The sequence below is a fragment of the Lagopus muta genome, chromosome Z, assembly GCF_023343835.1.
Source record: "Lagopus muta isolate bLagMut1 chromosome Z, bLagMut1 primary, whole genome shotgun sequence".
Classification (NCBI taxonomy): Eukaryota; Metazoa; Chordata; class Aves; order Galliformes; family Phasianidae; genus Lagopus; species Lagopus muta.
In genome coordinates, this window is record NC_064472.1 from 70,383,915 (window position 1) to 70,585,973 (window position 202,059).

A 202,059-nucleotide genomic window follows, 5' to 3' on the forward strand; every position below is an offset into this window, starting at 1 on the left:
GACATCCACAAGGAAAGTGGTCAGTGCAGGTTAATCCTGTGCCCTGCCTATGGCTTTTCGTCCTTAAGGAAGGACGTCTGGCTCTGCTAGCTCTGTATTGTGTGAGGTTTCTCCAGATGGATGCTCTGGTGAGCACGAAGGGAGACTGAGAATAAGCTTAAGTAACATCAGGTTCTTCTTTCTTTTCAAAAACTGTCATTTTATCTCTAGCTTAGATACAATTTAGAACGTTGCAAAGTTCCTTCAAAGGATGTAATGTTTCAGTTGCAGTTGAGTTTCCCCCATGGCACAAAGTCACTAAAAGAACACCTTCACAGTAGAAAAAAACTGACCTGTATTTTTCCAAAAATTGCAGGGCATGTGAAACTGCAGCATTGTCTCTGCAGGCATAAATTCTGCGTGGGTTGAGCATGGGGATGTATTTCGTCCAGCTGCATTTGGGGGAACATGAAGGGGGAGGAATATAATGCCTTCTTTCTCCATATTTGGAAAGATGGTTGGCCACGTTTCATTGAGTAATTTAACCAAAAAGCTATTTGGCTAAAGGACAGCAGTCCTCAGACTGTTTGTTTGCAGAAGGGCTTTTAAGTGGAGGGTATAGATTTCCCTTTTGTTTAGTAAGCAGGGTGGTGTTAAGTGACCATATGATCTTGAGGGGAGACAGCAAAGAATTACTGGAATTTGTGAAGTCAGTGGATTTTAATAAGACAATTAAAGAGATAGGGAATGTGACTGTAAAAGTAGCTGAAGTTCTGCTCTTAAACAGCCCCTGTCAGGAAGTCAGCTTTCTTTTATCACATGACTACAGCACTTTATCCACAATATCTAGTGGTTTTTTACTGCTGTAAAAAAACCTGTTACCTGCTGTTTTGAAATGGAATAGAGTCACAGCCCAACACCGCCTTCTTGTGCACACTATCATCACAAGCCATGTGAAATTGGTATTATCATTCAAGTAGTGAAGCCTAAAGCAGATATTTTGACCTTCAGGGACACTCAAAGTGGGAAAAAATTCCTTCTGCTCTCTACTTCCCCATCTGCTACAGATCAGCATGAACCAAAGCACAAATAATATGCATGAATACAACAGGGAAAAGACCATCAAAAGCAGAGGGCTTAAGCATATCAACATGGAAAGGATTTGTAGAGAACTGGCAGACAGGCTTGGAGCAGGCAATTTTATTACAACAGAGATTTCCACTGGAAACTGTGCCTTTGGAAAAGATTAGTGAACATACAGTGAACACAATTCCACTGCTCACTTGCACACAACCTCCTCCTCCATCACTGACAAGACAACCTTTTATTCTGCAAGCACAATCTTCCGGATAAAATGCCTTTCTGAGGATTTTACAGGCTGCATCTAAGATTTTTAACATTCAGTTTATTCCAGAAATCATTCTCCAGTTCTCTCAACTCAAATCACAATATGAACACACTGGAATACTTTGGACACTGTTACCACTCTCTCCCCCGTACACCCAGATTGTGTTTATTACAAATGCTAATGCTTCACAGTATCACATAATGCTTTATTTAGTATCTCCTCTCTGCACTGCAAGGTTCAACCCCAATGATTTTAAAGGGAGTTACCTGCACCATACGTGTGGGAGAATGCACATTAATTATCACAAATTTAAAGGAAACTTAAACTCACCACTACAATATTTGCATCAGTACCATGAGAGAGTCTCAGTCTCCCATCCAGTCAGAGCTTTGCAGTTCACCTATTTACTCATTTTTACTTTGAACTGACTGTGTGACTAATGTGTTTACATTTTAACTGATGACTTCACTTTGCTGGCCTTACATATAAGGGCATCTCACACAGCATATTCAGCTTTCAGCTGAACAAATAAGAGCCTCAGTACAAGACGCAGGACTTGTATGTCCTACAAGAAGGCATTTTCACAAATTATGTGTGTTTCAAGGGTCAATTTATAACAACCCTGTGTTTTTTGTTTTTTGTTTTTTTTGGGGGGGGGGGGATGGAGGGGGGTCAGTACTGATTAGAACACTGATAATGAAAGTAATTGCAGTATTTTCAAAGTTAGTCCTACCTGGTTGCAGTCTCTCACGCTAGCAGTACAGATTGTGCATAGGAAAAATGGCCACCAACACGAATTATTCTTTCTTTGCTAAAAATGTTTCCAGTTCATCCTTCTTTCTTTTTCTTCTGTGTCCTACAATTCATTAAAAATTTGAATCTGACTAGTGTTACAAAGACATGGGGGAAAACAAGGGAACTGGCAGTTACCTTGTCAACAAAACAAACTGGCCTAGAGAAAGTTACATCTTGATGGTGACCTGAATATTTAGAGTAATGGGAACATGTCAACTGCAATGATTCACTTTCCTCTAGGCACACCTTGTAAAAAGCACTCATTTCATTCACTTTCACCTCCTCTTCTTGGCTATAACTTCCCAATCTGGGTTCTGCAAATATTGATATGCTCTCTAGCCTGATATACTACAGATAAGAGTGCTTCAAGGTACAGCACTGTTGTTACTCAGCACAGCGAATGCAATCACTTCTTTCACCCCTCAAAGGCTAATGGAACAAATCAATTTGCTGGAGGAGGCAGGTGTTGTAGAAGCTCCTAACTGCCCCTTTCAAGGTGAAATGTTGCCTGTCACTACCGGGGCAAAGCTAATCAGCCCAATGCTGCAGTGTTTCACTGTGACATAAACGAAGCGAGATGAACTGATTCAACTCATCAGCAGCACACACCTCAGTACCAGAACTCTACTATTCCTCTCTGAGAGTGCCTGAATGCTACCTCTGTTTCAAGCACAATGTGTCAAAAGTTCACCAAAGAAGTGTATTTTTATGAAGTACTTAGCATATGTTGGAACCACACATCAAATGCATCGTTTCCGTAATTAAATGATATCTCCTCTCCCGTATTCCCTTGTCAGCTGCAGTGGAATTTGAGTACTGCTAGAAAGTCAAAGAAGCAGCACTGGATTTTCCATCAGCAGTGAAGAAGGACTAAGTAATGGCATTAAATATAGATGTGGGGTTTGACTTGCAAATGTACCAGCATGTACACCACGGCACTGCTAAATGGCAACAAACAGCAAAGAGAAGGGCTGGGAAATGAATGAAGGAGCTGCAATCAACAGGTTTACCTGGCTGATCGGCACGCTCCAAGTGGATTTTCCTAAGACTGAATTACTGCTTGAAACGGAGCTGACCAGCTAGAGTGATGGTTAATAAGAAATTAGCGAGTGAAATGAGCTGTAACAGCTTAGATAACTGAAGCTGCGCGGCGGCGGGCAAAAGGAGCCCCGGCTCCGGTCTGCGGGTCGCCGGCCGCCACCGGGGCTCCCGTCCCTCCCCACCCCGCCGCCGGGACCCATCGGGGCGGGCCGGGGCGGCGGGGGAGGGCCGGCGGGGCGGGGAGGGAGCCGGGGACGTCGCTCCCGAGCGGCGAGGGGCCGAGAGCGGGGCGGGCACCTCCGCCGCGGGGGAGGCGTCTGCGGCGCGGCCCGCGGGGGGATTAAAGGGCGCGGGTACCTGCGGGGGCCGGCGGCAAGGAGGTCGCCCCGACGAGGAGTGCGGAGGCGGGAGTCGCCGCCGTCCGCGATGTGGCCCCTGGTAGCTCTCTGTTGCTGGGGGGGACTGTCCCTACCGCTGTCCCTGGCGCTGTCGGCGCCGCAGGGCCGGGGGGCGGCCCTCACTTCGCCTGCCCTCGCCTCGCCCGCCCCAGCGCCGCCGCTGCCCGACACGACGGAGAGCAAAGTGGAGAAGCTGGGCCGCGCCTTCAAGCGCCAGGTGCGGCGGCTGCGTGCGCGCAGCGGGCGGCTGGAGCTGGTCTTCCTGGTGGACGAGTCGTCGAGCGTGGGGCCGGCCAACTTCCTCAGCGAGCTGCGCTTCGTCAAGAAGCTGCTCTCCGACTTCCCCGTGGTGCCCGCGGCCACGCGCGTCGCCATCGTCACCTTCTCCTCGCGCAGCAACGTGGTGCCGCGCGTGGATTACATCTCGCGGCGGCGGCCGCAGCAGCACAAGTGCGCCTTGCTGGGCCGCGAGATCCCCGCCATCGCCTACCGCGGCGGCGGCACCTACACCAAGGGCGCCTTCCAGCAGGCGGCGGTGAGCGCGGGGCGGCGTGCGACGGGAGGCTGCGTGCGGGCGGCGTGGGTGCGAGCCGTCGTGTGGCGAGGGGCCGGGCTGTGCTGGAGGAAGGGGGGGAGTTGGTCCTCCGTGCGGGGGTGATGTGGTGTGAGAGGGGTATCGCGAGGTCCTTCGTGTGGTGTGCGGTCCTTTCTGTGGAGGATGCGGTGTGTGGACCCGTGTTTGGCGTTTGTGTGATGTGTGAGCCTCCGCTGTGCTGGGGTGTGTGTGCAGGTCGTGGTGGGGTGATTGCAGACTCACTGAGTCGTTGGAGTTGGAAGGGACCCCGGAGGCCATCTAGTCCAACTCGCCTTGATTAAACAGCGGCATCTACAGTTCTGTTAGGTGCTCTGAGACCGGTCCAGCCTGACTGTCTCCAAGCACAGGGCAGCCACTCGATCTGTGGACAACCTGTTCCAGTGCTTCACCATCCTTATCTTCATCATATCCGATCTGAAGCTGCTCACTCTTCGTTTGAAGCCACTTCCCCTTGCCCTACCGCACTAGACCCTGCCCTCCCGTCTTTCGTACATCCCTCCTTTAGATGCTGAAAAGATCTTCTGTGTGGCGAGGGTCTGGTTTGTGTCTCTCTGATGGTAGTATGGTGATGTTTCTCTCCTGTTGTGTGGTCCACAGTATGGAGGTGGTGCGGTGTGAACCTCCATTTAGTGGTGGTATGATCCTCTGTGCTGATGCTGTGTGTGATCCTTCATGAGGTGGGTTTGTGATGGCTGTGGGCTCCTCTGTGTGGAGGTGGCGTTCGACCTTTCCTGTGGCATGGTATTAAGGGGCATGAGGTCGTGTGGTGGTGTGGGATGTGGTATAGTCTGGTCAGGGCAACTTGTTGCCATTATTCCATACCACCTGTTCTTTTGGCTCCCCTGTTCTCTGCTGCACTGGAAATGCCTGAAATGTGCTTAGAAGGAGCATGGAGCCAGTGACCTGGTTTCAGAATAGCTGTCAGCAGTCAGGGGTGTCTACTTGCTGTTGCCAGTTGTCTGTTTCAATTGCTGATGACTGGCATAGGTGCTCTCAGGCTGGTGTGTGATAGAAGTGTATCCAGGAATGCTTCCAGATGCTGGAATGGGATCCTTTGTGGTGGTGTTAGGCAGTCCTATGGCACAGCAGTGGTGGGACAGGGCCTGGCATGTGCTGGGACTTTAGAGTGCTGAAGAGGTTTCCCAGTAGTTGGTTGTGGACAGGAGGTCTGCCCTGGAAGCTTTTTTCTTCTGGCTGTTCCTTGGCCTCTGTGTGTTTGATTTCTGGTAGTGAGCTGTAGGTAAGCAATGATAGTATTTATCTTCAGACATCTTATAGAGTCTCATTTGGAGTCAGTGAGTGAGCTGCAAGATGCCCATCAGTTTGGGCTTAAGAAGTTGGTAAAGATATTCTCTTCAGGTTTGGTGGGTGGCAAGAATACCACTTTCCAGTGTGCTTGGAGTTCATATGGAAAACCTCCTTTAGGAAGGCACGTCCCTGTGATTGGTCTTCATTGTAGAATCAAGATTTGATGCAGATCCATCTCAGGGATGCTGTGTGAAAAAGTTAATGATACAAGCTAAAAATACCTTTATGAACAAAACTTAAGTTGAAGAAACAATGTTTTCTTGGATGCAGTCTTGTCTAATCATTCATTTCAAATGGAGTAAACAAAAATTCAATTCAGAAACATACAATTCAGTTTTATGACTACAGCTACGTGGGCATAACAACACTGCTGTAATTTTACGCTTTGGTTTCTGAAGAACATGGGAAGAATAATATTCACATGATAGCACAGAGCGTTAGAGTAACAAGGTTAAATTTTGCTTGGTTTGCTGACTTCTACTTGAAGATACTGTCCTATGGTTTTGTTTAGTGTATCTTCTTCATCTAAGACAAATTACAGCCTCAGGGAACACTCTCCTTTCTAGGACTCCCCAGAAAAATGACTGTTCTATGTTTAAAATACCACTACTGGAATAAATTTCCAGAAGTATTTTAAGTATAGCAAAATTGATGTTCCCTAAGGAGTCTTGTACTGTCGTCTTTTGTTTTTAACTGTGTTTTGTTAGAATAGTAATTATGTTTTTTCTTTCACTTTCCTAAAATGTCTCAATTTTATTCATATTCTTTAATGTGGGGTTTCTTGTGCTTCAAACCAGAATTTTCTTCTTTTCAAAAACTAGAAGTGTCTGCAAGCCATGACAAACTCCCCAAAATAGTATCAGTTAAGTACTTTTGTAACAGAAAATGGAGGAAGGCACATTGTTATAATCACAGAATCACTAAGGTTGGAAAAGACTTCCAAGATCACCCAGTCCAACCATCAACCCGTCACTGCCATGCTCACCAGCCCACAGTCCCGCAATGCTATATCCACATAGCTCCCTAATGTATTCCTAGTGCTCAAGTCTTCATGCAGGTGGGTAGATCCTAAAGTGATTAACTCAAGTTTATGACAGTTTTATGAAAGAGTGAGGCAAAGAGAGGGAGATAAGAGAATTCTGCAAGATTATCAGGGCAGTCAAGTGGCTGACCTGGAAGCAGGATGTAGTAAATGAATGTGAGTTAGATGTACTTTGTGTTTACTGCTGCAGAACTTGCAGCAACAGAACACTACACTGTACATCCCCTGAAAGCAGAGCTACTCTGTTTCACTGACTGTTGCTTGACCAAGCAATGTCTGTCTTCTTCATAAAGGAGTTCTTATTGGCTCTGCAGTTTTGCATCCTCTCCAAAAGTGCTTTATAGAGGGGTTTCTTGCAGAATTTCTACACTTTGTCAGAAGTGTCCATGCTTACATACCACACTTTGACAATTCTGCCCAGAAAGTAAAGTGTGAATCCTACAAGGTACATGGAAGGACATCAGGCAGGAGACAGTATTGTGATGAGGAAGGCTGAACTACTGTCAGTGTCTGTTTTTGTACCTTTGTGATTTCATTTAATGTGTGAGCTAGCAAGTGTAAGATACATTTGCTGGCGTAAGAGAGCCTAGTGTTTATGTTATTTTTCTCAGTAATCAAGGTGTCAGTGTTTCTGCTGTGATAATCTTTGTTCTAGAGCTCCAGGAACTGGACTTAGTTGCAGCTATGGTTAAAAAAAAAAAAAATCGATTTGGCTTTATCTTTGGCTTATCTAGGAGATGGACTTATTATAATTACAGTTTTGCTCATAAAATTTTGTTCTCTACATCTGTAGGAAATATAGTAAGACCTTACTATGAATTTGTAAAGTTGGTTGACCTCCTGGCTAACTTTTCTTATCTTTGACTACTGCTCTTCTGGTTTCTGGTTTTAGCTTTACTTGTTAGCATGTGAGGCAGGAGTACAGAGGAAACTAGGTAACAAAACTAGGCCTTCGGAGAATACCAGTCAAAACCCATGCATCCTGCGCCTGAAATTAGATGATGATGTGACATCTACTTTGACACAGCACAAGCTCTACATTGTGGGGATGCAGTTAAGTAACAACTTTGTGGGAGATGCTTGTTTCTATGTCTTGGCTTCCCAAGATGTTAGCACTGACTGAAACTGATGATACAGTCCTCACCTTATGGCTGAAAGCTGTAGCTTGAGCAAAAGTGTAAGCTTCTTTGACAGTATCTTCCATGCAAATATGCAGTATGGATGTGTCACTTTAATTTAACTACTCTGTGTATCAGACACACAGAGGCCAAGGAACTAGCTACTCTGTGTGTAACTACTCTGTGGGGAAGAAGTTACAGCATGAAGTCATTCAAAACCCAGTGTTAAGATCTACAGAACTTCCTTCAGAGAGCATCAATGCTGTGGCTTCCACTGTTATAATTATTTCTTTTAGATTGCATATCCTAGGAAGAACAGATGTAGAGCTCTATAGAATATTCTTGGAATAACAAAATACAGCAGTTATTTAGAGATATTAACGTAGAATTATGAACACATGCAGCAGTCTTTCCACTGATGCATACATAAACAGAAATAGTAAGGAAGGGCAGGAAACTAAACATTCATTCAAAACTCTTTGGTCCAGTTTTTCACATGGTTGATGGGATAGTACAACCTGTACTAGATGTTATGCACATTGTGTACTGCATATTGGAAGTCTGTAGAGCTTTTGCAACAGTGAAGAATAGCTGAAGCAGAACTGAAGAAAGTAGGCTTGAGGAAGTGCTGCTGCTGCCATTCATTCTAGAGTGAAAGTAACTTGGTGGAATGAAGTGCTGAGTTTCCCAGGTGTACGTACCTGGCATTCTATTCTATTCCAAAATCTCAGCACACTCCAGGATTAGATTAAATAGTGTTTCAGTTGGAGCTTTTGGTCTTGAGAGGTAAACACTACCAGCAGCACCCATAGCACCTTTTGGGAGCAGTGTGTATTTCTTGCCAGATTAATTATGAAATAGAAATGAGGGACTGCCATAGTGGAGTAGAAGTCAGTGATGCATCCTCAGTGCTTGAGAGTCTAACCATGGTCACAGTTACATATGTGCTAGCAGAACAAAGAGCGCCTCAATGTTATACTTTGTATGTCCTGAAGCTTTGCAGATTATTACAGATTCAAAAAAGATGAAAATAGAAATTTTAACTACTCTGTGTAGCAGCCTGTTGACAAAATAACTGCTGCTTCTAAGAAGGCAGGCTATATTCTGTCTTCCAGTGTAACTGAAATGGAATTATTTTTTTTTCTGTACAGAACTTGGAATTTGTAGTGCTCTTGAGCTGAAGTCAGAATTAAGAAAGCCATAGCCCAACCTAAACAGACAAGTTAATTGTTCTAAGCAACTTGGCAAAGCAGTCACTTATGAAGGCTTTGGAAGTTGTTCTATATTATTGTGGTAATTGTTAATTAAAAACCTAGCTTTTGCTTCTGAAGTTCAGTCTTGCACCACTGAAGTCAGTAGTGTGTGTAAGTGGAAGGTCTGTCACAACACCTACGGACTCATCTGACACACTTTCTATTTCTGACTGTATCTTGTCTTTACAAATAAAATCTGGCTCTTGTATCTAATCTGATCTTGAAGAAGCATGATAAATGGCTAACCAGTATGTCAGATACAGTCTTCTGTTATTGTCCAAATAAAAAACATGAAAAAAATAGCCCTCAAAAGAATGTAAGCACATATCAATTTAGGGTAAACACTTTTAATGCTTATTTAATGCTTGTTTAAATATGTCACAGTGGCTTTGTTTGCTCTGTATGTCAGAGGCACAAGGCATAACATTACTACCCTCTGGAGCAGTTTGCTTGTGATTCAAATGCATTTTAAAATTAGTATCATTTTGAAATTAAGAAGATATTGACACAAAAGAAATTGAAAACAATTTTTAAGCGTGTAAGTTGGATGCATTTTTTTATTTAAAATAAAAATAGTTGTGTCATTGCACTGAGAAGACTTGCATTTACAGTCATGTATGTTGCTTATTTACCAAAAATGAGTTTAGGGATGTAAATTCCTGTGACCTCTGCAAGATCAGCAGCTAGTAATGAGAGAGCAGGAGATCTAGTCTACTATGGCATTGTTCTCCACATATCAGATGATAGCATCAGTCAGATGGAGCTGATGGACTGTTTGACAGTGGGTCTGCATGGGTTCTGATGACAGCCTTGGAGTCTGTGTTAAAGGTTACGAAGAAAAACTGTGTTAAAGATGAAGAAAACAAAAGTCAACCTGGTTCACCTCTCTGGTCAGCAGAGCTGGTTGTTAATAACCTCTGAGCAAATTGGGAGTGCAGTTCCTGTCAGCCATCGTTAGTGTCAGATCTAGCTCCCCTTTTAATCAGCGTGGTGGCTGTGAAAAGCAGTAGTTGTGCATGCTGCAGTTTCACGCAGGTTTTGCTGGCAAGACTAAAGGAGCAAGGCCAGAGGCAGCGTATAGACATCCACACATGGTTCATTGCTATTGAACCTAGCTGAAATAGGGCTACCTTAAAAATTTATGAAGTAACTCATTTTTCTCTGGCTTATTGGCCAGGACTGGCAGAAAGTTTTATGTGTAATACATACAGGACTAAGTGGAGTAACTATTTTCTCTGATGGAAAACTTTTTTCTGAAATTGGTCTGCTTGTGCTCCTAGAATTGTTGGGCATTTTGTTCTAAGTGGAAGTGTGTGATTTGGAAGTTTGATGTTTAGCAGGTTAGCAATTAATTAGCTTCCTTTAAAGTTAAGAGTAATTTTAGTTTTTAAAATTGATACTGTTTTGACCTGGCAGAGCAGCAGGGAAGACTAAATTGATTGATGAAGGGTGTAGAAGGGACATAGGCTGCCTTCAGGCTGACTGCAGCACCTCAGTCTGGAGTCTTCTGTCCATGTAGAGATGGATTGTTCCCATGCACAGCACCTGAGTATGGCAATTCTAGGTCAGGATCTCTGCAGCATCTCTCTCTCCATTGAGTGTATGGTGCTGCAGATGTGTAAATAGACTTTGTAGCTCCGGATTCTGAACTGAAACTGAAAGACCTTGCTGTTAGGTTCCGTCCCATATTTCTTTTTGTTCTTCTTCCTCCAGTGTCCCTAGAAGCAAGAGGTTTGGTAGTTCTGGTGAAAAGCTAAAACTACTATTGAAGTGTTCTTCAGTTTTTTGTGGCCTTTTTAAAGGATTGGTTTTCAAGGTGTGAGAATGTCCGCTCTTTAATACTTAGAACTGTGTTCCTTCCCAAACCATGATTTTTATATACTGGATTTACTCCAATAATATGTTAATATGAGTACTAGGCCTAAGTAACAGCAATGCAGAGTATTATATATAAAGTAATTGTTATCAAATGGAGTGACTTACAGTACTGCATGCCATGTTTGTGACTTAGTAAAATCTGGTTCAGAAGTTTCCAAATCACCATCCATCCTTACATTTTTGTACACCTTTTGCCTAGAAATTTGCTTATTCAGCTTTTTATGAGAATGACACACCAGTCCACAAAAGAACTAGAAGGTGCAGTTCCTTTCTTTTACTTTGAGATGCTTGTTGTGGTATATGATTTATTGCTTGTTGCACTGCTGTGAGTTTGGCCAGCGATACTCAAATATGTTTGTGGTTATGGACAGCAGAAATAAGAACTTTGAAGCTGTGTGAGATGTAGTCTAAGCCCCAAATCTTGAAGTTCCATGGAAAGTACATCAATTTTTACAAGTTTCCTGAGTAGCGTACTTAGACTTTCAAGTCTAAAAAGATGATTATGAGTATATTGTTTCATAGCGAGCTTAATGACTTCCACCTGTAAAGACTCGGTGATGCTGTATGGAGTAGAGTTGAATGATGCAGTGATGGGCTGACACTTTCTGACTTTCTCATCTGCTTTGTGCAGGAGACAGTGTGCACTGCCTTTCAGAAGTAGAGAAGCTTTTACGCTGTTTAAGAAAGATCTTAAGAAAGTGTACTTTAGTAATGGGAGTGATTTTGCTGAGGTGATTGGAAGTAATCATGTGAAGTCTAGTTTTTGTCCTTGTGAGAGACCCTTTCACCCATTCCAGGGTCCAGAGGAGGGCGACTAAGATGATCAAGGGGCTGGAGCACCTCCCCTATGAGGACAGGCTGAGGGAGTTGGGCTTGTTCAGCCTGGAGAAGAGAAGGCTGCGGGGTGACCTCATTGCAGCCTATCGATACCTGAAGGGAACCTACACCCAGGAGGGGAGTAAACTCTTCAAAAGGGCTGACAATAGCAGGACTAGGGGAAATGGATCCAAGTTGAAGGAGGGAAGATTTAGGTTGGATGTTAGGGGGAAGTTCTTTACTAGGAGAGTGGTTAGGCCCTGGAACGGGCTGCCCAGGCAGGCTGTGGATGCCCCGTCCTTGGACGTGTTTAAGGCCAGGTTGGACGGGGTCCTGGGCAACCTGATCTGAATGTGTATGTTTGGTGGCCCTGCTAGGCAGGGGGGTTGGAACTACATGATCCTTGGGGTCCCTTCCAACCCGGGTGATTCTGTGATTCTGTGATTCCAGCAGTATTAGCATATCCTACTCTTGATAATGTTCTTCAGCTGTTATATACCAAACGTAAAAAGACAGGGAAAAAAAAAAGAGGCTTTCTGTAGAAAATGGACAACACCATTGGTGTTTATTTCAGCACAAAGAAGGCTGTTTGTCTTCTCTTGCTGGATCCAGCAGGGGACTGGGCTCTACCAGTGGGGAAGGCTGCATTACGGAATAGTTGTTCCGTGTCTTGCAATTGTGGGCCTACCTCAGATACTTTTCCTATGCTGCAGATGCTGGTCTAACTGTAAGTCTTGCAGTTTCCTTTGATCAGATTTCAACAGTTTTTAAGGCTTTTATCTCTTGAGAGCTGAAATGGACATTCCTGACTGGAAGTATCTACACAGCACAGTGTTTGGCATCTTTTCTGACCTGTGTTCTGTCAGCCAGCTGAGTAGGTGAGGAGAAGAGGAGGTTTGGAATTATGAAGAGAGAAAGGTACGCCAGTATCTGCTGCATTGCTTACTTGCTGAGATAAGCCTATTTTAAAAGGCACCACTATTGTTTACAGCCCAGTGTCACAAAACTCTCAGCCATTTCCCAGCGTAACCCACAGAGGCAGAGGAAGGGTGGGAAACACTGCAGTAGGAATAAAGTCTTATTGATGCATCAGCAGAAGTAACAAAGCAATGAAATAAACTTCTCACCACTATAGTGTGTGGGTTATTTTTTTGTTAAATGTTTCAAGAATAGAGTTAATTCTTCCTGAGAAAATAATGTTCTGTCCTCTCTCAGAGCCTTTTCCAGTACCTCTGATCCTCGTTCTTTAAGGTTAGCATCTCTGCAGGGAAATATGTTTTATCACTTTTCCCCCAGAGGCACAAAGCCAAACATCACTAAGTAATTCATTGGTGTCCAACCTTTCGGCTTGCCTGGGCAGCTTTGAGTGAAGAGGTCGCAGAAGTGTTTGAGTGAAGAGGTCTTGGGCCACATATACATAGGAGGCATTACTTTCAGAGCGACCTATTTATTTCCATGGAAACTACAGGACATACGAAGAGCACAGTAACACTTTTTGATAGAGCAGGTTCTTAGCTACAAAGCACTGTTTTTTATCGTAGACATCACCATCAACTCTGCATTTTCATCAGGAATGAACAGGGGCCTGCATGCCATGCTTGTACCAGTCTGCACCAGCGGAGGTAATTGCTGTCACTGTTGCCACTGCTGAAATGCACCCCACTGTGCCTCACTGTGCTCACATTCACTGTTTGGTCTCCACAAATGTGCAGCACTGATGAATGGAGGAATTCAGTGACGTGCTTTTGCTTCATCCACACTTCCATGTCAGTGTTATGTCAGAGTACTCCTCTGCTGCCATTTGTCTCATGGCAACAAAATATAACAGGATATTGTTGGGAAGGTTCAGCCCCTACTGCCATACCACCAACATCCACCACTAATATCACAGGCCAACATCATAGAATAGTAATCATTACTTCCAGAGTCTTAAAATGTATAATACAAGTAATGTAGCTAAGTAACAAAACATTTTTAATATTTTTTTGTTAAAAAATGAGAGCAACAAAACCATAAAACTATTGGGATACGTGACCTTTTTGTTTGTGACACTAATGTCTGCTTCAGTGGAAGTATCTACAATTCTTAGAGAGCTCTCAAGGTGTTCGTTTGACACTTTTGATGAAATTTTATTTTTTTCTGTGCTTCACCTTTGAAAGCAGTTGTTCACCAATGAACATACTGCCAAAAGCAATGACACGAATAAGGTGTGACAGTGAAGAGAGGGATAGTTCTCTCTGATAAGAGGGAGATCATGACAGTTCAGTAGAGAGACATGATCAAGATTTTGAGTTGAAAATCTGACTGTAAGTCTATATGTTTGAACATGTGCAGATCATGTATTCATGCGGACTGAAATTGGAGTCAAAGACATACAGAAAAAATGGCAAGTTTTCGGTAACATTGAAACCTGTCCTCAAATTGATTTATTTATAAAGGCATAGCTGCCTGTTTCTTTCCTGCTCACAGGACTGTATTCAGCCAATATATCAAAATGTATAAACTGATTTCCCATCGCGTGAGTTGGCACAGCACTGTGCCCTGGTTTTAGACCAGGTGGGTTTGATTGCACACTAATGTTTGTTGCTGAGTGATGTGCACGCGCACAGGGCTGGGCTGAGCCACTCAGCACAAAGAGCTGCAATCATGATGCTGTGGGGTAGGGGGTGGCCGCGCTGTGAACTGTGCCAGGCTGCAGGTTGGATGTGCCTGGAGTAATTTGTTCCTCAAACTGGGAAAAAGTCATTATAGTTTTGAAGAGGTCAGAATAAAGTAATTGTTTTATTTATAATACCTTCTTCAACATTATGAGGGGCCTTTCCAGCAAAATAAAAATATTAGAATATCATATTTGGTGATACTTCCTCATATGTTCCTCCACGTAAATATTCAGTCTGTAATACATTGCTGTGACACATTTTTGCTTCTGTCCTCTAGTTCCACCTGTTACTGGAATTTAAGTATTTTGCATGCAACACAGAATGTTTATAGCTTGGAATTTTCTGACCGTTGTAGCTCTGGAAGTTAGAGCAGTGTTGCTCTTCAGCTAACAGCAATAGCAAACTTTAACTCATGAAAAACGTGCCCTTAGCAAAATCAGAAAGATGTTCTGCTAACAGAGGGTTCAAGTAGGTCAAAATTTTGTTGTCCTTCTTCCTTTTTTCCAGTGTTTTTCTTGGTAAAAGGGTTTGAAGTAAGACCCAAACAGCAAGTCTGGAGTGTTAAAATTCTCAAAAAAGCCTCTTCATGTGACCTGGACCCTATTCAAGTTTTTGAGCTAATCTCTATGAAGTTAACACAATTAAAAACAAAAATACTGTGTTAAAAATTATGTTATTCCAACTGGTTCGTAGTCTCTCTGGTAACTTCAGCCAGAAAGATCACAGAATTGTAGGGGCTGGAAGGGACCTCCAGAGATCATCGAGTCCAACCCCCAAGATGAAGAACCTCCTTGAATCTGACAGGCAACTTGTAAAAATCTTTAGCATTTAAGCAGTGTAATTTGTTAAACAGGCGACCAGTAAGCAGGGTGTCCAGTTGTATGCCCTGTATCTGTACCAAATACTCCCACACACCCCAATGGGCTGAGACAGCTCTTACAAGTGATAGCCATATGTTCATGTTGCTTGATTGCAGCAGCCCTGGAAGAGAGTAAGATATTCAGAAGATAATTTACCAGTGACAGCTGACAGTAGATGAGACAGGTCATGAAGGGTGCTTGTCATGTTGGTAATAATTACTTGGTTCAGCTTATTTAGAATAATGAATGTTTAAAACAAGCACAGAAAAAAATTTATACTTGGCAGATGCACCAGTCAGTAGTGGTGTGGATGCTTGGTCTGAAAATACATAGAGATTAATTATGTATTCAGTAAAGTATTTAAGAGCATTTTTTATTACTAGCAAAAGACCAGAGCATACTGTGGAAATCATATAACATCTTGGTTATATTAGTAATAGCAGTTGCTCAGAGAGAAAGATAATTAGGATTTTATATGTTTCAAATGAAACTGAAGTCTGTTAGCAAGACAGTGATTTAAATATAACATACAGCATAGCAGTGTGTAAGTCCTGCAGCAGCTGTTCACATTCCTAAGTAATTTGTTGATAAAATTTATGTGGCACCAAGAGCTGAGGAAATAGCTGTGTATATAATGTCTTCTAATGTCCAATTCAGAAGACTTTATTGTGATGCGTTAGTTGTCTCCTGGTAAGTAGGTGCATTCTGTTTTTTTCTAGTTTGGAACTCAAAATTGCAAACCACCTAAATTTTCAAAGTCAGCAGACCCAACAGTCCCAGCACTTGTGTGGAGCTGAATCTAGGTCAAAAAGATATGTGGTAGCTCCTGTGGCTGTGAAAACAATGGCGGTTTGTGAGTGGTTTGGGGTTATTTTGATGGCAGGAGGAATAAATAGCCTTTAGGCAATCTGAATGTGATTGTCTTGAAGTGAATAGCTTCGCTGACTGAGACAGGAGGGATTTCTCCATTTTTAAAACTGTACAAAATGCATGAATTGTCACTTTTTAACTGTGCAGCATATTTGAAGTGTTGAAAATGCAACACAAATGTTACAAGCAGAATCCATTCCATAAAAGGAGTAAATGAGGCTAGAAATAAACACTAAGAACTGGAATTCAGATATTCCTCTCGTATCACTAAACCGCAGAATCGCTGAATTGTTGTGGTTGGACAGACCTCTGGAGACCATCTGGTCCAGCTCCCCTGCTCAGAAAGGGAACAAAGTCAGATTACTCAGGTCGTTGTCCATTTGGATTTTGAATACATCCAAGGATGGACACTATAGCCTCTCTGGAAAATCTCTTCCAGTTATTGACCACCCATAAGGACTATTTTCCTATTTAAGTGGAATTTCCTGTGTTCCAGTTTGTGCTTGTAGCTTCTCATTTGCACCTCATGTTGCTACTGAGAGAATTCTGGCTCTGCGTTTTCACAAAGATACGTGAAAGAATACAACTTACTTTCTTAGTTGAGATTCTTGCACTGTGTTATTTGCATATAAAATGTTTGAAAATTCTTTCTAAAATACATAAAAATTACATTTAATTTGGAAAAATTAAAATAATGAAGGGAAGATGGTTACATACAGAGAACGTAATGTTGCATAAAGAACAGGTGAAATTTGAAGATATGATGAAAAAGGATAGGAAAGACAGAAGGCTACGTTCATAGATTGTGCACATGATTTTGTTGCAGAAATGAATACTGAGAAAATAATTTACAGAGATAGTACATTGCTTCTGAAGTACTGTTACTGAAGTACTTGTTACTGAAGTAAAAGTCAGAGTAATGCAAGACTAGACCATCTCAACATCACTGCATTTTAAGTATCTATTATTTTTGTTGGTTATTTTCTTCCTTTTAGTTGCAGTACTGTTTAAATTCACAGATTCACTCTTTAGGCATGTCTTTTCCCTGAATTTTGAATGCAGTTCCTGTTAGGTGAATATTCAGAGAAAATTCCACAAATAATTGCTTACATATAAGTAACAGTTCATTCTTGGAGTTTATGTAGCAGCGCAGAAGAAAGTGATGAAAGGCACAATTGGAAAGCAAAATCTCATGGAGCATTTTTAGTTATTGTCTTGAAAAGGGGCAAGAAAACCTAAAGAGAGCATAAAATCTCAGTGGAACAGTGGAAGTAGCAGTGTACAATGACCAAAAGAGATGGTGGAGAAAGAAGACATTTGTAGCTTCAGAGAGGAAGCACTGGAGATATACCAGCTCTTCTATGTACTGGGATAATATATACACGATGATAGAGGAAACAGTATTCATGGTCTCCCTGTGAATTTACCAACCTTCTTGGGATTTTCCAGGCTTTGCTGATAAGATGCCTCAAATCCATCAACAGAGTCGATCTCAGTACTGATTTTTTTTTCCCCCTTTCAGAATATTCATTTAGACAGTTTTATTGCCAAGCTTTGACTTTTTACCTGCAAGAAGAATGAGAGCGGAGGAATCTTAAAACTCAGAGTGAGCTTCACAGAAGGATTTTTGCACTGCCATTTCCCCTTGTGAATTTGAAGAAATTAAGACATATTGTATTTGAAATTATAAATCATCAAATCTGTGTAGTGCTTTGTATAGTGAAACATAATTTATTCATTTTAATAGAAATGCATTGGAGACTTTGTTATTTTGAAGTTAGCGATATTATTAACTGGATGTTATTTATTTTGTAGTGAATAAGTGATCCTCTGGGAAAAAAGTGTCATCTAGTTCTGTTGGGAACTCTTCCCGTGGCTTGTAGCTTCTCTGTAATTCCTAGGGTGATAGCAAAAAAAAACACATTCATTGTAAATGGTTTACTGGTACAGCAGAGATAAATGGCTCAGTAGTGGAGGGCTTTCTTTTTCACTTCTGAGGTACAGTGATGGATCTTCCTGGCCTACAATGTGTAGCATTCACTTTGTAGGCCTTAGGTTATTCCCTACATGGTGTATAAAGAGCAGTGTAGTTAATGCTTGGATAATGTGATTTTAAAAGCTAGGTTCCAACTTAAGGCAAGCTTCTTTTAAGGCAAGCTTCTCCTGGCAAGGATACTGGGACTGACTGATGCTAGCAGTTAGCAATGGCTCAGTTTGTGGAGTGAGACAGATTGACCCATTTCAGTTTGTTTCCCTGTAGACTGATATATGAATTGCAAATTCTTTACAGTCAAAATCCTCTTTAAAAGACAGATACTGAATAAGGACAGGGATTAGGCACAAGATCAAATGTTTATGGATTAGATGCAGAACATGTAGTGGAGGCAGTAACAAAGAACCTTGACACTCTCATTGCTGTGGCACTTCAATGGCTGACAAGTCTTTGGTTGGTGAGCATGGGATGCTGCTCATCCCGTGATGGCGTATTACAAACTTTATACCAATACTAGAAGCACAGAAGTTGGAGTTTCAGATTTTTTTATGACTGTACTGCTGAGAGTTTAATTTTGCACTGGAATAGTGAATTTCTAGAGCAGAATTTTGTACGATAACATTCTATTGCACAAGACTTCATTTTTTTAATTTTAAGGGCTGTTACTGGCACAGAGGAAATGTCAAGTCTGCCAGCTATTTGTACACACTAAACAGAGACTGAATGCAATACAGATGGTTGTAACGCTAATGTGAAAAGAATGTTTTATCTGAGGTCTGCAAGAATTGCTGAAACTGACTGATCAGTCCTGTGAGGAAAGTGTAGATGGGCAAGCAGGTAGTAAAACAATCAAAGAAGCTGATAGAAAAGTGGCGCAATGAATTACTTTGTAGTTATCAAGACCACTGTTTTCGTTTGTTGGCACTTATCCCTTATTGATTTGTAGTCATGGTCCAATGGGCCATGCTCTCAATTAAACTCTTCATTCAGCACTTTATTTTCATGTATGGCTGATGCTCAGCTTTGTTTGATGTTAAAATCAGAAACATATGTGGATGTTCATACAGGAGAAGTAGGTTTTTGGGGTCCTTTTAACTTCCCAGTACTGTTCAGTGGGTTCTTAAGTTTTATTTGTTGAAGAACTTTAAAATTTATTAAAGGACTTTGTCATGAAAGAAAAAAAAAAAAAACAAAAAACCAGTCTTACATAGATACCATCCTTGAAGTTGATGAGTACTGGCTCAATAAATGACATCATTTTTGTGTGTGCTTGCAAGTTGAGGGCTGAAGTGAACAGATGTTTTACAACAGACAAAATTTCTAGGGGAAAAAAAAGGCTTTTATAAGGACTTTCTGGAGAGGAAAGATGTTTTGGAGTAGAGGAAAGTGAGTTGAGGCTGTAGAAAGCAAAAAATCACAGAATCACAGAATGCCTAGAGTTGAAAGGGACGCAGAAGGACCATGGGGTCCAACCCCCGGCTCCACACAGCACCGCCCTGTGGAGCACAGCCTTTCCCTGACCATCCCCTGGCACTGCTCCTAGGAGAGCTGCTGCTGCCTTGAGGCCTCCCCTCAGCTCCCCTGCGCTGGGCTGAGTAAACCAAGGGGCCACAGCTGCTCCTTGCACCTCTTGTTCTCCAGACACTATTCCAGCTGTGTAGCACTTCTTGCCACACAAATACAGAGAGAAGGAGCGGAGTGATGCAGCCCTGTGGTGACTGCACGATGCTACGACTTTTAAGAAGGTTTGTGACAGCAAGCTGTTATTTGAGTTGTTAGCTACTGTGGGTGGTGACGTGTTCTTTTTGCCACTGTACTCTCACAGAAAGTAGCAAAGCACTGACTGGGCCTCCAGACACATACAAATGATATAAAAATAGATGTATGTATCTTCCCCCCCCCCGCTCAAATGTTGGATGTTTCTTTCTCTTGTTCTTTTCCTCTACTCTGTTGTACTGCAGGGATTACATGTCTGGAGTTACAGCTGCAGCAGTTAAGGGCCAAGCTGTTCAATGGCCTTGATTTGATTTCTAGGGTCAATGTGTAGCAATCCTATCTGTCTGTCAGTTCCTGCTTTTGGATCCTCTGCTTACATCTGTTGGTGTCTACATGTTTGAGTAGCTCAGGTACCAGCAGAACGGCTTCACTCCCCCTTGCCTATCAGCTCTACTTGTGGTTGCCTTTTACAGCACTGCTGTCCCAGAGAAGGAGTTGCCCTTTCAGATGTAAAGAGCAGAATAGCTATTGATTTCTTCCCATATCCCAGACCCATATAGATAAGAGCGTTTTTCTCTCAACAAAAATATTTTCCTAATACTACCCATTTAATAACTTTCATTTTTTCAAGGGGGCTTTGGTAAGCTGTTGCTCATGGGACCTACAGCCAGGGAACATTTCTTGGTTTCTTGGAAAGACACAGAGCATTTGTGTATTTTTCATAGCACGTTCTGGAGGTCCTAGTTTCGTGGAACAGAGATTCTTGTTAATTTTCTGATAAAAGAATTAAATAGTCCTTTCTGAGGTGTGTGTTGCTTTGTCTAAAATACTAGGAGTCCAGCAGCTAGCTTGTTCACTGGCCATGCTGACATGTCACTGAATTTGTGAAAAGTATGGAGATTTGGTTGCTATCTATCATGAGCATGACTTGGTAAAAAAAGAATGCCATGTGTAATGCTGTCCACTAATTACATATGCAGAGTTCATGCGCTTTAGTCCTATGCACAGAGGGAAACAGTGCTGAAAAAGCATTGATGAAATTGCAAAGACAGGTCCTGCCAAAACAAATTCCTGTTCAACAAGGCCAAGCACAAGGTGCTTGCACTTAGGCCAGGGCAATCCCAGGTATTTATACAAACTGGGAGAAGTTCTCCTTGAGAGCAGCCAGCACTGTGTGCTTTCAGCCTGGAAGACCAACTGTGTTCTGGGCTGCATTAAAAACAGGGTGGCCAGCAAGGAGAGGAAGGTGGTTGTCCCCCTCTGCAGATCTTGTGAGGCTCCATCTGCAGTACTGCGTCCAGGTCTGGGGCTCTCAGTACAAGAAAGATGCAGAGCTCTTGGAATGGATCCAGAGAAGGGCCACTAAGATGATCAGAGGGCTGGAGCACCTTCCTGTGAGGGAAGGTTGAGGAAACCGGGATTGTTTAGCTTGGAGAAGAGGAGAATTAGGTCTCCGGGGATACCTAATTGTGGCTTTCCAGTATACTTCAAAGGAGTGTATAAACAGGAGAGGTTGTTTCCATTGGTGGATCATGACAGGACAAGGGGCAATGGTTTTAAACTGAGACAGGAGGCTCAGGCTAGATATTAGGAGGAAGTTTTTCACCCAGAGGGTGGTGATGCACTGGAACAGGTTGCCCAAGGAGGCTGTGGATGCCCCATCCCTGGAGGCATTCAAGGCCAGGCTGGATGTGGCTCTGGGCAGCCTGGCCTGGTGGTTGGCGACCCTGCACATAGCAGGGGGGTGGAAACTGGATGATCATTGTGGTCCTTTTCAACAGAGGCCATTGTATGATTCTACGAAAATGAAGCTTTTTTCCCCTTTGATACGTGTTCCAACATAATCGTGAGTTGAAATGATGTTCTGCTAGAACAAGATGCTAGCAAGTGGGTCTTCCAAGAATTGCACTGGCAGTCTCCAGAATGTCCCTTAACTCTCTGAAAGTTGTATTTTTTAACTCTGTCCACCAGTTTCAGATTATGGAGTGTTTTGATTTGCTTTTTTTTCCATGGTCTGGTAGAAGCCTACCTTTTTATCAAGTGACTTGCAGATTGAAAATTAATTCTGCTCAGAGGCACTACAGTTGCAAAAAACAAGGAAATGCAGTTGGAACATATGTTTTTCCTCATCATGTTTTCACAAATAAAAGCCATTTTTACTGAAACAAACATTTTACTTGAGACAAACATCCTGGGTGGAAAATTTCAGCCTGAATCGTTAACAGATTGATAGAAGCGTAAGTTGCTTACATTCAGGTTTAAAATAGCACAGTTAATAGTAAAAAAGTTAATTATATTTGTTAACTCACAAACTACACAACATTCTCAACTTCCAATTCTGCTTATTTTAGAGCATCTACATTAAAACACATTTTGAAATGAGGCATTTATATTTTTTCTTACTATTTATCTTCATATTGTCTTTTCCTCCATCTTTGTCTTCCCAATTCTTTTCATTCTGGCTTTTTACTTTATTCTGATTTTCCAATTATGACTTAAACAATAGGGTGAACAGAGGGTTTGGTTTGCAAAGGATTTTGTCTGCAAGAGAATTTGGTTTCATTCCTCCTAGGTTTTACATACCACCAGCAGTAGAATCCAGCCCAGCTGCAGCATTTTCTTGGCAGTGTTTCAGACCACAGCACCAATGGTTTCTGCTCTGACTTATGGTGCACGTTGTTATCCTGTTTTTGAAATCCACCTGAAATCAAGGAATTGCCAAATCAAAATCAAGTTGTTCTAAATTTAGCCGGGCTTAGTGAATAAGGTTGGAAAATCTCAGCAGGTTGTTTGGACTGGCGTAGCTTGTGATCTAAAATCCAGACAGGTTTAATTTTATAAGTCTGACTTTCAGAATTTGTTATGAATCCTAACTCTGGTTCATGCTGGCTTTTGGAATTTGTAAGAGTTGCTTAAATACACTTACTACTCATCATATATGATGACGTGATTTTTGGAATCTACAATCAGTATCACTGGAAGGTCTGTCATATGTCATGCGTTTCACTATAGCATGGTGCAGTCTTACTGAAATAAAACAGTAATACAAATGCTACCAATCTGAAAATCTTTCCTCCATAAATTCACGTTCACAGAAAAAGGAGAAAATGCGCCTTCAGAATCACTTGCTTTATGACCACAGACATTCAGCAAGGAGAGATCGGTGATGGTCCCATATTTACTTACTCTCTGAAAGTCTGTGGGTGACTACAAGACTGGTAATTCCATTGGGTGATTTCTGGTTCACAGCACATTGGCATAATGTTTTTGAAGGTGCTCTGCCTGTTGTCAAAAAATAAATACAATAGAAGAGTAATTACCATTAGTGCAGTCTCAGACTGGAAGGATGAATTGAGCAGCAGGAGCAAGTGTAGAGAGTTATGCTGGGGTTAAAATAGCCAACAATCTTAAGTGCTTGCTGAGGAAAGATTAGCAATAAATCAGAAGTGGACCCTAGAGTTTAGTGGATCAAACATAAGATGCCATGAAAATATATCAGATCATATTTGTTACCTCATGCTAGAAGGCAAAACAAAAATATACCACCAATGGAAAAGCTGTCACTATTGTTGCAAGTACAGATGGAAGGATTTTGGACTTTTAGGTGAAAGCACTTTGCACAGAATAAAAAACCGAAGGCTTTTGTAGTCACATTTGTCTCTCTTTCTTTAATAGGTTATCTTGTTAACCTTTAATTTAATATTCAACTGCTGAATATATGATGCCGTAGGAAACTCCAGTGATTATTGTCATTTTACAGGTTTTGTTTTTTATCAGTAAAATCGCAGTTACTGCAGGCTGAAGTTTCCCAGTACAGTTTTGCTGAGTGGGGACTCTGTGCCTTGAGGGGCATGCTGAGGGTGCCTTTAGGGAAGCAGCCCACCTTGTCATTCTTTTGAAGTAGATATAATAAATTATTTCCTTTTTATTTGTAATTTGTTAGCCTGGCAGTGACTTGAGAACATGTTTCTAGCCAGTCTGATGTTCTTGTCTGTTTCTGAAACTTCTCTTCATAGAGGTAGGCTTATGAAGACTCATCAGGTATAGGTGTATTTTTGCATTCTACATCAGATATCCAAGGCACCTTATTTTTCAGGACTGTTGTTCCTATTGATATCACTTTGGTTTCAGTACCTTTTCCTTCTTACCCATGTATGTATATGCACATTCTATTTGACGTGTTCTCTGTTGATGTATCTACACTGTTAAATTGCTTGTGGGCTTACTGGGTGTAAATCAGCTTCTTCTATCTGCTTTGTATAAGAAGAGAATGATACAGACATTATTTGTCTTCCAGAAATTCAGACTGAATTTCAGTTTTTAAAACAACAAATGGTAGAGGGAAGGTGGGAAGGAGTATGTAGAGAGACAAAATTTCCAGTGGAAGGTTTAGCCCATGACAGGTTATTCATGTGAAAAGTTGCTGTTGTGTGTAAGAATCTTTCCAAGATACATATATATATGTATACATACATATATACATATATATATACATATATATGTGTATCTCTCTCTATGTGTATGTGTGTATCTCTCTCTATATAAAGATATATATGTGTATCTCTCTCCCTCTCTCTCTCTACATATACATATACACATATATATATAGTCTCTCTACATGTAGAGTATGTAGAGAGAGAGAGAGGGAGAGAGGGAGATACACATATATATACATGTGTATCTATGTGTGTGTATCTATATATAGAGATAGATAAGTGTATATGTGAATATCTCTATATATAGGTATGTATGTGTATATATGCTTTTGACCAATTCTTCTACTAATGTTGATAAGTTGATCCCTACATCTTTTTCTAATATATTGGTGGCTTTTTTTGAGTGAAATAACCCTTATTGAAATCAAAATTGTTTCCCTTATTTATCCCTTACAAGCTGTAAAGGATTTGTCCATAGTCCACATACTGGAAACTGCAATCATGAGAGTGGGTTTGCCACCATTTGCAGCATACTTTCATGGTATGGTTTGATGGATTTTTCACTTCCCTGTGTGGTAAAACTAGCAAGCTTGGAACCAAATGGTTTTCATGTGTTGAACAGAAAGACATTTACCAGCTTGCCAGCTGATGTGCATTCATGTCACACCCGTGGCACTGAGATGGTTGGTAGCATCTGAACTTTTGTCCTCAGAGTCTCACACTAGATTCTCAAAATATCCATTCAAACTTCAGACTGAACCAAGTTGCTAAAAGACTGTTCAGGTTTGGTTTTGTCTGATGCATGGTTGACTTGACCAACTGATGTCAAAGTGTCTCATTTCAGATTGTCATGTTTTCACAGTTGTGATAGGGCAGACTTTGTCCATCTGAAGTCTTAGTCAGTGTTTAACACTGTCTAACCACAGTACTGTTTGTAGATGATTTTTCTTTGATATGATGAGTAGTCTGCAAAGATTTAAACTAGCTGTGCAAGCTAAATGAAAGGAGCTGAATTGTTAGGAAAGCAGTATTCAAATCAGTGGCTGCTAACACTTTCCTGAGGTGTGTCATTTCATTTTCTCTTTTAGCAAATACTGCGACATGCCCGTGGGAATTCCACAAAGGTGATATTTCTCATTACTGATGGATATTCCAATGGTGGAGACCCAAGACCAATTGCAGCATCCTTGCGTGAATTTGGAGTGGAGATCTTCACCTTTGGGATATGGCAGGGGAATATCCGAGAACTGAATGACATGGCTTCCCATCCAAAAGAAGATCATTGTTACCTCCTTCACAGTTTTACTGAGTTTGAAGCTCTGGCACGCAGGGCTCTTCATGAAGGTATTGACTTCAGAAGTCTTACAGAGAACATAGAGCTAAATAGATCTCCAGTACTGTCTGGTAACTGCATTTCATGTAGTATACATTTCTTTTTTTTTTTCCTCTGACTTTCAAGTAAAGACGCTCATTCCTCACGCAAAGTGATGAACTATTAATTTAACTAACTAATTATCTATGAAATGTGACCTAAATTCTCTTCACTGATATATCTATACTTCCATCCTTCTCTTTATTTTGTCCAAGGACAAAGAGACTATGGTCTTGGCCTAGTGGGACTTTTGTTTGACTAGATGAACCTGGTAGTTAGCTACATGGTTGTCAAAAAGACACCCTCAGTACATACCTTACCATTAGCTTTCCAGTTTTGATGTTTTACACACCAATGAAAGCTTGCTTGTTGAGAAAAACATTTAGATTCCTGTGTATAAAGGTAAATATGATCTGTTTTTATGGCCTTACGTGGTCAGTAACACTGGAAAGAGCAAGAGATGGAAAGCAAATTTGAACTGGACTTTTATCCTTTTTTGATCTACTTTATTCTGAAAAAGCCTTTATGAAAAACAGAAGTTTAGCAAGTGAGAACACAAGTAGACCTTTGCATGAAAGCCGGTGCTGCTTGAGTAAGATGCAGTACATGCATTATACTAGCTGCTGTATTTATTTGTTATATTTACTTTTAAATAGAATGCTAGTTTTACATTAGTAGTGTGCTTTACTGCAGTTCTGTTTGTTCCGGTTAAATTTTTTTTTTTGTGGATGCACGAAAGGAAAGATTTATTCTTTTTTATATGACCCACAAGTTGTACATTCCATGACTAAATACTCTCCTTACGCCAGTGAGAGCACTCACCAAACTCAGGAGAAGCTGTCTCAGCAGCTTCTGTATGGAGCAAGACTGTCTTCTGACAGTGTTAGAATCAAGCCAGGCCAAGTGAGAAAACTTGAGACTATGCACCATTGATTTTAGTGGATATTTTTCCATAGTAGGAACAAGTTTTTCTTATATTGTGCAATGGTATATTTCATGCTAACATCTCCAGAGCTTAGAACTTTTGCAGAAACATTATACTAGTTACATAATATGATACTTTTAGGGGATTTGAGATTGGACTTTTTAATTAATAAATTGATATTGTTTCAGACCTGCCTTCTGGTAGTTATATCCAAGAAGATATATCACACTGTTCATATCTCTGTGAGGCGAATGAGAACTGCTGTGACATCATGGCAAGCTGTAAATGTGGCACTCACACTGGCCAGTTTGAGTGCATTTGTGAAAAAGGATACTATGGGAAAGGACTACAGCATGAATGCACGGGTGAGTTTTGTGTCTCTGTTCTTGGGTTTCTCTCTGTGCCCTGGGTACTTGGCTAATCCAGGCTAGGGAGATCTGCGTTTTTTTTGGAGTTACAACTATGAACCTGAGTCAGAATGCATTTGTGGCTTTTGGGTAACTGCTTCTGGCTAAAGATATAGAAGAGTTGTAGTTGTCAAACTCAACCACTGTTTCCCCTGAGCAGCAGCCAAAAGAGATGCACAGAGAACATAAGAGATGCAAATGTTCTGACACAGTATAACACCCCTTAAAATGAAAAACCCCTTAAAACAGAAGTTATAAAACCCCTTAAAGCAGAAGTTTGTGACTTCAGATTCACTGAGTCTGAGATTGTATCTGCTGCATTTAAGAGCTTCTGGTATTTTCAGGCATGAATTTTACTGGTTACTTTCTGAACTTGCTTAGGTATTTCTTATTTGGAGAGGGTCTGACTATGCGGATCTTTGCAGAATAAATCCTTAGGGAATACTACAGTCTGTTAAACATCTTTTAATTCTCTTAAAACTAATTTACTAAAGAGGAAGAAGGCATTTTGGTCACTAATGCTAAGATTGTTCTTGTTACTGCTTTTGGAACAGTCCTCTTAATAATATTTATTCAAAGTCTACAGTTGATGTAAACTTGCAGTTGATAAGCTCTTTGTTGCATTTTAGAGTAAAGTCTTGGAGGCAAAAAACACAGAAGTCTGGCTCTCTGAATTCCCTGTGAAGTTGTTCAAAGCAAAAACGAAAGGCTGTATTACTAGACAGGGGACTTTAGCCTTTGGGTTGGTTTTTTTTCTTAATTAATTGACACAATTTCCAGGGGAATGCATTGGAAAGCTGAGCCACTGGTCTTCAGTGTAGTTGTGTTTCAGCTAAGCGTATGCTGGATGTCTTTGTTTAATAAGAATATAGATAAACATAGTGGGGGAATCAAGATTATACCTAAGCTCAAAGGTATTGTCTGCCACCAGTCCAAGAAATAAATGAGATACTACAGTGTTTGTATTGGGAAGTTTATCAGTTATGGTATACTGTTTGTTAATTATCACATCTTCAGGTAATTTACCTTGTGCCTTTGCAGCATCTTTCCTTTAATTGTATTAAAAGAAAAGTAAGTAAATATACAGGACTTGATAAGATTTTGCTTGCAAGGTGATGTAGTAGGGTCACTGAGACATTGGATCAGAATGTCATTTCATGTCAGTGGCAGAGCTTCCTTGTGTCCTCACTTAGCTCTTAGTAAAGATACAGTACTGCATTTTATTTATTTCCAGACGTTATTCAATTTTTTAAAATAAAATTGAATTTTCATCTCTATTTTTCTTCTGGAATACTAGTCTATTTCTTTCACCTTGGTTTGAATGCCCTAGTAACCTGAACAAAATAAACTCAGTATTTCTGTCTCTATCAATGGCTTGTATTATTAAAGATTGTTTTGAGCTATTCCTGAAGGTAGGGAGACTAACATTTTAGAGTTAATGCTACTTTTCCCATGTGGAAGGAACTTGTGATCATTTGAGCTTATCTTTTGAGTGTCATCAAAAATGTTGAGGTCTGACTTCTTTGACTGAGTATTTGACTACTGCAGAGAAACGTTTCACTTTGACATAAACAGTTTTTGTGAAGTGAGTTTTAAAAAGGAGTTGATATTGGATACACTACAAATAAACAGATTGTTGCAGCCATGTGCTCTATATGTGAAGGCAATGAAAGACGCATCCATATAGTTTATGGAGAGTTTGACCTAATAACTGTTCAAGCCTGTTCTTTTAAATGTGTCTGCTCAATTCAGCTGGAATCACAGAATCACAGAATCATCGAGGTTAGAAAAGACCTCTAAGTTCATCTAGTCCTTCTGTCCACTTACCACCAATACTGCCCACTAAACCATGTTCCTTAGTATCACATCTACACTCTTCTTGAACACTTCCAGGGACAGTGACTCAACCACTTCCTTGGGCAGTCTGTTCCTTCTAGTGCCCAACCATTCTTTCAGAGAATTTTTTTCCTTACATACAACCTGAATTTTCCCTGGTGCAATCATTCCCCTTCATCTTCTCCCTGTTGTCTAAGAGGCCAAACCCTACCTTGCTACAATCTCTCTTCAAATTGTAGAGTGCAGTAATTCTCCCCTGAGCATCTTCTCAGATCCTGGGTCCCTTGGCTGTTCCTCATAAGACCTGTGCTCCAGACCCCTCACCAGCTTCATAGATTTTCTCTGGACACACTGTCAGGCCTTGGTGTCTTTCTTATAGTAAGGGGCCCTAAACTTAACACAGTATTTGAGATGCAGCCTCACCAGAGCTGAGTGCAACTCATCTTTGAGGCAGAAGCAAAAAGCAATGTGTTCTTTAAAGGGAAAAGAATGTGTTTTGAAATCTTCTGTTCTGAAAAAGGTTCCAACCTATTTTTTTTTTTTTTTTACATTTCCCAGATGAGGATTGCTATGGATCTGTAAGGGACAAGGAATCTTAATGTCTCTTAACTTTTCTTCATTATAGAATGTGAGAGTTTACATTGACAGTGTATATTGTAATTGAACTGCATTTAGCTTCTGTTGGGTTAATCATGCAGGTACCGTACTAGCCTATGGGTACTTAATGCAGTATTGACTTTTAAATAGGAAATTGTTCTTCTGCAGTCTGTTCATTTTGGTATTTTGGTTATTTTTTAATGTTCTTTTCTCTGTGCCCTTGTGCTTTTGCCTCTTGCCATTTTGTAGTTATTTATGGTTTTAAATGTGAGACACCAAGATAACTGTACAAATCATGTACAGTTTCTAAATTGACTTTCCTAATTACTTGAGAATATCCTCTAGAAATCTTCCATACAGTAAAAGAGGAACCACTTGTTATGTGCTGAAGAGCAGAAATTGGCTTCACTATATCCCTCCTGTTCTTTGTAATATTGTTGATAATGTGCCACAAAAAGCAGAACAGACCAACTCTTCTCTGCTTTATAAGAAAAAAGACAAAAGCCTTTTGGCACACGAGGAGCCTCATACAGCCAGAGATGTCTGTGACAATTAGGAGAAAAGAAAGGAGGCAGAGGCAGAGTAGGGGCAGTAACATAACCAGTCCCAGTTATTGTAGAGTATATGAAAAATCTTTTATTCATTAAGCCTTTTTTTCTCTTTCCTTTCCTTCATTACAAATGTTAAGTTTCAAACTAGATACAGCCAAACAAAGATACTGAGGTCAGCAAAAATAAATCCATGGCTTTCACTAAGGTGTGTTTTCCCATTCTATGAATAAAAAGGTGAGCTGTTAAAGGCAACTACTTTTTCCATGGGAAGCTAAATCAAATATCCAGATCTTGCTCTTCATTGTTGTAGAAAGGTAAGTAATATGTCTTTTCCACAGCTTTTTTCCCCATTTTTTATTTTCAGAGAAGGAGTTTTTTTCTGGCAAGTGTGATGTTGGATCGGATGACCTTGTAGAGTTATGAGGGGGGAACTAAAACCCATGATGCTTCTCTCATCTTTTACCTCCTAATTAGAACCACAGTTATCAGGAAAGGTTTCTTTCATCAAACACGTGGACACAATTTTTGCAACACAGTGTATACATGAAGACGACGTACAGTTGGCAGGGCAGAACAATTAATTGAAGTACTTACAGTCTATGCTAGCTGTTTCATCTTTAGTTTATTTTTGGTCTGCTACCTGTGTATGGTTATTGAATTGCAGAATTTCATTGTGTGTATAAATGCTGTCAAAGCTTTGCAGTTTTTATGAGTATGTAGCAGTATCAGTTATCATCTGCATAGCCACCAGGCCTACAGTTTTGCTTTCATAACAGTGCATCGATTAGATCTGTGAGGAGCCTTTCCAGTGGAATGTGAAGTCATAAGAACACCAACTCTGAAAAGAGTGAAAATTTTGAAGGAACGTAATTCTGGCAAGGCAGGGGATAGGGGATTATATTTTAGGTTTTATGGTTTCTTGGATTTTAGACCCAATTTTCATCTGAGCTTTTTTCTCCATGAGATGTCCAGGATTTTTTTTTCTTTTGAGAATGCAAAGCAAAATCTGATGATAATGTGTTGTACAGCTTTTTAAGTTCAACAAAACAAAAAAACAGTTTTATATATTACCAGCAGTGCTTTACTTAATGAGACAGGAAGATGTGCGATTCGACCGGTGACTAGAATGGCCTATTCTAGTTATAGAATGTTCAGATACAATGCATCCTTCTGTTTCACAGGCACTTCTACCTGCTTGAAAGCTGGGTCTCCACACCATGTTTTGAGAAGTGTTTCTTTAGCTACTCGGTAGGAGATCCTGGCTGGATGAAGTTTTGTCAACAGTTTTGAATTAGTCATGCTGTATTTGGAAACTTTCTTTAAGATTACAGGATATTTCCAAGCCATTAGACATCTGCACTCAACATCACAACACATGTACATATGTACAACAGACACACTTAAATGTGTGACTATCATGGGACCTGGGGGAGAATGACAAGTAAGACTCTAAGATATTGCTTGATGATTGACAGAGTGTAAGAAAAAAGGGAGTTGGAGTGTGAAGAAGAGAGGATAGAATATATCTGTAGCTACGTTAAAATATCAGGCTGAATATGCCTGTTGAATTCGAAAGGTTGACTTGGTTCACAAAACTATAAATTTTCTGGGTCTTAGAATTTAGCTTTTTATGTCTCACAAGGCAGTACCATTTCATTCGTACATACACTGAATCTACAGCTTAAAACAGGGTAAGATTTTGTTCTGGTTCTTTTCCTCTCCTTTTGTTTTTAATTTGTAAGTCAGAAAAAATTTTCTTCAGTTCTAGCTTAGGCTCTCACTGAAAGAAGGCTTCTGCTGAGACCTGCAGTAAGAACTGACGTACTGAAGAAGGAATGTCTTATTATGGAAAATGCCAATGCAAATCTTGATACGCAGAAAAAGCAAAAAAAAGCAAGTAAATGTTTTAGATTCAGTAAACTGGGAACACTGGGATTAGAGCTGGGTAAGGAAGTTGAGACATACATGTCTAATGAAGCATTAATTAATGTTTACAAAATCTGGACAGTATGGAAAGAATTGGCGTGAGACTTATCTAGAAACAGAACAGCTTGCATGAAGAGTCTTTTCTCCAAGTGTAACAGCTGTCTACTAGGGATACACTCCTTTAATTACTGCATCGCAATTATGATGCCCTTTCTGTCACCCTTGGGAGATAAGATGCTTCCTTGTATGTTGGTCTTTCACTTGTAATTTATTCATTTAAAAAAATGATTCTCCCAGTGGAGCCTTCTGTTATAGTCTCCTCAGTGGCTTTTTGCCTTTTAAAACATACAGAGGATCTATTGTGAATATACTGTCTTGAAATGACTGGCTGTCACAAAAGAAGAGAAAACAAGAAAGCAGCAACCTAAACCAAGGAAAAGATGCAGAACACTGATGACTAAGTAACAGTAAATTGAAGTTTAGTTAATACTGGCAAAACCATTCCTCACTGTCATTCTGTACATTTTTTCTTATAAAACTTGTTTGACTCCTTGTGAATTACAGTTTTAGCATAACATCATGATGGATAAGTTCAAAGTAAATGTAAATGAGTTTTTTTTCCTAGTGAAGGTATCATAAGGCTGTGATGGGTAAGTACAGGAGAAATGTTTTGGATTTGGTTGTGTCGTGTGTATGCTAAAACGTAAGTGGATAAGAAAGGTGGATGAAGAAACAAGTGCTGTAAGTAATGGTGTGGAAGTTTAGTAAGTCAGTTTTCTTTGAAAAATGTGTAAGACCACATGAATGAATGTAAAAACATTCATAATTGTTATTTACACAAAGGATAAAAAAATCGCCTTAATATATATGCTGTTTGTTATATATAAACACTTCTGGAAGCACGTAGTTTTCTTCTTCTGGGTTTTTTACACTGAAATCTACCTTCTCAAAAATTTGTCTCCTGCAGCACATTATTCATTACTTTTTGCTTTGCTTTTGGTGTTTGAAATACGGATTCTCCTGCTTGTAATGGTAGGAAGCAAAGTAAATAAAATGTGGACATTTTAAGATCTCACAAAATGGAGTACACAACAGAGATATATTCTCTCTGGTTTGTTAAGTTGAAGTCATAATGACAGTAAAATCCTGATATCAGGAGGTGTTTCTTTATGTAGGAATTGATGAAGATGGAAAGTTCTAACATGGTAGTGCAGTTCCGCTTGCATTTTAAGTGATTTCCAGCACCAGCTAGTTTGTATGCACCCTGCACAACCTGCTTGATGAAGGTGGGACATTTCTGGTAGAGGAAGCTTCTTTTTCTGAGTTTACTTCTCCAGGCCTTGTAGACTTGTACTTGCAGAGCAATTCAGAAAAGTTTTTAAAGCACAGTGCAGATGAAGTGATAGCAGGTTTGCTCAATTACTGAAGCGTTTCTTATAGCAATATAAAACCTCTCATCTGCTTTCCTTATGCATTTGAAAAGAAACAGTAGCAAAGCATTTTTTTTTTTTTTTTTAAGTAAGAAAATGTATAAATAAAAGTAGGGACAAAATGGTGAGGTTGAGATTTTATTTCTTTCATTAGGGATCTAACTATCCACAGCTGAGATGGGGCAGATAATACTTGCTTGGGCTTTACCTTTATTTTGATGAAGGGTTAGGGTTAGGATTAGGATTGCTCTTCTTCTTAAGATATGTGAGCCTCATCATTTCCAAACTGCAATTTTAATCCATCTTCAGTCCTTCAGAAAAAAAACTCTTTAAGTCAGACACTGGACTTTTTACACCTTTGCGGAAATGTGAGAATGTTAACATCTTACCAAGGATTTGCTTGCACAACTGTGAAAATAGAGCTTTTATTGATCAGTTTGCTACAAGCTTTCTCAGTGAAAAAAATAACGTGCAGCTACTGATGTTTTATAGCCAAATTCAGAGATTTTGTAAGATCATGGAAGTGAATAGGAGTATTACCAGTAATGTTAATGAAGTTTGGATCAAGTCCTTCTAAGGACTGAATGACTCATTTTCTCTTCTCCAGGCCTTGTGTACCAATTTATATACATTTGGCTTTACAGAAGTTAAATGGTTAAGTAACACAATAGCTAGCGTAGACAGTGGTGTTTCATTGGTAAAGAATTTGTATAATTCAACACCATGTAGCTTGTTTCCTTTGCATTTCAAACTGAACTGTAGCAGGGAAACAAAACTGTAAAAATAACAAAAACCCACAAACTGTAAATTTTTCTCTGTACACCTGCACAGTTTCTTGTGGGGTAAAGCTGAAGACCCTCCACAGACCAGAAAAAAAACAGGTGTAATTTTTAAGTTTGCACGCAGTATTAAAAATCTATCATCCTGTCCCAGTATTTGTTGTCTGAGGCTTTAGAAAAAAGTTTCAGTGCCAGAATAGACTTTCTTTTGTTTAAGTACAGACCTGTTTCTGAAAAAGACGTGAGAGAAAATTGGGAAGTGACACACCATTTACCCTTCTTTTCTCTTCTCTTGGAAATGGCTTTTCCAGGTCACCTTGGAATGTCAGACAAATAAAGCCTCTGGCCAAAGTTCATATGTGCAATTAGAGGAGAAAAAGCTGCCATCTGGAGGCTTGAGAAGAGCAGAAGCCATGCTCTGAATAGAAATAGACACTGACATAGAAATGAAGTCCAGCTTTCTGTGCTGACCTGACTTAGGCTGCTTCTGAGGTACCCAAGCTGTCCTCTGGCCCCAGTATAGAAGTTGCAGGTGGCCATTATAACAAGGGCTGCAAGTGTAAATACTGTACAGGTAGTTTCAGCCTTTTGTGAAATGATTGTGAAAGCCTTCACCTTAAGCCTGCACATGGCCCTCAGTCCATAGGCATGATAAAAAGCAGGCTGTCTTATCTCAAGTATGACTTTACACAGCTGGAATTTTTATGATCAAAAACATCCTTCTCCAGCTGTGCAGTCCTAGGTTACATGATGGTTCACAAACTTTGTGTTGACTAACCTTGCCTGAAAAATTCATCAGCCTCCCCATTTTGACACAGTTTAGGCACATACAGTTCTAGCATAGGCCTTCAATAAGCCTTTGGTTGATCTTGTAGATTTGAGAATCCCCTCTAAGCAGAGTTGGGACTTGCACCATGCCAGGCGCTTATTGAAATAATAAAAAGATTTTTATTGCCACATTATTCTGTTACCCATAGAGATTGCATGCTGTCATCTTGCCTTAAACACCTTTTCAGAATCACATGGCCAAGATGTTTTCATAGACACAAATACATGCACACGTATTGCTGAGCTTGTGCCAGTCTTGCAGATGGAAAGCAGCTACTTCAGTGTTCTGTGAGCCTTTAAGTAGCTTGTATCTCAGAGAAGAAAAAATGAAAATTCCTGAAAGAGCACAGAAAGGATAAAGGAAGGTGGCAGTACGCAGAAAAGATTGTTCATTGCTGAAATGAGGAGAGGGATTAAGAGACTTAGAATTTGATTACCTATTTTGTCCCTAGTGGCTCCCAGCTTTAAGTACTTAAAACATTCCCAGGGCTTAGTTTGTGCTATAGTTAACACATAAGCTTTAGCCTCTGTTTTTTATGCCTGTGAAGTTGTGACAAGGTGTTGGAATTCTAATGTCATCAGGTTGCTGTCAAAGCCTTATCAAAGCTGATTCACTTAACCGGACTGGAGCATAGCTCATAACGTGACAAAATCAGTCACTGTGTCTCTGCATCTGAAATTGGATGAATTGTACACAGTTCATTCATCACTCAGTCAAAAGGTGATACAGCCATTTCTACTACTACCTTTTCTCTGACCACCATCCCTGTAAGAGATGAAGGGCAGTAGCAAGGAGGAACAGGATGGCTTTCCTCTTACCTCTTCTGTACTCTGTCTTCTGGAACTATGCTTTGGACTTCTTCCCATTTTGCCCATTCAACGTTTCTTCAGCCATGGGAGTCCAGAAGTACATCACACTCCAACAAAGGCAGTGAGCAGCAAGGAGAGCGTGCTGCAAAGAAGACCATGATGAAAAGGGAGTTAAAACCCATGCAGCATGGAGCAGGATTAGGGCAAGGTAGGCTGCAGGCACGTTGTAGGATTAATCTGTCAGATACTCAGCAGTCAGGATGGGTGGGAACAGTTTGATCATCTGTACTGTAAGCAGCCTTGTTTTCTTCTGTCACCCTAAAATCTACTGCAGGTGGCCCAACTTCCCAGAATCGATGCAGACTGTATGGAATGGTGTGGTGGGTTCTTTTGGGAATGAGAAAGCATTAACACACATCAGTTTCATCAAACAGGAAATTGATTTCTACTGGCTTTGTTGGTGTTTTGCTGAAAACAGAGATCAAGACTCTCTGCAAAAATGAGAGCCTCTTCAGGCCAAAACCCTAGGGGTTCATTTGCTACCATGCAAAACAAAGCCAGACCAGCGACTCATATGTCCAGTGCAGATGTTTTAGCTGCTCTCACATCTGAAGGTAGTGTAAGCAGTTCATTTTTATCTACCCAATCTGCTTTTTTTTTTTTTTTTTTCCAAATTAGAAAGTGTTTTCTTTTCCTTGTTATTCTCATCCAAAAGAATGAGAAGAATTAATGGATCTTTTAATGGTGGGAATCTGATGAAGGTTAATTTTACAGAAGTTGGTATGATGTAGTTAGCTATATGATCTAATTGTAGTCTTGTGGTTACAATGTGAAACTGATGGGTTTGGAAGAGAAAACAACATCATTAAGTACTGCACTGTGGTCTTACGTTATGAATGGCAAAATTTCCATCTGTGTAGGTGTGTGCAGCTGTATTGATTTTATGCAAAGCTGAATGCTTTTGTGACAGCTGAGAACTGGCTCTTTCTCCTGGCAAAGAGGCTAATCTGCTAGTTTTATTGTTTTATTTTTTCTTTTTCTTTCGTGACAGCAAAAGAAACATTCTGAGGAAAGCTGAAAAAAAAAAAAGTGAATCTGAAGCTCATAAAGTTCAAGCAAAGGGTGTTCCCTCATAAATGCCATAGTAAATACCCATGCAAAGCTTCCATCTTCTTGTGGTGTGTGGTTTGTTTCTCAAAAATACAAGAATTTTTCCTACATTGTGGCTGTTAATTCTGCATGTTCTTTTTTTCAAAAGAATTGCTGCTGTTTGCTGGCTAGTGGTGAACAGAATAGTGCATAGCACAACACTCCTGTTCATGAATTCAGACTTCCTTCAGCTCTGTTTTTTATGCTTTTATGACAAAAGTGTGAATGTTCTGACTCCCCTGGGAATATTCTTGTCTGGAAATTCGCACAGCCGGTATTAAAAGCTCTATCTGGAGAGAGACAGGAGACATCATTATGGAAGATAAAGATCTTCATGGGCTAAGGACACTCTAAAGTTGCATTAATTTAAAGGAATTTATTTATATTCTGAGTTTAATGTCTGTGTAAAAACCCTGGGAGCTTTGGAGGAGAGTTTTGGCTTCTTCCTATGTTTTCTGTACCTGTCCCACATTTCACACTTTGCCCATCTGCTGACTGTGAAACATCCTCTGAAGCATGCCTGGGAAAATCTGCTGCAATAACTTTTAACATCATAGAAGACAAGCCCAGAGCAGGTTACTTACTAGGGGATCTCTAGTTCCTTTATATGCAGCAGACAGCTAGTTCAAGTCTTCTGCATCTTTTTGGCCTCTGAGTCACAGAGGTGTCTTAGTCCTCAAGTCAGGATAGGGAAGAGGGATTTGCTACAGAAGTTTACTTTCTGAGTAACTCAGTTCACAGAACTAGAAGGAGAGTGGGAGGCTGGATACCCTTATTCTGAGAAGTCTTGATGTCAGGGTAGAACCTAAGGAAAATTTGATAAACATCATGGTTTTTCATCAGAATTGCTACATTAAGTTGAGTTGGTGTTTCTTTTGGACCTTCATTAATACCTCATGGAGTCATTGACTTATACACCTAAAAATGCTCTTGCCCTCTCGTCCTATTTCTGTTGTCAATTCGGTAAAGAATATTGCCTTCTGAAATGCAAATATTTGATTTCCTTGTCAGAATCTAAGCTGTAGCTCAGTGTACTTAGTAACAAGGTATGCAATCGCTTGCCATCCCTTTCTCTTTAGCTTTCATGTTGTTGTGAATTGCGGAGGAATTAGATGTACAATTTTATTCTCTATTACTGCTGAATAGAAATTCAAGATACACAGCCTTGCAAAATACAACACCATTTTAAAAACAAAGTGCTTCTGTGAGTATCCATACTTCTCCTAGTGGGCCAAAGACACTTGACAGAGGTCCCTCTTGGAAGTGCAGTTTCAAGGGTGTGGTGGCTATGTCATAGCACAGGAGTACACGAGGGCAAGGACACCTGCTATTCATTAGTGTCTGGATTTCAGCAATATGAGTAGCCATATTCCCGTTCACATAAGGTTCTTGAAGCAGTAGCCCTCCTTGAGCCCACAGTTCAAATCCTGAAGAACAGAAGTAATGTGACCACAAGAAATCTGACTGGGAGAGGGCATACCAGCCTGAGACAGTGATAAACGTTGTGTAGCTGAGGGTTACCTTGATTTCTGTCTATTCCAGTAGATGACAATGATGTTGTTTTCCTTTCTTATCCCCAGTAATAGTAGTCTAAGCCTAGGTACTATTAGCGTTTGCCTAGAAGCATTAGTGGGTACTCTGTGGCCCCAAGAACAGTTCGTATGGTCCTCAGTTCTAACCTGAAAATTAGGCCTTGTGCTCATTTGAACTTCCAGATTGGCTTCTGTTTTCACTGACCCAATTACTCTTCACCAGCACGAGCAGTATCTCAGCAGGAACCTAGACTTTGCTTTCAGGGCAAGAATGCAGTCAGCACCCTGAGAATGTGAGGGACCTCTTCCTGTCTTCTTGTTTTGCCCCTTACTACCTGTCCTTCAAGATGCACAAGATGGATGGCAGCAGTTGTGTCTGGTTTTTGCCCCTGAGACTGAAACGCAGCCTAGTGCTAAAGATAGTGAGTCCACAGTCTGTGATTGTGGGGCTTCACAAAGCTGACTGTAAGGTCTTATTCACCCCCACTGATGTTAGCAATTGATTTATCTCTGTTACTTTTAGGGTCACATTAGGGAGGATTCCTATGTTGAAATAATAATTGCAGTGGCTCATGCATTCCTCAGCCTAAGAGGTAGTTTGTCATCTGTTGCTTGCATCCATCAACTGTTTACATTTTGCAGAAGTGCAAGAAGTTAAAGCTCAGAACAGGGAGCTCAAACTCAAAGAACAATGGGATATTTGTAGACAGTATAAATTATCCAGTTAGAATAAAGTGCTGTTCAGAATTAGATTTTCTATTTTGCTATCGGTTGTTTAATAGTTCTAACTCTTATTAGTTCCATGAAGCAGCAGTTTATCATTGTTACCTATTTTCTTTGCTTCAGATTGCATTTATGAACATTTTCATTCTCATTCTTCATCCCTGCAGGTGTAGATAGCCTTACTTGTGGCTGAATAAAGCTCAATAAAGCCTTATTCAGTACATTTAGAATGGGAAATGGGACCAGAAGTGTGGTCCACTAGAAGTGCAGACCAGATCATTTTATTCTTAAAACATTTAAGTGACCTTACAGTCCTTTAGAAAGTGAGCAACTGTTTCTGCATCTTTAAGGTACTAAAAACACCCTTGAAATTGAGAAGAAACTGAAGAAATACACCACAGAGCTTGATTTCACTTTCAGGTACAGAGAGACTGAGTATCAGACAGTTCCTGAAAGAATCTGACTGCTCCCAGCTCCTTTTCTGGCAGCAACAGCAGGCTGTCAGGCTCTTTTAAACGACTCAGTTTCAGCAGAGCCTCCAGGTGTTACAGGTTGCTACTTAGGCATATTTGGTCAGCACTGATAGCATGGAAGGTTCTTCTGAAAACATAAAGTTTCTTACCCAGAGATTCCTTTTCCTTGAGAAAACTTATCTATACTGGAGAGGGTTAAGACTTTCCAGAGTGGCTAAGAAACAGAGACCAGGCTACTGCTGTCTAGGGTCAGAGATGCAATGGTGCTATTCAGGAACGTTTGCATGGAGCAAAGCTTTGTGAGATGGAGTACTGTGCAACACAGAGCAGTAAGTTTTTTGTTTTCTTTTGTTTTTAAATAGCTTTTGCGGTGTTAAAGCATACTTGGTTGTCAGGGCACAGGACTAAGTACTTAAAACACATTTCTTGGGTTCAAATCTGAGCTAACCCTTTTGCATGCAGCTGACTGCTTCAGCAAAAGTCCTTAAGGAAGAACTTTGTTTCTGTCTTACAAAGAAATAAGAAGGGAAAGGGACATGGAAAGCTGGGGGAAACAGAATGAGAAGCCATCTCTTCTCTGAATGCTTTCTGAATACTTTCTGAGCTTGCAGCAGCTAGTACTGACCAGATTGATCTGGTTGTTCTCCTAGTGCTTTCACATTCCACAAACAAAACTCTTATTTTGATCTGCATAGTTCGGATCATTCTAAAAGAATTCAGGGGATCCTGTCAGTTTTCCTAAGAATTTTGAGTGAGGAATGGACAATGGGATTTATGGTATTTTTCACAGTAAACCATGGGTATCTGTAATGATTCCAAGAATTTAGTAGGAACTCTGACATCAAGATTATAGCAGTTTGCTGAACTCTACTCAGGGATAGCTGGGGTAGTTTCACAATATGTGAAAAAATCATTGGCAAAAACACCACTTTTTATTGTCTGATTATTGGCCTGAGCCATTGCATGCGCTTCAGCTCTTTTAAGTTAACCAAAAACTGTCTGACTCTCACCCCAGGCTGCTAAGTAAATAAACATGGAATTAGTGACATGTGTTCTCCATCTGCACGGTCATGTGCTGTGTCTTCAGTGCTTAGAGATGTTGCTTAATAGTATAATCATTGCTGTTGAAAACTATGTTTAAATGATAAAAATAAAGGGATGTGGAAAGCAAGCCAAATTTGGCACCTCATGCCGTAGTGACAGTTTATTGAAGGTCTGGTCGAAATGCCTTAACTTTCCTGTTTATAATAGCTTTCACTTGATGCATTCCCCCTCTGTGATTCAGCAACTGGAGCTGTGCCGATCCACAGAGAAAGGAGGAAGAAATAGGTGTGTATTTTTTTCATTCGTAATCTTATGCAGCAGCAACCACTGGAGGCGGGTGCTGGGGGCGGCAGCAGATGTAGAACATTTCAGATTGGACTAGTAAAACAATTCAGGGCTTTGCCAGACCCTGTTAATGTTTTGCCAGATTAAATCCACAGTTTCTGATTGAAGGAGAAGTTGTCTCCAACTCCTCCAGGACCCCTCATGCAGATTGCTGCTCTTAAGAAAGCCAGTTTGTACATCCAGTTTGAACAGAGAATTGTTTTTCAGTTACACTCTTAAGTCCCAAGATTATCTAAACACAAATCTATCAGTTTCTGAATGGATGAACATGGTGGAGAATGGATCTTTTAACCACCAAAGATGTTCTCTTTTAAAGAAACATACCAGTACTGCGAAACCTGGGTAAATTGACAGAGGAGTTAGTTTTCTCCCCACATCTGATTTGAATCCCACTTTGCAAATGTTTCTTGGCTGCCTTTTTTTTACTTTCCTGGACCCTTTCTGTCAATGAAAGCAAAAAGGAAAGTTGTTGGATACGTTTCACAATGGTTATATCCAAGCCTAGGGAAAACTGAACCTCTTCTGCTTTCAGACCAGATACTACTATTTCTGAATCAGTTCTTTTGTCATTTCTGGGTAGCACAAACTAAATGAAATGTTTGTTTGTTTCCTTTAATGGAATTTAGTTTATTTCAGCCTGTTTGTATTTTTCTACAGATTTGTAAAAGCAAAAGTGTGTCTTCATAGCACATACATTAAAATAGTTAAAAAGTGCACCAAGGGTAGGATGGTGATATTCCTTTTCAGCGTTTGTTCATTTAAATAGTAGGAAGCTATGCAGAGATCCAGGGCACTTGGAACAGGAGTATTTACAGTAGCATGTACTCACACATCAGCGGTGATAAAGGTTACTGAGGAATGTATGTCTGTGATTATGTAAAAACTGTGTCCAGAGAAGCCTGCTGTATAATAGTTCTGTTCAGAGCAAAGCATTTGCAGAATTATTTGTATCTGTCCTTTTAAGTCTGTTTGTGTGCGGAGTTTTGGACACAGAGACTTCATTTGCACACAATTAATTTCATAAATAATCGTCATTTACATGATAAAGTTTACGCAATCAAATGTAACTTCTCTGAACTTATACTACTTCTGGGATTGACAATTTTAATAAGGTGTATGTTAGAAATATGTGAGGGCATGAGGATGTAAATCCTTGTCCAAAAGTCAATCTTCTAAAATCCTCTAAAAGTCAAAAGCACTGGCATGGTCTGGTACTCACACTTAGTAGTCATATTCATGTTTGCTTTTTGTGTGTCTTCCAAAAGCATCAATGCAGCTGTGTAAGCACTGTTGAAATGCCACTAAGATCTCAACCAAAAGAGCTTAATTTTATTGCACAAATGTAATTTCTGTGTGTAGTTAACCAGCAAAGTTCTGTGTTTCACCACTAGCTCTACGTTATCTTTGTGATCGTAAGCTCTCAGTTTTGTTTCAGTAGATGTTAGTGTTCTGGCTCTTCACTAAATGCTGTCTTCCGTGACTGCTAAATCAAAACTGGCTCAGTTCAGGTAGTGTTACGTGCTGGTGACTGCTACACACTCAGGCCCCAAGGCTACCCAGGGATGCTCAGCAAGGTTGTGGCCCATGGCCAGACCTCCCTGTGGAAGACCCTTGCGAGCATCTTAGTTTCTACAAAGTATGATACAGCTTTCGAGCTCTTATTCTTCAACAGGGAGATTGTTCCTCCACACCATTTATGCTTAGGATACTGAGATGTTATGCTCACTTAAAGGACAGCATTTTTCAGGTAATTTTCCTGTTCTCTTGTCCTGTGGGAGTGCAGTCACTCACTGTGTGCAGGTTACTTCTGCTGAGATCTGGAGCTAGGGCATCCCAAAGTTTTGTTCTCAGTTCTGAAACCTACTTGGAAGTGCGTTATTGAATTTTTGATGTCTTTAAACTCAATGAAAAGGTTTGTGTCAGTTTGTCCTTTCCCTGTTTATGATATGTAAAAGTAGCTGAACTTACAAGTTGATTTAGCCCACTCCCTCAGTTAAAGGAAATTTGTAAGTCTAATAGAAAAGTAGCAAAATACATCAAATAATAACAGAGAAGACATCTAGCTTGTTAAAGTGCTGATCACATGGCTATGAGAAAGGATACTAAGGAACACAAAGAGCAGATGGATGAACAGGTTCAGCGCTGTCTAAAATTAATGCAGAGCATATGCCAGAAGGTATTAAGGAGTTGGAGAACATGCTGGGACTTATTAGAAATCCTTTTCTGATCTGTACACTTAAAGGTAAGCACAAGGTTTTTCTTTTGCATTCATACATGTCAAGTGTTTAACTAAAGCCACTTCCTCACATATTTATTGTAATCCTAGCATGCTCCTGGCTCATGTTTTTTATGATACCATACATGTTGCATACTACAGAAAAGAGGATTAGAGTATCTGCCAAAGATTTGATTTTTTTTCTCGTCAGCTTTCCAAATGCATTTCATGGGCACAAGGTGCCTGTTCTGACATATCTGCCATATACTGCCATATAAGAGATTTAAAAACAAAAATAAAAACCCTTCCCACATAATTTAAATGTGACAACAAAAGCTACTAGTCTTTGATAAGCAAGCTTAAAGATCTTCATGTGTAGGTCCTGGGAGCTATATTTCAGCATACAATGTAGTCTGTTTTTCTGCATGTGGGTACAGTGAGGTGGGGCCACAATTGCTCTGCTGCAGCAGCAAGTGGGAAAGCATCAGAAAGCCTTACCAAGCTGAGTGGTGCAGTTGATTTGGCAGAAGGTAGGGATGCCATCCAGAGAGACCTTGATAAACTTGAAAGGAGGGCCCTTATGAAGCTAATGAGGTTCAGCAAAGCAGAGTGCAAGGTTTTGCACTTGGTTTGAGGTAATCCCAGATACATGTATAAACTTGGAGAAGAACTCTATTAGAGTAGCCCTGCCAATAAGGACTCAGGGGCTCTGGTTGGTGAAGATCTGAACTTGAACCAGTTTGCAGCCCACAAAGCCACTGGTATCCTGGGCTGCATCAAAACGGGTGACCAGCAGGGTGATGGTGGTGATTGATCCCCTCTCTTCTGCCCTACTGAGGTCCAGCTGGAGGACTGTATTCAGGTCTGTGGCTGCTGACACAGGAAAGATGTGAAGCTTTTGGATCTAGAGGAGGGCCAGGAAGATGATCAAAGGGATAGGTCACCTCTCTTGTGTAGACAGGCTGATGGAGTTGGGCTTGCTTCATTCGGAGAAGGCTGTGGGGATTCCTCATTGTGGCCTTCCAGTATTTAAAAGATTATGAACAGGAGGGAAGTCAACTGTTTAGACAAGTAGATAGTGACAGGACAAGGGGAATTGGTTTTGAACTGAAGGAGGGAAGATTTAGATGTTACTGGGTGGTTTTTCACTGAGAGGATGGTGAGGAATTGGCATAGGCTGCCCAGAGAGACTGTGGAAGCCATGTCCCTAGAGATGCTCAAGGCCAGATTGGATGGAGCCCTGGGCAGCCTGGTTTAGTACTTGATCTAGCAGCTGGCAATCCTGTCTGCAGTAGGGAGGTTGGAACTTGATGATTCCTGAAATCCCCTCCATCTCAAACCATTTTGCCATTCTGTGAAGTCTCTGGTGTGAAATGGGAATTTATATTCCCTCCATGAAAGTTGAGTTGCAGCTCAAAGCAGCCATTTCCTGCACATGTTATTTTGCAAGCCATTGTTGTGGGCTGTATGTCCTTTCATTCCCATCGCTTCTTCTAGAAGAGGGTGTGCCTGGGCCCTAGGCAAATCTAACTATACTTTGTCATGACAAGAGGTGACGGTATCAGTGTTGAAAGATTCAATGCATGATGGTGTACTTTAAATTCTCTATACTAGCTTCCTTGTGAACTTCTGTTCAGTAAAATAACAATGCTGAATGGTGAGGCCCATTCATGGTGCCTGATTTAAACCATGAGGAATGGGAAGTACTGCCACAAGCACTTGTTTCACAGACACGCAAGTCAAGGAGACATCGTTTCTAATTTTTGTACGTATTTTGATATTACCAAAGCACAAGAATCTTAAATTCAGTAAAGAAATGAGACATAACGAACGCCTCCAAGCTATAATTCTTCTCCTCCAAACTCATAACATCTCCTGATGTTATGGACTATAATTTAGAGTAGTTCTAGGCACATACTGAATATTCTCTACAACTTCCAGTGAACGAATAAAAAGACCTTGTTTGCCAGGTCAAAGATCCACATTACCAAAAATCTCCTCTCTGTGTATGTTCAGTAAAAAGGGACTGAGGCAACAGGAGAAGAATCAAATACAAACATCCAGTGATCATTGTTGAGAGATTCTGTGACATATGATTTTATCATTTTTAATAGATGATGGCAAACCAAAACTATTATAGATGTTCATGAAATAGTCTGACTCTGGGACGAATTTGCCATTTCATTATGCTGAAGGCATATCCATATAATCAGTAATTGCAGCGGTATAAAACCAATTTAATTAAGTGGAAAACTAGGCTTTTTTCACTTGAGAAGTTTGGAGATTGAGTTAAATCCATTTCTGTATTTGTGATTTGCATCAAAGTATCATTTCATTTCAGCTTTACATGTATGAGGAAAAATGAGAACTACAGACTACAGTTAGCACCGTAGCAGTGTACAAATGGAACTCGGGTTGATGCAAGAGAGAGCAGGATATTGCCTAACTGATTCCTGCCACATCCTCAGGAGATAAACCTTTAATCGTATTCTTCATTAGCATCAGCTGTGGAAAGAACAGCTCATGCTAAAGATTACTGACTAAATGTAGTTAGTGGGAGAAATTAGGAATTGAAAGAAATAGGAAATCCCTCAAATTAATCTTTGAAATAGATGGAGTTCATCTTTCCTCTCTCTCGTACTGGGATAATTCAAGAATAATTCCATTTCAGTGACTTAGATATACTAGCATAATTGGAGAAGAAATTGAGCTTGCCTGCATTGCCAGGATTTTAAAAGATTTACATTTTCAGGCAGAATTATTTGCCTTTAAAATTTGCATTAATACATTCAGCGGAAGAATACAGATATCCTTCAGTCCCAGATGTAGTCTTCATGCCATTCAATACCAGTTCAATGCAGTTTGCTACTGCATTAGTATTTGCAGTTTAAAGACAACAGGGTAATGCATGTTAAGTGATCAGTGAACCTCTGAAACTTGCTTTATGTTGTTGTTTTTACAGCGCTAAATTCTTGCTTGAAGATTAAAATATCAAGCTGGTCACCTGTTTGCAGGCAGAGTGGAATTTGTATTAATTTGAAATTCTCTCTTCTGTTGTTTTTATGTGTTTTCTGTTTGGTTGGTTGGTTTTGTTTTTGTTTGTTTGTTATTAGACTTTCCACATCCATTGTTCATATTCAGGCAGGTTTTTCATCTGTACTTATGCTGTCCGTGCATATGCATTGACTGAAGTGTTTTTATTCACACCTTGTGTCATGTTTGCTTTCTGCTGATTCACTTCTACATGCAACTTATTGTTTTTCTTGTTAGATTAGTAAGAAAGTATGTTCCATCGTTAACTGAGAAGCATCATGCCCTACAGTATTCAAAGCAAGGAGGAGTGTGCAAGGTTTTTATTTTTTTTTCCTTCTCAGTTAGTTGTATACCTCAGGAGACCTTAACTGAGGAGGATAATACAGGAGGCATGCTGAAGTAAGCATGTATTATTTCACTCTTATTTGCTATTAGAAGATTAATGCACTGTCATTACCATGGACACTAGAATCTGAGTGAGTATTGTTGGTGAATGTCCACCATTTTATGAAAGCAGGTTGCTGTTGGTGACAGCTTTAGTGTGAGCCATCTTTGTATGCTTGGAAAGTTTAGGACCTGTGCTTACTTGAGTTATCAGACTAATCCCTGCTATGAGTTACACTTTCATTCCTGTTAATGAAAAGAAAACAAAACGAATCCCCTGGGATATCTCAGTGTTCACATTAAACAAAAGGCATTTTCCTACTCCTCATCTTTATTCTTGAGAAACAATGTGATTCCTATATAGATAATATTTAGATCATTTGTTGAGAAGATTGTACATGCAAATGTGCACACTTCAGAGTATCTTTTCTCTGTAATGGCTAATACCATTAAAATCATTTCCCCGTTTCTAAAATTCCTGGAATTTTTTGTTATTCTTGAAAGTGCTGGATTTAGAGATTTACTGAGGCTCATCCACACCCTGTTTTGAGCCTTTTTCCACCGTTGCGTTGTTTTCAACAGGAAGCAAGCTTTGAAATAAAAGACAATCGTTTTCACAGATTAGTGCTGGAGAAAATGATCTACGCTGTAGGTAGCTTATATGGGTATAGGAGGCGTATCAGTGAGAGCAGAATGGTGATCCAAATTTTGCAGAATCTGACACAGCTTGATTCTTTCATGAGACCTCAAAGAGGCAGATGCAGTCCTTCGTGGCTGAGACAACATGTTCTTCAGATGAGATTGTCTCTTTCTTGTGAATGCATCATTGTATGTAGACTCGGGCCATGCTCCTGTGCTGTGAGTAAGGAGAGCATGGGTCTTCAGGGCAGCTCAATCAGACAAGTCCAGCAAGTAGCTGAACCTCTGATCTTCCACAGCTAACTGTGAGTGGTTTCAGCTTAAGCTGCAGCCAGACTAACTTTAGCAGCTGTGATGCACAAAATGCATACAGGCCAGGGTGCTTATGCTCAATTCCTAAACCATTCATTGGCATCATACAATAACTGTAGTACACACACATGAAAATAGCTCTGTATTATGTGGTGAAAATTTTGAATGTAGCTCAGGTGGAGTTTGCAAGCTGAATATGTCAAGGGTAGATGGGGAGTTAGTGAGCAACATAGGGATAGAGGCTTGGAGAAAACTACATAAAAAGTCAAGGCAGGATATATTTCAGCTTTTCAAAAATGCAAGCAATTTAAAGCATTAGGAAATGAGTCAGGGCATTTGAGGGAACTCATCTTTCCCAGTACAGACCTTAATAACCACTTCAACAGTACTATTTACCTCCTGCATCTTCACTGGCAAGAGCTAATTGCAAGTGTAATTTCAGAATGAACCACCTGCGTCATTCTGAAAGTCAAGCCAGTCTGACTCTAAGTAATAAGCAGATTGCTGGCTTGGGTGCCCATGTGGTAGCATGGATGCCTATTTTCATTCTATAGTTCTCCAAACAGAATTAGGAAAGAGTTGCTACTTCCTCATCTGAGATGACCTGAAATGTAAGGAGAGGACTTTTTCACCAAAGAGGGGAAGGAAACAGTAACTGTCCAAGAGGAATATCTTCAATAGAAAAAGTGGGTAAAATATATAAGGGAGATTTGTTGTGGTTTTTTTTTTTCAAAATGCTCTTCCCAGAAGTCCCAAATGAAAATTGAAAAGTTTTCAGCTCTAATTCTAGCTACATACTTCCACCCTATTTCCCTCCTTTGCATTTCATGGTTGTACGTACACCATTTACCATGTAGGTGTGTTTTCATTGTCATTTAAAAATGTATATAACATGCATGTAAGTTGAAGCCAATCTACCCAACATCACCACTTATCTGGTAATCACTTTGATTGCTTTCTTCTAAATAAAATTGTAATTCTTTCTGAAAAAGAAACAGAAATATTATCTCTGGAAGCCATTCAAAAGACAGTGCTTTTCTTGGAAAGAAATGTTAACTGCTCGTACAGGTTGATTTTTAAAGGCCATAAAATTTAATTGAGGAAAATTGAGTTTGGTTGGCAATTCTCAGAAGAAGATGCTCAGGTTTCCTTTGTGTTTTTTTTTTGAGGGGTGGGAGGGGAGGAGTAGGAGTAGTTTTTTTCAGTTGCCAAAAAAATAGGAAGCTGTTTTCTTATCTTACTGCATAAGGTGGAAAACCAGGGGTCATTTATAGTTGGGCTCAGTAAGCTGAGAGCCAAGCTGTGCTTTGCCCTGTGCTGGTCTCTGTGCCATGAAGAGCTACATCAGATGGCACAAAGTGTGCTGAGGGCGGGAAATGTGCTGGCTTACTTGCAGTCTGCATGGGAAAGTATGGCCCTTAGAAAAAATGCACAGATAATAAAGCTACTATTGTATAATTTGTCCAAAATACTTGCTAAGGTTTCATAGAATCTTAGAGTCATTAAGGTTGGGAAAGACCTCTAAAATCATCCTTAGCACCACATCTGCATGTTTCTTGAACACCTCTGGGGATGGTGACTCAACACACTCTTCTCAGCATCTCATTCCAATGCCTCACCACTCTTTCAAGAAGATATCCACCCTGAACCTCCACTGGTGCAACTTGAGGCCATTCCCACTCATCCTATTGCTAGATTCCCAGGAGAAGAGACTGACCAGCGCCTCACTACAACCTCCTTTCAGGGAGTTCTGGAGGGCAGTAAGATCTCCCTGAGCCTCGTCTTCAACAAACTGAAAAATCTCACTTTCTCCAGCCACTTCCTATAAGACTTGTGTTCCAGTCCCATCACCAACTTCATTACCCTTCTCTGGACATGATCCAGGCTTCAATGTCTTTCTTGTAGTGAGAAGCCCAAAACTGATCACAGTTCTCAAGGTATGACCTTACCAGAGCTGCTTTCAGGAGCTGATCACCTCCCTGCTTCTGCTGGCTGCGCTATTTCTCATATAAGCCAGGATGCCATTGGCCTTCTTGGAGCACTGCTGGCTTATATCTAATCAAGTGTCTATCAGCACCCCAGGTCCTTTTCTTCACTGCAGTCTTCCTGCTACTCTGTTCTAAACCTGTAGTGTAGCCTGAGGTTGTTGTGACTAAAGAAGCTATGGAACCTGGCACTTGGTCTTGCTGAACATCACCCTGCTGGCCTCAGCCCAGGTATCCAGCCTGTCCAGATCCCTCTGTAGTGCTTTCCTTTCTCTCAGACAAGTCAGCACTTCCTCCCAGCTCAGTGCCGTTTGTTTGCTTACTGAGGATGCACTCAATACCATCATCCATATTGCCAATAAAGATATTAAACAGGACAGGCCCCAGTACCAACCCCAGGAGAACACCACTTGTGACTGGTCACCATCTGGTTTTAGCCCCATTTGCTAGCACTCTCTTGGTCCAGCTCTTCAGCCAGTTCTTTACTCAGCGAAGAGCATACCTGTCCAAGCCATGGACTGTCAGCTTCCCCAGGAGAATACTGGGGGAGACAGTGTCAAAGGCTGTGCTTAAGTCTAGGTAGACTACGTCAGCAGCTTTTCCCTCATCTGCTGTGCTGGTCGCCCAGTCATAGGAGATGAGATTGATCAAACAGGACCTCTGTCTTTTGTGATCCCGTGCTGTATGGGCCTGATCCTCTGGTTGTCCTACAACTGCCGTGTGATCTCACTCAAGACAATCTGTTCCACCACCTTCCCTGGCACCAAGGTCAAGCTGACAGGCCTGTAGTTTCCTAGATTGTCCTTATGATCATCTTTGTAGGTGGAAATCACATTAGCAGGCCTTGAATCTTCTGGGACTTCTCTGTTTTACCAGGAATGCTGGTAGTTTGTGGAAAGTGGCTTGGCAGTCACCTCCACCAGCTCCCTTGGATGAATCCCAACTGGCCCAAAGGACTTCTAGATGGAGTAGAAGGTCTCTAACTGTCTCCATCTGAACCATGGGGGGGACCTTATTCTGCTCCCCATCCCAGATTTCCACATCAAGGGGTAGAATACTCTGAGGATGACTGGTATCCTTTGCATCAGGAGGTATATTTTCCAGCACAAGAAAGTCTGAGTTGTGTTTCAGGTGTCAGACTGATCAGTACTTTATCAGCACTTGGTGATAAGTCTCCCCTGTTCTTTGATCTCCTTTAGGAAATAAATGAGGATGATTATTGTAGATTCCTGAAGAACAGAATTCAAAGCAGAGAGAGAGATATAATGCTATGACTTATCCAACCTTTCTGAAGTTCTTGAATGAGAGGTCACTTTTCCCTGTTCTTTTCCCCTGCCTCTGAAGATACTTAAGAAATCTCTTTAAGATGTGTGCATGCCCATACAGGGAGTTACAGATGTTAAATGGGATGTAAATAACTGCCAAAGCTGCCAGGAGCAGTTAGTTTGATTAATTGCTTCATTGTTTGTGGTTCATGTATTAAAGAAAGCATGGTATGTAGTTTATCTATAAATCAAAATGTGTAAATCAAGGGCAGGGGGTTTTGTGAGCTTCTTTTGCTGTCTTGATGCTAAGGATCTGTGTGCACAAACTTCATATTAGTTCTGAATGAATTTTGCCTGAATTAATTTGGTACAGCTGTAAATCAGTAAGGTCCTCAAAAGGTCAATGAAGGTTTTATCAGTGAAAATTTGACTTGTTTTCTGGGATCAGGTATCTTTTGAAGGAGGTAATTCATGGACTTCATTGCAGTCCTCAAGCAGATGCTGGAGAGATCTTCAGGGAGTGGGGTTTAGTTCACCCTATAAGAAGATAATGTTCTTGCTGTAAGTGACACTGGTTGTATGAGGAAGAATAGAAGAATGTAAAAAATGTAAAGCACCAAACTTGAAAAATGATGCTAGCTGTGAAATGCAGTATCCTGAAATGCTTTCCTTGTCTTGTTTTGCTCAACAGCTTGTCCACCAGGAACATACAAGCCTGACAGTTCACCAGGTGGAATAAGCACTTGTATCTCATGCCCTGACGGGAATCATACTTCTCCACCAGGAAGTACCTCCATTGAGGACTGCGCGTGCCAGGAGGGATATCGTGCTGTAGGACAAACTTGTGAAGGTAAATGTTTCTGGCCATAAATTAAATTTAATTAAACAGTGCAGGGCTGGGACAGTTCCATTATTCCTCTTTGCACTAGAAAGACAAAGTAAAATTGCATGCAGACTACCAAGATGCAAGTGGAGTTGGAAATGAAAAATACTGCTTTCCTTCAGTAGACTTTTACACTCCAACTGGTGTCATAACTCTGTTGTGGTTGTTTAATTATTTAGTCGTTCACTGCCCTGAATTGAAGCCCCCTGAAAATGGTTACTTTGTCCAGAATGTCTGCAACAATTACTTCAATGCTGCCTGTGGAATCCGATGCAAAGCGGGATTTGATCTCGTGGGAAGCAGTATCCGGCTTTGTCAGCCAAATGGCCAGTGGTCTGGATCAGAGGCTACTTGCAGAGGTATGGATGTGTGCTTGCAAAGCCTTTTCCTGCAAGGTTAGTTTATTCTTAACAGTGGGTTACTCTGCTCATTGCATAGCAGGCTGTGCAGATCTGCGTCTATTATCTCTTAGGTGAAAGAATGTTCTAAATGCCAAGTTCCACCCAGTCATTGTGGCATCCTCCTTTCTGCTGGATGTGGGTGCATGATTTTCCTTTAACTGGGAAATTGTCTGAAAAGTGAGGGAAAATCTGCCTTGAGATATTGTCTTGATAATGAGACAATTTCCTTTGGAGTGTTGGAAGGGAATATTTTTGCCTTTCTTGTCTCTCCATTGTCCTGAAGACTTCCCATTAAATACGTTAAGAAATCCTATGTTTACATGTGCTGGATCTGCTTGTCTCCATTCACATAGAGTATAAAGGGGAGTGAGATCAAAGCCACAGTTTATAGCTGTCTTGTTAATCCCAGGAGTACTTTACTGCATAAATTAGGAAAGGACGTTGAAGGAAAATCCCTTGGCACTGCTTTGAATTTTGACATTAAACATTCCTCAGTTGCTAGCTAAAATCTGTTCTGCTATTGGAAAGCAGTTAATGCAGTTGTGTTTTGCAATTAACTGTGACCCATGAAAAAAAGCCCTACAAAGTATGTATTTAATCCAGAAAAATATGTTAGGAGAAAACACAAGAGCAAGCAGAATATGCTTTTGTTGTTGTTTTCACTGACATTATGGAAATATTTCTTGATCCTGGAAAATGCCTAGTTGACAAGATTAGTTTGCATTTAAGACATGAAACCATGACCAGAATAACATGGACTCAGCTCCCAGTTTTCACCAGGGGCATACTGAAATACCAAAGAAATGTGGGCATTGAAACACTGAGGAGAGAGGAACACTGCAGTTACACAGCCTGCAGAAGAGATGACTAGATTTAACAGGTGATGGAAAGGAGTTGGGACCACCTTCCCTATAGGCATTGACATTGTTGACTACCTCCTCAGTGCTCATAAATCATGCCAGCTTCATCAGTAATAACCACAGCTTGGTAGTACTTGTTTCCTCTAGAAAGCCTTCCTTGGAAGCAATGAAAGAGAAAGTATCTTCTGCATAAAGCATGTATGATTCAGCTGTTAAATGTCTTTCTTATTCACTGCAGTGCAGTTAGGATAGAGCTTATTAGAAAGCTGTTCAGAAGCTCTAATTGTCACTAGCAAGATGAAAGTCTTAAGATCTTTTTTTATTCTCTTGAGTGCACTTTGTGGTGAGTGCCTCAGAACATGTGTGTGCGTGAGGAGTAATACTTTCAAAGCATGAACAGAAACAGTGGTAACAGAAAGATATGTCAGATGTACGAGTGACTTTTTTTTTTCTTTTTTTTTCGTATACATGGTACCTACATTCTGCTGCACTCAGGTGCCCCTATGGCTTTAACAAAAGACATAATTTCACAGTGTATTTAGTAGTGTTGAGGAGTTTGTAGCTATTACCATTTGTGGTAATTTCATTTTAAAGAGTGCTTAAGGTATCTGCCTGTTCATTAGTTTGAGGGAGTATCGTGCTCTAATCAGTCCACATGCATGTCTGCTTGGAGGCACGTCCTGCCTCAGCAGTATAAACAGTAAACAACTACTGGGAAGAGGAGAGAAAGTTGCCAAGTTGGCTTACTTTCAATTGCATTTGGGGAGGATTTTGTGGTTTGCCTCCTACCAGGCAGCAGCAAGGATGGTTTTCTTGGTAAAATCTGCATTCCAGTGGGACAGAGAAGTCATCCACAGCTCTGAAGTTGTACATCGTCGGAGCTTATCCACCGCCTGCATGTCAACAGAGACTGGAAACAGTCCTAGGAAAACAGTTTAGGGAGCTGCAGCCTTCTTGACTATATTTTTGAGTGATCACAGTTTGCCCTGTGTATGTTTTACTCTCAGTAAAGACTTTTGAAGATACTGACCAGCACCCATTGCCTTTGGCTGAGAACACTTTTCAATGATATGTGTTTCCTGTAGGATTTGTGAAATCTTAGGGAAGAGAGGCTTGAATTACTGAGGAAAAAGATGCAGTAGGACCCCAGCAGGTATCTGGGTACATTTCAGCTTGCTGTCACCCTCACATCATGTATATGTCATCATCACATAATCTGTTCAGAAGTGGACCCGAATCCAGGCAGGATGTACGCTGAGAGGGCCACAAGGGAACCAAGTGAGAAGTGTCAGATACTGGCTGAAGAGGAGAAGGGCTGGAGGCAGTGCACAAGAACACAGTCTTATTAGAAGAACTTCAGGTGGTGAAACAAAGGAAATAAATTAAAGCATTACCAGCACTACTGATTTTATTATTATTATTATCATCATCATCATCATCATCATCATCATCATCCACCCCTTCAGGGATTAATTTGCAGTGCTACAATGTGTTAAGGTGTAGCACCAGGAGTCAGTAACAGAATAAGACAATCTGAGGATCATTTGTCATACCCCACTTCCTCCTCTGCACACATACCCTGCACAGTACAGCCTTCTCCTTGGCATGGTGCTGCTTGCAGTGTTTGAGAGCTGTGGCAGAAGAAAGGAGCAGGGCAGCAGCCAGGGCTGCTCCACTGGAAGCCCCACACTGGGAGAGGTCTGTTTTGTCTCACCAACAGGCTAGGTTGTGCCTTTTTTTCTCTCATGGTCCTGTTGACCATGAGTGCCTTGTCTTTCTTCTTCCTCTCTCTCTCTTACTGTGAAACGTGTCCACTAGTCTGATGTGTGGACTCTGACACTTATTTGTGCCTGCATCAATAAACTGAGCAATGCCTGAACATATTCCCAAGCCCTGGAATGCAGTCATCTGCCATATTAAGCTCTTAGCCTGTTCTGTGACATATCTTCAGTCCACACTAGACTGCCAGTTAGAAATTTCCCAAACTTTCAGACAATGGCTAAGGAATTAGAAACATCTGAAGACCCAAACTTTTCTATACAATTCCATTTGCATGCAGCCATGCCATCTTGAAGGCTTGCAGACCTTACTGTCACAAGTTACACAGTGCAAAGTGTCCAAAGGCTGGGAACTTTTCTGAGCACAATTGAAATACTAGCCTTATGTCAGAATTCAGGTCAGTGGTGTCTAACCTCATATGTGCTAGGACTCTCCTTCAAGAAAAGTAAGGCATTGATCCTTTAAAAAACTTAGCCTTCTTCTAGCCCTATTCTGTAAATCTGTTTCAACTACTGTAGTAAGTGTACCCAGTACTTGTCTAGTGCCATGAAACCTGGATGGGCTAGAGTTGCTCCCTGGATTCTCAGTGCTGCTGAGTGAAGTGATATTTTTTTTCTGTTTGCAGTTCGAACATGTCCCAAGCTTTGGGCTCCTGAGAATGGACACATCAACTGTTCAACAGCTGATATCTCCTATAAGACAGAATGTTTTGTGACCTGCAATGAAGGCTATAAACTAGAAGGAAATGCCAAACTGACGTGCCAGGGAACCTCACAGTGGGATTCAAAGGAGCCCAAGTGTGTGGGTAGGTATCTCATCACAGTCTGTTCATGTCAGAGTGCATCCTTTCCTAACATCCTGTCATGAGAAACACTATCAATTTTAGTATCTGATGAGGCCTAGATGATAAGAATGAGAAATAGTTTATGAACACTGGTCATAAAGCTGGGGAAGAGCAAAAGGGTTTTTTAATGGAGTAAGTGGGCAAATTAACATTGAAATTCAGCACAGGCAGTCAGTAACTAAAGATGTTGGATCTGATGGTTCATTGTCCCATAATATGTTGTAGGAAACACACATCTTGTAAGCTTATAATACAGATTAAATGTGAACAGAGATTTGAGCTACCCTCTTAAAGCTAACAATGGTCTTCGACCAAAGACTAAAGTATGTTAGCCAGGCATTGCAAGTGCAAAGTAGAGTTGTGGCTGCTGTCACTTTTGCCTAGCTTATGGCTGGAAATAAGTTAAGAGACATTAGGAACCAAAAACCTCTATTGTGAGATCTCACCAACTGTGCAGCAGTAGTTATGTAAACATATATTGCTGTTCACTATGCTTTCTGTTACATACAGAAATAAAGGTTTGTAGGTTTCACAAGAAGCCATTTGAGACTACTGACGGGTACCTAACTCATGTAAACTGATCTGGTGCTGAATAAAGTTAGGGTAGAATACATATCACCTGGCACAGTTAAAATAGTGCCTTTCTGTTCACCTGAGGGCTTAAAAATGTGAACTTTGCATGAGACAAGAATAAATTTATTAACTGTAGATATTTGTTTGAAAATTATCCGTAAGTATTAATTTGTCAGGAGAGTTCATTAAAAGATCCTAATCTTTCTTCTGAAGTTAGTGGAAAAACGTCAATTAACTTCAAAAGGGAGAGTCCCTGAAATCCTGTTGGAAGATTATAATTGGAAAATTAACTGTATTCATCAGCTGAATTCATCCTTCCTAGCTTAGCATTTTGATTATTAAAATCCAGCTCTATTCTGTATCAGATTTCTTCACACCATGCAATTTTACTTCAATCTCTGGATTACCCTTGGCAATGGTTTATTTCTGCTGAGTCTGAAAATCCAGTGTGGAAGTTAGCTTTAGTTGTCCCAGAGGAAAAAGTGTGAGCTGGAAGCAGCTTCTGCCATCAAGCTTGCTGACATTCTGGCCTAGTGCAGACTTGTGGCATTTCATTCTGGGGAGGATACAAATCAATAGACTCAAATTGCATATTCTCCTCAAGAACATCCTTTGTACATCATTTCTAACTACTATTTGTCATTTGCTAGATGAAAGACACCAGAAGTCCTTCATTACTTAAGCGTATGTAATTGATGATTTATCCATTTCCATCTCTTATTTGAAAAATGAAGTGAGATTAAGTTCACTGTCTTATCTTGTAACATACTGCTTGGATCTCAGAGTACAGTTGTGGATATTTTTCTGAATGCTGTTCAGTTTGAGTGGACAACACTGCAAAGTTTACTGTATTTTAAAGTTAGATCTGTAAGGCCGCACTACAACCATCTCCAGCCGTAACTGCCGCTGTGCCACTGTGCTGTGACATAATCTGGGTTGTAACATAATTGTTTACAGGCACTCCTGTGAGGTCTGTTGTCATATGCTGCTAAGTGGAAGTTAGTGTAAGTTTGGCAATTGTGTGTGTTTTTAATTCAGATGTTTTTCATGAAAAATACCATTTGCAAAGAGTTGCTTTTGCATAGGTTACATTACATTATAAACTGATCAAAACCAAAATATTTGCTAAAAGAGCATGCTTGTTTCTTGTCCAGTTTACAATACATATATATTTCCACAGTCATATTCCGGTGTTTCCTTGCCCACTGGTGAAGGGTTGATGTCCAGCACATTAAAATCGATGATATTTACAAGATGCTGTTCTCCTTGGTTTGTTCAAATGTTCACGAATAAAGCTAAAAGTGCAGATGGCATCTACAGTGTTGATGCCATCTAGTGTTAAAAAAAATTAGTACTGCATAAGTCTAATTGCATTCAGCTGATTCTTACCCTGAAATGTGTGTGTAAAGAAATGTGACTTGGTTGGTGGTCTTGTTTTTAGTTACTATGTTGAAGCTCCTCTTAGAGTCAGAGAACATCCCAGGTGAGCAATGACGTAAAAAGATTGTATCACTCTGCTTCTCACAGAGCCCAAACCTCCTGTGTCAGCTTTATCAAATTGTGTATCTGAGCGCAGAGAAAAAAACTTTCTTCTTCCCTAGTAAAAACTACCTTTAAAAGATTCCCTTGGGCTGGATGCACCGCAGATTATCTGAACGTTTGACATTTCATTATTTTGCTTTGCGGTGATCTTGCTGGTAGACTTGGAAGCATCTTTATCAGGAGGGTTGTTACCACTTAGCCAGAAAAGAAATTTTCCTATTTCTCCCGCCTATACCTTTCACAGCCTTTTTTCTACTTGTTTCCTGGAAGTACCATGCATTGTGAAGTTTTAGTTTGTATTTCCAAAGTTGTTTTTCCCTGTTTCTGATTCTTCTAGTTTCTGCTATTTGTGAGTGTCTTTCCTGTGTTGACCAGACAAAGGTTAGACTTTTTTTACTGATGGAGTTGATCTACTACATTTTATAGCCAGCAGCATCTGCTTGAAATGAGTGTGTTAACATTTAGAATCTCTTCAGCCTCTTGAAATATCTGTTCCAAAACTGCAGCCTGTTGCAATTATTAATTGCTTAGATCTTAAACAAATTTTCACTATTGGAAATTTTAAGGGCAGGAAATACTTAAAATTCTTTGAGTCTTTAAAATCTGTTTCAAGAAGAACCAGTTCTCAATGACTTGCTGCATATTTTGGAAGAGGAAAGAAAACGGATACTTAGTGTTTTAATGTGAATCACTTCTGTGTCATTAAACCATTGCTAAGAGATGAATAGCACTTTGCCTTCTGTAACTGGTGAGTTATTCTTTGTATCTGTGTGCAGAGGCTCTTTCTTCAGTAACTAGCAGAAGAGTTACAGTTCTTCTAATTAGCTGTAGTTAATGGATCATTTTCTTTGCGTATTTGCTTGTTAATTGTCCTAAGAAAAATTACTGAAAGTCTGCCTAGCCAAATTAACATGATAAAGCTTTTTGCCCTTTGTTTGTTCATACTGAATGTTTGAAATAGAAATAACATTGTTTGCTTCACGTGGTAAAAACAGCAGCTCAAAAACTGAATGAAGTTTTCGTGAAGTACCGGGTTTTGCACACTGTAGTTTTTGCAAATTTACACTTCAGTGCAAATGTTCTTCAGAATCTGTAATAAATTCTAGTAACAAAGTAGTTAAAAACCTTGATTTTAAGCCTTAAAGTAATCATCAGCCCTTCCTAACTTCCATGGAGGGATAGTCAGCTGCCATTTATAGTCACCTTCAGTCTTTGCATCTGGGTGTACTTAAGACCAAGCCTAGTTTCATTCAATTTGAGGGTGCAGTGGGCAAAATCATATGCCATGTCCCTAATACTAAGTGAGGTCATGGCAGGGTTTCCTTTTCTGCCTCTCATTCTTATTTCTTGTAAAAGCTGTACAAAAAGGCAACAAATGCAAGCCTGTTACTTCTATCCAGCACTTAAGATCCGGAAAGCAATGGAATGCTTTCAGATGCATTCATGAAAGCTAAAGTTGTTTAAAAAAAAAAAAAAAAAATGGGAGAGAGTAGAATATAGTGCAGCCACAGGAAAAACAGTGTTTCTGTCACAGCAAAAAGCATGGGCATGAAGATCATAGAAGCAAAGAATCTTAGAATAGTTTATGCTGGAAAAGACCTTAAAGACCATCTAGATCAACCTGCCTGCAATGGACAGGGATACATTCCTCTAGACCAGGTTGCCCAGGGTCCCAAGCAATCTGGCCTTGACTGGGGCATCCACAGCTTCCCTGGGCAGCTATGCCAAGGTCTCATCACCCTCTGACTGAAGTGTTTCGTCCTTACCTCTAAACTAAATCTCCCCTCTTTTACTTTAAAGCCATTACTGCTTGTCTTATTACTATACTTCCTGGTAAAGAGTTCCACTCATGCTTTCTTGTAGGCCCTTTCAGATGTTGAAAGGCCTTGGTGACATCTTCCTGGAGCTTTCTCTTCTCTGGGCTGAACAGCCTCAATTCTCTCAGCCTGTCTTCATGGGACAAGTGATCTGATCATCTCTGTGGCTGTCCTCTGGACTTGCTCTAACAGAACCTGATGTCCAGGGGGCTCATTCAGCACTAATGTACAAAATTTGAGCATTTTCTGTTGTCTTTATGCACTCACCATGCATGTATACTCTTAAGAAGTCTGTGTATTTTATATTCCCTCTTAGATACCATATGACTTTATTTACGAATTTGTTTGAATATATATTTTTATGTAAGTCAGTTAAAATGTGTGCCTTTCTGGTCTCTTGTAGAAATGCATTGCCCCGTCTTCCAGAAACCAGCAGGTGTAACAATTCACCCTCCAAAATGTGGGCTGGAGCCAGCTGTTTCTGGGACTGTGTGCCAGCTGAGCTGTCCCCGAGGATTCATCTTGTCTGGAGCTAGGGAAGAACTAAGGTGCATTTCATCTGGGAGGTGGAGTGCAAACATCCAGGATGCTCTGTGTAAAGGTAGAGACCAGCACAAAGTCGATTCTGTGTATGCACACAGGACTAGAGGAAAGTACATAGGAAACAGATGAGTAAAGACAGATTGGAACTGTGGAAAGCGTAATTAAGCAGTCTGTGAGAAGGATTGTCTGTACCACTATAGTTTGGCTCTCAGGTTTACTTGTAGTATGTAATACTGACATGAAATTCAGAGGTTGCTTGAGTGCTATCTTAGAATTATCCATTGCTGGCAGCCTCTTAAGTCAATTGTTGGGAAGCTGCCTGCAGTGGCCTGATGTGAAGATAAATTTGAACTTTCAAAGTAAAAGTGAAAAGTCTTAGCTTAAAGATAGCCAGTGTGGAACCCACACACCTATTAAAACAGCTATTAGTAATGCTGCTTCTACTGGTTGAACACAGATGTATGAAAGCCCTGTAGTCTGAGCAGACCTATAAGCCTGAGGTGATACACATGGTGTAGAAGTATGGTTCTTTTCAGTTGGTTCTGAACTGACCACAGCAGTAAACCTGCGCAAGGATAACAGCCACGTGAGTCAAAACCAAAACTGATTGACACTGTGCACCGTTTATAGATGAGCAGAAGGTGGTTGTATGCATTTGAAGGATTCTGGTATGTTTGCCCACCTCTTCTGGAAATGTAAGGTTATTTATTCTTTTACATACATGCACAGTGAGTTGGAAGAAATTCAGCTTTGGATTAAAGGAGGTGCAACTGAAAGTGTGGTTTTGCTGGGAATGTGTTCTTCACTTCTTCATGAACCATTGTGCTCTCAGAATTAATGCTTCCACTCCAAATGGAGGCCCTTACCAGCCTCTGCATGAAAGAACAGTACAGAAAACAGCTATAGCAATCATCATGCCAAGTCAGTACAGAAACTGAGATGGGAACTTTTTCCTCTGCAGTGACCAGGGTGATTTTATCCTTTAAAGATATCATTTCCCACTATGTTATGTACCACATTGTTTTTCTGAATCTAGTAAAAATCTGTGCCAAACCACACTTTTTAATATTTGATGGGATCCAAGCACAGTGCTACAAGCTAAGTGTTTGGATTAAGATAAAGTAGCATGGCTTGGGTTCAAGCTTTTAGATATTACCACGCATAAAAATCTAAAGAGAATCCAAGATCCTCTGAGTGTTATTCTTCCCTAGTAAAACTGAATATTTGCCTCTCAATTGCTTTCATTTTTGGTATTTTCTCTATTTTGCTGCCAAAATATTTGGCCAGTTCGCACTAGCCTTTTCCTTTCTGACTTATTTATTAGTCTTTCTGCAGAGTTTCACTTTTAAATGGAATTTGCCCCAGCCTGAGACTGTGGTCAGGGAAGTGTAATTCATAACTGGTAGTTATGAAAAGAGTGCACTTCTAGTAAAATTTTCATCAAAATGACTTCAGAGGAAGACAAAACCACTTGTATTTATTGCTTTGCACTCAATTACAGAAGTTTAATTGCCTGACTTATGTCTTTACTGGAACTATGTAGTAATAAAAATGTAACTGGTATCAGTCCCAAGTTGTTTTAAAGCCTCCTGGGCATGGATGAGTTCAGAGCCGAATGCCTTTGTCCTTGTCTCATGAGTCCAAAGGCCATTTATCAAAAGATAATACAGCTAAAAAATAACCCAACCACAAATGTTTTGAGAGGCCCTATGCCTGCGAGATCAAGAAGTACTTCGTCAGAGAAATGTGATACCTAAATGATGGTGGTGGTTACCAGTGTTGTACCACTAATACTTTCAAACCACGTTTCAAACCAAAACTTCAAACTTTGCTAAAGAGCATTCCCAGTAACTGGTGCCAGAAATCTTGTCACTGCTTTTTGCAAGTCACCATGCTCCTGGGCATTTGGGATTGACTGTTTTCTTCTTCATAGAACATATGTCATGTCATAAATAATCTTTTGTAAGTCACTGATGACAGATGTTTACATGTGCATGTGTCATATATGTGGGCAGCGAAAGGAAAAAAAAGGCACTGCTTCTTAATGACTAGATTTGTGTGATGAATAGGTGAATAATAAGAGAAAACAATTAATTCTGTCTTATTTATGTTTTGTTTCATGGTTGCATGTAGTAACCTATCACTGTGCTAAGTGATGTTCAAAAATACAGCCAAAAGCTGTTTTTACCCCAGAATAATTTACTGTCTGTGTATGAGTCTGCAGGCAAGAATGAAAAAAAGGGAGAGATGGAGACTTTGCAGAGATGTGTATGTATATTCCAGGAAGTGCCAAAAAAGCAGTACTTATATGCAGTCTAATCATTATAGTAGTTCTATTTCTTTAATACCATATATAAAAGTAGTTTTCATTTTTCTGGGCCAGATATTGAAGCTCCTCAGATCCAGTGTCCACAAAATATTGAGACTGAGACTCTGGAACATCAGAACTCTGCTAATATCAGCTGGCAGGTCCCAGTACCTGAGGATAACTCTGGAGATGAGGTAGGCTAAAATCTATGCATTTGACCAGATGCTGTCTTTTTATAGCTAGTTATTCATATTAATTTTCTGAATCACCGGAGTTTATTTCTTCTGACAAGCTTGAGTAGAAGAAAAAGCTGCTGAAAAATTTTATATTGAGAATTCAGCATTTTCTGTCGTTTTTAAGGTCATGAAGTCACAGAAAACTCTGCATGGTGTCTAAGCACATGAAATCTCATATATTTAATGTATGTAGTCTAAAGAAAGAATGTGCCCTTGTTTATAAAGCGGAGACAACTGCTTTAAAAATGATCTCTTAGAATGGAAAGAAGTTTAATAAATGCTTCTTAGAAGGAAGTAAATCAGTTCATCAATCTAAAAGGCTGGCAAAAGCAGACTGCAATAAGTAAAATGTGCTTCAGCTTCCCACCCAAGAAAGAAAAATGTCGTTTTCCTATCCCATGCAATATTCAGACATAGGCCTTTGGGTACTGCGTTTGTCAGAGGTCTGAAAATGTACATTACAAGGAAAATTTGCTCCAGAGCTTTTCATAAGAAGTAGTGTTACCTACTGGGTAACGATCAAATTACAGCAACTGACTGCATTGTCTTGAGTCAGAAGGAGAATGACTGTGTATTCTCTGAATTTGCTGCAAGCATAAAGGAGCTTTTCACGTTGTGAGCAACATCAGTAAAAGAGTTTTAAATTCACACTTTTTGCTGCAACACAGCCTTGATCATATATTATTGCACTGCTGACACAGAGTCATTTGATGACCTGTAGAAATGAGGTGCCTTCACGCTCAGTTGTAGCAGATTTGTCAAAGCCACAGTTAAACTATTTTGCTGATGTGAAGCCAGATCTCTCAAAGAGAAGTTTCTTAACACAGCTCTAGTCCATTCAAGAGAGCTGTGGTCCACATGTAGATGTCATAAACTACAAATGCAGGTTTCTTTTGTGATGATAGGATGTTTCCATGTGTCTGTATGTTATTGACATATGTAGATTAAAATTAGGTATTTGAGTGCTCATGATCCACAGCTGCCTTTTCCATACATTTCTCAGGTATTCTGCCCTTGCAGCTGGAGGTATGAAATGAAGACAAAACAGTTTTGAGCTAGCATAGCTTGTATGCAGTGTGGTAGTGCAGACAGAAGTCAATCTCAGGTTGTTTTAATGCACAGTGCTGTAATGCAGCAGATCGGGGTCCAAATCCTGACTGAGTAAACCCCTGTTGCTAAAAGTAATCTTAAGGAGGGGAAGACAGGCACTCTGTTGCAAAGTCCACCCTCATTATTTGAAGAGGCTACGAGCATCAAATAGGAGCAGAATCAACATTAAAGGATACTATTTTTTGCCTGTTTCTGGAATCACATAAGTGTCATGAATACTAGCCTGTTTCCCCTTTTAAATAACAATTTTCTTCCTATGAAAGGTCTCAGTGCACGTAACTCCAGCTTTCATACCACCATATCTTCTCCCGATTGGTGAAGTTGCCATTACATACAGGGCAGTCGATAAGTCTGGCAATGAGGCAAGCTGTACGTTCAGTGTCAAGGTGATTGGTAAGTTCATTGGGGAAGAGTCAGTTATGGTTGAAATATTCTTATTTTGTGCACAAAGAGACTGTGAATCAGTGTGACCTCCACTGACTGCTTGGATAAACCCAAGGGTAATGTGATCTCCATAAATGCATGGCTGATCTTGGGCCACAGTACACACAGTGTGCAATCATTGCTCCCACGTTTCTTATTTTGTTCTGTTGTTTTATTTGAATGTTAAGAGTCCTCCTTATACTGATAGATGAAATGCTTCTTTGTTATCACTTAACCTTTATCATATGCATCTTTTTTTTTTTCTTCTGGAAAAACTATAAGAATTTACTAATCTCCTGCACATTGCTGATGCACATCATTGTTCATGTCTTTCTACCAGACAGCTTTGGTATTCAGCATTCTTGTTAAACAAGGTTTGCTTTGGAGAAAGCAAACAGAATGTAGAAACCATGAATCCAGATGAAGAATTTTTCTTGTGTTAATGCCATGCCATTTGCTTGGTGTCTGCCAGGTGCAGCAGTTATATATAGGTGTACTGGTAACTATATTGTATTTACCGATGCAAATTTAAATCTGCTCTTTAATTGAATTCTGACTGTGGATTTTATGAACGTAGCTGCAGCTCAGCTAGCTAATGTCGTGCAAACTTTTCAAATTCTATAGATGCAGAACCTCCTGTAATTGACAGATGCAGATCTCCACCACCCATACAGGCAGTGGAGAATGAATACCCAGCAACATGGGAAGAACCACAATTTTCAGACAATTCAGGTAAGATGGCATACCCCCAAACATGCGCAGAACAGTGAAGAGTAGGGAGGTCCAACCTGCTCTACCTTATTCACTTGTAACTTAGGATTTTGTCTTTGTAATAATTTGTTTTTAAGAACGTATAATTAAGAATACATGCTACTATTTCCTTCTCCATTTGTTGTGATTGAGTGTGAGCGGCCCTTTATAGCTCACTGATGTTTTAATTCTTAATTCTTCTAGGTGCTCCTCTGACTATCACTAGGAGTCATGAACCTGGAGATCTCTTTCCCAAAGGAGAAACAACAGTTCAATATGTAGCTCTGGATCCTTCTGGCAATAACAGGACATGTGAAATACATGTTGTCATCAAAGGTTTGTATTAGCCTTGTTGCTGCTGCTACAGTTCAACAGCACATAAGCCATGGTGTTTTCAGACCAGGTACATTGTTTTGTTTTAACTGAATGTTATAAAAGTTGCAAGTCTACATCATTTCTTCGTTCAGATATTCCCAGTTTCTTAATTAGATATTCCTCGTTTCTACTGGAGTAACTTGAGGGCAGTCAGGATGTTTATATAATTTTCTCAGAATGAAGAAGCACAGTGATGAATTTGGAATAATTTGAATAATACGTTCAAATTAGGTGTAAAAACACTGAAATCGCTGTTAATGAGCAGTTAAACTTTTGATTGTTGATCCATTTTTTTTCTCAGTACAAATATGTTGTGAAGTGAATTAGTAGAGGTTACTGAAGTCAAACTTCGAATCTGTTCATAAAAAGGAAAACCTTGTGGAAACATTTTTGTAGTCACCTACAAATACTGTAACAGATACTGGGACACTCTAGGTTTTGGAAACTAGCTGTACCTATTCTTATGCATTTGTGTTGCTTGTATAGACACCACAGTTTACCTTCTTCTTTAAAGACAAATCAATAATTTGGTGTATAAAGAATGCAAATTGTACACTGTCTCTGCTCTCTAGTGCCTAATGTCTCAGTTGGTTGTGTGTATAAATAAATGTTAGTGAATATTTAAAATTATGCAAACTGGACACCTGGTCATAGCTTTGCAAAAGATAAATTACAGATGGATGTGCTACAGTCTGACTTGCTTTTGTAAATCTTAGCAAGAAAAAGACAGTTTTTAGAATTCGTATTATTTCAGGTCTACACCACTTCAAACTTCTTGTGATTTTGGTGCTCATGAGATCATATTCTCAGATGTTCACTGTGTCTTCTTCTGGCCTGTAAAATAGATCATAACTGAGATTTTATAGTCAGTTCCTCCTAAGATTGTTTTGATAAATCTGTGTCTTGTTGCAGCAGTGTAGAATGGATAATGCTTAGTTTTTGAATTCAATATACAACATAGTTTACTATAATTCATTGTATGAAAATGCATGTGAAAATTTTAACTAATTTTTTGTAGTATTTTAGTAGGTACATACTTGACTGTGCACCTTTGAGTAAGAAGTACAGATGGGTTTGAGCCTTGCATTTTGGAGGGTTTATTTGATTTCTTATATGTATCACTTTTTTTTTAAAAAACCTTCACATTTATGGAAGTTTGAGAAGAATTTAGCAGTGCCCTGGTTCTGATTTTCTGGACACAACAAATAACACACAGGCTTCATGTGCAGCTCTCAAAACCCTTACCAGCACTACTTTCCTGTTTGCTTATTTAATTCTCCAAATTCATCAACGTGTGACTGCATGTTTTCCTTCGTGTCTTTGTGTTTTTCTCAGGTTCTCCCTGTGAAATCTCCTTTGAGCCTGTGAATGGCAATTTTACATGCACATCAGATGAAGTGGGTGTTAATTGTAAGTTGCACTGTGCAGAAGGTTATAGCTTCTCAGAGGGATCAAGTGAAAACTACTATTGTGCATATGAGGATGGTGTCTGGAAGCCACCTTACTCTCCAGAGTGGCCTGACTGCTCTTGTAAGTCTTAATATATTCAGCTTATGTTTTGTGAAATGAATCTGCAGCTCATCCAACAATGGTCCTAATGAGGAATTAAATAAAAATATTTTAGGAATTATGACTACTGTATATTGATAATAAACCTCTCACATCATTACAAATATGAATACTCAGAAGTCCCTAGAAGTGTTATTTCAGAAGTTCTCTGAAATACAAAAACAGTAGTCAATTTGTATCCTGCTAGCAAGCAAGCTAGCAAAGATGGCAAAGACAAGACCTGTCATTAGTTCAAATTGGCGTTTGAAATATGTTGTAGTTTGTGTGCATACACTCAGAGTACTTTTTCAACAAGAATTTCAACGTTTGAAAATGAAAAGTGCAGATGTATTTGTGAAAGCAGTACATGCTGTAATTACATATCTACTTATTGCCAGATCAGATCTTTTATCTATTTCCTTCAAGACACACAGTAACAAAGCTATGAGCTATGGACTTTCTCAGACTTAGTGACATTTTAAAAATAGAAGTATGAGAGGTACTTGAAAAGCCAATCCTGGCACCAGCTTACATCTGCTCTCATCAGAGTGGGTTTTTTGTTTCAGCAAAGAGCAATGTTTCAACTGTGGGCAAATCAGAATTACATTTCAGAGCCATCTAACAGATCAAAACCCATAACTTGGACACTTAAGAATTTCGCTTTGCTTAAATTCTGGGTTTTTTTTTATATTTAGTCTAACAGCTGTAGTGACTGGATTTCCAATACTTGATTCTCTCTCAATAGAAAGAAGTGTGAGGTTTAGGATTGTGACAGCTGGGAAGTTTTTTCATTACGAAAATGCTAAAATAGATACATAACAGGCATTTTTCCTTAGTATCCATTAGCCTTCACATTAAAGTATTGTGAAAATGTGATGTCTGTCAAGAAGTATTTAGTCTACTTTCGTATTTGTCTGAATTGTCTGAGAAATGAATGTCACATGATGTTACATTTTAGGAAAAAATAAACATTTTCTTGTATATAATGCTGGGGGGGGGGGGGGTTGATTTAAAGACAGTGCTTCTTAGTTTAGTGTAATCCAATTTTTTGGCTAGTCCTCTGAAACTATGGCACTGACCAACAAAAATTTCACTCTCCAACATTTTTCAGTAAATCGTTTCGCAAACCATGGGTTCAAATCCTTCGAGATGCTTTACAAAGCAACGCGATGTGATGACAACAGTCTTCTGAATGGCTTTTCTGATGCTTTCCAGAGTGCACTTGGTAAAATGGTAGGTTAGTAAATGCTGCTTCCTTTTACGCATTTTTTAAAAAGTACAACTTCTTGTTACTTTTCCCAGCTGTCTATTTTTGTACATGAAAAATACAACAGCAGCTTGGAAATGGGATTTGTGATTTTTCGGAAGATGACAAACCTCCTTTAAAAACAAAGCTGACGCACTGACATTTTCATTCCGTCTTCAATTAGAAGTTATTTAGGGACAAGATTTGAAGAAATGTCTGCACAGCTTAGGGACTTGATACTCACAGATTTTTTGTAAGATTTTAAAGAGAACCTATGCAGTTTTGAAAATCCCTGGTGGTTACTCAGAAACTGCAGTGCTGTATGTGAGAGTGGGATGTAATGATAAAATACATCCATTTTACAAATACTATGTGTAATGTTCATCTAGATAACACAGTGAATGCACAGAGATACAGAGAGATAAAATCTGCATTTGGTGCTCAAGTCTAGGCACTTATATCCAGGGTAGTGATTTAAATACTTTGCTCAAGTTTCTTGAGTTTTTGAGTTCTAATCAATAAATACTGCACAGCAGTTTATTTGAAGGGGTAGCACTCTCCTTCTCTGCACTGTCTCTTGCTTCTCACTTCAATATTACCACTCTCCCTCTTAATCCGTGAGTCTGTCCTCAGCTGTGAAGCAGAAGCAGCAGGCCTTTGTGTTGTGGTCTAAGGAGCTGATGCTCTGGCCCCATGTGATGGTATTGTTGCAGAGCACAGTACCCGGGCAATTAAAGATTTCTTACAGAACAAAGCCTGTGTGCTGTAAGCTTCACCGGTAACTGAAAAGCATTATTAGCATATATAGCTACTGAACAGACTACTGCAGCTGTGGTATCCCTGTCAGTGTTTCTCATCAGAAGGCTGAAAGCTCAAATAACACTTCCAGGCAATCTTTGACACTTGGACGTGTTATCTGTTACTCTCTTGACTTACTTCAGCTTTGTTTTCTTCCAGCAGAAAAATCTTGGCTAATTTTATTTCTCTTCTCTTCTCTGAAGAGCTTATTTAGCAACTACCACTAGGTTTCATTGCTTAGACTATTAGTATCAGCAAGCAAATAGGAAAATAGGAAAAAATGTTCAGTGACCAGCTCAGGAAGTTATGTCAAAATGCAGCAGTCTTGGAAAAGAGTTGAAAAGGTTAGTTTGATTATGTCTGTTCCTATTCCCAATAACTTTAAAATGTGACTATAACAGAGATAGGAAAAGGGGGACCATATCAGCAGAAGCCATCTTTCCAATGAAAAAGCAATGTGGAGAAAATAAACCGATCCCAAAATAAATCCTAGAGACCAGCTTCTTTGAAATCAATTTGGAAGAAACAAGAAATAGAGGTTTTATAAAATAATGCATTTGTCTGTTCATTTCTAATGTCCACTGCCTTTGTGGAGAGAAAATCTATCAATACTGGTCAGTTTTCTGTAGTTCTCTGTTCTGTGGTTTCTGGGCAGAGCACAATGAAAACTGAACAAGAAAGAGCAGGCCTAAATTACTGCAACTTCCTACCAGCAGAACTCATCAAAACAATAATGGAGAGCTACACTTCTGTCCTGTGAATTGTTCACTTCTCTGGAAATGCTTTTCTTGGTAGTCTGATTCAGGAGAGGCTTTTGCAATCATTTTTAAATACCAGCCTTTATCTTGTAGGGCAGCATGTAACTGTTGCTGTTCCGGAGTAGGAAATTAAATAAATCACTTGCAGAGATCCAGAACTTGCATCCTCGGCAACTGCTGTGATTATAACAGGTGTGAAAGGAGAAGTCTTGTGCCAGAGAAAGAACAGGGCCAGGGCTTTACGTTATAACACAGCTTTTTTAAGTTGGGGGTGAGCTATGTAATTCTGTATTTTTAATGCTCTTCTTCTTTATGTTGTAAGGTCCCATCGTTCTGTAATGATGTTGATGATATTGACTGCCGACTGGAAGATCAGACACAGAAACATTGCTTGGAGTACAATTACGATTATGAAAATGGATTTGCCATTGGTAACTACTGATTGCACAGATCGTTAGCCATTCAGGATTAATGTTGTGTAGTTCCTTTTGTTCTGAAATACTGCAATGTGTTGCATGGAATAGTTAAAAAATTATAGAGTATTCTTAAGACACTAAGAAATTATGCAACACATTTTATTGTGGAATTGCTTGCTCTCTGTTTTCAGTAGTGCTTCCTGTATAGTACATATGAAAAGGAAGAGTTTACTGAGATGCTTCATGATAGGGAGGAAAAAAAGCATGCACATGCACATGTAATGCTGAGTGCTACTGACTTGCTTGGTTACCTTTGAAGAAAGCAACTTTTTTAAACATAACACTTTCAAACCAAAACACTGCAAAAGCACAGCAGATATTTCTAGAGATTGTTAAGAAAACAGGGTCACTTTTTGTCTTTGGTGTTGGTTTCAGTCCATAGTTAACCCTTGCAGTGTTCACGCAAAGCATGATTGCCTTTCAGCTGTGAAACCTCTTGTATGCAAAGTGTCATGGGTTTGACAGGGGTAGAGTTAGTTTTCTTTACAGGGGCTTGTATGATGCCATATTTTTTATAAAAAATAGAGATAACATACAGACTTCTTTAGTTACTGAGCAGTGCTTGCACAGAGTGAGGGTCGTTTCAGCTTCTCGCTCTGCCCTGCCAGCAAGGACCTGGGGTTCACCAGGAGCTGGGATGGTCATAGCCGTGACAGCTGACCCAGACTGGATAAAGGGATATCCCATACCATATAGCATCATGCTTAGCAGTAAACTGCAGGAGAGGAGAACAGGAGATGGTGTTCAAAGAGATGGTGTTTGCCTTCCCAAGAAACCTGTCTGTGTGATGAGCCTATAATTGCCTGAATAGCTGCAGTAAATGAATTCCTTGGTTTGCTTTGCTTGTGCATGCAGCTTTATGTAGTAAACTGTCTGGTTCTCAACCCATGAGCTCTTGCACTTTTGCTTGTCCCATTTTGTCTTCTCTTCATTTCACCCAGAGGAATTGAGTGTACAAGTAGTGCTGAGCTGTCAGCCAGAATTAAACTGTTAGAAAGGGTAGTTTTTTTTGAATGTTGGGGTGGAAGTTATGGCAGCCCTTGTGATTACTCCCACTTTGCTATATGCCAAGAAAGTTGTCATTTTCAGTCAATTTTCATACTGATTAGCATTAGTGTTGTACTGCTTTTGTCCTTGGATTTCTTAGTCCCTTAGTGTTACTTAAAGAAGTAAGGTTAAAAACAGACTTAGCATGGGGCATTTTGGCCCCAACATCAGAACACTTAGTCTTTAATAGGACTGTGGCTCCTTTGTAAGTTCATGTTGGGATTACTTCAGTACAGCTTAGTGCTTATTCTCTCACTTTTAGACATTCTTCACTGAATTTAAAGGACTTTTTTTTTGCAATTAGGCACAGGAGACTAGAGGATAGACTAGGGGACATCTGCGAGTTGTCATCAGGGAGGAGTGAATATTGATGATAAGAGGAACTAATTTGTAAAGTCACCTGGAGGAAACAGTGTTGAGAAAATGAGATACAGGGTTCTATTGTCTTCTGGCTCATGTTGATCTCTTTTCAAAATTACCTCATTGCTGTTTTTCTGGAGTTTGTCGTAATATTACACTGGGCAGGCTGGAGAGGAGAACTCTCCTTGAGTTAGAAGAGACAACAGTTTAGAAAATTTGTTATGGAGTAATCACACAGTTTCAGCCCCAGTTCTGTGAGTTTAAATTGCCTTATTTCCACTGTAAGTTATAAGACAGATGACTTAACCTGGTAACTGGCAGAATTTTTTTATGCCTTCACATTATTTCACAGACAGATGAATGAAATAGACTGCGTACCTCTAATTTTATTCATGAAAAGGCAGATTACTTACAGAGCAAGCTGATTGAGGGTGAACTTAAATCACCATATGTAACAAGAAATGCCTGTCTGGAAGGACTGAACGCATAGGGTGATGTCACCAGCCTTTTCTGAGAAGGCAGATGACTGTACAACTCTTCCAGGAGTTGTGAAGAAGGGATGTTTTGGAGATGCTGCTTTGGGCATGCTAGCTGCAGCTGAGCAGGAAGAAGAGAGATCAGTGCAGAATTGTTTCAGATATTGCCAGCATAGGAGGGCCCATGCAAGACTGAGGGGAAGATAACTGTTGCTTTTATGAGTACCTTTTTAAAATAAATTTTATATCAGACCTTCTTTAAGGCTTTGGCTAAATACACAGATATCAGGATTGAGATTTTTCTTCAGTCAGTCACATTGCAGTAGGCACTTGTTCAGAGGCAAGTCAACACATATTGTTCAGAGGTTCAGTCAGGCACCATTCTATTGAGGATGTACTTCAGAAATAAGTATTTATAGGACAAGCGCTTATTTTCTACATGATCTTGCTTCTCTTTTTTTTCTTTTTAAATGTCTGACAGGACCTGCTGGCTGGGGAGCGGCAAACCAGCTGGATTATTCCTACGATGATTTCTTTGACAGTGTGCAGGAAGAAGGCCTATCCAAGCATCTCTCTGCTTTTGCAAAGGCAGCACCTACTCGAGTCAAAAGGCATAAGAAGCTGAATGTTCCAATGACTGACCACAAAATCAAGTTAATATTTAACATTACAGGTGAGAGAAGTCAAAATAGCCTCCTTCTAAACTTTCTTAAAAAGATAAATATTCCTGTTTATCTTTTACATTCAGCAAGACTTTGCATTCAATTCAAAATGCCTGCTGGAGATGCAGACAACAGTTTTCTTGAGACACTCGTAGCTTCATTTTGCACATTGCCAGCTTTATGCTTCAAACTGTCAAGCCTGAGTGTTGAACTCTAGATATTCTTCAGAGCAAGCTGGAAGTGCTGACTCTAAAATCTGTGTGCTATTGTGTTCTCTTTTTAAATCCCAGCTAGCGTGCCACTGCCTGATGAAAGGAATGATACACTGGAACTGGAAAACCAGAAACGACTTCTTAAAACTCTAGAGACGATAACAAACAGGCTGAATAGGACTCTCAATAAGGAACCCATGTATTCTTTTCAGTTTGCATCTGAACTCATTGTAGCTGACAGCAACTCATTGGAGACAGAGAAGGCTTTCCTTTTCTGCAGACCTGGTTCTGTGCTGAAGGGGAGAATGTGTGGTAAGCCAAAGGACTTCCTCTTCACATATATTTAGAATCTTTTTGAAAAGCAAGGTTTTAGAGGATATTTGCAGAGGATAGTGATTTGACACAGTCCAGTGCTTGTGGTCTCCCGGAACAATAAACTCCGAAAATGCTTTGCACAGTTTGACTTCCAGAGGATGTTTATGTTCCTAACCAAGGCTTGTGGAAAAGGGATGCTCCCATGGGGAAATCAGACATATCCACACAGTTGGTGATACTCAGGAAAGCAGTACTTGATATGCAGTCTTTTAACCTTATTACTCTTGTGGATGAGATAGGGAACTGGATTCCATTTCCTGTGCATGGTGAAATGTTCACAGCGTTCCATACAGACAACTCATGCAAGCCCGTTTGCTGAGGAACAGAGTTACATTTCACATAAACAGGGATTGATTAAATGGGAACTCCAGAGGCAAAACAGGTATATATGATTATGTATTCTGAAGGAACCTTATGTTTCCAACGTTACAGTCAACTGCCCTTTGGGTACCTATTACTCCCTGGAGCATCACGCCTGTGAAAGCTGCTGGACTGGATCCTACCAGGATGAGGAAGGGCAGCTGGAATGCAAAAGTTGTCCATCTGGTAGTTACACTGAGTATCTACACTCCAGGAGCATTTCAGAATGCAAAGGTGAGAACTTTATCTTTTTCAGACAGCCATCTCTGACTGCCTAGTGCCATCCCTTTGGTCCTCATTACAGGAATGAGACTAACTTGTGAAACGAGAATTAGTCCTAACTAGCCATTCATGTGTATATGTTAAGAGAAAAGGCCACATTTTTACCACTTCTGTAGCATTCACAATGTTCAGGCAGATATTCTAAGAAGAGCTGGCCCTTCAAGTTTTGTTACATTTCTATCTCCTTTCTGTGAGATTTTCAGCTCATTTTGCATGGATTAACACACTTAAAATAATGCCATTCTTGTCCTTGCCCACCTCTCTCTATCCTACTGTGATTTTAGATGAGTTTTTGCATTCCATATTGCAAAGCAGTAGTCTGACTTTGAGCACCTCAGCTCCCCTATCTCTTTGCAGCTTGTTCTGAAAAAAAAGTTAATTTCATTGCCTATTTATTGTTTTATTATTCATTTTGTTCATTAAAAATGAGTAACTGAGTTTCATCATCTGTGATAATCTAAATCATCTGTGAAGATGATTCATTAATAATTCACAAATATATTATCAGTAGCTTAGCACAAGTCCTTTGTTTTTTGTTGTTGTTCTTTGTATGCATAAAACCCTTCAGCATAAATTCAAGAAATAAAAAGTTTCTGTAATTTGCATTATGATTTCAGCATCTTTTTCAGAGGTTAGAAGTCATGTTTCCTATTTGGACATTACTTATTTTTTATGATTTTTTCTGCCTCACAGCTCAGTGCAAGCAGGGAACATACTCACCTAATGGTCTTGAGACCTGTGAAACATGTCCTCTTGGCACATATCAGCCAGCATTTGGATCCAGGAACTGCATCTCTTGCCCAGAAGATACCTCGACAGTAAAAAGAGGTGCAGTAGATGTCTCAGCTTGTGGAGGTGTGTAACAGATAGGTCTATGAAATTTCTACAGTTACATTTAAAAAAGGGGAAGGAAGCTGCATTGAAAGCTGTCTCTATCAGAAAAGAAATAGAAAGAAATACTTTCAAGATATTTAATAGATCTTTGAGAACTTTTCACCTAATAGTGAAATAAACATCTCTTAGGGTTGTTAATTCCCAGTGGGTTTCACCCCACTCCTTAAAATCTAAAAAGGAACTGTGAGGGAAGGAAAGGAAGTGCTCAGAAAGGATGCAGGATGCAGGGTCAGCAGAAGTGATCTCTTTCAAAAAAAATGTCCTTTTTGTTCTTGCAGTACCGTGTTCTGCAGGGGAGTTCTCTCGTACAGGTTTGACACCATGTCACCCTTGTCCCAGAGACTATTATCAGCCAGACCCAGGAAAGTCCTACTGCTTGTCGTGTCCCTTTTATGGAACAACAACAATCATTGGTGCCAGATCCATCACAGATTGTTCAAGTAAGCCAAATTATCTCTCCTGGAAAAAACAAGCAAAGAGAACATCTGAAGGATGGCCAGCGGTAGTCTTAGCAGAAAAGATCCTGTTTTTTGTTTTTCACAAACTGTCAGAACAAATGTAGAATTCCCACTCAAGGAGTGGTGTTCACTTTTATTTTGGCACGCTGGTGTTGTCTCTGTGCTATGTGGAAGGAATAACTGTGTGTTATGTACCATGGCTCAATAACAGCATATGGATATACAGAGTATGTATGTATGTATGCACATATATACCTGTGCACACTATGTGTGTGTGTATGTGTACAGTGTGTGTATTTATATACTTTTATATATACTATATACATATATATGCAATGGGTGAGCAAATGGCTGATGGGTTAGGCCCAAAGGATTATGGTAAATGGTGTTATATCTGGCTGGTGCCTGATCACTAGCAAATATCAGTAGGGCTCCATTTTAGGGCCATTTCTCTTTGATGTCTTCGTAAATGACTTGGATGTGGGAATAGAAGGTGTTTTGAGCAAGTTTGCTGACAATACTGAATTGGGAGCAGCTATTCACTCCATCAAGGGTGGAGAGACCTTGCAGAGTAATCTAGACAATCTCCAACAGCATGAAGTTTAACAAGAGCAAGTGCTGGATTCTGCACCTGGTAAGGGGTGACTCTGGCATACATACAGTCTGGAGGATGAGACATTGGAGAGCAGCTCCTTGAAGGAGATTTGGGGGTTCTGATAGATAGCAAGTTGGATATGAGTCAGCAGTGTGCCTAGACAGCCAGAAAGGTCAACTGTACCCTGGGAGCATCAGGCTTGGCATTGCCAGCTGGTTGAGGGAAGGGATTGTCCTACCCTACACTCCACAGGTGCAACCTCATACACTCCACAGGTGCAACCTCATCTTGAATACTGTGTGCAGGTTTGAGCATCATAGTACAAAAAGGACATGAAACTATCAGAGAGTGTCCAAAGGCAGGCTACGAAGATGGAGAAGGTTCTGGAGGACAAGAAGTGTGAGGAGTGGCTCATGGCAGCTTCAGCTCCTCACAGGGAGTGGAGAGCAGCGCTGAGCTCTGCTCTCTGACAGTGACAGGGCCTGACAGCATGGAGCTGTATCAGGAGAGGCTTTTGGGGTTAAGGAAAGGCTGTGCCCCAGAGAAATATGGGCATGACATAGCACCCCAGGGCAGTGGGAACACAGAACCATAGAATCACCAAGATTAGAAAAGACCTCCAAGATCATCCAGTCCAACCACTGAACAACTTCCCCGCTGTACCGTGTCCCTTAGTATAACACCTAAGTGTTTCTTGAACACTTCCAGGGACAGTGACTCCAGCATCTCCCTGGACAGCCCATTCAGTGCCTGACCACTCTTTAGGAGAACACGTTTTTCCTCATATCCAACATGAACCTTATTGGCACAACTTGAGGCCATTCCCTTTAGTCTTATCTCAGTTACACAAGGGAAGAGGCTGACCCCCACCTCAACACTGTCTCCTTTCAGGTTGTAGAGAGCCTTAAGCTGCCAGAGTTCAAGGAATGTTTGGACACTGCTCTCAGGCACTGCATTTGACTTTGGGTAGCCCTGTGTGGAGCCAGAATTTGGACCTGATGATCCTTGTAGGTCCCTTACAGCTAGGGATATGCTACAATTCTGTGATTTTTATGATTCTGTGATACTGTGATATATATACAAAAGAAAGTATGTATGCATATGCATGTATAAATACATGTGACATGTATACTTATATACCTGTATTTTAGAAAACTTACAAGTATATATTGTATATATAAATATGAAATGCTACATGCTTGCTGTGAATTTAGGGTTTTATTCCCATAAATTCACTTTTTTCAGACTCTTTAGATGCATTACTAGAATGCAGTTCTGATGCCCTCATAGAATACGGACCTTACAATCTAGTATTATTGACAGTATGTTTGTATCTTTCCCCTTTAGGTTTTGGCTCTACTTTCTCAGCTGCTGAGGAAAGTGTGATGATGATACCAGCCTCTCCAGAAAACATCAGCAAACAGTACAAAGTCAGCAGTCAGGCAAGGACAAGATATCTTTTCTAGTATTGCCTCTAATAAAAGAAGCCACACATCTTATGTCAGTACTAAATTAATAAGTCTTTTTTAAATGTAATTGTTATTCTGACTGTATTTCCTGAAGAGTTGATAGTGATGATTGTTAGGGGTACCTTCAGATCCTCTTTCTGATTGTAAAATCACTTCTGGTGAATAAAAGTGGGCAAATCAGCTCATTGGCAGTCTTAAATGTTGGACTTAAAGACTTCACCTAATGTCTGAGAAATTTATCAGACTTACATAAGAAATGTAAACTCCATGGAGAGAGTTCAGCCAGTCCATGAAAAGTAAGTTGATCATACTTGGTCATTTTATGGCTTCCACATGCTGGATTGTAGAAGTTACTACCAGGAACCTAAGTCCCAGTTATAAAATCTTTATTTTGCTCATTACCGTATAGATATACTTGAGGAGAGGCAAGCAGAGTTCCCTTCTGCTTTGAGTACTGCTTTTGAAATAGAGGCAAGTCCTCATGTAATAGAAACTACTCTACTGACAGTGTGTGTCACAGATGCTGCCTTACCCATCGCCCAGTCTGTAACTCAGACAGGGCCGCTTTATATGAATCAAAAGTGAAGATCATGTGTTAGAGGAGCAAAGCTGACTGGTGATAAGAAAAGATGTTAAATAATGGTTCCCATTAGGTGACAGACTTATCTGCCGTGATTGTGTTTGACCACATGCTCAAGGAATTCTCTGAATTCAGGTTTGTAAGCTGAGAAAAAATAACACCATTCACTGAAGCCCACCAATAGTTCACTTAATGACCAGTAACAGGAAGTAGGAAGTGATTAGCCTGCGTAAAAGGATGCAAAGCAGAGAACTCTCATAAAAAATACAGCATAGTATAAAATTTCAGCTGTTAATCATAGCTCAGAAAGTTCGAGGGGAGGAGCCACGGTGATCATGTTTTGGTAATTAAAAATAGTAATCCACATTCTTCTCTAGAAATAAGAGTAATTGGTGTGTAGAGGAGACAAAGGGGAAAGAGTAGAAGTTAAGTTACAATCGAAGTTCCACATTGATTATAGAGCGTGCTGTTTAGAATGAGAATATTTTGTTCCACATTTACTGTACTTGTATTGTTATTGCCTGTGGCAGGTGTTTCATGAATGTTTCCTGGAGCCATGCCACAACAATGGGACGTGCAAACAGTTGGGAAGTGGATACATTTGCATATGCCCAATTGGATATACAGGTAAAAAATTGGGGAAGCAAAGGGAAAAGCTGAGATGGCTCCAGGTCTTTAACATGAGCAAAGATAAAGGAGCAGAACGTTTCAGTGCAAGAGTGTAGGCTAACTATAGTGGAATAAGTGGAATGTCTGTCATAGATTTATAACACAGAAGTATTAAAAGAGAAGAAATAGTTCCTCATGTTCTTGCTGAATTATATGATGTTTGTCAAAAGGGAATTACGAGTGGGATTTCTTTAAGTGGTTTTAATAAAAAATTCCACGGAATTCAGTATGAGTGAATTGAGCAAAGCTTTGTGGATTTGAAAGTTCTTTGCTTAGTGATATTTATGATTAGCAAAACCTGGAAGTTTGCACTGTAAACAGCTAATCCCACCAGATATTCTCTTTCTTCTTCCTGTAAACTTCATGGTTGCTCCAGAGCAAACAGATAACTTGTAATCAAAAAGTCCTTGATCTGTTAGTTGTGATAGAATATTAACTGTTACCATCTGGAAGTGATCAGACTGTTGTCTCATATTCTTCCTATGTTTTTTTGTCTCAGCTTTTTGTCTCAGGTCAGTGTTACAATACAACCTAAGAAAAGATAACTAGAACATCTACTAATGTCCACAGTTGATAATCGTATTTTGCTACATTAAGTAATTGTAACTTCTGTAGTTTTTGAATTATTTCCTGTTTCATTTCCATGTTCTCAATCCTTTATTTTGCATTGTAGGCTTGAAATGTGAAACAGAAATGGATGAATGTAAATCCTCTCCTTGTCACAATAATGGAGTGTGTAAAGATGGCATTGGGACCTTTGTTTGTCATTGCAGGCCAGGCTATTCTGGTAATTTAATTGTTTCTTCTTCAGAAACGTATTATTTCTGTGCTAGGTAGATAATACAGAACAACAGGGCAGTGCTAAATAGAACCGTAACAGGAAACCAGACAGATATATAGGCCAGAAGAAAGTTGTACTGTACATGAGTAGCTTCTGAAATAAAAAGGACAGTCACTCTGAGAGCATGTGCTTCTGTTTGTGATATTTTCTGAAGATGAAAAAAGGAAATAAAGAGTGAAGATGAGGAAATTAGTAAATAAGCACAGGGAAGATGTTTGTGAAATTGAATATGGCTTGATCAGACAAAGCATTTATGTAGTTGCATTACTGTAGCCCTGAGTTAATGAATAGCTTTTCTCTTATCTTGTTCCTCAGTCTTTTTAACTGCCACCTGCATGCATGTCAGAGATGTTGAAATATGTGGGAAACTAACATGCTTCAGTACTTTGCCAAAGTACTTAATTTCTAAATATAAAAGTAAGCTATTAGAGTTTATCATTTGGCAGCAGATTAAAAGGAAGACGTGGTGTTTTCCACCAGGAAGTGGACTCCCTTGTTAAGTTTATGGCCATGCGTATATTGACAGCAACACTTGCTGAGTATTTTTAAAACTTTATAAAGACAAGCCGTGGTCTTGGCATGTTCCATGTCCCATCAGCTGAGTAATACAAATGATCTGTTTCAAATGTTTTTAACAGTGCAGTCAAACATGGAGTTTTATCACTTGATTTCATCAGGCCTTTGTTATCCAAGAATTGCAGTGCAGTTCTGCCCTCCGTATTTGAACACCACATCATGTAAACCCAGACTGTGTTGATTGTGCCCTTTTGCTATTTGAAGGTCTCTTGTGTGAGAAAGATATAAATGAATGTAACTCCAGTCCATGTTTGAATGGAGGTCACTGTGTCGACGAGAAGAATGGTTACCAGTGCACTTGTGCAAAAGGATTCACAGGTACACTATTTCTTGTGAGCCAGATTTCTTTCTTTCTAATGCAAAAAGATGTCTTCCTTCCCTGACCAAAGTATTTCAGTCTCACTGCTATGTGTTACGTATGTGGTATGTTGATTGGTATGCTAGCTTCTGCAGGTTCATGTAGTCTCTGAGAGTCCCTGTAGTGCTACACTTTGGCTTCAGAAGACCAACTGGGTGATTGGTCTTCTATTCCAGATCTTGCCAATAACTTCCTGTGTGTTGAGGAAAGAACAATGCAATTCCAATTGATTGAATTAATTTGCTAAGAAAAAGTAAAATCACATGCGGTTTCTTTATTCGTCAGATCTTGTAACACAGATTCTCTATTTCAACAGAAATCCTCAATTTGACAAGGTACAAAATGTCACTTTTTTCACTTTTCACATTTTCCTATTATATTTAAGGTTCAAACTTAATGTCTTTTGTAGCAGCCTTCCATCAGTTGATCAAATTAGTTACTCTGCTTATTTCCTGATTCAGCCCAAATTACTCACACAGCAGGCAATATCCATTTAGATTCCTGACGTAAACATTAATTTCTACAATTACAAAGATGCTTCCTGTAACATTTCTCTGCCCAGTTTACCTCAGATGGAGTAAATACCAGTCCTGCCACTCCACTATTTGCTGTTTTCTAGAAAGTAGGCAACAGTTCTTGGAAACGAGCAATGGTTTGGTGACCTTATTTCAGCTTAAATAAAAATGCAGCTGAAGCTTTGTTCTTTTCTTTCTAGGTGCTCACTGTGAATCAGAGGTCAACGAGTGCCTTTCAAACCCATGTCTTAACAGAGCTCTTTGTGAAGATCGAGTTGGAGGCTTCTCCTGCAAGTGCCTCCCAGGTTTTACTGGTGTCTTGTGTGAAAGGAACATCGATGAGTGTCTCAGCAGACCCTGTAGGAATGGGGCTACATGCAGGGATGGTATCAACAGCTTCAGGTGAAAAATAAATGATATAAAACAGTGTGGAAAGTCAGGTCTGTTGTGGTGCTTCACATGTCTTAGGTTTCAGTGGGGTGACTTTATGCACACTAACAAAGATTTTAAAAGCAAAGAAGATAAATCCTAGTGCCTCCACCTTTTATTCCAAGGTAGACAACAAAGAAAATATGCAGAGCTTGATGTATAAGAATGCTAGGATTGTACAGTGGTTGAGTGAGAGGTTTATTGTGGTTTAATCCCCACTGGCAGCTAAGCCCAACACAGCTGCTGTCGCACTCTCTCTCAGTTGCTTAGGGAAGAGAATCCGGAAGGAAGCAGTGTGAAAACTTGTAGTTTAAAGTAAAGACATTTTGATAGGTAAGGCAAAAGATATTCAAGCAAGCAGTGCAATGTAAAGAATTCATTCACTGCTTCCCATAGACAAGCAGTTGTTCAGCCATTTCCAGAAAAGTAGAGCTTTGTCCTATGATAGTTTATTGGAAGTACAAACACTGTAACTCTGTAACACTCCTATGCTTCCTCTTTCTTTATCCCAGCTTTATTTCTGAGTGTGATGTTATAGGATATAGGATACCCCTTTGGTCAGTTTTGGTCAGCTGTCTTGGCTGTGTCCCCTCTGAAATTATTCTGCTGGCAGGGTAGAATGAGAACCAGAGAAGTTTTGACTCTGTTCAAGCACTGGTCTGCAGTCACTAAAGCTATTTTCATAACAACCCAAAACACGTCACCATACAAGTTAATGCAAGGAGGTTAAATCTATCCCAGATAAAACCAGGACATATTTAAATACTCTTGCTCCAAAAGAATTACACTTTTCTCAAATCTCAAGTGCTTTCTTTCTTCTGGAGTAACTGATGGTAGGACACGTATCTGATAATGCTACTTTTCTGAAGCCTACATGACACTTGAGAGAATAAAAAGGTCAAAATACACTATTGGAATCTTTCAAATTCTTATTTTTGCTCTAGTGTATCTGAACTCAGGTCTGTTATGAACACTGATAAGAATGTCCTGTTGCAGATCACAGTGAAGAGAAAATCAGCTACTATTGTCTGTCTTTAACAAGCCTTTCCTTCCCCAAAGCCCCAGAAGTTTTTGGGTTTTTTGGATATCTTGTTTTCCCTCAGAGTACTTCTCTTCCTGCAAGGTCAGGTACCTCTGTTCTGTAATTCTCTAGACTTGAGAAGGTATGCTTCACTCATAGGAATCCAACAATAAAGTCTCTTGGTTTCATGGAAGAAATGCAGACATTGGATTTAAATATCATATTATCCCTGTTAAGAACTAAAATGCTGCAGCCCTATCAGCTGATAGCATGCAAGCATACTTAAAATGAACGAACAGAATAAAACTGCATTTACTGTGTAGTATACATTCTGCTCATTTTTCAGCATATGGCCTCTCTATTTGCGGATCTGATGTCTTTGTCTTATGGCTGGAATTTTTTTACAGCAACCACATTTAAAGTGTTCTCTTTTCCTCCATAGGTGTCTGTGTGTGACAGGGTACACAGGACTCAACTGTGAAGTGAACATCAATGACTGTGCCTCCAGCCCCTGCTTAAACCATGCCACCTGTGTGGATGCCCTGAACTCGTACGTTTGTAAATGTCCTCCTGGCTTTACAGGCAGCAGGTGTGAAACAGGTACACAGGAATAAGTGTCAGAAAAAGGTGGCTTGACTGAATCTCTGGGTAGAATTTGCACTTGCTGAGCTGATTGCATACCACTTCCTCAGAAAGCAGATGGTAGAACTCAGAAAGGCTGAGTGAAGCTTCTGTGACTGCAGCATTAATGCATATAATTGCAAACAAGTAACACCATATGTGCTAACTCATATCTGCATGCATTTCTTTTCTAAAGTTCAGGTATAATTTTAAGACCCTTTATGTCTATCAAGTGAAATTTGTATGTACTCTGTGTATTTGAGTTAATTAGCTCTTTGTTTTTCTTCAGTTTCTTGCAGGACTTTGCATTATAGAGGTAGTGATGAGGGCCCAGTAGTCTCAGCTTTCAAAGCACGAAGGGTATCAACTTTCCTGCAGTCAGCTAAATTGTATCACATTTGATGCAATTCCCAAAGTAATGGTGGAGTTACACCACATAACCATGACACTCAACTCTGTTTGTCTTTTAGCCAAATCATGAAAGTCGTACTGTTTTACTAGTAGTTGGTGAATCTTTTAACAGCAGTTGAGAAATCATGTCAATATTGCAAAGATAGCAGAGAACATACAGGTCTTTTAGACCACATTCCATATCTGAGTTAAGTAGCACCTAGCTTTCAGGAGAGCTCCAGATGGTACATTTGCATGTAATATTCTGATAATGGATGCCACTCTGCTTTATGTACAGCGCAGGAGCATTCTACACCAGTGCAGTGTATTGCAGTTCAGGAGAAAAAAAACCACTTTTTGTTCATTTGCTGCTTTTTGTATATTGACCCCTGTGCATGAAATGCATTTCATGCATTGTGCGTGAAATGGCACAGGCTGATCACACCTTTTTGGGTTGTAGGATGGCAAATGGCTCTGTCAGTTCATTGTTAGGAGACTGAAAAGATATCCAGAGCTGTGCAAGGTCCTTGTTCATTCTTTGTTAGATGATCAGCTGCATTTTCAGTTGTAAAAGAAAGCGCTGTATGCTGGCTGATGCTTGACTGTTGTACGTTCTTTTTCGCTCTTATAAACAAGGGAATAGTTTTTGTAGATGGGTTCTGTTCCATTTTCTTATATTTGACTGGAATCCATTCAGTACCGTTTCTGGGTTTTCTGGAATGTAGCTCTGAAAACTCTTTGTCTTTGTTGCAGAACAGTCCTCTGGTTTCAATCTTGATTTTGAAGTCTCTGGTATCTATGGGTACGTTATGCTTGATGGCGTTCTTCCGTCGCTTGGTGACATCACATGTACGTTCTGGATGAAATCCACTGACACCACCAACTACGGAACTCCTATTTCTTATGCAGTGGAAAATGGAAGTGATAATGCATTTCTTCTGACCGACTACAATGGGTAAACCACTATTTTGTTTTTCTTAGCTTTCAACATGTCTTGAATTGATAAAGAAAACATAGCCAGCATAGACTTTAATCTCAGCTTTGCCTTTTTTGGGATAGGAAAACTGCATGCAAACTTTACCTGGAATTGCCCCATTGTTTTGTTTATTCACTGTTTCATTTCCTCCGTTTCTTGCTAAGTATAAGAGTAATGACAAGAAAATAGTGAAGTTTAAGAAGCAGAATTTTTCTGTCCGGAACTAATTTTACATCATTTAAATGACACCTTGAAACAGCGATTGTAAAAAATCGAAGCTCAGCACTCAGGATCTGATGCCAAAGGCAAAAGAGGATCCGAGTGAAAACTTTAGGAAAGCACCGTGCAGCCAAAACTTGAATCAACATGTTTTAGTACAGGAACACATTACATATTTCAGTGAAATATGCATATCATAGTAGTTCTCTTAGGAGGTACAAATACTTCTGGAGAGATTTCTTGTATGACGCAGATGCATTTAGCAAATAGCATTTCTTTGAGTCGTGTGGGACTGGCCATATTCTTCAAGTTGCTGCATGCAATTGAGTCTGCTTTCATCTTCCTTCTACGCAGTTGGGTTCTGTACGTAAATGGAAAAGAGAGAATCACAGACTGTCCTTCAGTGAATGATGGTAATTGGCATCACATTGCGGTCACATGGACATGCATGGATGGGGCATGGAGAGTGTACATTGATGGGAAGCTATCTGATGGAGGCAGCGGGCTCTCTGTTGGCTCAAAAATCCCTGGTATGCTTTGTTTGTGTTACCTCAGAGCTGTTGCCTAATTTTTGTTTTTCCTGCAGAATTTTCTGTACCTGCAAAGAAATGATAATCTTCGTGTTTTAGCATGTTTCTGACATTTAGGCAAGGATCTCCTTTGCACTTCTTGTTCATTGAGATTGTTCTTTCAGTCTTACTGAAGACCAAGTACACATTTCTGTGCTGAAGTAGACAGCTTCTTTTGAGGCTGGCACAGTTTAGTCCACAAAGGAGCCCATGTTGAGCAGCTTTTGGAATGGCTTTGAGAGAATATGTTTCCCACTCAAGAACCTTAAGTATACTGACATTTCCTGTAGAAATCTGTGCTGAAAGTTCATCAGATTATCCTTCTACTGTTTGTTACTCTCCGATGCCTTCCTAAAGCAATGCTTGCATTCCATTCTATCAAGATGGATTTTGCTATGTCATTATTTTCTGTGGTCAGTAGTCTTTCTGGTAATATCAGAAGAATGGAGAAGGAATAACTTTGGCATCTAATTGCTGTGAATGGCTTGACGTTAAACTGCTGCAAAGAGATTTGGTTTTGCTAGTGTTTTCATACCACTACCTTCAGGATTTACAAACTTTTGAAAAGCTCCCATACCAAAAGAAAAAAGAAAAAGAAAAAAAAAAAAAAAAAAAAAGCAGCGTGTTAGTCTGTGCACCCCGTGCTTTTCCATCTACTTTCCAGTAACATAGGTATCTCCAGAGGTAAGACCCAAAACTTGTACGCTCCATTACTCTTTGGTCTGCACTCTGCTGTGGCTTACATAATGCACATCCATATAATCTATGTGAGAAAATTTAACTTACGTAGCATGCTGGAATGTTGATTCTGTTCTAATAATCTGTGTGCTTCTCAGGGTTTGGATTCAAATTTAATCTAAGTTTTCCTGAAAGCAGGAAGTGCAAACTGGCACAGTGAAATATGCCCCTCCTGCTCAAAACTGTGTTTTGCATTGCACTGTAATACATCTCACAGTAAGTGCTGGCTAGAAACTGTGTCCTAGAGCCTACACTGTAAAAGTGCTAATAATATGGGGTAGCAAAATTTTGCTTTATTGTTCATTCTTCCTGTGGGGATTGCTGCTTTAAGATATTGTTTCCTGTCCCTGTTCTAATCTTCTCCGAGATTAGGTGGTGGTGCACTTGTGCTGGGACAAGAGCAAGATCAGAAAGGAGAGGGATTCAATCCAGCTGAATCTTTTGTTGGTTCCATAAGTCAGCTCAATATCTGGGACCATGTCCTGTCTCCACAGCAGGTGAGACCTTATTGCAGTGTTTGGGCATAATCATCAAAGCACAGGATGGATCTTTGAAAAAGCGTTCAAGGATCCGGTCTCTGGGATCTGATGAAGTTCTGTCTTAGTGTAATAAGCTTAGAGAAGCAAGTAGGGCACCTTTAAGAATAGGTAGAGTAAAAACAACACTGAAGTAACTTTCCGTTTTGACTGAGCTTTTCTGCACTAAGTTGCTTTGAAGGAGAAGCCGTTTACAAAAGCAAGCAACCTGTTGGCAGAGAGAGATAACCCAGTGAAATGATATCAGAACTTGTTTTATCAGTTCCAGTTCCTTCATCCTGCTATATAAAGCCACATTAAATTTACAATGGGAGGCATCATAATTTCAGTTCATGCATTAGATGCAGTGAAAAATCTTTGAGCTTTGTAGTCCCAGGAAAAGTCTATGTGATCAGTAGGACTGAATATTAGGCTGCATTTACTCAGGCACCAAAATATAGATTTGGCACTAAACTTCCACAGAGTTAAAAAATCACAGTGGATCAAAATATGTCTCCAAGGGCAGCGATCTCACAGACTCTAAGAGGAGCAAGTTTCAGTGCTTGGTTATCCATGAAGTGAATACTTTTTCTTGAAATCTAACTGCAAAGCCTCACAATTCTTCAGTTTGTAGCTGCTCTTTCACTGTGGTATGTTCACTGCGATATATTAAGTACTGATGCATGGGGATAATTGATCTCTTGATTTTCTGGCTGTCGACCTGTTCACACAGCAGGGATACTGTTATCTCTGTTATGGTGAGTTAGTGGTGTTTGGTAGCTAAAGGTCAGACAGAAATTATGAATCACTTGGTAACACTTGAGTATCAAAGACTAAATTCAAAGTCAGAGAGGGGGAAGGGGCTCTTCTCTTGATGTGATTTTAACAGTTGTGCCATTATTTGATGGTTTATCACTCTGTTGTGCCCATGATCCAAAATAATGAAATGAGCATGAAATAAAAAAGAAGTTAAGCCAAATCTTTGCTTCACTGTTTCTTTGTCCTTTTCTTTACTACTTTTGCTTTCTGCTGTGTTCAGAACTAATCTGCTGCTATTCTTGGCCTTTGAGATCTCCAGGTAATGCACTGACAAGTCATATCTTCAGGGTTTTTTGCACTTAGCAGTTAGGAAGCTAATGAGTATATGTATGATTATACAAGACACGCTGGTGAAGAGTTTAAGTGGGATTTTTTGAGTCTTTCTCAGTGTCCACCTCTCTTCAATGCTATTGACAGGGTGGATAAAATTCAAATTTACTTCAAATGCAGTGTAAATATAATGAAGAAGAAAGTCCTGCCTATCATTTGTAGTAATATCTGTATTACTTACCTGAAAAGATGTGAAACTTGACTGGGAATTAAGCCAAATAATCTTCCTTTAAAGTTTTTACCTCATTTGTTATAAAACTTGTGATACTAGATCACTACCATTATCTCTGCTATAACCAGTTTTGCACTAGCCAGCTAGAGCTATTCAGCAAGTCTTACTGTCTTATTCTTTGCCATATAGGAAAGTGGGGTGACATGGATATGTTGTGCTGTGAATAACAGAAAGGCTAAATCTGTTCTTTAAGATTTTTCTTTGTATGCTTTAGTTGCTTATCTGCATGCACTTTTATTTTGCATGGGCTCATTCTTTTGTTGCTGAATAGCAGCAGAAATATCTTTATATATCTTCATATGATTGGGGTTCCTTCCTGTCCAGCATTCTCCTCCATATGACTTTGAAGGGCTGATCCCACATCTGTTTGGTCCACACTGGAAAAATCTTACTGCAAATTCCTGGCAGATGCTTTGCAGCCCTTGTCCTTAGCTGTTTCCATCAGTGCAGACTGTTGAAGTGAGATACTTGAAATGGGCTTTGTTCTAATAGTCCAGGTAACAGTCTTCTCCAGTCTTCTCCAGTCAGAAGAACTGACTGGAGTTCAGGGCAGGAGTAATGTGAGAAAAATTCAGTATGAGGTTCGTGACACACCTTCCCTTCTCACAAAAACAAGCAGTGTAAATACACTGTTTCATCCTCTCAAGACTGGACAGAAGCCAGCAGGCCTTCTGACAAAGGCAGTTAATCCAGCTGCTGACTGGGAACTGGGCACACCTGGGTTTTCAGGGCTGGCTGTGCCCTGAAACTACGCCTGTGGGCTAGGTGGCAGTGCTGACATGTACCCAGGCCAATGGGCTGCTCATCTTGGCTCTTGTTAAATCATTTTTTCATGGTGCCAAAGAAAACATTTGTTTCTCACTGATGGAGAATTACTGGAATAACCCAGCAGCACAGCAGAGACAAGGAATAGGAAGCAGTCTCAGTAGCCTAATTACTAACATGCTCTCTTAATTGAATAATCATCTTTTCAGATCTTCACTCTTTAATATCTTAAAAGAACAGGAAATCCTTCATTATCCTTCTACTGCATATTTGACCTCCTCAGGGCTTGTATGGGTTTTTTTCAGCAGTTCTGTGGCTAACATATTATTACTTCTGCCCTGGTAGGGAGAAAGGTAGTGGATAGTTGTGTGGCAGTAATGCAATTTAATCCCAGTCACACTCTGGAACTATCTTTCCTTTTTTCTCTTGGATTTACAGTGAGCAAAAATAATGCAGAGTGAATTCAAAGCCCATGTTTTTCACTGGCACTTTCTTGAGGAATAATTTCTTATATTTTGCTTGCATGACAAGTACTCCTTTAGATATTACCTCTGCACATGCCCATCCACACTAGCTGGCTCATGAGTACAGAATAACAATTAATTCTTGCGCTAGGAGAGAGTAACATGACTCATTCAATGACTAGTTCTAATATCGCATGCTGACATGGAAGATTTTTCTTTTATAATATTCTTCTTTCACATGTTCCTTAAACATCACCTAATCAACTGTTTTAAATCCATAGGTAAAATCTCTGGCTACATCCTGTCCAGAAGAACTCCAAAAAGGAAATGTGCTAGCCTGGCCAGATTTCCTTCCAGGAGTTGTGGGAAGAGTGAAGATAGATTACAAGAGTGTATTTTGTGCTGGTTAGAGCTTTGTTTTCTAGAACCCTTTTTTTCTGGACAATGTTGTAAGACTTATGCTATGAGGTTAAATATGCTAGTTTGCAGCCTGTGTCCTACAAACCTTGAATAAATTATTTTGATAACTTAACAGTTGGAACATTCAGTCCTTCATTCCTCGAATTCCACAGTTTTGTAACAAAAGTTCATTGGAATCTCTGACAAAGATTTATTACTTCCTGAATTGAGATGAGAAAGAGTGAAAATGGTGATTGGTCAGAAGGAGGTTTTCTTTGTCTTTTCTTATAAAAGTAATTGCACATTATTAAAATACCTTCTGTCTTCTCACCTCTTTTCCTACATATTCTTTTCCTTGTGTTGTATTTTGATGATTCTCAAAACTATTTGAATCCAAGTAGGATGTAGCTTAGCATAATACTTCTCAATCTTTCTTCTGGATAAACTTACACAGGATCAAGCAGTCAGTTAAGAAATGTATTCCTGACAGCACATAAATATATATATCTCTTACTGTATGCATGCATTTTGTCCACAGATTGTCCATCTTTGCAAGGATCTGTACCACATCTGCGTGCCTCTTCATCTGATTTAAAGCCAGGGTCAAAAGTCAGCCTTTCCTGTGACCCAGGCTTCCAGATAGTGGGAAACTCTGTTCAGCACTGCCTTAACATGGGACAGTGGACGCGACCCTTTCCACGCTGTGAAAGTGAGTTGTCTCAGTGGGCTGGCAGGATTAGGAAACCTAGACTTCTATTTGGGCCCTAATGCTATTTATGGTCTCTTTATCCCTGTAACTATGATGTGGTTGAATCCATCCATGTTACAGCATATACAAACGTGCTTAAAGTTAAACTCAAGTTTTACTGGGCAGGAAGTACACTGTGATCTGATTCTGACACTTTTTTAGTCAGTTTCTAATGACTGTGGCAGAGATGAGTCCATTTGGATCATCAGATATTCTAAGCTTTCCTTCCCCTTGCACCAGGAATGTGGGAGATGCACAGGAAATAGTTGAGTCTGTGAGTTTCAAGTGTCACTGAGAATGTTTAGTTTGAAATAAAATCCTTTGTGTTAGTGTATTCTAGAGTAGTTTCTTTTAAAGACAACAAATACTTCTGCCAGGACTTAGAAGACATTTCTAGAAGACACTTTTGGAATTTTTTCTAGGAAACTAGGCTGCATACATACTCCTACCTTCTCCTTTTCTTTTATCTGCTCTGCTATGACTGCACATGGGACTGTAGTTGCATACGGTGGAGCTGACAGTATTTCTCTTCTCAATAGTACAGTAAATTAGCTCCAGAAGTAAGTTAGTGCTTGATCTCAAAACTAATCACAGATTTGGTGATAAATCAGCTTGGATCTGGAGAGATTTTTTTACTAACAGTCAAAGAGATGCTAAGGGTTATATATATGTCAGGAGCTCCAGTCTCACTGTGATCTCAGTTTAGTACTGTGACCTTGCAGTAATCTGCTGATTTTGCACTGTTCAATCACAGTAATATTGAGCTTGTTTTTCAGTAAAGGGAAAGAACAGGAACATACATACAAACTTAGTTTTCCTTTTTTCCTAAAGCCCATTAAAGGTCGCTGATTATCAGGGGAACAAAAAGACATCTACTGAGATCTTAGTCACAGATTTCTCCTCCAAAGCTAGCAGAATGTCAGGAGCTGGAAATTCTCTGACAAGTACCCACAAAGTAAGACTCTTCTTTACCTGCACTCAGTCGCTACTTCAGAAAAATTCTGGGCCCACGTGAAATCATTCTGAAGTCAGTTTGTGTTTGCTCTCCTAATATCTGTCCCTTCTTTTCATTGCAGGAATCAGCTGTGGAGTGCCTCCACCTTTAGAGAATGGTGGTTATGCTGCTGAGGACTTCTTTGCTGGCAGCACCATTACCTATCAGTGCAACAGTGGCTACTATTTGCTGGGTGACTTTGAGATGTTCTGCAAGGACAATGGGAGCTGGAGCAGCATTTCACCATCATGCCTTGGTGAGGCATGCCATACATACTGCTGTGTGGACTAGCCATCTTGGACTTCTGTGCTCTTGGGTTTGGGTGTGATTTCATTCTGAAATTGTGAAAGCTAGGCAGAATCTCAGAAATCACATTCCAAAATACTCACATTTTTGCAATCATGTGCTCAACACTGTTTCAAGCCAGGCCTCCAGTCGGGTACCTTTCTTTCTCAATCCTGTTGTAAGTCCCAAACCCTATACTCCATACCTGGTAAGCCTGCATTACACTCCCAGCCTCTCTACTTTCAGATTCCAGTCTTGGAATCCTTGCATTCTCTGCTACTGAACTGTGCATTTCCCTGCTCCTCAGCATGTCTGTCAGCAAGCAGCTGCAGCACTGAACAGGCTGAGAATGGACACAGCTCATATAGTTGCCATATCTTAACTTCCTTCCTAGTCAGCAGGGTCTGGTGTACCAGGTGTAGATTTAGGGGCTGAAAGGTGAGGAACCAGCACTCTGCTGCATACACAGGGCTTAAACATATCTTCTTGAAAGGCCATGTCTACAGCAGATCCCCACTGGAATACACTGACAGGCTGTACTCAAATTGCTGCTGCTTCACTCATGTCTAATATGGGTTGCAGGATGATAACCTGGCAGTGTTTATGTTTGATTTGACTGGTTGTTTTGTCCAAACATGCAGCTACAAAACATAGGTGTGGGTTTTTCTTCAGTAAAAAAGAGCAAAAGTCAAGTGAACAGCCTTCTAGTCCTGCCAAAATTCTCTTTGGAGCAGGATCCATCTTGTTTTAAAGCATTTAGTCCTTTGGGACTCTAAGAACCTCCTAACAGACCATCCAGTCTGATGTTCCTCTCTTTAATCAAAGGCATATAAACATGACCAGACTCAGAGTAAATGTTGCATGACTGTCCACATAGTTCAGCATCTCTGCAGTAGGAAGAATGATCTGGGAAAGGAAATTCCCTGTACTTCACCTTCTAGATTGAAGAAAAGGTGTGGAAAATGAAAAGAGTAAAAATTAAATTAAAACCCTGGACCATCCTTTACCTTTCTTACTCACTCTTAAGGCAGGCACTAACAAAGCCTGACACATAAGCCATACACCTATGCCCCAGGATATTCTTTTGCTCTGTTACGCATGACTCAACTGTCCTTCCAGTCTTTCTTGTCTTAAAAGAAACTACAGGAGGAGCAATCATTCCAGCTCTGCTGTGGTGGTATTTTGCATTCTCCTGATGCTTGTGTAATTGGCAACAGCTTTGATTTTAGTGAACCATTTTCATCCTGCCTGTCAGAAAGAAACTCCCTTTCTTTTTACAGCGCTGTTGGGATCTTTCATGCTGGCAAGACTCCTTCAGCAGTGAGGAGTTAATGCATTGATTCAGATCTTGTTTTTTTAACTGTATTACTTTTTCTTGCCTCAAAGTGGGCAAAGGTCGACATCTATCTTGTAGAAGGATTTTGAAATGAAGAACTGTTCTATCTCATAGTGCTGTGGCTTAACAGGAGGAATAATCTCTGTCACCACTATTTTTCAATGAGATATTTTGAAATTTGTCTCTTGCAATTTATGACCCATTGTTTCACCATGAACACTTCTATTCAGTCAGGATTTGAAATCTCATAGGAAGTAATTTGGGCTCAGGGATTTTTTTACTGTACAGTACCACGTGACATGTAGCATAAATTATCAATTGGCATTTCTAGGCACTGTTATCATATAAAATAGTTAATTATAATAACTGATGTATTTTGAACTCGTTTTAACTTTCCTGTCAGCTACAGACACTTCTCATTTCTGATCTAGTGTAAGTCTCATCAGCACAGATGGGTCTTTTCTGATGTTTTATGGTTCAGAATGTTTACCCCATTGACTAAATTTTCCTGTCTTAACATTTGGGAAGTTTGAGGTGTAAAGAATTTCTAAGTGAGTGTTTCATGCAAAAGTGAACCCTTTTAGTGTCTGTCCGAACCAGTAAACAACACATGAGCTACACTGAATGTTCTTTCACTGCTTTGAAACAAAACACTTTTGTGGAAGCACTGATGGAAGATTAACAGGATTTTTTCGTCAGTTTTTTCACATTTTACAATATTTTATAGTAAGTTTCCTAGAAAACATAAATACTAATTTAAAAATGAATCTTTTTGCTGAAGCATCCAAATTGTGACTGAATTAAGCAATTTTTAATTATGCTAATTAAAGCAACTCTTTTTGACAGTGAAACAGAAATTTGAAGCAAATGTGTATTACAAATACCACCCTAAAGACATCTTTATTACTGTGTTTCATTTTTGTAGATGTTGATGAATGTGCTGTTGGATCAGACTGTGATGAGCATGCATCCTGTCTCAATACAAATGGATCCTATGTTTGCACCTGCATTCCACCTTACATAGGAGATGGTAAAAAATGTGCAGGTATGGGAAAGAAAAACATCATGCTTGTCTTCCAAAATTCTCTATAGGCCACTGTCTTCAGCTGTGGAAGACAGCTGCCAATAACTGATTGTAGAGAGGTACAAGAGAAGCATGCTCTGTGCATCTAATCACTTTGGCCTGAACAAGGCTGTGATTAAGTGTCTCCATTATTGGTAAAATTGTCATTTGGATTCTGTTACAAGACACATGCCCTCTTGCACATGCAGTACATATGCTGGGGATGGCAGTGTGTGCCGATTTTTGGAATAGAGCTGTAAAGAAATATTTGCATTTAGGCATTTGAATAGGGGTTGAGTTGTCTGTGGAAACATTAAGTAAGGTGGCTTTGAGTAAAGATGACAACACAGTGGCATAGGCTGGAATAAAAGCTGACTGATTGATCTGATTTCAGATTGAGGACTGAACACACAGGAGTGAGCTTTCTCTCATGGAGGGATAAATGACCGCTAGATTTATTTGATTCTGACAGTGAATGCAAACAGCCAGAATGCTTACACTCAGAGTACTTTATCAAGATTAGCTTACTTGCATGAGCCTTCAGTTTCTGTCACTGAACAGAGAGAACAGGGAAAAGCCAGCAAGCTTGGATTTGGATTGTGGGTGCTTTCCATGTGTTCTGCTTTCTCACCTTTGGAAATTTCCCAGGAATATCTCCTAAAACTTTTCATTAAACCTCATACTTAGTGATGTCATTAATAGTTTTCTTTCTTCTTCCTCAGAACCAGTGAAGTGCCGAAATCCAGGAAATCCAGCAAATGGCCATATGTATGGGGACATGTACAGTGTTGGCAGTCAAGTAACTTTTTCTTGTGATGAAGGGTTTCAGCTGACTGGAGTGACTAAACTTACATGCATGGAGTCTGGAGAGTGGAGCCACTCAATACCGTATTGTGAAGGTGTAGTTCATGGGGTGACTGTTGATTGTAACGTGCGTCAGTGTAGAGATGAAAGGGGGAAGAGTAGTAGCTTAGAGACTTCAGAGACCATGACACCTAATGAAATTTTTTTTCCAGCAGTCTTGAATCACAAGATTGAAGTTTCTATTGTCTTAAGAGATGTAAGTGCCAACTAAAGTTACTGACAGTTTGCATATTCACAGTGGAATGCTTCTGCAGATCCTCCAAAGTATCAAAGGTGTAGGCTCATCTCATTACCTTTTTCTTAATGTAAGCTTTAAAAGTAGCCTCCTGTTTTCAAGCAACTTGTGGGAAAATAATGTCTTAAAAAGTATTAACAGTGTTTCAGTGTAAGAAGCAACAGGCCGGTGCATACAGACATACATGGCACAATTATGAAAACTGTTCTAGAAAACCAGAACTGAGGTGAAGCAACAGTAAAAGGAAGGGGTGGTGAAGAAAACAAAAAAGATTTTGTCCTTAGGAGGAGGTGGAGATGAAGTTCTGTGGATGGTAAAGTGTACGGTATGTGGAACAGTTCAGCTACCTATTTCCAGTTAGTCAAATCTCTCCATAAGTTGAATAGAAATAAAGAGCCTTAAGCGTCAGCTACAGCTTATCCAAAAACCCAGTTTCTCTAGGGCATTTAGATCTCTTCAAACCTATTTAGTGAAAATAAATATTCTGGTTTTGTTTTTTTAATTTGTGTTGCATCAACTTCTCTTGCGATCCTGTCTTTTTAAAGCTGTATCCTGTGGACGTCCCATTATTCCAGAGAACAGTGCCATTTGGGGCTCAAATTTTACATACCGCAGTAAGGTGACATACAGGTAGGAATTTAATGTTTGATGTCCCGTGTTGTTAATGAGCATATAGCAGCAAATCAGAAAGAGCATGTCAGAATTCAGAAAGTGTTGAAAATACATGGAGAGGAGTGAGCTGTGTTTTAAGTAAACAAAAGATACTTGGTTATAACTGTGACTGTTCACTAGCAAAGCTGAATGTTTACTTGCATACTAATTTTCTGTGCCATGAGGAGAAAGCTGGTAAATGAGAGTAAATGAGCAATGAAGGCAGGAAAGGGGTGGCCAATTAGAGGCCATAAGAGTTCATAAAAGGCTCTGTGTTTAATAGCAACTCTTTTTTTTCTCATACAGGTGCAAAGATGGTTACAGCATTGTGGGTGAAAAGGAAATTATGTGCCTTGCTAGTGGTGTTTGGAACCATCCTCCCCCCTCCTGTGAAATGGTGACATGTCCTAGCCCACAGGATATTAGCAATGGAAAATACACACTCACTGGCACAACCTACCTTTCATCTGTATCATACAGTTGTGACAATGGATACAGGTAAATGCTGGAATATTTCTGAGACAGATTTTGGCAGCATGCTTCCAAATTTAAAAAATTGCTGAAAGATCTCCTTACATCTGAAATAGACAAGGCTGGGATGATTGCTCAGAAAGTTAAAATACTAAAAGAAAATTTAAGACTTCTATAAAGCTCAGAAGTAGCTCCTGCTTTTTCATACTGAATTATGTCTAGATCATTCAGATTCTGCCACACACGTTTACGTTTGCATGTATGCAACACTTTCATTTTACCATTAAGCTCAAATACATATCTTGAATATTTGGAAATCAGTATTCATTATTTTTGGAGGTTCTCATTTGTGTTTAAAGATAATCATTCACCTAATAGGCTTTGGAACATATGCAGCATTATGTTTGGTATAGTTCTAAAGTGCCTTTAGTGAAATAATCTTCTGTTGTTCATTTACTCCTCAAAAGCTCTGCAGTAGTTGTTTATTGTAGTCCTCTATTCTGTTTTACGTTTGTAATCAAAGACATTGTAAGCACATTTCTAATAAACTGCAATTGCAAATGAATACATTCATATTGTATTCAAGGATATGGTGTTAACTGCAAGTTACTGCCTGTCCCTGATATTTGCTTGTATCTAGCAGATGACAAAAAGTGGCCTCATATGGACCTCTAGGTCTGATTATTTTTTTGCTTTTTCCTGCTGCAAGCACTCCCCTGTCCAGATGCAGGCAGGTATGTGAGGTACGCTCATCTGCTAAATGTTTAATCCATTCACTCAGTTTTCTGAGTAAATATAGTGGTTTAAATACCTGAGTGGATCAGGTCTTAGTCCAGGGAGTGCTTGCCAGTCTCAAGATAGCCAGAGTGTTGATGGTATACAACTTGATCATTAGAGAAACAGAAATCACACAATCCCAGAATGGCTTGGAATGAACCTTAAAGCCCACCCAGCTCCAACCTCTCTGTTGTGGGCAGCGCTGCCACCTACCAGATCAGGCTGCCCAGGGCCTTGAATGCCCCCAGGGATGGTGCACTCATAGCTTCTCTGGGCAGCTGTGCCAGAGTGAAAAATTTCCACCTAACGTCTAACCTAAATCTCTTCTCTTTTAGTTTAAAAGCATTCTCTCCTGTCCCATCACTATGTAAAATATCAGTCTCTTTCTTGCTTATAAGCCCTCTTTTAAGTACTGGGAGGCTGTACTGAGTTATCTCCACAGCCTTCTCTTCTCCTGGATGAACAAGCCCAGTTCCCTCTCTTCTTATGAAAGGTGCTTTAACCTTAAATAATTGTTTAGACACCCCATGACCCTTTATTGCTCAAAAATGGTCAAAACTACAGCAGAATTTAGTGTGTGCGTGCAAAGTACATTGGGGTCCCAAAATAATTCCAACAGCTTTCTTGTCAAAGCATTCTGAAAAGTAGTTTTCTGATAGCATAAACATTGTATTTTCATGAATAGAAGGTGAGATACTGAACTCTGCTGAAGTCAAAGTCCCCTTGACTGGGGCCAGGAAATCAGAAGGAAAACACCTCATGCTCTGTTCACACAGCCTGAAGCAGCAGCCTTAATAATGATTTTTGTATCTTAGCCTTCAGGGTCCTGCTGTACTTGTCTGTGCATCTTCAGGGAACTGGAACAGCACACCTCCAGCTTGCAGCATTGTCTCTTGTGGATCCCCTCCTGCCATCAAAGATGCAGTGATAGAAGGAAATAACTTTACTTTTGGAAGCACGGTCTCTTACACGTGCAAAGAAGGGTATGTAGTTTAGTACTACGGGACTGATATTCAGGACAAGTAAAACTGTTGCAGGCCATACAGCTTTTTTCTCTGCTGCTTCACAAGTCCTTTATAACTGCTCATGAATTACTTTGTCACTGCTTCTGTCTTGCCTCCCTGAGAATTAAATATGATGGAGGCTGTGGGCTGTCAGGTTAGTGTGGGACACCAAGGCATTTCCCAAAGCAGTCAGCTGCACGACAGCTGAATATATCTTGAAAGAGAAGAATGGAGAGGATTCAGAGAGTAGGAAAGATGAGTTTCTTGGAGTTAGACCTAGTACTTCTCTGGTAAACTCAAGGCTGTGACCGAAAAGAATTCACTGTCTCATCACACTTAAAAGAGCACCGTTTTGTTTTGAGAAGTAACACAAGTGTTCTGGTGTTCTAAACTCTGGTTACTTAAAACTGTTTATTGAGGTGCATTATTTTCTTTGATTTCCATCTGTGCAGTGTAGTGACCGTTCAGAACAAATTTCATGGCTCCATTTTGATGGTGTAGCATGAATGTAATGCTGGCCTGAGATACTGGAAGAGGCTATGCACATGCTTCACAGCTCATAAGCAGTCCTTTCGAACCTTTTGAAAGTACTGTGTCCGAAAGACAGAGCACAGATGAGGAGCTTTCACAAGGTCTGGATCTAAGTGATTTGGAGGATTTTGTGCTTCTTGTTGATGACAAAAAGGCAGATTAATACACCGGCATATTGTTTTTAAACTAGCTTTGCAATATTATTTGTAACGACATTGAAATAAAGTTTCCTGGTTTTTTTTTGATTGCATGAAGATTCAAAAAGCTGCTGCTTTTTTTGTATGCAAGTATTTCTAATGGCATAGGACAAGAGCATTTAAGGAGGGTCACTGCTAACTAAGTGGCAATGAATAAAATCAATAATAATAAACTTTAGCACATAATAGACTCTTTCTGAGAACAAACCCTACAAACAAGGCAAAGCACTTTCACAGAAGTTGCTATCAAAATCTGAACAACTGGTTTCCAGCCTGCAGCTGGAAAAAGTTATTGGGACCCTTCCGATAGGTATTGTTTATTTGCTTTTTGTAAGTGACATGACAGAATTTACAACTGAGCAAAGAGATATCACAGATAACATGTACACGTTTAAACTGCAGCAGCTTGAGCAGATTGACAAGCAGTATGGAATAATGCCTGTTACTGCATCCCAGATACAGAGTAAAGAAATGTAACTGCACTAAGAGTAATCACACTGCAGAACTTCATTGTAAATTACAGTATTAAAAATACTTGCTTCTATATTGCTTTTTACAGTGCAGTTTTAAGATCTTACAGAATCATTACATGCAACACCTTTTCTAGATAGATCGCTAAGGAGCTTCTCATTGTTTGCAAGTGTGAAAATAGATTGATGCAGCTAATACAGGAAACCAGAAGTCTTTTTTGGGGCTTTTCATCTCCATCTGCCTTCAGTTCTGCTAAATGGGAATAATTTCTGGGTGGGTTAGTTTCCTTGAGGAGTGGATAGCCTGTCCCAGTGCAGTATTTGTTCACTTGCAGTAGAGAAGTTTCAGTAAAAATGGAGGTTCGGGAGCAGTAATCAGATGGACAGATAAGAGAGTTTATTCTGCTCAGGGTGTTCTAGGATATTTGTTATCGTGACATCTCACCCATGGATGAGCTTGGCTTTGCGGTCTTTCATTTGAAGTTGGTGGTAGCTGTTGTAAAGCATCCTATTTGTCTTCTGGACTGCTAACAAACTATATTATGGGGGCTTAAGAAACTGTAGGTGACATTTAACAATGTTTGATTGACTTCCTATATGATTTCTTATCCGCAGTTACACTTTAGTTGGTCCTGCAACCATAGAGTGCTTAGCTAGTGGCGAGTGGAGTGTGAGCCACCAGCAGTGCCTGGCAGTGTCCTGTGATGAACCCCCCCATGTGGAAAATGCATCGCCAGAGAACGGCCACCGCCTCTATGGCGATATAGCTTATTACTTCTGCTCAGATGGCTACAGCCTGGCTGATAACTCTCAGCTGCTTTGCAATGCGGAAGGGAAGTGGGTGCCTCCAGAGGGCAAGAAGATGCCTTACTGCGTAGCTGATTTCTGTGAAAAGCCATCCACTGTCTCATACAGCATCCTGGAGTCCATCAGTAAAGCCAGGTTTCCAGCCGGCTCCATTGTGAGCTTCAAGTGCATGGAAGGCTTTGTTTTAAATACTTCAGCCAAGATTGAGTGCCTTAGAGGAGGCATCTGGAATCCTTCTCCATTGAGCATCCAGTGCATTCCAGTTCGCTGTGGAGAACCTCCCAGCATTGGCAATGGCTATGCCAGTGGGACCAACTACAGCTTTGGAGCAGTGGTGGCATACAGCTGCAACAAAGGGTTCTACATCAAGGGGGAAAAGAAGCGTACCTGTGAAGCCACTGGCAGCTGGAGTGGCAATTTGCCCACGTGCCACCCAGTGTCGTGTGGAGAACCACCCCAACTTGAGAATGGCTTTATTAAGGTAAAAAATCTTTTTTTCTCATCTGCCTAATAGCATCACAAATTGAATACATCTTCATAACTGATGCTGTTTTTTTCTCAAAGAATTCAATTGATTTCCTCAAGATCTCAGTCTTTGCTTGTTTATGAGTGACTTTCCTAATCACTCCATCTGGAGATGTATAAAGTACTACTGCCAGTTAATAAGCCTTACTCTTTTTACTGCTGTGAAAAAGAATCTGCTTTGAATTAGATAAATAAGTGTGGGATAATTTCTCTGTGTGCTTCAGATGCTAGCATATTTCCTTGCTGAGGTCAGAAGTTGTCCTTTGCCTATCAAATTGCTTTGCAACAATGCCCAAAGTTAAAAATCTTGTGGAAGCCCAGAGCTGTAACACCTCTTTAATCTGTGTTGTGCTAAAGGTAATACTGTGGTAAGGAAGATCAGAAACATTATTGTAAAATTTAGCTTTGAATTTCTTCAGCATTTTTCACTGAACATTTATCCTTTTTCTTTAAGTCTAGCCACATGGGAGTGTACATTTGATAAGAATTGGGTTTTTTTTGCATTCCAATTCCCATATGAACTAGCAGTAATAGCAAAAATTTCTGTTTGGACTTCCACACATACACATTTCTAATTAATGCATATAGTTTGGTCGTGTCTTCCTTAGGCATGTTTACTCCCCTAGGTGTTCATTCCCATTAAAACCATTTTTTAATAGCTCTGCAACTTTGATAGACTTCTCTGCTGCCTGCTGAAAACTCTGCAACTACATGTGGGACACTTAGAAAAGTCCCCTAGTAGTAGTAATCTCAAGACGCCAGCCTTGGATACACATGTAAGCTAAAGAACTGTAGCTACACTAGTCCATTTCCTGGCAGCTTTTCTCAATATATTTCTGTCTTTCAGATTACGTTTCTTTTGGTCTCACTGGTCAGGAGAATGCAGAAGGAAATATTTTCTAGATTTGCTCTCTAAACCTTTAATTTTTTCTTCTCTTTTTGATGGTGCTTTCAGATTTCCTGATAGCAGAGTGCACCATTTGAGGAAAGACTTGCTATATCTCTTCATTTATTTGCAGACAGCCTTGTCTGCTGTCTGGAATTCAGCTAAAAGCTAGATCAAGAGAACAAAAATAATGCCGTCAGACACCCACTGCCCCAGTCTTACATCTTCATTACAGATATGTCCTTGTCTTATCTTTTTTACAGGAAACAACTGGGCACTTCTTTGAAAATCAGGCAGATTATCAGTGCGAGTCCGGCTACCATCTGGTTGGGAGCTCAGTATTTATTTGCCAAGCCAATCGACAGTGGTACAGTGAATCACCTCCTCGCTGTGTTCCCCTCAGCTGTGGAAAACCACCACCCATCCAGCATGGCTACTCCAAGGGAGAAACCTTTGATACAGGTTCCAAAGTTGAGTTTTTCTGTGAAGAGGGCTATGAGCTGATTGGAGATGTTTCTTGGACGTGTCAGAAGTCTGGGAAATGGAACAAAAAGCAAAGCCCAAAATGTGTGCCAACAAAATGTCCAGAACCACCCTTGGCAGAAAATCAGCTGGTTTTGAGGGAAGTGACTTACCAAGTTGGTGTAGTACAGTTCTCCTGCAAAGAAGGTTATGTCTTGCATGGCTCCTCTGTACTGAAATGTCTGCCCTCTCAACAGTGGAATGATTCCTTTCCCTTCTGCAAAGTTGTACAGTGTCCTGCGCCTCCATATGTCCCCTTCAGTGACACCTTGACTTCATCCCTTTATTTTGGTAGCACTGTGAAGTACATCTGCGTAGATGGGTTTTTACTGAAGGGTGAGCCAACTATCAGATGCCAGGCTGATGGCTCATGGAGCTTGCCACTGCCAGAGTGTATTCCTGTGGAGTGCCCCCAGCCAGAAGAAATTCAGAATGGCATTGTTGATGTGCAGGGCCTCACCTTCCTCAGCACAGCCCTCTATACATGTAAACCAGGTTTTGAATTGGTAGGGAACACAACTATTCTCTGCGGAGAAGATGGGCAGTGGCTTGGAGGAAGACCAATTTGCAAACCTATTGAATGCCCACGGCCAAAGAAGATCCTCAATGGCAGATACTCGTTCACAAACTTCCATTATGGGCAGACAGTTAAGTATTCCTGTGACAGAGGATTCCAGCTCCAAGGAGAGGAAACACTAAGCTGTCTAGAGACAGGAGAGTGGAGTACAGATGTTCCCTCCTGCAAAGCCATAAATTGCCAGCCCCCTCAGCCTATTGAGAATGGTTTTGTGGAGGGTGCAGATTATAGCTACGGGGCCATGGTTATTTACAGCTGTGTGCCAGGCTTCCAGTTGTCTGGCCTTGCCATGCAGACCTGTGAAGAATCAGGCTGGTCCAGCTCCACTCCTACATGCCTCCCAACAGACTGTGGCCTGCCTCCTCACATTGACTTTGGGGAGTACATGCAGGTTAGACATTGGGAAAAGTATTCCAACACAGAGAGTGTGACAGAGAGCCCCTCCCTTTCACGTACATTACTGGGTGACAATTTGAAGAACTTCAAAAGTTCTTCAAAGGAGAACAGTGCAATGCAGCTGACCACTTTCTTATTTGGAACTATTATTTTATACACGTGTTACTCTGGCTATGAGCTCATGGGAAATCCTGTTCTAGCTTGCCAAGAAGATGGTGCCTGGAATGGCACTGCCCCCTCCTGCGTTTCAATCGAGTGCACCTTGCTGTCACCACCAGATAATGGATTTTTACACTTTACTGAGAACACTCCTGGTAGCATGGTGCAGTATACCTGTAAGCAGGGGTTCACTCTTATTGGCTCTGACACACGACTGTGTTTACAGAATCGGCAGTGGAGTAACACTGCTCCACAATGCAAAGCGATAACATGCAGCTCACCTACACAGCTTATGAATGGGAATGTAAGAGGAGAAAACTACACTTATGGGAGTGTTGTCTACTATGAATGTGATCCTGGCTACCAGTTAAATGGCCCCACAGAGAGGAGATGTCTCGAGAACCAGAAGTGGGATGGTAGTGAACCAATTTGCGTCCCTGCTTCCTGCAGCCCACCAATGGTTTTGGAGAATGGTCAGGTGACTGGGGAGGAATACACATTCCAGAAGCGTATAGAGTATAGCTGCAACGAAGGTTTTGTGTTAGATGGGGACAGAAGTAGAGTCTGCCTTACAAATGGAAGCTGGAGTGGAATTACTCCAGTTTGCAAAGCTGTGACCTGCCCTGTGCCACTGCCTCTTCCCAACGGGAGAATGAGTGGCTCAGATTTTGGATTTAGGAAAGAAGTGCAGTACCAGTGCAATGAAGGATATAATCTGCAAGGAGTGTCCACACTTACCTGTCAAAGTGACGGTAACTGGGATTCAGAAGCTCCACACTGTGAGCCAGTCATTTGTGGACCTCCTGAAGACATCTCCCATGGCTTTCTGAATGGCTCAGACTTTACCTATGGGGAATATGCACAGTATGTGTGCTTTCCTGGCTATGAGCTGCATGGTAATCCTTTACGGCAGTGCTTGTCCAATGGCTCCTGGAGTGGAAGCCTTCCATCTTGCCTCCCCTGTGAGTGTCCTGCACCACAGGTCCAGAATGGGGTCGTTCTTGGTGAAGATTTCAGCTGTGGGAAAAGTGTCCAGCTTCAATGCCTGGAGGGCTTCAAACTGCTAGGGCCTTCTGAAATCACCTGTGAGACAGCTGGCAGGTGGAGTGCTGGGTTTCCTCGCTGCGGGCAGATTTCCTGTGGCTCCCCACCCATCATCCCCAACACATTCATCAACGGGAGCAGCTCTGCAGATGAGAACACTGTCATATATACCTGCTTGACAGGTTTTGTCATGCGGGGGAGTCCAGAACTAACTTGTGTGGAGACAGGTGTCTGGAAAAAGCCATATCCAAGCTGTGAGCTGCTAAGCTGTGGCCCACCACCTTCTGTCCCAAATGCAGAGGTTCTTGGGAGCACTCATACCTATGGGAGCAAGGTCCAGTACAGGTAAGAACACTGTTGCTGTGATATTTATGTAAAAGCATTCTGTTAAAGAATGAAGATGGAAAGCTTATGCACCCTCAGTTAGTCAAAGTTTTTAGAGGACCTGGAATAAAGTGTATGCTTTATCATTGTGTAAATAGACAAAACCCACATCTCCATGCACATACAAAATATTACTTGGACCACAGAGAAAACTCCAGCAGAGTATTTCAGCGAGGTATTTCTTCTACCCTGGAGCCTTCTTCCTCTCCTCTGAAACACTGTTCTGCAGGTGTTTTTCTAGCAGGTAGCACGAACAGTCAGCAAGGCACAAAAAGCCCTTTTTGGCACCCCATTTACTAATTCTTCCTGCTTCAGTTTCATGTTGTAACAATACGGAGAGGCTTATCCCCTGTAATCTCATCTAATACACTACAACACTGCACTGTCAATAAGTGCTTTTGATGCACATTCTTTTTCACAGACAAGAAAAAGGGATTTCTGTTCATTTCTTGGAATGTGCACACTGCAAATCTCATTCTCCAATAAGAACTTCAAGTTGTGGTTGGACTTGATGATCTTTAAGGTCTTTTCCAACCTAAGCAATTCCTTGGCAGAAAGGTATATGTTGTTTTGGAAGTAAAAGCAATAAATGGTAGAGGACAGACCTGTGAGGGTAGCGTGTAGGTGAATCTAGCAGAATCAGTCATTCCCCTACATTTTTAACAAGGTGAAGGGGATGTGTTTGTTTGCTTACAAGTACATCCACTGCTGGCCAGATCCTGCAGGCCAGTTGATTTGATCTTAGTGAAGCACCATGTGACACAGAACAAATCAGCCTAAGCAAGCAACATACGGTAAGTCTAAGGCTTGGTTTGTCCTTAAAAGAAAGTAAGATCAGCTTTAGAATTGCTGGAAGTTGCAGATCAGGTATTCAGCAATTGGCAATTGAGAAGCTGTAAGAGGTCTTGTCATTCTATCATTATTTAACCAAAAGCCCTCCTTGCAAAGGAAAGGGCAGTACAGGATCTGCACTGAAGCACTCAATATTCTCAAAGCACTAAACTCACTAACTCATTTTCCCTTGTGGTGCTGCAGCAACAGGAAGCAGTTGAAGTCTGAAACTTCTGGCTATGGCAACTGAATACTTTTGATATAAGCATGATTCTAGCAGGGTGTGCTTATGAACAGCTAATGCTGAGAAATGATTGTCTTTGTAATGAGCAGATCAGTTCATCCCTAGATGTATCTTTGTGGTCAGATGTTCATGCTCTTGTTGCAGATGCCTGGAGGGTTACACAATGGTGACAGAGGTGGATGTATGCACTTGTCAGGAAGATGGACAGTGGTCTCCTCAAAGTATTTCCTGTTGCCCCAGAAAGTGTTCTCTCCCAGGAAATATCACCCATGTCATAGTACATGGAGACAACTTCACTGTGAGCACAAACATCACTTTGTCATGTGTAGAAGGCTACACTCTGGTGGGAGCAAGCACATCCACATGCAAGGTATACTGTTATCTGCACTATTTTATTTTGCAGGCTCTTTCAAATTCAGGAGTCCTCTTTTTTTGCCTAGTTAGCATTTGGCTTTTAAATACACACGACAAAAAAAGTGTAAAGCATGTCCTGCAAAATGTGGTATGCCTTCTTGTTCTCCAGTAGGAACAATTAACAGTTTTCTTCATGTAGATTTTCAGAACTGGTAATTGACATTTTATTCTTTTGTCAAAAACTAAGGCTGTCCTTTTTAAAGCATTCATTTTATCGCACTTCAGAGATTAAATCAGGTACTTCTCACAGGATTAGTACTTCTTGCTAGAGAAGGACTGCTCTTATTTTGCCCTTACAAAGATCAATTGAAGTAGGGGTTAAATGTGCTTGATGATTTTCTGTTCAGGTAACAGGCTGCCTTCAGAGGACAGGGGTGGGCAGCTGAAGCACTTAGTCATGGTATTAAATTTTCAGGCAGGAGAAAAGTACAGAACATGGAACTGGGCAGTTCTCATTTTTCTTGTGTTGTGTTCTATGAGCTGTTAGGTGACCTTGTACAAAGGAACTTGCTTTTCAAAGTTCTTTCTCCATTAATACTTTGTTCTTCCCTTGCTGTCCAAGCTAAGCACTTCTTTCAAAGCTAAACTCCAGCCTTTGTTGACTCTCTGGAAATGTTACTTACATTGCTGAGTTTTGTTAAGGATTTCACAGATAGCATTACATTAACCACGTCTGTAAGCCCACAGCTATTGGATGTTTCTGTTATGACTTCTCTACATTTTCATTTAAGTACAAACTTAGCATGCAGAATGATGCTTCACACTTTTTTTATCACACTTATTTTTCAGGAAAGTGGCGTTTGGATGCCAGAGTTTTCTGATGACATTTGCATTCCTGTGTCATGTGGGATCCCAGAATCTCCAGAGCATGGATTTGTGGTTGGCACCAAATTCAATTATAAAGATGTGGTTCTTTATAAATGTGATTCTGGCTACGAATTACAAGTAAGCAAACTCATTCCCTGGCACTCTAAACTTTTAGTTGTCTTTTCCTGTTCTTATGTGATGACAGAGAATATATTATGCCTGCTCTGCATTAGTGCATACCCTTGGCTGCTACAGAAGTTCAGTATCTGCTTTTATTACTGTATTTAGAATGCTCCCAGTCTGTCTGGGGTATTCTTTCAGTGTGTTAATGAAATAACTGAAGGAAGCACAAACATCCTGCTCAAGGATATGTATTCAGCGAATACCTTTTAGCATTACTTTTTAAGTGAAGATTATTTCAGCCTTCTGAAATCATATTACTTAATTTTTTTTTATTATTTCTGTGAGCAATGATACATACTTCTGGTCTTAAGTCACAGAAGAATTGATTTCTCACATGTTGCTCTTGTACTAGCTCTCTGATCTCAGATCATATTCTTCCCTTAATTTCACATCATTCCAAGTACTGTGAGTTCAAAAGTCAAAGCTCGTGAGAAATGCTACTGCCCTCAGTTCTGTGATATTGCTAGATGGTGTAGAAATTATTTCTTTCTCTCTTTCCTTTTTATGAGACAGACTGCAGTTTGTTTAATGGCAGCTTTATGCACTCATGGAGGTGGGAACACTTCCATGTTGTTTTTATTATGAGCACTGTTATCTCTGTCTGAGTTCTGGAGCACCTCTGATGTCAAGTTATCAGGATGCATGCTAACCACTTCAGAGTTCCATCATGTGTTTTCAAAAGCTGCAGTGAATTCATAAGTTGGTCTTTGAGGCACAGCATGGCTGTAATGAGCCCCAGGGGATGCCAGTATACAGGACACTCAGCAAGGGGTCCTCAGGACAAAGGCTGTCTCTCCCTTCTATGTTCCATGTATACAAGCAAAATCCAGTGTCACACTTCTACTGCAGTAACACCAATGATAGATGTAAACTTTATGTACTTGGTCACTCAGTATTTATAAAAAGGAGAGTTTAGAGAGTGCACAGGTAACAACAAATCTCATTTGCATTGTATTGCCACGTGTAATAACACTAGGGATGAAAGGTTGAGATATTTAGATAGATAGAGTTGCTGTTAAATGTGTTTTTTGGTGTTAAGAGGCCAGCTTTTGTATGGTAAAAAATTGATCCATGCTTTATATACCAGCTTTGCCACCTAGTGTCAATTTGTTCTCCTGTGTTTTTGTATTTTTCCTCTAGAAAGTTCAGCCCACTCCATATAGTGCCATACAGCACTTATTCCAGACAGCTGCCCTTCTCATTGGGCTTGATTTGTAATTAGAGCGTATTAATTCAAGGGAGAATTTTGGATGTTCTTCAAGTTTTGGATTAAAATAAGAAATTAGTAAAATATGCACATGAGAAAGAAATAATATTATTTATTACCAAATTTAAAACAGGAGTGCTTGGGACATGATGAAAGTCAGTGTAGTGTGTTCACAAACCGTAGGCTTGAATTGTTGTTGAAAAGAATGCAAGTTTAATTTTCACTAAGGGGGTACTGGAAGGAGTCGTGCCATGGTAACACATTCCTGGGACAAAGAATGGCAAAACTGACAAAAGCAGTGGTACTCCAGGGAGACAGACAAGGGAAATGACTAACTGACCTCAAGCAATTGGTCTGCAAACAATAATCTGCACTTTCCCACTCTGCTTGGGCTGTAGCATTCAGCTCCCTGTTTATGTGGGTTGCACATGGAGGGAAAGTTCACTGGGCTTGCTGGATTAGAGTTAAAGGGAGAAAAAATGTGAAATTGTTTCTTGAGTGTTGTCTCTTGTTTCACAGGGTGATACAGAACGGACTTGCCAGGAAGACAAGCTTTGGAGTGGCTCAGTGCCAACATGCAGAAGTATGTTCCGTATGAGTTTCTCACTTGATGAATGTGGTCAGGGGTGGTTTTAACCAGAAAACACAGTGTTTTGTAACTGATTTATAATTCACAGTGTCTTCATATGTCTAAAACATTTTAGTAAATACCACAGATTGCACCCCGGGAGATGTCCAGAGTTACTGCTGTATACAGGTAACAGCGTGAAAGAAATCACTACACCTTCCCACCTCTGTGCCCCTGTGCCTCTAAGGAAGCTGGGCAAACGAGATCCACAGCAGCTGATGTTGAATACTTCCACTTTTGTATGCTTTACTTCAGACATAGGGCTCTGTGCCCAAAGGAGCTTTTGACATCCTTTCTGCTGTTTTGTCTTTGTGCATCTTCTGATAAGTCGAAGGAAAATTATTAATGATGTAAAGCAATATTTTGCATTAACTTCGTGCTTAAATAAGATGAGAATAGTAGAATTTTTCTGCAACTTTGAACAAAGAGTATCAGTAACAAATTGGGAGGGCTGTATTCCTTTATGAGATTATTGAGACAAGAAGTAACTGTCGTGTTGCAGATTATTCTCTGTTTTGGAAGGGCGGTGTCTGAAATCTAAGCAGTTGTGCCACTTTGAGATCATGGTTTCTGGGATTTCCAAGGTTCTGTGACCTCCTTAGTTACGAACAGCTGCAGATGTAATTCTATGGATACTGGTTTTCAAGGGTACTTAGATTCTGTGAGATGGCTGATTCCCTCTGACTGCAATGCCAAAACAGAAGTTGTCTACATGAACACTTACATGGTGTTCAGCTGTTGACTTTAGGTGTCAACTGTGTTATTTCCCAAGGCTTCCTGCCAGTACAGCCACAATTGATTTTGTCTTTCAGCAGTAATCAGGAGCACGAAGCATGACTCTGCTACTGTTCTGCTACTCAGCAGCAAATATCTGGGAATGCCCTTATAATCACTGTGCTATTCTTTCCCTGTTTCTCACAGTGAAAACACTGGAGAAGCTGTGAGCAGGACAGGCTGTATGCTGTGTGCACTATATATGGAGCATATTCCCTTAAATTACAGGAGTATCTTGTGGGCCCCCAGAGATGATCGAAAATGGATCTGTTCAAGGAGAAGAGTTCCTGTTTGGCAGTGAGGCTTTTTACAGCTGTGACCCTGGTTTTGAACTACAGGGACCAAGCCGAAGAATTTGCCACGTTGACAAGAAGTGGAGCCCCACTGCTCCTTTCTGTAGGCGTAAGTAGCAAAGCAGAGCAACATGTTGGCAGTTCTCCCAGTGGAGCTAACTGGCAGAGTACTTTGGTTGGCTTCCACCTGGTCTCCCTCTCCAGCTGGAGGGCTCTAACTGAAGGAGCTAGAGGAAAAGCTAGCTAAAGAGCTCTCGTTGACAGTCTCTCTCAGGTCTAAAGGGAACTCATTTTAGCATATTAAAACAGTACAAGCATAATTCTATGCTCAGGTTGATAGAGGAGGAATGTTACATTTTATTTGCCTTACATTAAGATGTCCAAGGCCTTGATCATGACAGGCTGTGGAGGTTTGACTCTGCAATGCAAAGGCTAACATATCCTGGACCCTTTGCATGTCTGGAGATCAAGAGTTTTCTTCTTAGGAAAAAAATCTTGGTTCTGGGCAGCAGTAGACAATTAATTGTACAAGCATGGAAGGAAAGATTTAAGACTTATTTCATACAAGTTGTAAATAATATGGCCAGGCTTTATTATCTCTACCAGTAAGTTATTTTCCATCTTCTTGTGGTGACATCCTATCACTTGGATTCTTCCCTCTTAGCTTTGATGAGTGTGCCTAGTCTCCACTTTGCGACCAGTACAAGGGCGCACAGTCTTTTGTAACTGCTCTCATTTTTGTTGGAGACATCCTGAGACCATCTTCCACTGTATAGGGATCACGGGAGCCTGAAAATGCAGCCTCTGGTTTGCTCACAAGAAATATTCTGTATTGCCATCTGGTTGAATGGCATCTCATGACCATCTTACTGTCAGATGCATTAGGACAGGCTCTCTCTCTGGAGTCTGCAGCTTGAATCCCAGGAGAGAGGGCAGTTGTAAAACCCTTCTCCATACTGTATTTCCCAACTTCTTCCCATCTTTCCATTAATTCCATCTGTGAATAGAGCTGCTAGACAGGGTGTACAAGCTGGGCAGAATGAACTTTTTGGTTTGTACAATACCAAAAGCTTTCCTTCTTTTCTAGGAATTACTTGCGGGCTGCATCCCACAGTAGAAAAAGCAGAGGCCATTTCTACAGGAAACACATACAGAAGTAATGTAACCTTTGTGTGCAGCTCTGGCTACCATCTTGTTGGACCCCAGAATATCACATGTCTTGCCAATGGGAGCTGGAGTAAGCCATTACCACTGTGTGAAGGTAAACATTTATGTAGCCTGGCATGAAGCCTGTAGGTTTTGTAGCCTGGCGTGCACTAGTTTGGAATAAGGAGTAGCTTCCATGATATGCTTGTGTATCACATGGTCCAGGGAGTGAGCTGTTTTTTGGAAGCAGTTCAGTGATATGTATTGAAAATGGTGCCTGAAAAAATGCAATGTGTCAAAAGGAACAGTATTGGTTACTAAATCAGGAGACGTAGACATCATTTTTCCGTAGCTCTTATTCTGCAATTTTATAATCTTAGTGAAAGATGGCATTGTTTACAGTCTCAGAAAATCAAAGCATTAACGAAAGACAATGGACTCAGAAATGTGGGTCTTCTCTCAGCAACCTTCTGAAGTCAGTTGCCACATTGACATTATTTCTCTGAATTTTGGGCCCAAATCCAGCAACAGGATTGTGTTAAGGTCAGTATCAGCAGCTCAGCCTTTAGCCTTCACAGTCCTCCTTTGGACAAATGCTGTGAATGCATGACATACCAGTCTGCATGCTTGTGCTTTCTGATGCTTCCACAGTAGGCCCTGTTGCAAGAAATACCTGTGTTATGGATTGGGCAGCCACTACTGAGTGGTTAAAAACTAGGCTTTAAACACAAAAACAGAAAAAGAAGTGAGGTTCTAAATGTGAAGAGATAGTATTGTTGGATGACATTGTTCAAAATATAAAGTGTATAGAAACATAGTGAATTCCAATATAATTTACTTCTAAGTATGAGTTTTGTCCTTTCCTGGCCTTTTAGCCGTGAATGATAGTCTGTGCTTCTCGCTTTTTCTTTAATGGACCAACTTGTCCATTTTTTTTCCACTGCACTCTTTTTCAGGCTGTTCATGTCCCTGCTGCACATGCTCTTGGTCTCCCAGGATAGACTCTAACATTCTGCTTGCTTGCCTTAGTTTCCTTCGGCATTCTCCCATGGAGCTGACTTTTGATCTCTCCACAACCAGCTGTTCACACAGATTCTAAAGGGACCAACATGCATGTGACAGCTTCACCCAAGTAAGACAAATAATGATCTTCTGCTCAAGGCAGGTGTTAGGTTCTTGTCACCAGAGCTATGAAAACTGTGTGAGGGATCATCAGATGCTGTGCTGGGTGGTCACACAGTACACAGCTCATTGTGCACTGCAGTTCTCCTATGCTTTGCATACCTTATAGGAGCAATCTGCAAAGTTGACAGGGGAAATCCTCATCAAAGAGGAGATCACAAATACTGTAGGAGGCACCTAAGAGAAGCCACCAACTAGCAGTGTTGAAATAAGCATGATGTCAAGAAAGACCCACTTGAACAAGGTTGAGTACAACTACTTCCTCCTACCTTTTCTATTCCTGTTGCCTGACTACCATGTGTCTGCCTTTGCTAGTTTAATCTTAAGTCATCCTATTATTCTGACCACTCAGGAAAACTGAATGGTAAATGGGACGTGAAGAGAGTCTGTTGTGTAGCAGCAGTAACCCAACCTGGGCTGACTGCCTGCTGGTTTCAGAAACATAGCTGAGAATCTTGAATGGCACAATTGGTAGTTTAAGCATCAGCATCTTGCACCATCCTGCATTTCACCTGGTATTTCTTGTCTATCAAAATGGAAGTTGCAAAGGACTGCAAATTTCTGAGGTATTTCTTAGCAGTGAGAAAGAACCATTCTCATGTTCTGCTCTTTTTACCCCAGTACAAGGTCATAAACGTATCCTCCCCAGCACTGCCAAATTTTCTTGACCTGATAAACATGTGGCTGTAGCATTTATCTGTCACAGGGAGGAGCTCCTTTCCTAGCTTCTGTGCAAGTCTGTACTGTGTCTGCTAAACTCTTTTGGTGATTTTCTTGACTTACTGGTCTGTGGCTGCTACTTTAAACATACTGTATGAGTAGCTCAGGAATTGTTGCAAGTCCGAGTTTAATATCAAGCTGCATTAATGACATCTCGTTCTTTGCAGAGACCAGATGCAAAGCTCCACTTTCTTTGTTGAATGGGAAGGCAGTTTATGAAAATAATACAGTTGGCAGTACTATAGCATATTTCTGCAAGAGCGGATACAGTTTGGAAGGAGAACCTACAGCGGAGTGCACAAGGGATGGAAGATGGAGTAATCCTCTGCCTCTCTGTAAACGTGTGTGTTTGCTTTGTTATGAAAAAGGGGTTTTAACTTGCAAGCATTAAAGACTAGACTACTCTTAGTTTATAATGGTAGTAATTGAGAGCAACTTCTGCAGATATTGGTAGAGATATACTGCAATTTTCTTTCGGGGTGGTCAAGAGCAGAATTTGTTATTCATAGTTTAAAAAATTGTTTAAACTAGGTTTGTAAATTTGCTGGTGTGCATCGTGTTTTTATAAAGGAACAAAGGAAGCAGTTACTGACATAGGCCAAAGCATTATCTTGTCATATGACAAGTGTATTTGCATGACAGTAAAAGAACAAGCTGTGTTCAGTGTAATTCCTTTTATTTGGAATGCTGTTAGTGAATAGAGTCGGTTAGAGTCAGCAACTTGATTCATGAGGAGCAGGTGAGAGAAAAGTGCTTGTTCAGCCTTTGGAAGAGAAGGCAATGAAGACCTCCTTATCTTCCTTTAACTATAGGCAATGCGGAAATAAAGAAGAGCCAAACTTCTGTCAGAGGTCTGTAGTAGTAGATTGAGAGACAGTGAATCCAAGTTGCAACAAAGGAAGATCCAATTGAAAGAAGTTCCAATTGAGTATTTGAAGAAACTGAAATGGGTCCAGAGAGGATGTGAAATATATTTAAAAATATATTTAAAAATACTCATATTTCAGCTGTTCAAGGCCAAACTTGTTGGTCCTGCTTTAAGAAGAAGGTTGGACTAAATGTCTATATAAATTTTCTGTCATTTTATGAAATACCACCTTATAAACATGTCCACTGTGCACACCTTTAATAGCCATCCCTGTTGTTGTAACTACCTTCAAGATCTTCTGTTGTCTTAGGGTAGTAATTGAGGCATTGTAGGTTTTGTACAGCAGCAGGCTCACAGGATATTTGTTTTATGAAGCTGGATTAATCTCTGATGTATGTGAAGTCCAGCCTTTTCCATGTTCATGGTGAAATCAGTAGACTATACAAAAATAGCTCAGTAAGTTTACAGCCAGTAGAAAGTAAGATTATTATAGAATTTTTAAACTCTAATGTCTGTGCTCAAGGATCTGGATTTCATGCTGCTCTGTATTGATCCAGGCCCAAAGATCAAGGAATGGAATGAGTCTGACTCTTTTTATTGAATTTTTGGCAGTAGGGTTATGACAAGCAGGAAGGAAAGAAAGAATGGTGTGATTGTAAAATGTAAGACACTTTTCACTTACATCTTCCAAGATGTCATTAGAGTATGGTAGCAAGCTTTATGACTGAAGAGAATAAAAACTTTAATCATTATTTTATAACCCAAATCTCATAATTTTACAGCAAATTAAAAATGTGACTTTTGATGAGCATCCATTTCTATGATTTGAAGTTGAAATTTGCAGAAATTCTTCTAAAGTTCCGTTCCTCTCTTTCTCCCTTTTCCTCTTCCCTCACTCCCTTTCTTTCAACAGCAAACCCTTGTCCTGTGCCTTTCATAATCCCAGAGAATGCCCTTCTCTCCGAGGTGGATTTTTACGTTGGGCAGAATGTGTCCATCAGGTGCAGGGAAGGCTATCAGTTGAAAGGGCAGGCTGTGATCACTTGTAATGCTGATGAGACTTGGACTCCTACAACAGCTAAGTGTGAAAGTAAGTAAGGTACAGTACAGTACAGTAAGTACAGATCCCTGCAGTTCCATAGGGTTGTTGACAGTGTCTGTATCAAACAGCACAAACGTGTTAGCATAGCACTCTGTATAGCTGCAGTTATTCAGAATGGAGGGATCTTTTATCTGCATATGGAGAGCTAGTTTGCTTCTAGAGACCCTGGCACATAGGAACAACCGAAGAAGCTCTACGAAAGAGCTTGTTTTTCCTTCTAACAGTTATTTCAGAGTATGTTTATGAGTTGATGGCCACTCATACTATTGTCTGTTTGGCTCTAGCTGTTGTTTTCTTCTCAATTTACTTTTTGCAAGCACGGCAGCCAGATTTGCTTGTTGAATGCCCTGAGAATGCCTGTGAGATTATGGTGAAGAAAGGGCTATAGGGAAAAACAGACTTTTATTGTATTTATTGGCACTGTTGGAAAATCCTTTTTTTCAGAAGATGACTGGAAGATTTTTGTTTTCTTGCAAACAGTATTGGCTCGTGCAGTTCCATCACCCTGCAGACTCAACCTCATGTATATCATGAGACCATCTCATAGTTTCTGCTGTATATGGTTGATTGCTGTGTTACTTAAAACTGCTGTTGCTGGTCATCTCCTTGTGCACTTCTGTTCATGTGTCACAGGTTTGCCCTGAGTGTGCACACTATGAAGCACCACTTATTGCATTTTTACCAGAGGTGTCTCAACATCTCCTGAGTCCTATGGATGAAGCACCGGAAACCATATCATGCAGGCATTGTAGTTCACCAGACTCTGTGTGATTTCTTTTGTTTAGAGATATCTTGCGGGCCCCCAGCTCACATAGAGAATGCTTTCATCCGTGGTAGCTTCTATCAGTATGGAGATATGATCACCTACTCATGTTACAGTGGTTACATGCTGGAGGGACCCCTGCGGAGCATTTGCTTAGAAAACGGAACATGGACAACACCACCTACCTGCAAAGGTAAGTCTTTTTTTATGGCAGAAGTATGTTTTTTATTTAAATGTTATTAACTAGCCGTGAGTATGAAGGAGTCATTGTAGTTGCAGTAGAAATAAAAGCCAAATTTTTGCTCATTTCAGTGCAGCTGGGATTTCACCCAGGGCATTTTAAGTGCAGAGCATTGCTTTATTTCCACATGAAAGAGAGGACTTCCCCAATTTTCCTCTATAGTCCTGGGTATTCCTACGGTGTTGTAACCATCACCTTTGATCCTTTTCCTCACATCTTTTGCGAGAAAGTGGCAGAACCCGTCATGTTGCTGACATGCTGAACTGCTTCAAATAAGCACTGCTAGTTGTTTTTTCACAACCAAAGATGAAGTACTGCAGAAAACGATAGTAAGAGATGCTTAGCCTTTCACTGTGTTTAGAGCTTGGCAGTTCCTGAAAATTCTTTTACAGTAAAGTACTTAAGGATGAGTTGATACAGCTCATTAAGTAGCGCACACCAGGTGCAGAAAATCTGTGATTTTAACAAAATGCTAAAGATAGTCTTAACTTTCTACCTTTGACTTGCCAGAATGAAGATGACATTTTTGATATATCAAGTAAAAAAAACAGTAACAGAAGATTCATATAAATAACCAATTTTGAAGAGAAAAATGGAAGAAACCAACAAAAAAAGATGACAAACTAAGCTATATTCAAATGCTTTCTCGAAAACAAGAGTAAGGCACAGCAAAAGAGTTCCAAGGTCATAGAGCTTTCACTTGAGAAACATTGCCTTGTGCCATTTCCCCTCTCACTCCTGCTACCAGATCAATCTATAGTTGTGTAACTTAGCTGCATTCTGAAGTTTTATCTCAAATGTTGTAATAGCCACCATAAACTGAGTCTCGTATTTCTCTTCAGAAATGTATTAAAAGCAAAAACCTTAGGGCACATCATTGGCTCATAAACTGTGACATTCCCAGAGTTTGAGAATTCCTGCAGAAGAGGAGAGGTGCCAGAACAGTGACCTGGGAACATTGGAGCCATAATCAAAGTTGTCAGATCTGCCTCTGCTCTTGCAAGTGTCTTAGCAACCAGTGTCTAAAATAGAAGTAGCAATACACCCTCCTTCCATTGCAACCACTCTGTTTAGATGAGAAACCCCTTGGAGCTGGTGGTTTCTATACAGACTAATCAGGGTCCCTTTGTCAGTGTTTTTGGTTTGAATTCTGCCATCAAAACATTAAGTAGACCTGGCTAATCTGAATTACCTTACTACTTGCAAGCAGACATTCTTATAAAATTCCGGATCCAGTAGTTAAAATTGCCTTGCCTAAAAGTCACAGGTCAGCAGATTGTTTTAAGGAGACGCAGAGGTTGAGAAGTGGAGTTTTGACTTGTGAACATTTCAGGGACAGTGAAGCTGCCTCTGAAAACTGTGTTTTTCCTGGTTGTATGATAATGGCTTGGCACTGCCCTGAAAAATCAGCTGTTAAGCAGGCCAGAGGAGGACATCCATAGTAGAAGCAGCTAAGTTATTTCAGATGTTCATAGGCATCCAAAATTTCTTTTGGAAATGTACACTCATGAACTACAGAGCTCTTTCTGAAAAGCTTACCAAGTAGCTTATTATTTCTTTCTGAGCTATGGTGGCTGTAGAATTCAAGGGATCTCAGCACAAAATCCATTCTTCGTAAGCTAGATATTTAGCAAAACTTTGTGATGCTGTCTCCATGTTGTAACAATGCATTCTTCAACTGCCTCTTTGGTATCATCAGTTTTGTTATTCTTACTGTGACAGAACAGTACCTTAGAACACTTGTGCACAGGATTGTAGTCATCTGCTGAAAGAATTTCTTGACATTGGTGGCTAAAAAGCTGGAAGGGATGATATGCAAAGAACTGTCAAACATGTTTCCTTTTTCCAACATTCTGTTTCCAAGACTACTGAATCCTTGAGATTGTTTGGAGGATTAAGTGTTGGGGTTAATTACTATGAAATGCAAAATGATTAAGTGGACAGATGGTCAGAGAGTAGTGTAACAAAGTGGAAAAACCTGTCTTTGGTATGCTAGGAGTAAGAACAATTTTCCCCCTTCCTTTCACCCAAAAACTGAACTAGAAAGGACCAAAGATTCTTCTGGGAGGACTGACATGTTTTTGTGACACATGTCAAAATAATCTTTCAGAACTGCTTTATAATTCATTTGAGGGATTTACCTAACAAAAGGGCTACAGGACCCAAGCCTTTGTGGTCTACATCAGAAGCAACATGAAAGCACTCTTTGCACTGACTCATGCTGCACTTATTGTTTTTGGCTCTGTGAGTTGATTACTAATGTGTCCTGAGCCTGCTAGAAACATTCTGACCCGGTTGAACGGGTTAGTTAATGTAAACATTGTAATTAAAAATCAGATTTCATTGGCTTCTATGGGAGAGCTGCAACCACAGCTGCACTTGCCTGAGTCACTGCTGGCTAAAGATTGTGGGCCAGATTCTGATCTGAGTTTCAGGGGTTAGAGGTATTAGGCTGGATCTGCCAAATGTAAATACCTGTGGGACTCAGCAGACTGCACAGATTCACACAGCTTGTCTAACTCCTATCTCTCCTCTCTGAAATGCTCTGAAATCTGTCATGTATTTGGTCTCTGGCAGCTTCACACTGAATGGGAGAGGTGTCTGCTGTGGAGGTGTTAACCAAAAAATTGATGCCCAGCTAGTGAACAAGCTTTCTGAGGGGCAGCAGAGGCATTGGGAAATTGATCACTTCTACTACAGGGAGGTTTTTGGCAGAGTTCAGAACAAACACCAGGAATCTTTTCTTACCTTTGCTTGCCCCTATTTGTATTGCAGAAGTGTTACCATTTCTGTGGAGGTAAATATAAAGTATGGGTTTATAAGGGGTCTCAAAAACAAAGACTGGTACTGTGGGTGTGAGATCTGATACCAGTAACTGATGTCTCAGTTAATAATTCCTATTCTTTCTCCAGCAGATCAGGACTGAATTGTCCTGCTTGCTTTCACTGTAGCTAAAAAGTGAATGAGATCCCAGCTTAGTTCACCGCCCCAAGCCTTTCTCTACTATTGTCTGCTGAATGAAAAATAATCCTCACAGCTACAAACATAGAGTCTCTCTCTATGTAAACTGATGTATAACAAGTGCACACCTAGGGATGGTACAGTCTTAGTTATTCAGTATTTCACAACCAGGGCAGAAAGCCAGGAAAAGCATACCTCTGACTGAGATCCCAAACTGCTGAGCGGGATGGAGCTGCTGTCCAAAGCAACTTCAGTAGTAACAGTAACTAATGAAATATCCACATCTTCTCCATCAACAGAGTGAGAGAGAATAAACTACAGAAAACGTTTTTCTTGGGCTTTGAATTTGACTTGGCTTATAATTTATATACAAGCCTTTTATTTACCATCCTGTTATACACTAAAGGAATATCTTTTTGATGGAGTGGATCACAGACAATTTCAGGACTTTAAATGTATTTTTATTCAACTTACATAACTTTTCATTGCACAATAGAAATGTATGAGGCACACTATTCACTTTAGGCAACACCAGAGATAAGCCATCTATGTATTCGTAGATATCTTTACAATAAAAATTGTTCAGAATACCTTTTTAAAATATTGCAATGTCTGTGAACTCTTCCCAGTTGCATTATCAGCTGACGTTTAATGGGAAGGCTCTGACGTTATATAAAAAGGCAAAAGCTTTGGCCTCATTTCAATGGCTTGCAAGCTGTAACTTGTAGCATGGCATAGCTTGGTTGTGTGAGTGACTCAAGTCCAGCTCAATCAGTGAAAGATCTGCATTCTTTTCAATGTGGAACTTGGGTCTGAACTAGTGTGCTAAGCCACTGTATTTAATACTAACATTGAACAAGATATGAAATACTTTCAAAGCCTAAACGCTTATTTTACTCACCTAGAAAATAATTAAAGATAGGATGCAATTAACAGTTCAGACTGAGTTTCCTGAGGTTACTCTGCATTCACGACTACCACTAATCAGAAGTTTGTCTGATTACTTATTTGTCCTGCAGTAGCATCTGGAAGCCACGTGTTGTTTTTTTTATCATATATGCATAGCATGTACACAAACACGAGAAAGGTTTTACTTGCTTCAATGATCTTTAAGCCTAAAATGTTTATACTTTGCTTGCCACTCAGTTTTATAAAATAGTCCTGGTTTCCTTGGCTGTATTAGCCAAGATAAAGTACAGTGTCATTCAAATAAGTGCATAGTCCGTTGAGTTCAGGCAACATGCTGGAGTAGCATGCTAGAAAGCACTTCAGGTTCCTCACTTTTATGAGCAAGTGTTTATTAAGAGGTATGTGAACCATGGAGCACCAGTCAACATGAAAGCTGGGGGAAGTTTATAATCATACCTTGACTTTCATAGGTAAACACTTCACTGTGCCCATGCTACGCCCTTGTAGAGCTCTGCTCATTGCTGTGGATGGCAGTGCAATAAAAATTCCTTCTCCTACCACACTATCCTATCGTACTATCAGCAAACCCTGTGTAAGGCCAGACAACATAACCTTGTTTCAACTCAAGGTTAGCAGAAAGCTTGATTTTATTGAGAAGAAAAAAGTGGGTAATAGATTTTGTGTGTTCATTTTAGGGGAAAAAAAAAAAAAAAGAGAGAATAAGCAGGTAAAGCATAACATCAGCCTTTAAACATTGTCCAGGTAATTTACCAGACTGTCCTAAAAATTTAGCATTTTTCTTTCTCGTTGTTGCTCGAGGACGTTTTTGTTTGTCTTAGCAGTTTACAGTAAGTACACATGAAAGCATTATGTTTTCTCTCCTCGGTGCTCTCAATCACTGTACCTAGTAACTTGCACACAGCTAGAAAACAATGTAGACATTGAAGTCAAAACCAAGTTAAGCTTGTGAGTTTTGTTATGTTTTATGTTCCAGTTAACCTTCTTGTGTTGGTCATGAAATTGTTCTGTTTCCAGCTGTCTGTCGGTTCCCATGTCAGAATGGTGGAGTCTGTGAGCGACCAAATGCCTGCTCCTGTCCAGATGGCTGGATGGGTCGTCTCTGTGAAGAGCGTATGTATATCATCCTTCATGTGTTATTTATCAAGATGTTGTAAGTAGGACAACTGAATTTTCTGCGGTGAACTCAGTGCGAAAATTAAACGTGTAAGAGCCAAAAAATGTAAAAATCACAGCTTTATTCTGCTTGACAAATTAGAATAGAAACAACAAAGCAATTGCTTGTTTGTAGACAAAGGGCTGTCCTTTGACACCCCCAAACAAAATGCTTTTTTAATTGATGCAGTGGTGTCTTTTCCTGGCCTGGATCCCTGTATAATTGGAGAACTGGATCTGTTCTGATTGTGAGCAACGAAATACAACTTTTGAGCCCGTCGGAAATTTTCTGGGTGATGCTGGAGGTGCTGGGTTTTGCCATACTTCCCATTTCCTCGGCAGTGCTCTTAACATGAGGAATTGGTGAGGTCTGAACCCTTCATGCTGGCAGTACCACCATAGTGCATACTCAGCTCTCTGTGTTTAATATTTTCAGCTGGAGGGGATCGAGCCCTGTGCCTGGCAGAATTTTGTTTGGTACGCCACGATTGATTTCCTTATCGTAACATTAGTAACAATACCTAATGTGTTGTTCATGACCAAAAGACAATTTTTATGCCCCTAGACATTTCAATCTGTCATCCCAGTTCTGACCTTGTTTTCCTGTATAAGGAAAATGAGCAGACAGCTGACGAGCTAGATTACAGTTCATGCAGACACGGGCATTGGCCTTTTTTTTTTTTTCTCTTTACTTTGACATAGGCAGTGAGAAGCAAGGTAAAAGCTCCCCACAGTTAATGCCACCTTGATTCTGCAGTGTTGCTTGTCCGTCAAGGCATATCCAGGAGTAGAAGAGATAGGTTTAGTCTTCAGTTCTGAGAGCCTCTTCTTTTGAGTGATAGCATTGAGCACTGATTTGTCAGGGCAAGGGCCACAGGTGAGGCTGCAGAGCTTTGAAAGAATTCAGTCATACATACAGAGGTATATTCCACAGATAACAGGATGGGTATGTCATCCTTAGAAAAGCCTGACCACCTCAAAAAATGTGCAGAGTACCACTGCTTTGGTAATACAGATAAACCTTGGTGATATGGATTAATCCTGTGAACTCCTAGAATTTCACTGTTCCTTTCTTATCCACACTGACTGCACCTGCTCAACTTGATCTCTGTAGAGGATGATCCCGACCTCCCAAACTAAAACTCTCCTAGAAGTGCCTCTCATGGGTCCAAATTTGAGACCTGCCTCAAAAAAAAAAAGGTTTTTGCACAATCACTCCATTCAGTTAGAGCAGAGGAAATGGTAGTTTTAGGAAGGTTCTTAGATCGCCAGCAGCCGGCACACTGGACCACTTTGCAGATCTGCTCACAGGAGCAGCTTATGTTGATTGATCATAGGCCATCAACTACTTGGTATCATGCAGCAGTTCTCTGGTTTCTCTTTTCCCCAGAGCTTTCAGCCACAATCAGTGTGTTGCACCCAAAACGCCTTGCATTGCTGGAGCTGTCTGTCACTGGGAGGCCTGCGATGTTGTGCGTCTCATTGCGTTTTCACTGGTCCAGACCAGTCCTTTCCTATGAGCAGTGCATAGTTTTCTTGTTTTGGATCCTACACAGTGGGACCCAAGGAATCCAGAAATAATCCAGTTGCTTATGACTAAAGCATGAATTGATTTTGATAGCTGCCCTTCCAGAAGTGAGCATTGTCTAGGGATATTACAGGTGAGAAGCAAGCAAACAGCCTTTGAAGTACTCCAGAAATCACTTCATTAATGGGTTGTCATCATTCCTTCTCTTTTCTGGCCACCAAGCCAGTGGTATTTGCCGCACATGCCTTCTGGGTAGATCATTCTCAACTCCATTTATACTGCGTGCAAACACTTTGAGGAACAGTACAGTCTCTAGTTAAATGTAAGGGATTTTTTTGTACACCTTCCTCTTCGTTTGCAGAGGTGATTATTATTTGTACTGGTTCTCTTCCCTTCTTCTTAGCAATATGCATTTTGCCATGTCTCAACGGAGGTCGCTGTGTGGCTCCTTACCAGTGTGACTGCCCCCCTGGATGGACTGGATCACGGTGCCATACGGGTAAAACTCCTTTTACGTGCATTCTTTTTCTTTTGGGACCCCGCTAGCAGTATCTAGCACAATTCACTAAGGACGATGTAGCAACTACCACACTTTTCAGAGGAAAACCCAGCCCTACAATAAAATTACCAGAGCATTTGTTGTCCCCAGATGCAAATTTTTTTCAGAGTAATTCCTGAGCATCTTAATAATCCTCAGAGAAACGTAGTCCCAGAAAAAACAAACAGCCTTCAGAAGAGGGCTGTCTGCAAAAGCCACTAGGGGGGGAGAGAATTTCCAAGGAGAATAAAGCTGGGCTGTCCACTCCAGTAGTTACAGTTTCACTTTCAGCTTCAACATATTCCGTTCAGTGTCAAACTCAGAAGCAAGCTGCAGGTTCCTGTGAGGTTTTTCACCACCTGGCTGCCTGCTGTGGGGGATTCCCCCTTGGTGTCTTGGTGCCTCATAGCAAAGGTAGAGATGACAGAGGAAAGCAAGGATGTGTTTAAGGATGGTTAAATTAATGGGTGTATGGATGGCTTATGTATCGTCTTAAGTTCTCTGAACAGACACAATATGCATGATAGATCTGTTCCTTGTACCTGAGTTTCAGCAGCATGCAGCACATCAAGGTAGCCAGGAGAATGATTCTGAGGTGCCAGACCTGTATCCTGTGTTAGATGAAGCTGGTTTACAATGAGGAGTAATACTTAAACCCAGGTTTGGGGTACTTGGTTTCAATACAAGGCTGAACAAAAGGCAGCTTTTCAAAGCCTTGTCACAGTGCAAATAACCAATAAAACTTGAAGTGATTGGGTGACCACTAGAAAGTCTTTCAATTGTTACTGAATCTCAATCATTAATAAATGTTAGCTTCTTTTTAAGGAAAAAAAAAAGAAATTTTAGATTTTGTTTACTGCACTTTTGTTGTTCAGGTGCAACTTAATTGAGTGTTAAGAGGGCTTAACATGAAAGCATGTGTTTGCCTTCCTGCAGGTCTTTTGTGTGGCTGATTGGGTAAACTGCAGGAGAAATTTGTGCTATTCATGAGTATTCATTTTACATTGCTCAACAAGTCAAAAATCGAGAGTGACCTTTTTAACTCTCAACTACTGTTTTTTGAAGCAACACTTGCCTAGCATATAATGCAGAATTTCACAAACTGTGCACCTGCAACAGCATAGGTAGTTGAGAACAGATGGCTTACTTATTGATGGGCCAGCAATTCAAATCAGTTCAAGCTGAGTTGCTTTTCAAGTAGTTCAAGTAAAAAATCTAGTGGTCAACTGCATCTGTGCCAAAACCCATTCAAAAAAATACATAAGTACTGTCTGTGAAGTTACTCAGTCAGTTGAGGTTTTACTTCCTGGTCACAATATTCTGTTTTGTCAGCTGACAAAACAAAACAGAACAAAGTGAAATGGGAAATACTTGGATTAACTGCTAGTCACAGGAATAATTATGTACATAAAGTGAGAGGTAAGGACATTTCATTCATATTTTTCATTCCAGAATCAGAAGTAATTTTCAACATGACAAACCCGGTACACTTAATGGCACGAGGGCAGTCCATCTCTATAACCTCCTGCCATTGTTTGTGTTTTGGCCAAGAGGAATCAGAGTAGAATACTGCCATTGCCTTTACACATTCCTGTGACTGCACATTTCCATTTCCAGTAATCAGTGCTTCCAGCAATTAATACTTTTTGCAAAAAATATTACTCAAAAATTGTCTTTCCTGGTGTCTGTCCCCTTAATATAGAACCGTCTGCTAAAAATATTCCATGTTTTTTAGCGTCCTGTTATTATAAATGTCTGTGCTTGAAGTGAGTCAATGAACTTGAAGTTAGCTTATCAAGTGAGTCTGAGTCTGTTCTGTAAATTCTGTGTTGCTTTATCTCCTAATTCACACAAAAGCAGGTGCAACTGTTTCTCAGCCAACCCTTACTGGCTGAGGCTGGCAGTAGTTCTCTAGTTCAAATGCACCAAAACATTGAGCCACACCTTTAGGGATACCAGGTCCTTTCAGGAACTTGCTGTCATTCCCTGCTTCCTTTCCTTGTGCCCACATTAGTTCTGTTGTGTTAAGTCTTGCCTGCTGTTGATGTGTAAATGGCTTCTTGACTTATAACTCTCTTTTCTGCCTCTTTCTGGACTTTTTACCAGTTTTTTGTCTTGTTTCTGCTTGTTCTGGCTGCTGTTCAGCCATCACATTCCTTTCAAATAAACATCCACATTTTCTTCCCAGAAATGAAGCCTATTCTTCATTGATATTATAATTCTTCTTGTCTAATTTCTCCCTCTGCTTCTGCTTGTATTCTTTTACTGCCTCAATTCAAGGCAAAAAAAGAACATAATTTTTAAGGCAATGTAAAATAATACACTGACTCTTCTATGCAGCTCATACACTACAGCAAACAGTAGAGAGGTTGGAATCACACTTAGCAGAGATGAGTTCTAAGATTGCCCTTTCCAGAGCAAACCTTCTTTTACAAGAAACTCAAAGCTGTAGTACATTCAATGCTGTAGTTTCGAGAGCAGTCCATTTGTAATGGATTAACAGGCTGGACTTTCAGCATGCTGTTCCTTAACAGCTCGGAATGGGTTTACTCATTAACACAGTATGTGTGTGCATTTGTACACAGCTGTTTGCCAGTCACCCTGCTTAAATGGTGGGAAGTGCATACGACCAAATCGATGTTATTGTCCTTCATCGTGGACTGGACATGATTGTTCAAGGTAAGTGATGCTGAGTGCTGTCCAATGACTAACCTGAGTGGCTTGCTGCTGAACAGCATCCCTGAAGAGCTGTGATTAATTCTGCAGAAGAGCATCTCTAGATCCTGTACATCAGTAGTCACCAGGCAACTCATAATTTATGGACAATCTAGAAAGACCTTAGAGAGTACTCTGTCAGATGGGTACCAAATGTATAGAAATCCCAGGAAGTGGTACATCCATGCATGAACAGATAGGCAAACCTGCAAGGTTTTGCCTTAGTACTAATGCTGTAGGTGGAGGTGTTTGTTGTGGTACAGTATAGAACATTTTCTCTATTTTGAACAGTGTATACTTCAGCTGGGTTCAGGTTCGAGATGCAGGTAATGCAATAGAAGCTGTAAATAATAGGGTTTTTTTACAACTAGTGTTGGGTAATATTATTTAGAGTGAAATGTGGTGCCTCTTAATCAGGTCACACTTCAGATTGCCTGACAGTGTCATCACCATGCAGGGCAGCATTTAGAAGTCTTAAAGTTTGTTTTTTAAAGCTAAGTTGGGAAGTTCTGGTTATGTGGAAGTCTGAGCAGGAGCCAGTTTGTGGAAAGCTGCCTTGTTTCATGCTGCTGCTGAGAGCCATTTACAGCCCTGAACATGGAAAGCAGGCAGAATTGTGATAATGTTGTGGTCAGAAATCAGATGTAATAGTGAAACAGGCAGCATGAGTTATCCTGCTCCCCATATGGAATATTAATGAGGGCCATGAAACACATACCAGCAAAAACACTTGTACCTCAGCTCCTCAGGAACCATGACAGCCTCTGAAGATATCTGGCTGCTCCTTACAGTCTTATTCTGAATGCATTGGTCATTCTCCTGGAAAGCTAAACAAATACCAGCTGAATACCAGATTTTCCTTCTTTTCTCTGAAATATGGGCAAATCCAATGCCACTGTTTTACTTTTTTATTCTTTTTTTTCTGGATGGATATAGATGGAGATTTCTGTCTGTCTCTCTGATATATACATCTTAAAGCTCCAGAGAAGATGCCTTTTGCAAAACCAGGTTGTCTAAAATGAATAGTTTTCATTTGTAATTATGTTTACCCAAGTGAAACAGCCTATATGTCTCTATATAAAAATAGTGGCATTAATCTGAAAGTTAAAGTCTGATAATATTGTAATTTAGGATATGAAGCAGAAAAGTCCAAGTCCACTGGATTTATCAGCCAAAAAAATCTGGAATTTATCTCTGAGGCAAAGCAGATTTTCAGGCTTTTAGCAAACTGGACTTTTATTGGTTTTGTGGGTTTTTTTTAACTTATCCATAGCTTTGTGCAGCTGACTGTGAGATAAGGTGGACCATTGGTCCTGTGGGCTAGTGGTCCAGCAACACATCCCATCAAGGGCTGTTTGAGGGGAATCTTCCTACACAGAGCTGAGGGGAGATGACAGAAACAGGCAGTGAGATCTCTTTGTATTTTGTTAAATATTGGCCTCACCCTGGTGGCTCTTTACAGTGCATAATACAGTGCTGAGGATTCAAAAACAATACAGGCAAGACAGGAGTGAGTGTCATGATAGCAAAGATTTGCTGTTGCAGGTTAGGTAGGCATGATTTATAAGGGGAAGTTGGAAGAGCTAAAAGCTTTCATCAGCATCCAGGTCTAGATTAGCTCCAAAGTCTGCGATGAGTCACATTTTGCATTAGACATCAGCTTGCTTGCTCTTTTCCCCTCTCAGTGTGCTGTCATGAGCTTGGTGCTCTAACCTCAGTACAATCTCGGTCGTCTTCTCCATGTTCCTCACTGTTGATCTTGCTCTGAGTTTTCACCGCTGCACTGATTTTATTCTGTTTCTTATATGTGGTGGTGTTGTTTGTGTTTTATTGACACAGAAAACGGAAGGCTGGATTTTACCACTTTTAACAGCAGAGCAACAGTTTTACAGTCAGAAGCCTTTCTTCAGCCTACACACCAGGGCTTGGAATCTAATGCATTGTAAATCACATCCATTACTTCCCTTTCCCCCAGCTCCTTTGTTTTGTATTTTATTTTGTGATATATTTTTTCTATACCTTTCAATTTTTAAAGAAAACCTCTGTATTTTCCATTTACAAAAGTATTATCAAATATATGCTGCTATACACACACCATACACATACAAAGGTGAAGATCCCTACTGTTTACTGAGAAAGTGGCTGTGTACGGTGAAGTCCCTCCCAGTTCTTAGACCCAGTAAGGTAATTAAAACATGCTATACTGCCAACCATGATTAAACAGAATGTTGCAATTCTGCTTATCATCTGCCAAAGCATATTGAAATCCAGCAATTTAATAGTAAAGAATAATTACGTAAAGCTAATTGAGCCACTGAACTTTGCATTGGGCTTGTATCTGAACTCATGGTGGTATAAATTAGAACTGCACCTGATAAAGAGCAAATTGTAGTTAGAGTTCCTGGTGGACGTAAGCAGATTCTGTAATGTTCATTATGTGACACTAACATCATTGGAAAGTGACTTAAATGGAAGGCAGTGGCAAGAAGTTTGGCCATCAATAAAATACTCAAAAGCGTGAAAGAGCTGAGAAAATGTCTAGGCAATAACAGCCTCTGAGGATTTCTGGCATGCAGGCATTTCAGGTGTCACGCTCAGTCTAATCCAGAATGCAGCAGCGGACAGCACAGACCACTGAAAGCTTCCCCCTGGTAATGGAGCTCACCACTACTTGCCTGCAACCAGTAGCCCTTTCCCGTGTGATGATGAAATACACATTCAACATCCGCCTGCCAGGCAAATGTTTTGATACATGGGGTCTGGGTCCCAGTGTTTGGCCCTGCAGTAGGGAGAGAAGGCACTGGCTGTGTGTGTGTACAGGTCAAGCTTTGCTGTTTGCTTACAGAAGAGTGATATTTATACAGAACCCTCAGAGAACTGGAAAAGGCCTCTCTTGTGTACACGCACAGGCAGAAATACCTAGATGAGTAAGAAATACTGAGAGCACACATTCTGTCAGATTTCTCTTTTGCACACTGTTGATCCCACCGCATCCAAGAATCACAGCTTGAGTGCTGTCATTCAGTCGTGCTCTAATGAACTGAGATGCCAAGATTTACCAATGGGTAAGTGGTGAGGTGGAACTACAAGGTGGAAATCCCACGCATGTGTTGAGGTCAAATGTTTGATAATTATCATCAGATAGTAATGAAGTCTAGTCTGTGAAAGAAGATATTAGAGTGAGAACCATTGATCAGGAGCTCCATTTTTCCCAGTAGCAGCAGAAAAGCATGACTGTCAGCCCACACTAGGAAAGAAGAAAGACTAAGTTCTACACTCTGCAGTATTACTGCATAGTTACCCTCTGGGTTATGAGTGTGCACACGCTGCCCCCACCTCCCCCCTTCCCTCTTTATAAATATATCTTTTTGAATGCATGATAGAACACAACAAGGAGCTAATGGAGAGACTAGGGTGCTAGTGAAGACTGACACATAGCTAATGGCTGTTAACCCAAGACCAGAAATGGGGAAGAAACAAGTGAAGCTGTGAACCAGGAAGAGCTGGAAGAAAAACAAATAAGTGAAGAATATTTGTCAAGGGACAAGCTGAATTTGAATGCAGATTCCTTCCCAATGGGAGCTGCAACCAACTGAAGAGTTGTTCTTTCAACTCCCTTAAATATATTTTTCTGATGGATTCTGCTGACATGTACCAACAGCCATCAGTGTTTACAGCTTTGGTTCAAGTTATTGTTCAGTAAATAATACCACATTTCAACCCACGCCATGTGGAGGTACTTTGTTCCCTGAGCCCTGCTGCTGTGCACAGTGGCTGCACGGATGCTGTAGTGAGCAGCTCAGGATATCTGAAGGGAAAGAGCGCATCGGAGAAAGAAGTAGATTTTTATTTATATGTCATTCTCGTGTTTTAAAAAGTAGTCCCATTTTCAGTGTGCTTCTCTGGTACATGCCCTCACCGCCCTGGCAATCTCCAGAGCAGAGCAGCAGTGTTTTGGAAGGTGCGCGGGGCTGGCAGGACTCTGTTGAGCCTTGGAGGTGAGGGCTGGCTTTTAGCACTGCAGCTTCACACTAGTGACTAGTACATGGAGTTTGGGGATATACTCAGTCAATACGTTTCATAAGCTGATGTGGTAGGAAGAGTAGCTGAAACTATAGGCTGTTATATTAGTGCTGTGTATGATGCTTTGATACTTGCTGGAATATTTTCCCTTTTCCCTTCCCCATTCTGTGCAGTATTGTCATTTATGTCACTGCTTGTTGTGTGTTTTAAAGGACTTCTGTGTGATGCACTTTACACTGTAAATAAAGTTGCACCCTGTTTAGTACATATATAGAGGCAACATTGCTTTTATTTTATTTTTTTTTTTTCTAATCACTGAAGTGCCTACCTACCCTTGGGGTCTGCTGGTGGAGCATGCATGTTAGGGAGATGGGGCTCCACTCAGGGGAAGAGATGAAATAATTGGCAGTAATCTCAGAAGAATGTGCTGCTGCGTTATTCCACATCCTCAGATAAAAATGCTGTAAGCACTTCATTTTTCAGATTCCTTCTGCCGTTAGAATGCATTTTGAAACCTGTAATGGCCAAATTTATCCTTGGCTTAAACAGATGCATTGAAACCTACCACATGCACAGCTTTCTAGAGATGGAACTTGTTCTATTCTGCACTAGGACTAGAATTTTTAAAGCTATGGAGCTTTCTGTACTCAGAGGCCGTAGGGGTTAAAAATGTAGCGTGACAAAGAAAACTGACTCAAATACCGCCCTTCCAAAAAGGAGCATGTATAACAAAGCAGTCAAAAGATGGAGGGTGTGGGCTTTTTCAGGGAATGGTAGTAAGCCTTTCTGTGTTTCAACATACTGGCTTAAGTGGAGATCTCAGAATGCCAAAGCCATGTTTGAAAGCCTTCCCCCTAAGCAGCAGCCCAGAAGATGGCATGAGGTTGCAGAGTGCTGCTAGTAAAGCCCTGACATTTGATGTGTGTGTGATAGAAAAGAGGCAAATTTGCATGCAGCAATATTCATCCATATACTGTTCATAATAGTGACAATAGGCTGTCACTGCACGTGGTCTCCATCCTGAGAATACAGAGGGCACCCCTACTGGAAAGGAAGAGTGGTAGGAGTGGGTCTCTTTCTCTGCCATGAGACTGAAGCTACACTGCTGAAGGGAGTGTGCTGATGGTGGATCCGTCCTGATCCCAGAAGTAAAGTGGGAAAGGTGCCGTCAGTGCCTCTGGTCCCACAGGGATCCTTGAATGCCAGCAGATGTTGCTGTGAGGAGCTGTGCTGTCACCTGAAGGCTGGTTCAAGCAGTGGTCTCTCTGCAGCTTGGTACTGGAACAGCTTGAGCACCTCGGGCTCATCCTACGGCGGCTCATATCCTCACTGCAGAGAGATCCCTGCTGCTATTACCACACTGCAGATGCTTTTCTGGGAGAGCAGACCCTGGCTGTGAGTTCCCAGCAGCAAGAGCAAGGTGCTGCTGTACCCAGAGGCATATGTGGAAGATGCAGCACTGCTATTGATCTCTTTCCTGCGGTCACGCATGGAGAGCAGAGGACTTCACGTATCTATCCCATTTACCACAACCTCCTCTCCAAGGACTGCGTTTCTGTTACCCTAGCTGACATGCTGAAAGGGCCTGCAATCATCATGGTGCGTACAGCTCTCAGTTCAGGCCAGGCCTGCCGGCAAGCAGCATCACTGCCTCATCCTGACATAGCCTGTGCATGAGGTCTGCCGGGAAGCCTTAGAGCTCTTGCCTGCTATGGCAACTGCGTCACTGCACCTGAGCCAGGTCAGCTCTTCCAGAGACAAAGCACAACAGCTAAAAGCATGCGAGAGTTAAGCTTGTGTTTTTGGAGCATAGGTTAAAGCAGAGGAGAGAACACAGCCTTGTCAAAACCCACTTCACAGCCTGGTGGGGACACAAATGTAAAAGGACACAATAGAAACACAGAATCACAGAACCACAGAATGGTTGGGTTGGAAGGGACCTCAGAGCCCCCCGAGCTCCTGCCATGGGAGCGCTGCCGCCCAGCAGGTCAGGTTGGAACAGAGCCCATCCAACCTAGCCTGCACTGCCTGCAGGGATGGGCACCCACAGCTTCTCTGGGCAGCTGTGCCACGGCCTCAACTGCCCTCTGAGTGAAAAATTTCTTTCTAACATCTCACCCAAGTTTCCACTTGTTAGTTTAAAGCCACTCCCCCTTGTCCTGTTATTATCAAACTGAGTACAAAGTTGTTTTCCCTCCTGCTTGTAAGTTCCCCTCAAATAATGGAAGGCTACAATGAGTTCTCCCCAGAGCTTTCTCCAAGCTAAACAAGCCCAGATCCCTCAACTTTTCTTCGTAGGAGAAGTGCTCCAGCCTTTTCAACATCACCTGGGAAACCAGGGGCAGCCAAATGGGTACAGTAAGAATGGAAACATCAATGCAGTTACCATGCTACAAGAGCTTCCATGTAGAAAGCTGTTGTAAAGCCATTAAGGGTGCTTAAACGTGGCTAAAAAGAATTTAAGCATTTTTCCAGACTGGAGCTTTCATCTTGGGATTGCAGTAAGCATAAAGAGCTGCAGATGAGCAATGTCTACCTAGAGCCTGGCTTGCCATAAGGATGGAGGCGTTGTGTAAAGCCAGCTGCCTGGTCAGGTATTGCAAGTCTTGGTGTCTGGTCTGGTTTTTTTTCAATAACTTGGTTAATAGTCTGGGATGAGGGATAAACAGCTCATTAATTAAGCCTGCTGCTAATGAGCAGGGAGGTGCTGCGAGTACCTGTAGGAGCAAATTACACAAAGAGAGTAATCACATTCAGGGGAAATGACATGAAATTAAAGATAGGAAGGACAAGTGGGTGCTTCCCAAGCAAAAATCCTGCAGTGACAGTGCCCCCAGGGAGGGAAGGAAAGGGCACACCATACCCTGGCCACTGCCACTGCCACACACACCAATGCAAACTGAGGGCCAGGGTCCTGAGATGGCAGGGCTACCAAGGAAGATGAGCACAGCTAATGGAGCAGGCCAGGCTTTTCTGTGGTTCTGTGATTCCCTCAACTCTGTTTTCAAAAAGCTCCTGCTTTTTTTCTGGGCTACTCTGGGGTGTTAATGAGAAGATGTGAAAACAATGGAGGGAAAGAATGCAGACAGTCTGCCTAGGGACACCTGGCTCAGGCCCCACTGACACTGAAACTTTGAGAAGAATCAAACACACAGAGGATGGGAAATGGGAGCTGTGCCCCTCCACCTGCATTTCTAGGGCAATAACTGCACCTTAGCGTAACGAAGATGAGAACAGAAAGGCCATGAAGCCCTGGATGAATCTCCTGACCTCCCCAAAAGCTATGCCCATGCTCCACCGTGTTGGTGTTGCAGCACCTTGCATCAGCCCGTTGCTGGCAGCTTTGGGCAGGCGCTGGTGACACCACATCCCCAGGGCAGCGGGCATAAATACCCTGTGTCCCCAGAGAGGAGAGGACAAAATGGAGACAGTGAGACTGGGCTGGTTGCAATGCCCAGAATGGAGTTCCTAGGAGCTTTGCTGGGTAAGACGCTGCTCTGGAAGCTTTTCCCAAAGGGCTTTGGCTCCAGTGCCAGTGAGGTGGTTTTGCATTCTGCTGCTGGTTCTTCTGTAGGACAGGCTGCTCTCCACGCGCTCGCTGCTCTTCCTCCTAGTTATGCTCTGGGGCAAAGGAGCTATTCTGTACAGTGAGAAAAGCAATGCACACTGCTGCAGCCTGTCCAGCAGAGCCAGGGGAGGACAGTCCAGCTTCCCTGTGCTGTGCTGCAAAGGAAACTCATCAGAAGCCACCTCGCACCTTGTGCCAGGAATGGAAAGGCAAGATACGTGTTTGCTGCCTCCTTCCTCGTTCACACATGCGGTTGCAGGAAGGGCCTGGATTTGTTCCTGTTTGCTTTAATCGTAATTGCATGGAAACATGGGAAGGGGTGGGGAGACAGGGTGGCACTCCTCCTGGGGCCCCACTCTGGTTGGGGGTTCTGGGGATGCAGCACCCTCGGGGCCCCTCGCAGTTGTGAACCATCAGCACTGAATGCAGTGAGTAACCCACTTGAGCCGTGCTTTGGGGAGCCTCTGGGAGATGCTGGGAAGCCTTGGAAGCTCTGAGCCAAGCAGAAAATAAACAGGAAGAGCTTACTTTTTTTTTTTTTAAATCGAATTTCTTTATGGAAATTGCACTTGCTACAAGCAGCAGCAAACTGGCCTCATCTTGGCACACTCATTACCCCTAGAACAGCACAGGAAGTGCAGCTTTCAGGGGCCCCAAACTAGGAGCACCACTTGCTTGTTCCCTTCCTGTGGTCGTACTCTATGCTACTCATGATTTGCAAAATGAATTTGCATGAAGGTGCAGGTTGCAAACACACTCTCCCCGTGTTTCCCTTACACCTGCCTGGGGGAGGGTGAGCAGCTGGGATAGGAAGCAGTGTTCTTAGTCCCACTCTCCCAGAAAATCTCTGATTGAGAGGCAGAGATTGAAGATTGGGCAGTGCTCCCCAGTGCAGGAATCTTTGGCCATGTCCAAGTTGCATTGGGCAGCTGCCTGCAAGAGCTCCTCAGAAGCTCTCAGCTGAGTTTCCAACTGCTAATTGTGAGGCAAAAAAGCAAAAAAGCAAAGCATTGGATGTGATGCATCTGATAAATAACCCTGTGCCTCATTTTAAAAATCTGTTTGCATCACACTGCATTTTGTTTTAGAGCCACTCATCCTTGTGAAGAAACACTTTTGAAATGCCAAGAAAATCCACCTCCTCTGCCGCCTGGGCCTCCGATTCCAGCAAGCTGCTGCTGCTGCTCATCAACACTGTGCTGTTGATGAGATTTTTGGAAAACATTACAATGCATGCTTCACAGTTAAAGCAACATTCACAATTAAAGCAGCATTCACAGAGCTGTGTGCTTGAACTGAGATCCACAAGCAGAAGCCCCCTTTGTGCTCAGCAACCCTCTGCAGAGGGCTCTGTTTATTTAGGAGGCACATTCTGAACCTGCAGCGGGCACAGATCAGCCTCTGCTTTCTGAGACACTGACCAGAAGTAAGAAAAACTGCAGAGGCTTATTTAAACCTGGCAACAAGGATTTAATATGAGCAAAAGGCTCTGCTCAGAAGCATGCACAGTAGGAGCACACACACTTGTCCAAGACCTGTTCAGCTACAGTAATAAACCCAGAGATTCTCAGAACTTGTTGTTCCTCACATAAAGGCACTGCTTCGTTGTCTTGTGCCTATAAAGCAGGGTAAGATGACCCAGGCTTACAAAGGAATTTGGCACTGAGGGATGATAGCTGTATTATTGCGCTGGCTGGAAACATTCAGATAACTGCATGAAAACACAGCACTTGTGTGGCTGGAGTGATGTGCCTTTTGTGTACCATCAAGTGTTTTCAGAGTTAGAGGAAGGTGAGATTTGTGCAGAATATGAAGGGGGAAGTTCTCAGAACAGCAAAGCATTTGGTGCGTGCCCTGGTACACAAGGATGGCTGCCTGGACTGAGGTCACGGGAGGTTTTGGTGGCTTGGAAGCAACAAGAACCAGGATGTGGGGAAGAAACTTCAGCTCCTGGCAGGCCTGCACACAGCGCTGGGGGATTCAGGCTCCACTTGTGCCTCACCACACAGGGGCTTGCTGCCCCTGACCCACATGCTGGGTGTGTAGCATCAAAACCTCTGAATAATGTATTATTGACCCAGCAGGGGAAGAAGAAAGTAACAAAGAGGTTGTGGGGGAGGCAGCTTTGAAGGAAGAAAAACCATCTCACTGTGGATGAGGACCACTTTGTGATGCTAAATAGTAGTGGGCTGCAATTCTGAGAAAACTGGTCATTCAGGCATAGAGTCAGCCCTCTTGGAGTTTCCTGAATGTGAGCAAAAGTACCCAGGAGATTTGCTAAGCAGGAAGAAAACAGCACTCTTTTGCTGAGTCAGGATGATGCAAAGGTGCTGAAAAGGAGCAAACACTCCCACTTCTGAGTAACCCGATAACATCACATACCTTGACTATCTCTTCAGTCCGCTGATAGCAAATGGCTTCAATTAGCAAAATCCTCCGCAGCTGTGCTGATCCCTCCTCACAATGCACTGCATTTGCACCTCCTCCACTTTGTGTGCACCGCTCAGAATTTGGCAGGGGGTGAAGACCTGCACGCCTTGTGGACAGACTGCAGCCCCTTTATTCGGGGCAGGGTACTGTGCCGGGGTGGCACTGTGCCATGCCTGGTATCATTTCACCGAGCATGGAAGGCACAGTGGTATCCTGGAGAGCATCAGGGCTGCATCAGCGCTGATATGGGTTTCTGTGCTCTGTGTACAGTGTGAAGTGGATGTGGCAGGACTTGGAACATCCCAGCCCACAGCACAGGCATTTTCCAGGCAGATGTTAAGAACTGATACATCACAGAATGGCAGAGGCTAGCAGGGACCTCTGGGTCCCTCTGCTTCAACCTCTGCTCCAGCACAGCCTAGTGTCATCTCCAAGGATAGAGACTGAAATAACTGTCTTTAGGCTCAGTGTCTCTAATGGGTGTTTTTCCTTTGAAACACAACAACAAGGTGTCAGCAGAGCTCTTACAGCAATGCCCAGAGTGGAAATGCCTTCCACAAACCACATCCTTCTGGTAGGCCTGGTTGCACTGTTTGCTTGCCCTTACAGAGCAAAGGATGTAAAAAATGGTTTTAGATTCGAGGAAAGAGGGTCAGAGAGAAAATATGAACATTTTCAATAAAATATGCAGTGCTGGTTTTACTCCTCACCAAAGTACAGCAGGGGATGAAGTGCAGGGAGCATTTTCCTTCACTGCCCACCACCCTGCTCTGGAGGAGCAGTCTGTCCCTATCCCCTGGAGGGGATCAGGAGAGGGGTGTGCAGCCCCCGTGGCAAGTTTTGCCACAAGCCCAGGGAGGAGCCCCCAGCATGAGCAGCGTGTTTCAAGGCACGGTGGCTGCCCTGGGGCAGAGCATCCACCACACTCAGCACATTCCCTTGAGCCTGCAGGGCTGCAGAAGGGGCATGGTGATCAGGCAGGGAGACAACAAATGCTAGCTGATTGCTCTGGCCATAGCAGATCCATTTATTCCATTTACTCCATGGGGACTGGGCGGCGCGATGGTCTACAACTCCAGTGTCAGTTTGACAATAGTTAAGTGATGGAAAATGGGTTTTGTAATCTTTTATTTATAACATTGGACAACACTGTGTCTCAAGCATAAAAAACGAATAACTCAGTCCTCTCCCCTGACTGCAGGAATGTGATATACCACCAGCTCTCTCAGAGACTGCAGGAGGCCCCCACTGTGGCCAGACCCACAAGCAAACTTGTTTCTGCATATTATACTTAGCAACTTGGAGCATAAAGGGAGTGGGTGGAAAATGAGGAATTTCAATGGGCATCTCATCTTCCCCTTTATAGAATCATAGAATTGCTCTATGGTTGGAGGTAAAGGTTGGAAAAGACCTTAAAGATGATTGAGTCCAACCACAGAAGGTTGGACCTTCTGACTTGGAGGACTTTCCTGAAGTCTGTCCTTCCAGCAATGGAATCTAATGCAGCAGAAGTTAAACTGTTCCTGGGTTTGATTCTGGCAAGAAGACCTCAGATACATAGAATCACAGAATCGTGGGGTCATAGAATCATAGAATCATAGAATGGCCTGGGTTGAAAAGGACCTTCAAACCCCCTGCTGTGTGCAGGTTGCCAACCACTGGACCAGGCTGCCCAGAGCCACATCCAGCCTGGCCTTGAATGCCTCCAGGGATTCATTCATTCACTGGGACGAGTGTCCAGTTTCAAATATACAGAATTATCCACGCAATCAGGCTTGTTGGAAATACGTTCTGGGCATTTAATGCAGTTCTTATTTCGCATCTCTTTTTCACACCAAAGTTAGGCACCAGTATGTAGAGATCATTTCTGATACAGCTAACAGAAAATTAATGAGTGTGGGTTTTCAATGTGATCCCGCAATATTTTTGGCAGTCCTCCCCTTTTGTTTAGTGGTAACATGCAGCTTGCAGCAATTGAACAGGCAACACTAACAAAGCAACTACACAACCCCTGGGTTTCCCGTGGTTTTCCCAGCAGCTTGCTCCTCCTGCCTCTTCAGGAGGAAAACCAGTGGCCAGCCAGCATGGATAGAGACCAGAGGTCCTGCTGCAACCATCCGCTTCACGCTGAGTTCATTCTGTGGGTAACACCCCTGGCCTGGTGGCAGTGCTGGGCCCTCTTGTCCTCAGCTGGCAGCATCCGTGTCAGGTCAGAGCACCTGAGGCCTGTTAATAAATGTCACATTTCTCAGAAGATTCTCATAACTCATTCCTGCTGTTGCCAGGAAAATAATTACGTGGCAATAAACTAGGACTGTTTGGCTCCTGTTAATTAGGCACAAAGGTGGTACACATTAACTCTGCAGGCAGAACATGTGATGCACATAGGTCTCCAACGAACACAATTTTTAATCTGTGTGTGTGTGTGTGAGAGAGAGAGAGAGAGAGAGAGTGGAGGCTTGATTTCTGGAGGTAGGCTGTTTGCTGTCTACAGGAAAGGAAGGCAAGGTCCATTTTTTTGTTTCCCTGCCTCTCTGCCAGGCATGTGATACTACCATAGCTTAGTATCATGGAGTATCCTGAGTTGGAAGGGACCCACAAGGATCATGGAGTCCAGTGTGGCCCCACATGGGACTACCTTCATGTCAAACGTCATGTCGGCTCAGGACAAAGGTCTGAGCCCCATGGCAGGGATGCCTGAGATGGCTGATGGGCAAGGCAGGCTGGAGGGGAGTCTTTCCATCCTGGAGTTCTGGCTGCGTGGCTCCCCAGCCTTTCTGCCACTACATGAATCACAGCTGCCTCTGAGCACATGGAGCAAGCACGTGAGTAGGTGCATGCCTTATGAGGCAGTTAGTGATGTCTCTTCCTCTCTGCTTCAGGGCACCCTAGCGGAAGACAAGTGCTCAGCTTGTTTTTATCCAGCTAGTGATTTAGACTGCCCTGGTTTCCAAGCACGTTTTTACAGATACCTTTATGAAGATGAAGGTATTCCAGAATGTGCTGGATCTCCTCCCACCCTTTTCTTTGCTCTAAGATTAGTTATGTGAGACTTTCACAGTTAGTGCATAATTTGGACATGCAAAAATGTAATTGCTTTGAAAACTGTCAGCTGGAGTGCTTCTGCAATGGAAACACCAACTCTACCACAATTGCTTGTGCATCAGGAGTATCACAAGAGTTAACTATATCAGAGGCCAACGTGAACCTAACCAAAAAGCATGCCACTGCAGCTGGCCCAGAGGCTCCATGCATCTTTGGCATAGATCATCTCAGTAGAGGGTACTTCAAGGACCCAAAGGGTGTTGGTGCACTTTTGGTATAGCTGCCATGGAGATCAAGAACATGAAGCAACTGTCTACCTTGCCTGATCTCTGAGAGAAGCCTTCTGTTGTGGGACTGCTAAGAGCAGAAGGATAGCAGGTGCCAATTGCTACTACAGTGGTGCACTGGCAGCAATACCGCAGCAACAGAGACTCCCTAATTCCCATTCATCAACTGATTTGCCAACTGGAGAACCAAGGAGCAATCAGCAAGATTCACTTTCCCTTCAATAGTTCCACATGACCACTGCAAAAGTTCAATAGAGATGGGAGGCTGACAGAGAACTATTTTGGCATGAATTAAGTCACACCACCCCTAAGCACTGCTGTGCCAAACATGCTGGAACTCCAATATCAACTAGAGTCAAAGGCAGCCAAGTGGAATGCCACAGCTGGCATCGTTAATGCCTTTTTCTTAATCCCTCTGGCAGCAAAGTGCAGGCCACAGTTCACTTTTTCTTGGAGGGGCATCCAGAACACCTGGAATCGACTTCCTTAGGGGTGAAAACACCACCCTGCCATTTGTCATGTGCTGATCCAGACTGCACTTGAAGAGGGGGAAGCTCCTGAACACCTGCAATGCATTGATGGCATTACTGTGTGGGGCAACAGAGCAGAAGTTTTTGAGAAAGGGAAGAAAATAATTCAAATCCTTCTAAAAGCCTGTTTTGCCATGATGCAAAGTAAGGTCAAGGGACCTGCACAGGAAATCCAGTTCTTAGGGATGAAATAGCAAGATGGACGTCGTCATATCCCCATGGACGTGATCAATAAAATAACTGCTATGTTTCCACCCACTAGCAAAAAGGAAACACATGCTTTCTTAGGTATTGTGGGTTTCTGGAAAATGCGTACTCTGGATTACTCTGCATTACTCTGGAGTCTGACTGTAAACCCTTCTCTATCAAGTGACCCAAAAGAGCAATTTTACATGAGGCTCTGAGCAACAACAGCCTCTGAACAAATGAAACAGGAGACAGCTTATGCAGTAGCGCTTGGGCTACTCCAGACAGAACAAGATGTAAAAAACATGCTGTACATTGCAGCCAGGGAGAACAGCACCACATGGAGCCTCCAGCAGAAAGCATCAGGGGAGACTTGGTCAATCCCAAGGGTTTTGCAGTCAAGGATACATAGGCCTGCTACTCCAACTGAAAAAAAGAGATACTGGCAGCATATGAAAAGATCCAAGCTGTTTTGGAAGTAGCTGGTGTTGAAGCATAGCTCCTTTTGAGCACTCTGACTAACTGTGCTGGGCTGGATGTCCCAGGTGATGGCCCCCTCCACATATCATGCTGTTGATGCTACATGAAGTAAGTGGGTGGCACTGATCACACAGTAGGATCAGATAGGGAACCCCAGTCATCCAGGAATCTTAGAAGTGATTGTGGACTGTCTCAGAGACAAAGATTCTGGAGTATCACCTGATGAGGTGGTGATACAAGCTAAAGAGGCTCCACAAACAATAAACTACCAGAAAATGAGAAGAAATACACTCTGTTCATTGATGGGTCCTGTCACGCTGTGAGAAAGCACTGAAGCTGGAAGGCTGCTGCATGGACTCCCACATGATGAGTTGCAGAAGTGGCTGAAGGAAAAGGTGAATGAAGCCAATATTCAGAAGTGAAGGCCATCCAGCTGGCTTTAGACATTGGTGAACAAGAAAAGTGACCAGTGCTTTACCTCTACACTGACTGCTGAATGGTTGTAAATACCCTATGGGGGTGGTTACAGCAATGGAAGCAGAACAACTGGCAGCACAGAGGCAAACTCACTGGGGCCTCTGCACTGTAGAAAAACACTGCTGCCCTGGGTAGAGAACATGGTTGTAAAGGTACATCATCACACCCACTAGGACTGAAGGAGCTCAGGTGGACCTGGGACTGGCAACGTAAAAGTGAACTAGTTCTAGCTTGGTGGGCCCATGATGCCTCAGGCCATCAAGGAAGCAACACATAGATGGCCTTAGGATTGAGGAGTGGACTTAACTATGGATGCTGTTGCACAAGTTACTCATGAATGTGAAACATGCACTGCAATTAAGCAAGCCAAGTGGATAAAGCCTCTTTGGTATGGAGGATAGTGCCTGAAACCTGGCAGGTGGATTATACCACACTCCCACAAACGCCGTGGCATCATATGCTTGCAGTGGTAGAAGGAATCATTAGATGCCATGTCCTGTGCCCCATGCCACTAGAAGTACTGCACTATCCTGGGCCTAGAAAAACAAATCTTATGGCAACATGACATCCCAGAAAGAACTGAGTCAGAAAACGGGGCTCATTTCCAAAATAGCCTCATAACTACCTAGGCCAAAGAGCAAGGCATTGAAGTGGGTATATCACATCCCCTATCATGCACAGCCTCTGAAAAAAACGAGCAATACAGTGGATGGTTAAAGACTACACCGAGAGCAATAGGTGCTGGGACACTCAGGCACTGGGACACACATTTAGCAAAAGACAGCTGGTTAGTCAACACTCCAGGATCTGCCTATTGAATTGGTCCTGCCCAGTCAGACCTCCACCATACCATAGAAGGGGATAAAGTCACAGTGGTGCACAGAAAAAACAAAACAACAACAAAAAAACATGCTGGGCAAGACAGTGTGGGTCATTCCTGCCTTGGGCAAAGGCAAGCCTATTCGTGGAACTGCTTTTGCTCAGGGACCTGGGCACATGTGGTGGGTAACGCAAAAAGACAGGGATGTCTGTTACGTATCTCAAGGTGATTTGGTGCTGGGTGAGAACAGTCAGTAATTTAAATAGCGTTAAATTGCTACATAATACCGTGTGTCATCACTACTATGGTTCTTATATACCTTGTTAGCAGTATTACAGTAAGAATTACCCAGGTTAAAGAAGAACGAACTCTGATGGAACCCGAACTAGCCTCTGTATGCAGTAACGCAGTACTGTGAGTCATCCCTCCTGTGCTGAAGGACTGCTATGACACATGAAGCTTGAAGTTATGAACTAGATGAATACCACGAACAATTCAAATGGATGGCTGACAGACCACAGAAAAAATATGTGTGTATATGTATTAAAAAAAAAAAAAAAAAAGATTGGGGATGGTAATTAGGATGTGTGGAAATTGAGGTACCTGAGCATTATGTAAATGGTATGGAATACAGGGTGGATATTGTCTCAGTTTCAGCAGGGACAGAACTGTCTGGTATGATGCTATGTTTTGGTTCTAGGAAAAAAACAGCACTGATAACAAGCAGATATTTCTAGCCGCTGCTAAGCAGTGTTGTACAGAGCCAAGGCTATTTGCAGCAAAGGGCCCAAGAAGGAACAGAATTAGGATAGCTGACCTAAAGTGGCCTAGAGGGATATTCCGTATCATATGGCACCGTGTGGAAGGAGTTTTGAAGGGGTGGGAGTTCCTTCTTTTCTCTCCTGCTGCTCAGAGGCTAGCTAGGTGTTGGTCCTGACCAAGGGTGAGCAATTGCTCCTGCATCACTTACTATGTGTGTATGTAATCATACTTACAATTCTTCCCCTTTTCTCTGTCTTATTAAATAGTTTTATCTCAACCCATGAGTTTTACTTCATTGTTGTTTTGTTGTTCTTGTTGTTGTTCTCTCCTCCATCCCTTTGGGAAGCGGGTGGAAGTGAGGGAACAACTGTGTGATGCTCAGCCACCTGCTGGTTAAACCACAACACTGGGGCACCATACGGAGATACAAGAGATGCCACACTTACTTCTCTCTATCTATGAAGATAACCCAAAGCTGAGTATTCACTCTGTGTTCCTGAGGCTGCTGTTCCCCATGGAGCCCCCATGTGCCACCCCTCTGAACTTAGGGGCCCTGGGATTGAATTCACCTCTGCGGTGGAAAGGGATTATGGGCAGGTCTCTGGCTTCTGCATGCAAACCACACTGGACTGCGTTAAACCACCCATGCCAGGTCAAAGTCCCTGTCTTGCCCTGTACATTGTGCAGAAGGAATGTGCAGTCTGTACTGTGCACCAGTTTGTAATTTGGATGGGATGCAGAAATGAAGAGCTAGACCTCTATTACCACCCATTGCTCCTCACATGAGGCTGCTTGCAAATGGCACTGGGCAAAAAATCATCCGCCTTGCAGATCAGACATGATGTTAGGACAATGAATGATGGGAGCCAGAGAGGCAGATAAAGGAACTGCATGAGCTGGTCGCTGCCACATGTGGATTTTTGTGTTCTATTATCAAGCTTTCAAAAAGCAGTTAAGCACGACTGCATCTTGAAACTTGCCTGCATCACTTTGCAAAGCATCCGGGTTGAGTACAGCTCCTGCATGCTGCTTTTGGCACAGAACACCAAGGAGAGTGGGCTGCTGCAGAACCCTGCATACATCACTCATGGGACATGAATTGGGATGGCACAAAGGGGACGTGGTTGCAGCTGAGCAGAGCTGCCAGCTCAGGGATGATCCAGCCGACTTCCTGGAAGCGTGTGGCTGATTCCTGGGAAGAACAGTGCGTGGCAGTGCTCTCCTCCTCCCTTTGTTATTCTTCAGCAGCTTCTCCTCTGTCTTTCAACCAGATGTGCTCTGCCAAGTGTTCAAGAGAGGCTGGGTGATTGGGTCTGTCACCAGCGAGAGCGGAGCTCTGTGTGCACTGTGCGAGCAGCTGGCAGACACCCAGCACGCCCATCTAATTATTAAATATTTATTGCACCTTTAATGGGTCAGTTACAACAGAAGAATGCTCCCAAGGAGCAGGCTGCAAGGAACGGGAAAGTACAATTAAAAGCTGTCACAGCCAGATGAAATGCAGCACAGTAATGCACTGCAGATGACCCGGCCCTCCTGCAATAAAATGTGGTGCAGCTGTTGCTGCAGGCACCGCCTCCAGCAGCTTCCTCCCTTCGGCAGCCATCTGCACCACTGCTTAATGCTGGACATGGCCAGCCCTCTGTGACACGGCCAAGCTTGTATCTGCTGTGAAACTGTCCCTTCTGCTGCACCGTGTGATTCTCACGGTGTCCTCTGGACACAACGTCCAGCACCAGCTAGAAGCAACATAATGCCAGTGGGTGACTGCTGGCTGACGGGCTGGGCTCGGAGGGTTATACTAACGGGGTTACATGGCAGTCAGTCACCAGTGGGGTCCTGCATTGGGTCCATTTATGGGCCAGTTCTCTTCAGTGGGTTATCAGGGAGCTGAGTGCACACTGACTGACAATGCTGAACTAGGAGGAGCCATTGGTTCCCATGTTGGAACTGGATGATCTTTGAGGTCTCTTCCAACCCACACCATTTGATGATTCCATGATCCTTCCCATTCAGGGGACAGGGAAACCCCTTTCTGCATGGCATTTCACAGGCTCCACACATGGTACAGGGCTAGGGAGCACTGCTAATGCTCTCCATCACTTGCTCTGCTCCAACCAGCACTGTGTTGGATGAGGGACGTCCAATGGCCTGCAGCAAGGAGCAGAGCTGTTCTGCAGCACAAAGGAACAAAAAAGATAAAAATAAGTACACAGGGTGTGTTTTCTGGGTGTGTGGGGTTTTGTTTCTTTGACTCGCAGCCAGAGGACCCACATTCTTCTGCACAATTTTTATTAGGTGCTGTCATGAGACCAACTAACCTGCAGCCCTGTGAGTAACAAGCCCAGGTGCGCAAACTGCTCTCAGTGATTTAGGTGTTCACGTGGCAGTTCTGAGCACCAGACACTCATGTACCCACTACCACCTCTATGCTACAGGGACACAAGGCACAAGGAACAGGCAGACAAAGGGGACATGTGAAAATGGGGGATGTGTGGATGTGGGACACACAGACATTAGGGATAAGTGAACATGGGGGAGGCATAGCTGCGATGGACATACGAGACATGCAGGACAGGCAGACAGAGGACAAGTGGGCACGAGACACATGGACAAGAAGGACAGGTGATCACAAAGGACACAGAGATGAAGGGCATGCAGACATGGGGACAGGTGTGCACAGAAATTTCATGGACGCAAGAGACAGGCAGACGGGGGGCATATGAGGGACAGATAGACACAAGGGAAGGAGCAGACACATGGGCATGAGAGACACAAGAGACACACAAACACTGGGGAGAGGCAGAGGAGGCGGATGTGTGGACATGACAGACAGGCAGACAGACACACAGATAAGGACAGGCAGATACGGGGGACGGACAGACAGGGGATAAACACACGGACATGGGGACATGCAGACACGTGGCACAGGCAGAAGGTACAGCACGAGGGCTCTCCTGGAGGCAGCTCCTTAAGCACGGCACCTCGATGCGGGGCGGGCGTACGGATCCCAGCCGACATCTGATGGGGTTAACAGCTTTAAGGCAGGACCACCGCTTTAAGCGCAGCTGCCATGAAGCCTTCGCACCCCACCTCGAGCCCCACGCCGTCCCTGCATGCCCCCACTCCCCGCTCCTGGGGGAATGGAGGGAGGCAGAAAATAAAAAAAAAAAAATTAAAAACGATTTAAAAACGCGATGAAGAAAAATAAATGGAAAAAGAAATAAAATAGGAGGAGTCCCCCCGACATGGGCTCCCTCCCCCCGCGCTGGGTAGGAGCCTGCGCGCCACTTCCTGCTCAGCGTTACACAGCACTTTTTCTTACTGTCACACGGTTGGGCTTTTTCTTTCTTCTTTCTTCCTTTTTTTCCCTTTCGTCCCCTCCTCTCCCCCCCCGCCCCAGTACTTCCCATCCCCGCCCGCCCCCCTTCCCGCGCCGCGAGAGCACAAAAACTGCCCCCCTTCCCGCCCCCCCTTCCCGCGTCGTGACGTCACTCGCGCCATGGGCGAAGGTGGGCGTGGCCAAGACGCGGGGGCGAGGCATGGTAATGGGATGACCGTATGACGCATGCGCAGTGCTGCGCCTTGCGGCATTGGCTATATAAGGGCGGGGCCGGGGCGGCGGCGGCAGAGCGCTGAGGAGTCTCCGAGAGTGCTGTGCGTTGAGCGGCGTGACAGCGGAGAGAGCAGAGGCGTGCCGGACGCGCGTGCGCGGGGACGAGGCCGTCAGCCGCCTTTTTGCCTTGCAGCTAAGGAGCCGCCGCCATGGTGAAGAGCGTGGGCAGCCTGGTGAGCCCGCGGGCCGGCCCGCATCGGGCACGGTGACCGCGCTGAGAAGCGAGGGAGCGAGGGGGGCTTTGCGTCGAGGTCAGGGCAGGCAGCGCGTGGCTGCGCTCCTTTGTGCGAGTTCAGCCCGAGAGCCGCGATCCGTTCGCGTCTCCTCCCGCCTCGCTGAGGGACGGGCGGCTCCGCTTTTGCTGCAGGTGGTAGTTTGGGAAGCTGGGTCTGTAGGGCTCTGCTGGCCGCTCTGGTTAAACAGCAAACACCGACTCTTGCAGTGACCCTTGGCAGTCAGCTGATGGCCAGGCTAAGCGCAGTCCAAGGGCAGCTCGGTACGTGCGTATAGCTGAGGTCTTCTATTAAAGCCGTCTCCGCTGTGCTGAGAGCAGTGGATTTCTTGCGGCGTGGGTTTGTAGCCTCCATTTTGGGGTACTGGTGGCTGCTGGGAGTCCCTGCTGCACTGGAACCCTTGCCACCTGTTTTCTCTCACCCGGCCCTTGGAAACTGAAACCTAACAGCACGTTGCTTGTCTTGTCCTCCAGCATAACGGTGCGTGCAAAGCAAGGCCCTCCGTGGGCTCAGGGAGGCACCAGCTGGATATCTGAAAGCTTTTCAGAGGCTTTTCCCCTCAGAAGTGTGAAGGAAAAAAAATGCTGATAAAGCTGTGAGATCCTCTAGTAATTGTGGCAGCGTGGACTTGTGGGGGGAGGTATCCCTTCTGTTAATAAAGGTATTTCTATATGAAGCTTATTGATCCATAGTCATTGCAGAAGACTAGAAGTCAGAAAGGTCAGGCAGATCTCTTGCCACTGCTGGCTTCCTTACTTTAGGGATATTTATGTTCTCTGAGAAAAATACCAGTACAATCCACCTTTGCTGGATCTCTCAGGGATAACGCAGTTGGACCCTGTGTCTCTTCTCAGGCTGCCCACAGCAATTTTAGCTCATTCTAGGGATGACTCACAGGGTAACGCCTGGCTGCAGCTGGAGAGCAGTGCTCAGATCCAGGTCTCCAGTGGTGTATGGTTTGTGATCAGCTGGAAGTGCCATGTTCTCCCACTTTGCCCTTGTTCTGTGCAGTACTGTCCTGAGATATGTAGCCATTTGACCGGTACATCCCAGGGATGGACTTCCTCTTGCAGGATACAGCAGTTACAGGAAGTAAGAGTAAGGAAGGTGGTCTAGTTGGCAGGTGTGGGAGGTAGAATTAGTATTAATGTCTGTTACAATGCAGACGTGTGAGAATATATGCCAAAAATCAGGGATTTGGAGGAGGGGATGAATGAGGCTCTACTAAGAACCTTATGGTTTTAAGTAACTGCTGGGAGCAGATAGCATGGACTGTTGTATGTATTAGTATTGAACTTTGCTGGAGACAGCGTTGTACTTTAGAGATTGGGATGCGGGAGTACATGCTACATTAGGACAGCAGCAGAGAAAATGTTGGAGAGAAAAAAGTTCTGCACCCACCCCTCAGACTGAGAGCAGATGGTATGGGTTGTTGATCGCATAGGGGATAGGCTGAGTGTCTACCCATAGTGTGAGGAGGAGCTCAGCATATGAAGGCTGCATGTCTGAGGACAGCTGCATCAGGAGGTTGAGACATGTACAATGGGAAGCTGGGGTGCCAGACATATTTGGAGTTACAGCATGTTATGAAGAGTTGCCTATCTGCTGGACCTGCACCCTTTGCTTGCTCTGCCTGAGATACTTGTTTGTTTTCTAGCATGCAAATATTTCTTGCACTCAGTGACTTATAATTCTGCAAAAACGTTTGCTCTTTGAGAATGGGGGCACATAAGGAGCTCTAAAATGCAAAGCATGGTATCCAGAAATGTCTCTTGTAACAAAGCGTGACAGAGATCTCTCTGTTAACCTGAAATGTTGGTTGTTACTGGCATAGTCTGTGTAGCATTGTGTTGCCTACTGAAGTTGCACTCCAATGTACTTGGCAGAGTAAATAAAATATTTATATGATGAAGCTGTTGCTTTAGGAAACATGCTGTAGGGTAAACCATGCAACAGCTTGATTCTAATCATTGATTGGAAAAGGTATCAAACTGGAAAACCCTGCAGAAGTTTGTCCTCAAATTCTGTGGAGGAAAGTCCTGGAAGAAGGTGGATATCTTCCCATCAAATTGCAGATGAGAACTGAATGTTAAGGACTGTTGGAATCACTTTAAAGGTGTAACGCTACTCAGTCTAGCTTACGTTCTCAGCTCATGCTAACTTCCAGCTAAACCTCCACAGTTCAATGACTGAGCACTGTGGTATTTCTTAATTGAGGCGTCAGAAGGCAGTGGTGGATGCTAGCACTGATGGAAGCAATTCGCAGGAGTGCATGCATCATTATCCAAATAACTTTAAGTGAAGGTGCTGTGTGAAGGCTAAGGGAAAGCTAACTTGGGGGTTAGTCTTTTGTACAGTAGGGAGGGGAAATCCTTAATATTGTCAATTCTTTTTTCTTTATAGTCCGAATTCGAGGCAGAACTGAAGTCTGCTGGTGAGAAGCTTGTAGTAGTTGATTTCTCTGCCACATGGTGTGGACCATGCAAAATGATCAAGCCATTTTTCCATGTAAGTAGCCTTTGTTCTTCACAGTGACTGTACATATGCAACAGATACTTCTGTGCAACTTGCCAGTAATATGGAGCAAACCTCCTTTGTCTGTGGGGTGGACAGTATTTTCTTGAAGGAGAAATTTTAGAAGTATATGATTGCTAACTATTGAATAAAATACTTGGATACACGGCAGGGAACTGACTGTTGCATTTTGGCTGTCCTGATGCTCTGATTCATGAATCTGTAGGGACCTAGCTGATGCATTCCCTCAAGAACTGGCAACAGTGGAGTTGAAACAATGTGTGTACACTAACTCTGATTATTAAAACTGCATCCAGATAAACTGTAGAACCTTTCTGGGGTGAGGGGGAGGCCATAAGGGAAGGAAAGGCCTTTTCCTTCTGCTTAGGTGCTTCAGCAGACTCTTCCAGGGGATGGAGCTGAAAATTAATTTCTGGTCAGTAAAGTAGCTGCTTTAAGGTAACATGTCATGTCTCACAGCACCGATTTCTACAAACACACCTTTTTAAGCATTTCCTGGAGCAGTAACTACATAACTTCATTTTTCATTCCAGAGTTTGTGTGACAAGTTTGGTGATGTGGTGTTCATTGAAATTGATGTGGACGATGCCCAGGTAAGGTCCAAGGGTAGTGCTGAGGGGGGGCAGTAGCTTGGCAGAACCACAGGAGTGACAATGAGTGTCCTTGCATTCACTGAAACAAAATTAGATGGTTGCTAGGTGCCTATGCAGGGAAGAATGAACTTCTAGAGAAAATCAAAAGAATGAACTGCTTTAGTTATCTAATCCCTATGGCATGCATGAGGTAACTTGGGAACACTGGTGCTCTGTGTGTTGGGAGGGAGTCTCAAAGGCCTTAATCTGTTTTGATGCAATCTTCCCTAAAACTAATAGCTCACAAGTACAAGACGGTCTGATCTCACCGCTGCCCTTGGCATTGTTTCCTCTTTCATAATTTGAATCAAGTGTAATAAGATGTCTGCTCTACAGCAGTTTCAGCAATGTGGAATGAGTACTTGAACAATTTCAACCTGAAATTGTTCATTGCTGAAGTGCTGTTGAGCACTCTCCAAGCACTGTGGATGCAGTAAACATGTGCTCCTGTTATTGTATGAATTAGATGCTGAAGGGAGGATCTCTTAGGCTTGTTTCAGGAAGACGTTAATATTGAGCTGTCTTCGCAGGGCTGGACTAGAAGAGATGCTTTTGCTTCATTTTTAACAGTAATGATTTTGTCCAACTTCCTAATCAAAATGAAACCATGGGTTCTAAATTATGATGTCCTTCAGACATGCACAGCTGAATACTGTTTTTCTTCTCTTCCAGGATGTTGCTACACACTGTGATGTGAAGTGCATGCCAACATTCCAGTTCTACAAGAATGGAAAGAAGGTAGGTTTTTTTTTTTTTTTAATGGAGCTTATTTTCCTGGAAGAGGCAGGCTAGGCCACAGTGCCTGCTTTCTCTTAATAATGTATCTGGGTCACAGCTGGCATTGGGACACCTCTGAGAGCAATCAAATTAATCTTAGTGCCACTGCAAATGTAACATAGACCAGCTGCTAACTGATGAAGCAAGCTCTATTAATTAGACCTAGTGAACTAAGTCTTGCAAGTCAGTCTTATGGGTGGATCTTCATGATGAATTAGTGACGTTAAGTGTACAAGACTCTTAATGTTCTGCTTTTACTGATCTCAGTTAGCATTCCTTCTCTGCATTGCAGGTCATGTTCAAGCAGAGACATGACTATATGTGTAGAATTACCCCCTGACATCAGTCTCTAATCTGAATATACTCACATCTGAAACCACTGCTTGAGTGTTTTCACACAGGCTATAAAACTTATGGAGGGAGCCCATGTATGTTGCAGGACTGAATGGAGCCCCTTTGCATTGCCTGCTGTGATGGATAGATGGGATACAAGAGCAGTCTCAGTGGCAGTTTGCTCCAAGCAGTCCTCTCAGCTTGATAGGAAAGGGTCCAGCGCAATCCAATGTGGCTTTCAGTTACCACTGCTAGGAGGTGACCTCCATAATCCCTTTAAACTGTAGTTTTCAGTCTTACACACCACTGAATCAGGATCAGTTCATTTTTTGCTTCTTTGTGTGTGTAGAGCTCCGAGCATGGTGGTCTGAAAGGGATTCTCAAGATGCCGGCACTGATTTTCTTTTGAATGAGGAGCAAATAACTGAATCTCTACGAAATATTTCTCATTTTGAGGCTGAAGAGATCCTAGTGGTTGTGGAAGGAAGCCTGTATTTCTGCATGTTATGCAACTAGATGTTATATAGCATTGAGTACAGCTCTTCTGAAAACTGTTCTTTTTGCAGGTGCAGGAATTCTCTGGGGCCAATAAGGAGAAGCTGGAAGAGACCATTAAAAGTCTAATCTAATCTCCAGCCACGGAGGCATCGGAGCATGTCTGGGGATCGGCTAACTCATAGCCCGTAACTTTTCTACTTTAAAGAAATTCAACCATTTAACCTATCCTCTGTGCTGACTATCCTCTGATCAATGTAAATGAGTACAATAAAATGTAAATTCTTCACTTTCGGTTATTGCCTGATGGTTTGAATGAAAATGCAAGCAAGTTGCTAATGTCTCTGACATGATCTGTTTTGCTATGTTAAAGGGATGCTGTCTGGATGCTCTTGTCAAATGCAAAAATCTAATACCAGGTTGTTGCTGAGAATGGAAAGTTAAGTATTGGAAAGGGCAGCAATAATAATTGCTGTAGAAGTCTGACACCTTACTTGCCTGGCATCCAGCCACTAGCCTATTATCTGAAAAGCAGCACTATGGCTTGCAGTTGAGCTGCAGGAGGGTGAGCTTGGAGCTGTAGAAAATGGGGTTGCTTGTAAGGATGAGTTCTCAAAATCCAAGCTTTGTATTAGACTTACAAAACCAGTAGTAATTTCTAAAATATCTGAATGTTGCGTGAATTTGCCACAAAATTATAGAAAGGGAGGAGATGGAAGTGCTGCCTCCTTCCCTTTCAGTTTTGCTTTGCCATTGCTGTACAGTCTGGTTCTGTTAGTAGCAATATGTAGTCTCTGGGTTGGGCTGCTTTGTTCCACAGGCAGTAATCTAAAGCAGCAAAACAGTGTCTTGAGCCTGAGATGAATTTGCTTGTGTTCTTGTTTTTGCTTAACTCTGCTATTATATTATTGGATCATACTGGATACATTTTGTCTACTGAACTGGACTCTGAAGTCCTCCAGCCCTGTGTCAGGTTATCTAAATAAACATTTATCTGCCAGTTTCCTCATGCTCTTTAACTGCTGTTCCTTCTCCACCAGCTCAGAATGGTTTTCTTGCTGGCCTAGGTGTTGTCTCTTGGTAAGCGTTCAATAAATAACAAAGCAGGGCTGTAGCAGCAGCTAACACCTAATGCAGTGATTTGGAGCTAGAGCTCCAATGAGCTTTGCTGCTTATTTTCCATCGTTGATGGGAAAAGTGAGACAGACTTCCTGCTGTATCTGTAGGCAAAGTGGAGTGAGTTTGGTAGGCAACTCATATGTGACTCAGTTTTACACTCATATCACAAGCATATGTGACTTTCCTAGCTCACAAAGAAGGCTGGGAGACCTTCAGCAGACTGCTGTGTATTTAACCTCTATTTAAAAACAGATTTTTCCAATTCCAAGAAGCATCCACGCATTTCTCAGCTGAGGAGAAGTCATCAGGAATTTTGGATGTAAGCTCTGCTTATACAATGAGGGCATGCAAGATGTTTTCTGTACTGCTCTGACTCTTTGACTAACAGCAGTGCCATGTGTTAAAAGATGATTCATAGGTAAGTGGGAAACCACTATACAAAGTGGTTCTATAGATAAACTTGTGAGGAGGAAATAATATGGTACTGGAGAAGAACATGCTATTAAGATCACCATATCTGCTAATGAGCATTGCTTTTAAGAGCAGTTCTCAGGTAGCCTGTTTATTTCCTGTGGGCAATAGTTGGAAGTGAGAGAGAGAAGAGATAGTCATCTTAAAAATCCCTGAATGGAAGTTAGGCAAAATTCAGCAAGAACTTCATCCTTAAGGAATAAGGAAGCAAACGAGATCTGCAGTATCTCTGCTGAGGTTAGGCAAGACCAGGTAGTTAGTTACATGCTAGAAAGGGGGAAAACTGCAAATTCAGATAGGAATGAGGGAAGGCATCAGGAAGGCAGCAGTATCTTGTGCTCACATGGGTGCAAAGTCGTTCTTGCAGCAAGACTTCTGCTTCCTGTGCTGCAGTACCTTCTGTTTCTGAGAATCGGCATGCAAGCACAAGAACTTGCTTAGCCTGGCTTGAAAGCAGCTGTTCTTAAAGCCATCTCTAAGAAATATGCAGCAAAGAACTTTGTTTGTCAGGTACCCTTTTATTTTAAAGGAAATGCCAAGTATATTCCCTTCTAAATGCCTCATTTGAAGTTTGTTCTTCTCATTACAAATACTGGCAATGCCTTGCTGAGGGGTAAGGAGTCTCAGTTCCTATGGCAGCAGTGACCCTGTGGGAGGGATGTACTCCAGTTCTGGCTGGCAATTCCCAGCCAGTGAGGAGCTGGGAGGGAACTGAACCAGCGTAGCTGAGCTGGACTGGACAAAGGGATGTCCTAAAGCAGGGCACCACATTAGCACAGAGGGCTGCTGCTTCAGGTCTGGCTGGGCATTGTGGTGTTCCTGGTGGAGCAATTGCACTGTGTCACTTGTTCTATATACTTTGTATTCTATTATTTTCTCCTCTTGTCCTATTAATCTGTGTTGATCACAAGTTTTAACTTCCTGTTCCTGCTGTTGACAGAGGAGTGAGCACTAAGCTGCCTGCCAGGTTCAACCCTGCCACCTGAATGCAGTGGCTACAAGTAACCTTACTAAATCCTGGGATGTGGGCCCTGACATGGAATTACTAAGTAATGCTCTGGAGAGCTCAGTAGGTGTGATTTACTTGCTAAATGGCTAAGCTGTTTTTCACTTGAAAGAGTGAGACAGCAGTATTTCCGTATGCCGGAATGTTATGCTGCAGAGTTGCTCTTTCATTGGACACATTGAAGTCACTGGCTGAGAAGCAGGATGTGATTTACTGTTTGCAAAAACACAACTGCTTTGATCCAGTGATCTGGGAAGATGCCTTTAAGGGGATAACAAGAGCTGGTTTCATTTCCATCACATGTGGAAGAAATTTGGTGCATGCTGAAACAACATTTGGAGGTTCCTTCTAGGAGCTAGGAAGTTATCCTTCCCTCAGGTGATGACTGCCATCAGTCATTTGGCTATAAAATGGGCTGAGATGTCTGCCTTGCTGTCAAACCAGTAGAACAAGTTCTCTGCAAACCTGTTTGTGAAGCTTTCCCATCAGAGTGGATGGACAGGTCAGCAGAAAGAGAAGTAGTCCTCCAGCACAGAAATTGGAGTGTGTGGCTGAGTAAGTAGGTTTAATGAGAGAGAACTTCCCATCATGAAAGGGAAGGACAAGCCACAAAGGTTGCAGTCAAGTAAGCAAGGGAACAGTGTAGGGTTATGTGGCAGGGAAGTAGCAAAACTCTGTAACCACAGTCATGGTGTCAGACTGCTGTAGTGCACTCAGGGAAGGATTGTCTTAGTAACCAGTGTGTTACTCCACATCTTTTTGTGCAATACGCAAGCCTAATTTCAGCTCTGATTGACCTTCCCGTTTTCATTCCTTCCGAAACCTGGATTATGTTAGGCTTGAATTTCAACCTCACAAATGATTTCAAGAAGAGCTTTTGAAATTATGCTAGCTTTAATTAGTGTTCTTTCCTCAAAATTAGCTATCTTTATAAAGGGCAAGTGACAACTTCTGTCTTTTCAAAATACACAGTATTCAAAACCTTGCCTGGCACCACCCTCATGCTGAGTACCTTCCCAGTGGTGCTGTCCATTAGTTCTGTTGCCTTTTTACCCAGCTAGCACAAACCCTGAGCAGTAGTGGTGGGAGTAATTGCACTGAGCTTCTAAACACCAGTTAACATGAAGGAAGTTGTCTGCTTCCACCTCTACAGCTTGAGAACTGGGGCACAGCAGCTTCTCTTTGCGAAGGTCTATTGCATGCAACTTTCAGTCACATGAGGAAGTGGCTTGAGGACTGTCTGTGAGTCCTCAGCTGGTCTATCTGAGGTCTCTGTGGGAGAGGTTGACAACAGGCATTGCAGGCCCAGTTGTAGCAGGGATCCTGCTCTTCATCTCAAGTGACAAGTGACTGTGCCAAATGCACTTGGTGCTGAAATGCTTTCCTGTATGTTTTCCTTGGCACGTAGACCAAGCAGAAAGCTGGAAGCAGGAAGGAGGAGAAGTCTGATGGGGTCCGGCAGGGATCTGCATTTGGGGCAGCTGCTGGCTGTCTTTGCACAGGGCTGGTAGCCAGTCAGTGCTGTGCTCAAGGCTTGCTGCTGTGCGAAGACAAGCTCCCCTTGCTGTTGGCTGAGAAAGCAGCTCTGAGACATGCTCACCTCCATGAGGTGGCAGTGACCCATTCTGGTTGTACGTACGTTGATACACAGACCAGCCCTGGGAACGCCTTGTGCTTTTCCCTTGCATGGTAGCGTGACAGCCAGTACCTCCGGGTAATGGGCTGGAGGAGGACAAGAGGCAGCCTAGAAATCCTAGCATGTGTGATTTGCCTCTCCCTGAGAGCTGGGGTGGTGTGACAAACATGTGAAGAGTCGTTAGGTGGGTAGGGAAGCCAGGCATGAAGCAAAGAAGTTTTTTCTTGTCATAGAAGTTTAAAAATCCTGAGAACATTAAAAAAAAAAAACAAAAAACAATGTGAATCTTAAGGATGCTGCTTTCTTTTCTCTTGTTGCAGCTATGCTATAACTATGTGAGGAGCACAGAAAATGTTTTTGTAAACGTTATGGGGAGGAGCCAAAGAGCAATCCATGTCCCTCAGCATCGGCACCATACATGGGCAAACTGAGAGACCAAGAGTGACTCTTTGCCAAATCTCCTTAACTGATCAGTAAAGCTAGAATGTTAGATTTAATATATATGACAGACCTGGAAAAAGGCTGGAACTTTGGAAAACTACGACTATTCCATTGCTAAATACATGTTGTGATTTAGCTCTGTGTGTGATTTGTGGAGAGATCCCACTCACTCATCACTGCAATAAGCCAATGCCAGTTTTCTAAACTACCGTTTGGCTTGGAGAGTTTTCTTGGTGATGATTCTCAACGTGATGATCGTCTGCAGATGTAAGAATTATCGTAGGATAGAATGCTTTCGGTTGGAGGAGACCATCTTGCTCTGATCCCCTGCTGCTGGCTGCCACCCATCAGGTCAGGCTGCCCAGGATCCCACCCATCCTGGCCTTGAGTGCCTGCAGGAATGGGGTACCCACAGCTTCTCTGGGCAGCTGTGCCAGGGCCTCACTGCCCTCTGCGTAAGAAAGTTCTTTCTAACATCCAACCATCCAGTGGCTATACAAGAAGCAATGGGCACAAACTGAAACATGGGAATCTCCACTTAAATTTATAATAATAAAATTAAAAACAACCAGAAGTAATAAGAACCAACACTTTGCTGTGAGGGTGTTCAAGCACTTGGGCAGGTTTCTCCAAGAGGCTGTGGAGTCTCAGTCTCTGGAGATGCTCATGTCCTGACTGGCCATGTGCTTCCCATCCCACACCAGATCTGTCTTGAGGGCTCTCCTACAGCATCTCCAGAGGCGTCTGCAAGCTCTTGTGATTTCACAAGAGATTGGAACACCCATACTTACAAACAACAGAGATCCCAAAAGCAAAAGAGAACTTTTTATACAATTACACTGAATCCAGTGTAGAAAACATGTAAACGTAGCTTTAGCCTATCAGAATACATCGAGCAGAGAAAAAACTGGAGGGTGGATGCAGGGGTGACATCTGGCTATGATGTAGCTAATGTCACAAAAGCAACCAGTTCAGACCAGACTTCTGTAAGTGCTTCACTTGGTGCCAGCATGGTTCCTAGTACAAAACTGGACGCTTGAATTTTTTGGAAGAAATAGCCATGCTCTCCAGAGAGGTTCAAAAGTGGAGTAGGGTCAGGTTTGTGCGTTGTGGGGTTTTTTTTGTTTTGTTTTGTTTTTTTGTGGGTAGAGCTTGCAAAATCAGCTGCAGCTCATGCAGTATAAAATCTAAATACAGATAGTAAGAGGACACAACTCAGTGTTTGACAACCAACAGGCTGAAGCCAGTAATCCTAACAAAAACAACAACAAAATCACTAAACAGGTGATTTTAAAACAACACAGTATTTTAGAACTAGAAAATACTCTCAGTAGGGAAACGTCAACCAACAGCAAATCTCTAGATAGCGGATACGAACCCTACTGACAAAACCCCATGCCTTGTTTACCTTTTACCACACTGTACAGCAGTTATTAATTCACAGATTTTCCTCAAAGGCCAACTGAAAACCACAGCTAGTGGAAAACCAAGCTGGTGAGGCTTTCTCCTCAGAGTCATATACACAGCCAACACCTCTCCTACAGTATTTGCTCCAAAACAACTTTCTCACATCTGCCCGACTAGTTTCAAGATGTGTTTTGCTCATTCACTTGATTTAAGTCTTAAATGTTCTTTTCCTGTTGACTAATAGGTCACCAGTCCTGCCCCTGCAAAAACATTAAGGTCTCTTTTAATCCCTCTTCAGATATCAATAGTAAGAACTCAAAAATCAACTCAGCATTCCTCTATAGCAGCGTTTATTCTTTACCCAGCAATGGATCACCATCAACTTCAATATCTTTCTGCAACCTGTAGCTAGTAACAGGTTCTCATTCAACATTTTCCAGTGTCTAAGATGTATATTATTGGCAAACTGTGCACCTTCTTCACTCAGCACCAGGTGGGACCTTGACAGCAGTACAACAGACAGGGCCAGCTTAGTGATACCATCTTCCAAGAAGGCTGGGATGGAAATCATGACAAGATCAGACCTACACTACTTAAGGAAATGTGAGACCTAATCAGACAACTCATGTTGTAGTAGGTGGCTAAAATATTTCCAAGATCATGTGTTATTGCAAGAAAGTGAAAAAAAAGGTTATTCCACAAACAGAAATGCAATACAAGTGAAGTATCCATTAACAGATTTATTTTCTTTCCGTTATCTCAGCATAACTGATACCTACATTCCTTGATTAAATTAAAAAAAAAAAAAAGAATAAAAAAATACAGCTATGTGAGGAAACTTGGAATCCCCATACACTGTTAGCTTGATCTTTGCTCACTAACGCTGGTTACAAAATTAAATTCCCTCTTGCACAGTTCTGGACAAAATCAATAGATAAACATTAGTCACTGGGTGTGCCATCTACTGGGAAAGCTTTCAGAATTGCCTCTTGCTTTTTCATAAGTCAACTTAGGTTCGTTTCAAAGTACAGTTAAACCAGTTTCAGTACTGGTGAGGTTCAAACATTTTAAAGCTTTTTTTGCGTAGCTGGTTAAAGCAATCTCAAGTTCTTCAAAGCCAGACACATACCTACAGTTATTAGGCCAATAGTAAGAGAAATTATCCCCAAGCGTTCATCAAGAACACAGAAATAAACCTTTTTAACATTGAGTTTACAAATTATACAAACAGAATCACATTCTCCTGTGCTTGTATCCCAGGAAGAAGTGACCTTCAGACTTTTACAATAGCTTTTCCAAGATTTTCTCCCTTTAGCATTCCAATGAAAGCTGCTGGCATGTTCTCGAATCTTTCAGTGACTTGTTCGTGGTACTTCAGTTTTCCCTGTCAAGAAGAAGAGAATATTTCCAGTCTTCATTTGCCAGCTGCCTCACTTTCACAATCATCAAGATACTAAGTTGCACATATGTTCCATCTGAAACACTGGTACACCAGTGTACCTTTGCAAAACCAAGTTTGTATGCAGCAATTCCATGAGAAGACCCACTTTCAGGGAGATTCACCCCTTGGAGTGAAACAGGGAACAAAAACACTGCAGAGAAAAACTCATCAGGACACACTGAGCGCTACCCAGTCCTCAAAGAGCAGGTAGAGCATTTAAATTCAGCTTATATTTAGAAAAAAAAGAAGCTCTTCACTGTCAGGTAATGGTTTAGAATGACTCTGAAATTTTAAGTTAAGAGCACAAGCTATTACCACAAATCTCAACAAAGCAGAAGGCGTCAAGCATATTGTAAATGGTTTGTGTGTTTCCCAGAAGGCTCAAAGATCATGCCATCTCTTCACCAGCTAAGACAAGGGGCAACTTCCCTAGCAAAGACAGAAACTATGATGGGAGCACTCATTACAGAAGATTACCCCTTTCCCTCTTACCTCCAGGACCCATTTGAGCAGTGCCTTCACACCCTCCTCCCGGCGGTTATACCAGCTGTACACAATAAACCCTTTCATGCTAAGTTCATTGAAGATCATTGGAAACTGGATATAAGATCCTGGCAAAGAAAGGAAATAGCTCTTATTAAAATAAAGCCCAATGCATAGAGAGGTTTTAGCCAGTAAAAGACACTGAGATATGTTGCTCCAGGCAGAAACAAATTCTATTATTTCTGAACAGGGTAAACGACCACAGGTTCAGGGACAGGGAGCAACACAGGAAAACAAAGACCTGATCTACCTGAGGCTGAACACCCACCAGCACTGCTGAAAACAACTTCATTCAGATGTAAAGTGACCAGTGCTGGGGTGGGGGCTTTCTGCTTAATTCTCAATGTACTGTTTTGACAGCTTGTTTGAAAGCCTGCTAAACCATCTCACTAAAGCTCAAAAAAAAAAAAAAAAAAGTTATATATGAGAAAAAAGAAAGAGAAAAACAAACAAACAAAAAAAACCCAAACATTTTCTTCAATAATAAAAAATTCATGATACCCACTCCCATCCCCCCCACCTGAAAAGACCCACATTTAAAGCCATCTGGGAGTCTAAAGTCAGTAGCCATCAAAGAGAATACTGCTCCTGAAGCCTCCAGTTTCTTCCAGAAAGTAGTTTTGGAAAACTTAATGCTATTAAAAGTGAATATTAACTTCAAACATATTTACCAGCAGTTGCATCAGTAACTGAAGTCCTGCACTTATAAAATGTGGGAATAAAAACAACCCAACCACACACAAACTAAAATGAAGCTATTTCATCTAAAAACCTCAGGGAAATCTATTCTCATAACTTGAACTATGGACTGTGTAAATGATACCATTCCACCACATTTGCTGCCTTCCACCAATCTGCATCTGCTCAGAGCTCTGGGGAATGTCATTTCAGCCAAGTTTAGTCTTGCCTCCATTTCTAAACACAAGTTCTCCACCTGATACGAGCATGTAGGAAGGAGAATGTCTGTGTGTACACATAAGTGTGGTCACACATCAGATCCCCCAGATCGTTATCATCAGTTCGTTATCTGAATGTACACAAACACACAGGCAACTGGCACATTGAAAAACACAGCAAAAATTGGGCAGCTTGAGCCACTATGTCTTTCACCCTGCCATCACCAAATAGTGACTAAACTTAGACACACAAAAGGAGGTCCACACCTTTCTGAGGCACAGTGTCATTGTACTGAGAGATGGCTCCACAGACTGCAATCCTCCCATATTTCCTCATGTGATTGATAGCAATACTGGCAAATTCTCCACCCACCTACAAGAACCAGACCACAGGCAGCATTAGAGAAAATCCACAGAGAAGACAGCTGGTTTGCCTCTCAGCATTTGTTTTTTTGTGTTGCTTATCAAGACAGCTGCAGAAAAAAAGACAAGAAAGGAAGAAGTATGCTGTAAGCTCTTACAGGAACTATGTCTCAGTTAGATGGAACTCAGTATCAAGTTCCTGCAATAGGCTAAGGAAATGGACAGCCTGCTCAAGACAAGGATCTTCCAGAACTCACATTGTCGAAGAAACAGTCATAGCCATCAGGAGAGGCCTTACGCAGGGCTTCATCCAAGGATGTAACCGTCTTGTAATTAAAGGCTTCATCAAAACCTATTTTTTTCAGGTAAGCAACCTTGCTATCTGAGCCAGCGCAGCCCACCACTTTACAACCCTGCAATAAAAGAAAGAGCATTTAGAAATGCTTTTCAACACAGGCTCACACTGTAAATGCAAGAGTGCTGGGTGGAAGGCTCATTTTTGAAGTCAGGTGGTTGTGAATATGAACTCCTAAGCTCCAAAGCTTTGCTATATCCTCAGGAGCTTGTTTCATCTCAAAAACTTATTGAATGCATGTCTTCACCGTTGTTTGTGCTGCTGATCATTCATGGCCTTGCTCTTCTGTCTCCCACAATAGCCCTCCAGTGTGCAAGTCTGACCAGTTCAAGACACACACCCCTATTTTAGCAAGCTGTCCCACCACGGAGCCCACAGCACCAGCTGCAGCATTGACCAGCACCGTCTCTCCTGGCTTCATCTTGCAGACCTCAAACAGCCCAAAATAAGCAGTGAGGCTGTGAAGAAAAAGAAAAATGCTCAGTGTGGAAAAAAAGAATTCAGACATGGAAGTGTGACTTGATCTCATTAAACTAAAACATCAGCACAACTAGAACAAGGTTGAGATTTATTTATCCTTGTGGAAATACTACTAAAAAAAAAAAAAAAAACAACACAACTATACAACTTCTTAATTTTGCTTATGAGCCGAACATTTTAACTTGTCTTATTTTTCTCGACTGGCTGTAACTTTCTAATACATGTTACTGGGAAGCATGATGATTGATGTACAATTCCATCTTATGTGAAAACAGCTTTCCTTGTGCTCACAAGTTGGAAGGCTAAGCAACATGACCAACTGGCTCTGAAGCCCAACAAGCTTCTCTTTAATTTCTTCTAGCTTAGTGCTTCAGGCTTAAGGACTGCTATTTCACTGTACTTTGTGACAGCTGTATTGTCATTTGGGGGGCAATTCTGGCAATAGATAAAAGCAGACTAGCCCATATCCATAACTCAAGTTTGAGTCCTTCCAATCAGGTTGATTCAGACTGGACTTGATTTTTTCCAGCCCTTCCTGAATCCTCTTCCTGACTGACCACATGAAAAGGCATGCTAACCTCCAAGCCAAATTTCCTCCAATCCAAAAAGTGGGTTAAACTTCAGGCCCTCTACAGGGCAAAAGCATCCTGAATTACAGCTTTATTTATTTATTTAAAACAAGAGTGATCAGCCAGCACCGTGGCAGAAAAAGATCAGGCAAAAAGATTTTTTTATTGCAGAGCAATATCCAGAGGATAGCTTCCTTTGGACCTTGATACTCACCCTGGCATACCAACTGTCCCAAGTGCTAGAGACTTGGGGAGTGATTCTGGCCAATTTGCAGGCAGGAGATTCAGGTCCGTCCCATCAGAAATGAAATGAGTTCTCCAGCCTCTATTAGCCACAACAAAGGTCCCTACTGTGAAAGCTGGATTCTTGCTTTCTACAATCCTGCTCAAAGGAAGAAAAAAAAAAAAAAAAAAAAAAAGAAAAAAAAAGAATATCTATGAGACAAGTCTTTTGGGGGGGGGTTTCCTCTTATTCCTGTTGTGCTTTGATGCAGGAGAAAGAATACTTTGGGTCAGGACATCTAGCCCATACCTTGCTGATGTTTTTCTTAAAATGGTTACTATCTCTTGTTACTATGGGAAAGCTGGGTGAGATGATGCTAGACTTAGCCTGACCCATAAAAAAAACTGATGTTCTATATAGATGCCATTCCTTTTTTCATTTGTTGTTTTGGTTTTTATTTTGATTGTTTGTTTGCTTGCTTTACCAGCATCATCTGCTATGAATTCAAACTAGGCTTCTATGAGCTCCAAGGCATAAAAGAGGACACTGGGATTGAAGGATGTAAAAGTATGAAACTGAGGTACAAATATGATATTAAGGGCATTTCCTTTCTCAGAAAACCTGCACTTAATTTAAAAGTTGAAGATCCTGGATATGGAGCCTCTTGAGACAAGAAAAAGCTCCTTAAGGAAGGCAGTATGTAATAACAGAAGTTCATACTTAGGGTATCTCTATGCCAAACGAAAATTCTGCTTTCTTAGCCCAGTGAGAAAATTGTCCTGGAAAGAAACAATTAAGCATCCTCAAAACGTTGAAAATAGATTGTTTTTTGTTCAGCTTGTTCTATTCCCCGATGTTCTTCCAGAGAAACACAAGAGTCAGAGGTCACAGATGTTCTTGGGCAGCAACATAGAGGGAGCGCAGCAGGAGCAAGCTGACAAAGGGAAACATCTATGTAGCTAAGTCATTACCACAAGGTTGGATTACGGTCATATAGCATCTGGCATTTTAGAAACAGTCACAGCTGGAACAGACATGTATAGTCTTAGGTATGCAATTACTGCATATCAGATTTTAAAACATGAAGTTGACACTTGGAGTCATGTTTAATGGTTGGCCCCTTGTGCTGCTCCTTACAACTGTCTCTAGAAATGACAGTTTGTTGGCCTAGATGCTCTCCAAGAAGGCAGAAAAGGTTATTATAGAAAATCATAAAGAAAATTATAAACTATAAAGAAAAAAAAAATAGTATAGTATTCCAATCAATTGTATATTTGAAAAAAAGGAATGCAGATTCTGCAGTACTTGACTCGCGTCAAGAGAACACAACACAGGCTGTAAATGTCAGGACATTCCTTTGACATCTGGCACATGGATGGATACGATGAACAGGTCTTACCTGGCAACCTGTGTGCCAATCATTACATCCCCTTCCTTCATGCTCCTTTTACTGTACGGTCTGTAAAAACAGGCAGAGAGACAGCTTACTGTAAGTAATCTTCCAGAGTAAGTGATCTTCCAGACACTGTACAGTATTCTGACCCAGAAATAGCATAACTAATGACTCTGAACACACTGCAAGTAGCTTGCCCTTGTAATGACATAACTGGGTATTTTCCATAGACAGTTACTGAAGCACCCCATCAGCACCAAGCTGAAGTGTCAGGAATAGGACAGTACTAGTCTTCACTGCTGGTCTACCACTACAAGAAAGCTGAGACTCCAAAGAATTACCTCTGAATAGGGTCTAACAGAATTATTCATAGCTCTGGGCAAATACCCAGTCTCCCTGAAATTGAACTGCTGTCTGTTACCAAAAAACGTATCAGTAATATCCTATTTAGAATGCATATCCTCAAGTACAGGCTTGAATAGATAAGCAAAGCAGATTCTGCAACAGGGCTGCAGCCTCCTTTGGGCTCACTGTATTCTAGCACAAAAGTCACCACAAGGGACAACAACAGGGTTCAGGAAAACTCCATGTCCACAGCGTAACTGTCCTAATGTCCTGCTGAATCTGACATGGGTCTCTGCTAATGTACACATTTTATACAAGGCAAACAAGCATCCTGGGATCCTGGCAACAAGGGATGCTCCCAGTACACATTTATTAAGGTTTGAGAACACAAGTGAGTAAACATACCTCATGTAAGGATCAACACTAAGAAAAACTGATTCAAGCAGCAGCTCTGCAACAAAAGACAAAGCAAACAGCTGGGTAACAGTGGTAAAGCACAGGTTCCACAAGTCAAAAAAGTCACAAAAAATCTATCGGTACCCCCAATAGTTTAAGAAGTCCTATTGGCATCAGACAGGAACAAACTACCAGGAACGACTAAGGCATTCTGTAGCTTTGTCTGGATTTAGCACTATGCTCCTATAAAAGATATCTTTGGAAGAATTGCTGGAAAGCTAGCTTCTCTTCAGTCCCATTTGTCTATATCTGCCTTTGCACTTCATAGAAGATTCAACAGGCCAGACCTCCTAAGCAAAGCACTTTTCTTTCACCTGTGTACATCTTCCCAGGATTCATCCAGCAGAGGGTGGTAAGAGACTTTGGTGAATGTCATATGCAACAATCACCTTGCTCCCTTGAACAGAAGAACACCTTCCCTAGGTAGTTTAATCTGCAATAGCTGCCCACCTCCATCCAATAATGCTTTTTTTTTTTTTTAATGGCCAGTGCAGCAACCTAACAAATAGAAGCTAGCGATCTATTTTAACACATATTTTCCTGTCGCTCAGAGTGAGCAAGAGGAACAGTCAAGGCTGTTGTAACATCAAAAGAAAGGCCACGTTTTAAATGACTCTGTGTTCTTAAATAATTATAAGTTAAAGTACTAAGTATGTATGGGTGAGTTAAGAGCCACACGTGCCATAAGAATCCATAGAAGTACAGCTAAGAAGAAACCACCCTCCAAACCATTAAACTGTAAGCCTAACTAGTATTACTATTACTTTAATGAGGTTTCCTTGACATGCCGCCTAAACCAAAGTAAATCTTGTGAAGGATAAATAGTGGGATGCGGTTCAAGACAGCGTGGTGCAGATGACCATGTGAAGCCAAAACCGTAGGTTCATTCACTTATCAGTATCTCTTGGGTTTGGCCAAGATTATTTTACTCCCAACTCTTTTCAAGATAGAAACTCACAAGTAAAACCTGTGCATTTATTATTCCTCTTTTTCTTCTCTCTTACTAGCAGGGCAAATATCACAGGTAAGAAGACAAGCCCCCATCAACTCCTGCTCTAAGAACACCCAAAAAGGGGCTCAGTCCCACCTCAATTACTCTCTTGTCCCCCAGGTCTATCCTTCAGCGTTCTCTCCCACCATGAAAAAAATAACAAAGAAAACCAGACGTTACCATCTTCTCCAGCTTCCAAAGGATTTTGTAAGATAAAGCAGATGACAACTTTACAATAATAAAGCATGTCTGCATTTTACTAGAAGTACCCCATTTGCTGCAGCCAGTGCCTTTCTCTCTTTTTAAATCACGCTAATTGTTTTCTTACAGCAGTCGGTTTTGAGGGCACACTGCTTCAGCGATTTTCTCCAGCATGCTTTATTTACCAACACAGCTGAAAACCATGAGGCATCACTAACACGTTTTTAGTGCAGTGGGACTTTGAAAGGCCCACCAGAGTTGCCTGAAGGCTAAACACAGTTTAGCACATCCAGTGTTTATTGTCAGATGTCTTTAAACACACTAAACTTGCCAAGATACACATCCTTGAGCAATTGCCCTACCCTGCCAGTTTGCCATAAGCCCTGCCAAGCCTTTTACAAACTGTGCGTGAGGAACACATGGACAGACCTACAAACGCACAGCCATTGTCTGCAGGAAGACAGCCTCCAGACAGCAAGCGATAGCACTCCACTCACCTCCATCCTTCAGGTTTGCCAGCACCTCCTGTTTCATTTCAAAGTCGCTGGTTTGGGGGAAACCCTCAAAATGCTTCTTCATTACCCACACCTTGGCAGTCACCATCCTGCACAATAAACAGCACAAAGAGATGCTAAACGGTGCTAAGCTGCGAGCAAGGGCTGCATAGCGCCTCAGGGGACCACAAAACACAGGCATCTTGACCGCCTGATAACAACTCCTGAAGCCACCACCCTCTGACACGCACTCACGGCCGAGACCAGCGGGGTGGGAGGTCAGCCCCGCTGAGATGCGCGTCTCCCGCGGCGAAGAAACTCGGGAGGCAAAATCCACTGGTTTAAGGAAAACGAGAAGCTTATTAAAAGGTTTAAGAAAACTGGGAAAAGCCTTTTCCCGGTCAGTAACAACCCCATCAGTGGAAAGTTTCCGCGGTTGCCAAGCTCCGGGCTAAAGCCTGGCATCGTATTGTCAATGGTGTTTTCCAAACAACGTACAAACAAACAAGCGGCTTGCACGTGTTTTTCCCTCGTAACCTCATTCTCGTAAGCGAGCAGGAAGAAGTTCATACTTAGAACGGGCGGTGATGGAAAGCTCCGTCTTCTGCTGTCAATACTGGATCACAAGCCTCCGCCACCGATCCGGCCTGAGCTCCCAAAACCACGACACGCGTCCTAGAAAACAAAGACAAGAGTCTCTTGGAGCTTTTATCGCCAGAGCAGGCACCGCCCCTAATTGCATTTGCCCCGGAGCAAGAGCAAAGTTCAGCCCTGCCCTCCAACTCCGGGGTGTTCGTCGGCCCGAACCGGGCTCACATGACAAAGCATTCCGTATTAACGAGCGAGCAGCCTGACCCAGCGCCCCTCGAATGGGAACAAAGGTCGGGGAAAGCTTATGAGCAGCAATTACAATTACACTTGGACCGTTTTTATTATTGTTATTACCTTACTTTTGAAGCGGCTGACTGCCTCGCTCCAGTTTATAGGAGGGAGATGAGGTTCTTTTAATATCTGTATACCCGGCGTGAGATTAAGAAACAACGGTTCCTATGTTGTTCCGACCAGTTCATTACAAAACCTAATCAGGGAGACGGGGAAGGGAAGGAGGGTGATAGAAAAGATGGGAAAGAAGCAAGAGTTGCGTAAAGCAGGGATGGTCACCAGCAGGATCCAGCAGCGTCCTGTTGCACGGCGTGTGAAGGTCCCAGGCAGACGCAGCGGGGGGGGGGGGGTGAGAAGCAGCAGCGTGGCCGGCCTTGGGCAGCAAGCAGGTAGACGGGGAAGTCGCGGAGCCAGTCCTTGAAGCAGCAGCAGCGCTCCGGCAGCAGGCACAGGAGAGTTCGGCAGCATGAAGGAGTCACCTCACGAGGAATCTGATCGTCAGGAATCCCTCTTCTTCATGAGGAATGTGCTGCCAGAAACCTCTGTTCTGCTTCATGAGGAATGTGCTGCCAGAAACCTATCCTCATGGTTTTCAGTTCCTCTTTTATCCTCCTTGTTCTCCTGCCTAGGTGACAAGGATGGGCCTTGAGCAAGAGTCATGGAGTACCCCCTGAGATGGCCATCATCCTGAGATAAGTCCACACAAAGGAGCACTTCACAGCTATTTAGCTGCAGCTCATCTCGCTCTCATTGCCCCTGGCCTTGTCCATCTGCGTCCCCCAGGCAAAGGATCTCACAACCTTTGCCCAGGACTTGCCGGGACTTGAACAAGTCCATCTGTGTCCCCAGCAAGCTTTGAGACACAGACGTTAACAGAATAATATCTTACACCACCCCGTGACTCAAAGGTTGCTTTAAAATGGGATACAGATGATCCACGATGGTGAGAAAAGGATAGCAAGCATAAGGGTAAAGGAGGGAAGGGGGCAAGGAATCAAATATATAATATAATCATTACAAAAGATTTCTCAGGCTGGGCCCTGATGTGCTTGACTTCCCCATCAGTAGAGGAGGTTACAAACTACATAGGTGATACAACACATTTTATAAAGCACAGAACCATACAAGTAACAGACGTAAGAGTCAAAAGAGTCAATAACCAATAACAAATAAATATAACAGAGCAACAACATTACCACCCACAACTACACAAAACATAGTACTTTTGCAACCAAAATACTAAATGTAATCAAGAGGTACATTCAGTATTCTAGCATGATCAAATTTTCAATATTTCTGTCACAAAACATTACAGTTCTTTCTGTGTTCAGTCAAGGTCCATAGGAGTATTCTGAAAAATAAAATGAGATACCGACTTGCCCTTTTTTGGGGGCTTTGTTAATATGGTTAAAAAATGAGGGAACAATCCAGCAAGTGTTAATTTTATATTCCTTTTTCACGGTGTCCTTGGCTTTCCAAGGATATTTGTTAAGGTATCCCATTACGGTTAGGGAAACCAGCCTCAGGTTAGCTGAGCCAATCGACACAGGCTGGCCCGGGAGATCCGTGTTTCCCTTTGTTGTGAGCTTTCTAATACATCCACCCCTCACCGCCCCCACCCCGCTCACTTGGGAGGGGCGGAAACATCAGTTTACTAATGGCTTGGAGAGCCCTTCAGGTTCCCTGAGAAAGGCCCTAGGACCTGGGGTTTTGCTCTCTTCGAGATTCTCGAGGTTTTGTTCTGGCCACCAGTTAACTAATTTCTCTAACCTATCTGTTGCCAATCCATCCATCAAATTTTGTGGAATACCCTTTTTCCAGCCCAGAGTCCAAACTCCATTACATTTATGAAAGATATTCTGCCTACCGGTTTTTACTGGCAATGAGACCCTTCCAGACCCACTGAGCTTTGGGCTAGGTGGCCTGGGGGCAAGACTGGCTGCTGCAAGCCTTACACCTCTGGGTTCAGATTTACTGGGAAAAGAAACCACCGGCCCATGTTTTCTTCCATAGTTTGTTAACTCTTGGGCTAAACCCCCCCCCTCCCCCCCCACATCCATACTTTGCATCCTGACTGCAGATGGTTGGGGGTTACAGTTTCTTCTAACACTGCCCGGTTCTTTCTCCCTGTGACATAGATTGTATCCTTGCTTGTAATTGTATGCCTATGGGTTTCAGTGATTCCCGAAGCCCTCTAATTAAAGGGGTCATTCTCTCAGGATCAACGGGCCTCATCTTGGGCGATTCATGATGTGGCTGCAGCTTTCTATCATACATCAGTTGGAGACAAGCAGCCTTTTGAACACTCTCTACTAATTGGTCAGTTGTTCCAGTAATGGCAAGAGGGTCTCTCCTTTCTGAAGTGTTGAGACCACCTGCCCAATAGGCAGCCCTTTGCATTAATGACCAGGGAGCACGATTGTTACCGGTAGTTAAAAATACTCCTGGTCCCCAGTAACCTTTGGCTTCCTTTTCTGTTAACTGAATGTGGTCGCCACCAGTGAGACTCACCCTCCATACGTATTCTGTTTCCGATTCCTTTGGAGAGCGGCTAAAGTCCCTTTTCAATTTTGCTAGTTTGGTGGCCGAGAATGGAATTTCCTTAACATTCATTTGAGGATCTAGATCCTCGCTGTTATCAAAGGTATATTCTGTTTTTATCAATGGGGCTATTGGGGTTTCTAATTTGTCTAATCTTTCCTTTATTTATTGTAGTTCCTCCTGAGGAAAAGTTTTTTCTTGAGGCAAACTATGGGTGACAGTATCGCTAGCATCCTTACATGTTAACAGTTCCTTGAAAGCCATCTGCAACAAAGCTGAATTGCGTTTCTGTCTTTCTAATTGTTCCTCGAGATTAACTATTTGATTCTGCAGAGTTTTTACCAATACTTGCTCAACTCTAACTGATTCCTGTAGTGCTTCTATGGTTTGAAGCTGCGTAAATTTATGCAATAATCTTGATGATATCACAGAATCACAGAATCATTAAGGTTGGAAAGATCCTCTAAGATGAGACCTCTGAGATCACCAAGTCCAACTATCAACCCATCATCACAGTGCCCTCTAAACAACGTTCCTCTGTGCCACATCTACATGTTTCTTGAACTCCTGGAGGGATGCTGACACCACCACTTTCACAGAATCACAGAACCACAGAATGGCCAGGGTTGGAAGGGACCTCAAGGATCATGAATCTCCAACCCCCCCTGCCACATGCAGGGCCAACAAGCTCCACATTTAATACTAGACCATGCTGCCCAGGGCCCCATCCAATCTGGCCTTGAACGCCTCCAGGGATGGGGCATCCACGGCCTCTCTGGGCAGCCTGTTCCAGTACCTCACCACTCTCTCTGTAAAGAATTTCCCCCTGACATCCAACTTAAAACCATTTCCCCTTGTCCTGCAGTTATCAACCCTTTCAAAGAGTTGATTCCCCTCCTGTTTGTAGGCTCCCTGTAGGTACTGAAATGCAATAGCAATAGCAATGAGGTCACCCCACAGCCTTCTTTTCTCCAGGCTGAGCAAACCCAGCTCCCTCAGCCTGTCTTTGTAGGGGAACTGCTCCAGTCCCCTGACCATCTTCGTGGCCCTTGTCTGGACCCTCTCCAACAGCTCTCTGTCTTTTTTGTACTGGGCAGGTTGTTCCAATGCATAAATATTCTTTCTGAAGAGACATTTTTCAAAATATCCAACCAGAATCTCCCCTGGCACAACTTGTCATCCCATCACTGTTACCCCAGAGAAGAGGGTTACCCCTCTGCTGTTGTCTATCACAAGGCAACAAAATGTAACAGGATTTAGGTGGGAAGGTTCAGCCTCTACTACCATCCCACCAACATCTGCATCTGATTTTGCGGGACAACATCATAAAATAGGAAGCATGACTTTCAGAGTAGCTAGCTCTTGTAGCTAACCATGTGATAGCCACTGTATTTCAGTCTTAAGACCAGTAACCACTGTACTGTGAAACTTCTTTGTTGCCAGGGGGTTTCAACAATACATTAATTCTGTGCATTTTCTTCATAATATGCTTCACAGACCATTACAGTTATTTCTGCAAAGCAGCAGCTATGCTTAAACTTTGAAAAAGGAGAGTCCATGAAACCAACAAAAAGAATCTTTAATTAATTTGTAATGAGTCTCCGAAAAAAAAAACAACAAAAAAAGAAAAAAGAAAAAAAAAAAAAACAAGAAAAAACCAAGTTATGCATTTTTTCCTGATATTCTTGAAAAAGAACTATTAAAACTTCTAGTGAAATTGAAATTCAAGATAACATTTATTCCGATATCCTTCAAACTCTTCTTGTCTTCCGGTCTAGCTCATCAAGTTATCAAAAAATAAAGTTTTCCATTAAACTTAATCAACCTTTTCCCTAAAATCAGACAGCTAGCAGAGAAAAGATTGGCATCAGCCTTGTGCAATAACCATCCACATAAAAAAGCAAAGATCCAGCCTGAGCGCAGATACTGCAGGTAGTGCGTGCTGTAGTAGAGCTGCAGGCAAAGCACTGTCAATCCCCAAAATCAGAACACAGAAGGAGATTCACATTTCAGTGCAAAACAGGGGAAGAAAACTTGGGAGTAGTGTAAAATTTGAGTTGCTGGCAACTAGAAAGAAAGGCCAGGAACTAAAGAATGGATGAGACTGTGAGCATTTGGCTGGAAGATGGTGGTGATACCCAAATTAAATCAGGAAATCTTCATGGTAAAGTACAGTAAAGCTCTCCTGGAAGCTAAGTCAAATAGTAAAACAAAGCTACAGTAAAGCTAATGAATTTTCTTTAAGTAACCTCAAATAATATTTGTATCTTGCATGTTACAATATGTTTTTCTAGCCTGGGTTTGCCCATGTCTAATGTTGGGTACCACACTTTTAAGAAGCATGTCAGAGATAAGTAAATTCAATGCAAATTTGGGGTTAAGCTAGCAGTCTTGCTGCATTCACAACTGATTTGCAGACATGGCCATGGTAGTTATTTCCTTTTATTTCCACTTTTAAGTAGGGATAGCTGCGCTACAGTTTCAGCTGAGACAGAAATTGTCCTGTTTACAATGTCTGGTATGATGCTGTGTTTTGGTTCTAGCAGAAGAAGAATGTTGATTAGACTGTTTCTAGTTGCCTCCCAAGCAGTGTTAAACTGAGCCAAGACCATTTGCAGTGAAGAGCTAGGAGCTGGGAGGGGAATTGGGACAGCAGGCTTAAATTGGACAGAGATCTTCTATAATATGCCATATGTCATCAATCAACAGAGAGTGGGAGTTCATCTGGCTCTTGGCTGCGCAGACATGAGCTGGGCACTTGTGGAGGAGTGGTGAGCAATTCCTTGTGCATCACTTGTCATATTCCTATACTATATGTTTTTATTCTTTTCCTTTTCTCTATCTTAGTAAACCATTCTGTCCCATGAGTTCTCCTTTGTGTTTTTTTTTCAGTTTCCTCTCCCATCCCACAAGGAAGCTGGGAATCTATGAAGCAAGTGAATGACACTGTAGTGCTAAGCCACTTGCAGGAATAAAATCTCAGCAGCTATGCTGCAAGACAAGGATATGCTAAAAAGCGAGTAGACTATCTCCCTTGAAAACACTGCTTAGGTAAATGCTGAAAAGAAAACACCAAATCACCACCACAGCAAAGTTGTTCAGGAAAACAGGATCTGATCCAGTCCCCTTTCCCAGATCCAATTTAGGCAGTTTTCTGCAGCATTTCAAAGGCATTGATATAAAAAGCTTCCTAAATATTTGAATATATATTTCTCCTCAGAAGGACTTACTGGCAGTAAATTCTTGTGAGTAGAGACTGCCAAGTCATTACGTATCAGAGGTTACCACAGCATGCCCTACATGTTACAGGACTTCCAATTACCTGGAATTGGATACGGTCTGATGTTGTAAGTGCCAACAAGTCATAGCAGATCTTGCCTGTTCTTTTTCTCTGGCTTAGCTATTACAAAGCTTTCTCAGAAAATACATTATTTGCTTTTTCTGTGTTAAAAAAAAATAAAGGGTAAAGGCAAGCCACTCCCATGCTACATTTGGCAGATATTGCACTGCAATTATCTGAGTAAGCATGACAATGCATTATAAAATAACAAAGCTTTGGCTTCACTTCTTCATGCAAAGCTGTAGAACCCCAGAAGAAGGTAAAAGGTTGAATGTGAAAAGTCATTGCATAGTAAAAAGACAACGTCACATGCACTTTGTTGTCATTCTGAGGTGTTCAGCTGCTCTGCTGAAGAAGCTTGCACAGGAATTGGTAAAGGGTAACTAAAACCTGCAGAGAAACTTCAGCTGCCCTTCACTTTTCAGAAATCAAACATAAAATTAAAATGTTAAGAACTGTTTCTGCTAAGAAAGAATAATTTGAAGCCTACAGATTAGAACCAGGCGTGGACAATGAAAAGCTATGCCAAAGTTTCGTGAAGCACATGTTGTGATTTCTTGGTACTCACAAGACACTCTAGAACTTCTTTTGGTCCCATTTTCTACTCTCCTTACTTAAAAACTGAAACAGTGCAAACGCATGCTGCAGCATCGTGAATTGCAAAATTTCGTCAGAGCTGTTGAGACATACTGCAGCACAAGTCCATCAGAAGTTTCAGTTCCTTCACTTGCAGGAACATGTCTGTTACTGCCTCACAAAGAAATATTTCCTTTGCTTTATTTTACAGTTGTCAAAACAATTTTTATTTAAAGTTACATTAAGCTTAGTTTTCAGCATGACTCCACTTAATTTAAAACCTAAACTTGACTACATCAAGAAGTTCAGGGCTTACTAAGCCTGCCAGTTGGCTGTTCCTTCCCTCATTTCTATTGCTCATTATCTACTTCTACAAAGAGTAAGCACCCCAGTCCACTGTAGAACTATAATGAGACAACTTTGCCCCTTTCTGCTATAGAGGTTTAAGTACATGTAAGGGAATTTATACACATACTTATGTGCCTATAACTCCTCCGAGGCCACTTCCTGAATTTATGTAATACTATAACTGCACATTCATTGCTGAGTAAATTCTTGTTCAGGAACAAGTTCTCCCTCAAGAAGAAAGCTCACTGCTCCAGGTTACGTGTGGTACCTGAGACACATCTGCTATCTGCAGGTCTGCATATCAGAAGAATTAATTAGTACTGCCAAACACATGTAATAATTAGACTGAAACAGATAAATGGAAAGATGAAAGGAGAGAGGATAAAATAAAGGAGGGGTTATAAATGAGATTCTAAGCAATTACAATAGAACCTCTGAAAGCATAAAACATTGACCAGTATCTGCTGTATCATTATTTGCTGCACAAAGCTTTAGACTGCAAATGGTACTTGACAAAAAAGGTTCACCCACTCCCTTAGTACACACTGAGCAGTGCAGTACAGTAGATTACTACTGTATTCTAGAGAGTGCAAACAGCTGCATCCATGATGCCATGGCAGGCAGTTCAGCATCACAGCCAATCACTTACTTTTCCAGGTAGGATGAAGAGAGTGAGAAAGGTCAAGGGGTAAGACCTTGTGGTTTGAAAATCGGACAGTTTGCTAGGTAAAGCAAAAACTGCATACACAAGCAAAGCAAACCAAGAAACCCTGAGTAACGTGTGGTACAAAAAGTCCCAGGAAACTGAACCATTGCCTTCACTGGTGGATCTCAGATGCTCATGATTGGTGCAAGACAATTTATACCTAATTTAGACTGAGAATCCTTTTTTCTTTTCATTAAGAATATTGAATCATATCAACCTATATAAGAGCAGCAAAGAATAAGAGATAAACAGGTCATTAGTGCAACCTCCTGCGATATCCTAATAGCCAAATGCTGAGATAAATTGGTCCGAAAATGAGGTAAGGTAGACTGGACTGCCACATCTGAAGCACTAAGGTCAGTGGTGCAAGGTCAAAAGATTCCTCACAGATCATATTTCTGGGTGTGCTGGTCAACAGCTGGATATACATAAGCCACCAGCGTGCTCAGGTGGCCAAGAAGACCAATGGAATCCTACCAGAAATAGCAAAGCCAACAGGAGCAGGGAGGTGATCTCCTCTCTACTCAGCACTGGTGAGGCTGCACCTCAACGGTTGTGTTCAGTTTTGAGCCCCTCACTACCAGAAAGACATCAAGGCCCTGGAGCTTGTTCAGAGAATGGCAGTGAAGCTGTGAAGGGTCTGAAGCACAAGTCTTAAAAGGAGCAGCTGAGGGAACTAGGAATATTCAGTTTGGAAAAGAGGCTCAGCGGAGATCTTATCTCCCTCCTGAGAGGAGGTTGTGGAAAGGTGAGGGTTGGTCTCTCCTCCCAAGTAATAATGATGGAATGAGATGGAATGGCCTCATGATGTGCCAGAGGATGTTCTGGTTGGATATGAGGCAAAAATTCTTCCCAGAAAGAGTGTTTATGCATTAGAACAGACCGCAGGGAGGTGGTGATGTCACTGTCCCTCAAGGTGTTCAAGAAATGTGTGCATGTGGCACTGAGGAATGTGGGTTAGTGGGCATGGTGGGGATGGGTTGATGGGTGGACTTGGTGATCTTACAGGTCTTTTCCAACCTCAATGATTCTGTTATTCTAAATTGGCAGCAATAATGTTTGATGTCTTTATTAATGATCCGGATGCGGAATACAGTATGCCATCAGGCAGTCTGCCTGATTGTCTCTACTTGTCTCTACTTACTTACTTTGGGAGGAATGGTCAACATACCTGAAAAGCATGCTATTCTGAAGGAACTTAAGAGGCTGGAAAAATAGGTTAACTAGAACTTCAAGAAGTTTGAGGTAAGAGACTTGAAGATGCCCTTGCAAATTACGTAGAGACTCGCAAACAAGATGCCCTCGATCACAAGTTGTTATACAGAAGCTTGCAAATTACTTTCCACTTGGTCTGTACACTCTCATCAAATAACATTGTAGTTTCAAATGTCTACAGAGAACTTGAACTTATGGACTTTGTTCTTACTGCGTAGGTGGAATAGGTCAGATATAAGGAGAGATACATATTAGGTAGACCAGGAAGTCTGTAATCTCTGAATATTTCAGCCAGTGAGGAAAGGAGGAGTCACAATGCGTTGGGAAGAAGGATTAAGGGAAAGCTGTGATTTGTGAAGGGATGAGAGACATTACAGAGATTTGCCCTAGTGCATTCTCTCCCTCTATTCTAATAAAGAAAGCTAAAGACTCTCTATCTCTTTTGGAGATAAAAATAATTGAACTAGCCTATTGGAGCAGACATTTTCTCAACAGTTCAAAAATTATTGCAAGTTCTACATATGGGACAGAGTAACCCCACAGAGCAATACAGGTCAGACACTGGTTGACTAGAGGACAGAGCGAGCATGAGGGTGAGCAGCATGCCATTCAGCAAAGAAGGCTTGCCACATCCTGGGACGTGTTCAGAGGTGTGCAGCCAGCAGGTCCAGGGGACAGCCCAGGCCCACCACACTGAACTTAAACTCAACCACATCTGGAGCACACTGAGCTCAGCTTTCAGCTCCCCACTGCAACAGTCCCTAACATGCTCCAGCAAGTCCACTGTAGGATCACATGGAAAATAAAACTGATGAGGAAAACCTTGAAAAATTATTTTGTCCCCCAGAAACAAAAACTACTGGAGTGTGGGATTTGCACATAAGGGATTAAGAAATCCAGGTCTCCTGTTACCTCAGCCTTGGGGATAGAGACCCACAAGATATGCATGAAAAGCAGATAAAAGAGGAGTCTTGTGGTGGCAGGATGCTCCTGTTCTGGTTGAGGGATAAAGCAGAGAATGGTTTCAGCACAGAATCTAGAGTCTTGAATAGAATCTATGGTGTCCAGAATGAGAATATTTCATTATCTGCGAAATTAATATTGAAGTTAATTCTTTATAAATATTAATATGAGCTCTAAGAAGAACCTGACTATAATATCTGACTCTCCACCCAAGTATTGCTAAGATTAGGAAAGTATTTTAGGGAGGCATAGGGATAGGAAAGGGGAGGGGAAAAGAGAAAAGAGACTAAATGGCAGAAGCAAGAAGAGAAACAGAAGACATAGGAAAACGTGCTCTCCCTCTTCCACCACAACGGAAATGCCTTCCTGGTAAGCACTGTACCCTCACCTCTTGGTGAAGAACACACAGAATAGCATTATTTCACTAACACTGTTATCATATATGAGCACAATTGCACCTACTATATTTATCAATGGCAGTCCTCTGTCTGTTGTGTCAGTCAGTTCAACACATTGTCTATGTTTTTTAAAGGTTTGTGAAACTGTCCCAGTGAAAGTCCTTGAGGGTGTTCTGGCAGACAAAGTCAAAATACTCAGTGCCACAAAGGGAGGTTTACAGCTTTCTACGCTGCTTAGTAACGAGAGTACAGAAAAAATGGAAACCAACCCATCTGAGGGGAGTGCTTAGCAGTGGAGTAAATTTGCAAAACAGGAATTTCTAGTGAGATGCAGAAAGTTTTGTCTTTTATCCCTCAAACCACAAAGTGATCAGATATTGGAACAGGTTGCCTGAAGAGATTGTAAAATCTGTCTTCTGCAATGTTCCTAACTCGACAGGCTTGTGAACAATTTGCCTTGTTTGGCTTGGTTTTGAACTCTGACCGAGCTGAGGCCAGAAAACTTCCAGAAATGCCTATCAACTTAAATTATTTTATAACTGTGACATAATATAAACTTGTACTCAAAACTCATAATTAGCTCCCTGTATAACAGAGTGCTTGCTTGGTATAAGCAACTGCAAACATTAACACAATGTGAACTAAAACACGTCTTAGGAGCAGAGAAAGTTGTGACTTCCTATTTATTTTTATTGTTTTTATTTATTAAAAGTTTCTACGTGACACTTCTCAAATAAGCTAAAGAAACGGAAGAACCCCATGGGAAATTTACTCTAGTATATTTATCTCAATCCCTAAAATACTCTTTCCATAAAGCAATGAAGCTGTACTACATGTTTACCTTGGCAGAATATCTACTCACGTTACTACCTGACAAATATTTTGTATAATGCACATTATGGTGTAAAAAAACAAAATATGTGTCAAAATAAATGTTTATTTTCTTTCCTCAAACAACATGCTATATTCATTTCAGCATACTAACTAGATGTCATTAAGAGTACATTTTATAACAACATCAAAGAAAGTACCCAAACTTCTAGGGCATATGAGATTATAAAGGCATTACAAAACCAAGTTTTTGAGAACTTTTGTTTTTGAGTTTTGAGAGAAGTTATCTCTCCTGCACGTCATATGCAAATAGCAAAAATACATGGTTATCTTCATGGTGGGAAGCCTCTCATGCTGTTGTTTGAAACGTGGATTTGTCATCTGGAGTGCAGTAAGTCTCACATTTGGAACAGACACTGCTTCTTTATTTCAGGACTGCGCAAGCCTGGGTGCTAGGTGGTTTCTCACAGATTAAGTACATGCAGGAAACTATCCGCACAATATTTATACACAAAAGTTACAAAACCAGTAGTTTTTCAGTCTGTTCCTCATGATTATTTATTACAAATTTGCATACGCTTTTAACACCACTGATTCCATGCATTCTCAGGGGAACTGTCTTTACCTGTGCAGGGGTCCTTCTGACCCATGGGCATTAGTTTTAGTATTGTAACAAAGATAGTTCAGCTAAGGATTCATGGATCTTGGATTTTCTTGCCAAGCTAGTCATCTCCCCAAAGCATACTACTGTCTCTGGGAAGTCTCTGGTTAAGGACAGAAAGTACTTATTGCTCTGATGCCTAATAAAACCGTCAGCTTGTTTGGAATGAGCCTTCAGCAATACCAGAAATAGTTGTTCTTTATTTGCTTTTTTTTTTTTTTTTTTTTTTTTTTTTTCTTTTCCTCTAGGTAGGGTTTTCAGTTCACCAAATAAATGCAGTAGTGTGAAAGCACAGTTGCATAATCAGTCAAATTTTTCCTGATACTTTGAAATACTTTTCTCAGTATGGTGGTCAGATGTCATCAGCTGACAGGACGTGGTTCAGCACTCCCTGATTACAGGAGTGCCAGAAACAGTGCCGTCAAAATAATGTTTTGTAAACAGACACAGTGACAAAGGTAATCTACTTCCTGAAGTGATACAAAGAGATCTTCCTTTAAAACAGATCCGTAAGTGAGATCATTTCAAATATTAAAAAAAACCACCTGAATAAATAACGCAATAAAATCACTTGACTAGTGCAGCTCCCTCGACCTCATTGGTAATACTAAAGCCCAGCTGGTAAAGGAATACAGAACTCCATCTGCAACGCACCGATCTATTTTCACAGCGTAACACCAGCTTCAACGAAATGCCTGGACCTAAAGAACACAGCCTAAGGCGAACGCTAAAACTCCCAACTATACCCACCACACCTCCCTCAGAGGGCGGAGACCCGCCATTTTTGTGCTTTCCCGCCCAGACCTGGGAGGACCCCGCCGCGCCTTTCCGCCCGGCAGGAGCTCAGGGGTCCTTCTGCTTCTGGGGCTGCCCTCCATACTCGCCTGACTTTATGGCGCCTTCCGCCCTCCAAACAGAGCCTCTACTTTCTCACTATGCTATATTTTTATTTGAAAAGAATAAATGTGTGAATCGAACCTGTCTCTTCCCTTCACGGGGGAAGTAGACTAGACAATCCGAGACCTCTAGATCAGGCAGAAGTTTCGGCAGCCATAGGCGGGCACCTCCTCCAACGTCCTTGGCTTCCTCTCGGCGCCAAAATTCAAACGTTTGTTACTGCCGCAGCTCTGCTTACAGCGAGAGTGCGAGAGGGGCTCGGAGGCTGCCGGCCGTCAGCGAGAGCTTCCTTCGCTTGGTACCTGAGGGGCTGCGGGGGGGTTCGGTGGAGACAAAGGGCAGTCGCGGGGCTGTGTTGGCTGAGGTGCGTGGCAGTTTATCCGTGGGCTGCAGCGCGGTAAACGGGAATCTGCGGTGGGTGAACGCGGAGACATCCGTCATTTTGGCCCCCGAATTGTCCTGGAGTCACAGAGTAACCCGAACTGGAAGAGGGATCATCGAGTCCAACTCCCGGCCCCACACGGGACAACAGCCGTAACGACCAGCGTCACGACAAGAGTAGGCTGTAGCCATAGCGATGAACGGTATGTGAAGTCACGCTAGTTAATAACGTGCATACGGTTGTTGGGATGCTTACTGGATCTGCGGACCTGCGTGACTTTCTGTTTAAAAGTGCGCTGTTTTTGCTCTGTGTAGCTGCGCTAGGCATACGGTACAACTTGTTTCTTTTGTATGTGTTTTTGTTTTTTTCCTTCAAAGCATGAGGAGTTACAGTTCAGTCCTTTCATTGTACTCCTGGGGGAAGCACCAACGTGGCCACTTGACAGCTTAAAGAAGATGTACATCAAGTCAATTGTACTTGAAGGATTTAAATCCTATGCTCAGAGGACAGAAATCCGTGATTTTGATCCATTATTCAATGCCATTACTGGCTTGAATGGTAGTGGCAAGTCCAACATCTTGGACTCGATCTGCTTCCTGTTGGGCATCTCCAATCTATCTCAGGTAAAGAGAGGTGAACTTAAGAAAGCTCTTCCTTATGGCATCAACCTTTCTTTTTAGTCTCCTGAAGAAGTCTTGTGGAAGACCCAAAAAAATGTTATTTCTGTCAAAAAATATTTTTATTTGCTTGAATTCTTTAGTAAGCGAAACTGTGTTTCTGCCATTTTTGCTTGTTCTTGTTAAGTTTAAATTAATAATCAGTACACTGCGGTAGTGCAAAGTATACCGCTTAGTTGAAAGTTACCCACTTAAGGGCAGCAGCCTGCAGCTGAAATTCTTTTGAAGCTGAAGGTTCCAATTTGTGTTCTTGTAACGAAATTCTGCACTTCTATATTTAGTCTTTGACATTCCACCAAGATGTTCTTCAGTGGGAAAAAAAAATAATGATCTGGTTTCTTGAAACAACTTCTTATTTAAAAGGTGTGCCCCATTTGCTGCTTAAGAAAATAAAATAAAATTGCATGCGCAAATATGACCAATTGGAACCTTTGCTTTCAGGTGGTTTTCCCTCTCCTCTTCCCCCATTCTAACTCTGGGTTAAGCCAAGGAACACTTTTTAGTGCGCTGCATTAGGAATGATAAATTTCTAAGTATGTGAAGGTACTAGTGACAGAACTAATAATCTAGCTTTTTATTTTTTTTTAAACACCCACTCTATATTTGTATCAGAAATATCGTGTGGGAACAAATGGCAAGTTCTAGCTCACTAAAACTTGAACATTCTGCTATTGAATGATGCACTAGCGTCTTGCAGCTCTGGTATCCCTCATTCCCCTGAATCTTCAGCATTATAAATAGACCTCTACAGTATCCATTCATTTTGCCAAAACAGAAGAACACAGCACCAGTTTGATTTCTTTCAAAAGTTTATTGATCTGTTCCACACATTTAGGTGCGAGCTTCGAGCCTCCATGATTTAGTTTATAAAAATGGGCAAGCTGGAGTGAATAAGGCAACTGTGTCTATCACATTTGATAATTCTGACAAGAAACATAGTCCACTGGGATTTGAAAATAATGATGAGATCACCATCACCAGGCAGGTGAGCACTAAAATACGTATTTATTTGCTTAGAAAACTTCATTCATTTTTACTATACTCAACAGAGTGACTTTTCAACAGGAAAATAGGGTTTTTAAAGTCTTTAAGTTTTTGCAACTGTGGCAGTGATTCTACAGTGTTATTAACAAAAAGTGTAGAAGTGAAATCACTGTACTAGATTGAAAGTTGTAATTATTTGGGAAATAAGATTAGGATAATTTAGATGCAGTGTACAACTAATGTTTTCTGTGGAACTGCACAAAAGCATACTAGCAGTAAAATGATGTTCCTAAATAAATTCTAACTTTCTATCTTGTGACTTCTTCATTTCTGAGCTTCATGTTAAATTCTGTCTCTAAAACATGTAAATTTTATAAGAAAACCTGCATTGTTTGGGAATTTCTTGTCAGTCTTGAACAAATCTTTACCCTCTGTAACTGATCTTATTTAAAGCTTCTGCTGCAAAACTGCAAAGATGTTTGAAACATCTGTAAGATCTATTGTTATGTTCTGTATGGTATGTGCACACAAAGCAGGAGTATATAGAATTTGCTCTGTCTTTTTTTATGCACTTAATTATTTATTTTGTCTTCTTGCACTATATCAAGCCACTTGTAAATCACTTGATTTGTCTGTTTCTTTTCCTTGTCTAGGTTGTTGTTGGGGGTAGAAATAAGTATCTTATCAACGGCATGAATGCTTCCAACAATCGTGTACAGGATCTTTTTTGTTCTGTCGGACTCAATGTCAATAACCCTCACTTCCTTATTATGCAGGTATTACACATACTTTTCTAAAATTCAGAAAGAATACAAGTGGCACTAAATTTGTGGAATAACATTTTTTTCTTTATTAATTAAAAGCAACTTTCAAGTGAAAATCAAATATCCAGTAGCTAAGATTTTTAGAGTAGCACAGCATGACCCTGACTGAATTTTTAGCACTCACTTTCTTTCATCTCCTCATTGGACTTACAGCAGGCTTTTTCTAAAATATATGCCAATTTTGTTTCCCTTTTGGTCTCCTTTATTATGTTTCCTTTACTATTGCATCATGAAAGAGAGTATTTTTTTCCTTATTTGCTGTATTCTTTGCTAGACAATATTTAGTATGAGTTAATGTATATGCTTTCTTAAATCCCAGTTAGAAAAAAGATGAGGTGACCAAATGAAAAGATCCTTGTAACCATTAGTAGAGGGACTAAATCAGCCCTTGATAGATTTGCATGGAATAGCAAAATAATAGAATTTACTTGCTTCAAATGGAGTTGTCCTCATTATTTATTTAAAAAAAAAAACAACAACAAAAAAAGTTTTTGGCAGTTTTGCAGCCATTTTATTCCCCTTCCCTCCCCTCTCCCTTCACAAATGAGCCAGATTACCAAGCAACCAATCTGTAATTAGGAAGTTATTTGAGCTCAGGAAGTCAGTAAGACTGCCAGAACAAAATAAATATAGTACCACTTTACTTGGATGTGAGCAAAAATGTGGAGAGTGCATGTAGAAGTTCTAAAGGCCATTTCAAGCTTGCTGCTTGAAGAAGGAACTTATTTTTTGTTTGAAATGTTGAGAACAAAGTAACTAATGAAACTAAATTAATAATAATAATAAAACAGGTTAGCACTTTTAATATAGCATATAAAATGAGTTTGTGGGTTTTAATTTATTTTTTACTACTATAGCATGGCACACAATCATAATTCTCCTTTTATCTTTTTCTAACCAGGGGCGAATTACTAAAGTTCTAAATATGAAGCCAACAGAGGTGAGAAAACTGTGAATTTTTTTTCTTTTTTTTTTTTTCTGGGTAAGGAAGTGTTACAGAGATATAATTTGTTAAACTTGCTTTGAGTTGAACCAACTTGATGTGATAAAAATCATTAACATTCTGTCAAATTATTTTGGTAAAGATTCTAGCTATGATTGAAGAAGCAGCTGGTACCAGGATGTATGAATGCAAGAAAATGTCTGCCCATAAAACCATAGAGAAAAAGGAAGCCAAACTGGATGAAATTCGAAGGGTTGGTACTATATGTGGGAATGGAATGTATGCTTTATTTGCTAAAGATGCTGAATAACTAGCACAGTGTGTTTTGTTTCGTTTTTTACTTGTAAACTATTTCATTTCTCTATGTGTTTGTATGTGTAGGTATTAATGCTACATCAGTTTTAAAAATCTGAATACAAATGTTCTGGTTTGTGTTTCAGGTCATAACTGAAGAGATCAGTCCAACTATAGAGAAACTGAAAGAGGTATGGAGTACTTGTGGTTAGAGGCTTTAAAGCACTGAAGAAATAGTTTCTACTACCTTGAATTAGTATATGGAAAATAAGACATGGTATTTTCAGCCTTTTTAGAATCTTTTAGGTGATGAAAAGTTTATCATCTATCCAAATATAAATGGTGTGGTTTGCAGGAACTACGAGAAACCTGGGAGAGGAATATAGGAAGAAAGAAGCAAAGGAGAGAAGCAGAAAACGTAGAAGTTAAATACTTGTCTTAGTTCTTAAACTTGCCTCAAGTGGAGTTTCTGTTACACAATCAACTGCACTAGTATAGCTTTATCTAAGATTTTCTTAAGAAGGCTTGCAGTGTACAATGCTGAATATTATAATCTATATATTATAAGAATATTACATCCTATAGCAGTACTACTTCAATTTTTTTCCACCCTGTTTTAATTCTTATTTTCTTTTGATCTGTACCTTTTCAGGCACGTGCATCATATCTAGAGTACCAGAAAATAACACGGGAAGTGGAGAATTTAAGACGCATCCATGTGGCTTTTCAGTATGTCCGTGCTGAGGAGATAAAGGATCGCTCTGCTAATGCTTTAAAGGAAGCACAGACAAATAAGAAGAAGATTTTGGAATCAATGGCTGAGAATGAGAAGAAGGTAAAGGAACTTGCACAACAAATAGAAGAAACAGAGAAGAAAAACAATACGGTAAGTGAGAACACAGATACGCTCACCCAAAGGTGTTAATAGAAGGAAGTACATGAGAAGAAAATTATTTTTGTGTATGATATGCACTTAAATTTGATTCTTCCTGTGATGCATTGTTTAGATTATACACTGCTTACTCATTATTAACCATTTAATAAGTGGGGTCTCTATAAAGTTTTAATGTCTGAAATACTATATTTTCAATTGCTGTAAATCGTTAAATACCCCAAGCTGAGAGAAACCTGCAAGGATCAGAGTCCTATTCAATAAATTCCCAAATAATCTCAATAATCTTCTCAGGCACTGAAGTGAGACTGAGTAATTGAAAATGATAAAATTTTTCCCTCATATTTCCACTCTGGGTATTCAGTGGAAAACTTTATCTGATTTTTTTTTTTCGTTTTTTTGTCTGTGTTTCAGACAAAATGCTCTTGAAGTGGGAAATAAAAAAATCACTAGTGACCTCAGTTACAGAGGTAGAAAAATTGGTTATGTACCAAGTACTCCACAGCATCTTTTCATGTACAAGCACAACTCCTACACTTCCCCTAACAGGGATGGTGTCTCTCAGTAACTATCTCTCAGTAACTACAACTGGGCTCTAGCAGTGGCTTCAGATTGCTTTGGATTTCTGTGGAAAGAGATGTTCTATCACATTTGTTTTAGAGTCTTAGAGTCTAGCCGTGCAATCAGACATGCATCACCTCTACATAGCTACAAACAGAAGATGGAATCTTAGATATTGGATAGCTGTACACATTGAATTTCCATTGTTTCTGATTGTAGGAATTTGGTGCTAAGTTACATTCGCTGGAAGTTGCTTTGTCGGAACTCCAAAGAGTTGATGCTAAAGTCCGCAGTGATCTTGATCACAGGAAGCAAAACTTAAAGAGTGAAGAGAAAAGGCATAAAGAATTGATTAAAATCATGCAAGAGGTAAATCCTTGTTTATGATTTTCTTTCTAAGCACTGATGTAATTCAGAGTGAGTGGGGACAGCAGAGTTGTCCTCAAAGCTGATTGGAAAAAAATGGCAACAGGAGGATAGAAACAAATGATAAGAATGTTGCTTGGTTTGCATGGCACAGGTAGTAGACTCCCACTAAAAACAAATATGATATATTTATGAAAGAAATCCAGCTCTACTGTTGACAACTTCGTTTTAATTTTGGGAGGAGATCCCATCTGCATTCAGAAAACCTGCTAATCTCAAAAGAAAAATATCTGCTTCATATTCTTGACATTTAATTTATTTCTCTTAAAATGCAAACACTAAGTACTTTACAGAGAGCTATTTTTCCTTCTTGTGCAGTTATCATTTCTTCCTCTATTTCATTTTTCTCTGTAGATGTTGTGTTGAGTGTCCTCACTGAGCAAGTGCACACCTAAAATATGTAAAAACAGATTGTGAAATCAAAAAAGCTGACAAGTTTTTCAAAATTTGGCTGGTGAAAATAATCATAGCTGTACATCATCTGGTTTACCAACAAAATTTAAAATTAATAGGACTTATTGGTTTGGTGTATTGTTGTTGTTTTTTGCTAAAGGAATTTAAAGCATTCACATCAAAGGAGAAGGAAATAAAGAAGATACAGGAAGAGCTAAATGATTTACAGGAGGAAAGTAAAAAAGATGCAGAAGCTTTAGCCACAGCACAACAGCATTTTAATGCTGTATCTGCTGGCCTGTCTAGCAATGACAGTGGTCAAGGAACTTCTCTTGCTGACCAGATGATGACCTGCAAAAATGAGATTAGCAAAGCAGCAACGGAGGCTAAACAGGTGAGAGTCAGAGTTCTCCTGATGCACTGTTGGAAAAATTTGTAGAACATCTGTGCAAGGTATTTTCGCATAGGCATTAATGTAAGTCTTTTTTATTAGGCAGGCTTTTTAAAATAAGGAAGTTTCAACATTGCCTTGAGGAAGTACAGAAATTAGTATGAGACATAATACAGATGACTGACAAGTATAGATTAAGAATCTTAGAAAAGGAAATTAAAGCATTTCTGTATTTAATCTAGTAGAATCAAACGTGTCTGAATAGAGAGTTTGGGAGGAATTTCTCTGTTACATTACTCTATTACATTTCTCTATTACTTGAAGCATGTCACATCTCTCTTAAGATAGGAAACTTTTGCGGCTGTTTTGATGGTGGAATATAAATTTTTGTTGATAAACTCGCACCTTCTTTGGCTTTGGAAAAACTCTTCTAGGAAAAGTAACAAAAGTGGTTCTGTCCTGCAATATTTTAGTTTGTTTCTTCTCTTTGATACTATGTATGTGGTAATACCGTTTATTGTATCCAAGTATGTAAAGTAGAATAGTTCATAGAATGGCAGCCCACAGGATGGCTTGGAATAGAACAGACCTCATAGCTCATCAATCTCCAGTGCGTCACATGATTCAGGCATTCCTGAATGCCTGCAGGAAGGAGGCATCCACAGCTTCTCTGGGCAGCCTGTGCCTCACCACCCTCATGAGCAGAAAATTTCTTCCTAACATCTATCTCCCATCTTTTAGTTTAAAGCCTTTGCCCCTTGTTCTATTACTATTTCCCCTTTCCCCGCCTGCTTATAAACATTTATGTACTGGGAGGCCAAAATGATATCACCCTGGAGCTTTCTCTTCTCCAGGATGAACAAGCCCAGCTCCCCCAGCCTGTCTTCGTAGGAGAAGTGCTCCAGCTCTCTGGCAATCTTGGTGGGCTCCTCTGGACCTGCTCCAACAGCTCCCCATTTTCTTTGTGCTGGGGCCTGCTGGTGCTGCAGGTTGCACCTCATGAGGGCAGGGTACAAGAGGACCATCCTCTCCCTTCTGCTACTCCTGTTTTGATGCAGTCCAGGATACAGTTGGCACTCTGAGCTACAAGCATAGGTTGCTGGCTCCAGCTTTTGTCCACCAGGACCTCCAAGCTCTTCTCAGGAGAGCTGTTCTCAATGAGTTCTTTTCCCAGTCTATATATGTGTCAGGGATTGCTATGATCCAATTGCAACAGCTTGCACTTCACAGAATCACAGAATTGTAGGGGTTGGAAGGGACCTCCAGAGATCATCGAGTCCAACCCCCCTGCCAAAGCAGGTTCCCTACAGCAGGTCGCACAGGTCGGCATCCAGGCAGGTCTTGAACATCTCCAGAGAAGGAGACTCCACCACCTCCCTGGGCAGCCTGTTCCAGTGCTCCGTCACCTCACTGTAAAGAAGTTCTTGTGCATGTTTGTGCGGAACTTCCTATGCTGCAGTTTCCAGCCGTTTCCCCTTGTCCTGTCTCCACTCACCAATGAAAAGAGTCCGGCCTCGCCATTCTGCCCCCCACACCTCAGATATTTATAGACCTGGATCAGGTCCCCTCTCAGTCTCCTTTTCTCAAGGCTGAACAGACCCAGTTCACTCAGCCTTTCCTCGTAGGGGAGATGCTCCAGGCCCTTCACCATCTTGGTGGCCCTCCGCTGGACTCTTTCCAAGAGATCCTTGTCAAAGAGACAAGAGAACCAGCTTTTTGGCTTGCTGTGGTTAACGCATCTCACAGTGCAGTTTGCTCTCCTGGCTGTCAGGCAGATCACTGGCTGATGCTGAGCCTGCTGTCTCTTTTTTCAGAGTTACTCTACAACTGCTTGTCTCCCAGTTTGTGCCTGTGTTCAGCATTGCTTCATTTGAGGCACAGCACCTAACATTTTCCTTATAATGTGTGCTGTTGCTGGTTGTCCAGTGTATGTAGATTTCTCTGCAAGGCCATTTGTCCCTCCAGGGAGTCAACAGCTCCTCCTAGTTCACTATCACCAGCAGACTTGCTCAGATGCCTTCTGCCCCTGCATCCAGATCACTGATAAAAATGCTGAACAGCACTTGCATCTTATCATTGGCACTTTGTTCAGAAGAATACTGTGAGGAACAGTATCAAAGGCTTCACTGAAATCCAGAAAGATTACATCCACTGCCTTCCCTTTGCCCACCAAGCAGTTGATCTTATCATAGAATGATCGAATATCCCATGTAGATGGGAGCCACAAGGATTGTTGCATCCAGCTCCCTGGCTCCATGCTTTTTCTTGGTGAGCCCATGCTGGCTATACCTCAAACAACACATCTAGGAGGGCACCTTTCCTAGTTGGCTCACTCAAAACTTGCAATGGGAAGTTATCTTCATCATGCTTCAGGAATTTTCCAAGCTTGTTTGTTGTGCTAGCGTGATATTCCTGGATTGTCTGGGAATTTAAAGTCTCCCGTGAGGGGGTGACTGATCCTGGAGTTTCAACCAATTCTCTAAAGATTAGCTGAACTAATAGTGAGCTACAGTAGACAACTACCATGACATCTGCTGCATTTATTGCCTGCTGCCTTAATCCTCACCTGAAAGTTCTCTGCTGTGTCATCTCTGACAGCAATGGCTGTATGGTCTAGTCACTCCCATATGTAAAACACATCATCTCCACCTTGCTGGTTCTGAACCGTCAGTAACCCTTTGTCTCAACACTCCAGTCTTGGGACTCCTCCCACCAAATTTCACAGGTATCTACGATATCATGTATCTGGGCCAGGGTCACATATTTTATTTTCCCCTGTTTATTCCACATGCTGCCTGCATTGGTATATAGGCATTTCTTCTGTGTTCCAGAACTCGCCACGCTACTTGGAGCAGCATAGGTGTTCCCATTGGCATTGCCACCCTCAGGTAATGCTGCACCATCCCTTGGTGTGCCTCAGTGTTCCTAATGCAGCCTCCCTCTCTGGCCCATCTTAGTTTGAAGCTCTCTCAATCGGTCACAACACGTTACAAGCCAGTCAAATATTTCCTCTATTGAGACAGGTGCGTCTCATCAGCACACACAGACCAAGAGTGCTGGCACCCAGAAACCCCCCTCTGACACATTTTATGCTTTTGTCACCCATGTCTTTAGTTTTAAGGGCCAAGACTGCTATTTGCCATTCTTGCAAACAGGGGGCATTTTTACAAATTAAGGGAGAACCTGGTTAGTGCATATGTTCTAAACCTGTACTCAAAGATTCTCCCTAAATACCTTCTGGTTCATGTTTTCTTATTCCTTACAGGCCCAAATGAAGTTGAAATATACTCAGCAGGAGCTAAAAACAAAACAAGCTGAAGTTAAAAAGATGGATGGAAGCTACAAGGAAGACCAGGAGGCATTAGAAGCTATCAGAAAAACAAAAGAGAAACTACAAGATCAAATGAAAAAGCTGAAATATGAAGGTTTTTATACAGACTTTTATGGGGATATATAATTTTATGGGGATGTGGAAAGCAATATAGAAGGAATAGAAAAAACAAGTATATTGTTTTCAGCCATGAATATATTTATCTGGTGAAATTTGTAGAAGTACTTTGAAATTATTCAGTTTTAAATACTGTGAGCCAATACTTATAAAGCTCAAACTTAAAGGACTGACTAGTTTCCCTGTTTCTTTCCATTCTTCCCAGTTTAAAACTTCTTAAAGGTTGTTTCTTGTTGCAGAAGATGCACAAAAGTGTAAATTGATGATCCTGAATTCATTTCAACTCAGATTTAGGGAGTAACATTACACTTTCTGCTCTGTGTATTTGATTTTGTTGAAGTGTTAATTTGTCTAAAATTGAAATTTTAAAATAATTTTACAAGTTTTTTCAATTAGCTGCTCCCCATGCATGTGTATAAACAGAACACAATACTGATTCTCAAATTACTGTGTTTCTATACTCTGTATGTTTTTATGCTCTTTGTGTTCGACTCCAGAAGCTGAACAAGAAGCCCATCTAGTAAAAAAGAAGAAACTGAGTTCTGAAATCAGTTCTCTGACAGAATTGTGTGAAAGTATAATAGCAAAACATCCTCATCTACGGTTTGAATACAAGTAAGATCTCAGTGTCACCTTGAAATACATTTTAAAGTGCTGTTTGGTGCATTTTATGCATGAATTATGAGACTATAAAAACTATTCCATCTATTCCTTGGCAGTTGTTTTTTTATACAGTCGGTGAATAATGATTCTCTTATCTGAGGCAAGTGAACAGGTTAGTAAAGTCAGGAAATACTAGCTGAATTCATGTTCAGAAGTGGAGAGGATACAGTCATTCTTAAAATACAACCTTATCAATGTAATGTGAATTTAGAAGCTTTATAACATGGTGCTGCAAGCTGTAAGTCAAGCTCAGTAGCTGAAACTATAGTAATCCAACAGTCTAACCTGCAAAAATGTTATTAATTTTCAGACATGCCTGAGGTCTGTGAGTAAACTTGCTCTGTGGAAGTCAATGTTGTGTCCATCTCCACCAAATATGTGTATCCTCGGATTTGTTCTCTTACGTAAAATCAACCTGAGTATATTCCTATAGCTGTGCTAATAACAGGAGCCAGACTACAATCAATGAGAACTGTGTGAACAAATCATACTGAAGTCAGGAAGGACATTCTTCTATTGGCTTTGCAACTGACGTTTTTCTGGAAAGTCTCTTGCTGTGAAGTAGTTAAACTAATAATTTCCTGTTTATTTTGTCTAATAGAATTAGAGTTTCTTCTACCATTGTAAACAATAGTAATTTCTAAGATAGTCTTTGAAGATGTCAGGAAGAGAACCAAGCATGTAGTTATCACAACTGATTTTGTTTTTCTAAGAAATCCAGAAAAAAATTGGAATCTGAACCACGTGAAGGGCCTTGTTGTAACTCTTATCACCGTGAAAGACGTAGCCACATCAAGAGCCCTAGAAGCAGTGGCTGGGGGAAAGCTCTATAACATTGTTGTGGACACAGAGGTACGTGTGTCACTAAGCAAGCATGTGCTTAGTGACTTGATGCCTAAGAGGTGATTGGGCCCAGGGACCTACTTAAATTAAGTCAGAAGTGTCATACACAGATACTGTTGATGAAATGATGCTGTTGGGATGCCATATTGTCTTAGTATTGGATATACTCTGAAAAGTAGCTTTTCTCATTTTAGACTACTGGCAAAAAGATTCTAGAGAAGGGTCAACTAAAGCATCGGTACACCATCATTCCACTAAGCAAAATTTCAGCCAAGTGTATTGGAGATGAGATTATCTCCCTGGCCAAAAGTCTGGTATGTAAATAAATACTATATTTTTACTGTATGCTGTTGTTTGTTTTTTTTTTTTTTGTTAGCATAATATAACAGCCATACTATTTCTGTATGGTTTGAGAGTTTCTTAATTTTTTTCCTCTCTCTATCCCTGAGCTATCCAATATTCAGATGGATTTTAATTGTGTTGCTATTAACTGAAATTATGTTTTAAAATGCAATGATGACTTAAAAAAATTATTGAGATAAGATTCTTGTAACTTAAGGCATACTAATTGCATTTCACTTTATTTCCAGATTGGTCGTCATGAAGTACATATAGCCATTTCTCTTATTGATTATAATTCTGATCTGCAGAAGGCAATGGAATATGTCTTTGGGACAACACTGGTCTGTAGCAGTATGGATAATGCTAAGAAAGTGACCTTTGACAAAAGAATAATGAGGAAAGCAGTTACACTTCAAGGAGATATATTTGACCCCCAGGGAACCCTTAGTGGAGGCAATTACTGTTTCTTATTCATATAGTAATTGTGTTTTTGTTGATTTGTTTACTGCTTTGCACATTTTTAAAAATGGAAAGAGGCATTTTTGTTTAAACTCATACTTGAGATAACATCATCTCTGAGAAGAGGTTTGGTGGTTGTACACTGGAGTAAGACTACAATTAGACTAGGAAAAAAACAATAAAATATTAGTATAATATAGTTTATATATTAGATACTTAGGCCTTATTTGGCTATTGAACCCTCCTGAAGAGGTTGGAAAGAATGCTTTGAATTCAAGCATTTTTTGGAGTATTTCATAATTAATCTGAGGTAAATTAATACATGACATCATGTGAAGTTGGTTGATTTCACAAAATTAATTTGTAGTCTCTCCATTGAGAACGGTTGCTTAGCTGTTTTTCTGTTTTGCAATGAAAACAAATCATGAGTTAAACCTGCATTGTAGCCAACATTTACAATTCACCATTTGCCAGAGCTGAATATAATTCTAATTAGATTGAATATAATTCCAGTTCCAACTTCGGTCTGTTTTTTTCTCTGAACAGGTGCAAGCTCAAATATTACACCTATATTGTCTAAACTTAAAACAATGAGAGAAGCTGAAGACAAAGTCAAAATAAAGAAGTCTCAACTTGAAGTTGTAGAGAAAGAGCTGGCAAACTTAAAGAATGTGGCTGAAAAGTAAGGTTTGCATTGTAAAAATGTCTTGTTATTTCTCTTATGTCACCATTAGCAGTTGGACAGATCAGTATGATGGGAAAGATATTACAACAAAGGTGCAATGACAGAGCGACCTGCATGGTGACCTAGGACCTAGATGTTCAGGCATGTGAGAGACATGGGAAGCCAGACTGGCAGTGAAGACTAAGGCAGAGCGCTCTTTGAGTACCTCAGCTGTCTCCATGCATCTTGTTGCCAGTTCTCCCTTATCATTTATTAAAAGGGGTACGCGCTCTTTGGCCTGTCTCTTCTGATCAATATATCTGTAGAACCTCTTCATGTTATTTTTCATGTCCCTTGCTAGGTTTAGTTTCATCCGGATCCCATCTCTATGTGTCCAGATGACATTCCTGTATTATTCTCAGGCCAGACATCTCTGCTTTCCTTCTTTTCCCTCAATTTGACCAGCAAGCCTTTCCTCAGCTGTGCTGCTTTCCTTCCTCTTCTGCTTGATCACTTATGCTTGCAAACTGGAGAGCTCTTGTGCTCTCAGAAAGTAAACCTTAAAGAGCTGCCAGCTCTGATCTGTTCCTATGTCCCTAGGAACAGTTCCCTGGGTGATCTCATCCCATAGTTCCTTACACTGCTGGATGTTAGTTCTCCTGAACTTGAGTGCCAACTCTTCTCTTTGCTAGATCCATACCCCTCAGGATCACAAACTTGTCTAGTGATGGTCAGTACAGCCCAGACTGGCTTTGATCTTAACCTCTTTAATGAGCTCCTCTGTGCTGATGAACTGGGTTGAGAAACTCTTCACCTCTGGTTGGTCTATCCAATACCTGAAACAGGAATTTATTCTCAATGGATTTGAGGAATCTCCTGGGTTGTTTGCAGTCCACTGTATTTCTTTCCCAGCAGATATCTGGATGGTTAAGATCCCCATCAAGATAAGAGCCTGGGAGCACACCACTTGTGACTGAAGCAGGAAGGCTTCAACATGCTCCCCTTGGTCAAAGGGCTGTAGTAGACCCTGACCACCAGCTGTACCTTACTGGTCTGCTCTGTAATTTTACCCCACAAGCTCTCAATCTGGTCATGGATGTTTCTTAGGCAGCTCCTAACAGTCTCTCTACTTCTTAATGTGGAGGGCAACTTTTGTCCTAACTGTCCCTCCTAAAGAGCTTGTAAAGCTTTTTAAAGCTAAAAAGCTTGTAGCCTTCAGTTGTAATATTTCAGTTGTTGCACTACCTTTCTCTGACAGCAATTAGGTCAGAGTTTGCTAACTGCACCATGATTTCCATCTCTTCCTGCTTATTTCCCTTATCTTGTGACACCCATCAAGAATTTCAGTTCGTGATAGTTCTTATTATTCTCCCAAGGAAATATAAAGATCCTAAAGGAGAATGAATATTCAAGTGATACTGCTGTAAGGATTTAAGTTAAATAATCTTAAAAGTATGTTTGAATTTTAAGCAATTCCTTCTTACTGGTTGTGCTTTTAAAAATAGAATTTAAAATATACATTTAGTTCTAAAAAAATCCCATGAGAAGGTAGCATTGGGCAGTGTGGTATCTGCCAGCTGGAATTATTTTTCAGATTGTTTTAAGTCATAACAGATTTCCAAAAATGTAACCAAAAGGAAGAAACGAGTTTTGCTTCTTGTTGTTTTGTTCAATGATTTTCTTATTTTACTGTCTGGAAAAACATGAGCTCTGATTTGTTTCCAAGCTCTGTGTTGCATTTGTTTGTTTTTAGTATATATTCTCAGGGCTTCATAACTATGAGTTAAATGCATAAGCTACTTTTCTACAGACTTCACAATTGCTTTTAGGCACATTTGAATTTATATATTTACACACCTCTATTTTTGTAAAGCTCTGTTAATCTCCTATAAAATGTAAGCTCGTTTGTTTCATAGTTGTAATTGTTGTCACTTATAGTTGTCACTGTGGAGTGGGAATATAAGCATTTCTGTCTCTGCTTATTTCAACTTGAAACTGAAATGCTGGGTACCCCTCATTATATCAGCATATATCATTACTGCCTTCAAAGGTACCAGCATCTGAAGCAGCAGTGGGAGATGAAGTCTGAAGAGGCAGAGCTACTGCAAACTAAGATTCAGCAAAGTGCTTATCACAAACAACAGGAAGACCTGCTTGCTCTGAAGAAAACTATTGGTGAGACAAATGTGTTTTTTATCTTGCAGTTAAAAGCTAATTGCAGAGAAAGACAGTTGACAGTTGAGAAGTAAAAAGCCAAGGGAAAAAATAGCTTTGAAAATATTTGTTTTATATTTTGGAGTATGTCCTAGAATCATAGCTGGCAAACACAGGTATGGGGCTCAGATAATGTTTTTTGTGCCTTTCTGAAGTTTGTGTCCTTGTTAAGGATTCCACATACATGTTTCAGAGTAAAAGAAAAAATGGCTTTGTACTGACCTTATAAAATGCATTTAGTCCTATATTTGTGTGATTTTTTTTTTTTTCAAGCCATCTTTTTCAGGAGACAGTGTGGGTTAGCAGTATAAATAATCTGAATGATAAAACAATGGAAATAAGTACTGTTTATGTAACTAGGGAAAAGTGTAAAAGAAATCAAATGCAGTGGTAAGGAAAACAGTGAGAGAAAAGAATGGACTGAAATAATAATGCATGTGTATATTGTATGTGAAGGATTAAGTTGTATCTGACTAGATGGCTGCTCCATGGTTTACTTCTTGTTCATCTGTTTGCCCCTTTTTCATGTTAATTTTAATGATTGGTTTTCTGTTTGGTGCCCTGCAAATAACTGGTATCAGTGTCTCAGGAATTACTGAAATAGCTGACTTCAGTAACTGGCAAAAAACAGCCAGCTGTGTTTTGTTTTTTTTTTTTGTAGTAGAGTCTGATTTTTATTCCAGAGAGAGGCCAGGATTTAAGCTTAAGGATAATAGCACTGTTCAATCTTAGTACTGTACTTTTGATTCAGTGGAGTGTGAAGAGACATTAAAGAAAACTGAAGAGAGCCAGAAGAAAGCTGAAGAAGAGTATAAGGCATTAGAGAATAAAATGAAAAATGCAGAAGCAGAACGTGAGCAGGAAATAAAAAATGCCCAGCAGAAACTAAATAGCGCCAAGAAGAAAGCAGATGATTCAAGCAGAAAAATGAAAGAAAAGCAGCAGGTAAATCTCACCTCTACTGCTATTTTCTCAGTGCTACAAGTGTTTCCAGAAGTCAGTTTTATTCTGAAGTTTCAATCCCATCAACTTCACAACTTAAATATTTCTTTGTAGTTACTGACATGTAGAAATTTGTGATACTTTTGTGGTTTTGCTCCATTCAACAGAAGAGCAAGAGTTGTATTATCTTCTGCAACATTTACTCTATCAAATTAAATGTCAATTCTTTCCACTGAAGTATAACCATAACAAATCTTAAAACATCTTTCTAGGAAGTTGAAGCATTAGTTCTGGAACTTGAACAGCTGAAACAAGAACAAGCCTCATATAAGCAACAGAGTGAGGCGGCACAACAAGCAATCGTGTCCTTCCGGGAGCAAGTTGATGCTTTGGAAGACGAAGCATTTAAGACAAGGGTAAGAGGGAATACTATATTATCAGTTTTGATGTTACTGAGGATCTCTTAAAGCTTAAATTGCATTGTGTATTTTTTTTTTGCCATTTGGATTCTCTTGGCAGCACTGAATTATTTAGCCTTGGCTTTAGCAGGAGTTGGGTGTGTTTTTTTTGCTTTATTACTATGTGTTGATTTTTTCTGCTACTCCCAACTCTGTAACATCTGCTTTTGTAAGAAGTTACCAGCTGTCTGATTTTCTTAACAGGAATCTCTAAAGAACGCGGAGAACAAGCTGATCAAGCAAAAGGGATTAATGGCAGAGCGAACTAAAGTTATCAAAGCCAAATCTGCAGAGATGGAGAAATACAGAGAGCAAAATAATGAACTGCAGCTCAACATGAATGCGTTAGAACATGACATCAGCAAGTATCAACAAGAGACTGCTGATGCCTCTTCCACGGTATTTCATAACTGTGTTCTTCTTTGCATCTTGTGGCCAAGTGATTATTTCCTTCGCTTTGTGCAAAGGAAATGGCCTCCTTTTCTTTTTTTTTTTTTTTTTTAAATAATAAGCACTGTTTCTCTTGCACCTCTTTATGTGAAAGAGGAGGAGTGGAAACTGTGAATTGTAACAGATCATTATGGATTCATAGAAAATATGTCAAAGAAGGTGATCAATGGGAAAAAAAAGACACAAAAACATTCTGATGTTATGGATAATCTGGGTAACCAATTAGAGAATCTAATCCAGATACTCGGCAACAATGGCTTAGTCCAGATACAGGAAAATATGTTCCAAGTAACGTGGAAGAGCATACTTGAAACTTCCCCCAAAATCTCGATCCCCCTGTGGTCTTGGATATAGCATGAAGCACGGTGAAGGGATCCACCTGTGTTATACTGGAATGAAATAACTGATACTTTAGAGTGATTTTAGGACAGTAGCAGGTTGGGTTTTGTTGTTCTGTTTTAATTCAGAATTTTAAAAATAAACTAAAGCATCAGCATGTCTTCTTGTGTACAGTTGGACAAACTGCTGAAAGAGTATAAGTGGATAGCTTCAGAAAAAGAGGTTTTTGGCCAGCCAGACACAACTTACGACTTTGAAGCCAGCAATCCTAAAGAAGCAGGTCAGAAGCTGCAGAAGCTGCAGACAAAAAAAGAGAAGCTGGAGAAGTCATTGAACATGAGAGCTATGAATTTGCTTTCTGAGGCAGAGGAAAGGGTAAGCATTCCAAATTTTAACCTTTAGAAATTGAGCATCTTGGGTATATTGTATTTGTGATGTGACTTAATATATATTTTCATATATTCTGTTCCTAAGTACACCAAAGTATAATCTTCTTGATATAGCTGCTTTTTGTTAGATCATATTAGTTTTATATTTTGAACTACTTACTGTGTGCTAGTAAAATAAGTTACACATAACAAAGCTATGGCTAATTTCAACACTTCCTACCACAGCCCTTGCTAAGCTGGCAGCAGTAGCACTGGGCAGGCTTTGTGTCTGTTGGCGTATCTGACTAAGTATCACAACTTCGTCAAAGGCTGCGGATCAAGAAAAAGAAGCAAGATAGCTTGAAGGTGTTCCAGGGTTGTCTTAGATTTGTGTGTATCCTGAGGATGTTCCAGTTTTGTCTCAGGACTTGATTCACTGACCTAATGTTTCAAATACTGGTTCTTAATTAGAATTGTCCTGTTCTTCCTGTGTGCCTTCAGAAGTATCCTTTCCTGCACAGAAAGATAAATGGAGCCATGGTTAACTTTTAATCAGAATGCAACTTGTGGAGTAGTGCTGATTTTCACCTTTGCCAGATGCTGAAAATTCTAATGCTTTAATTTGCAAACAACACCCTAAAATTTAAATCCAGCATACAGCTGAACAAATGCTTTGGATTTCAATCTTGTGACTAATTTTGTGTTTCTTAATTACACTCCCACTGTTTTGTGCTTTGTTCACTGAAATCACTTTTCTTCTTGCATAAGTATAATGACTTAATGAAGAAAAAGAGAATTGTAGAGAATGACAAAGTAAAAATTCTTGCAACTATTGAAGAGCTCGACCGAAAGAAAAATAAAGCTTTACACATTGCTTGGGAAAAGGTATGTCGTTTGAAATCTAATCTTAGCACTTCAGCCTGTATTTTTTTGTTGGGGATCAGATTCACTTTAGTTCACTGCTTTGTGTACTTGTATGAAAAAAACTTGTTTCTTTCTAGAACTGATCTCCTATGCCTATTCAAATATTTAAAGTATGGAGCAGAAACTTCCATTTCTTCTGTTTCAGCTTACTTTTGAGGGTGGAGCATGAATTCTCTGTGAACTGTGGAGACAGTCAAATTTGCAGAACTACCTTTTTCTTTTAGTGCCCACGAGAATAAAAGTTAAGCTACTGGCATACAGATGCCATTGCCTCTTAAATAGACTGTTTTGCACAGAGCCACAGAATGGTTTGGGTTGGAATGGACCTTAAAGATCATTTAATTTCACACCATCCTAATGTGGGCAGGGACACCCCTAGACCAGATTGCTCAAAACCCCACCCAACCTGGCCTTGAGCACATCCAGAGAGGAAGCATTTGCAGCTTCTCTGGGCCACCTGTTCCAGTGCCTCACCAGCCTTGCTGTAAAGAATTTCTCACCTGTCTAATTTAAATCTCCCCTCTTTCACTTCAAAATAACAACTACAAAATCTATCATCTTATCACTTTGCCCCCTGATAAAGATTCCCCTTCTACCTTTCTTGTAGGCTCCCCTTAGGTAATGAAAGGAATTTCTGTTTTAGCCAGCTTTGTCTAAATTGTCCTGTGTACTTTGCTAGGCTTGCTTTGATTTCAGTATAGCTGAAATAAAATACTCACTCTGTGTTCTAAACTTTAAGACATGAGAATTCATTGAATGAAGTTGATGAAGAAGCCTAGAGCAACGTGTTGCCCATCACCAAGTTTTTATAACTGTGCTTCTGACTCAAATCACGCTCACAGACCTTTCCTGGTGTCACTTCTAGGTGAACAAAGACTTTGGTTCCATCTTCTCGATGCTTCTACCAGGAGCCAAAGCCATGTTAGTTCCATCTAAAAAGCAAAGTATCCTAGATGGTCTGGAGTTCAGGGTTGGCTTAGGAAACATCTGGAAGGAAAACTTAACGGAACTTAGTGGAGGTCAAAGGTTGGTAAACTGTGGTGTGTTTTTGGTTGTTGTCTTCTTTTCCATTGCAGTTGTGGATGTGATTGGTCTCTAACCAATCACAACTTTACACATAACCAGTTATGCTTCAGAGCTGTTTCCACAGTAGACTGTCTTCTTCCATCCTGGCTTCATATCTAAAGAATGATCAGTTCAGTTTCCCTCAAAGGGGAGCTTGACTTCAAAGAAGGCAGCGCTTAGCATATAACAACAAAATTTTGTAACACAAAGGAGTGACAAAAACGTATGATGGAAAAACTGCAGTCGCTAGGCAGTACTGAGGTACTGCTGACAGGGCGTGCTCCAGCCTTCGAGTTGCAGTCAGTGGGGGAAAGCTGTAGAATACTACTCTAGGGAAGCAACTGAGCCAAACAGGGCCTGCACTGCAGGAACACCTAGGAGAAGTGGCAAATGACTGTTATGGATGACTCCCAGCCTGATGTAATCCCATTTACCATAACATTTTGAAACAGATTCAAGAACCCTTAGGTCCTTTGTGTGATGCAGCCCAGAAATGCACACAATGCCTTGAAGCGAGGCCACGCTACCACTGCACCTAGTGAGAGAACCAGCTCCTTGACTGGCTGTGCACCCTACAATGCAGTTTGCCCTCCTGGCTGTCAGGCAGATCACTGGCTGATGCTGAGCCACTGATCACCAGCAGACTTGTTGAGATGCCTTCTGCCCCTACATCCAGATCGCTGACAAAAGTGCTGAACAGCACTGGCCTTCAAATTGAGCCATGGGGAATCTTGGCCCATGGACTTAAGAACACGGAGCTGATTCAATCCCTCCCTTACAATTTCAGTCACCACAAACAGAATGTAACTGTTTCCTGAGTCATGGTCCTCCAGTTCAGAGGACAAGACAGCCCAAGATCCTTCGTTAATATTAAAATAATGAGGCAAAAAACAAACAATAAAAAGAATCAGATGCCTCTGCCTTTTCATCCTTTCTTGGGTGACTTACTTCATCCAGCATCAGAACAGTGCTTTCCTTAGAGCAACTCTTGCTGTAGAAGAGCAAAAAATGTCCTCTGGAAGAGAGATTAATCATAACCCAGCCAACCTGATCTGCCAGTAAAATAATTAACAATACTGTTTCTAGCAAAAGGCTCCACATTTCTTAGTGAAAAGTTGTGGCAGCAGCTGTTCTTGTTTCTCTCTCCCCAAAACTCACAGCATGAATCTGCTTCTCAGAGAACATTTTAGTACTACCAGATGATTGCTGTAATAAGTGGAAGTCTCAAACAAAAGCATAAAATATAGCTTCCTTATTCTTTGTATTAGATCACTGGTGGCCTTGTCCTTGATCTTAGCCATCCTTCTCTTCAAACCTGCTCCAATTTACATCTTGGATGAAGTGGATGCTGCTCTTGACCTTTCTCATACCCAGAATATTGGACAGATGCTTCATGCTCATTTCAAACAGTCCCAGGTATGCTCTTGAAACTACTGTGACTGTTTATTCAGCTTTGTTATTTTCAGAGGCAGCCAGCTCCTGGGCATTCTGAACTGCAGAACTATTTTATTTCTGAGTCATTTCAGCTGGATTTGGCTTATGGCTTGGCAACTGAAACTTTTAAGTATTACCTCTTCATATAAGCAGTTGCTGCACTGGTTAAGAAAAGCAGGTACTGACAAGGAGGATGGTCTGTGTACAGCCAATTAGAGACATAGCCCACATACCAGGGTTTGTTTGTTTGTTCTTGTTTACTTGACAGAGTTCTTCAGTCTAAAATGAAAAATGTAAAATAGTATGGGTGCTTGTGGAAAGGATCTTGGGGTTACTGTGACCTGCCCACCCACAGAACTGAAGGAACATATTCTTCTGAATGAAAAGTAGTATGTTTACTTGCTGGTAAATGTCACCTTTCCAAATTATGGTAGAGAAGAGAGGAACAGCTGTTGCTAGTGGTATTGTAAAGCAATTTGAGTTGCAGCTTTAGTGCATGAATAATCCTGCATTCTTAGAAAAATTCAGGGCAACATTTTCCCAATGGTCAATGATCAAGAAAGGTCGTATTTTATTGTGGTGCTACAGCAGGACAGGATGTGCCAGCATCCTGCACTGAGTAAACCAAGCATGTAATTCATAAACACAAAAAATGATGGTGTGCATTAACCCAGCATGTTCTATGAGGCTTTCAGTGGGAAAAAAAAAAATATATATATATATATATACACACAAGCAGTATTAGTAAGATAATACCTAAGTGAATTAAAAGTAATCCTCTTTTTTGAAGTGTTTCCTACTTTTTTTAATCTTTATTTGGACAGTAGCATTTACTTCACACTTTCTGTTTTGTTGTAGTTCCTTGTGGTGTCTTTGAAGGATGGAATGTTTAACAATGCCAATGTCCTCTACAGAACCAAGTTTGTTGATGGTATATCTACAGTTTCAAGACACTGTCAGTTAAAAAAAAAGCAGCCACTGAATGAGACTTGCAACAACAAAGCTGAGTAACAAACGACACAGTAATGATGACTCTAGCATTCTGTGTTCCTTGATAATAGGAAGCCCGAGAATCACCTTTTAAAAAAAAAAATCATTATTTTTATCTTGATTGTTTTTAAGTCATTGTTTTTAGCTTTTTTAATAGCTTCAGTTCATGGCTGAACTGGAGCCTTTCTCTCAGAAAGGTGTGATGAATGAAGCTTGCAGCATTTACAGTTTTCAGAAAACCTGCTGCAAACTAAGATACTGCATTCAGCTTTTATTGTCAATTAAAGTGCTGTATGTGTATGTAAGTTAGTGTAAGCTTTAAGCTGTGTAAGCTACTTATTTGAGAGAAGTACGGTGTGTAGCATTTTAACTGCGAATTTTTAGTTGCTTGCTAATGATTCTAATAAATTTTAAACAGAAAACTTTTCCTTTCTTTTTTTCTTTGCTGTTTTTCACCCAATAAGGCATAGTTAGTTTTAGTTAGAATTACAGTTTTAACATGCCCCATCCCTTGATTATAGGGACAGACTCAACCTGTACCAACATTTTATTGTGGTCTTCCCTCTGGTATAAAATCCCAAGGTCCACATCTTTGCTCGCAGCACCCAGAGCCCACAGGCAGCAGACCCTCACTCAGCAGCAAGGCTCCCTTCTTGATGTGGGCATGCTGTTGAATTAAGGAAAGTTAGGATGGGGTGTTGAATCGACAGCTGCAGATTTGACCATGCTAAGCTAAGATTGGTGAATGGAGTTGTGGCTGATGAGCTGACCAAGCAGAGCCAAGCCTCTGTCCTAACCCAAGTCCAAGAAAATAAGACAACCTTCATCAGAAAGACCACTGAGAGATACCTGTGTGTGAAAGAGCTGAGATGGGGTGAGGGAGGGGGTGTCAATCATTCTGGGGCCTCACTGTAATAACCCAGCCTTTTCTTGGACACCTAATGCATATGTAAGCAATTTGCTCTTT

At 41.3% G+C, this 202,059-nt stretch overlaps 4 protein-coding genes and 1 pseudogene across 4 annotated transcripts; 3 read left to right on the plus strand and 2 right to left on the minus strand.

Annotated features, from left to right (window-relative positions):
- Positions 1 to 3,506: 3,506 nt before the first annotated feature.
- Positions 3,507 to 129,595, plus strand: SVEP1 (sushi, von Willebrand factor type A, EGF and pentraxin domain containing 1). The gene is made up of 50 exons (XM_048932431.1): positions 3,507 to 4,096; positions 25,195 to 25,450; positions 26,592 to 26,768; positions 51,358 to 51,516; positions 51,729 to 51,908; positions 55,215 to 55,394; positions 59,769 to 59,966; positions 62,292 to 62,410; positions 63,826 to 63,955; positions 64,610 to 64,717; positions 64,940 to 65,071; positions 66,446 to 66,640; positions 67,770 to 67,891; positions 69,783 to 69,891; positions 72,301 to 72,492; positions 72,772 to 73,005; positions 73,501 to 73,662; positions 74,404 to 74,565; positions 74,883 to 75,044; positions 77,005 to 77,099; positions 78,237 to 78,333; positions 79,049 to 79,162; positions 79,997 to 80,110; positions 80,866 to 81,067; positions 82,558 to 82,715; positions 83,880 to 84,081; positions 84,676 to 84,851; positions 86,001 to 86,125; positions 89,035 to 89,158; positions 89,691 to 89,861; positions 90,977 to 91,150; positions 93,441 to 93,560; positions 94,301 to 94,477; positions 95,223 to 95,307; positions 95,635 to 95,826; positions 97,392 to 97,559; positions 99,394 to 100,066; positions 101,260 to 104,039; positions 105,298 to 105,523; positions 106,357 to 106,512; positions 108,284 to 108,347; positions 109,395 to 109,568; positions 110,547 to 110,720; positions 112,675 to 112,848; positions 114,289 to 114,465; positions 115,263 to 115,433; positions 120,387 to 120,482; positions 122,456 to 122,551; positions 125,176 to 125,269; positions 127,145 to 129,595. Exons 1-50 carry the CDS (start codon positions 3,590 to 3,592, stop codon positions 127,173 to 127,175), a joined length of 11,064 nt encoding a protein of 3,687 aa, XP_048788388.1. The 5' UTR covers positions 3,507 to 3,589; the 3' UTR covers positions 127,176 to 129,595.
- A 15,929-nt stretch (positions 129,596 to 145,524) lies between these two features.
- On the plus strand, positions 145,525 to 150,823 carry LOC125687373 (thioredoxin). Its single transcript, XM_048932492.1, has 5 exons — positions 145,525 to 145,702; positions 148,166 to 148,270; positions 148,831 to 148,890; positions 149,602 to 149,667; positions 150,606 to 150,823. The coding sequence occupies exons 1-5, from the start codon at positions 145,679 to 145,681 to the stop codon at positions 150,666 to 150,668; spliced, it is 318 nt and encodes a 105-aa protein (XP_048788449.1). The 5' UTR covers positions 145,525 to 145,678; the 3' UTR covers positions 150,669 to 150,823.
- A 6,518-nt stretch (positions 150,824 to 157,341) lies between these two features.
- Positions 157,342 to 166,045, minus strand: PTGR1 (prostaglandin reductase 1). Its single transcript, XM_048932487.1, has 10 exons — positions 165,937 to 166,045; positions 165,368 to 165,474; positions 163,628 to 163,673; positions 162,884 to 162,943; positions 161,476 to 161,643; positions 160,553 to 160,670; positions 160,115 to 160,270; positions 159,762 to 159,867; positions 158,548 to 158,666; positions 157,342 to 157,998 (listed from the first exon to the last, which is right to left on the minus strand). Exons 2-10 carry the CDS (start codon positions 165,471 to 165,473, stop codon positions 157,888 to 157,890), a joined length of 990 nt encoding a protein of 329 aa, XP_048788444.1. The 5' UTR covers position 165,474; positions 165,937 to 166,045; the 3' UTR covers positions 157,342 to 157,887.
- A 1,847-nt stretch (positions 166,046 to 167,892) lies between these two features.
- On the minus strand, positions 167,893 to 179,163 carry LOC125687415 (uncharacterized; annotated as a pseudogene).
- On the plus strand, positions 178,922 to 201,517 carry SMC2 (structural maintenance of chromosomes 2). Its single transcript, XM_048932441.1, has 25 exons — positions 178,922 to 179,306; positions 179,482 to 179,727; positions 180,617 to 180,766; positions 181,419 to 181,541; positions 182,491 to 182,529; positions 182,675 to 182,785; positions 182,973 to 183,017; positions 183,479 to 183,712; positions 184,499 to 184,648; positions 185,259 to 185,492; positions 188,755 to 188,914; positions 189,435 to 189,552; positions 190,314 to 190,452; positions 190,638 to 190,757; positions 191,034 to 191,238; positions 191,791 to 191,926; positions 193,959 to 194,083; positions 194,874 to 195,067; positions 195,337 to 195,480; positions 195,727 to 195,921; positions 196,486 to 196,686; positions 197,448 to 197,564; positions 198,469 to 198,629; positions 199,937 to 200,084; positions 200,961 to 201,517. Exons 2-25 carry the CDS (start codon positions 179,560 to 179,562, stop codon positions 201,111 to 201,113), a joined length of 3,570 nt encoding a protein of 1,189 aa, XP_048788398.1. The 5' UTR covers positions 178,922 to 179,306; positions 179,482 to 179,559; the 3' UTR covers positions 201,114 to 201,517.
- The last annotated feature ends 542 nt before the right edge of the window (positions 201,518 to 202,059 follow it).

Bases quoted from the DNA above. Each gene is read 5' to 3' on its own strand.
- SVEP1 (XM_048932431.1), top strand. From the start codon at position 3,590: ATGTGGCCCCTGGTAGCTCTCTGTTGCTGGGGGGGACTGTCCCTACCG. The intron at 72,493-72,771 runs GTGAGAGAAGTC...TTTAAATCCCAG, and splicing joins GTTAATATTTAACATTACAG to CTAGCGTGCCACTGCCTGAT. The intron at 100,067-101,259 runs GTAAAAAATCTT...TCTTTTTTACAG, and splicing joins TTGAGAATGGCTTTATTAAG to GAAACAACTGGGCACTTCTT.
- LOC125687373 (XM_048932492.1), top strand. From the start codon at position 145,679: ATGGTGAAGAGCGTGGGCAGCCTG. The intron at 148,891-149,601 runs GTAAGGTCCAAG...CTTCTCTTCCAG, and splicing joins TTGATGTGGACGATGCCCAG to GATGTTGCTACACACTGTGA. The intron at 149,668-150,605 runs GTAGGTTTTTTT...TTCTTTTTGCAG, and splicing joins TCTACAAGAATGGAAAGAAG to GTGCAGGAATTCTCTGGGGC.
- PTGR1 (XM_048932487.1), bottom strand. From the start codon at position 165,473: ATGGTGACTGCCAAGGTGTGGGTAATGAAGAAGCATTTTGAGGGTTTC. The intron at 163,674-165,367 runs GTGAGTGGAGTG...CTTTTGTTGCAG, and splicing joins GGCAAACCTGAAGGATGGAG to AGCTGCTGCTTGAATCAGTT. The intron at 160,671-161,475 runs GTGAGTATCAAG...TTTTCTTCACAG, and splicing joins GGGACAGTTGGTATGCCAGG to CCTCACTGCTTATTTTGGGC.
- SMC2 (XM_048932441.1), top strand. From the start codon at position 179,560: ATGTACATCAAGTCAATTGTACTTGAAGGATTTAAATCCTATGCTCAG. The intron at 182,530-182,674 runs GTGAGAAAACTG...ATTTTGGTAAAG, and splicing joins TAAATATGAAGCCAACAGAG to ATTCTAGCTATGATTGAAGA. The intron at 194,084-194,873 runs GTGAGACAAATG...CTTTTGATTCAG, and splicing joins TGCTCTGAAGAAAACTATTG to TGGAGTGTGAAGAGACATTA.